Raw genomic sequence first — 288,358 nt, forward strand, 5'->3', positions numbered from 1 at the left:
TGAACTCAGGGCCTGGGCACTATCTCTGAGCTTCTTTTGCCCAAGGCTGGTCCTCTACCACTTGAGCCATAGTGCTACCTCAGCTTTTTCTGTTTATGTGGTGCTGAGGAATCGAACCTAGGGCTTCATGCATGTTAGGCAAGTACTCTACCACTAAGTCACATTCCCAGCCCTAAGTGACTTTATTTTAAGCAAACAAAATAAACACCAGACTACCAGAGACCCTATGACTTAGTTGGCTTTCTGTTGAGCCTGGGTAATTTGTGATAACGACAGGCTGGAGTTTGGAGGCTAGAAGTCCAAGCTCAGGCAGCAGCATCTGCTTTGCTTCTGACAGCAGTCCTGGGTTGCTTTAACTTGTGATGGAAAGCCAAAGGGCAAAAGGAACCAAGAAAGGAGAGACAAATAGGGCCAGGTGCTTTAATCCAACCTATTCTTACCTTAACCAACCCAAACTCTTGAGACCACCTTTATCTCTTCATGAAAGTGAAGCCACTAATGACTCATTCTCCCCTTAAGACTAACTAGTACTCCTCAATTCTGTCTCAATGGCAATGACATTTCAATATGAGTTTTGGTGGGCACAAACTACATTCATACCACAGCACTTTTCAAGAAACGGAGGTCAACTTACACAGACTGGAATAGGGCCACAGCTCATCCTCAAACCAGTGCATTAGTACGAGGGTAAAGCATCAGAAAATTAACAAATTCTTGGTCCCATAAAGATAGGCTGAGTGACCTATCCACTTGGACAAATGTAGATTTGGAATAGAGATCGTTTCTCCTGATTCCAAGTCCTGCAACCTTTTTCTGTCTCTGCGTAAGTCATGGCGATCATTCTAGAGATGTTAAGGCATTGCTTAGTTTTGAGCTCATGAATATATTTAATAGGTAGAGATCTCTGCCATATGATTATGGGCATCTTGGTTTTTAATCATATTTTAACTCAGAATTTTCCAAATTTTCTTAGCAGTGGAAATCTTGTCTTACATTGTCAATTTACACAACATATAAAAGCAGAACATATGTGATGGAAGGAAGGAGGGCCAGGCAGTGAGCTTAGCAGTCCTAACTCCCCAGAAATTCCTTGGAATATTCAGGAAGCCAAGATTCATCTCCATGGAACCTTAGGGTTCTGAAGAACACCTGTTCTAGTATTCACCACTTCACAGAGAACACTGGTATAGAAAGGGACTTTCTCAGAGGTCTGATATGTAAAGAATAAATGGTCATGAAAGCAACTTCTTCTTCTTCCTTCTTCTATTTTGAGTGCTGCCTTACTCCCAGTTCCTGGAAATTTCAAAAATGGGTGGTGATATTTCCAAGTGGCATCTGTTGAGTCCACATCCAGCTCGTTTATCTTTCATTCCTCTCGCCATCGGCTGGCACCCCACTTCTGTCTACACTTTCTTTTTCCACAGAATGAATGAACTAAGCTGTGATTCTAAAGCTAAGGCTTGGGTCGCACAGGACTGGTTTAAAACCAGAACGCAGTGTTTTCCAAGCTCAGCAGCTCAACGTGGTAAGTTTTAACGTAATAAAAGGAGTCTGATGAGAATAAGTAGCCTTTCCATTTTGTGACTCCATTTTATTACATTTCCAGAGTTCATAGACCCTGAGCCTCTCTAGTGACATTTCTTTGTTCAGCTCCTCCTTTCTCTAACACCTCCCCGGCCCCCCTCAACCTTCCAGGAGCGATCTTTGGCCAGGAATTAGGGCACGTGAGTGCCAGGTGATCTCCACAGCCATTGATGGCCTCTGGACCTGCTTTTGAGGACCTTTTCTAGACTAAGTGGTCACAGAATATAGGATATAGATGCGGAAAAGAACATGAAAATGGTGATTGTACTTATTTTTTTAAAAGAATTCAGTAATTTATAACTATAGCCATTTCAAGTTCATAAGTTATTGTTGGTTTATCACCACTTAATATTTTGTGCTAGGCCATATTTTAAAACATTCGAGACTACAATCATTCTAATTAGCTGACAACTGCCAATCAGCCCTGAAGATTGCAATGTCAGTATTGGAGCCTTGTGGTTCATTTGTTTTTAAATGGCTAAACTTGATTGTGATTGAACCACCTCTTAGTGGGGTGGTGAGACATTAGTCAGGATCTGATACACCATATTCTAACTCATGACCTACTTCAGTTATGGCATAGTAAATTGCTGAGCAAAAGACAGACCCTCCGGTCTGCCCACTGGGATGTAACCACACAGGCTGAGGGTACTGCTACTGGGAGAAATGTCAATTATAGACTTATTTCCTCAGCTAGCAGGTCTAGCTTGGCCTTTCCTTGGCAGAGTCCTGGATTCCTTTCCTTGATCTACCTACCAAGAGCAGACATACCTAACACCTGTTAATATCCTATCCAGTTTGTCCCAAACACTTCCTAGAGTTCCCATCTTGATTCTGTAACTTACCTCTGCTCCTTTAAGGATTTTTTTTCAGGTAAAGGGCTTCTCGTGATTTAACTTGATGTATAAATTTATAAAAAGGGTAAATTATGGGGCAGCAATTCTCTAAAGAGTTTTAAATAGTTTTACACATAAGTAGCTTGTACTTGAAAAACTATCCTGCTTATGTTTTAAGATGGAGGTACCACTGCTAGTATTTTGGTGAGTTACTCTATTTTAAAAAAATGTGTACAAACCCCTTTTCTGTGAATGTAGCTGCTCTGGTTTGGATATGGTTCCTCCTCTCCAAAACTTACGTGGAATCTGATGGCCACTGTGGCTCTTACCGAAGGGGTGAGGCCTTGGGGAGAGGGATTTATTAATGCTTTTCTTTTTAGGGTTTATTCTTTTGAAGATTAGGTTAGTCATTATATGAGAGAGGGTTGTTTAAAAAGCAAGGATACTTCTTAATGATTTACCCCTGTGCACACCGCTGCTTGCTTATTCTTGCCCTTGTGCTTTCTGCTCCGGGTTGAAGCAGCACAAGGTCTCTGCCGATGGCAAGCTTTTGGACTTTCCAGCCTCCAAGGTGAGCCAATAAATCTCTGAACTTTATAATAAACCTAGTCTCTGGCATTTTGTTATAACAACAGAAAACAGACTAAGACAAGAGGTCCACATAGTGTGCCTATGAAATCAACTCGTATAGCCTCTCTTCCATTTTCCAGCAAGCAACTCACATGTAACCCCGATGCCCACAGGGATAATGTCCTTGTGAACACACTCATGAGCTCATCTCCACCCAACTGTTCACTTTCTCTCTTCCTGTACTTTTGCTTCCTGAGAAGATCTTCCAAATAAACTTCCTGGACCCAAATCCTTGCGTCAGGATCTGCCTTTGGGAGAACTAAGCTGGGCCCCACTTTCTCATCATGAGTGTGCCAACACCTACAGCCTCGGGGCAAGCAGGAGGTCAGGCCTGCCCGTGGGCCACACTTCCTTCCTTACTCTTTTGAGCTGCCTTCTGCCTCCCACACCTCCACCCTATTGGGCTTCATATACAACCTTAAAAAAATCATCTTTAAGTCGCTGTACAAAGGGATTTCAATCCAACATGTCAGCTTACGATGTCTAATGTCATCTATCATTCCCTCCCATCTTTTCCAACCCTACCCATCTCAAGTTACCTGGTTTCATTTTCACATATGCACATTGAATAATATGACTGCAATCACCCACCTTTCCTCTCTCAATTTATCTTCTCTTCTTCCCTTTGTCACCTCTCCTACAAATACATATTTCAGCTTCCTAGGGGATTTCTTTTAATTCAACCAACACGCAAACAATATTTTGTACTTGTCCGTGACTTCGTCTTGTTTTCTGTGTAGGGTCCTACGTAGACTGGCTTTAAATTCAGTCTACCCTCCTCACTCGGCCTCCCATGCCAGGAAAGTGCTCTACGACTCAGCTGAACCCCCAGCCCCTCAGAGATGGCTTTTAAATGGAACCTTGCAGCCAAATCTACAGTATTTCCAATGTTCCATTAACAATTCTACCACACATGCCACTCCTCTTCCACTGGGACTACAACTGGACCGAGGCCAAGGTGACAGAAACCAGAGATCTTACTCAAAGCTTGGTGATCATTTTGAACAAGTTAGAAAACTGAGGGACTGAGAAGCTAAGTCATTTATTCTACACTGCTTTTCAGTGCAAGGCCGGAGATCTCTGAGCCCTAAGCCTATGTATTCCACTTCTGAACATCCCACACCACCTTCCCCTTGCTTGACTAAGTTGTTCTTTTTCATTAGTGAAGCTCATCATTTGTTTCCAGTTGATACAAGTCTTTAGTAGAGTGTCCAAGTTTCACATTTTCCCTCCTTCCTCTGCTTCATTCTGAGGCTGAAAATCCATAGGCCTATTTTTGTCACAAAGAAAAACTAGGAAACAAAGCGATAAAGGGTTGTTACTGTCAACCTAACATTCTTGCTTTATTAAGCTCCCTCTGGGACTTTGGCCTGCTATTGTACCACAGGAAGATGCACATTCATGTCCCAAGGCCTGCTGTGCTCAGGAACAACTAGTTCTTCCTCGGTTTAAAGGACATGTGGAAACCATCCCAATGCCACAGTGTTGAGGCAGGACCTTCCAGAGAGAATGAGGTCAAGAGGGCTTGGCCTTGATGCTGTTATCACAGAAGGAGGTGACTGTGGAATTGGGCTGCTGATAGAAGGATGAGTTTAGGCCTCTCTCTTTCTCAGTGTCTCCCTCCCACGTGCTGAAATGGGCATGTGTGTGCATGCACAGCTCATACCCACGCACCTTTTCATCTTTTGCCATCACGTGATGTACGAGAAGGCCCTTGCCAAATGCGGGCCCCCTGCCTTTGGACTTCTCAACTATTGGACCTATAAGAAATAAGTCTCTATTCTCTATATGTGACCCAGATCCACTATTTTCTGATAGCAGCCCAAATGAATGAAGACACTCTCCAAGCTCAGTGAAGGGTCAAGGTTCCAGTTGCTTCTGGGTGCACATGAATGACAGTCTGGGTTCTGGTTGTTTGTAACCTCTACATTGTGTCCATTTCAGTGTTGCCCTCCAGTTCTGCCTAATCTGTTTCACTGTGTTACAGTTTGATTCTTAAGTATCTTTCAAAGGCCATGTGTTAAGTGCTTGGTTCCAAGAGTACTAGAAGGTCATAGAAAGTTGGATGTCCCTGAAGTGGGATCCTTCTTCCTTTTGTTACTTCTGGCTTCTATTAGGTGGCTGCACTGTGGCATGCTTCCGGTCATGTCATGCTCTTTCACTATAGGGCCCACAGCAAGAGGCCTAACCTGTCACCGACTAACACTTCCAAAACTCTCATCAACAATGCACAATCTTCTTTTTCTTTCTATAAATTGATTATCTTAGGTACTTGTTTCAGTAATGGAAAGCTGATTCCCTGAGCTGAATCCTCTATCCAGTGTGGTCATTTTCCTTACCTTTTCAACTTCTTGTTCTTTTTCCAAGCAAGCTATTTTTCCCCCCTCGGACTCAAGTGCTAAACAGTATTTTCTTATGTATCACTTTATTGAGGAGGTTTATTTTGTGTCTTCAAATAGATTCTTAGGGACAATGGATCCCAGCCTTTGGCATTATGTCCTGCATGGAGCTTCTTTCAGAGTGTCTCCCCTCCATTTATAGCTGTTGCATATAAATGTAGCTATGGGACTCCATCTGGAGATAGGACCTGAAGGAAGTAGTTAAGATTAAATGAGGCCATACGTGTGAAACCCAGATGAGTAGGATTGGTGACTTTATAAGGGGTACCAGAGTGCCTGTTCCCTCTTTCCTTGAGCATGCAACAAGGAAAAGCCATGTGTGGGTACAGAGAGAAGGTGGCTGTCTGCCTGTAAGCCAGGAGGTGAATCTTTACCCCAAAGCGAATACTCTAGGATTTATTTTTTTTTATTTTTTATTTTTGCCAGTCCTGGGGCTTGGACTCAGGGCCTGAGCACTGTCCCTGGCTTCCTTTTGCTCAAGGCTAGCACTCTGCCACTTGAGCCACAGCACCACTTCTGGCCGTTTTCTGTATATGTGGTGCTGGGGAATCGAACCCAGGGCCTCATGTAAATGAGGCAAGCTCTCTTGCCACTAGGCCATATCCCCAGCCCAATACTCTAGGATTTTAATCTTGGTCTTTTCCGCCTCTAGAACTGTAAGATTTTTTTTTGTTTTGTTACAGTAGCCCTCCTCTTATCTGTGAAGGATAAGTTCTAAGACTCTTGGTAGATGCCTAAAATAGGGACAGCATTAATTTCTCTCTACAAATTATATATGTGTGTATACATATCTATCTATCTATATACATATATGTATATATACATGTATACACACGTAATACACATACAGGGCTGGGAATGTGGCTTCATGCTAGAGTTCTTGCCTAGCATGCATGAAGCCCTGGATTCGATTCCTCAGTACCACATACACAGAAAAAAGCTGGAAGTGGCTCTGTGGCTCAAGTGGTAGAGTGTTAGCCTTGAGCAAAAGAAGTTCAGGGACAGTGCCTAGGCCCTGAGTTCAAGCCCCAGGATTGGCAAAAAATATATATACACACACATACATATATATGCACATTTTTTCTTATGGATGCTTGTGATAGTTTAATTAGCAAAGTAAGTGAAGCCCAGTGAGAAATTACAAATAAACAATAATAAAGTAGAAAAATTTGAAAATATGCTATGTTATTTAAAATTCAAGAAATTTATTTCTGGAATTTTCCATGTAATATTTTCAGATTGGTTGGCCTCAGCTAACTGAGATCTCAGAAAGTGAAAGCATAAATAAGGGACAACAAGTATAATTATTTGAGTTTTGCTATGGCAGCCTGAACTACTAGCACATGATGTACATTGAAAACATGGCCTCTACCCTTGGAGATGGAGTAGCTGATATCAGACTAAGCAGATGCATACTGCTCTTGGATAAGAAGTTCATTAACTTTAGTTTGGGGTTCAAAATCAAACTTTTCTTTTTTCACCACCATTCAGCTACCCCCATCCTTTCCTTGGCTCAAGACAATATCCTTACAAGTATAAATAGGGCTCTGAACCACAAGCAAATGTTTTAACATTCAGGCATCCTATCGGAAAGCCTGAGTTTTAAGACCTCTAGCATCCTCTGTCAACAGGTCTTTCGCTCTGGCCTCCATCTTGCTTTCAACTAGTCTTCTTATCTACAGTCTTTATCTGGTTTACAGAAGAGGAAATAGGCTGAAAAGTGAAGCATCAAGAGTAGGGTTGCACAACTGATAAGTAATAAAACTAGAGTTCAAACCCTGTTCAGTTTTCCCCAAGTCCAGCTTGCTTAACAGAAGGCTTGTTTAATGCTGTTTCTCTCCTGCTAGAATTTACAATGATATTTCTGTGCTATGATTATGCAAACTGCGTGTATGTGTGAGACGGTCTTATGACCGTTACTCCCCTTTCAGTTCTCTGAGGGAACACCCTGCTGTTCTTCCTTAGCTGCTGGACAATGCTTACTCAAGTGCCCCTTCAAGAACAGGTACTGACTGAAAGTAGGGAGTTTCTGGCTCACACCTATAATACTACTCCGAAGGTTGAAATCTGAAGATTGAGAATTGAAGCCAGTTAGGCAGACAAATCCAAGAGACTCTGATCTTAAACAAACAACCTTTTTTTTTTTTTTTTTAAGCCAGAAGCAGAGGTATGGCTTAATGGTAGAGCACAGGGGTGAGTGAAAAAAAAGTAGAGTGCAAGGCCCTGAGTTCAAGCCTCATCAAAGTCATAGGTGAAACAGAAATAGCAGCCTACCAGGGAGGTGATTCGGAGAAAGCCTGTAGTATGAAGAGATGGTTCCAGAAAGGAAGTGGGTAGCTCCATGTGGGACTCCATGTCACCGGGTTAGAACTGAACCTGTGGAAGGCACTATCTTGGATGGCCCTGTTATTTCTGTATCAGGACCAGTTGTACACACAAGTTACTTTCAGATTTAATTTCCTAATGTGTGAGGGAGGAAAAAAAATGAGCATTCTTTGAAATTACTGTGAATAATAATGAGACAACATACTTAAAGGCTTGAGCCTCATTGTTGAGCTGGATTACGTGCTATCTAGTCCTTACCATAAACACTATTAGACAACATAGCTACTGATGGATTAAAAATTACAAATAGCACTCAACTTATGGAAACATTTCAGAGACTGTATTTTCTTAATCAACTGAGTATCAGGACTGTGAATGTATACCTGACTGTCTCATGTCAGAAATCTTAAAAAACCTGGCTGAAGGGACAGACTTGAACTTGGGGAGTGGGTTAAACTTGGAGGAAATTCCGGTTTCCTCTCTGGCGAGGCTATAAAGGGATTGGGTTCCTACCTTATCTTTCCAGTGCTTTGGTTTCCTTACCTTAGGGCAGTCCACTGGATACTGTAAAGCACCGGGACAAAACATGTCTGGAAAGGTACACAAGATGCTGCGTTTGTGAAGCCCCAGTTATGAGGGCGAGGTCTTGCGTTTGCCTTATGGCGGGAGGGTGGGGTGTGGGGGGGGGAGGGTCCCGTTCTGCTGGTGATTCTGGTGACAGCAACCTTCGCTTCATTTGCGAACTTGCCAAAGAAAGCACACATTCTCAGGTCCCGTCCCGCACCTCCAAAACCTCAAACTCCGGAGGTGAGCCCCGCAATCAGTGCCTTTGCAGCCCCTCCTGGCCAATCCGAGGTACTCCTCTTGGAGAACACCTTTTACCTGTAAGGTAATAGGCACGTTTTTTTTTTTGGCCGGGTCAGGAATATAATACCGAGGACTGTGGTCGGATTGCCTCACCTACCCACCAGTTTCCTTCCGAGGTTAGAGTCAGGAGTTCTCTGTGGGTCTGTGGGTCCCGGGTGGACTTGACCAGGCACAGGCTCGAGTGGGACTGTCTGGGAGCACGGTCAGGATCAGGGAGCACTTCCAGGAGCACGGGCAGGGATCAAGCAGCGCCAGGAGCACCGCCGGGGACGGGCAAACTTCCCAGAGCGCGGTCGGGGATCTTCCAGGAGCACCGTGTCCGGCACCGGCAGACTTCCCGGAGGAGCCCGGAGCAGCCGCCGGGTGATGCCCAGCAAATCCGACCACCTACCTGGTGTCACACACTTGAGCGGCGGCGGCGGGCGCGGGGAACCGGAAGCCAGGGTCTCAGGGCGACTCCGGAGCTGGGGGTGGGGTGGCCCGGGACGGACACCCCCCCCCCACCGCCCCCCACCCCGGTGTCCCGCACGGGGGTGCGGTCCGCGGCGCCCGGGTGGCTGCGGGGTCCCGGGTCACCGTGCTTCCCGTCGGGGTCGGAGCGAGGCAGGCCGGCAGGGCGTGTCCCGGCTCGGGCACCCCCGGGGGCAGGGGGCCGCGCGGGGCCTCGAGGGCCGGCCGCCGCCCCGCCGCCCGCCCCGCCATTGTTCGGGCCCCACCCCTGATGAATATTCACGCGCCGGGGCGTGAGTGCGTTTCCGCCCGCTTTTCCTGCCCGGGTAGGCGAGGGGGGCGCGGGCTCGGCCCCCCGCCCGCTCGCTCGCTCGCTCGCTCGGGGCTCGGCATAGATTTTCGGTGTCCCGTTCCTCCTCCTCCTCCTCCTCCTCCGCCTCCGCCTCCTGCGCGGCGGCCGCCGCCCCCTCCCTCCTCCCTCTCTCCCCGCCCGCCGCCCGCCCGCCCGCCCGCCTCCGCCCGCGCCTCCGCTTCCCCTCCCGGGTGATCTTTGTCTCGCTGCCTGCCTCGCGCTCCCTCCCCGGGCCCGTAACTCTGCGTGGCTCCGGCTCCGGGCTCGAGGCGCGCGCGGGGCGCCGGGGCGGGGGGGCTGAGGCGGCGGGGCGACGCCCAGAGGCCTGCGGGCCGGGCCGCGCCATGGTGTGAGCGCCGCCGCCGCCGCCGCCGCCGCCCGCGCACGCTCCTCCCGCCCGGCCGCCCGCCCGGCGTCCGTCAGTCCGCGCGGCCCGGGCGGCCGAGAGCCGCGAGGGAGCGAGGCAGCGAGGCAGCGAGCGGAGCGGAGCGGGCGGCCCCGGAGCGCGCGGCCCAGCCCGCCGCCGCCGCCGCCCACGCCGCCGCCCCCGGGCGGGAGCGTCCCGAGCCCGGCCCTCAGCAGCGCCGGCGCCCGCCGAGCAGCAGGCAGGCAGGCAGGCAGGCAGGCGAGGCCGGCCGGCCGGCAGGCAGGCAGGCGGGCAGCAGGCGGGCGCGCGGGCATTGTGAGCGATTTGTTCGCGGGTGGCCGTGAGGGGAAAATGGCGAACGACTCCCCCGCAAAAAGTCTGGTGGACATCGACCTGTCCTCCCTGCGGGTGAGTGAGTGGGCCCCGCGGGCGGGGCGGCGGGGCCGCGCCCTGGCCGCCCGGGCCGAGGGGGCGCCGCCGTGGGCTGCTGAGTCCCGGCCCGGCCCGGCCCGGCGGGCGGGCGGGCGGACGGGAGGCGGGCGCGGTCGCCCCTTTGTCTGCCGGTGGCGGCGGCGAGGGTGAGGACCCCCCCCCACCCCCTCCACACACACACACAGCCCTGGGTCCCGGGGACGCCGGGTGGAGGGACCCGGGGTGCGTGGGGCTCGGGGGGCCCCCGCCGCGACGGTAACCCCGTCTCTGCTTCTCTCCTCCCCACCCCACCCCTCGCCTCCAGGACCCCGCCGGGATCTTCGAGCTGGTGGAAGTGGTTGGAAATGGCACCTATGGACAAGTCTACAAGGTCGGTGCGGGGGGGGGGGGCGGGGGGCGCCTCCTTTGTTTCCCCGTGGCGCGTGGAAACTTCGGGTCGGGGTGGGGGTGGGGGTGGTCTTGAGGGCGACGCCGGGCCTCCCCCCACCCCACCCCCCGAGTCGGGAGGGGGCTGCGCCGGGGCCGTGCGCCCCGCTTGCTTGCTCGGGGAGCAGCGAGTTCGCTTCCACTCACCCTGGCCTCAGAAGACCTCGCTGCTTCCTGGCTGTGAGCGGATCGGGAGGCCGGCACTGCCCTCCCTGCACTGCCCTGGAAAAGGAGTGCTTTTTTATTTACTTGTTTGTTTATTTATTTATTTTGGCTCCCCAGGACAACCTGAGATTTATTATTTTTTTTCCCTTTTCCTCCACACCGGGTTTGTGCGTTGAGTTCTAACGTTCAGTCCCGGTAGGCCTGGGCTATGATTATCCCCAACCACACCGCCTTGGCCTTCTTCAACATTGTCATGGTGTTTCTGGGGCTCCCCCGTGCTTGCCAGGTTGCCCAAGGCCCCGGGAGTTTGGCGTTACCTGGGACTGCTTCTCTAATCCTGACTCTCCTCCTCCTCCTCTGTCCTGATGGGGAGAAGATTTTGGGGCAAGCAGGGAGGAGTGTTGTGTTTGGGCAACAGCAGCAGGAAGAATTACCGAATGAGGATTATGAAGTCTGAATTCCAGGAATAACCTGTTTGACAGCTGTGTAATTGAAGCAGGGATGAGGGAAAGAGAGGAGTGGAGAGGATGCCCTGCTTTTCACACCCACCCAGGTCTTTTTTCCGCTTTCTTTAAATGCGAACCCCTCCTCCTGTCCTGCAAAAAAGAAAGGGAGGGAGGACTGGACCCCTGAAACTGTGCGGAGTTGCTGACACCTGATGTAACCAGCAGGGTAGTGTTCCTTTTTTTTGTTCAGGGAGTACACAGTCTGGAGATGAGCTGCACGGGGATAGGTAATGGAGGCCCAGGCCTTGAGAATTCAAAGCAAAATGGGAAATTTATCCCTGCCTGGAGCTGTCTGCTTTATTACTAATTATTTTCTGAAACTTAACTAAGCTAGCTGTTAAGAGTAGGTTGGGCTACAATTAAAAAAAAAATCTTCCCATAAAAGCAAGGCTTTGTGGCACACTGTGAAGAATTGTCATTGTTTCATTTAAAAATGGGAGGGGGTGTTCGAATCTGACTGTGCATGTTTTCTTAGACCACATTAAGTGTGGGTCCCATTGTTCCTTTTCTGCTTTCTGAATAAGGTCTCTATCTCATTTGAATGCATCTCCCTAGCCCGGGCTTTCACTGGCCTGGGCAGTGTGAGTGTACTGACTGATTGGTGGTCTGAACTGGAGTCAGTATTCGAAGGTGATCTCAAATGAATTCCCATGTGCTTTGTTTGTTAACTTGAGGGGCCTGGGCCAGATTTTTGGATTTGAAGGGGAGCCCTGCTAGGCCCAACTGAATTTGCAAGGCTTTGGAAAATTTTGGGAAAGGATTGTGTTGCAACTCACTTCGTGGCTGGTAACTGGCTTACAGCCCCAGTGTTTGTTTAAGCAACAGGCTGGTTTTTTTCTAACCTAGTTTTTCTGGCCAAATTTTAGTGGTGAGTATACTCTTCCAAGTGAGTTAGCCAGAGCTTGTTTTTGACCTGGTTACACAGTAGTTGGATTGTTTGTGTTTTCTTGGGTCATTGTGGATGTTAAGGGTAGTGAAGTGAGCTAGAAGGGGATAGTTTGAAAGCCCGGTTACGGTTTTAAGAGGTGGGTACTGTTTGTGAGGACAGTTTGGGCAGGGTCATTATTGTTTCCCCTCCTCATTTCCTTCTTCTCACACCTCCATGCTTTGGAAGTGGTTCTGCTGAGCTGGAGCTCATTTGTATGTGGGATTTGGGCAGTGACACAGCTCTACCTAGTCTGTGCAGTTGAGGGAAATTTTGTAAATGTAAGCATTAAGAAATCTGTTTAAAAGTTACGTAAAACCCGGAATAAAGTTGTGCTTGAGATTTTGCTCACAAGCAACTGTGTGTGTGTATATATATCTAGATACATGAATATGCATATCTAGATACACATACCATCTTTACAGAAGTTTTCAAACATTTACAGAGAGAACTGATAGCTCTGTTCCCTTCTCCCCACGGCTATTATCTCATCTGTATTCTACTCCTTTATCTTAAGGTAGACTTTAGGTATAATTTTACTAAAACATTTCAATGCTTTTTTTTTTTTTTTTTTTTCCTTTCTGGTTCTGGGGCTTGAACTCTGGGGCTTGTGTGCTGTCCCTGAGCTTTTTGTCACTTTAGGCTAGCATTCTACCACTTGAGCCATAGCTCCACTTATGGCTTTTTGCTAGTGGTTAATTGGAAGGTAAGAGTCTCACTGACTTTCCTGCCTGGATGGGTTTGAATTGAGATCCTCAGATCTCAGTCTCCTGAGTAGCTAAGAAGATTACAGGCGTGAGCACCACCACCAGCGCCCTGCTTCAGTGTCTTTTTTTTTTTTTTAAACATAATCATGATGTCATTATCACACTTAGAAAGCTGTCAACATGAAAGACACCAGTGCTAGCACTTTCCTGATTTTTCTCAGTGCATGTTACTGGCAGTTCTTTCATGTTTATGAACTACTGCAGGGAACATCAATCTACTGCCTAAGGAGGAGAAACACCATTTGTACAGAGGTTTAGTTAAGATTTTTATTGGCTGATTTGTATTTGGTGGTTTTGGTATTAGATTATTGCAATTCATTATTAAGAAACTTTTTGAGAAAAGCATTTTTAGGTAAGACATTGATAATCTCAACAACCCACAGCAACACCTAACTTGGAATTATGTATTTTTGTGCCTGTGTGTAAGTTATAATGACAGTCATTGCCTAGTTTGAAGGAATTGTGTTGAGGCCAAGTAAATGGGAGTAAAGAAGAGTTTGTAGAGTTTTCTATGAAAATGGCTTTTTTTTTTTGACAGGGTAGCTTCTAATTTTTTAATATCTGACAAGAATGGTAAATAGTCCAGTATAGATGAGCAAAATGTAACTTAGAACAAAGGAGTTGACATGTGTATTCCTGGCCTAGGCTTGTATAATTCTGGTGACTTGGGAGGCTGGGATCTGGAGGAGCTTGGTTGGCACCCTGAGCAGGAAAGTCTGCAAGACCCCATTCCAACCAATAGCTAGATGCTATGGCACTAGCAAAAAAGACCCATGAGAGTCATTGTCAGTGCAAGAAGCTGCGGTGTGATAGTGTACCTTTCATCTCAGTTACAGTGGGAAGTGAAAGATAGGATCACAGTCCAGGTGTGCACCTGTATAGGAAGCCAGGCCCTTTCTCCATAGCCATTGTGGAAAAAGGTCAGGAAATGTGGCTCAGCGGTAGAGCACTTGCAGATCCTGAGTTCAGATCCTGAGTTCAGACCAGCGTATCACCAAAAAAAAAAAAAAAGGAGCTGAAAAACAGCATATTCTGTCAAGAGGATTTTTTTTAAACGTTCTTATGTTTTTGAAGGATTGTGGAGAAGAGTACTCATAGACTAAAGCTTTGTAAAAAGAACCTGGTGTGTGTGTGTGTGTGTGTGTGTGTGTGTGTGTGTGTGTGTGTGTGAGACTTGGGATGTAGCTTGGTGGCAGAGTGCTTGTCTAGCGTGTAGTGGTCCCCAGTTATCCCAGCATCCCCTCCTAACCTCCTTCTTTTTTGTTTGTGAAGATCTGTTCATTGATTATATGTAAAATATATAGTACTATATATGTATAAAAAGAGGTGTCTGTAGTACAGTGGTGTGTGTGTACTTACTGATTCCCCAGGTCGGACAAGTATGAATTCCAATTATTTTTGTCAAAGGAGACAGTGATAGTATTGAAAATGATCAGAAATAAGTTTGTTTCCATATGATTTTAGAGTTTGTTTTTCTTGTGACTGTTTTGTCATTTGTACTTTTCTTGGGTGATTGTTATTTTGTATTTTGTGAGCATACTACCAGCCTGAGGAAGAAATGAGTCTAGATAGGATTGTAATAGGTTAGATGGGAATCCAGGAACAGCAGTTGCCAAGGAGTTTAGAATCTAACAGATGAAATGTGTGGAATCAGGCTTACTAAAAAGGAGGAACCTGTTGCCTCAGTGAAGGACAGAGCTCCTTTCACCCTGTCTGCCACTGTCTTTGGAAGAGAGTTATCTTGTAGATCATGGAGGTTGAGCAGAAGTGTCCTGTAGGACTCATGAGTGCTGACCCTCTCCCCATTTGGCATTGTGCTAATCTTTGTTCTCTCAGTTATTTAAGTAAGAGAGGAAGTGGACCAGTAGTGAACTGTGGAATGATAGGAGTTCTAGGGTATAGTGTGCATCTCAGGGAGTTGAGGTGAGACATCAGTCTTTTAACATGGAGAAGTTACAGAGAGGTTGTTGGGCTTGGGGATCCGTAGGACTAAAGGACTTGACCAAATGGGAAGTACAGGGAAGATGGCCTAAGGCATTGACCCTGAGATGGAACGAGTAGTTTGTGGTAGTTGCAGAGAGGAGGTGAGCTTGGGGCAGATGCCTGGGAATTCCTCCTTTTTTATATTTAACTTGCTGAACTCACTTCTCTTTGCAGGCTTTGGTATGTTCCTTTAAGTGAGCGTTTTCAGGAGGAGCAGGGTGAAAGTGCCAAACTTAGTTCTGATTACTCAGTGATAAAGTCATATAAATAGTATAGCCTTTAAAAATAGTATAGCTTTTGGGGCAGGCACATACACCTTTGTGAAGGATTCTCTAAATGTTATCTTTTGAGTGTAGCATCTCTTGTTTTTAGTTGGACAGTGGGAATTTGGCAGGACTAGTGGCTTCCATTAGGAGGGTTATGCCAGCTGGTCTGTGCCTGTGGCATGTTCAGACTTGTTCTGAGACATGGATTTCCTTCATGCTGGAAGGATCCTGGAGATGGGGAAGGTGGGAGGAAGCCAGCCAGTTGAACAAGTATTGGTGTGGAGCTCTCTTAAAAGAATATCAACCTCACCTTTCCAAAAGAAAGCTTTACAGGGAGTCCAACCATCTATACAGATTATGAGATTTTTCACTTCTTTACTGCTTGATATTTTGTAGCAAATATGTATTTACTAGTATACAAACTTGTACTTTTAAATTAATATTGGATATATGTGTGTATTTCTGCATGTTAACATGATCCAAAAATACTATCCAGACACATTTGGTGTGGTGTTTATGTTCCTATATTGAGCCTCAGGCTGGCCTTAATAATTCAATCCTACTCTGCCTCAGCCTCCTGAGAGCTGAGGTTATAGGCATTTTTCACCACTCCCTGCAAAAAAGACATATTTTGAAATAGCGTATCACTGAACAGGTGTATCAAGTAAGCAAAAAAAAAATCATCTAAGGAGTAAATATTGTAAATCCCCTTTACTGCATAGATGCTTTGACATAAGAATATCCTACAGGCTCTTTACTTTTGTTTCTTTGCCTTTATTAGTAAATGTTTGCCTACCTGGGGCCTGTAGCTGCTTGAGCCGAGAGACTGCCCGCTCTTGAAGTATCACATGCTTTCCTTTTTGCTTTTAAGTATATTACAGCCTGTGTTTCTTTTTTTGGGAGGTGGGTCAGTACTAGAGATTGAACTCAAGGCTCACACTTGGTAGGCAGGCACTCTACCACTTGATCCAAGTCTCTCTCTCTCTCTCTCTCTCTTTTTTTTTTTCTTCATTGGTTATAGTGCTTCTTTGCTTTATGCCCAGTTTGGTGTGGCCTACTATTCTCCTTCTCGTAGTTCTTTGTGCTTTGGGGGAGACAAGTGTGTGTGTCACCACCTTCAGTGACTATTTCCCATATAGCAGGATAGCTGGGGGAATAGGTGTGCACCACTGCACCCAGACGTTGGTTAGGGTGCAGTCTGGCAAGCTTCTTTTTTGCTTAAGTTGTCCTCACACCACAAGTAGCTAGGATTGCAGTCTTGAACCATTGTGCTGGGCTTTGCCCATGTTTTCTTTCCTCAGTATCAGTGCTTTCATTTTTCTAGGATTTTCCTTCTGTTGCCCAAGTGCACACTATTATACCTGGCTACAGTGTGTCCTTTAAAGTAGGGCAACTTCAGCAGTGCTGTTCTGTATAGTAAAAGAGTCAAAATAAATGACTAGAAAGTTCAAATGGAAAAGAAGACATACAGAATATCTGCTTCATTTTTTGTTTTTAAAAATCAAAGGACAGAATGTTACCTTCTCAGTTTGCCATAAAGATTTTTATACACTTTCCTCAATTTGTGAAGTGACCTTGCTGTACAGCCTAATCAGTAGGCTGTACTATGAAGGGTATTGAGCTAGCAAGACTCAATGTGGGTGGGTGTAGGGCTGTTCGTAAGCTGGGATGGGTTGGTGCTTTAGATGCTGGATAATTGGGGACTCATTCTGTCTGTCTGTGCTCAGTAGTTGATGATCCTGCCATTGAGAAGTAAGGTGTGAGAGCATTTGCACTGTTTATTTGTTTTGTTTTTGTTGCCAGTCCTGGGTTGTGGACTCAGGGCTTGAGTACTGTCCCTGGCTTTTTTTTTTTTGCTCAAGGCTAGTACTCTGCCTCTTGAGCCACAGTGCCACTTCCAGCTTTTTTCTATATATGTGGTGCTGAGGAATTGAACCCAGGGCTTCATGTATACAAGGCGAGCACTGTACCACTAGGCCATATTCCCAGGCCCAGGTGTGAGAGCATTCGTACTTGTAGCTTGGTGCTTCACTGCCAAGTGTCTTTGACTCTAGGCATTATTAGCTGTCTAAAATATGGCTAACCCTGGCAAGTTAACTTATTAAGAAATGAATTTTAAACGATCTTTAAGTAGTTGTACAAAGAGGTTTAGCTTTTAAATAATGGAAAAACATCTTACATCATACTTATTTTCCTGCTTTAGTTATTTGGTAAGTAGGACCTTAAAAACCTTGTTAAAGAATGTGTGTAGCTACTCAGGAGGCTAAGATCTGAGGATCACGGTGCAAAGCCAGCCCAGGAAGGAAAGTCTGTGAGACTCTTATCTCCAATTAACCACCCGAAAACTGGAAGTGGCTCTGTGGCTCAAGTGGTAGAGTGCTGGCCTTGAGCTGAAGAGCTCAGGGACAGCACCCAGGCCCAGAATTCAAGCCCCATGACCCCACCCCCCAAACAAACAAACTAAATCCCAAAACCTATGTGTAGTTATGCAATCTACACTAAAATGCTCATTTCAAAACCTGTGAACTACCATATCCCCCTAGACTTGTCAGTTTTCCATGCTTCCCTCTGCTTCATTTGTTACTTAATGGCTACATTTCTTTTTCTTTTTTTCTGCCAGTAGTGGGGATTGAACTCAGGTTGTGGGCACTGGCCCTTAGCTGTTTTCTACTGAAGGACATCATTATATCACTCCAGTCACAACTGTGGTTGGGCTTTTTGGGAGATACTAGTCTCTTGGATTTGTGTGCTTGAGCTGGCTTTGAACCATCATCTTCAGATCTCAGTCCCCCCAATAGCTAGGATTATAAGTGTGAGCCTCTGGTGCTTGTATTTTTGAATCAAATATTTGTTGGTTCTTTTCTTAGTTTTATACATTATTGACTTCCTGTAATAGTAGTTACTGTTCTTAAAGTACTTGCCTTAAACTGCTACAACTCTTATACTTGCCACCTCTTTTGAGTTAAAATATGATTGTTTATATCATCATGACTGTATAGATACCATCTAGCTGTGAATCAACTAGGTGAATGTGATTACATGTATACATATATTTAAAAAAAATACTCCTTCCCCTTAAATAGGTTTACTTTTCATGTTTATTTTTCTATGTAACATTACATTTCCTCTCAGATGCCCTAAAAGATAAGTCAAATGCCTAGCAAAGTTGGGCCTTATCAATGATTTTTTTTTCTTTTTTAAAAAAACCTGTTAAGTTATGTAAGGGATTTCAGTGCGCCATGCATGCGCCATGTCAGTTCACGAGTACAATGTATCTTGATTCCTCTCATCGTTCTCCCATGTCTATCGACTCCACACACTTCTTCAAGGTACCTGGTTCTGTCTTCCCATATGTATATCGCATATTATGTCTGTATTTGCCTATTCTTCCTCGCTCCATCAATAACATTATTTAATGCTGAAAGCTTTAGATCATTTATTATTTCAGATAACCTGTTGATTAGAACTTTTTCACCCATCTTGAAGCTGTCAGGAAAGACTGCCCCTAGTCCTGACCTAGCTTATAGCTATTGTCAGAGAATTTCTGTCTGTTTATCTGATACCACAGTCTTCCATTTTGTTTACTTATTTTCCTAAAACAAATCCTCTGGTAGCTTTATAAGAAAGAGCACTTGATTTGTGTGGGATGTGGGAGTTTTAGATCCCTGTGTAATCAGAATTTTTTTTTTCAACTTGGTATTAGTCCTGTGTTAAAGCAGTTGTTTGCCAAGTTGTTTTTTACTTTGTTGTTGTTGGTGATACGGGGCTTGAATTCAGGGCATTGCATTTGCTGGGCTTATTTTCTACTAACTGTTCCATACTCTAGTCTTTTTTTGTTCTGATTATTTTATCTCCCTTCCTTCTTCCCTCCCTTCTGCCCTCCCTCCCTTGCTCTATTGTGCCAGTTCAGGGCTTGAACTAAAGATCTCTCGCTGTTGCCAAGGATTTTTGCTCACAGTTGGCACTCTACCATTTCAGCCATGCTTTCAGTCCAGCATTTTGCTGGTTAATTCAAGATGGAGTCTTGCAGATTTTCCCAGGTTTGCTTTAAGTCTACATCTTCCTAGTCTTATCCTCTGGAATAGCTAGGATTACAGGTATGAGCCACTGAGGCCCAGTTGTGCTGGTTGTTCTTGAGAATAGGGTCTTATTTCCTGCCCAGGGGCCTACTTGGACCACGATTCTAGTCAGGGCTGGACTGACAGGTCTGTGCCCGCAACTCTGGCTGTTTTCTTTTGAGTTGGAGTCTCTTAGACTTCTCTCTTTGTGCTGGTTGGAACCATGGCTTCCTTCCTTCTCTTACTTCCCTTTTCTTTTCCTACTTTTCCTTTCTACCCCTTTTAAAAGAAGCTTTATTGAAGCATTTTTAACATACCATGAAATCCACCCAGTTTAGGTTTTCATTTCAGTGTTTCTTAATAAATTTACTGATCAGGAAAACCATCATCAAGCAGTTTCCGAACACTTTGATCATCTTACTAAGATCTTCATACTCATTTACAGTTAATCTCCATTCTAATGCAGAGTGCCAGGCAATTACTAATAGTTCTGTTTTCTGCAAATTTGCTTTCTTAAGCATTTAAATGAGATCATGCAATATGTGGCCTGTCTGTGTGATTTCACTTGACATGTTTTTGGGATTCATCTTTGTAGAAGTGTGGTGATTTGTTTCTTTCAACTACGATTGAGTATTCTAGTATATGGATATACAGTGCATATGTGTGAAAGTTCTCCAATTCATAGACATTGAAGTTGTTTCTAGTTTTGAGCAATGCATTCAGAAGGTGTTTTTGCCTACCATCTTAATCTTGTCCAGAAGAGCTGCCTGAGTGAACTGCACTGGCCTGTTGGCAACAGGGAGTAAGGAGCAGGAATTTTCTTTGGTTTTCCCAATTCTTATCACTCTAACCAGGTTCTGATGGCCTTCTGAATTCTGAATGGGGAAAACCTGTTTCAAACATTTGCTTCTCTAAAGGCTTTGCTTTCCCTGCTCTCACTGCTAGTCAGCTTAAGTTACTTCTTTGAACATGAAAATAGTTCCCTCCTTCCCTCCCTCCTCCCCCTTTCCCACTGGCATGAACTGGGCCAGATCTTGCCAGCTTTTCCTTTTTTACTACTTTTTGGGGGGATTCAGGATTCAGTTATTTATTAACTGATGGCTGGTTGAGTCTCTCCTTAAACTCAGACTCTTATTCCTCTGTCTTCCTAGTGTTGGGATTGCAGGAGATGCCTGTCTTAAAGTTTTTGTTTTTTTTCCCCAAAGATACCTTGGATTAGGGACCTAATGTATTCGGTTAACCTCATTAAGTATAATACTTGCATATCTTTTGGAAAATTCTTGAATTTGAGAGCATTTTACATGACACTGAAACAATATTGCTCACTCTCAGATCCCTTCCTCATTTTTCTGAGACTTTTGTGTAATAGTTGTGTCATTTTATACCTCCTTAGCTTTGAGATCTCAGGCAGAAGACCGAGTATTACTAGGTTAAGGTTGTGCATCAAGGGGGGATTATCGGGGATTCCAACTAGACACAGGATTGCATGAGGTTGAGGCTGTGCATGAAGCAGTTCAAAGCAGAACTCCATGGTTGTGTTCATCACTTGTTAGTGTATGACTCAGATTCTAGTGCCTTTGGGATTTGGTATGGTAGAGCCCCTCCGCTCTCTGGCTCCACATGTTGCTCCTTCCTGAGTTTCAGAAAGACTTGGCTAGTGATTTATGGGCTTCCTGTCTGTTTTTTGATTCACTGTCCACAGATATTTTGAATGTGTTTTGCTCGTCAAGATTTCTGTAACCTTCATTTAATACTGAAGTACTTGATGTATGTGTAATGTGTGCCAGGCACCATGTGACGCTTACTCACTGGTGACAATGAACAAGAAAGGCAGTCAGCTAGCCAGCTCTTGTCCCTGTATAGCATACAGCCCAATGTGTAAGGCAGAAAATGAACACACAGTCTTAAGGGAAGATAGTGCAAATAGAGAAGAAAAGGAGTCTGGATGAACGAGGAGTAGTTTCTTTGAATTTAAAACAAGCCATTGAGACTGTAACTTACTATCATCTGGAGTAACACAATATAAGGGGCGATTGAATAAAGATAATAGGAGGGGTGTGTTCTACTGATTATGGTAACAACAGCTCTGTCTTGGGAAGCCTTGCCTTCAATATCTGCTGCTGTTTGGTGTTCACAGCTGTTCTGAATTTCTCTGCTTCAGTTCACAATTATCTGCATATCCCTCTAGCACCAGAACATCTCCATGTTAGGTAGGGTAGGGATGGAGCCCTCATTAGGTCTAAGAATTTCCTTTGAGTATTGTATTCTGAATGATACCTGGTAAATGGATGACCCAAGAAGACCACATCTGTAGCACGCGCACACACACATTCAAGCACACATGGATGCACTGACTGATTTGTCCTCTGGAAATGCCTTTTCTGTAGTTCAGCTTTCGGAAGGATATGCTTATAGGATGAAATTTAGCAGCCAGGTACAGTCAGGGGGGTCATTTAATGGTAGGGGCCTATGAAAAAGGCATCCTTTATGATTTTGCCAGTGGTAGGAATGTCACAGAGAGTGCTAAAGCAAATGGAGATATTGTGTTAGAAGACACTTGTATATGCAGTCCCTTGTTACATGTGATAATTTGGATAAAAGGTAATTTTCTTATGAGCCTACCAAGTAAAATGGTTTTGTGGATTTCTTGAAAAGTAAAAAAAAAAAAAGATTTAGAGCAAAACATTTCTACATTTAAAAATTTTGTTATGAGCCTACCAAATATAATGGCTTTGTGGATTTCTTGAAAAATAAAGAAATAAAATTGATTTAGAGTGAACTATTTCGACATTTTTTCTATCTTCCTGAAAATCAGGACTCTTTAAGTTACTAATGCTAGCTTTCAAAGTGGGAAATTCCTTTTGTTCTTACTATTACATGGAAAAAAATGATTGGATGCTAAATTTTACATAGGAATTTAAAAATGTATGTCATTTTAATTTATATAATGCTAAGTTTCTTCCTTGTCTATATTTTCTTCTTCTTCCCCCCCCCCCCCATATCTGTGAGTATCTGCTCTCATTGATAAACTTGTCTTTTTTCTCTTATCTTCTTTGTGGTTGAGTTTTTTTTTCTTTTGTGATTTAATTTTACATCCTTTGTTAGCCTATTAGTTATAAGTTCCTTGGCTATTTTCTAGATTCCTTTAGGGTTGGTAGTGCACATCTTTAACTTACTGTAGCTTGTCTTTAGATTATACATTTCATTTATAAAATATTTACAGTACTGTCTTTCCATTTCTACTTCTTTGACCTTAGGCATGCATTTTACTTCTATATGCATTATAAACCCCAAAACATATTTGTGTCAGCAGTCACGTATTTTTGTAAAAAATATTTAAATAGTAAATAAAAACAAATATACCAGTGTGATTGCCATTTCTGATGCTTGCCATTTCTTATGTAGATCTGTATTTCTTTTTGGTTATCATTTTCCTTTGGTCGAAATAATTTCGTTTTTCTTTTCTTTTTTGTTGGTTGTGGGCCTTGAACTCAGGGCTTGGGCACTGTCCCTGAGCCTCTTTGTGCTCAAGGGTAGTGCTTCAGCCACAGTAGCACTTCCAGTTTTTGAGAGGTTAATTGGAGATAAGAGTCTCCTGAAGACTTTTCTGCCTGGGACTGGATTGGAACCATAATCCTCAGAGCTCAGCTTCCTGAAGAATTTCTTTTTAGCATTTTTATAGCTCAGGCCTGCTCATGTCTGCTCAAGGTGAATTCTCTCAGCTTTCATATGCATGAAAACATATTTTTTTCAGTTTCATCTTTGAAAGATATTTTATTGGTTATACAATTCTAAGTTGACTCTTTTCCCAATTGTTTTAGTTATGCTACTGTCTATTCACTTAACAGTGTTTCTGGGAAGTCTGTTAATCTTTTTGTTGTTCTTTTATTTGTATGTATTTTTCTTTTTTGAATGCTTTTAAACTTTCCCATTCTTTGTTTTGAATAGTTTGATTATGCTGTGCCTTGTACTGTTTTTCTGTTTTTTTTTTTTTTTAAGCTGCTTACATCTGTGGGTTCACGTTCATTAAAACATTTTTTTCCCATCTCCTTTTCCCTTCCCAGGTTTGGGATCTCCCATTACAGATCTGTTAGGCTGCTTAGAAATGTTTCATAGCTCCTGACGTACCATTTCTTCTATACATCCTTTTTGTAGTTCATTTTATATAGCTTCTATTGCTATTCATGGTTACTTATCTTTGCATCCTCCGTAGTGACTGTGCCATTAATCTCACTTAATAATATACTTTTCCTTTCAGACATTGTATTTGTTTAGTCTCTGCAAGTTTGATTTGGATCTTTCTAAATACCTTTGCAGCTTAGGTTTTCTCTTAGCTTTGTGGATGCATGGAACACAGTCAAAACCCTTGTTTTAGTGCCCTTGTCTGTTTCTAACAATTGTGTCAGCCTTGTATTGGTTTCAATCCATTATTGTTTTGTGAATACTTATGCTTCCCTATATGGTAGTCTCAGTGAATGCCAGGCATAATGAATTTTTACCTTCTTTGGTGCGAAGTGCTTTCTCATGGTTCTGTAGGTCAGTAGTTGCAGTTTGGCCCTGCTTAGCCTGGTGGTTCTGCTGGTCTCCTCAGACCCTTAGGCAGCAGGAGTCAGCCCACTGTTACCTGGAGACCCCCTGGTGTAAAGCTGGGACTGGCAAACTTTTCAAGTACCCTGACCTTTTCTTTTTCATATCCCAGTTTTCTATTCATTTACGGAGTCCTTATTTATGAAAGCATCCGATCATCATCAGTTGTAGTATTATCATGTATGAGCGTTAGGGCTAGGATTTTTCATCCATTAACTCAGAGTGGGTGAAATAATACCCGGATGACATGTGCTTTTCAACTTCACAGTGCTAGACTTGGCCTTTGTTAGCTCAACAGGAAATGAGAGGTAGGGTTGGGCAGGAGGAAGTCATGCTCACTCAGCTTTCAGTGTGTGGGCTTTTCATTGGTATCTAGGAGAGAAAATCAAGTTTGTCTTCTCAGAAGTGATGATTGAAAAGGGGCCCCTGGATACGAGACAGCCGTAGGTGAACTGAACCTCTGCCACTGTGTAAAGTAAATGAGGTGATGAGATGTTAAAATCACAGTTACTTTACAAGACAATTCAGTCTTGACTTCTGAGTTTTGCTGCTATGCCTGGCTTTTCCCAGGGTACTGGCAGATTGAGTTGATAGGCTAGATGTTAGTAGACAGGGAGAAGCTAGGAGAGCATGGGGCCCAGGATGACAGTAGGAGGAGGAAAGCAGATAGGAGAGTAAGCTTAGAGTTGAGAGGTCTGGCATGAGCCCTGGGACTCTGCATTTCTGATATGTTCCCTGATGTTGCTGAGGTAATTACAACATACTAAGCACATGAGAGATAAAGAAACCAGTTCCATTAAAACACCTAGGATGGCTTATTTGGGCTAGGCTTACGTCTTATCTGTGTGGTGTGAATTGTCTTGTGTATTTGTACAAATTGATGGTTTTGTTAGTTGAGTGTAACTTTCAGTTTGAATGCAAGCCCTGCTGTGAATCACCTTGTTAGAGAGCGCAGCCCAACCCTTCAGCTCTCAGATGAGGAGTTAAGGGACTGGTAGGACTAGGGTTACCTAGATTTGGGAATGCCCTGAGCCCCCCTGTTCTTGCAGACTTCCTCACTGTCTGTCTGGGTTAGAAAGTAATGCAGAGACCTTGATGACTGACCATTTTGGTGACTTGGTGATATCATCAAACTGATGATTCTTATATTCCCTTTTGGTTTGCAGTGCATATCCTGGTATCAAAGTAAAAGTGTTTGGGAGAGTAAATGAACAAAAGGTCTGGTCTGGGCGAGGTAGGTCACAAAGTAGGTCAGGGGACCTCTAGCCATAGCAGTCAATTCTACTGGAAACGGACGTGGCGTTGTGGCGTTGTGGAGAAGGCTGCAGACTCACACAAAAGCAGGCTTTCAGATAACCATCTATGTTTTGAGTCTTAAGAAGTGAACAGTGGGCAGATGTAAATATAATCCAAGTGGGTAACTTGGGAAAGACTCCTAGGTATGCTTTTTGATTCTTGATTACATGCTTTCCCTTGTGTCTATGTAAACAGGCCTGAAAAAAAGTGTCCGCGTTGGAAAATCCAAAGCAAGGTAAAAGAACCAGGGAGTTCTCAAAAAGAAAGCCATAGATGGAAGGTAGGAAGAGGTTGAAGAATTGAAGTTCATTTGAGAAAGAAGTTAGAAAACAGTCCTGGAAGAATTCTGTATAACATAGTTGTGCTTAAATGTGTTTTAGGGAATGATAAGTAAAGCCAATGTTTTTTTCATTTGTGTTGAAGTGCTGTATCTGTACAGTGATAGTTCTGGAAGGAACTTCTGAGAGCCTTTATTTATTCCCTACCCCCCATTTTGTATAGAGAAACAACAAAAACACAGTGAAGTGGAGGGACCAGCTAACTGAAGATAATTGCAACTCTATGGTAGATTGACTAGTGAACTTTCACATTTTTGCTTCAAGTGATTTGAGATACTGTAGCTCTTTTGGATTTTTTAAAAACCATAAGTGGATTTTAATATTGCTTCTCCCTGCTTATCTTCCCCTGTTACCTAAATCAAATTAATTTTCTGTTTCCAAAAGGGTGAAACTTGAATTTTAAAAACCTATTAAGATATTTGAAGACATACTCCATTTCAAACAGAAAATAGTAGACTGACTCAAAATATTTTCCCATCCTTTTCATCATCTTAACAAGATTGACTGCATATTCTTTAATTCACATTTGCTGTTGTCTTGGTTGGGATGGTTTTGGCTATGAGCAACAGAAGACATGGTTAAATCCAAGTCAGTCTCAAAGTTGGTTATCTAGAGTCATGATGGCTCAAGGATCTGGGGTATGCTGGCCTTCTACTCTGCTAATCTAGCAAGTTGGCTTCTGGCCTCCTGCCTGGTTTTCCTAGCAGCCATCAATCAAACCCAGTCCTCCCCTCCCTTCCCTTTATCTCTCCTTCCTTCCCCACCTTTGTCTTCCTCTCTTCTTCCTCCACTGTTTAAAGATAGGGTCTTGTTAGGTATCCAGGTTGTCCTCAAATTCATTATGTAGCTTAGGCTGTTCTGAAATTGGCAATCCTCCTGCCTCAGCCTTCTGAGTGCTAGGATTATAGGCATGACCACCAGGCCTGGCTTCTCATTCATGTTTAAAAAGAATTTTACTGAGTGTCTTATGCATTGTGTTTCCCCCAAAATTGAAGTTTTCAAGTTAATTAAGAGGTATTTTAATGCTGAGTACAGTGGTTTATGCCTGTAATTCCAGCTGTTTTGGAGGCAAATGTCAGGAGGATTGTGATTTGAGGCCAGCCCCTGGGAAAATGTTATCAAGGCTTCATCTCAACTGATAGGCCTAATGTCTTGGCCTGTGTCTATCATCCCAGCTATGCTAGGGGGCTGTAGGTAGGAGGATTATAGTGTGAAATTGCCCTGGCAAAATCCTGGGACCCTATCCAAAATATAAGCAAAGCAAAAGAAAGGAAAAAGAAAAAAAAAAAAAGAAAAAGATGGCTGAAGTATGACTTAAGTGACAAAGCACCTGCCTAGCACAAGGCCCACTGAGTACAAACCCTAGCACCAAAAAAAAACCCCCCAAACCAACCCATCTTCTGAACCAGGTGTGATTGTGAGCTTTGTAACCCCAATACTCAGTAGCCTGGGGCAAGAGTATTGGGAGTTAAGACCAGCTTGGGGTTACCTGCCTTGATCCCCACTCCCCACAAAGAAGACATTGTCTGTTGTGGGTTTCTGGATAGGAGATTAATCTCCAGATTTATTAGTTGTAGGTCTTAATTTAGAAAACAAGTGGGAATATTTCTTCCTAAATTGGGGCAGAGCTGATAATAGATTTTACAGTCTGTTGCAGCAGGCCAGTCTTGAGAGAATAGCATTGGTAATACACACTTATCCTATGATTCATATTCACAAAAGCCATGTTTTATAATTTAGCTTTTCAAACACCGTGCGCTATCCGAATTACAGTTAGCACGATGTGTGGGATTATTAACTAGCATGAATTCAAGTATTCTAAAAAAAAGGTGTGGATAAAAAATTGTCAGTCCCTAGCCAAATGAGCACCCGGAAATGGGTACTCGCAGGTGGTGGGTAGGGGACGGAGGGAGGCAAATGAAGGCGGGGGGGGGGGGGGGGAGACAAGGGAGGATGCCGAAAAGAAGTCTGCATGCTACAAAATTAAGAAAAAGAAGGGCAGAAGTGGGTTGAAGGGGCATGAAAACGTTGAGGAGGTGACACACAGATCAAGATGTATTTTATAAACCGTTTTATTTATTTTATTTTTATTTTTTTTCATAAGGAGGTTTATTAGTGGGGCCATAGTTCCCACGGGAGAGGGAGCTACATGGCGTCTGCACCTTATCCAGGTGGCAGCTTCTCTCTCTGGGGGTAAAGGGGAAATAGTTAGGTAGTGAGTAGGAGCGGCTCATTAGGTATAGGTATGGGTGGATCTGGGGGCTAGTGGGAGGAGGTGAGGACCTGAGGCTAGGGAAATGCTAACATTCCCCCATTTGTTGTTTATTAATAACAGAGGAGGGGTACCAGGCCGGGAGTATGGGCGAAGGTTGTTTCTTCTGGAGCTACTTTCTGCTGTAAAGGGGCGAAGTAGTCAGGGGTCCCTGATTCGTCATTTGGTCTGGTACCGTCCAGTTTGGTTGGTAAAAGTCCTCATCATTGCCACGAGAATGGTTATCAGGGCCAATGGGTGTCATGGTCTCCTCTGGCTACCTCCTGCAGCTTGGGCACATCAAGGAGTCCCTGGGGCTGGGGTCTTCAGGGTCCAGATCTGCGCTGGGCACAGCAGTGTAGTAAGAGGATGGCCTTGAACTGCAAGTTCCCAGGTGACAACCTGGGTGAGGGATGTTATCCCAGGTGGCAGCTTCTCTGGGGTAAAGGGGAAGTAGTTCTATAAACCGTTGTATTAAATGGCAAAAAAGAGTTGAATACATATCCTACAAAACTAAGATAAGAGAGGGAAGGGTTGGGTTGGGAAGGATGGGTGAGAATGTTGAAAGCAGTGACACAGATCCTAAGTTGCCTTGATGAGTGGTAACTCCTTTGTGCAACTAAAGACAATAGAAACACTTAAAAATGTCAATACTTCATAAAGACATTGATACAGAAGTAACCCCCTAAAGTAGCCTAGAGAATCAAAACCCACGTATGCATGGTTGTGGAGAGGTGCATTGTTCTCCCTTTCATTCTGTGTAATAATCCGTTTCCAATGAAGAGATTATTTGAGATTTTGAAGAAGAGATGATTGGTTGGGCAAGGAAAGAAAACTTCAGGGGAGATAATCTACTGTTTACACCATCGCCGCTAGCTTGTTAAGGGGTGCTGCACTGTCTTTTTGTTTTTACTATAGTCTTTGCCTCATTACGTTAATTGACATGAGCTCCAGAAAGGTCCTGCAGCTAAAGTGACTATCCCTAGCAAATGTTTGTTCTTCAGAGCAGTTATCCACTACCTCATTGAAAAAAGCACCCCAAACTCTTAAACCCAATGCAAGTCAGCCTGGTAGCAGGTCTTCTTCAGAGGTTAGCAAACGTAACAGTTCCAACTCGTGCTCACCTGGTGAGCAGAGTTCCTCCTGCCGCTATCTTCCTGTGGGGCTGGAGGCTGCACACTGTGTTCCCCCAGGGAGACAGCAGCAGGAAGCACATGAAGGAAACACCACAGAGGCACCCTGTCATCATCTTGGGGAGTGTTACAGGCCACCTTACTGTGGCAGCAAGTCCCAACTTGGCTTGCATATTACAGTCACTCAGGAAGTGAGCAGAAGTTGATGTCTGTGCTCCGGGAAGTCAGTCAGTCTTGAGTGTTCTAGGGTGTCACCCAGGCATTTTTAAAAGGTGGATTATCCTACAGTGTATTCGCACTTCTAATCCACTATATTCAGGTAATGTGTAAGCAGCCAATTTTGGTCTAAAACTAGTGGATATTGAATTTGAAAGTTCTTGGCACCTTTTCCTCTCAATACTTGTTTTGTACTTACAATAATAATTATTTATAATAACCTAATTTTGGGAAATAGACTGAATTGTGGAAATTGTTTCTTGGTTTTATACTCAAGAGAAAGGGAAATGAAGATTTTCTCTGATTTCCACCTCTAGGGTGTTATAGATTACTATTGATTTTTGGACAGTTTTAAACTTTTCAATTATGTTAGACACTCTTTCTTTGAGATTATATTGTCAATTTTCATATTTTGTAAAGGCTTCATCTTACATGTCATTTTACTAAAGCATACTTAGATACCTGTAAATGTTTTTAGAGGAAGAGGCTGTTAAGACTAAACTAAAAGGGTTTCAGAATCTGTTTCATACATTCTTTCTCCTTCAGAATCAAAGATAATTGAGTTGAAGCAATACAAAACTATATGCTGTAAACCAACTGTATAACTCATGGGGGGGAGGGAAAGTAGGTGGACGGAAGGTGGGAGGAAAATGAGGGAGGAGGTAACAAGTTGGAGAAGAAATGTACACACTGCCTTAGGTATGAAACTAACCCCTCTATACATCGCTTTGACAATAAAGAAATAAAAAAAAGATAATTGGAGTTGATTTTGAATACATCAAACATTGACATAGTAGTAGTATATAACATCTTGTTTGAGGATATTCTTTTTTGCATGTAATGCAAACATTTGCATAAACGAATGTATTAGTGTTTTCTTAAACATTTGAACTGTAGTTAGAACAGGAGAGAATTGCTGCGTAGCTTAGTTGTATAGTTTAGGGCAATGGTAAGAAAAACAAGCTCTGGATAAGCATCAAAGGTGGGTAAAGTAAGTCATTTTTCCCCCTTTTCTTTCAGTCAGTCCTGGATTTGAACTCAGGTCCTAGGCACTGCTCCTGAGCTCTTTCTCTCAAGGTTAGTCTCAACCACTTTGAGCCACAGTTCCATTTCCAGTTTTCAGGTGGTCAGTTGGAGATAAGAGTGTTAGGACTACCATCCTCAGATCTCAGCCTCCTGAGTAGCTAGGATTACAGGCCCGAGCCACTGGTGCCTGGCCATATTTTGCTTTGTTTTTGATTAACTGGAGAACTGTTAGAATCACTGTTAGGTTCAGTGGATTTGGGTTAAGAAAGCCTGTTCCTTGTGTTACTGGTGTGACTTGAGTGTCTGGCCACTTGGCTGAAACCCATGTGAGTTCTTGATAAGGATGAGAAAAGCCGAAGAACATACATACATACTTATATAGCTTTTCAAAAGACAGCTGTTTGAACTCAGTATGGGATTTTGCTGAAGGTGCTTATGGTTTATGGGTCACTTGGTTCCACTCATAGACTAGCTCAGATGCTAGTGTTGTGGATCTATTTGTTTGGTATCTCTGCACCTTTCCCTGATACTCAGGCGATTCTGTCCTTGGAGTGTATGAGCAGCTTAGGGGCTCGGATTTAGGTATAGGTCTTTCTCAGCTATGGATTTTCTCGGAGAAATTATGCAACAGATTGAAACCAGTCTTCTCGGGACCTATGCATGAATCCCTGAAACCTGCTTGTGCTCCCCTCCCCCCACAGTTGTTTTTAAAACTTATGCAAATGACTCCGTAGCCAGATTTGGAAGTTCTGGTTTCAAAAGTGTTTGGTGCTTATATATAATCAAGTATGTGATTATGTTGTGCTGTTTATATAGGATTCACTTCAAAATAAATGAGCGCAAAGAGTTGCGTAGGAGTAAAGATAAAGGAAGTGTAGCTAAGTATTGGTAATTATTCCAGCCAGTGATAGGGGCTACACAGGACTTTGTTCTACTACTTTTCTCCACCGTTCTGGTGTATTTTAAGTTTTCTACACTAAAAAGGTAAGACCCAAAGAAAGCTTTTGAAACTGTCCCAGCCTTGTAGGTACTAGGACTATTACATTGTGTACATTACACACCCGGCTTTTAAAATTCCATTGTCACAGAAAGTAAATGGGGTTATGGCATGTTCATTTCATTGAAGGCTGACCTGGTAGACTTGTATCAGATCCCTTGTGTGATTCCCTTAGCTTCTGCTTATCTCTGGTGTGTTAAACTTGATGGTGGTCGTCACCATTCTGGCCTTTAAGTCTGTATGATAACCTGAGGAGACATTGTCTCACTCAGTATCCCATGCCAACATGAGCATCTCAACGTAGTTGGGTGTGAAAGACAAACTTGAGGAGGGGTGTTGCATTTGCTGTTAAAGATTTGGGGACAAACCAGAATGCCTATGGTGTCTAGTGTTCACATAGGGTATTCAGCCTTCTTTAGTGTCTGTTTTGGTTTCATCTCTCGATCTCGTCTTCTCTGTGTAACCCCTCTCTTTGTGGCTACATCGTGTTTCCTCGTATGGAAGTGTGGATTGAGGCTGAGTGTCTGTGTGAGTCTGGTGAATGTCCAGTGACCTGTGGTGGATCCCTGACAGGTATTTCTCTTTGGCTTTAGCACTTCCTCAGGGTCGGCAGTTGCTGTTTCCTTTCATATGTTTACCTGAACCATGTCACTTGACCCTCCGCTAGTGTTAAAACATCAGGTGTGTTTTGAGACACTTGGAACTAGTGACTTATTGACTTGTGATTTGACACGTTCTATGAGCCATGATAATCTAAAAGCCAACCTCTGTTTTTACACGTGCTCAGATGATCATGGCCTGTCTTGGGTGACTGTGTACAAGAGCGGAAAAGTAGCCAAACCCAGACTTGCAGGCTGTACCTGAGACTCTGTGGCTGAGGAAGGAAAGAAGGCTGTGGCTAATGAGGGTGAGGGGAAGGCCTGACTCTTGGGGAACCACGAGAAGAAAGATGTTAATATGCAATCAAAGGCAAGAAAGAGAGGCATATATAGGATCCATCTGCTTTATTAGCCTCCCCCAGCCCAGAGAGTGTAAAATTCTTTCATGAAGGCACCTAGCCAGTTGGTATGAACTGTAGAATAAAAGTTGTCTTTGAAAGCTGACTGGAGGTTGAGCAGTGGCCAGTAGTTCTAATGCTGGATGTTGAGGGAGAAGAGTCAGGAGGTGGGTTGACAGTTTGTCATCTCCTGAGGCTCTTACCTTGTCAAGCCCCCTCCCCCCCCCAGCAGAGTGGAAGGTGGGTGGAGCCATGGGAGGGACCAGGGTTGTAGAGCCCAGAAGACCCATATCCTTTTACTTGGAGGTGAGCTGTTGTACAGGTGCCTCAAACAGTGCCAGCTAGGTGCCCTTCTTCAGGGCACTCTAGTTGGAGGAAAGGGACTGTTAGAAGAGCACAGATTTGGAGACTGGGTTTTAGAGCCAGCTCTCTTTTTCATGTCCTGGCTATATAACTCTGAAAAGGTCATGTGACCTCCTGGACCCTTTTGTTTCCTGAATCACAGCCTGGACAGAGCAATCATGGCTTCATGTATGAATGGCACATCTAGCAACGTGTGCCACCTGATGGGTATTTTGTAAGTTTGACAGTAACCGGTAAGAATTCCTCATCTCTTTTCCTTCTATTATTATGCAGTCTGCTGGTAAAAAAGAAATTTCAGGAGTGAATTGTTAATTGCTTCTCTACTATACAAGCATCATATTATAGTATTGTAATCATAGGAAAGACTGAAGTTTCGAGATTACTTTTAGTTACACAGTAAGATATAAAGAAAACAATGACCTGGAAAAATGTTGCAGGGAGACCCTCCCACATGTTTTTTTCTTTTGTACTGTATAGGTAACAATCATTTGCAACTAGCTGCTCCAAAATTTGTCATTGTATTTAAAGAAAAAACTAGGAGAAAACCTCACAGATAAATCTGAGGCCTGTAATTATTTACACCATGACTTATATTGGGTGTAATTTAGTGTATCTGGAATTTACCTAAAAGGTTGTAATCAAGCTATGTTATACAGCAAGCCCAAGTTTTAATACATTTATTTTTCATTTTTGTTCTCTTGTTTCTGTAGTGGCACACACAGCATTTCAGCTATCTTTAGTTTGTAGACAGGTGGTGCTTGTGGTGCCCATTTACCCCTGTGTGCCTTGGAGATGTCATGTTCCTGGGACCTGTGGGTCAGATGCCTCGTGTCTGTTCTGCCAGCCCTTCTCCGCTGTTTCTTTCTGCTGTTGTTTTGTGGGGGAAGAGGCTGAGGCTGCACAGTTGCTGCTTCTGTTTAGGGAGTCTCATGATCTCTGCCCGGAGATCTGGCTGGAGCTTTTGGCCTGTGGAACCTTTGTGAAGAGCAGAAGCCTTTTGGACAGATGGGCACAGAGGTCCACAGCATCTCCACCCTTGGAATAGAGAATTGCAGATGAGAATTTCAGCTTAGGTGGAATTTGAAAGCTGAGAGTCAAAAAAGGTAATTAGGCCCAATTAGCTAATGTTTGGACTTGTTTGATGGCAAAGTGTTGATTGGAGACGAAGAGAAAGCATCAGGCTAAAATCGTAACACCTTCCTGGGGCTCTGGGGTTAGATCTTCAAGTTTCTTTGTCCTGCACCAATGCCCTTTATATATCCTTGGTAATGGCTTTACCTGACAATATACAGTGTAGTAAAACTGAGATCCCTGTTACAATAAGAGGACTTAGACTAGAAAATCAATCCTTTATAAGGACAGAAACCATTCTAAGGAAAGAAAGACTAAGGAGAATGTGGGTATTGTCTTAAAGGGACAAGTGGTGTTGCCTAACAGCAAACTTTTGGACTAGACATTTTTGACAATGCTAGCCGTGTGTGTGTGTGTGTGTGTGTGTGTGTGTGTGTGTGTGTGTGTACATGTACATACATTTATATATGTATCAGATACACACATATCTGAACTAGACCAGTAGAAATTATCAGAGGACCAAAGTCTTTATTTCTTTGGTGGTATCTGATCAGAAAGGTTCTTGAATAGTCAAGTTAGGACACCAAGTAGGTACCACCGGTTACATTTTTGTATTAGTTTCCTGTTGAGATCAAATGAAACAGATGTATAAGTTTTGTAGGAAAACACTTCTTAGAGCACCCTAAATGACTCTTAGTCATTTCTTGGGGGTTGTCAGGGCCAAGTCCAAAGGACTGGTGTGACCAGAGGCCTTCTACTAGCCAAAGAATTCAGGCTTTTTAAAAATAAAGAGGCAGGGTTGAAGAGTTTGCAGGACAGGAAGAAACTGTCTTTCCAATACAGTGAAGAGGATGTCTCAGAACTGTGGCTAAAGCCAAGGTATCTAGTATGGATGCTGTGGGAAAGGAGCCAGAAGTAGAAATAGACATGATGGTAGCCAGAAGAGTATAAATGGGATAGCTGAACAAAATGCAATGGATGAGATCTACTGACAGATAAAATTGTAATTTTGACCCAGAATTGTCAGAATGCCTCTTAGTCGTGTTGACAAGTCCCTTCAGGACGAAATGATGGGAGTGAAGCTTTTTCCATGGGGGAGATGTCCACTTCTGTGAGACTTACAAGACATTTTTCCTGTTAACACCTTGCAGAAACCTTCTGTTTTCAAGTGTGTTGTTCTTCCACTAGCAAGCTGAAATCAAATACTTTGAAAGTGAACATTGCAGAGCTCCTACCCCCCGCCCCCCCCCCTTACTGCTGCTGTCAGGATTCCTTACCATTTGTTTTTTCCATCTTGCCTGGTTGCTGTTCAGAGCAAGGTCCCAATCTTGTCCTTTGCTTCAACAGTTGTCTAGTGCTAATAAGACAAAGGCCTGATTCTTTCTCTAGGCCCATGCTGGCCAGCCCTGGTGGTCCCTTTCTTCTTGCATCTGCCTCCCTAGCTCTCTGTCAGACCCTGCTTGCCTACTTCTCACCTTCCAGGTATTTTAAGACCCCAGAATAGAACCTTTTCTCTTGTCATGGCACTTGACAGAGTTGCATTTATGACTTTTTGGTTGGTGTTAGAGATCATGGTGTCTGGCACATAGCTGAGTCCATTATAATAACTCATTCTGTTGCTGATTTTCAGTCATCTAAGAAGTGTGTCACAGGTAGGGTTTAATTTGATTGTCCTACAAAAGTACTTTTGCTTTGTGCCCTAGTCTAACTTGGTAACACCACATTTTCCTGTAACTCATTGTTGATCCCTTCTTCTGGAAAGTAATTTCTGGGATATACAGTGTTCTTCACATTCAGAAATTCTTTGTACTTAGTAGATAGGTGCTTAATAAAGGCTTATTGAGTGAATGTTCAGAAATGTACCTAGTAAGTCAAAAGCAATTAAAACCCTGGCACTGAAAGATTCATCACTCTTTCTTCTTCCCTTCCTCATCTCTTCCTTTCTGTTTTGGGACAATTCATTTTTGCTCACAGTATTATGTCCTTGTATTATCATGAGCTGTTCACACGTAGGAAAGAGGGAATGTTGAAATTTTGGAGTTTTGATTTAAAAGATTAGTCATTATGACAAGTCTGTGAAACAGAAGTGATAAGGATGCTAATACAATTTAATCTTGTGAAATTATTTGTCATCTGGAAGAGCTGCCATCTAACACTTACATTTTTTTGGTTTTGTCCCTAAGCCTCTGGGCTCAAGACTAGCGAAGGAGAGCCTCAGCACCATTTCCAGTGTTTTCTGAGTAGGTCATTGGAGATAAGAGTCTGATGGACTTCCTTGCCTGAGTTGGTTTCAAACTGTGATCCTCAGATCTCAGCCTGCCGAGTAGCTAGGATTACAGGCGTGAGCCACTGGTGCCCAGCTCATTTAACACTTTTTAAGTCTGGCAAAGAGTGTGTGGGTGTCTCTTGGGGCTGGGGCTGTCAGTTTACCACAGCAGACTGTGCCTGATTTTTAATTTTTCATTCAATTATGTTGGCCATATAAACTTGGATACAAAGGACTTAAAGAGTACATATTGTTGCTGCAGATAAAGTAGTTTGGACTGGCCTAATATGAGGTGCTTTTCTTTCTTTTTTCTCTCCTTGTTATTACTGATTGTCTCTTTGATGGTTCACAGGTATCATTGGGAAATACTAAATAGTAATAACTGGAGGAGAGACAGGCCTAGAATAGTCTGTAGGTGGGGTTATGTAGTGTTTCATTAAACATGCTGATTAATACACACAGTAGAGATAATATGTGTTTCCTTTCCTTTCTCTGCCACTCCTTTGAATTGTGCAAGGCCAAGATCCTATGTCTGGAACAGGTGACTCAGATGAAAGAAAGTTGGAGAAGGAAAAAAGCTGTCATTTTCGGGTTACTCATTATCATTGAAGGCCAAATTATATCCCTTTCCCCTGCTCTCTTCTCCCTTCTTGCTCCCTCAAGTGAACTCGTCTCCTTCAACGTCTCACTACATAGTTTTAGTTTGCCAGTACAGAGTGGACATGGAAAGGAAAGATGTGAAAAATACTTGCTGATCGCTTGCTCTTTATCAAGCTTTGCAGGTACTATTTTGAGTTTCAGAGAGACAATGTAACATGCCAACATTATACAGCTTCAAGGGGCAGAGCCATGGTTGAACTGAGAGTGTCTTAAAAGTCAACAGCAGTTGTAGCTATACCCCTCTCGCACTTCCTCCAAATCAGAGAAGTTCCTTTTACTTCCTAAAAAGAGCTGTGATACTTCAGACTCTCAAGGATCTACATAAAATTGGATGTTCACAATCCATTAAACACATGAAATTAGAACAACAGTTTATGAGCAGAAACTGACTTGGACTCTTGATGAACACCAGGCCCAGAGTGAGGATTATACTGCCTTAGGCATGGTGTGCTGAGAAAGAAATGCCTTTCACTTAAAAGTAGAAGAAACTGATATGCAGTTTAAATATGAAAACAGTAAGATGTCTTTTTTTTTTATAGGGGGCAATTAAACTCAGTTTGGGTTGAGTAAAATTGATAATAATTGCCTTTGGGAGGCAGTTGAGTGCTTTGAGGTTTGTAGAATGAAAGAAATAGGATAATGTTCTTCTACAGAAGCATTTCTGACTTACTGGCTTGATTTTTTTTTTCTTTTTTCTTTCCCAAACAACCTGTTGAAACTGAAACTGACTTATTACTTCTTCACTCTCTTGAGCTTTAGAATGCTCTAACTTGGGCTCAGGTGCTGCTGATCACCTTTTTTTTCTTGCCCTGTTTGCCAGGCTCTTGACACCACACTGGTAGTGACCTTGGCAGAGAGACTTAACAAAGAGCTGATTCCTTTTCAGCTACAAAGTACGGCTGATTGCAGTAGTGCCTACTTGATGAGGTGGTAGTTGTGAGAATTGAGATTGTGTTCATCTGAATGGATGGAGTGGTAAGCGACAGTGCTGGTGGCTCCCATTTCTTGGTGTACCTCTCTTTTCAATCTGGCACTCGGCCCTTAGACTGTGATTCCTGTCAGACAGAGTCTATGACTTCCACACAGCACAGGGCACAGAAAGCCGGTTAGGAGATGAAGTGGCAGACGGTCCCACGACTGACTTTATGAATATCTTTACTGTGGGCTTCTCAAAGCTGGCTGTGAACTCCATTCTTTCCTTCATCATTCACAACTTAGGCTCTTCAAGTAAAGAAACACATTAAGTGAAAGTTCTCAAAGGTGTTTTTGTTGATTTCAGAGTACAGAATGGATGACCCTGCAGCAAAATATTTATGAATACATTTTATAGTATGTAAATGAAAACACCTGTATTCATGTGGGAGTCTTACAAATGATTTTTTTGTGAAAATTTATCTAAAGCCTTTTGAAAAATATGATAATTCAGCCTAGTTTGCATAATATAAAGTAGAATCTTACTATTAGGTTTTCTTCTTTTTTTTTTTTTGAGACAGGGTCTCATCATGTATCACAGGCTTACCTTGAATGCGTGGTACTTCTCCCTTAGCTTCTCCAGTGCTAGGATTACAGATGTGTACTTCCACACCCAATAGAACATTTCTTTAATATCAGCATGCTATGCTCTGGGTTCTTGGTGTTTGTCACTGTCTCAGCCTGAAGATTCAATGCCTTTTAGAATAGGACCAGTTGTGTAGACTTAAGTAAGGTAAAATGACAGAAAAAGAAGCCCTGCTCTTAAAACTCAATTAGTAGATAAAATTTCCAGTGAGTCCCAGAAACTAATTCAGAGTTTACTCAGATTAACCACTTCCTTGTTCAGCTCACTTTATTTGAGAAAACAGCTGTAGCCTATGGGAGAAGGGGAGACCTTGGGACTATCAGAATGGATCCTGCCTGTTAACCTGTAAGTGAAGACAAGGTTGTAAGTCTGTTAGGTAGGACCTCCTTTTTCTGCAACTCTGGCCTTTCCCAGGTTGTTGGGGAGGCCCATCATTATTTTGCACAAAAGGGAAGAAGAGCCATTGAAAGTTTGGGCCTATGGACTCTATGGGCCTATGGTTGATAGTCCCAGGAATGCCAGTGTTGAGTATTCTGGGAGGAAAGAAAGTATTACTGAAGTATCAGTAGAGCATCTCCCAATTTTTTTGTCTTCTTGGTAACTTGCGAGCATCATGCTGCCCCTCCCCCCAACCATCGTACTTTCCAGTCCACATTACTATATTGTATAATTACAAATTGTACCTCTAACTTATTATAGAATTCTAGACTCCCACACTTAAGGTCATCTACTGTCTCTAGTAAAATTAAAACTTGAAGCAGTGTTTTTTACTTTGATATGTGTAGGTACTATTCTTTTGAGTTTTCTTGAGAAGACAGACGGGGATGTTGACATTTAAATGGGAAAATGTAACTTGAAGATAGGTTTTAGTGTTCTGAGCTGGCACTGTCAGCATAAGCAAAGTCCTTCCTTTATTCACATAGGAAAGAACCTTATTTTTAGAGTAAGGGAAGGAAACAAGTCTGTTTAGAAAACCTTGCTAAGTTTTCTGGAAGTGGAAAGTTCTTTCTGCTATTTTTTCTGCTATTTTTCTGTGGCTCCTCATAATAATACCAACGATTATAGTAAATATTTGAGTGTTTAGGAGACAGATCGTTTCTACATATTGTACCCTTAAACTGCTTCTCACATTAATTGTTGTTCTTATTACTACTGGTGCTGAGAGGGAGACTTTTAGAGTGGGTTTTTTTTTTTTAAAAAAATCTTGCCTAAGGCCATAAAGAGTTAAAATAAAATGAATCTGAGAATCAAATCTGACTTCAAAACCCTGTTAACACTACTGATTATAAACTTTTAATAGATATTTTCTTCCTTAGGGATATAATTTCCATGCTGAGGGATTCTTTTATCTATACTAAATTGGATGCATTTTACTTTGCTTCACTTCCCTTGTTTAATCAGCCTTAATCTCTAATGTGGTAACATTAGATATATATGATCCAACTGAACAAAATTCTTGAGTTTTTTATTTTTATGATTGTAAGGTTCTGGGACTAAAAAGTTTGAGCACCATTGGTTTAAGCTTTGTTGTTAGCAGGTCTTGTGTTTGAGGAGCCATGGGTACTTGTGAAATTCACTTTTCTAATTCTCAGTGCCCTTATTTGAAAGTGGAACCAGTATTAGTAACTAATAAGCTTGTGAAGGTTACCTACGTTATTTTGTCAAGTGTTTCTCTCATGCCTGGATACTGTACATGTTACTGCTTTTGTGCTAGATGGTAGGAGATTAGAAAATGAGTGGTCTCTTCATTTTCACAGTTTATAGTCATTTTAAAGCAGGCATCCATGTCAGTAGATGAATAAAATTTAAGTATTTCTAGAGGTTATGAAGTGCCTTCCCTCACTACTGTTGAAGGGCCAAAGGCATATATATTATCTGGATTGATCCTTGTTTTAGAAGAAGTCATTACAAAGGCATAGGAGATTTGTGTGAACATGCTCCAGTTTGTCTTACCAGTTAGGAAGGAGGAAGAATTGTAAATGTCCCTTTAAAGTCACATGCTCCAGCTCTGCCCATTGCCCACAAGCCTCTCAGTGTATGAATGGATCAAGAAAATTTATGTATATACACACACACACACACACACACATATGTATATGTGTAGATGCTTCCATCAGAAAGAATGACATTGACTCATTCCTAAGGAAATGGCAAGCCTTGGAAAAAATCATATTAAGTGAAGCAAGCCAGACCCAAAGAAACATAGGCTTCCTGGTTTCTCTCATTTGTAATAATTGGTATATATCTAGGATAGTTCTACCAGAGAATCACAATAGCTCAATAACTATGTACATACGACCTTATAAAATGATGCTAATCAAAATGAATTACAAGATATGGAAACAGGAGGTTTTTTTTTCCCCTTAGTGTATTGTATCTGGTTATTTCTACTCATGAGACACTGTTGGAAATTAACTTTACAACTTGGGGGTGGGGGTGGGGAGAAGGGATAGTGGGAGAAAATGAAGGAGGAGGTAACAATGTTTGACAAGAATTGTACTCATTTCTTTACTTACACAACTGTAACCCCTCTCTACAACACCTTTACAATAAAATAAAGTCCTGTGCTCTTGAGGTGGGTTTAGCCTGTCTCTAGAGGACAAGTGCCATCCTCGAGTGAATCTGAGCCTCAGCTCCTGGTCGCCTGGGATCTCTTTGGGAGACCTGTTTGACAGGCAGCAGGTTTTGACCTTGATTAGTTCTGGAAGATTGAGGAGGCAGCATCCGCAGCAAGGGGGCTGTGGACTGAATGCTGGCTGGTGACCTAGGGTAGTGTCTCTTGTCATTGACTGGTTTGGACTGATACTGTTTTCTTTAAGCCTTTTAAAAGAAATGGTTTTAGTTTTCCTCCTTGGCTTCCTGTACCACAAAGCTTGTCTATTCTTCTTCAGTTACCACACTCTGCCCGTGTGTGTGTGTGTTGTTTGCCCTGTCTTCATGAGACTTAAAAATAATTAAGTGTGCCAAAGAATATGAAACCCCTTTGATTTAGTGCCATATTTGGTTTGAGTGACCAAAAAGAGACCAAATGAGGGAGAAGATAAAGTAGTGCTCCTTTTCCACTTCTCTTGGCACTAACCTCTTCCCGTAGAGCATCTCATTCTGGCTGGTTTCATGAGGACCACTTTGGAGCTCAGCACGTGAGGCCTTTGTGCTGTAGTGCTTTCATGAGGGGCCTGGCAGGTAAGGAGGGGACCACTTCCCGCTTTGTACACAGATGGATCGTTCCTAAGCCGGTTCCCGAAGTGGTAGAAAGAAGAGCTGTGAACTACTCCTTTCAGCATGAATGAACTGATCGGAACTAGTTTCCCTCTTCTCCTATGTTTGCTAGCTATATGTTAGAAATCTGAAAGAGCAAGCCTATTCCTTTTCAGATTTTAAATTAGATCTAAAGTAGAAGAGAGACTTTCATCAGGCTCAGATTCCTACACATAGAAATATCTGTTAATATTCAGTTCTTATTTAGCTTCCAGTTTTCTGCTAGAGGGTTCTGGTTAGTTTACAGTAAGGTCAATTTTTTTTTTTTTTTTTTTTTTTTGGTCAGTCTTGGGGCTTGAACTCTGGGCCTGGGTGCTTTTCTTGAGCTCTTCAGCTCAAGGCTATAGTGGTCTACCATTTTGAGCCACAGCATCACTTCTGGTTCTCTGGTGGTTAGTTGGAGATAAGAGTCTCACAGACTTTCCTGCCCAGGATGGCTTTGAACTGCGATCCTCAGATCTTGGCCTCCTGAGTAGCTAGGATTACAGGCGTGAGCCACCAGGGCATGGCAAAGTCAGTCTTTTTGAAATGAGAAAAATACTTAGAGTGCGCTTGTGAGCTGTTAAACATCCATGTCATTGTATCTTGAGGAGAGCTGGGAAAGGATTGTAAGGTCAGGTGTTTCTGCAATATGCATACTGACCTAAGCCAATTGCTGTTGATTTGTGCTTCCCTTTTCCCGATATCCTGTTTGTTTGTTTTTTAATTTAAAGAATTAATGTGTGGCAAGCAATGTTCCTAACATGGTAAACAGAGTTCTAGCAGAACTGTGACCTTTGTCTCAATGAATTATAATTGATTGGCTATTCATTTTTGGATCAAGTGTTTAAGGCCCTAATTCTGAACAGAAATTGTGTTTCAAAAACATTTTTATCTGTTCCCTGCCACATGACAGGGCCATACTATGCTCTTTGTGAAGATTTGAATTTTATTAAGGAAAGATGTTACCTGTTGTTTTTCTGCCTTCCCAACCTCAGACATGATCGGACATTTTTTTTTTATTACTCTTGGAAACATAATTCTTGAGAGAAGAGGAATGTGTTAAAGGTAGACCTTTTTTTCCCCTGAGGCTCTTTCCTTAGCTGTTCTTCTAGGTACTACAAGAAATCTAGTTAAGGAAGAAAGATAGTTTAAGGTTTCTTTGTAAAATTTTGCCGTAGGTTGGTGAAAAAATAGTGCTGTAGGAAGCCTTGAAGACTGTAGTCTTCACTGAATCACAATGGGAGCCATATGGGATTTAAACTGTCTTAGTGTGCACAGAAAAAAGGTGAAAATAAACAAATGAGGTTGTTTTATGAGGTTTTATTTAACTCATAGTCAAAGTATTATTATGTCAGCATACCATTTAACAGATTAAAGTCTTAATCAGGTATTTTATAGCCTTTGCTTTGGGGAAACCCAGTGTGTAGTGTGTATTTACAGCATATCTCAATTGGGATCTGCTACCTTCAGGTACTTAGTAGCCACATGTAGACCAGCACACTTCGTGTAGTTATTAGATTTTCAGAGCTTGCCCTTTGAACACCCCAGAGGGGTTCTGAAATCCCTTGTGCTTGGGAGACAGACGAGGCCCAAGCTGATCTGTGTCTCCTTTGTGGATGGCAGCCCTAGAGCTAGAGCTAGAGCTTTGGCCAGGTGAGCTTTCCTTTCCCTAGAAGAGGCCTGTCCACCTTGTGCTTCACTTGATGATACAAGATTTTTCGAGACACTTGAGATTTCTGGTATTAGATGTATTGCTGCTAAGGTGTAGAGTAAGATGGAACTCATCTTTTTCCTGAAAGGACTGTATTACTACCTTAGGTAAACAAAACATTTTCTTTGTATTTCTGTTCTTTCCTTTCAGACACGGTTTGAGATTGGCACCCCAAGGAAGAGCTATTAGAGTTTAGGCTGAGAATAGAAAAATAAAAGCTAAACGTGAGAGCTTGCCGTAGTGCTTGCATTTGTGTACATATCCTTGGTCATGGATAGTATATATTTCTTTGGATTTGAAGAGAGAGTGATGAATCTGGTCCCTATATAGGAGTAGGCATTTAAAGAATAATTAAAGAGTTCTTTAAAAAGAAAGATCTTCTAATTAGAGATGGTCTGTACTGCAAGCGACCTCAAATGAAGACAGCTCAGTTGGGATAGAAGGAAGGGTGTTTTCTTCTTCCTCTAAAGGACTATTTTTTTTTCCCCCTTCTAAACCTTATATAGGGATTACAGAAGTTACCTAAAGAACAAATTAACCAGCTAACAGCTGGTTTTGGTTCAAGAAGTAAGCTTGGGGGCTGGGAATATGGCCTAGTGGCAAGAGTGCTTGCCTCGTATACCCTGAGTTCAAGCCCCAGGACTGGCAAAAAAAAAAAAAAGAAAAGAAAAGTAAGCTTGGTTCAGTTTTGCACCAGCCTTTGAAAATGATTGGATTTATTACTAAGGAGGGAAACTGCTTTCACTGGACACTTTTCTGAGTCTAGTGACTAAATGCTTTGGAGCACTCAAGGAACAGAAGCAGCAAGTAATAACGTTGTCCTGACTTTTGATAGTATCATTGCCTTCAGAGACCTTGTCCTGAGTTTGTTTTTTTTTTGTCCTGAGTTTTGATAGTATCATTGCCCTCAGAGAAGCAGATGTTTTTAATGTCTTTATTAGCACATTGATATATTGGACAATGGTGTTGTGTTGTCTATATCTTATTGTACAAAGGAGTAGCTACAACCTGGGACTTCGGTATAAAACAAGGTCTCGTGTTGTCTCTTGGGTTTCCCAGACAAAGTTAGTGGGCTTTGTGTGTTAATGCTCTGTTTTACTTTTTGTCCTCTGAAGATAGTTCAACACAATGTTTACTAAGTGAAGCTGTTCATAGCAGGTAAAGCACCCTAAGTAATTTCCCACTGACATCCCTTAAACATTGTGTGTGTGTGTGGCTGTTTGTCTGCATGTGTATGTGGAAGTAACTTGCCTTAGTATTTCATTCTCTGCTTTGGGATTGAAATCCAAGTTGTTTTTGTTTTTTAATTAGGTGGTGAATTTACTGAAGAATTTTTATATGTTTACACAAGTTTTGTTTACCATTTTTTTGATTCTAAACTTGGAATACAATGAAACTGTTTGCTTTTAGAAATAAAGGATGGAGACACATGGCTAGGGTCGGGAGGATAATCTCAACTTACAAAGGTGGGAGGATGACAGAATTATATATATTTATATACACATATATATATACCTAATATATAATACCTAATACAATATATAATACCTAATACTTACACACACACACACACACACATACATATTAGGTATTTTCATTTTACTCTAAGCAGTCCGCCCTTGTATCCTTTCATGTTCCTTGTGTTTGTTTTGACTTTGGGAGCGGCCTCCACGTCCCGGGTCCCCGTAGCTTGGGAGCAGCACTGATACCTGCTGCAGGGAGTGAGGTAGCCTTTCTTGTTCTGTTGGTGTTGATGCTACTCCTACCTCCCTATTGGTGTGTTGCCGGCTGCTAATGGCTCCCACCTGTAATCCTAGCTACTCAGGAAGCTGAGCCCTCTGAGGGTAGCAGTTTGAAGCCAGCCCAAGCAAGAAAGTCTGTGAGACTCTTATCACTTTAACTACTCAGAAAAAGCCAGACTGGCTCTGTGGCTAAAGTGGTAGACTGCTAGCTTTGAGCACAAAGAAGCTCAGGGACAGCACCCAGGCCCTGGGTTCAAGCCCCAAGACTGGCAAAAAAAAATCATGTAAACAAAAGCCTCCTACCCAAGAGGACAGCACCCAGGCTCTGAGTTCAACGCTAGGGCTGGACACAAAAAGAAAAGACCGCCCCCCCCCTTGCAAAAGCAACAATTATCCTGAGCAAAAAGAGCAATACTGCAGGTATTAAAATACTGATGTCGTATTATTCTGCAGAGCTACAGTAGCAAAAGCAGAACGATACTGGCACAAAGACAGACAGTTATACAAATTGAATAGAAGACCAAGACGTAAATGTCAATTACAGATATCTGAATTATGACAAAGGAAGCAAAAGTATGTTGGAGAAAAGACTGTCTCTTCAACAAATGATGCTGGGAAAACTGGATATCCACATGTAGAAGACTGAACTAGATTCTTGACTTTTATCTTGTAGAAAAATCAATTCAAAATGGATCAAGCTGGGCACTCGTGGCTCACACTTGTAATTCTAGTTACTAGGAGGCTGAGATCTGTGGGTGAAGGTTCATAGCCAGCCCCGGTAAATAAGTCCAAGAGACCCTTATCTCTACTTAACCAGCAAAAAGCTGGAACTAGAGCTCAGGTGGTAGAGTGTATGCCTTGAGTGAGAACCATGAAGCCCTGAGTTTAAGCCCTAGCACTAGCACCAAAAGCAAAAAAACAAAATAAAACACAATATAACACCCTCTCCCCAAGATCAGAGACTTTTAATGTTAGACGTGAAACTACTACAGGAAAATATAAGAATACTTGAGGTTTTAGTCACAGGTAACTTTCTGAAAAGGATTCCAACTGCCTGGGAAATAAAGGCAAAATTTGAAAAATGGGATTGCATCAAATTAAAAAGTTTTTGTATATCAAAGGAACCAATCAGATGGAAGAGCAATCTGTAGGATATGAGAAAATCTTTGCCAGTTATTCATCTGAGAAGGGATTAAGATTCTGAATGTACAGAGAGTTAAAAAATTTTAAACACGAACAAATAACCCAATTTACCAATGGACAAATGAACTAACAGTTCTTATAAGTACAAATGGCTGATCAATACATAAAGAAATGTTCATTATCCTTAACTTTAAAACTTTAAAGATAGATAGTACACTTATGTTTATTATAGCACCGTTCACAATAGCTGGACTCTAGAATCAGCCTAGATGTCCAGCAGCTGATAAAGAAAGATAATGTGGTATGCAGAAACAGTGATTAGTCACAAGAATGAAATTTTTGTTTGCCGAAAAATGGATGGAACTGGAGATCACCATGTTAAGTGAGATGAGCCAACCTCAAAAAGCCAAGCGTCACGTTTTCACTTATATGGGGAATGTTGACCTAAATTGGTAACAATAATCATAGAATATGAGTGTCAAAGGAAGGCTGCCTGAAGAGGATTGGTGGGGAGGGGAAGGAAGACAGTTCTGGGGAGTGAACATGATTAAAGTACATTACATAAATATGTATGAAGATGGCATAATGAAAACCATTTAATACTCTGAAAAGGACAGAGGAAAGACAGGATTAGTGAAATATATTACAGGGGTGAGTTCATTTTACATTATTTATGGAAATATATTTCTGTGACACTCCTTTGTACAATTAGTGCATGCTAATAAAAATGGGAAAAGAAATACTTTAAAGAATGAAAAGAAATTTCAAAGACAAAACCTTTGAATTCCCATGCACACTTTATACAGCTGAGTTCATGCTGACTGGGAAGTTTACAGTCCAGCTTTTGTCAGTTGTGTGCAATTTCTGTGGGTCTGCTAAGTGTTTCTCTGCCCTCAGTTTTGCCTACAAAAAAGCAGATGGTGACCAAGAAGCAAGGGAAAAATTATTGTGCTTACTTGAAGAGATAAAGTGAATTTGAGGTGTGTTGAGAGACATTATATCTTTCGTAGAGGTTGGGTGATGGTATAGAAAAAAATGAATTCAGCATGTTCTGTACAGTACACCCAAGCATCGAAGCATTCCTGGTGTTTCTTCAGTGGCAATCTTTTGGGGAACCCTAAGGGTCTCCTGAACTCAAAAGAAGAAACGGATTCTCTCCTGCTTCTGGCCCCAGCTTGTTATCCTGACAACAAGTAGCGAATTCCCAGACTTTAAGATGTCCCCTCTGTAGGCTGGGGTTCAGACAATATGTGATTCCTTCAGGCTTCTCTTTGCTCAGCAAATGTGTAGTGGGCACCTCCTTAGTGCTTGAGCCTATGCTGCTTCTAGGTCTTTAGACCCAAAGTAACAAGTGGCCTTTACCTGCCCCAGTGGAGCAGTTAGTGTGAGGGGGGGGGAAAGGGTGGGAAGCAGACCACACCTCTGTCGGTGGACACATAACATGTTAGATTAGGAATTGTGTTAGGGGGTGCCGAATCTGTAAGTGGATAGTTATTTGAAGGCAGTTTTGAAGGGCCCGATTGCAGACACCTGTAGGTAGAATCCATGAGGAACAAAGTCAGGACGCTTTGGCAATAAGTCTCTTAACCTACGAGGATGGTGTGGGCTTGTATGCATCTGCAGTTCCTGTGTAAGGTACTATCAAGTGAAGATGTGTGCTGGAATTCCCTAAAATGGGCTGCCTAGGAGGGGGTTGGGTGAAACTATGTGAATAGGGATATAGAAGGAGGATTTAGGAATGTTAGGGGAGAAAGGGGAAGAAGGGTGGGCGAGAAGGGGAGGGGAGCAGAGGAATTGGCAAGGAAACATTTATAGAGTTTCTTGCACTTGTAGTATCTTCACTGGGTAAATCTTGAGTAGTATTTAGGCTGTGTGTCAAGTTGCTTTTCACTCTCAAGTTGCTTTTCCTTCATACTGCATTTTGCCTCAGAGTCTTCACTTGCTCATGAGCCGTGGGGTGGTCAGTTGCCCCTCTTCTGCTTCTTTATCAGTGTTTGATATTTTATTTCAGAGCAGTGCCAGCCTCTTAGGACAGGTTGGCCTTGGTGTGTGCAGGTGAGCAGTATACATGTTATCTGATGCTGCCAGAGAGCTGTGTTTATGGTCTTTCAGTTTCCCTTTGCCTTTTTCTTTTTCTTCCTTTCTGAACCACCTCCTCTTTCCAGTGTTGTAAAGCGGATTCAAACTAATTTCCATTGAAATAGTAAATTGTATGCCACGCACCAGGACAGATGAAGTCACCTCAAAGATACTGAAAACCTGGCCTGTAAACGAAACATTTCGTGAACATGTGAAAATAGCGTAGGAACCACAGTTTTAAATTTCCTAGGTTGTGTTCTCAGTGTACCAACTTGTTTTTGAGCAGGTGACTTCTCAGTGACTCAGGTTCTTATCTGAAAGGTGGCATTACTTCATCAGTACGGCTTCACATTGGTTCATTCTTGGATGAGGAGAGAATGCCGCTCCCCGTATTAACCTGCATTTTCATATGCTCTTACTCACTTAACACCCTGCCCATTTTCTGGTCATAATTATTAACAAGCTCCATCCCTATGCCAAAAGTCACTTGTCATTAGGAAGTTCCCAAGTCAAGGAGGAGGCGAAGAAATAGAATGGCGGGATTGCACGGAGCAGGCATTCCAGGAGTACCTACCTTAGTGTGCAAGGATTAGCTTGAGATGTCATATTTTGATATAGAAAGAGTCCACTGGACACTTAGCAAGATTAAATTAACTATTTGGGTCATAAAGTTTGAAGATACTGGGTTGGAATTCATTCCACTGAACTGCTCCAAGAGATTTACCAGCCACATCTACATTCCGGTATCGTTGTTACTGTCAGCCCCTGTCCCAGGTCTGCGTGTGAAAGTGTGGTAGGCTCAGGAGGCTGCTTGCTGTTTCTCCTGGTGCCAGGCTCTGACTGCAGGGACCATTGGCAGCCACACACAGATGGAGTCATCATACTGGAGGGCAGAAGCAGACCACAGGATAATGCCAGTCTCTCTTTGTCACAGAATAAATGATGATCATAGCAGTGGTCAGACTTTATTGGGTGTTTTGTGCATGCCAGAAATTACAGAGCATACATGTACACACACTTTCTTTTTTTTTTAATTCTTCAAATTAAAGCAATGGAAGCCGACTGGTTTTACATTTTTTTTTTTAAGATTGTGAAACTGAGACTTAGGCATTTTTGTGTGATGTGCCTGAGATTGTGTAGAGCTAGTTAGTGGCAGAGCTGTGTTTTCACTTCTTGCTAAGCCTGGGTCTCCCCCAGTTTGTCTTTGACTGAAATGGTTAAGTCACTTTTGCTCACTGCTTTCAGCACCAGTAGGTCTTTTCTCTCCTCATAACACCCTTTCTCAAAGAAAATCTTTGTTTGAAATAAAAGCTTTTGAAATGTGCCTTTGGCATTTTGCACACAAACATTCTCATTGTGCCGCTTGAGGGAGGATGTGGAAATGCATTCCTTGTAGGACTTTCCAAAGCAGTGTGTACAGCCATCTTTTTTGTTGAGGTCCTAGAGTATAAGAAACCTAGTAAGTAACACCTCGAGGCCTCATGTAGCTCTGACTTATACAATATAGCGGTAAGGAATTAATTACAGGGGGGTGAACTAGATTTAACACTTTTGTGTGTCCTAGCCATTTGCCCACAAGTATTCATTGAGTTTTGTTGAACCCCCGTAAAAACACTTCCACGCTCTGGTCTAGAAGATAATCTATTTTAAGCAATATTCGTTACAGAAATTGCTAGTAATGCTAGGGATTTTGCACTTTGCTTTGGATTTAATCAGTTACATTTGTTTTGGAAAGTTACCTCAGCCTTTTGTGACTCAGAGAGTTAAACCATCTTGATGTTAATGACTTTTTTAGGTATTTATCTGCTTCTGCCGCCTAGCATCTTCTCCTTGGGCTTTGCGAGGAGCCACCAAAGCATAGCTTTCCCTCATCATTGCCCATGTTCAGTGGGGACTTGGTTATAAGCGTTGTTTCTTGTAAAGTGAAGCCTGGTCCCCAGGTGTTTGATCAGCCTACAAGGCAGGGGTTTTCTTTCTGTTAACCTGAAAGTCTCTAAGAATGACATTGCTTTCCTATTTCATTGTTAGGATCTTGGTACTAGAGTTTGAACTCAAGGCTTTACACTTTTGCTTAGCTTCTTTCTTTGCTCATGGCTGGTGCTCTGACACTCGAGATACACCATCAGTCTTTATTTTACTGTTCGTTAGATATTTTTTCCTTAGGAAAATGTGAAATGCATTTAAAGGAAGAGGTAATCTTCTCTGCAGGGAGTCTTAGAACATTAAATACATTTTCATGTCTTAATATTACTGATCAGAGTCAGGAGCTGATTCCTGGTCCATTCCATGGGAAATCTCTTTCAATGTCTCTTCACAGTGGATCTGAAGCCAAAATTGCTCATATAAGTTTGGATTAAGGAGAGTAACTTAAACCAAATCTCTATGAGAACTCTGTGGGGAATGTACCTGGTTTGTTAGCTGGAAGTACAAGTGGTAAGTGTCTTATTTTCAGCAGCTCTATGTTGGAAAGGAAAAGCTTCTTTTGCTTTAGGAGTTTCCGAAGGGGAAATTAGATATTCAGAGGAAAGGGGGCAGGAAGATAGAGCATTAACACTAACCAGTGAGTTGTCTATTGTCTCAAAAGAATTAGCAACAGCACACAAGTATATTTGTTCTTACTTACGTTTTGCTCCAGGAAGAATTTAAAGTGGATGCTTACTGTTGGAAAATTATTATCTATATAGGCACTTGCTTCCTTTTTGTTATATTAACTTAAGAAAAGCTACTTAGGAATCGACCTTCCACTAGATTTGGGAATCAGGAATGATTAAGGATGACAAGGTTTATCAAATGCTTTCTAAAAATTTAATTTATTGTTACTCTTATTTTTTTAAGTCAAAAATTCTTGTAATCTGTGCTGATATTCTAGAAAGTTTTCTGTAGTCTTCCTAGTAAAGATTTTTTTTTTTTTTTGGCCAGTCCTAGGCCTTGAACTCAGGGCCTGAGCACTGTCCCTGGCTTCTCTTTGCTCAAAGCTACTAGCACTCTGCCACTTGAGCCACAGAGCCACTTCTGGCCGTTTCCTATATATGTGGTGCTGAGGAATCGAACTCAGGGCTTCATGTATACGAGGTGAACACTCTTGCCACTAGGCTATATTCCCATCCCAAGATTTTTTTTTTTAAATATGTTTTACAAACTTGGAATTCACATGGCCGTCGACAAAGCTGGCCCATCTACTTTATTGGTTTTAGCTGTTTTTATGCCTCCCCTAGGCCATCTCTCCCTTTATCTCTGATCCTAGAGGAACTCTACTGGGAGAAATTATTATGCAAATTAGCACTTGACCTGAAGGGACAGAAACTCCTGAAAATACCTTGAGCACCATCTCTAACAGATGAATTTTTTCATCTTTTTCTATAATTCTGTCTTGTCCCTTTCTTCCTCCCTCCCTTCCTCTTCTGTAATACAGAGCCAGCTGTTCTGTCATTGAAATATTTAGCTGATTTAGACCTGGTAAGTGCACTTGGGCTGCTAGACAAGGCAGTTTGTACACACAGGTACTGATGTTTACTACTTGTCTGTATTTTGGTTAGTCAGTGCTTATCTGACTATATTTGTTCGTGTAAGCAAAATATTCACAGTCTGAATTTTCAAAGATTTATCTGTTATTATTTTTATTGGCCATTTTATTAGCTATAAGCAAAGTCAGTTGTGTTTTCTAGGCATACTTTTCTCCACATTGCCCTTGCCTTTTCATAAATAGTTTTAGAGAAAGTGTTTATTTTTAAATAAACAGAAGACGCTCTTATGTATCGATTTTGTGTATGTGCACACATGTGTGTGTGAATGTGCACTTGTATTGGGACATTAACTCAGGCCCTCCAGTTTTTGCTTGGATTTTTCACTCAAAGCTGGCATTCTACCACTTGTGCCACACCCCATACTTCCAGTTCCTTGTTTTAAAAATTTCTGACTAATTGGAGATAAGAGTCTTGAGGATTTGGCTGCCTGACCTGGTTGCTAGGGTTACAGGTATACACCACTAGCCCTCAGCAGGACCTGTATTTCTGAGGGGTATTCTTTTTGAATCATTAGAATTGTGTGAAAGAACTTAAACTGAATCGTATACCCTAAATTGGGGAGTAAAGTTTTGCTTTAGTTAAATGATTAACTCAGTTGACAATGGGGATTTGATTGCAACACACACTTTCATTCTTTTATTACAATGGAAGAAATTAAAATAACTCAGCATTTTTATTGGGAAAGAAAATATTTGCATTGTGAACCCTTGGAGTTTTGAACCATATACATACATATGAAGCAACAATTATCGGTACTTTTCTTTAAGTGAATGAAGCAAGCATGAAATAAATTCAAAGATGGTTGTTTCCTTTTGCTTCACTATGAAATGGACTTAGTATCATGGCTTCATGGCTTCTCAGCTTTAGTGCTAGAATAGCATGTTGTGGATGGGTAGGGATTTCTTAGACTTCTTTTTGCTGTGCTCATATGGGTTATGTGCCTAGGCTTTTGGGGCACATAGAGTGACAAATTGCATTATTGCTGCTCTTGGGTTTGGTTTCTGATAGGAGTGAGAAGAGAGAGTTTCATTGTTGGTGAGGACTAATAGAAGCTCAACTTGAAGTGGACACTTTTGAGTAGAAAGGTGTCGTCCTGCCTATGCCATAGGAAAAATGGGTATTTCCTCCCTCTTGCTGAGTCACATGTGTTTCATGAAGACATAATGTTAGCAAAATGATGGGATCCAGCTGTTGCTTCCTCATGAGACATTATTAAGAATTTAAGCTGAGGGAATCTGGAAGCTGAGTAGATATTATCTAGATACCTATTCCTGATAGTACTACAACATAGTCATTGAAAAAGATACTGTTAAAATATTGTTGAGGGTCAAAGGTCAGAACTGGTTCTTAATCTGAGCATTTAGCACCCTAGGTCATCTTTATCCTAGAAGTATCTACTTCCAGAACAGACTCAATCACTTATGAATGAGCTACTCTAGTCTACTAAAAGCTTTACTGAGGTACTTTATATTGACTTGCATTAACCCTATCAGTATTAGTGTTGTTTGCATTTTATTTCATGCAGAACAGAGTAGTGGACTTCTCAAGTCTCATTCAACTCAAAATTTCTTAAAAAGTATCCAGAATCTCTTCAAAAGTCATCCATAAAGCAGGAGGGGAGCAACTTTGCTATGGAGAGTTTAGGGCATGTGGACCTCTTCAATGACGTTATTAAACTCAGTTGATAGTGTCATGTGATTAGAAAATCATTGAAATATTTATTTGCAAGTTAATGATACATTAAATTTATTCTTTTGGATCATCTGCTTGGTAACCCTAGAATACTTGTTCAACACTGGAGTATATAATCTCTGTTTGTATGTCTGTCTCCTTATAAAAAGAGACTACCTTACCAGTAATAAATAACTATTACATGAGATTTGTGGAAAAGTAATCTGAAGTTTGCAAGTAGTAAAAGTTAAGAGTTAAATCGAGTCCAGATGTTCTGTTCAGTAAGCCAGACGACCATTTAACATAGTCTGCATGGGAAAACAAACAAAAAAATTATCTGTTAAGGTATCCTTTATTCTTGGAAGATGATAAGTCATGTATCATAACTGTGGTTGCAATGCTGTGTTGAGTCCTTTATTTGAAAATGAATGATGCAGAGAGACCTAAGGACAGTTACATTGTCAGTGACACCTTATTCTGTGCTTACATGTTTATATTGACCAAAGTCAAAGGAAACTAAAACTTTCCTAGGATTTAGGTTGTCATCCACTCCATTGAGTATCTTAAATGATGATCCTATAGTTTTGCTTATATACTTTTCCTTCAGGAAGCATCTGGTCTGGAGGAAGGAAAGAAAATGCCTGAGAAACTCGGCAGAGGTCAGGAATATAGGCATTAGAAATAATCACACACTTGGGGTGGCATGTCCTCAGAGTTAAACAGATATTGATCTTTCTTGGTTTCTTGACACTATGAAGAACTGTTGCCATTTTATTTTGGAGTTCTTGTTTTAGTGTTCAATGGCTATAAAGGCCCCTTGAACATAGGCCTTTCTGTTGGAGAACAAAGTTTGCTTCCTTTGGTTTCCTTGGGCATTTTTCTCCTAGAAAGAGCTCTTATCTATTTTCCTTTTCTTGAAGGAGTCTTGTATGACGCCATCTCCTAGGCATTTCCTCTTGAGTTTGTGAATTTCCCAATTGAGAAGAAAGAGTGGGGGTGTTTGAAGGAAAACTGTAAGGAAGAGAGAATTGAGCTTTTTCTTCAACTCACCTCTTTTTTTTTCCCCCTTGTTCCCATTTAATATGTTTAAATAATTTTACTTTTGCTCTTGCCCTTTGCACATGCCTTGGGTTTGGCAGCAGGCCAGCAGCTTGGGAATAAGCTTCTCTCTCCTGCCTGGAAAAAAAAATAATTTCAGTTTTCTTATACTGTTTAGGATCTTGCAGTGGCTCTCCCACATACTGAGAAATAACAATATATGAACTAGAACTAGATAAGATATTCTGCATTAAAAATAGTAGTAGAGATACTGGTAGATTAGTGTTCATGTGTGTTTGAATCTTATATATACACATATAGATAGATAGATGCACACACATTCATATTCACACACACATACATACATTTGGGGTAATTACGAGCAGCTTTGTTACTTGAAACTGAGTGTTTAACATGTTGGCAATTACAAAAACAGATTAGGTTGAAGCCAGAGAACCAGCTCTGTCTTTGGAGCTGAAGTCTTCCAGGAAGAACATAGTTAGGCAATAATACCTAGAGCTTCAAAGTCAAATATTTATGTTCTTTGGATTTGCTTTCGAAGTAAAAGTACTCTTGCCGCAACACAATTTTTGTTTGGCTTTGATATAAACAAAGCACTTTAAGATTCTTTAAAGTTTTAGGGTTTTCTGTTATTAGATTTATTTTCCTTGTGATTTGCTTTCTTTCATTATTGTGTAGACGGTGGATAGTGGTGGCTTGTCTTTTCAGGGATGCATCTGCAACAGATCATCTATCAGCCATTATTAGTCTTGTGTGTTTTGTCTCTGGCATTATGCTACATGCCAAAGATACAGAAATGACTCAGTTCTTGCCCTTCTTAGCACCCCTTACTCTGTAGACACATAAGTAAGTACTGTGGAGGAGGCTCTTTCAGGAGAGAGTGGCACTTTAGTTTCTCTTTAGCCACGTGTGTTGCCTGCCTTGAGTTCATGCAGCACCCGCATAGAGTCAGGTAGCTGTAGCTGGAGGTGGGTGGGCTTGACTGGCTGCTGTACCTTGGTAGATTTTTTTTTTAAAAGAAAATATTCTTAATTTTTTAAAATTGAGATTAAGTAACTACATATATTTCACAGTATACATTTTAACCTTCACAGTGTTGAAAATCATCATTCTAGTCTACAAAGCTTATGAACTTTAACAATAAAACCATGTCTTCCAGCTCAGGTGATGTGTACATTCCTTTCCTTTTGTTTAGCTCTTCAGGTGTTCCCTCCTTCTCTCTCTTTCCCTCCCTCCCATCACCGCCCTGGAGTTGCTTAGTTCACTTCCATCGATGTCCAGTGTAGCTGTTGGGCCCCTCTGCTGTATTTCTTCAGCTGCTTGGTAGACTCCTGAGCAGCTCCTCAGCGGATCTGTGAACTTGAGCAACTTAGCTAATCTCCCTCACTCTGTTTCCTTTGTCTGCAAGTCAGGACCTGGAGTCCCTGTGAAGCAGGACACTTTCCAGGTTAAAAAGTACACGATGGAAAATTGGGTTTGAGTTAAGCATTATGGTAATGTTAGTGATAGGATTCTGGCAATGACCTGTGGCACTAGGAATTATGCCTTCCACACACATGCCTCATGTTTGTCTAGAAGAAATCCTCACTAAGAATATGGAATCTGGCAATTGCCATATGCCTAATAGGATCCCCAATAGGATGCCTAACTTCCCTTCGCCTTGGCCAGGAATCCGTGGCCCATATAGGAAACACAGTTGGTAGTGTCCCCTCCTCCACCATCCCCTTGAGGCAGTGAGATTTTCTCTTGCAGTGACTTGAATTCTTGAGATTTCGAAGCCACAGGAGGTTTCCAAAGCAGCGCTTCTGAATAGAACTTCTGTCCAGCCTGGGCCCTCACACTCCCATTCAACCCTGAGTACAGAAGTACTTTTGATACCATCTGCTGAGTGGTCAGCTCTTGTGGAGGTAAAACCTCTAAAGTGGCACAGGGGGAGATTATTAAGGGCATGGCCATCTAAATGGGAGCTCTTTAACAAAAGTCTGGCAATAAATGCAATTTCCTCATTTTAAATTGCTGTGAAGAATCCCCCCCAAGCATGGGTTGCACAAAGCTGTACTGTTGTCTCCCTGTGGCTAGCCAAGGGGTGTGAGGCTCTGTGGCTTGATAAGATCCTTCTCCTGTGCTTCTCAGTGCTTGGACCTCCCCGTGCAGATCTGATTAGAATGAGGAGAGGAAAGGATTATGGCAAAGCAGTAGATTGCCGTTTGCTTGTTTCCAGCAGCCATTTTAGGCAGATGGGGACTGGGATGTGACTTTTGAGTGGTAGTGAATTTGAGTGGTTACCATTTGTGGTAAGGTAACATCTGATTATCAGTTTATTTTGTGAGTAATACATGTCTAGAACGGCTTGGAAGCCGAGGGCCTGCCTCTGCTCTGACTTGGGGAGTCTAGGGGACATTAATCCACCCTACTTTTTTTTTAGCACAGAGCTTCAGGACAGGATTCTGTGGAGGCGCAGGAATCAGAACTTATATGGCATGCCAGCAGGTGGATTGAAAAGAGGCCCTGTTCTCGGTACTGCTGTATAGTGGGTAGGAATTGGTTCACAGCATAACCACTCTACGTAGTTGTTAGTAGTCCCCTTTATGATTCAAGATTATTTTAGTTGACTTTGGAGACTGCATATATTCCCTATATCATTTGCTTTTGTACTTTATCCTGATGATTGTTTCTGGGGTTTCGATGGCCTAGTTAGTGGGTTTATAAAATAAATTTTTAATTTATTCTGGGTTGGAGAATAACTAGAGTGTTAACAAAAAGTGTAAAAATGTGTACAATCCTTTGTATCCTCTAGCAAAAGGTAATATGAGTAAAATAAGATTTGCAATTTCTGTTTTTTTTTTTTTTTTTTTTTTAAATTTCAGTGTGGTACTGGGTCTTGAACTCAGAGCCATACTTTTTCTCTTGGCTTTTTCTACTCCATTCTATCTTTTTGCTGCTTCTTTGGAGAAAAATGTCTCAAGGATTTGTCTATTCCATCCTCAGATTTCAGTCTCCTGGATAGATAAATAGGTGTGAGCCATGCCAGGGGAACCCAATAGGTTTTCAAAAGAATTTTAAGTCTAATAATAATTCTGGTGTAGAAGGCCTTACCAATCACGGTCTCTAGATTGTAGCAGCTGCCTAGTCAGTTAAATGCGACAAAATGTGTGAAAACTGTTTTGTCAGTTTTTGTAATAAATGAATTAATAAAATCCTGATAGGAATGATTTCTATAAAATAGGCTAACTTTGTAGTTTTAAGTTTTACCTAGAAAGAACTCTTCTAAAGAATTTAAAACAACCTTACTTAAAGGAGGGAAACAAAACAGAATGCCCAGTCCCCAGTGTTCCAGCCCAAGGCTTTGGATGGAGAGAAGGAAGTGAGGCCAGAGGGACCTTAAGTTTACTGTTAGCCAAAATGTTGATTTTGCCTGAGCATGTAACAATTAGTTCTGGCAGTTCTGTTATGTCTTTGATTCTGTCTTACATGAAGTCATAGTGACACAGTCTTAAATAGGATGTCTGTATGGGTTTGATATTCTTTAGAAAGGATTTAACACACCTACGAGATTTTTTTCTATTTAATAGGAGGGCATGATTTTAAAAGGCATTGTATGTGCATATATATGTACTGTGCATAAACTGTATACATGTAAGCACATACGCTCATAAAATGAATGTTGTGCATGTATAACTTTCCGCTGCCTATGAAGGTCTTCCTGAAGAATTGTACCGAACTGAACCTTGTTGCTAAACTCATTTTATTAGAAAGGTCATTACATGAGTGTCATGTTACTAGCAATTTAACCCTAGTGTTCCTGGCTGAGTCTTTGATTTTGAGCACAAATTCCCATTGGTAAAGTGAGGATGAGAGCATTCTTGTCCTGTCCCATTCTATATTTCCCAGAGATTGTTACGGTGATCATTGTATATAAGAGACACACATACACACACAGACACATGTTGAGAAATGTATCTGACTTACCATATGGCATGCTAAAAGGACAAAGGGCGAACCAATGGGACAGTGATACTCACAAGACACTATGTTGGAAATGAACTTTACAACTTTGAGGGGAGCAGAGATAGCAGGAGAAAATGAGAAAGGGTAACAATGTTCAACAAGAATTGTACTAAAAAATATATAAATATATATATATATAATATAATTTTAAAAAGAAACCAAAACAGCAAAAAGAAGTGACTTTTGTGATAGGGTTACAATGAGAAGACTTACTATGCCGACTCAGGTAGACCACAGTCTCCTGTGCTTTAGACTTAGCATAGTGATTTCATTCTGGTTTGGTCTGTTCTACTAGTCTTGTATAGAAAATTGTCCATAACAATGGCCTCCCAGAAACTTCATTGGAACACTGTTAGGTTGTTTCTTTCACAACCAGTAGAGAAAACTAGTTTCATCCATTGATAATCAGTGAGATCTCAGATAAATCTTGCTTGTGTTTACGTGTGTGTGTGTGTGTGTGTGTGTGTGTGTGTGTGTGTGTCCTGGAGCTTGAGAGGGGGAGGGGGAAGAGGAGGGGAGAAAGTCCTGGAGCTTGAACTCAGGGCCTGGGCATTGTCCCTGAACTTTTTATACTCAGGGCTTGTAGTTGTATACTGATTAAACCACAGTTCTAGTTCCAGATTTTTGCTGGTTAAATGGAGATAGGAGTTTCACAGACTTTACTGTCTGGGCTGGCTTCTAACTTCAGTACTTAGAAATCTATTGCCTCAGCAGCTAGGATTACAGGCGTGAGCCACCTGTATCCAGCTGATATAAAAGAACTACTTACAACCGTAGCCTTCAGCTCTGGTCTTGATAGAACAAAGTCTTCAGCAGAAGCAAGATTTTCTTTAGGGAAAATGCTGGCACTGCTGATGAGAGATCCTGTGGACCTCCCTCCCAGCCCAGCCTGATGTCCAACTGGCCTTGAAGACTCATGTCTTCCTTCAGGCGGTCAGCACGCACTACTTGAATCCATTATCTTTGGCCTTGTCCAATTTGTGCTTGGATGAATAACATATGCAAGAGACTATAGATCTGACTGGCCAATGATAATGACCTTTGCACTGGTCCAAGGTGACATAGGAGCTGTAATGACAGTCTGGCGTTTTTACACATTGCTAAATTTATTCAGTTTGAAGGACTGAGATTTTTTTTTTTTTTTTGCTGATTTTTGGTGTTAAAGATCTTATTTTTTAAAGAAGATAGATGATTCTTTTGTTTGAGTGTGCCTGTCAAAATGAACAGTTGACAGTTAAAAGAAGAATATGGCATGCTCTTTCCCTCTCTCTCTCTCTGTATCTACATCTATATCCACATATATTGTACTTGTAAAGATATTTTCATGGTATCAGAGAGATTTGTTGTAGAGCCAATTTTGCATAATTATTAATCACCTAGTAATTGTATTTGCTTTAAAGCACTTAGGCTTTTCTAAAACAGATTGTACCTGAGTTCCTACATGTTTTTCACTTTTCTGGTTACATTTGTCACTTGTAACCTCTGCTGACATAACCAAGACCCCTCACATTTTCTATCTTTTTTGACTTATCTACTTCTCTCTTAAAAATTTCCCTTTTCTTTCTCCTATATTCTCTTACATAAAGGCTTATGTAGAAATCACAAATGCTTTTTAAATCATAGATTAAAATATATACTTAACTGTTTAATTAAACATAAAATCACTACATGTATCTATTGTTGTACAGTGGAACTATATATCATTACTCATTAAATGTGCTCCAAAATGTTAGTCAGAATCTAAGGTTAATTTGTAGCTTTGAGGAACAAATTAGTAACACAAAGGAATAAAGGCAAATTTAAATTCGAGACTTTGTGTAAACTGGCCTACTTCCTTCAAAGAGTCTATGCCATGGAGTCAAAAGAGTATTAGAATTGTAGAAACAAACTGAAAATCAAGTGAGTGTATGATTGTAGACAAATACTGGCTGATTAGGGTATTATTATTTTTCTGTGATAACTGTGACAATGGCTAGGTAATATATTTGGGAAGGAAGTATTTTGATGTCTATTTTGAAATGGCTCAATGGGAGATAATATGTCTTTCTAGGGGGAAATGGATAAAATGATAGCAAATGTGGAATGTAGGTATTTCATAATCTTATACCCTATTATATCTAGGACCTTTATTTTTCTGTTGGTTTTGCAATTTCACAGTTAAAAATATAGAACATAGTGCTTTCATTTCAAAGACACCACATGAATTCCTCTAAAGGTATTTGTTTGCCATTCTGATCTTTTCATTTTGCTTGTGTAGTGGCTCTAAGGCATGGTTAGGTGGGAAGTACTTGGTGCACATTGTGTCTCAACGAACACACTTTTATATTGGCTATGATCAACAGCCCTTCAGTGGCTTCTGGGAAAACATGCTCTCTAGTTTTGTAGTCCAGTATCTGTGCTATAAGAAGCTTTGAAATTGTAGAAAAATGAATTTACTGGACTTTTTCTCTCTTCTTTCTAAGTGATTTGGTTGGGGGAAGCTGCTGGTGGTCATGTAGGCTTAGTGAGAAGTATACACTTGCTTTACATTAGTCAGCTAAGTGGACTTACTTTTGCTTGTCATAAAGCATGGCCATACTTGTCTTAAAAGGTGAGCTATGGGAGGGCTCTTAAGGCCTAATGGAGCCTCTGGGTCAATTTTTGGGACATAGTTCAGATTTTTCATGTTTACTTCCTATGGCTTTCCTGTTTCTAGGTTTTGTTTTTGCCTATCCTGGGCCTTTACTCAGGGCTTGAGCTCTGTCCCTGAACCTCTCTGTGCTCAAGGCTAGCACTCTACCACTTGAGCCACAGCGCCACTTCCAGCCTTTTCTGCTTACGTGGTACTGAGGAATCGAACCTAAGGCTTCATGCATGCTAGGCAAGCACTCTACCACTAAGCCACATTCCCAGACCCTGTTTCTAGTTAAGATAGAATCTAGTGCTAACTCAGCTGGGCTGACCTTAAACCTGTGGTCCCTCCTGTCTCTGCCTTCCAAGTATTTGTGGATTTCAGATGTTTGTCACCATGTCTGGTCTGAGTTTCTTCTTATTAAATAAAAGTACCAATGGAGTTATGGTAGATAGAATTTCAATCAGCAATATGGATAATTGGGAGTAGAGTAGGATGAGAATTTTTTTTTCAGAATTTTTGTGGCATGTATTTTTATTGTGCGTTTGACACAATAAATGCTTGGATGTGCTTCGATTATAAGTGTAGTAAAATTGTAGTATTTGTGATGCCCATTCAGAAATGTCTAGAGTCATGATTTTGAATTATTTGTTGAGACGTTTGATTTAGAGGAAGGTCTTAGGGACCTAAGGATTGACTGATAGCCTCACCAACTGGCTTCCATCAATAAGAGACACATCTTACTTTTAAAAAATCATATTGAGCTTTCCAAGTTGTTTTTATTTTGTATTTAAGACTGAGGCTCTGTGATTATATTGGGATGGGGGCTTGATAGAAGGGAGCTCTTTGAAATACCCAGAAAGTTTTTATCTTATAGGGAGGAGATGCTGTTACTGAAATGAGTGAGCAGAATGGGGAAAGAAGCAAGAGCAAACTGTCTTCTATCTCCAGAATAACTTGCTAGGGAGAACTATCTAGATCACTGGGATTTAAAGATGAGAAATGAACATGGGAACATTTAAGTAAATTATATTGTCCCTTTTTGTATCAAGGGCTAGGCCTTTATACCAGAACTTCACACCTGCAACTTGGTCTCTGCTTAGTTATATCAGTACGTTTCCCTTTCATGTCTTCCTGTGAGCCAGCTTCCACAGTAGAATGTCATTGTTTTTGCCATATTTTTAACTCATAGAGTCCATGCAAAATGACAAAGTAGTTGAGTTGTTAATGGGCTTCTAGCAGCTAAGGAGGGAGATCTACAACTAACTACTGTTCCCTCATTCACATTAGTTGAGGTACATGGAATCCAAGATGGATACATCATTTGAAGACGTGGAAGCTGTAATAAGAAGACTTCCAATTTACCCTGACCTCTGTTCTTTAATTATAAGCAAACTTCCTGCATGATTTAGTAGTGTAGCACAATTGAAACCCAGCAGCTTGAGAACTTGGGTGGTGGTCCTGATGCTTTGGTCAGTGGTTGCTCAGCAGCGTTTCTCAGTGGATCTCAAGTCTATGCCTTGGACGCCATGGCAAGGCTCGGCGAGGCCTCCAGCAACTCCTGCTCTCTCTCTGTGCTGATATTGTTCTGTTAGGGTTCAAAAATCTTGTTGGCTCAGTGGACATGGAAAGGACACCGCTTAAATATTGTCCTTGGCCTCTACTCAGACATGACCCATGATGGAGAAATTTGGAAACTTAGAGGCTTGTGCTTGGTATCTTAGCCACTTCCAAATCATTTTGAAATCGTCCCTTGCATTTTATTCTCTGGAAGAGCCCAGTATCTCCCTAGGCATATCCTCAGTCAGTTATCTCCCATTTGAAACAAATACTGTATCTTAAAGTTGCAGTTCACACAGTTGCAAAAGGATATCCAATAACATTTCTTTAAACTTGGTGAACCTGAGGGAATGTTGCAAATATTCTTCAAAGTGTCAGCTTAGGAAGGAACACTCCTACCAGTTAAGAAGAGGCATAACTGTTGAAATACTTGCCACCACACAAAGTTTGCTCATTTTAGACTAAGGACTCCTTTTCAAAGACTCAAATGAGATTATTTTGTGACTCTGCCCAAGAAAGGCTGAAAAAGAAAAGTTGCTGCTGAGATTTTTCCGTTCTCCATCTACCTACCAGTAAAACTGGTTCACTTTCAGCATTAGATGAGAAAAGTTGTGCTGAACCAAAACTTCATGGAGCCTTGTTTGGCAATCTTGTTGCAAAGTGTTTCATCAGTTTCATATGATATTCTGCACATCACCTTGTACTGTGCAGTAGACATAGCCCTCACCTTCACTCTGCAGGGCAAGCGACTGTGGGAGTGGGGGTAAGGAGAGTAGTACTGCTCACCCAACCTTTGGGCCTAATCCAAGCCCTGCTGCCCAGTACGTTCATGTAAATATCCAGCTTTGATTTATGTGCGTAAACGAAGTCAGTTTCTTTGTATCTTTTCTTATTTGCGTGGGGTGGTACTTTTCAAAACTCGGACTCCAAGGCCTGCTTTCTTGTGCTTCTCTGCTCTATTTGACCCTTGTGACACAGCACTTCCTCTTTGATTCTAGTACTTGGGCAGGAATTATACCTGTTTAAGCTTTGATGTTTCCTCAGTTGAAGACCCAGAGCTCGCACTGACTCTGAATTGCAAGTTTCTTGAATGACCATGTGAGAGCATGGGAAGAGGGAGGCAGCAATGGGCAGGGAAGGAAGCCAGTGCCAGCAGAGCACAATCCTTGAGCGGATGTGTCTGTCTGCCTGTCTGAGGGGCCCTCACCCAGCAAACAGGAAAAGAGGACTAAGTGCTCTGGCACTTCTTGGTTTTGAATCATTCGTGGCTGTTTCCCTTCAGTTATTTTTATTTAACATTTACCATAAAGTAAGATTGAGTCTAGTTTTATTTTCATTGATAAGTCTGTATAGAATATTAATACGTGTACAGATCAGGGAAACCATAATCAGAATAGTTCCATTAGAATGCTGTGCAGTTCCTTCACCTCAGAACCCTCCCCAGGTACTTCCTTTAATGTTTGGCTTTGGAAGCATGCCTGAGGTTTGGGGGAGACTTGAGTTCTTGTGGGTGGAGCTCTTTGAGGGCCCTGGAAGAGGCTGTGGAGGGACTCCAGGGTGATGGAACATGGACGGCCTTGTGTAGGACTTCTCCAGAGGCTGGGGTTACTCCCTGCTAGGCTCTTACTCTCTCCAGCTTGGTATCCTTGCTTGTTTTCATGCTGTCTATCATTGAAGGGAGAATTAGTTCCTTGTTCCTTCCCTCTCTTTTCTTTTCCTCTTTGAAGGACTGAATGTTAGTTGGAATGGTTCATAAATGTTGCAGTAGTATTCAGTATTCAGTAGTATTCAGGACTTCTCCCTGCTAGTATTGACTCACAAGTGTGTGCGAGTGAATTTCTGAGGATAACTAGTGTGTGCTGGTAAGGAACACCAAGCGTGACTGGCCCTGGACTGGACAGGAGCTGGATACCCTGCCTAGCCCAGACACAACCATGGTCAACTCCATTTCAGCGAGGAATTTCTGCCTTTGAGAGTTTATCTCTGGATGGTCTGCTGAAGTGGGGGAGTGCTTTGGTCGATTTGGCTGGAAGCCTCTGAAAAGGGAAAGTTGCCTGAGAGGTCGGAAGGTTGTGTTTCATGTTTGAGATTGTTTGCAAAAGTTGGCTCTTAGATATAACTAAATAGATTCCTCACTTTAAGCAATAACCTGCGGCCTCTTGACTGTTGAAAAGGCATTTGCTGGGCTGGGGATATAGCCTAGTGGCAAGAGTGCCTGCCTCAGATACACGAGGCCCTAGGTTCGATTCCCCAGCACCACATATACAGAAACACGGCCAGAAGCGGCGCTGTGGCTCAAGTGGCGGAGTGCTAGCCTTGAGCAAAAAGAAGCCAGGGACAGTGCTCAGGCCCTGAGTCCAAGGCCCAGGACTGGCCAAAAAAAAAAAAAAAAAAAAAAAAAAAAGAAAAGGCATTTGCTGATTACCTCCCATAGTCTAGTCCTGGGGGCTGAGAGTTTGAAATGTAATAATTAGTAATTTGCTATTTGTTCCCTTGACCCTCTTTTAATAAAAATTATTTTAACCTGGTGAATAAAGGCATGGTGTCCATGCTTTTTGCTTGCCCTATGCAGTCTTGGTTCACACCTCCTGTTCTGTCATACTTTTTTGGTCAGTGTCCTGTCCTCAAGCATCCTATTTGCATGGTAGATTTGATATGGCCACTCCTGTGAAGGGGGAAAGGAGGTGGGGTGCTTGTTTGGTTGCTAAACAGGGTTGGTCTGGTTATTTATTTATTTATTTTTGAGTATTGTGACCTTCTCCCACACTCTGAGGGACACACCTGGTTGTTTTTACATGTTCAAGAGATAAGCATACATTTTATTAGCTGCAGTGTTACACTCACCTTACCACATGTATGATGCAAAGTCCTGTTGTTTTGGGAGACATGTAACTTTGTTGAGGGGGAAGGTGGGGTTTGGTAGCAAACAGTGAAGTCTTGGACAGTGTTTCCGATAAGGCCATAGTTATAGGTCTGCTGAATTATTCAGGAGGAGATGGAGATGCAGGCCCCCGCTCCGAGGGATTTTGAGCTGATAGACCTGGATAGGGCCCAAACATTGGAACAAAACAAAAGTAACCTAGTGACAGCAACAAAAATTCTTCCCAGTGACTGTCATTGATCTCTAAGCAAGAATACTGGTCCTGGGCCTTGTAATTGCCTGTGCGGACGATGAAGGCTGTGAGAAAGCCAAGAACTGCCTCCTGTTGGCCTACGGGTACAATGCTTAAGCAGGCAGTTCACCAGGCCCAACACTAGACCTACTTTCCTTTCGCCTTGTCTAAAGATCCAACTTTCATAAACCCAGTTTTCAAGAGAAACTAGAAATGTAAGTTAAAAAGTACACAGCTAAAATGTGAGAATGTCCAACTAAAAAAGCATTTTGTCTTCCTAAACCTCAAAGCTCATAAAAAAGACACTGGGAGAAATGTGATGTCTGGTTTAGTCAGTGAATTGCCATGAAGAAGAACCCTGCTATCAGTGTCTAGAAAGTCATTTCTGGCTGCAGAACCTACAAGGAAGTGCCTTAATAAGATGCCAGGGTAATTTGAAAGCAAAGTGCAACCAGGCCAAACTACACACAGAAGCTATTACTATGCTACTGTCAATCAACTTTTGATAATACTACTGAGCAGTTGAGTCTTGAAACTTCAGAGACCAAGACGCCACATATAAACATACAGTGATACTCCAATTTAGGATTTTATTTTTAAGTATGCGTTTTCCCTTTGTTTTTCTGGGTTGTTCTTAGAGAAAGAAAAGAGATGTTGCTTTCTGTACCATGGTTAGAAAATCATAGCCAGGCTCTAGCAATATCCAACTTAGACCTATAAAATAATATTGTATGAGTTTTACTTGAACGATGATAACTGAGGAACAGATACGTATTCAAACTGTGAACGGGGAACTTTGGCAGACATTTTTGGCACTGTCCCTGATTTTGCCTCTTTTTTTGTGTGTCTTTGTCTAGCCCAGATTTGAATTGTTTGAGAGAGAAGTAGCCAGTGTTAGCTGGACAGACACAAAGTGGAGGGTGGGTGTGTCCCTGCTTTGGGACCCAGTACTGGGCAGTGCCTGTTTGTATAGTGAGCTATGGGCCCTTTGCTCTTGTGTCTACTGTTGACTAGTAGAAGTGGAAGCCATGTCACTTGTCACTGAAACGTCAACAGAACTACCATATTGCCTTAGAGCAGCAGAGTCTGGAGCACCTTTTGGTGCCTCTGAGAGTCTTTGTCTGTAGAATATTCTGGCTCACAAAGTCTCAAAGGTTGAGTGGTAGGGAAGTCATCATCAACTCCTGTCTGCTCTCTTCTCAAATGACAGGGTGTCAGAGGGGCATCTCTGACCACTCCATGTAAACAAGAACCTCCCCACCCCTGGAATTCTCTCTCTATGCTCTGCCAGGTTTTTCCCTGTAACTCTCCCTATCCCATTCCCTGCTAACTAGTAGAATGTATACTTATAAGACAAAACTGTATTTTCTTGCTTATTGCTTGTGTTTTACTTCAAGGAGAGTCCAGTTTGTGTGTGTGTGTTGTTTGTTTATGTTGGTTGTAGGGCTTGAACTCAGGGCCTGAACTTTTTCTGCTCAAAGCTAGCATTCTACCACTTTGAGCTACAGCTCCACATCTGCTTTTCTGGCAGTTAATTAAAGAGATAAGAATTTCCTGGACTTTCCTGCCCTGGCTGGCTTCAAACCATAATCCTAAGACCTCAGCCTTCTGAGTAGCTAGGATTACAGGCATGAGCCACCTGTGTCTGGCTGAGAGCCAAGTTTTTGCTTGCTTTATTTCATTGTTGAATCCCTGTTGTCTAGACCAGTCAGTGGTGCCTGATGACTCAAAATGTTTACTTGCGGAGCAGACCTCAAGGCCAGACATTGTATAAAGAGAGAGCCACACTTCTGGCGAGTTGAGAGACCTTTCAGAGGTCGTCACACTTAGTGACAGAGCCGCTGACTCAGATGATCAGAATTTGTTTTCACTTTAATGCCACCCATACATCTTACAAAAGAACCTACAGTCTTATGAGCAATTTTCAATGCATGTGGCTATAAGCTAAATAAAGTAGCTTCCATGTAAGTTAAGAAAAAAAAAATTGAAAAGAGCCAAGTGGTGGTCTCTCCTGCCTGTAATCCTAGCTGTTCAGGAGGTTGAGATCTGAAGATCATGGTTTAAAACCAGCCTAGACAGAAAGGCCTGTGAGACTTATCTCCAGTTAACTACCAAAAAAGCAATAAGTGGAGTCTCATCAAAGAAAGAGTTATCTAGGGAACAGATAGATTTTGGCTGGTCCCAGGGGAGAAAGGAACACTGCTGGGTCTTTTCTACTGCCATACCAAGATAGTGGAAAGAGCTAAGGAGACACTTTCATGGGTTTGTGAGTGCTCCTGTTCACTTAGCCCTGATTTGTGGGGCCAGCACAATGTGTGGAACATTCCTTTGACCACCAAAGCAGTTTGTGACATATTACTGTTATTTTTGTATGCGTCTTTTTGGGTTTGTTCCCTTATGTACCACTCACCCAGGCTTTGCCTGAGTACTCCCAGCAGTGCTCTTAGGACTTCTGCGAGGTGAGCTTCGAGGTCAGCAGCATGTAAGCTGGTCTTGTGGGTAGCATGGAACAGCGGGGTCAGTTGGGGTCAGTTAGTTCCTTGTCAACTAGGAGTTTTCCCAAGGTGCTTTGAGTGCTGAGGCTGACAAAATGAGTCAGGGGTGGGCTGAAAAGCTGGGGTACAGTGAAGTGGAGGGGAGAGGGCCTTCAGCAAACAGCCCACAGGCAGCTTCCTTCAGCCTGGGCAGCACTGAAGGATGCCAACTCAAAAGTTGTAGGAAGCCAGGCGCTGGTGGCTCACACTTGTAACCCTAGCTACTTAGGAGGCTGAGATCTGAGGATGGCAGTTCAAAGCCAGTCCAGACAGGGAAGTCTGTGAGACTCCAAAAAAGCCAGAAGTGGCACTGCACAAAGAGGCTCAAGGACAATACTCAGGCCCTAAGTTCAAGCCCAGGCCTGCTCTCCCCCCTCAAAAAGAAGTTCTAGGAAGGGACACACGAATTTCTAACAGCCCTGCAGATTGTTGTGAGGGTTTGTGGTGGTAGCAGGTTTAAATCACCAGGGCCTACTTGGAGAAGTGCTCACAGCTTTGAAGTCAGATGCACCCGAATCAGAATCCATCTTGTCTAGTTGGGTGCTGGTGGCTCACTCCTGTAATCCTAGCTACTCAGGAGGCTGAGATCTGAGGATCATGGTTCAAAGCCAACCCAGGCAGGAAAGTCCATGAGACTCTTATCTCCAATTAACCACTAGAAAACAACAAGAGGCTGTGGCTCAAAGTGGTAGAGTGCTAGCCTAGAGCTGAAGAGTCAGGAACAGTGTCCAGGCCCAGGACTCAAGCCCTATGACTGACCACCTTAATCCTCTCTCAGTGTGACTGGGGCTAGTTATCAATTTCACCAAGTGTCCACTTCCTTTCTGTTAAGTAGGGATGCTTTTCTTCTTTGGTTGTGAGGACTTCTTGTATTGAAGTGTTTGTACAATTTTATGTGTTAGGTGCAATAAATAAGTGAAAGAAACAACAGTGACTGCTTCCTTATCACCTTTTCTTTTGTGGTGTAGGAGAGTTTACTTACTGATGGGGAGAAAGGAAGGAAGGAACTGAAGAACAGGGAGACCTCACCTTGCCATCTCTTTTAGTCCTGTTTTGTGATTGCTGTTGGTCCTTAAGCAGACACAGTAGTTGGGGGTGACAACACCAGTGCTCTCTCTCTGTATCAGTAGTAGTCTAAGTCCTGTTTACAAAGTGTCTCATTGTGATTCTTATTTGGAGAAAGCGACTCAAAAGATGTAGCCCCAAAGAAGACTCCTGTCCTGTTAGGACCTAATGATTTTTAACTAAAGATGCTCAAAGAGCTTTTCAGTGCTTAGGCAAAGAAGTTTTATCTTCCTGTTTTCTATGAACACCAGTTTTTCTCTTTCTTTCTTTTTGTCTCCCTGGGTTTGACCAAGTTAAATTTATTGATAGACACTGCCTGAGTTGGCATGAAGGTGCTCTGACTTTAAATTTTTTAGCTGATGGTATGGGTACCTATTTCTAGTAAGGGATCCTACATAATGGGACCTCAAATGAAAACTCTACATGTGGGTTCCTCTTTCACCTTTTTTTCTTTTTTAAAAGAGGAATAGTGCAACAACAAGTAATGAGCCAAAATAGTGTTTGAATATTCAGCACAGGCAAATTACACGTTGTATACAGACTGTGAATAGCAGAAAGAAAATGAGTACCACCTTCAGAGACCATGCCTATAGGGAAGGCTCTTGTCCTACAAACCGTGCTAGTTAGTGTCTGTAACCCAGCTACAAAAGCAGTTGTGAGAAATGTAAAGGAACTTCTTGGGGGAGGGGATCCTCAGCAGAATTCTGTTTTGTCTTTTGTTCCAAGTAAATGGCTGCTGTTTATAACAAATAAGCTTTTTATGAAAATTCACTGAATTTTTTTTGTATCATAAGGGCTCATTGAATTTTGGGTTCCAGTGCTTTGTCTGCTGTGGCTTCATTGGTAGTTGGTGTGGTGTCGCTGTGTCTGTTATGTTTATGTGACATTCTAGTTCCCAAGGTTGGTCAGTCAGGAAGTGAGGAGTTCAGTTGATACCTGCACTTAGGATCAACTTCCTTCCCATTAAGGTCAATTAATCTTTTATCTGGTAAGTTACCTTCAGAAGTAGAGTGCTTGTTTTCAATGTATTGTGATGGAGTCCTATGCTTCAGGTTTAGCCTGACCAGATTAACTGCTTAGTTATTGAATGCCTTATGCCCTTTCTCCCAGAGGTCAGTATATAAAATAACTGGCTTACAGTAAAATAGTGGAGATGGAGAGTGCTTCATGCTGCTTTAAATGTTCTTTTGTTGTTTTAAGTAACACTTGAATCTGAAGTCATTTGGGCTATTTAAATAAGTAGAGGAAAAGGCAATTGCATATGTGTAATCAATGTTAGTGATAACTACTTGCACAGTCAAATAGGCAGTTTTGGATGCTTTGATACAAAGATTTGCCAGTGTTTTCTCTCTTGTTGCTGAAAAAAATGGATGTGTAAATCAATGCAGTTGACCTTCTTTGTGTTTCCTGGATCCTTTATTATTAGTGTTTTCATTCTTTTTTTTTTTTTGAGGCAAGATCTTGCTGACCTCCAACTTGGGGTCCTCTTGCCTCAGAGTCCTGAGTGCTGGGATGACAAGAGTATACCACCATGCCCAGCACTCTTGGTGCTTTTAAATTTGCCAGTCTCCCTCTTCAAACAGATTCCTCCCTCTTGAAGTTGTAGTCCAGATGACAGGGCTGCTGAGTCCCAGGGTCCCGGGGTCAGGGCAGTGTCCTTTTCCATGCCACTTTACTAGGTACCTTTCACAGTAGCTGCCCTTTCTTCCAACTAACTCACAGCTTAGCCAGATCAGCTCTTCCCCCTTTGAAGAAACTACTCACGCATTCTCCTGGCAAGATCTTTTCCCCTTCACTGCCCATCTAGACTCTGTTTCTCTCATATAGAGGTGATTTTGGTACAATGGTAGCTCATTGTGTCAAACATAGCTTGCTGCCCCCCTTCACATCCCATCTGTTCTAGAAAAGCTGTAAAAGGCAGAACAAACATGCTAAGCCCAGATGACTGGGTCCTTTCTTTGTTCTGCCTGATGTAATATTCCCTGAGGCTGTCACTTAATTGCAAGGACTGGATAGTAATTGATGTTCATAATGATTTCCCTGAGCCATTAAGAAAAGCATCTTTAATGTACTCAAGAATTCGAGATTTAGAAAGATTTCCGTCAAGATTGGGCCTTTAAAAAAAGATGTGGGTACATAATTTATTTTACTTTCAGTCTCTGCTTACTCAGTTTTGCAAAGCAGTGACTCATTTATTGGGGTGTGTCTATTTTGCTTTTCATTCTTAGCATTAGTCTACCCATTCCCTGTGATTGAGGCACAGTTTCTTTAAAGGGAGTGGTGTTGTAGATAAGGGAGCTCCTCTAAATAAGATACAATTTTATATTGGGGCTTTAATTTTAAACCTGTAAAGGAATAGTAACACTGTCTTCTTATTAAATCACAAGTTCTGACTGATCTCATAATACTTAGACATTCCTGTGCTTTCTTGTCTACCTGATCATGGGAGGGAGCAATAGACACAGATGTTGATTATAATAGGAAATAGTAGTTACAAGGATGGAATAGGCAAAAGAAGGGGCTCAGTCTGAACTTAGAAAGCGCACAGATCACAGACCCTTGGACTTTTGTTGCCTTGTTCCTGCTCTATTGTAAGGAGATGTTCAAAACACCACACTATTTCCTCAAATACTTGGAGCTGTTTTTCTCCTAAGTTAATGACACATTCCTTATCTTAGGTGGCTTGTGGGGTATTCTTTCTCCGCTGGGTAATTTTAGGTATTTCATAGATACTTCCTGGAAAAGCGAATTCATGAGTAAGCCTTGTGGTTTTGAGGTTGCAGAACCAGTTAAGCTGGTCTTTGCTTTTGTAGATGAAGTGGTCAGCAGATTGCCCATTGCTGAACTCTGGCCATTTGCCTCATAGTCATGAAGGTTCTGTATTTTCTAGTAAAATAAGGAAACTCAGAAAGCAGAGTGGATTGGAATTTTCAAGACATTTTGAGGAGAGAACTGATTTGGCTTAGCTACTAAGTACGTATTGTTCTAATTTTTGGTTATCTTTCTTATCTTTCAAATCATCTATTTTATTCTTCTAGGCTTGCCCATTCTTTGAGTCCCTGAACTCCTATAAGTTACAGGTTTTTATGGAACACAAAAATCTCATATTCGATGTTTATTAGAATTAACTTGTTCTGAATATAACCTTCACACACACCAAAACTTCCAGCGAAGACAGTGCACACACACATACACATGCATGCATGAGCAATTGTAATTGACATTGTATAGTCTGAGAAGAATAAGAGAACTTGCCTTTGGCCTTTTCCACACAATCTTAATGGAGTGGAAGTCTGCACATCATAGGTAAAAGTGAATCCTTTTTGCTAGCAAACGATCTATTTCCTAGAGAAACTTAACAGCCTTCTCCTCATACCTAAGTAAACTCCTTAAATCCAAAATATTAATGCCTTCAGAATAACCAAATATTACTAAAATGTCAAGGGACAAAGATTCAAGAAACAAAATTGAATAGGAATGAGTTTCCTTTTTGCAGAAAGCACATATTCCACCTATCATAATGGAATCTCTTCTTCCACCTTTTTGAGTGGATTGATATCTTTTCCCTCATGGGTACAGTTCTGACACATGAGCCATGTTTCCAGTCTCTAATGGCTTTGCTGGTTAATTGGATATAGAATTTCGAAGACCTTTGCTAGCTGGTCTGGCTTTGAACCTTGATCTTCAGAGCTCAGCCTTCTGAGTAGTTGGGATTGTAGATACTGTCACGGCTCTCAAGTTTTTGTTTCAGATTAAATGGAGCAGAAAGAGCAGCATACTCATTTCTAATATTTACTGAAAGAAGATTTATGGTGAGATAAAAACTTGCCATCAATTTCAGAAAGCAATGGACAAGTCATTCTGAATGTGCCTTTTCAAGTGCACAATGTTCTGTTTTTTTTTGGGCCAGTCCTGGGCCTTGAACTCACGGCCTGAGCACTGTCCCTGGCTTTTTGCTCAAGGCTAACACTCTGCCAACTTGAGCCACAGCGCCACTTCTGGCCCTTTCTATGTATGTGGTGCTGAGGAGTCAAACCTAGGGCTTCATGTATACGAGGCAATCACTCTTGCCACTAAGCCGTATTCCCAACCCTAGAATAGTTAAATAGGATATTTCATTTACTTCTTAAAGTATATAGGGAACAGTCTGGGTGTGCATCTGGAGCTGGCTAACTTAATTTTTTCTAAACTTTAGGCATTCTGTCTTATGAAGTAAAGATAATGATACTTGTTTTGAGTTGCGTGGGGAATGAAGGATTCTGTAGAGAAAATGATTGTTCATTAAATGTCCAAGTAGTGCTTTCCTCACCCCAGGGCTGTGTTAGCTGGAGTTGAGGCTGTAGGTAGGTAGCTCTCTGTGGTGCTGAGGGAGGAAAACATATGTAATTCCTGAGTTATGGGTTTACTTACATAGTTTCATTCTGTCTGTTACCTCTCAGGCTTTATAATTCTAACACAAAAGCTTTGTTAGTTAGGTTGCAGGCCAAGTGAAATTCCTTGTTAAGGTGTGAAGTGGCACCATTGAATAGCAAGGATTTGCCAGGGAAGGTTGGAGCGTGAGTGTAAACCGTCTTGATGGGGTAGTTGCTATAAGGCAGTGGAAGGACCATATCCCTTAGGCTTGGGATCCTAAGTTCAGGGCTCTTTGATTTCTATGATTCCTTTGAGCCTCCTCCAGGTTTCGCTTAATGTGAATGAGACAGTTAAGAATTTGCCTAACCGAAAAAAAAAAAGAATTTGCCTAGTAGTGGGCATAGTAAATCATCAAACTGATAGTACTCCCTCCTTCCCTTTTGGCTCCCTCCCCCCTTAATCCCCTTCTTTCTATCTTCTTCCCTTCCCTTCCCTTCCCTTCCCTTCCCTTCCCTTCCCTTCCCTTCCCTCCCCTCCCCTCCCCTCCCCTCCCCTCCCCTCCCCTCCCCTCCCCTCCCCTCCCCTCCCCTCCCCTCCCCTCCCCTCCCCTCCCCTCCCCTCCCCTCCCCTCTACAGAAGGGGTGATTCAGTTAACTGAGATCCAGTCAGACTTTTGTGAAATGATACTGATAGACTAAAATTTTAATTCTGGATTTTGTTATCTCTCCCTTTGAAAGTATGGATTGGAAATAATTCAAGGTTTTTGTTGTTTTAAACAAGAAATTTGGATAGCACTATTTGTGATTATGTGCTTTAAAAAATTTTTTTTTCCAGTCCTGGGGCTTGAACTTAGGGTCTGGTCACTGTCCCTGATCTTCTTTTTGCTCAAGGCTAGCACTCTACCACTTGAGCCACAGCGCCACGTCTGGCCTTTTCTGTTTATGTGGTACTTCATGCATGTTAGGCAAGCACTCTACCACTAATCCACATTCCCAGGCCTGCGTTTTTAAAAAAAAATAAAAACGGAGAAGGCTACCCCATGTGTTAAAGCTAATAGAACTGCAGGAGAGGTGTGAGTAGAGTCTCTCCTAGATTGTGAAGATTTAAACTCTTAGCCCCCATTCCCAGGGGAAAGTCAACATACTGTCTTTTGGTAGTGTTGCATAAATCACAGACAAATTTCCACCTCTTAACAAACTCTCCTCCTCAGAAAGTAATTTACATGCACTAAAATCTAATGCGTTCTATCTCAGCTTTAATTTCCCCCCCTCCAGACTGGGGCATTTAAGTTTTTTACACAAAGATGGCTCTAAAGTTTTAGCAGATAAATTATTACTTGTTTCAAATGTAGAGGTTTGCTTAAAAAAAAAAACCAACAAACAACAGTAGAGTGCTATAGATTAGTAGTAGCTATCTTACTTTAGCACTCTAGTACCTCCTCTGTAATTGACCATGTCTCTCAGAAGTTAGAAATTGTCCTGATGATCCATCCAGTGCAGCCTGAGTTGGGGAGGAGAGGACACAAAGTTGGCATGGGTGAGGATGCTGAGCTGAGAATCCTCTGTGTGTCGACATCATGCAGTGCTTTCCACTACTCTGAACTTCACTTGTAGTCTGACAAAGCATCTGACACAGTGGGTCCTGTAGCAACCCTTAGGAAAGCTCATTTAAGTTAAGCAGTTTTCCCAAGGAAATACAGTAATAGAGAAGGAATTCCACGTTCAGTTTTTTTATGTACCATGTCTTGTTTCTTAGAAACTAGGGAACAGAATTCATAGATAATTTCCTTATTTAAGTTTAAAGTTGACCTTGTTTAGAGAACTAGTATGCATTAGTGAAGACTACTGCCTCTTGGGGGGGGTGGTGGGAGGATGGTTATTGGGAGGTGATTTCCTGACCAGGCTGGCTCAGATTTCAGCCTCTTGGGTAGCTAGATTTATAGGCATAATCATCAACATAACAGAAATATTCTATTCTTTATTAGGTTCTGATTTATAATCCTTCAGCAAAGGAAACATAGATGTTACATATAAGGCAAGTGCTGAGGAAATTCACAAATCTCAGTTTTTATGCCATTGTCCCATTCAGTTTCAAGAATACACACTTGCCTTGAGTTTAAAACAAAGCACAGGTCATTTTCTGGTTCCTTCTTATTGCTTTATGTTAACTTGTGTAGAAATTAGGAAAGATGCCACAAAATAAACACCTGGAAAGAATTTTCACAGACACATGGACTTTCTTGGTCTGTAAGGATTGTAAGTGTTGCCACATACTCAGAAAACTTCCCTTGTTTCATTTGACACAGATTCAGTGCAACATACCTACCTTCTCAAGAAGAAGGAAAGTCAGAGCAGCTCCTGTGGTATTTGCTCCCATCACCAGTTTTGTGTCAGAGAGAAGTTTGCTTTAGTGATTTGTAAATAGACTCAGTGTAAGAAACTAAGAGTTTGAGGGCAGATTGAGTCTGAGATGATCTTTGTTATCCATACATGGATGGTGTCATGATTACTTAATACGGTATCCAAGTTCAAGTCTTTCTTCTCAGATTTACAAAACTCAAAATTTGACCTCACAATTGTGTTGCCAATTAGAGTCATAAGAGCCGCTCAATACTGTCATTGATGGAGGGGAACAAGTTCAGCCATGTTTTATTTCATTATGCTTGACCACTGCCCCAAAGCTACACTGTTCTTTGCACTTTGATTATTGTACACAATACCCTTGAGGCGCCCACCAGTATTATATATCAGGCCCGAGGCAAACCAGCCATATCAATCTCAGTAGCTGAGTGTACTAGTTGACATATAGAGTCATTTCATGCTTTATTCATGGTGTAACTTGAGTACTTCTATGACTTTTCCGGCATGAAAGGAGAGATGTCCTTAGGTTTGAAGTTATAAGTTATCTGTACTTGCTGTCATGAGACCACAGGGAGGGAGATAAGGTCTTAGAAAATATATTTTACATCTGTTTTAGGAGTGAGATAGTCTTTAAGGATTGAGTTCTTAAGTAGATCATGCCCAGGTTATCTATGTGGCTTTTTGTTACTGGTCTGAAAATTGACAAAGCAAGGCATTGCAAAGAATGGAGAGAGAGGAACAAGTCTAATGATGAAACTCACACTTCCCTTCTGGGTAATCACATAATGTTAGCAAATTTGTTTGCAATACCAAGTAATGTAAATGGCTTACAAGATTTTAGGTTGTAGGTCAGGAGTTTTTAATATATCTCTTAAGAAAACTATCTTTCTGGATAAGATGTGGTGGCATATGCCTGTAATCCTAGGAACTCAGGAGACAGATGGGAAAGATGACAGTTCAAGGCCAGCCCTGGGGAGAAAAGTTAGTGAGACTGTATCTCAGCAAATAAGCCTAATGTAGAAAGGCGCACCTGTAATCTTAACTACGTAGGGTGTATAGGTAGGAAGATCACAGTCTGAGGCCATCTTGGGGAAAAATAACAATATCCAGAATTTAGTTAGTGAAAAAATATTGGATGTATGTTTCAAGTGCTAAAGCTCCTGCCTAGTAGCAAGGATGAGATCTTAAGTTCAAACCTCCTAATGCTGGGAATTGAGAGGGGTTGTCTTGCTGTTCCTCAGTCCTTTTAAATATTCCCTTTATTCTGATCATTATTCTTGAGACTGTACATTGGGTTGTAGGAAAGTTTTAAACAGGACTTTCAGTATAATAATTCTTGTGAAATCCACCAGGGTAAATTGTACTTACACACATTTTTGGCATAAAGATAAATATCAGGGATTTTGAGGTTAGTTTTTTCATATGGATTGTTATGATGGAAAGAATGGTCAACCGGATATATAGAAGAACATCTTATTTTAGTCATTTGGAGATAATGATGGGTAAATTCAACTTGTTGTCTTGCTTTTAAGCAATTCATTTGTATTACGGGCTCTGTTATTAAATTGGAGAGCACATCATTTTTGGTTAATTTGAGAAAAGCATAAAAGAGAAGAGCCATTCTGTTCCAATGACTATGCATAAACATTGATCTACCTTCCTTCTTCCTTTGTCTCTTTTAGGGTCGACATGTTAAAACAGGTCAGCTGGCAGCCATCAAAGTTATGGATGTTACCGAGGTAAGATAGATACTGTTACTTGAAAGTGTGGTTTCTCCCCCATCCCTCTCCCCCCTCCCCCCGTGCCTTCCCTAATATACACAACATAACTAAACCTATATTCTCTATCTGGACAAGAGAATAAATTACTCTTCCATCTAAGAGTATTACTCTTTTCAATGATCTGATCTCTTGGACAAATAGCCTTCCTGTGCTATTGTGGGTGCGTAGGTCCAGCAGCAGAGTAGTTGACTTAAATGGTTGCAGATGGCTCCCCCAGTAACTAAGGGTTCATAGCATTTGCTTTCGAAAACAAAACAAAACAGAAAAAGGAAAGGAAAGGAAAGGAAAGAAAAAAACAAAAAACAGCAACTACATTTGAGTGAGGTCATCTTTGGCAACAAAACCGACCATAATTGGAAACTTCTTTAATGGAGAAGAAAAGATTTAAGTAGGGATCATAGAGGTCACATAAATAGGGAGACGGAGGAGTGTGGGGTAGGGAAAAGCCTCTCTAGGGTATTGAGCCACATTTGTGCCGTTTTTTTTTTTATATTTAACATGGGTGAAGAAAAGAGCTCCAGCCAAGTTCCCAGAGGTTGGAAAACAGAAACATCTGCTAGAGCGCTGAGAAGATCACTGGCAAAATGCAGTAGCAAAAAATAGTTCCTGCAGTAGTTAGTTGCATGGGAACTTACTGTGCAGCTTTAGGTGGGAAAGAGAACTTAGCCCAAACAAAAACTGTGTGGGTATTTGTGTGGGCTCACCTGTGTGGATGTGTGTGCATTTATGTCAGTGTCAAGATTTAGATTAATAACAATCAGGATATAAAGAGTTAAATTCATTCTCATTTTTCAATTATTCTCATCTGAAATTTTACTGTCTGCTCTCAGGTTGCTTCTGACTGACCTAATTTTGAGTGAGATTCAACACGATATTTTACAGATTCTTGAAAAGATTAACCTTATGAATTTGAAAGATCTTTAAATCAAACTGTGCTTTCCAAATTTGGAGTTTCTTTAGGGTGGTAGTGGCTAAACTAATTACCAGATGCCATCCAGTAAACTGGAAAGATCTCTTTTGCAGCTTCTCTTAGTCTCCTAATAACGCTTTCAGTGTGTATATTTTTCAGTGAGAATTAAAAAAACCACATTATTGTCTTTGGACCACAGGTCAAATTTTGAAACCTCTGAAAATACTTGAAGTGTGATATTTTATGAAGTGATTATTCTTTTTTTTTCTGTCAAAGAGGATAAAACATTTAAAATGAAAAATTGCTGTTGTTTCATTAAAATCCAAAGCGTCAAATAGAGAATTGTGATGTGATCTGTACTGTTTTATTACAGGATCCAACTTGGAATATAGCTCAATGGAAAATTAGATTTTTTTTTTAATGTTCTGTATTTTAAACATTGCAGCTGGAATGATTGATGGCAACTTCCTACCAAACAAAGTCTTTATTTCTGCCACTGTAGGAATGTGATGGCTGTGTTGGGATATGGTATACTGTAGTCCGAGATATTTGCTGATTGATTGATTAATTGATTATGCTGGTACTTGAGCTTCAACTTGGGGCATTGTGCTCTTTTGTGGCTTTTTCATTCACAGTTGGCCATGTGAGCCGCACTTCCACTTCCAGCCCTTTTCTGGTTAATTTGAAATACAAGTTTCTTGAATTTTTCTGCCTGGTCTGGCTTTGAAGTGTGATCCTCATGAGTCACCAGCATCCAGTGATTTTTGCATATGTATATGAACACACTTTTAGACGTACCGGCTGACTTATGGTCATCATTTTAAATGTAACATTTGGAATTCAGGGAGTTTAGTTTCTTTCTTGGGTGCCTCCAGTCACTGCTGCCTTTCCTGATAGCTGCTGTGGCCAGCCAAGGTATGTGCCCTTTCTCATCTTAAATGGAGTCCAGATGCGTTGGCCTGCTCCCAGAAGACCTCGTCACCCAAACATGGCTCTGATTGTAAAGTTCATTGCATGGTCACTGGAGAAAGAAAGTGTAAAACAGAAGAAAGTTGAAGAAAAAAATTAGGACCGCAAACTTCTACTACCTTACAGTAGCAGTTAGCGCTTGGGTTTATTTTTGGTATATGTCAATCATGTCTCTGTGAGCATAGCTATTAAGTATACACATAGTTCTCTGTTTAATAAAATCGTGTGTGTGTGTGTGTGTGTGTGTGTGTGTGTGTGTATTTGTTTAAGAGCTAGGGATTGAATCTAGGGCCATGTGCATTCTAGCTAGCCATGTACTCCCTGGATTCACTTTTTGTTGAGTTGCATACAAAAGGTAGGGCCTTACCTGTAATAAAAACAAGGCAGTGTTGGACAAACTCATGATACAAATTGCTTCAGAACGCCTTTAAAATAATTAATGCATAACTCATGTATTCAGGTAAAATGAAAACCAGATGGTGAGTCTTAAAAAAAAAAAACCCAAACAAACAGCTAACCAATTAAGCATTTACCATATTGGCCTCTCAGTAACGTTTCTTGTGTGCTGTTTTCATTCAGTGACCTCTGCTAAAACCTGGGGCTCCGTTAAGGATTCAGAATATGGATATGGATAAAATTTAGTTAGAATATGATATGGATAAAAGGCCATTTGTAGCTGGAAGCCTGGAAAACTTGCCTTTGCCCATTCTCCACACCAAGGACTGCTCCAATATTCTTAGGAAGTTGAAGATTTTGGTCTGGCCAGGGACATGGAGCAGGAGCAGGAGAGATTTCTCAGCTGATTTCTTCTGATTTCAGCTTTAGCAGGAGGGGCTCTCCAGAGGGTTCTCTTGATGGGAACAGAATTCTGCCTGGTTTCAGACTTTGTTTCACTCAATTTCACCTCAGGAGCAAAAAGTAGCAAAATGCTTTCATGAGGAAAACCACAGCCTTGGCTTGAGTTCTTAGATACAGCTAAAAGAAGGCAGGCTACTGTTCATCATGCTCAGAAAGCAGGAAGAGCAAAAGGTGTGGGAAGTTGAAGGGAATGGCTGTTTTCCTCTATCATCAGGGACACATCATGTCTAGTTCTCACACTATTGGTGAAGCCAGATTTGAATGTTTTGATTTAAGGGATGCCCACCAGCATTCCCACAGAGCTGATACTTCATAAGTAATCTCCACGGTGATACTTTGTATACTGTGAATATTCTGGTCACCAGCAGCTTTATTTATTTTGAGACAAAGTTTCACTTTGTATGGCCTTTGACCTGTTATGTAGTCAGGCTCATTTTGAACCCCATAGTCTTTCTGCCTCAGTTTCCCGCCTCAGTTTCCCACCTCAGTGTCCCTAGTGCTGAGATTATCACACTATCACTCTTGGCACCAATAGCCTTTAAACTAATATTAGCATTCATTTGATGAATTAATTATTATAAAATAATGATTTTTCTGCCTTCTCTATTAGCACAAGTGTTATATAAAGAGTTTCCTTTGTACTTACTCCCATCTTACTGCGTTAAAGCAGTAGATTGTGAAAGGCACGGGTATTGGGTGCCTAGGGACTTGTGAGAACCACAGTGTTGTCCCAGGTTCCATTCTGGACTACTGCTCTAGAAACTCAAGGTAGAGCCCTCCACGATTTTCAGATACACACCCAAGGTAGAAAACCTCTGCCTTAATGGAACCTTAGGAAAGATGCCACTCCCATCTCATACAGCCCTAGAGTTCAGCAGCATTGATACTTCCTGCTCAGGAATACTCTGCTCCTTAGCCAGTACAGGAATTAGCACCCAAATCATTGATTCCCAGTTTACTATACATGCCATATAATGTAATTACATTAATCACATTAGGCATAAATTATATATAATGTTAATTAAACATAATTTCATTATATTAATAATGTAAACATCAAGTTCTAAGGAGCCCTGTTGAGTAAGCTGATTGTATATTTTGCCATTTAATGTTTGTTATTATTGGATCAGTCAGAGCAGACTTGTTTTACTCTTAAGACTAAGATGTGGTTAGTTGTCCTGGCATATCCTCTGAGAGACAGAAAAGCGTTGGGCATGGGGAACAGGGGGCTAGGTGGCAGCTTTAATTGAGCGTCTTTCGTATTGCTAACATTGTGTTACTTGGAGGTTTAAGAATAAAATCTATAAAATCCTAGTAAAACGACCAGGTAAAACTCAGTTTCTGCCTGCCATCATCTTGGAAAGTCAAGGGGCACACACACTGAAGCATTGAAGATAAGCAGTATGCATTTGAGTGCTTACAAGCTAGGTCTGCAGATGGCAGGACTATTGTAGGGAGCTCATGTCCTGGCAAAGAAAGAGACGAAAACCCTCACACTCCAGTGAGCAATCAACCTACCTGTAAAACTTAATAGTTTTGCTACCTTGCAGTAGATGAAGGTGCTGTTCTTTTCCAGATTGAGAATAAGATCAAAATGTGAGGTCCTGAGTCTTCATTGTTTATTAGATTTTTTTTTTTTGGTCTAAATACTTAAAAAAGAACAAAGCAAGGGGAGGAGAGACCTTTGTGTGTTGTGACATTTGTTGGTCCTCAGAAGCCAGTTAAAAGGGGCAAGCCTTAGAGATTGGAACTGGCTTATGCTATTTCAGTTAACAGGCAGCACTTTGTCCCTGCCCATCCATGGTTTTTGACAGACTCATCATAGGACCATTCCAGATTCTGGGGTGAGTTACAAATGCATCTGGGAGACCACATTCCGCTGCCTTGTGTTTGGGGACATCATTTAACACCCTCTACCCCCATGTTTTCTCTCATCTACTTTAAAAATCTCCCCTCCCTTTCTTCTTAAACGAAGTCATACAGATTTCCTAGGCTGTCCTCAAACTTGGGGTCTTCCTGACTAAGACTCCAGTAGCTTGTATTGTAGCTATATGCCCTTGTCCCTGGCTAACCACCTACTTTTAAAATGAACTATCTTCTTCCTCTTAACTACTGAAAGAGAAACTGCTGTGCCATGTTTGTGGGATGTTAAATTTACCCCTGCTTGGTGGTTTTTTAATAATGTTCTGTAGCTTTGAACTTGACTTAAATGGTTTTGATACAGTTCTTCAACTTAGGCTTAGTAGGTCTTTCTATAGACAGAAAAGAACACTGGTTATATTTTTTGACTAATTGTAAAAACTTAACATCCATTGGAATCAAACACATTTAATTTAGTTATAAAGGATGGTAATGCTTTTGATAATAGCTCCTTTCTGTTCTTGTTGTTTTCCTAACTCTTTTCCTTGTTACCACTTCTTTCTGAAGCTTAGAGGTTTTTTTTCCCCCCCTAATGACCTTTTATGAAATTTTAGGCTAGGTGTATTATGTATCTGTATATATCTTATTTATGTACTCTGTGTATCTTTATGCTTTATACACAGAAATAAAGATTTTTCTTTACCTCAAAAAGTTGGCTAGGATCACATCTTTAGTGAGTTAAATAATCTCTTTCATTTTCCTGGGTGAAATTCTTGGTTCTTGGAGAAAGCATATAATAAGTACATAATGCTGATGTTTTTGTCCAAGAAAATTATAATTAGTATAATTATTGCACTGAAGACTCAAGAATTGTCACTTTTGAATCATTTTCATGTTTTATAATCAGACATCAAAATTCAGAAATGCTAACATTAATCAAATGCAATATAAGATTTTTTTCTTTCAGTTTCATCCCTCTAGGAAATTATTATTGGCTATTAAGAACGGATACATTCTTAATTTTATATTTAGCATTGTTGTTGAACTAATAGAAATGTTTCATCCTTTTATACTCCTTTCTGTGAACATAATTTTGAAGCTCATTAGTACTTTTCAAGATGAATTTGGGTTTGAGTCTTATAGAAAGTCTTGGTCTTTACCCTCAAACAGTCTTACATTCTATATTAGACTAGAAGGCTAAACATAATAAACTAAGCATATTAAAGCTTCAGTTTTCTTATCCTTAAACATGTAATAGTAATTTGTATCTTATATGCTTTTGTCAGCTTTGAAAATATTTAGCATGGTAAATGAGTTGTCTTGCTCCCTTTTCTTTAAAGGTAATATCACTTTTGCTGAAGGTATTTTAAGACTCCTGTATGCTTGCTTTTGTCACTTTCCTGACTTATCCACCACATACCTCCTTTTTGTAGCATTCTTCCCTGCAAACTTCTATAATAGGTGATTTCTTTGTCTCTTCCCAGTTGCAGCTGCCACTCTGGTTTGTTGGCAGCTTACACTGTCCTCTGTTGCTGTTTTAATTATTAATAGGGAACTTCCTTCCTTCCTTTCCTCCCTCCCTCCCTCCCTCCCTCCCTCCCTCCCTCCCTCCCTCCCTCCCTCCCTCCCTCCCTGCTCAAGGCTAGCACTCTACCACTTGAGCCACAGCGCCACGTCCAACTTTTTCTATATATGTGTTGCTGAAGAATCGAACCCAGGGCTTCGTGTATACGAATGAGGCGAGCACTTTACCATTAGGCCATATTCCCAGCCAATAGGGAAGTTACTACATGTCATCCCATGCTAATGTTATTCTGTGCTAGATTATAAACTTGTGGGGAGCTCTTTTAAACTCTCATAGCTCCTTTTGGCTCATGACAGAGCTCTTATTCACATGGATGGTTCCAGCTTAAATTTATTCTTTCTACAGAGTGCCTTAGGATTAAAGACAGTGTTCAAAGAGAATTTTCAGAAGTGGCCTAGGCCATGTTCCTGAGCTTTATTGCTCAAGGCTAATGCTCTACCACTTTGTATCACAGCTCCAGTTCCGGTTTCCAGTGGCTATTTGGGGATAAGAATATTAGGCACTTTCTTGCCCTAGTGGGCTTTGAACCATCCTCAGATCTTAGCCTTCTGAGTAGCTAGGATTAGAGGCATGAACTCATTAGTGTCTGTCTGGTTAATTTTAGAAATGGAGTCTCCTAAACTTCTCTGCCTGGCCTGGCTTCAAACAGCTTTCCTTGGGATCTTAGCCTCCTAAGTACCTAGGATCACATGAGGGAGGCCCAGATGTGTGGCTAAAATTGCCCCTCCCCCTTTTATTTTGGTGTGGGTTCTAGGGCTTGAACTCAGGGCCTGAGTGCTATCCTTGAGTTGTGGTTGTTTGTTTTGTTTTTGCTCAAGGTAGCACTCCACCACTTGAACCACAGCTCCACTTCTGGCATTTTGGTAGTTAATTGAAGAAAAGAGTCTCATGGGCTTTCCTGCCTAGCCTGGCTTTGAACTGAGATCCTCAGACCTCAGTCTCTTGAGTAGCTGGGATTACAGGTCTAAGCCACTGGTGCCTGGGCCAAAATTTGCTACCATCCTCTCTCATCATTCCATGATCCCTACTGGCCTTTTTTTGAATAGGACAAGGAAAGGATACAAAGCATGATAAACACAGGGGAAAGTGAGATCTAGAGAAGGCTAGAAATACTAGTGCTCTACTCTTGTAGAGGTACACAGGACATTATTTCCTCCCATAATATATGTGATTACCATTTACCAAGGAAGCTCACTAAACTCATTTCCAGGAGGTAAGTAGGTAAACTTTATTGTTTATATGATCATTTAGGTATGGTGATCAGCCATCAGCTCTGGAAGTGGTGGTAACCCTCCCGAAGTGAAATTCCCAGATGCTATCCAAGGCATCTTGGACACAGGTCATTCTGGGGCCAGGACCAGACACCTCTTCTGCCTGATACAGTTGTTATGACGCATGCCCCTTCAACATCTGTAGTTAATTGTCTATTATCCTGATTCACATCTCCTTGTATTTCTACTCTTCGCCCAATAGCCAGTTTAGCCTGCAGTTGCTCAGGCCACAAACACCTAGAGTCCTGTGTGACCGCTCATTAATTATTTTCTACGGAGTTTATCTACTAGGAAATTGTATAGATGTTGTCTTCAAACAATACCCAGTAATGTGTCAAAATAATCTTGGTAAGTGCTGGATAATAAATGAGGGATAGGTTGGCCACAAATAACCATTATAGTACAAGAGAATTTTTCACACTATTATTTCTACTGAAGTATGTTTTGATATCCTTATCATAGTGAGCCCATAAGAAGATGACCCGCATAAATCTTATTGGTTCTCATCACGTCTTGCCATCTGGTTTCAGCTGTCACTTTCTGTCTATGTTTATGCGGAAGTCCCTAACACATCTTTCTGTTTGCATGCCTGTTTACCAGTCACTTTTCTATACAGCAGTCTGGTGATTTGTGAAATGAAGTCCGATCAGACCCTTTCATTGGCACCTTAATAAGTGCAGAGCATTACAGGCACATTCTTACAGTAGTTGACATGCCATGTCTGATTGCCCATTCTTTCCATCTCAGACCTCTTCTACTTCCCAGTCAGACTCACCCCAGTTACACAGACCTATTCATTCCTCTTCCTGCCTACTAGCCTGTACCCACCTGAAGATCTGCCACTTGCTGCTTATTATCTGTGCCTGAGATGCTATTTCCTTTTGACTTCATGACTTGTTCCTTCACTTTTCCTGCCTAGACATAGTGAATAGCATCCTTTTACTCCAAATTCCCTTCTTCTGTATTCCCTGTATCCATGTAACAAGATAATTGGCTCATTTATTCTGCTTACATCGTTTACTTGTCTCTAGCACTACCCTACCAAATTCTTCATTTTCTAAGAACTTACGTTTTATGATAATAGTTATCTTTGATTTCTTCGGTGCTGAATCTGCCCAAGTGCTATCTAAGTGCCTAGTATATAGTAGATGCTCATAAACATTTGTTCATGATTCAGAGTTCTTGCTGGGAGGCTTATTAGAAATCTATTAGAAATTGTAACTCCTCTGTATACTTTTAAAATAACAGTAATAAAACAAATATGCTAGAGTGTTCTCTTTCTCCTTATGTGTAAAGAACCCAAAGCTAATGGTTGGCATTTGTGTAAGAAACGACTGGAAAATTACAAACTTTTTGATAGTCTTTTAGTTGTAGCCTTTTAGATGTGGTGAGTTAGTACAGTTGGGAAAGGATATTTTCAAATATCCTGTGTGCATTAAAACACTTCTACTTTTAAAATTCAAAAGCTTCTTAAAATGACATTTTTTTCCACCAGAATTGAGTCCAGTAGCCACTTTCTAGTTTAAAATTATCTTCCTAGGACCTGAGTAGAAATTCATAACCTAAATTAAGCTGCCTATGTAATAAATGAGGAATTCCTAGAATTGCTTGTTTTATGAGGCTGGCAATGTCTTGTCAAAGTCTATGATAGAAACAATCTTAATGAAAATGGTTTTAGAATAAAAGCTTTAATTGTTTAGAGAAACTGAACCCCTCTCCTTGTCAGCATTATACATTGAGACAAAGTAAAAAAAATTTAGTGAGAAATTACTACCTTCTCAATACTCTGACATTTTTAGTACTGTAGGTAAGTGCTGACTTCAGTGGTAACATTGGAAGGCAGCTCATTGACTTGCAGAAACTTTAGCACTATCATCTGCTGTGTAGTAGACACACAATTATTCTGTAAAAGGCCTTGAAGCACTGCAGGAACGTGCTCAAAGTTTAAACTCCTGATTAGAAAGCCTGTAGTTGTGTGCTATGCCTGTTAGACCAGGTCAGACTCAAAAAGATTACTGTGTCTGCAGTGTGTTTCTTAATACCTCCTATACATTTTTGGAAGGGATGTTTTAAAAAGATTGTTTTGTTTAGTTTTGTTTTTCTTGTATTCCCTTCCTGTGATTGTACCCCCTCTACCACTATATCTCATTTGAGTACCCTGGATACTGTTTATATGGGTATTAGAACTGGGGAAAGGAAAGGGAATATCAAAATTGAGAGACAAAGGACAAAAAGACAAAGCATTCCAAAAGCAATACTTACAAAACCATTTGGTGTAAATCAACTGCACAACACTTGGGGGGAGAGTGAAAGGGAGGGGGGAATGAGGAGGTAACAAGTTGAACAAGAAATGTACTCACTGCCTTACAATATGAATCTGTAACTCCTCTGTACCACACTTTGACAATAAAGAAAAAAGATTAAAAAAAAAAAAAGATTAGCATAGGGAAATGGTGCTTTGGCTCAAGTGGTAGAGCACTAACCTTAAGCTGAAGAGCTCAGGGACAGCACCCAGGCCCAGAGTTCAAGCCCCACAACCGACCAAAAAAAAAAAAAAAAGATTGATATAGTACCACTGTAGTTTGTTTTCTTTTTCTTTTTTTTAATTGTTGTTATAAAGGTGATTTACAGAGGGGATGCAGTTATGTAAGTCAGGTAATGAATGAGTTCATTTCTTTTTGGACAGTGTCACCCTTTTCCTTGCTTTCTCTGTTTTTCCCTCTTCCAATCCTCCCCACAAATTGTGTAGTTCATTTTCAACCTAGTATCTAATAAGTATCACTGCTGCATTTATACACACTTTGTCCTCCCATTTCTGTGCTCCCCCTTTACCCACCACTAAACAGATACCAAGACAAAAGGAACAGAAAACAAAAATCAAAGGCTGGATAGGAGGAGGGGAAGAAAACCCAAATAATAAAAAACCTTCTTTATGTAGATAATATGTTTGTGTTATTTGATGTGAATTTATATATTTCTATTACTACACATATAAAATTAAGTTATATACATAATTAATATATAAAAACTTAACTTAATTAGATTAATGGGGCATCATTTTTTGATTGACAGTTGTTATAATAATATCCAGAAAAGGTCAGAGTACTATTTAAAAACAAAGAGGTCTTCAGAATTTCTTTTTTTAATACCTAAGATTATATGACACCCCCCCCCCCAGTAATTCAGGATGTTACTCTACAGTGAGATATCTTAGCTCTGACTAACAAGTCTCAAATTAACCCTTTATTTATTCTGCACTTGAATAAATAAACTTGAGGCAGATTTATAGTTTCAAACTCTTTCTCCCATTCTGAGTCTGATTTTAGTTAGGGGAACTGATAAAATCCATTAATTCTTCAAACAGAAGTGACAGTAGCATTTTTGTGTGTAAGTTTTTCGCTCAGCATGAAAAGCATAGTATTTCATAGAAATTCAGCTATTTACAAATAGTATTCAGCTATTGTATGTACATAAATGTGTAAGCATCTGTGCCCAAAAGAGGGAGGAAAGGTAGATTAAGGAACATAAACAAATTAATGGGCTTCTTTTAGACCATGCTGCCAGTAGACTAAGAGGTGCTGTCATTCATACTGAGCCTGGCAGGAAAAGAGGAATATACACGTACGTGTGTGTGTGTGTGTGTGTGTGTGTTGTGACAGATCTGTTGTTTTATTGATAACTTAGTATATCTAGGCTTGAGTATGAATGCAGTTTTGCTGGCCCATGGGTTTTCTTCATTGCTTCATTCTGTGTACTCTGTGATCTCTTGTTTGGATTATTTTGATGCTAACTCTTCCCTGGGAAGAGTTTTTCCTTTTTTCTGTAAAGATCTGCCTGAGCAGCTCTATACCTTGGCTGGTTATTTCCTCATCCTTTGTGTAAACTAGTTGTTACTGCCTCTGTTTCCCCATCCTTGTGTTCTGGAATTAATTTATTGTCAGTATTGATCCATCTGTTCACTGTACCTACTCTCTCACTCTAGTTCATTGTCTGTTGTGAAATGGGCCCTCGGGCCCTTGGTATGTACATAGGAATTGAATTTGCTTACATCCATAAATGGGCAAATAGACATGCCGTCTATAAAAGGCTGTTAAGGACAGTGATAGAGCTACTCCTTAGCTTTCACCTTTTGAGTAATAGCATATGGTAAACTTGACAGTCTGTATTGCCAGTTGGAGGTCGATGAGCTTGGCAGGTTTTCATAGGATACTACCCTTTATGTTGATAGTTTGATTTAGTAATAATTTTAGGGTCCTTATGGGAACATTTAAGATTGTAAGTAATTGATTTAAATTTTGGTCTTTATAAGTCAATATATACTTTCAGGGAAAGAGGTGCCATTTGAGAGACTGTGTGTGTGTGTGTGAGAGAGAGAGAGAGAGAGAGAGAGTGGTGATAAGCAACTTTGAAGACTGGCATGTGGTAGTTGGTGGTCCTTTTTCTTTCTGACAGCCACGTTCTTTTCCTTGTTCTTTGTGAGTTCTAGTTTGTAAAGCAATTGTTCGGACGTGGGCAGCCTCAGGAGATTCCAGATAAATGTGTTTTTCTTCGTGGTCATTCAGCGTGCCAGAAGATGAGGAGGCTCTGGGAGAGGGAGGTCTGTGCTGTTCATCAGGGAGTGGCTTCACTTGCCGCCTGGAAGACGGGAAGCAGCTGCAGTCTGGCGAGGCCTTTCTCCCGGAGACCCCACCACCTCCGGCCTGCCTCCTCACAGTGTGCCTGCTTCCAATAGGGGGAGGAAACACAGGCCGAGAATCATCATCTGAAGTTAATGGGCTATTTCTAGACCAAAATGACTTATCACAGCTTTGTGAAGTATATATAGACTGTCCAAAAGTTGTTTTGCTGGCCTCCTCACCTCTTCCCCGGGAGCATATATCCTGGCTTCTTCCTTTGCTTCATAATTTTCAGCTGCATTCCAGATATTGTGAGTCTTACCTAATTAGGTACGTGATATTTTCTGTTTTTATGCTTTTTGAAATGCAGTTACGTATGAATAGAAATCCTTTAAAGTTAAAAAAAATAGAGCCTTTAAAGTTTTGAGGGAGATCAGGTCAGCATCTAATCTGAAAGCTGTTGAGATCAGGCCTTCTTGAGTGCCCTAACCAAGGCACTGTGACTGAGGAGTTTTTCAGTCTGGTTGATGGCAGTAGGCATCATTCTTTATCCTAAAAACAGATTATTGTTTATGGCAGGGGTTAGCTTCTTCTCTTGCCTCATGTATTTTCAACATTGACAGTTCTTTCCAGAATTGTCAAGGGGATCTAGATCCCTGTGCCTTACTTGTTCCTTCTCCGGAATTCCACTTGGTACCTGTAGTCACAGTTATCTCCTCAGGTGCCCATTTCTACCTCCTTAACGCAGACTCCTCTGGGCTCCATTTAGTTGGCTTCTCCCTCGACTGTACCCTGGACTCTCTCTCCCAGGGCAGTAATCTTGGGAAGTCATCCATTACTGTCCCCCATATGTATATGTATATGTATAGATGTTTTGTGTAATTTTAGTTGTTTCCGTAGGAGAAATGGCTGATCATTGATGCTTTATCTTGGCCAGGAGCAGAAGTTCCCTTAATTCTTTTCTATTGAAGATGTTTTTCAGACGATGGCCTTCTTTGACTCACCATATCAAGTGTATAAACAGGAGCTCTGGAGCCAGTGTCAATGCAGCAGAAAGTATTCTTCACACCTTTCCTTAGAACTGTTTTTAGGCCTTTATGCAACAGTGCTCAATCTATGTCGTATTCTTTTTGTACTTGTACTATGGGAAACTTGATGGAATTTGTCACTGCGTAGACCAGGGAGGCAATATGCTCCCTGAGGTACCCCTCTCTAGCAGATCAGGAAAGTGAAGACAGAAATTGCTAAGTGCTCATTTACTGTCTCCCTCTGCTCCAGGAGTGACTTAAGCTAGGAAAGAGCTGATCTTGGGAAGTCATAGGTCTGGTTTGGCCCATCCCAACAAATAGGAAGAAATGACCCTGAGAATTTGTGGAGCCACTGGTCCAGCAGAAGGCACTTTAACCAGCAAGAATGTACTTCGTCTGGCTCCTGTGTGTTACTCCTTGCACCAGTTGCTTGTGGATTGGCCACAGCAAGTTGACTGGGACCCTGAAGCAGCAGATAGGAGAGAAGACCCTTCTTAGTCCAAGACAGAGGGAACTGACATAAAGATACAAAGAAAATTCTCCCAGGGCTAATGCTTCTGTTCTAAGCTCTTACTTATTTTCCCAAGTTAGTAAAATGACACATTCCAATTATGGAAAATTAGAAAGTTAAAGAAGAAAATATCTGTAATCCAGAAATAATCTATGATGGCATTTCTTCTTTGTTTTCCCCTGTGCACTCATTAAAACCTGAAGGTAATTATCTAGAAATACTACATACTTGCATTGTGGATGGTAAAATGTTGGTGCAAGACTATACTGTTTTGTTATCTACTGGATGATTTACATAATGGGTTCCCTTTTGATCTCATAATAAAAAAAGTTTGAGTACAATTTCTTCAGAGAGAATTTTATTTGGTAGTAATATGGATTGTTTCAGGTGAAATTATTGAAGACACTAATATCTAGTATTTTACTTTATTGATTGGGTCTTATTTGACATCAAACACAGTTGTTGAGGGCTTGAATCTTTGGCACAATCTAATTGTATCTTTCATAGCCTAAAGAAAATAGCGATTTTACCTATTTGACTTTAGGATTACCATGTTCATCATTTTCATGATTTGCTTTGAAGGGGTGGAGGTGGAGGGTCCTAGAGCTTGAATTCAGGGCCTGGGTGCTGTCCCTGAACTTTTGCTCAAGGCTAGTGCTCTACCACTTTGAGCCACAGCTCTACTCCCAGTGTTTGAGTGGCTAATTGGTGATAAGAATCTCACAGGGACTTTTCTGCCCAGGCTGGGTTCTAACCATGACCCTCAGATCTCAGCTGCCTAAGTAGCTAGGATTACATGACATGAACCACCGGTGCCCTGCTTATTATTTGCTTTTTTAATAGGGCTGTTACAGATGCATTTTTGCCTTCCTTGTGGTTTCTTAGCTTTTCTCATAGAAGCACCAACCTCCCAAGCTTGTTGATTAATGAGAGGTATTGTAGGAAATAGAATTAATTTTATTCCGTTTCCTGCATCATTTGCTGATAGTCCTCCCAATTCTTCTAGGGAATGGTATAAAATTCTCCTTTTAAAATCACATTTATTCCTAGGTAAGTCTGGGTGATACAGCCCCACTAAAATGTTCAGCAAGAAGAAATTTTGTAGAAGACAGACATGCAGAGGACTCTGGAAGTCTTTGTGTTTTGAAGAGTTCTTTAGATGCCTCCAAGAAGAGGTAAAGATCAGGGCTTTAGGGCTACTGTACTTACCTGAAAAAATTCATCATTCAGTAGCAGAAAATAGAGTGAGCATGCTTTTTTAGTCTGAAATGTGTTCAAAATAGTGAGTTTATTTCTTGAGCCATCTATCAGGCACATACGATTTCCATTTTGGTTAAGTTAACTTTCATATTGGGTTTTCATTCTGAGACCCAATGATCTTGTGGCCATCAGTTCTTTTTTTTTTTGCAACTGGGCCCAGGTGCTGTCCCTGAGCTCTTCAGCTCAAGCCTAGCACTCTAACCACTTGAGCCACAGTGCCTGGCCCATTGGTTAATTTTAAAGAACATGTTATTCCCATTTTTGTTTTCATTACTCCTCTTCAGTACTGGATTTTGAGTCCAGGGCCTTATGCATACTAGATGAGCACTCAGCCACTTGAGCATCATATCCCTAGCCCTTTTATATGTTGTTTTTGAAATATAGTCTCATTGTCTTTGCTCAGTTTGGTCTTGAACCTACAACCAACCATCCTGTCTCCAATTCTCCATTCCCCCTCACCATAGTTGTGATAGTCAGTCAGGGCATGCTGTTATATCCAGCTTATTCCTTTGTGACCAAATCCTACAGCTTCAATTTTGTCATAGATCCTTTTCTACAGTATCCTCTTTTACATAGTTCTACAGTCTACATAGTTCACTTTGTTTAGTAGAATAGTGAACTTAAGTTATGTAACTTTTTATGTGTGAATAAAAACATGAAGATTGATTAGCTCTTTGCTGCTTTCAACCTGTATACTCTCAAACATAGTTGATTCGCAAGGCAAAATAGTGTGTGTATGTGTGTGTGTGTTTTCCTACCAGTTAGCAGTCCTATAAAGAAAGGTTCAATGTAGTTAACTAAAACAACTTGTCAACTGATTGTAAGGGGTGCATATTTTCATACTAAGATAGATTCAGTTGTATATGTTGGTATAACAATGATTATATATTAGTCTATTTTATTTTATGAGCTCTCCCTCCAACTTACAGAGTGTACAATCCATTGCCCTTACTTCTTTGTTCAAAGCTTCCAGGTGGACCCTCTTGGATTCTTGTTAGCCTGGCTGCAGTTAACCTGCCTTTCTTCACATAGTTATTTGCCATCTGTGGGATGAGGGAAAGCTTAGGTAAAGAGGTTCTGTTTGTTTTGGCAGTACTGGGGTTTAGACTCAGGGCCTCACACTTGCTAGGCAGGTGCTCTACCATACCCCTAGTCCATTTTGCTTACTTACTTCCTCTTCGCCCCAGGACCTTCAGTCCTAGCTAAGCCTCCTAAATAGCTAAGATTTAGGATTACAGACATTTACAAATCATCATGCTCTCTGGGTTCTATCTCCCTCTATCACCATTTCCCCCTCTTCCCAAAGGAATAAGGGTACATTACCAAACCAAATGCTAATAGTATGTATCCCTTCCTATCTCTCCTTCCTGTGTGTTCTGATGGTGAAGTGGGAAAGGCTTATCACAGGACTCAGTTACAACACCATAGCTGCTTGTAAAATTGCCACTATTCAGATGTTCCCCCTGCCCTCCCCCCGACCCTATTTTCTGAGAGCCGGAGGAGTATCTGAAACTCATCCACTAGTCAGCTCTCAGGGAGAGACAAAGACTTCTTTTTTTAAATAGTTTGCTCCTGCTGGTCGGAGTCCTCAAATATTAATTGGCATTAGCTGCATTATTAAATCACTAAAGTAGAAGCTAGCAGCTGCCCCATCATTAGAGAGAATTAGGAGGGAATCTTCCTTTTTTTCCCCCCCAAAAGGACTCTTCCCCTTTTCAAGTTGTCTTTCAGTTTTTTCTTTTCTTCTTGTAGCCAGGAGTGTAAATGGCACAGTAGTTGGGCTCTTGACTAAATACATGTGACATACTAACTTCTCCATGTTGTTTTGCCAAATCAACTTTCTTTTCCTATGTTGGACTTGTTACAGCATTTCAGCGCTAGCCAGGTCCAAGTCTGTTTACTGCTGTATCTTCTGCTAAAATGAGGTATTGTTTTGGTGGTATACGTGTACTAAATGTCAGAGAAACCTAGAGGTTGGTTCATTATTTCTCTATTCTAAATTCAGCATAAAATACTATATAATAAGCAACAGTCATAATTAGGGTTTGTTTGTAATTGGCTCACGCCCGTTGCAAATTCAATATTTCTGGTGCCTTGTTTTCCAGAAGAGCAGCTATTCACAATTAGACAGTAAATGACAATTGGTGGTACTCAGTGCCTTTAAGATGTGTAATATTCACCTATTTCAAAATCATAAAAGCAAGAGAGGGAATGTTCAAAGTATCTGTGTATTTTAACCTAAACCAGTAATTTTGAGAGTATGATCCCCCCATTGTAATTTAATATGCTTCAGGATTTGACTACATAAGATCTGATACATGATTTGACAAATGGCATTCATGTGCTCACTGTGTTTCTGGATGATATTTTCGTTGTATTTGGTGTGCTGTTGTCACATTGACTGTATTTAAGTTGTTCTTGTATTTCATTTATTCTAAGCTGCAGCTCAGTGTTGAAGTTGTTACCATGTTGAGTGGTAGTTGATGATGCATTCTGGTTGTATTATGTAAAGAAATGGTGTGTGTTTTCCAGAGGCACTTTGAATTCAGCAAAAGCAATGTGTCGTGATAATCTGCCATCCGTATTCACAGATGTGCATATTCATTGCTCGTCACACCAGTGAATAGTACTGAATTTAAGCTTTTAAGAACTTAAAAACCTTTTGCTTTTTAACTCGTGGAATATGAACATCAAGTGCCTATGGAAGCTCTCGACTGTGAAAGTGAAGACACGATAGATCTTAGAGGACTTTGGTTGTATCGCTAAAAGGGAAAAATAGACTGAAACTAATAGAAATATGTCGTGGTCCTCAATTGCTGCTCTGGAAGCTTTACTCATAGGAGAATCTTCCTTCTGGCAACAAGTGAAATCTGCGGCCAGGTGTGGTGGGAACAGTGACCTGGGAGTAACTTTGGCAGTATGGGGAATGGAGTTAGGTACAGAGGTCAAGGGATGGATGAAACAAGACTGTAATCTGCTCTGGAAAGTGGTTGAGTCACTGATCGAACTCCCCAAATTGAAATGAAATTTGGCCCTTCTGATTTTCTCTAGTGTTCAATAGTTCTTTTTGTCTTGGTGTCTGTACTCTTTGTCAGATTCCTGTTTTTTTTTTTTTTGGCAGTAGGGGGCTGGACCAAAGTAGAAAGTAAAAGCTGTCTGGAGCAGTGGAGTGTTTGGCTCTTGAGGCACAGGTTTAAGAGAGGGCCTTGTGTCGGGAGGAACAACGTGTCCCACCATCCATGCACTGACTGGCTTCCCTTGCTAGCAGCCCCGTTACTACCCCACTGTATGTTGTTCTGTGCGTATGAATGGGAGTGTGTGGAAAGAATATAAATGAAGCTTTTGATGAATTGAGTTTTCTAGTTTTGTTTGGGGCATGCTTATTCTTGCTTTAAATTAATAAAAAGAGTCACCCTTTTCTGTTTTAGCAAAAAGTTCATTGGGAAAAAAAAGGTGTTAAGTAGAAGTATGTTTTTCTATGCCAGCCAAGCTAAATGCTGTCTTTGTTTAGCTTATATGGCTCCCTTCGTTATTGAATACCTCATTTTTCACTGCTACTTTTGGCATGGCCATATTTAAATCACAGACTGAAAGGACATATCACCTTTGGTGTGATTTTCTTCTACATAGGGCTCGGGTGAGAATCATTGTATAGACTCTACTTACCCATATGACTGCTTCTGTACTTACCATAGTATCAAGGCAACTGTGTCTACTATTGTCTCTATTATTCATATTTCCAATATGAATGAATTTATATCTATAATATGTTGATAGTTATGCCAAACAGGAGGGCTGCGACCTTGAGAATCAGTGTTTTAGGATGACTACTTACTTGTTATGCATTTGGTTGCTAAAGCATTGTAATGTACAACTGAAACTTGTATTTAATTATTTTTCCTTTTTTATTTAGTCTCACCTTTAATATCTAATCATGTTTAGCTTTTATCTTAAAGTACAATATTAATAAGCTAAACGAGGATTAAAGAGTGTTCTGGAGATGCTAAGCCAAAGCAGTAGGCATCTTCATATTGTGTGTGTGTGTTTAGTGCATGTGTGCAGTAGTCTTTCTTGCTCTTGAACTGGACATGCACACCTATACTACTTATAACCCTCAAGTCTTCACTAAGGAGGGAAGAACACTAGTTGATGTAGGCTTAGTCTTCCAGTGCAGAAATAACAAGAAACTTCAGGGGAGCCAGTGATTTCCTTTTGGAAGTATGCGCAGACATAAGGAATTCCAAAGATGTAGTCAACAGATTTATCCTTGAAATTTTGCACTGCAGTTTCCTACCCTTGATCAATTTTTCTCTTTTTCCACACGTACTTCTTTCTCATATGAATTCTGTTTTTCCTTCATTTGGATGCTACCAGAAAATCTTCATTGACTAGCCTGTTTTCAGGAAGTTGTGCATGCAAAGGGAACAGAATGAACATGCTAACTGGTGCAGTTCATTCCCCAAGCCTGTGGGAGAGAAAGGCAGAGGCTGTAATCATCTCAGCCTCATCAGTCACAAGGGAAGCTTACGTTCTCATTTTCCATATGTGTGTCTCCATGTTTTTCCCTCATTCATTTTCTCACCTTGCATCTTTTCACACAAATTTTGGTCATCTTAAATAAAACAAGAGACCAGGGGGGAAAGCCAAGTCTGAAACCACCTGCCTCATGGCTGGCTTTTTTTTTTTTGGCAGTACTGGTGCTTGTACTCTTAGCGTTTTTGCTCAAGAATGGCCTTCAACCACTTGAGCCACAGCTGCACCACTTGCCCTGCTTTCGTGGTTAGTTGCTTGTTGTCCCTGGGGTCTGCTGGCCTCGCTTCCTGGTCTCATGGATTTTCATTGGGCCTGCTACTAAGGTCTGCACTGCCTCCTGGAGCCATTTATTTGATCACCTGCCATCATCACTTGCGAAACGTTTTCTGGCCTTGAGTGGGCTAGATGATTTGTGTTCACAAATGTGTTTTCTAAGGAGAAAACATCGTTTCCTTTGTGACTGTTACCTGTTATAGTTATCTTTTTTTTTTTTTTTTAACCAGACTAGTGCAGAGAAGTGGGTTGAACCGAGGAGCCTGTTGGAGTGCTACTCACTGCTCCACTTGCAGTTTCCCACACTCTTCTTTACCTTTCACACCTTTTCTCCCAGTCTTGGTCCTATTCCAAAGGGTGGGCCCCTGAAGATTAAGCAACTATGAGCACTCCTCACTTCTAGAGGGACTGGATCTTCCTTTTGTTATCGCATGAGTGGGTGGAAGAGGTGGTGGCGAGAATAGAGCCTTATTCCGCATTCAGAAGTTATGTATTTTATTCTTTGGTTTTTCTAAGGATGAAGAGGAAGAAATCAAACTGGAGATAAATATGCTGAAGAAATATTCTCATCATAGGAATATTGCAACATATTATGGTGCTTTCATTAAAAAGAGCCCTCCGGGACATGATGACCAACTCTGGGTATGAGAATACTTCTGAGTGTTTAATGGCTGTTCTCCTGTGGTTGTGTTACAGGGACAGTAAGGGCTTTGCAAAGAACAGGAGAGAAAAGCAAAGACACAGAAGCTGGTAGTTCTAAAAGTTTTCTTGACCAAAATATGTTGTTTCTTTTGATATTGAATTCATATTGCTTGGGAAAATGTTAGTTGGTTTTTGTGTTTTTTTGTTTTTTTTGCCAGCCCTGGGGCTGGAACTCATGGCCTGAGCACTGTCCCTGGCTTCTTTTTGCTCAAGGCTAGCACTCTTCTCTCGAGTTACAGCGCCACTTCTGGCCTTTTCCATGTATGTGGTTCTGAGGAATCAAGCCCAGGGCTTCATGTATGTGAGGCAAGAACTCTCTATAGGCCATATTCCCAGCCCTTAGCTTTGTTCTTTTTAGGAACAAAATGGCATATTTGAGAAAGGACTAAGGTGGCATATCCTAGAAAGGATGTAGCCAAATAGAAAGGAGTTGGGGTACTTAATACAATCAAAACGTCACAGGAACTTATTAGTATGAAGCTCCCTAATTTATTTTTAAATAATCCCCTGAACATAAGAAACAGAGTTGAAGAATACTGTTTTGTCAGTCACTTGATAGTGATGGTAATAATTGCTTAAAAACACTAAATGCCAGGAAAATTTCTGGAGTTGTTACACCCACCCCAGTCTCTTCATGAGTGCATTTGTATTCAAGGTGATGACCCTGAGAGATTATCATATATGTAATAACATTAGTTAAAAGTACTGGGGGCTGGGGATATGGCCTAGTGGCAAGAGAGCTTGCCTCATATACATGAGGCCCTGGGTTCGATTCCCCAGCACCACATATACAGAAAACGGCCAGAAGTGGCGCTGTGGCTCAAGTGGCAGAGTGCTAGCCTTGAGCAAAAGGAAGCCAGGGACAGTGCTCAGGCCCTGAGTTCAAGGCCCAGGACTGGCCAAAAAAAAAAAAAAAGTACTGAAGTTGTAAAGTAGGAATATAGATTGATACTTATCCTAATGATTCTAAAAGGCCTATGTAGAAAATATTGGAAAAATTAAGAAAATAAAGGGAGGGGATGTTACTTTTATCTAAACACAATCGTAGTTAAAAATTTAGAATTGTTCATTTCAGTTCAATTTTTAGGTACTTTACAAATATAATTGGGATCATATTCTTTAAACATTTGGATATTGTAAACCATTCACTTTTTTAAAATATCAAGTAAGTTAAAAACAGCACATTGCTTTTTAAAAATTAAACCCACCAAATACATGGAGTAATGTGTTAAAAGTGGAACATTTTGGGGGCAAAATACAAAGGGATATAGGAACATTTGAATCAGATTTCTGATAGTTGGCAGTAATGAAGAGCAAAGTACTTATGTGCTTAGGAAAGCAAAGGAGCAATTCAACACCATGCTGTTGTATACTGCAGAACATTAGACTTTCTTGAGCCAAGTGTATACCGTGAACACTGAGCTGCAGAACAAGCTTTCTTTATGTGGAGATGTTCACAATAGTCACCTATGCAGTCAGGTGTTCTGGAAAGGCGGCCGTGCAATGCAATGAGACTGTTCCCTAACTTTTCTTTGGCTTGTGCTGAAAACTGGGATGTGTTAAGTCACAGTATGTCTTGTCTGCCCTGTAGCTTGTTATGGAGTTCTGTGGAGCTGGGTCCATCACAGATCTTGTGAAGAACACCAAAGGGAACACACTCAAAGAAGACTGGATTGCTTACATTTCCAGAGAAATCTTGAGGGTAAGGACAGCAGGAGCTGCGGTTTCCAACCTGTGATCTTTTGCTTTCATTTGCATTTTCCTAGCCTCAAGTGTTTTTTGGGGTTTTTTTTTTGGGGGGGGGGGTTAGTTCTACCTACACATAGAGCTAGGGGCACGTAGATAGTTTTGGTAGTTTATACTATTTCATAGTTTCAGTCTAATCTGTGGATTAAAAGCAATTAAAAATTGTTCCCATATTGAACATATAGAGAGAGACTTTTTGTGATTATTTTCTAAGCAGTGCAGAGTAATTTATATACATTGTATTCACTATTATTCATTTATGTACATTTATATACATTGTACTCACTATTCTAAGTCATCTAGAGTTACTAGACCTGCAGAGAATATCAGATCTGTACTTAACACATTAATATTGCTGAAAGTATTGAACTTGTAAAGCAGCATACAGGAGAATGTGCGTAGGCTGTATGGGAACACTATGGCATTTTATTTTTTTAAATTATATTTATTTACTTAAAATGGTTTTATTTTGATAAAGTACAATCTTCTGTTTAAGTAAGTTTCTTGTAAATATTGGTAAGAGTACAATATTTTAAGACATAGAAATTGGTGTTAATTTTACCTCAGAGCATTAAGTTTAGCACTATGGCATTTTATTGCTTTATTTTTTTGTCAGTCCTGGTGCTTGGACTCAGGCCCTTTGCACTGTCCCTGGCTTTTTTTTGCTCAAGGCTAGCACTCTGCCACTTGAGCCACAGTGCCACTTCGGGCTTTTTCTGTTTATGTGGTGCTGAGGAATCAAACCCAGGGCTTCATGCATGCAAGGCAAGCACTCTACCACTAAGCCATATTCCCAGCCCCCACAATGCCATTTTATATAAGGAACTTGGGTATCCTCAGATTTTGGTATTGGGGAGGGGTATGGTTGGAGATACTCTAGAACAAATCCTCTTCAGACATCTAAAGACAAATGTAGTTCTTTTGTATTTCTCTGAATTTCTCTCTTAGGTTATCATGGCCTACCTAATGACAGTATGTCTTTGGAGTTTAAAAATAAAATCAGAGAGAATGGGAAGAGAATTTCGAACTGTTGTTTTTATTGGAATCCTGTGTATTCACAGATCAGTGCTAATGGTGCCAAGTATTGATTTTAAAAATCATCTTGTGAACTTTGGCATTATCTGCTAGAATGCAGTATTTATGAAGTGAAGTTCTGATATTTAATGTTATTGACAGATACCTGCAAAGCTATCTAATAAACTCAGGATAGTTTCTGAATTACTATTTTAGAACCTATTTTAGATGGTTTCTCTTAATAGTAAAGTCAGCCCAACACACAGACAGTGTTTTTAGGATTTCATATTTGAAAATGGCATGTGAGTTACTAGAACGTCTCTTTTTGTCTTCAAGCCACCACTTTTTCTTTCTGTTTACCCCTAAATTTCATATTTAAATCATTTACTTCTCATCTACCCATTACATTTTAAAGGTATAACTACAGTTAAACTGAAATCTCATTGTGATCTTCTCAGTAATAAAAATGTCTTATAACTAGTTTTTTACTTACAAGTAAAGCTACTCTTTTAAATGTAAAAGCTGCCAACCAGGATTCTAGAGAAAAGTTTAGTTTATGTAAAACATTTGGTGAAACTTTGGAAAACAGGCAATTCCTTGAATAAGAATCATATAAAATGACATTATATGTTACCATTAAAGTATGGAATTCTCTTCTCAGATGAGGACACAGAGGAAAATTCAGCAAATAATAGGCAGCATGGAACAGTAAGAAGTAGACACTAGAATCAGCTAGACCTAGATTTGAGTCCTGTCTTTGCTATCATCTCCTGCATGCTGTCATTCAGTTTTCAGGATTCATTTTACTGGTCTGTGTGCCCTATGCTAATACATTATTAAGAGAATTAAATGAGTGCACATAAACCAATGTATCATGTGTACATGGTTAGTGCTCAGTACATTTTAGTTTAATATACATTCTTCTCGTGTATTTTAGTATGAGTTGATGCTGGAATAAACCAGTACTGATTTTTCCCCCCTCCCCACCCATTTCCTTCTCTTCTGTGTGTCCCCTCCCCCCCAATCTGTTCCTCTGTCTCCCTTTTTACTTTTCTTCTTCTCTCTCAGGATCAAAACACAGGCCCTTAGTGAGAGAGAGAGAGAGAGAGAGAGAGAGAGAGAGAGAGAGAGAGAGAGTGTGTGTGTGTGTGTGACACGATTCTAAGCCTTACTTAGGGACTGGGTACTATCCCAGTCAAGGTTCAAGGTTAGCACTCTATACCACTTAGGCCACAGCACCACTTTGGTTTTTCGGTAGTTAATTGGAGATAAAGGTTTTCCTGCCCAGGCTGGCTTTGAATTGCAATCCTCAGATCTTAGCCTTCCTGAGTAGCTAAGGTTACAGGCATGAGCCACTAGAGCCCAGTTTTTGTTTTTGGTGATTTTCCTATGTAGCTTAGCCTGAAATTGAATTTGAGACCCTTGTATACCATCTCCCAAGTGCTGACAACCCTGTCCAGAAAGTATGAGGTCTCTTAAGCCGAGAATTATCCTAGGCATCAAATGCATTTCAGTCATGAAAGACAATATTTAACCATATTATTGCTATCAGCCTCAGGGAACAGGGAAGCCTCAGTTGTTGGTGGCTTCTAATCAGCTTGAGTATAGTGGATAAATGGCCATCTCTTGGAAAGGCTGCGCAGCCTTTCACCCCAGTGGGCAAATGAATCGAGAGCCTTCATTAGCCTTCATATAGTTTTCTCAGTGGAAAACAAGCATGGTTTCATGCATGTTCTGTGTCAGCTGATAACATTACATGAATACTTAAGTTTGTTGCTAAGAGAAACGGTAATAGCATAAAGAAGTTTCTGTAAGGGAACAAAATAAGAACAAAAATGAATTGAAGTTGTAATACACAAGTAGAAATTGTTTAAGAGTTAGAGAAGCTTCATTTTTCTCTCCTTTTTGTGTTGAACATTATACTGTGCTGAAAAAGGTTTTACTTTGCTCCTAACTCAAGCCCCAAGATGTCGTACATTTTTAGGCTTTTTTCTGAGTTACTACGTTGTGATAAAGTACTACATACCCTGTGTTAGAAAGCCTAACAGTCATCAGATAAATTCTATTGTACTTTATATAGATTAGTAATGAAGTTAGAACACCCTCTGATACAAATCTTCTAGAGTAGCTATTATATTAACTCATTCTACCAAATAACAACAACAAAGGACATTCATACCTCTCTTCCCCCAAAATGAACAAGTCTGTGGGTCTGATAGTGCATGCCTGTAGTCCCAGCATTAAGAGAGGCTGTGGCAGGAGGATCATGAGTTCAAAGCCAGCCTGGGCTATATACAGTGAGACCCTTTTTCACAGAACCCTTGCCTGTAATCTGCCAGTTTTGGATTGAGGCATACGAGAGTAAATAGGTTGCACTTGTGTTTTAAGGAGATGAGCAATAGATTTGGCTTTTCCACCCAGCTTAGGATCAGAACAAGGTAGTGAGTTGTGAGAACGATGCATTGAAGCTTTCCAGACCATATTTGGATGCAACATGTATTTTGTTCTCCTGCCACCTCTTGGGCTTCATTCCACTTACAAGTTCATCAGAAAGTGGTATATGCCCGGTAGGATTTGTTTTCTTGGAAAACAAAGGTATTTTATTTCCGTACAAGGCATTGCTGACAGGAGAATCATTTTACACTGGGGTAGAGGTGTGATTGATCAGCACTTAGCACTTTGCCGCTTTGCAGTGAGAACACAAGCCACAGTCCAGAGCCAGACAGACTTTAAATCCTCCTTGGCCTTTTGCTTTTCTCCTGGGATGTGTCTTGCTCTCCACATATGCCCACGGGGTCACCCGCTGAAACATAGAAGTGTGGCGTGGGAAAGGAACCACCCTGGACACAAATAGCACAAATTATAGCCAAGAAACTCCAGATGGTAATCTTCAGTATGTCTCTAAAGCACAGCTAGAAAGTGCCCATGTTGCTAGCCCTGGGAATGGTGGCGAGGCTTCCTTCTGTATGGACGATGTCTTCCTGGAAAGGTGCTAAGAGTGAGTTCTATGTTCTACGCGTGGCTTCACGAAAACCTGGGGCCGCATGTACATGTTGTTATAAAAGTGTGTTCCGGGTTATTTTGTTACAGGGACAAAGAACTAAATTCAAATCTCTTTCTCCTCTTCAGGGACTGGCACATCTTCACATTCATCATGTTATTCACCGGGACATCAAGGGCCAGAATGTCCTGCTGACTGAGAACGCAGAGGTGAAACTTGGTATGTGGCTACTGTGTGGCCTGACCTAATGCTTGTCTCCGTACAAGCCGGCAGCATTCCCTCCCCTCTGACATTTAGGTGAAAGTTCCCTCTCCCGCCCAGGCTTTCTATTTCTCTTGTCCCTGAAGAGTACAGTATGGAACTGACTTTTATTGTTTAGGTAGGCTCCAACCTCCTTTTTCCCATGCTTCCTCCCTCTGCTGTATAGGTAGAGCAGCCAGGCTCATTTTCATTTTTATTTTTGTGTGTGTATGGTGTTGACAATTCATTCAGGACTAGTCTGTCCAGTGGAAAATTCCCCTGAGGCTAAGATAGGGGTCAGTCACCATCTCATTTAATGACTTGGGAAGCTGTGTTCCTTACCCTGGTTTCATGGTGCTAGATCTCTGATAGCCTCTGCAGGCACTCAGTCTCTGTTGGCTTGGTGGTCTTTTCCTCTCTGTTTTGAAGGGTGTTTACCTTCTTTCCTTGTTTTCTGAGCATGTTCTCTGCACAAAGCTAGACTGTGGGGCCCACTGAGATGCCCAGCATGTTGTAGACCCCGGCATGATCTGTTCCTACTCCTCTGCGCATTCCTGCTGGGACCATAGCGGTGTACATGTAGTCATGATGTTGGCAGATACTGATGGACAAACAGGAAAAAAATGTGGGCTTCCTGCCAGCCCTGTTCTGCTGATGAGCTTTCTTGTTGATCATCGTGGTTTTCTGTCAGTGTGCCTGGAGATAGAGGGTTTGTGCGTTCTTGGTGAAATGTTGTATGTGTTCTTTTCAAGAAAACTTTAGTGCTGTTTAAGAAGCAGCCCAATTTTCTGAACTTGAGGCTTTCCTGAACTGGATTGTGGCAGGCTCGAGATCATCATTCATGCAAAGGCCATGTGATATTTCCCCCGCTGCTGGGATGAAGCCTCTTAGGAGCATCGAGACTAGTAGAGACTTGGCTCTGGAAAAAATGAAGCGCTGCCAGCTTTGAAGAATTTTGGGTGCTTGGGGAATAGGACCATCTGTTTACTGTGAGGATGCCTCTTCCTTACATTTTTGTTAATTTTGTCCCACTTTCCCTTTTTTCCTCTTCCTCACAGTGGATTTTGGTGTGAGTGCTCAACTAGACCGGACAGTTGGACGGAGAAATACATTCATAGGCACTCCCTACTGGATGGCTCCTGAGGTCATTGCCTGTGACGAGAACCCAGATGCCACCTATGACTACAGAGTAAGAAGCACCTGCCTTACTGGGCCTTCACTGGGTCATTATCCTTTCCATGGTTTGGGGGCTTGGCTAAATGAATTGCAGTCCTTTATTCCTACTTGCTTTTTTAGCGAGAAAATTCTGGAGCCCTTTTTCCTGAATACATTTTCCTGGACAGTGCTCGCATTCTGTTTTTGGCCATCTGCTTCACCTCTGTTCTTACTGAGGAAATATGTTAGCTCTAGGCAGCCTAGGACATTTTTTTCATATGTCATTTAAATGCTTCCTCCTGTTTATTGTCCATTTTACCTTGGAGAATACATTAGAATTAAATATGTCAAAATATACAATAGCTTCATCTATGAACTCTTGCAGAGTATTCTTGTTTAAAGAGCTTTACAGCTCTAATCAGCTACACAAATACATTATAATTATTAGAGTGACCTCTAGGGACCTGAATCAATAATGCACCTATCCACCTAGTGGTAAAACCCATATTTCATAACCAGACTCAAATTTATTTTGTTTACAGACTTTTTTTAAATTTTTTGCCTTGACTAAATGAGCCACAGTGGTTAAGGAACCTATGAATTATATTCAAAATTGAGTTAGTCTTATAATTCTTCAATGTGTCAGTATTTATTACAAATACTCAAATAATGAGGCTTTACTTAAGCCAATGCAGGGGGATTTTTATTTTTTTAGGTGAAGTGTTCTAAAATAGGTTAGACTTCATGACTTTCTATTGTAATAGGTATATCTAAAATTTGTAATGTGCTTTCCAACATCCCAAAATATTATCACACCTAACTACATAAAAATAATTTCTTAATGCAAAGTCTGTAATTAGATACGACTAGTTTAGTCGTAGCTGATTAGTTCAGACTAGTATCCAGTGTGGAACAGCGTAGCATAGTTGGTTGTTTGCCCATTGCAACTCATCCCTCTTTTCATAATACTGATTTGCTAGAGAGGCTGGACCTATGGTAAAACTTTCTGTCCTCTACATTTGCCTGCATACTTTGTTGTAATGTCATTAGCTTGTTTCCTGTCAACTGGCAGGGCTCGATAAGTATAAAGACCTGAGCAAGATGATCTCCCAGTTGTTGGAGGTGCTTGTGTTTTACTGCCTTGTGGCCCACTGATGTCTCCATGAGAGTTTTCTAGGGTGAGAGCCCCCTGCATTCCCTCTGTAGTATAGAAAACTCCATAAAAATAGAGCAGAAATTTGTAGGCCCATCCTTATTCTTGTATTTAAACATAGAACTCAACTTTTGTAACATAATTGTAGGTTATTCAGAAGTAAGCACTGCCTTGCTTAAGATAGCATATAAATAAAAGTGTTTATGAAAAATGCCATCTGTCTTTTCAAAACACTTTTTGGGTTTTAAGAACTATTGGTTGACATTACTTTAATACATCAATGTTTATTGAGTGCCTACCAATTATGAGAGTGAGGAAAAGAGACCAAAGTGATTGCCTTTATAGAACATGTATTTCAGAAGAGAATAAAGCTTATTTTTGCAGTTAACATTTCAAGGGAATCAGGAAAAGAAGATTCCATGCATGAAAAGAATGCTTATCTAAAACACTTCCCTTGTTTGGCTTGAATGTGGATTACAGATGGTCAAGAGTGCCATTTGAATTATGAACTACAACTGGTTTTATGAATTCAGTTGTGGGCAGTTTATAAAGATGTTTTCTGGCTATTAAGCTTTTAAAATGTCAGTTAAGTTTGAGGCATTACCATAGGCCAGGAGCTTAAACTTCATTTCCTTAAACAAGGAAATGAAGGAGCTTACTGAAGAGGAGAACACTCACTGGGCAGTTGGGTAAGGTGAGGTTTTTAAGTGGACCATCTCTAGTTTATCTGTAGGTAAGAATGATTTTAATTAACAAATCAATATTCTGTGTGTGTGTGTATGTGTATTGTGCAAGCAGGCATGCATACTGGTGCCATTTCTAGGGCTTGAACTCAGGCCTGGGCCTTGGTCCATGAGCTTTTTTACTCAAGCCTAGCACTCTTATTACTTGAACCACAGCTCCACTTCTGGCTTTTTGTTGGTTAATTGGAGGTAAGATTCTCATGAACTTCGCTTTGCAGGCTGGCCTCAAACATGGACCCCCCCCAGATCTCAGCCTCTTGGGTAGCTAGGATTACAAGCATGAGTCTCCAGACCCTGGAAATATTACTTACCATTCATTTATTCAGTTGAATGTAAAGAGTTCCTACAGATGTATTTGTGCTTTTAATTTTCTGACAAGCTTCTTTTCAGATTATTCATCTAAAGAAAACCTTCATTTCATTTACACACTATAAATGAGTTATCAGTTTTGCACTTAATATGATATCCATAGTATACTGTTTGTTTTGTTTTTTGTTTTTTTTGTTGTAGAGTGACCTTTGGTCTTGTGGCATTACAGCCATTGAGATGGCAGAAGGTGCTCCACGTAAGTAACTTCTTTCTTAGTCCATTTGTTATATGCAACCTAAACTACTTCAAGGGTTCAAAGAACAACTGTATGGAGAATGCCATTTCTAGTGGGACATTTAGATGAAGAGACCTTAGATACCATGTACTTTTAGATAAAAAAGGAATTCTTGGCAATCCCCATTCCTTTTGGACATCTTTATGCTGTATTTTATTTAAGTAGTTTTCATATGTTTCTTCTGAAATTATACCAAGATCAGATAATAAGCAGTAATTTTTCTTTTTACGTTTTAAACTTAATATTTTCTGTAACTTCAACATTTGAACATTTACTCTTATTTTAGTACTTTGTAAATGGTGATGTTATGTTTTATTTATGGAATTTTTTCTTTGGTATTACCTGTGAAAGTCTGTAAGAGTATTTGCTTTTCCTTGGGTTATGTAAAAGACAACCTTACAAAATTGATCTTTAATTAGGAATTGTAGAGAAAAAAAGGGGGGAAAACAGTATTTTCTACAAGTCCTTTATGGAAAGGCTTATACAAAGAATGTACAATGGCCTAGTACATAATTGCTGAATAAATATTTGTTAAATGAATGAAAAAATTCTAAACTGTTAACCAAACACTGTATGTCCCCTGAGTTTCCATCTAAGGATTGAGACATAAGGTATTGCTTGATTCTTGGTCTCAGTTTTCTTCACAATGGGAATACTGTTGCTTTCTTCTCTATCCCTAGTTCCCACCTATCTTGTAATTCTCTTGAAGATAACTAGACACATGAAAATAACACACTGCCTGTGGCATGTTAATATGTATATGTGTGCTGAACCTTCCTTTATTTATGAGTGATGGAAATATAGACAGTAATTATATAGAATTAGCTATTTTACTCTTCCCTAGTAATAACAAGTAGTAATACTTCTCTGGAGGGCTTTACTGTGCCTACTTGTATTCTAAGAATTACAGGAAGGCCTTCTCAAACTGTGTCTTACAAGTCCTTAGAACAGCCCTCTGAAAATATAATCATTCTCATTGTGACCTTAGAGATGCTTAAAATCATAGCTTCTATAATACTATTGGTATTTGTCTTGGATTTATGAACACTTTCCAGTGTCTGTTGAGATTGGATATTCTTGTTTGCCTTATCCTTGTATTTTGATATTTTTAAATGGGAAACTAATGCTATGCCATAGAATTCATGACTCTATGTATAGATTGCTTGACTGAAACATGTCAGTTGGGTATTGGAGGAGAACATTTGCTGTTATTCATGTATTAGTCCTAAGTATCAACCGTGAGTAAAGGGAGTGCCATGCTGACCCTGCTCTGTCTCCTCTTCCAGCTCTCTGTGACATGCATCCAATGAGAGCACTGTTTCTCATTCCCAGAAACCCTCCCCCTCGGCTGAAGTCAAAAAAATGGTAAGCTAGGTTGGGATGTTTGTTCTCTCCCTCCCTCCTCCTTCTTTTAAATGTAATTCTTTTTTATAATTTCAATTTCTTCTTAGATAAGATTATGGCCCTTCTAGTACCAAAAAAACCCAAATCCCCTAAAACATCTATTAAAATCGCATTGAGTTTGTTTTTTGGATGTTTTTCTTGATAAATTCTATTTGCATTACAAAATAATGACAAGCAACCAGGTGAAACACTATAGATGTTCCATTTTAATATTTAAGCATAATTGTACCGTGCTGCTAAATATTTTTCCATTAAAAAGATGAAGCCACCATCTCCCAGCTTATTGTAATTATTTTTTCAGTCATGGGTGCTAAGTGTACCATTTTTAATTCCAGAGGAGCATATAAACACATGGTCCCATCTTTTTGGGTAGTTGTCACCTTGCGGGGGGGTGAGGAGGGGGGGGCTTTTCTTATTTGCCAAGTAAAATGGTAGTAGTCAGGAAAGCCCCAGCTGAGAGCCTTGGAGGAAAGCTTGTGACGTTTCAATTGTGAAGTTAATTTTCAAGTCTTTGAAAAAGACAGAATAATGTCTTGTTTATGAGTTAATTTTCAAGTCTTTAAGAGAGACAGGAGGACAAGCTGGACACCATGGCTCATGCCTTAATCCTAGTTACTCCTGAGGCTGAGATCTGAGGATTCAGGTTTGGAGCCAGCCCGGAGAGGAAGCTCAGTGAGACTCTTCCGTGCAGTTGACTGACAAGCCAGAAGGGGAGTTGTGGCTAAGGTAGTAGAGCACTAGCCGTGAGTCAGAAAGCTCAGGGACAATGCCCAGGCCCTGAGTTCATATCATACCCCAGGACCAGCACAAAAAGAGGGAGAAAGACAGACAGAAGGGAATGTTTATTTGTTTGTTTTTGTTTTTGTTTGCCCACTTTCCCCTCCTGTACTTTTTGCCCAGTCCTTTCCCATCAGTTCTTGTCTATGTTTAAGCTTTTCATCCATATGTGAGCCTTTTCTTCTTTTTTGTTTTCTTGGGCTCTACTGCCTCATTGATGCCCACCTACTGTGGGTTTTCCTTGTTTGTTTGTTTATTCTCCTTTATGAAACTATGCTTACTAGTTTTTCAGTTAATGTTTTTCTCCTTTTAGGTTCTGGTTTCTCTTTCTAAAATATGCAAAAGGTCTTATTGTCAAGCTTTTCATTCCAGATTTAGTTTTACAGCTGCTATTGTCCCCTCTCTTCTTATTGGTTGCTAGTCTTCTGCTTCTTAACAGTTTTCTTTCCTCCTCTTAGGTGTAAATGCACATCCATTTTTTTTTCCACTCCAGCTGTGTTCATGGCTTTTTCTTTCATTGCTACCTGGCTCTCAATATTCTTCTTCTACCATATTCCTTCTACTTGTAGGATTTTTCTCATTATTTATATGCTGTCATCTAATTTCATATACCAGTATTAGAAAGGTTCTTAAAAGCCACACGGATGCAAAGATTTTAGACTCTGTTGTTTCTTTGTATTAAGATGTGGTAACTGGTTATCTTTGGTAACTGACCCCACAGACAGGAGATACTTGTAGTCCACATCACCTAGAACTAAGCTATGATGCTGAAGTAATTCTTTAGCTCATAATATACTAAATGGTCCTTGTTCTCCTTTCTTTTCTCTATCAGGTTTTACTGAATGAATAGGACTAATACTATTTTCAGGGTCCCTCACACTCTGTCCATTGCTCCTATTCTTGGATTAACCCCTGTATATATAGCATTCACTGATATAAAGAAATTGTGGCAGGTGATGATAAATGAATCTTGGTTTGTTTCTTACACCAGACTTTCTCTACACTTGGTAAGATACCACTTTCATCCATTTACATCACTCTTCTTACTTTACTCAGATCATCAATACTTTTTTTCCAGAAGAGTTCAGTTGTTGATATTAAAGTAGGTGGTAGATTCCTAAGTCTTAGTTTACAGAAACATCATAAGAATCTTTAAGAACTCAGGGCTCCAATTTCAAAGTTCCTACTCTTGGGAATGAAAGACACAGGCATTGAATATTTAATAAATTCCCCGAAATGATCTGTGTGGCCAAAGGATTTTTAGATCTTTGTGTTAGGTTCTCCCGTGTTCCTCCTTAACTGCATAGCAGTTACTCTGAGTGATGTTGAACCTTTCTGTGGGCCAGCTGACCCCTTCTTTACCTTTCTCATATTAGCTTCAGAAAATGACTCATGATTCATTGATACTCTCTGTTGTCCCTTACTGTGTAGTTCATGTTGTTTTTACACTCTGAGATACTGTCTTCTCTTTTTCATCTTTGGATTATTATTACCTATGTTTAGCTCATGTCCAACACATCAAAGCAGTTTAATATTTTCTGAAGTTTGATTTTCTACTTGCTATTTTGTCTACCTAAATTTTTCCACTTTGTTAATGTAGATTTATTATTGAAACTAGCATAAACATCAAATGCATACTTAATACATACATAAGTAAATTTTTGAATAGAAAAAAGTAGTGAGTTTGCATGGAAATACATGATGGTATAAGTTATTCTTACAGGCAGTGAAATAATTAGAAGAGAACTAATTTTCTAAGTCATAATACTAAGAATCAGCTCATTTATTCTACAAAAATTTATTGAATAATTTTTATGGTGTGATATGCTTAGTGTTGAGCATGGCCAACAAATTGAAAAAACAAAAACCATTCTCAACCACTGCTATTTTAAACCAATAAGGGGAGAGAAACAAAGTATTCTGTTAAATGCAGACAGTCTTTGAAATTTTCAAAAATGTAAGGCAGATATGGTCAAGAAAGGCGTATCAAAAAAGACAATCCCAGAGCTTTGTCTTAAAAGATAGCATGAAAAGAGTGTCTAGACCAAGAATCCAGCTTTGTGTGGATAGTCATAAGCCAAGCACAGAGGAAGGGTCAAAGCTGAAAGTGGCAATATAGGTGGAAAAGTCAGGATCCCTAGAAAACTATCATTTCTACTTTTATATATTAAACTTTGAGAACGGATCAGTTAACCAGTGTTAGACTGGTTTAAGTGTCAAATTAGTAAGTTGAAGAGGCCTTACATTTAGTGCAGCTCTTTTGCTCATCTCTTTATCTGTTCTTGTCTCGACGTGTCAAACATTAATCCTCTGTCTGCCTGCCTCCCTAATAGAGAAGACCTCACTTTTTTCCCCCTTCCCCTCTCCCATTCCCATAGTTTAGACTATTAGTGAGCAATGTTAGGCTTAAACCTAATCAATTTAAACCTGGCTTCTGTCATAGCTCTGTGTTTATAGTATGTTGTCAGGTTGTAATACTTATTTGCAGAAAATTCACAGTGAGTGAGTTGTGAAGTTCTTTGTTTTCAAGCTTATAAGTTACTAGTCTTATGGATCTTTGCCCTTTGTGGTAGAAATTTAATAGCATTTTTTAATTCCTCTTACAGGTCAAAGAAATTTTTTAGTTTTATAGAAGGATGCCTGGTGAAGAATTACATGCAACGGCCGTCTACAGAGCAGCTTTTGAAACATCCTTTTATAAGGGATCAGCCTAATGAAAGGCAAGTTAGAATCCAGCTTAAGGATCATATAGACCGGACCAGAAAGAAGAGAGGGGAGAAAGGTATAAATGCTTGTTTTAAAAAGTTATTTTATTTTCGCCCTCTGTATATAGGCTGTTGCCTATATATAGGTCAGTCCTTTCCCAACTGTGAGAATTGTACTCATTTGACCAATGCTCAGATGTTTTGTCTCTGTCCAATCCAGTAGGTAGTTCAGCATGACGGGATGATTTTCTTCTCTGCACATTTTTTGGTGCCACTCCTTTGAATTCATTTTTGTTGATTTCATGGTTTTCTTTACTCAGCGTTTATCATGATTCTATGCTACCTTCTTATTCTGCTTAGCGACTCGAGATCTTACAGCTTTACTCTGCTCCAGGTGGTGAGCTTAGTCATTGTTTACGGAGTGCCAGGAATACTTCTCTTATTAATGTGCAACACCAAGTAAGCTGTTGTGCTAGTTACTAAGAGATTCTATTTGTCCCAGCTCCTTTGTGTTATATTTTTACATACTCTGCTCGTCTACTTGAGTGCCTTGAGGAGCATTATGTTCTTCATCACTAAGTTCACCAATTCACCTTCTGAAGCCACTGCCCCATACTGATTTTAGAATAACTTTGCAGTAACATTTGGATGGCTATCACCCTATTCATGAATTTATTTTGACATTCAAATTTCAAGGCCAAAGAAGATACACAGAGAAGAAACCAGTCCAGGCAGTAAGGGTGTGTGGGGTGTAGCTCAGTGATGGAACACTTGCCTCGTATACAAGCCTCTTCCTCCAACCCCCACTGTCATATTTAACCCTGAGAGAGAGAGACAGAATACGAATATGTGTCTGAGAATTACTCTGGAGACTTGTCATGGATTTTTTTGTGGGTTAGTTTGAGTTCTATACAAGTTAGATATTCAAGTTAAGTTATCATTGGTGACCAAAATAATTGAGCTTTATGTATTAAGCTGCATGATTGTAACAAAATTAAGTTAATTAAAGGTTGAAATAAACTTTCCTTAACTTTTGGTTGCCATAGTAGTCTAATTTTTGGAAAACCTTACCTACAGTTTGGACATTTTCCCCATTACCTGGCTGTGCGCCAGGTGTTTATTAGCTCCAGACTCTATCATCTCATGCATTCCTATTGTCCACAGTGGGCCGATGGAACGGCCGGTCACCTGACACAAAGGTGCCTTGGTTTCTTTCTCATCCTCAAGCCGTAGCAACTGAACGTTCTCTCCACATTCACCTTCCACAGACTCTCAGCTGCTTCTTGTTAATAATTAATTTATAGTTCCACATTTTAGAAATAAGAGTTCCTCTTTTAAAGACTGTGTCAGCTGTGTAGGTTGGACTTTCCCTTGGCTGTATGCATATACTTAGTAAAACTATACAACTTTGATTTTCTAACATAAAGAAGACCTGATGTTTTTTGTATATGGACTGATGAATTTGGCTTGAGCTGTATTTTACGTCCTTAAGTCTATTTTTCTTACAGAAAAATGATTTTATTCATAAGTATCTCTGACAAAAAAAGAGAAATGTATTTTCTTCTTTGTAGTCTTTTGTTTGTTTGTTTTTTCTTTTTTTTTCTTTTTTTTTAAAAAAGGCTGTTTGCAGTGGCTCACTCCTGTACTGTTAAATACTAAGGAGGCTGAGATCTGAGGATTGTGGTTTGAAGCCAGCCTGGGCAAAAAAGTCCCTGTTGAGACTCTTTATCGCCAACTAACCACTCAAAAACCAGTTGTAGAGCCGTGGCTCGAAGTGGTAGAGCACTAGCCTTGAGCAAAACTTGCTCAGGGACAGTGTCCCCACCTTGAGTTCAAGCCCCATGACTGACAAAAAATAAAATCTATTTAGTCTGTGGTTCTGATTCTGGGTCTGGGTGGAATTCTTCACAAAAGGTAGATACTGACATTGTGAAGGAAACTATAAAGTGGCCTGTTGCTCCAGAAAAACAAGATAAGAACTGGTGAAGTGAAAATGAGTTATCCATGTTGAGATTTTTGCTTCAAGTCTAAGTGGAGCAACTTTTGTCCCATTGTTTTACTGTAGGACTGCTTATTATTATACTTTCTGTCCATCCAGTAGACTTTTCTGCCACTGATTCTCAGTAGACCTTCATACAGTTTCTCCTGATTGCTTTGGTTAGCTGTTATCCTCTCCTGTCTGTCTCGTAGTTTGGTATCAGGATAGACTTCCATGAATTTGCTAATGTTCTTGGGTCACTCTCCCATGTGTGCCATTGTAGAGCCTCACACAAAAAGCCTGTCGTAAAGGACTTTATTTCAGCAGTGGAATTGACTCTTCCATGGAGAGTAGTGGCTGGTCTATATAATTGCTACTATTTGTACTGCTAAATAAGGGAATTCGGCGTTTCATTTATTCTGCTCCAAATCCTTCGTACAACGTACAATTTCCACAAAGAGAAGTATTTTCTCCCACTCGTGCTCTTGGAAATACTTGCCTGTGCAGACACATGTCAGGATTGTGAACTGTCCCGTTTCTTTCTTTCTTTCTTGACTTTATAGATGAAACGGAGTATGAGTACAGTGGCAGTGAGGAAGAGGAGGAGGAAGTACCTGAACAGGAAGGAGAGCCAAGGTAAGGACAAAACACTGGAGCATCCTGCTTTAGGAAGAGAAGAGCTTCATCCCCATGCCAGGATTTGTAAGGCTCCTGGGTAATAAGAAAGAACCTAAAGTTGCCTTGAAAATGCTTTATTATCTCCCATTCTTCTCTCTTCTGCGAGAATATCCCCACCCCACACCTGTCAGAAAACTGAGGGTTACATGTGTGGGGTTGTTTGGGGTTGGACAGAGGAGATGGCCTCTGGCAGTCATTGCTCCAAAAGGCTGCACTGAATAGTACAGTCTTACACAGAGAAGTACAGAATCACTCTGCTTGTGGGCCACCAGGCCCACATCAACAGACTCCGCAGTCCCCCAAAGCACTTGTTCCATTTCAGTTTTGTTTTTTTATCTTCCCATAAGTAGAGTTACCAGTATTGGATATTCTGTATTAGGTTGTGTTCTGTCTTTGACCATTTTATGGTCTATGTTTTTGTTTCTCTGGATACCCAAAGGGTAGCCATCCACACAGATGGTTGAGGAGTTGAAACTGGTAGAATGACCCTCCTCATCATATTACTCAGAAGTTCAAGCATGTTTGGATTTTAGTGATGGGTTTGCCTGACATTTGGGTTGCTATTACCCATGACTGAGTAACGGAAGAAAAGGAGGAGAGGGAGGGCATTTTGGAAGATTTCTGGGCGCTGTGTTCCAGAAGATGGGAGTTTGAAGGGAGACAAAAAGCATTTTTTTAAACACACCCCATAATGCATTTTCCTCCTAATGTAGGAGAAGATTTGAATTAAGTCTGCCATCTCCTCTTTTATTCTTTATTTTATTTTTATTTTTTATTGCCAGGTGAAGTATAGAGGGGTTATAGTTACATACGTTAGGGTATGATTACATTTATTAGCCAACTTGTTACCCCTTCCTCCATTTTTCTCCCACCTTCCCTCCTCCCCAGTCCCTTCTCCTGGAGTTTTACAGTTAGTTTACAACATATTATCTTGTAAGTATTCTCTTGCATTGGTTTGCCCTTTACCCTTTGTTTCACCACTTTAATGTTCCCCTTCCCTTCCCTAATTCAGACAGACATATATAAAATACCCAGGGTACCAGAATCAAATACAGTGACAACAGGGGCAGAAGAAAAAAAAATAATTTCACATAGTATGTTGAAAATAACATCAATGTACTCATTTGGGGGGGGGGGGCAGTCCTGGGCCTTGGACTAAGGGCCTGAGCACTGTCCCTGGCTTCTTTTTGCTCAAGGCTAGCACTCTGCCACTTGAGCCACAGCGCCACCTCTGACCATTTTCTATATATGTGGTGCTGGGGAATCGAACCCTGGGCTTCATGTATACAAGGCAAGCACTCTTGCCACTAGGCCATATTCCCATCCCACAGTGTACTCATTTTTAACTAAACTTTCTGTTTGACAAATTGAAACATTTCATGAGCAGTGTAACTGCTTTTGGATAAGGGCATAATTGAATGAAAGGTGGTTTAAGGAGCTTGTTTGCCATGCTATTCTGGATCAGCAACGCAGGGCCAGGAAACAGTGCTGGCTAGCTTATTTGTGCAATGGCTAGTCCATGAAACCCATTCCGGCTCAGTTGCTTACCTTGGCCATAAAGAAAGTGGAAGGGAATTCCTTGTGGGACCTGGCATTTGCCCAGATGAAGATGAAGGAATGGTAAGTACTGAAGAACGCTCTGATATATGTGCAGTGATGGGAAGGAAATGAGGGAGTTGAATGGAGACAGGTGAAATGAAAGAAAGTGACTTCAGCCTTTCATTTTACCTTATTTGAATTGATGTCAGAATCCCTTGCAAGCACACATGTAGAACAGCATTGTAAGATGTGATTGAATGTGACTGAAGGAAGATAGGGGGCCATTGAGTTGTAGATGTCGGTCTTCTGGCAGATACGTTGGTTGGACTGGTGGATTCAGTTACGGGGAGTATGTGAAAATAATACAGGTAAATAGGACACTAGTGCTTGCTGCCTTCAGACAGATCAGGGTGATGTGCACAATTTTCTTCCTGCAGTTCCATCGTTAATGTGCCTGGAGAGTCTACTTTGCGCCGGGATTTCCTGAGGCTGCAGCAGGAGAACAAGGAACGCTCCGAGGCTCTGCGGAGACAGCAGCTACTACAGGAGCAACAGCTCCGGGAGCAGGAAGAGTACAAGAGACAGCTGCTGGCAGAGAGGCAGAAACGGATCGAGCAGCAGAAAGAGCAGAGGCGGCGGCTGGAAGAGGTAGAGAAAAGGGAAAGTCCACCTTGGCCTTCTCTCGTGTTTTTATTCGCTTGATATCCAGACAGTCAAAGGAATATTCTTTGTAGCCCTCCGAAGTAATATCTATCCTCTGGTAAAGCTATTCAAAGAATTTCTGAAGGAAAGTTTGTGCTTTAGACTGGCAGACCTTCACATTCCTTAAGGCCTTAGAAATATTTTCCTTCCTTGTAAAAAATGTGCAAGACGTACCAAAAAGGAACGCACTGGCACATTGTGAGGTGCAAAGCTCCAGTGTCTCAGAGATGGCGTCGGACCAGCTTTGTGAAGTGTTTCCATTGTGGTTAAGTTGGCTTGCTCAGACTTGACCTGATTTCTTTTATACTGTTGGCCTGTGGGTCCCAGTTAAATGGCCATATTTTTCTGAAACTTTAGACATTTTCATACGAAAAACATCTTTCTCTGCATGCCTTAACTTGAGCTATATTATAAGGGATCCTGAAAGCAGAATTTTAATATGCGAGTGGTTATGCCTTGTGGTGTGGAAGTATATTTTTGTGCCACCAGCACATTTAACTCATTAATATTGGCAATGTTGGCAATATGGTTACCTACAGCCTTTTCATTTTTAATTCATGGAAATACATTATTACCTATGTTTCACTTGGAAGTCAAAAGACTTTTTTTTCCCTTGGTGACATTTTGCTGTATGTTTCACATTCCCAAGTTTCTTATTCAGAATCATTTAAATTTCCATGTAATTCACACATCACATCATGCTGTTTTGTCTTTGTCTTCTACAAAATGAACCACCAATAATTAAGCCCTATATTGTTATTTTCCAGTAGGGTTCAGTTTAGTAACATATACTATTACCTATGCTACTCCACTGGAGTCTTTGTTTCATTGTTTCATTTTGCATGTTTGTAGCCTGGATTCTGAAAGCTGTACAACTTGTCCATTGCTTCGAAAATGAGTTCATGTCTTAAGTAAAGGAGTTGGAAATATTTAGCCAGGGATTTAAGAAGAAAACTTAGCTATACATTCCACTGTAGCAGGGACAGTTTGGTGTTTGTATTACTGCTTTTAGTTTATTTGCTAATCCTTTGCAACATATTTGTTAAGATTTTTCTCAGTCTTCTTTGAATTGGTTAGTTGCTTATTGACCACTGAGTTCACTATATTAGAAGGGGAGGCTCTGGCTATTTCTTCTTTCTGTAATTTTCTCCACTGCTGTTTCTGATCCTAGGTTGCGTGGGGTTGGACAGTGGAGGTTGCCTCTGGCAGTCATTGCTCCAAAAGGCAGATTATTTGTTGTTTTGTAGTTTGGAAGTACCAGGCTATTCTGGTTAGTAAGAGCATTGTATCCCAGGTTGTGGAACTGGCTTTCAAGTTGTTGATAGTGAGGTAAGTATTTGTTATCCAACCTCTGTGCGAGGTAGGCACTGAGGATTGCAAGGTGATGAGAGCTGTGGTTTAAGATGAAGGATTGGAGTTTTAAAGTTATTTTGGTTTTTATTAGATAGATATCTAGTGAGCTAGGCATAACTGCAAAAATAAACAAGAATTTTGTACCTTAACTGTTTCATTTAGTCCATTAATTCAGAATCTTTGTGTAAGTTCAAATTGCACTTTTTTCTTAATGATAGAGCTAACAATAGAGCTGAAATGGGAAATGTTCACATGCATATTATTGGTTTGGATTCTGGGTAATCTTATTCTTTTTTATTAGTCTGGGTAATTAAGTGTTGTTTGCACTCTAGGTCCCAGAAAGGTAATTTGGGTCTTTGAACCATAAATACTTTGTAGCCCTTTATTGGCATTAAGGATTCAGACTGTTTGGGGAATAGCAATTTCTTGTTTTGTGAACAGAGTAAAGATAGTCTGCCTTACTCAGAAGATAAGTGATAATTAAAACTAAAAGGAGATAACAGCTTTCTGTAGGAGACTGGCAAACACAAATGTTCAAAAAGTGGGAGGATAAGAGAAAGCACACCTCTTTGCAGTTGCCAAGCCCCAAGGTGGTGCTGTCTCCTCCTCCCACCTGAGCATTTCTCTTCACCTCTCAAGGGCCCTTCTTCTAGCTGTTTCATTACCCCATCACCACCCTTTTTTCTCCTTTTGGAGACCTGCTGCTGGTGTCTCTTTCTTTCCTCGTTTTCCTCATCCTTGGTTTCTTGGTTAACTTGTGTATCTTTAGGAAACCCTTGAAAGCATATGAAGTCTGTTATCTAGTGTTGAAAATGATGTTTATGTTTTCTCTTTTCTTTGTTGGCTTTTAATGATTCCAGAGAATCATCTTACAAAAAGCAGTTTCATACCCGAAGTCCTGCTATGTATGGGCCTCCCCTGTCCCTCACGGCTCTCCGAGTATTCTCTTGGGCACCCTTATGTTATGTCAGCTTCCACTCTATACTACCCACATCCAGAACTGCATGCTGAAGATTCCATGCATGCTGAAGGTTCTGATAGCACTTTTTGTGCTTGGATCATCCTGCCTTCAGCTCACAGAGAACTTCGTCTCTTGCTAACATTTTTTTCATAAGAATTACATACTAACTTTTGCTTGTATTCAGTCGTTTGTTTTTCAGCATAAATGAAATATATTAATTGCTGTTCTATCCTAGTGGTTTTTTTCTTCTCTACGCACGCCTGTACATATTTTGTTTTCATTGAATCAATTGATTCAGTTGGATCCATTATATTTCCTCATAACCTTATGACATCCACGCATTTAGGGAGCTTGATTGTTCTCATTCTTTGTTTTTGTCTTAACTTAACAAAAAAGTTCAAATGATATCTTTGAAAAACCCCAATTTACAAGATAAGTTAATCTATGCTAAGCTTACATTAGTCACCTTATTTGGGGTATGATTTTTTAACCTACTACATTTTAAATTAAATTTCCTATCCTCTGGTCTCTATGTCTTCAGTTTGACCTCATTAACTGGTGAGAAAAAGAAAATTTCGTAGGAAATATTTGCTTTAAATATGTCTGGTGCCATCATAATATCAGCCCATTTTTAATTGATTTTTCAAACTGTATATAATACTTTTAGTATAGAGAAGCACCAAAATCTTAACTTTCGATGTTTCCAGAACTTTTTTTTATTTAAAAAAAAAGTCCCTGGTTTTTTCCAGACTTACTCTTATGAGTTGGAGACCGGGATATACCCTGAAGTCTTTAGATATTTACCATGGAAATCAAGTGAGGATTTTTTTCTTAAACCCTTGGCCACTTTTTCCTGAACACTATTGTTCTGAGATTTTCCTTATCTCACCGTCTTTCTATGGGTATTTAAGAAATAATTTCTAGTTTTTTATGATCTTTCCTTTCAAATTGTTTTGCCATGGAGTCTCAGTGATTGCTTTGTGACTGGGTAATCTACTTTCTTCAGGTTCAGGGGAAATGGTCTATATAGTATTTGCTTTGTTTTCATCAAGAAGATACATGGTGGGGCTGGGAATATGGCCTAGTGGCAAGAGTGCTTGCCTCTAATACATGAAGCCCTGGGTTCGATTCCCCAGCACCACATATACAGAAAACTGCCAGAAGTGGCGCTGTGGCTCAAGTGGCAGAGTGCTAGCCTTGAGCAAAAAGAAGCCAGGGACAGTGCTCAGGCCCTGAGTCCAAGGCCCAGGACTGGCAAAAAAAAAAAAATAATAATAATAATAATAATTAAAAAAAAGAAGATACATGGTTACATTCATTTCTATAAAATCTGAAGTTGCAGTTTGGAAGGGTGGGTGAAAGTAGAAGAAACTTAAAGCAAAGGAAAGCAAGAGAAAAATGTTTTTGGTGTGAAATGGGATTAGTATTAGTGTTCAACCAGCACAAGAAAACATAGAAGTTTCTCAGCAAAAAATGAAGAAATCATCATATATTTGTTGTATTTCTTTGCCCTGAGACCTTAGAAGGAAAGGCCATTGTGTTCCTTTACCCTAAAGACATCCTAGCAGTATTTGTGTGCATTTTAAAGAACTAAGAACCATTTCCTCACCTTTTCATTGCTTACAAAAAGGCCTTTGTTTTACAGATCATTAGCATCTACATGTTGGCACAGGGCTACCTTTTTCACAGTTCCAACTTTAATAGATGCAGTGATCATAGGGACCTGGCTGCCAATGCCCCTAGAGCAAAGCCTTGCTTTCTGTCCAGTAAGCAGTGGCTTAGTTATTTTGCAGAGAGTTGGCTGCCTTGTTTATAAATATCTCTTGTTGCCTTGTTTTTATAAGTATGTCTTGTAAATTCTTATATATTCTCTTGCATCCAGTCTAGTGGTTATTTGTATTGATAGTACATTTTATAAAGAGTTAATGTTACCTGTTGTCTGAAGCTGCAAAAGAGTTGTCTTTGGGGATAGGTCAGTAGTTTCTCTACTATTGTGTCATCAGAACTTGTATATTAAAAAATTACAAATGTGGATAGTATGTATGTCATCAGATGACCTCAGGGATAAGAAGAAAGGAGAGACTAGGGATGTGGCTCAGTGGTAGAGTGCTGGCGTATCACGCATGAAGCCCAGGGTTCAATTCCTCAGTGCCACAGAAACAAAAAAAGCCAGAAGTCAAGTGGTAGAGTGCTAGCCTTGTGCAAAAAAGGAGCTCAGGGACAAGGCCTGGGCCCCGAATTCAAGCCCCAGGACTGGCAGGAGGGGAAGGAAGGAGAATGTAGTGTGGGAATAGATAGACAGACATACAAGAAAATCTGATTCTTATTGAAAATCCTGAGAGTCTGAAATGACTAAATAGATGGAACTAATTACATTAAGACTTGTTAGGGGGCAGAATAGCGAGAGAGCACAGCAGTGAGAGAATGCATGCCCCTCATTATTACGAGCTGTATATTACTACTTGGGGAAAGTGAGTAATAAAGCTTCTACATGGAGAAGTCAGGTACCACTGAGTATGCAGAGGAAAAAGTGTATGGAAATGAAGGGCATTTAGTGAAAATATTAATGTAAGTCAGTGTGACTACAACTATGTTGATCTCCTTTAGCTCCCACGGTGTTCGACAGCCATGCTTATTACAAATATCACGAGTTTTTTTTTTTTTTCCTACATCCTTTCCCCATCTCAGTAGAGTATCGGGAGGATCCCCAGAATATTGTTGTCCGTCTTTATAGGCTTTATAGTTTCTTTTTCATATCTTAAATGAAGCAAGATACAGTTGTAGATTCTGAAAAGTGTGGAAAATTTCAAACCAAATTTTGTTGTTGTTTTTTGTTTTTGTTTTTGTTTTCTTTTTGCCAGTCCTGGGGCTTGGACTCAGGGCCTGGGCACTGTCCCTGGCTTCTTTTTGCTCAAGGCTAGCACTCTGCCACTTGAGCCACAGCGCCACTTCTGGCCGTTTTCTGTATATGTGGTGCTGGGGAATTGAACCCAGGGCTTCATGTATACGAGGCAAGCACTCTTGCCACTAGGCCATATCCCCAGCCCCTCAAACCAAATTTTTTGAAAAGGGAAATTAGGGGAGTTGGGAATGTAGTTCCAGAAGCAGATCATGTGCCTTACAGTGCATGGACCTGGGTTCCATCTCCAGCACCACTACCACCTCAACAAAAAAAGGAGCTTGAAGAAGAGAGACAAGGGAACATGTTGAAGAAATATGTCACAAATATGTATATGCACTTACACAAAATATGCTTAGATAAGATATGTTCATTAAATAAGAATATTGAAGGAATAATTCTAATAAGAACAGAACTCCCAGAAAAGTGTATATGTAGGAAGAGATAAATTGATGATGATGTAACACCATATATAATATAGATATATTCAGTAGACATTCTAGGGAGTGAATATGAGCCTAACACACTTCTACTGTGCCACTCTGCTACTCTTGTGACTGTGTTGGGGAGAAAATAATAGGAAATTAGTTCCCTGAACTAATTTCTAGGTATCTGGATTGAAAGGGTCAAGGAGTACAGAGCACATGAATGAAAAAAGGCCCATGTGAAGGAAAATACATCATCTTAAAATTTTATATATTGATAATGAAAAAAGGACCTTTTAAGCTACAGTATGGGAGCGGGTAGAGGGTATAGAATGAATGTTCCTATGCTAAGTATTGAGAATTGGACTGGAAATTCCATTGAGGGAAAAACAACTCCTCATTTAAAAATGCCTATATAGCATAAGAATAAAGATTTTGAGCCATGCAGTTTCCAGTCTCTTTCACAAAGCTTCTGGAAGATAGCTCACAGTAAAATATGGAAGAAAATCTCAAGGGTTTCAAGAAATGCGATTCTATGGAGTCCCCAAGGATTCCCAGCAAGATGATAGACAGAGAAAGAGAATTGCTAGGGAACAATGAATAGATGAGTATACAGAAAGAGGGCTGCAACAGTGTTGATTCTCAAGAATAACAGTTTCTGTGACAATTCCAAAAGAAGTTGCATAGTAGTGCAACAAGCATTATAATATTGTGATAGGCCAAAGAAAGCCAGTTAAACAGGAAAAAAAATGAACCCTTATATAAAAAACTCAAAGGCAATTTTCTCCCACATTGATAAGCCATGCATGTGGTTTTTAATTTTACCAGAAATTGGCAAGACTAGAGTAGAAACAGATAAATGAGAGCTTTCAAAATTCTCACGTTAGGGGAGTTGGAATTGAAAGGTAGGGGAATAAAACAGCTTGTTTGTGACATTCCTCAAAGGGTTTTGGATCATATACCCTCCTGTAAAACAAAGGAAGGCAAATAATTGGACATGTATGTCTGATGGAGCCGAACTCCGCTATATTTTATAATTAAAATAGAAGTTGTAAAAATATGAGCTAAAAATAAAAGTTTTGTTTTGATCCTGTACTCATGGATTGTCCTTGTCACTTTTAGACCATAATGTAGACACACCATTTCAGTTCTCCGTTAACCTCCTCTTGCTCTGTTTATCTCAGCGTGTGGAAGCACATACCCCAGCGTGATGAGCAAGGAAGGGTAAAGCCCACACTTTTTCAAGAGGAGTGATTCTTTACCATTCACTTAGGAGAAGGTTTTTTTGGTTCTTTTTTTTTTTTTTTTTTGCCAGACCTGGGCCTTGAACTCAGGGCCTGAGCACTGTCCCTGGCTTCTTTTTGCTCAAGGCGAGCACTCTACCACTTGAGCCACAGCGCCACTTCTGGCTTTTTCTGTGTATGTGGTGCTGAGGAATCAAACTCAGGGCTCTATGTACGCGAGGCGAGCACTTTACCAACAGGCCACATTCCCAGCCTTTAGGAGAAGTATTAAATACCAATTTTTTTACTTCTCCCAAAGAATATGCTTTTGTACTCTCTCCTCATTATGATGATTTCTAGCATGGGATTCCCACTCTTTCCACACTTCACTATACACACTTCTGTCTGGACAAGTGAGGAATCAGAGGCCAAGGGAGATTAAGTGGCTTATGCTAGCAAAGCACAGTGAAGTCTTGACCTGGTTTCTGGACTCACTTCATTGCTCCTCCCAGGCTTCCCTGGTACGTGGAAATGTTTCCAAATTCATAAAGCATATGCACATGCTGCCTTAGTACCTACTTTATGTATAGGAACATTTTAATATCTAGTGTATTTTAAAATCCAATGTACTTACAGACTCTATACCGCTCATGGCCTCATCACTTTAATCTGATTAACTTTGGAACCTGATTTCTCTTTTAAAGAGATAGACACTCTTTTAAAGGTTCAGACACTTTCATTTTCTTTTTGTTTGGCTATCTGTAAGGCAGAGTGTTTGTATTTCCACTTGGGTGGCTCCCTGTTGTGCTTGCAGATATTTTCTTTCATCCAGAGATGGGATGCCTGCCTGTGTTTTTCAAGACCCAGTCTATTCTCGCAAGTCATTTCTCCCTGTGAACCCACAAATATTGTGGCTTGGCTTCAGCTTTGTGTAGTCTATTCTTCATTCACAGGGCAGGAGAACAGTAGCAAAATTCACGTCTCAGGATTAAAGCCACCCTTTTACAAAGAACACCTCAAGAGTTTATTATCACTCACCTTCTCAACTACATGGCTTTTTTTAAAAAAAACTTTTTAACATATTTTACTCAACCAAATGTTCAAAGGGTGATTTTCTTTGGAAAATATGCCTGACCATGAATATCTAATGGAATTAAGTCATATTTAAAGAAAACAAAATGATTGTGTCCTCAGCTACTGAATGATATTGGTAAACTCTCTTTGCCCTTGCAAAGATAGAAAATGTAAAAGGTCTTAGATGAATTTTCTTTGAAAGGGGTGAACTCCAGAAAGCAGTTTGGATATGATTTTTTAGTTTATTTCCTCAAGTTTTTGTGTTAGCTTGTTCAAGGAGTCCTGAAATAGGAGAAATGTATTTTCTTGTAGGTTTTTTGTTGTTGTTGTTTGTTTTGTTTTGTTTTTGCAGGTCCTGGGGCTTGTACTCAGGGTCTGGGCTTCTTTTGCTCGAGGCTAGTGCTAGTGCCATTAAGCCACAGCACCAGTCCTGGCTTTGGAGATTTTCAGATCTTGGCTTCTTGAGCTAGGGTTACAAGCATGAACCACCAAAGTCCAGTAGGACATTTTGTTTTGTTTTGTTTGGATTTTTTGTTTGCTTGTTCTTCAGAGAAAAGAAATGGCGTTATCTTTCTGGACACCTGGTGTTCCTGATCTTTACATCTGAAGCCTCTCTGATGGGCACAGGACACAGATAGGGCAAATCTGGGCCAACATTCCCTCTGTCCCTAAAGAGACAAAATCAGAAGTGCCATGCAGGAACACCTTGGACATTTAATGTTTTCAAGCACAGAATGTAGTCCATAATTTTTCTCTTTTATAAGACTTAAAAAAAACAACCAGTAGGAAATGCACTGCATGGTAAGACAGTACTACAAAGTAATAACGATGTCTCAGCCATGAAAGTTACCCTTTTTTAAGCACTATAGCAGGAGCTTGTTCTTTTTTATGGCCTGCCTCCACCCATGTGAAGCTGGTGTGTTTTGTGAGTTGAATTGAGTTCATGCTTTAAGAGCAGACAGTGGGGAAAAGAATGAAATCTGGGTAATAAGAGAAGGGGTAAGACCAAAAACGGAGTCAAAATTTGATGTGATAGATAGTAGAGATGGGGAATTTCAGTGTGAGACCACAGTACAAAATTATAGTCTGTGCAGTTACTCTGCATGGATGACATTTCTTCCATTTCTCAGCGAATCATTTTCAAGTGTCTACTTTGAAATAAAATACTATTTGAGGGAGTTGGAGGGAGGACCCACAAGAAATACTTTAACAGTAATAAGTACTTATTTTGTTTACCCATTATAAACATTTGTGTCCAACGTTACTAATAGCTATACCAAAATATTTTATGGCTAGGCCAGTATTAGTAGTACAGCTAGTGATAATATTATCAGTTCACTATGTGTGACAAATTTCATAACTCCATCTATCCTCTAGAGCATACAGTAGCCACTAGCCCTTTAAAGTTGACTTGAGTGAATAAAATAAGTTCTCCCTTTGTACTAGCTTAATAGTAACATGTGATTAGTGGCCACAGTAAAGAACATTGCGGAGATAAAATGTGCTCACCAGCCTAGAAGTTCTGTTGGACAGTCCTGATCATATTCATGGACTATCTGATCAGTTTCAGACCCCACACCATGTGTCATTGCTTCGGCATTGTCCTGTGGCTGTTGAGAGAGAAATGATAATTGAGTAGCTAAGATGTATGTGATGTGTGATAACTCCTCTTTTTCCCTACTATTTCCTTTCATTCTTTTCTCATGTCTTTTTATTCTTGAAAGAACTCTGTTAATGTTAACCCTCACATAAAGGTTTTGCTGTAACCTATTTGCTGTGGTTACAGATAGTAGTATGGATGATGGTTAGCAAAATGAAAGGATTCACAGAAACGCTGCACCTTTGACCAGTATAAATGGCAAAGCTGTCACACACATTGCTGAAGGACAGTGTGGAAATGATTGGCCAGTAGTGATGGGTCTATACCTCATTAGCATCTACCTATAACTGGTCAGCAAACTGGCTAAGAGCCACAGCTGGAGATCCCTAGTAATTATATGTTTTTACTTATGCAGCAACAAAGAAGAGAGCGAGAAGCTAGAAGGCAGCAAGAACGTGAACAGCGAAGGAGAGAACAAGAAGAAAAGAGGCGCATCGAGGAATTAGAGAGAAGGCGTAAAGAAGAGGAGGAGAGGAGACGGGCAGAAGAAGAAAAGAGGAGAGTGGAAAGGGAGCAGGTTAGTTCACAGAGAAGGATCACCATTTATTGTAAAGTTTGTTACATTGTGAAGTTAGGGGATTTGAGGCAAAAAGTACACTTCATATATATTCTTTACTTATACATTCAGAACTTTTAAAACATTTAAAAACGGTGAAACATCAGAACTTCACTAACAACTCTTTGGTCTTATCTTAAAACCAGCAGTCTCCAAATAGCATAGTAGTGACAGATTTCTCATTCTGTATCCTCAGGCTTGGCTTTAAATGCTATATGCCCCAAGTATGGGCCCATTGGATGATGACTAACTTCTTTTTTAAAAGGAAATTAAATACCTACTGTCTCATTTCTAATGAGAAATGATTCAAACACTCAGCGATGGCTAAGTGTTAGCATACAATTCTGTATATTTATTTGCAACTTTAAAGAAATTAACATTGTTACCTAGCTCAGCCAAAAACATTGTTTCAGGTACACACACACACATATATATATATAGAGAGAGAGAGAGAGCGCACGCACATTTTATTAACACCAAGTATAGTTTTATTTATGAATTTCTTTTGTTTCCTTATGCACTTATACAAACAAAAAAAATAACTTATTCCCAGCCTGTTTGTCTTCCTTGTCTTTGAACTGATCACTGTTTGGAGCTTTGAGTAAAGAAATAAATTATATGAATGGGGACCAATTTCAATAAAACTGGAAATGCATGTTTAAAATACAAACCATGACGTTAACTTCCAGAGATAATTCTTCACTTATGTTCTTTGATACTTATTTAACTACTCACATTCCTCTGGCTTTCTGAGACTTCGATCTGCGTGTTCACCAGGGTTCTACAACTTCATTGATATAGGATAAGTTCAATATTTTCCTAACATTGTCAACCGGCTAACCGCACTGTGATTTTTTTTTTTTTAGTGAATTTATTTTTTAATTGTTCTGATTATGTTTGTATCTGAGGGCTACAAAGTAGAGAAAACATCAGCTTTTAAGAAATCACTTTTAGGGATAATTCTTAAAATTTTATGTGTCAGGAAGGAATGACAATACTTCAGTGTTTTAGTGACAGACGTTAAGATTTCATGAACCAAGTAGTCTGTACTTAAAGAAATCTAAAATGATCATCACCCTGCTTTCCTCATTCTATTGCATGCAGAATAGCAGTTCTCCATGTTAATAGTGCTGTAGAACACATCTCAGTCCTGCATAAGCATGTGTATTAATGTATATCTGTTGTATTCCTTTGTGGTTTGGTTAGGATGTGATATTTTTCCCCCAGTTCCTGTGGTTTGAAGGCAGAAAACAAATATGAGTGTACTTACATGACTTTTCAAGTTAGGGTTTAATTTTTTTTTTTTTGTTTTGTTTTGTTTTTAACAAGAATTGAGGTAGAAGTCAGGGTCTTTTTCATCATCCCTTGTGTCAGATCGTATTTATCTCAAAGGTAGTTACTGGCCATTGATCATGGGAGATGAGGACCTGGTGTTTCAGTTAAAATCAGGAGGTTTTGGTAGTGTAAACTTCCCTGCAGATTAGCTTTTTTGACTGTTTGATTAATACCATACAAATTTCTAAGCATGTCAAGCCCCTGTCTGTGGCTTATTTTCATTTCAAGGTGTGGGACTTGAAACAAGGACTGATCAGTAGCCAACACTATAAAAACATAACCTGAATTTCAGGGTAGTTTCTCCTCCTGCCCTTCATTTGCTCCCCTTCTCCGATAGGTAGTTACTTTTTCTCTGTGAAAAGGAAGGAAGATTCTTCTACTTGTAAAATGTTTATTGCTCTCCAAAGTTATTTCGTGTCTATCTATGTTAGAACCTCATACAAATATAGTAAGAACTGGAGAGACAAATAAGAGGTTGAAAGATTTTCCTGTCCAAAAGATAATGCATGCAACCTCAAGGTAGGGTAGCTTTTTATATATTTCAGATGTGTTTACCTACTTTCATTATTATTGAGGTAACTCTTCTCATTGAAAAAAAGTCACCCTCATCTTTACAGCCTCACCCATGTACATGTGCTTTCTTGTGCGCATACACACTCGTCATGAGTTCCCTGGGGCTGTTTGTTTGCAGGGGGTTGCCTGATACTGGCGTTCCCAGACCACAGCTTCCAGAGTGCAGTGATTCCTGGTGCCTTCTGAATCATGAGTAGAAGCACAAGTCATGTTTGTTTTATTTTAATGTAAAGCATGTTTTGGTTTTAGGTTTCAGAAGTTGGTGATCCATGCTTATTATAAGTTAATAAGTGTGTATTTAACTAATCAGAGCCCTTTGATCCTTTCTAATGAAACTTAATTTTTCTGGATTCTTATCATCCCTCAGAGAAAGACATCCTCATTTTAAAGTCTCTATTGATTATGACAGCAGTGTACTAATAAGTGCCTCAGACACCTTCATGTATATTACTGGAATATGCTGGACTCTGAGTACTACTGGATAATTTGAAACTTTTAGAAGAATTCTTACCAATAGATTGGGTTTTTTTATTTTTTAGATTAGATATTCACCACCAAGTAAGTTCACACTAAAGGCGATTGGAGCAGTGGCTCTTGGTGCTCCAAGAAGGTGGTTCTGATGCTTTCCTTTTGGATAAATTGATTGCTGGGTAATTTCTGTGTGACAGGAGTATATCAGGCGGCAGCTAGAAGAGGAGCAGCGGCACTTGGAAGTTCTTCAGCAGCAGCTGCTCCAGGAGCAGGCCATGTTACTGGTAACGCCCCACCTCTGTCCTGTTCCCTAGCGTTAGAGCTTGTTTGCCCCTCCCTCGAGTCAGCAAGCTGTGGTAATCACTAGAACTTTGGTTTTGCTGTGGGTGGCCAGGCTCAGATGGAAATAATCACGGTGCTCATCCTGCTTGGGCACAGTGCAAGGCGGCTGTTATGCACTGATTTACTTACCATTAGTAAGTTAGCAGTTCTTATTTGGTAGATAGGCAAGCTTTTGAACAGAACTTGGCATTCAGAGAATACACCAGCGCATTAAGGGCTATTAGTTTATGACATAAGATTTTTAGGAAGCGTGTACACTATCGAATCTGACGTTTCATTTAATTCTCTCTTACCTTGTCCAGTGAAATTGTAGTTAGCAACAGCTGTCAGATTTTTCCACAGGTAATAACATCATTTAAAATTCCGGTCATTTTGTTTTGCTATAAAACAAGAAGAAACAAAAACTGTCTTTAAAAAAAAAAAGCAAATCAAGAATGAATCCAGAGAAGAGGTGAGCTCTCCAGTGTCCCAGAGATTTAGTGTTATCCTCTCCCTCTCCAAGGAGTGCCGATGGCGGGAGATGGAGGAGCACCGGCAGGCAGAGAGGCTCCAGAGGCAGTTGCAACAAGAACAAGCATATCTCCTGTCTCTACAGCATGACCACAGGAGGCCGCACCCGCAGCACCCGCCGCAGCCGCCGCCGCCGCAGCAGGAAAGGGGCAAGCCAAACTATCACGCTCCTGAGCCCAAAGCCCACTACGAGCCTGCTGACAGAGCTCGAGAGGTACCTTCTTCCCTTCCTGCCTTTGACCTCGGGCCTGGGTTGTCTATGCTGTGAAGAGTGATCTAGACACTTTAGGCCCATGAGTGTCAGAATGGGTCTTAGAGGTCAGCTAACGGCCTGCCATGGAGTTCTAGCTAGCCGAGAATTTGCCCAAACATCTCCTATCTAGATAGCGATTCCCCCCCTCCCCCCAAACTACCAGGGTATCTCACATGACAAATCTTAGGATTGGAAGCTAAACTAAAGCAAAAAGATGGTTATATGGCAGTATCGTTCATTAAAAATGTGAATGAGAAGAATGGTGGTCTGGTCCAAAACTAGTATGAGGATGAAGGGGCCCTTTAATTTGTAATTGAACCAATTGGCACACTTAGCTCACCAGAGCCTCGGTGGGATATGGCAAATTCGCACTGTCCTGGAATGCTAGGCAGAAGGGGCTGATATACTTCCAGAAGTACTGAGTCTGACCTCTAGGTGGCATCCGTTTACCGTGTCTACCTAGCAGAGTCCAGGAACCGGCGTTCCCCTTGTTTGGAAATGCCTCAAAATGGAGAGGAATTAAATGTGCTTTGGATTTCTGATGATAACAATTTCTGATAATTTTTAATCTCTTGGTTAGTTGGTTGTGACAGATTAATTTTTTTAATGTTATCATTGTATAGTCTTAAAAAACTTAGGACATGGCGATTTTAGAAGCTACCTTGCTTAATATTTCTATTTTTCTGATTAAATCCTAGCCCTGCTTTATGTCTTTTTCCTGGTAGCCGAAGAAATCAGAAAGCTTCTCTTTAGAGTTCTTCTCCTTTCAGAGTTTCTTTGGCAGATCTGCTTTTCCCCTACTAACATGGAGTTCTGTCTTCTAATTCTCTGATGCAGGTGGAAGATAGATTTAGGAAAACTAACCACAGCTCCCCTGAAGCCCAGTCTAAGCAGACAGGCAGAGTGCTGGAGCCAGCAGTGCCTTCCCGGTCAGAGTCTTTTTCCAATGGCAACTCCGAGTCTGTGCATCCTGCCCTGCAGAGACCCGCGGAGCCGCAGGTAGCGTCAGCCAGCTTCGCTGCGGCGGAGGAGACTCGGGTGGTGGCTTGCAAGCCACGTTTAATTTGTTACCATGTTAGAAAGAGAGGAGCAGGAGTAGCTTTAAACTACTAAGAGCTGAGGACATACACATAGGAAAATAAAAATAGATCTCTCTCTCTTTTTAAAGGATTTTTGATGAGCTCATAAAGGATGTCTAGAGTCAGTAAATTCTTTGAAAGTTTGCACTTTCCCTAGCTCACAGGTGAAGCCCATCTGTCTTCTAAAACAAATGCTTTTTCTTACAGTTTTTGAGCTGTTATGATAAACATGTAGAGGAGAACCAGGACTTTTGCTTCCAAACGTTTTTAGAGGAATTTGTATTACTATCCTTGGCTCCTGGCTAGTACCTTGAATGGACCTTAGTGAACTCAAGATGATCCTAAAATTCATGCAGCTTTTGGGATTCTGGGAAAATGGCATAGATGCTCAAAGGCTTCAAAACCTGAACACGATGTCATGGATTAGGTGAATATTTCACCAGAGGAGACCAGGAAAAACCTACTCTGCCTTATCTGAGGTAGTTGTATTAGAGTGCTGGGTTAAAAGAAAAGCCTGTGCTATGTGAAACAGACAGCAGACAGCAGAGAATAACTACCTAGGCCAGAGATCTGAGAGAGCCCAATACTAATCCTGAGCTCTCCCCATAAGTCGTGAACAAGAAGTGAGCAAGTAGTGCTTTTGAGACAGACGTAGTAGCAACAGTGTTCTGAAAAGCACATTCTTCACATGGGAATTTGAACGCGTCCCTTAGATGTCGGGGAACTGCAGCAGGAAAAAAATCAACAACCAAGGAAGAAGAGCAGGACTGCTAGTGTGCTGTTATCCCAGTACTTAGGAAGCTAAGACAAGAAGGGTGTTATTAGTTCCAGGCCAGTCTAAGATAGATATGGAGCCAACCTTGTTTCACAAACAAAGGTGGAAGGAATCCTCAGCATCACAGAGATGGGGTGGGTGGTGGGGTGTCAGCAGCCTGTCAGGCCCCAGGGGAGCTGGTTCTCCAGAAGCTAGGCAGCCTGGTGAAGATACATTTGAAGAATGTAAGAAAAAAGCTTTTGTTCTAGAAGCTAAACTTAAATTGGAAGTCTTTATTTGGTTACCAACAGTAGATTATAGGAGTTCCTAGGCTGTGTAGATTTTCCTTTTCTATTATTGCGGGTCCTAAGGGCTTGAACTCGGGGCCTGGACGCTATCCTTAAACTTTTTGTTGTTGTTGTTCACGGCTAGGGCTCTGCCCACTTAAGCCACAGCTTCATTTCTGCTACTTTGTGGTTGAGGATGCGAGTCTCATGGACTTCCCTACCCTGGCTGGGGGCTGGCCTCAAACCACCTACGGTTTTATTTCATGATTAATTATTTTATTACCTGGAAATGCTTTCTTTCCTCCTATGCTGAAGTTGCTACATCTATGAAATATTCTTTGGGGGAGCTGCTTATGTGGAACTGTATTTAAAAGCACAGTTTTAATTAGCATTTCAGGGAGTACTTTATTTGTTTATCTTTTCTCTGAAAACCTTAAGTATATTAGTAGCATGAGATTATATCAATAACTGGGACTACTTGAATTTCACGTATAAATTACAGAAAATTACCTGGAACTAACTCTGTATCTTTACATCTGGGGCGATCAAACAAATTATAACTTGATATTTTTGGTTTTCATTAAATTAATTGATGTAATAGACATAGCTAGAATTATGTAAGTTGTGATGTTGAAAAAGCATTTTAAAATAGTAAGATACAGTTTAATGAGAGTATTTTATAGATTACTCCAGAGGTAATTTTTCCATTGTAAAAACAACTGAATAGACGATAGTGTCATTATTTTAAAAGTTACTAATAGGAGGAATATTCTAATAGTTCAGGGATTCTGTGGCACTGAATATTTTCAAAGAAATCACAATTCTTTTTTATAATGAGTGTAAAGATATATACATCTAGCCATACATATTATGTCACCAGTGTCTTAAGATTTGTAAAAAAAAAAATTTAACTTGAGTGGTATGTTTGACAAGCTAGCTTGTTTCTAAGTGGTACTGTTGCATTCTATCAAAGCATCGGGGGACTGTGTTCGCTTGTTAAGTGCACTGTGTTGTTATTTGGTCTGACTCGCACAGTGCCAGGTAGTACGAGGGTGGTAAGTAGGCCTACGTGATTGGCAGTGCTTTATCTTGTGTTTTGCCCACCTTCCTTAGCTCTGGTGCAGATCTGCATCGAGTGCGTTGTCCCCTCTCAGTAGGTCTATAAATCTCCACGTTTACTGCTATCTGCATGTTTTTCTGGATGTCAGGAATTTTCCTTATGTACATTGACTCTTTTCTACATACTGTGCTCACCAGACCACCTGTTCCCAATAGCATAACTAACGTACTTGCTCCACTTGCCTAATACTGTATTACCCCTGTTTGCATTCCACCACGCCATTCCCACCGTGGATTTGCTATTAACCGGAAAAGCCAGTATTTATGCAGAGCGCATTGAATGTTTTGTGTTTTGTTTTCTTGTAAGGTACAGTGGTCCCACCTGGCATCTCTCAAGAACAATGTTTCCCCTGTCTCGCGATCCCATTCCTTCAGTGACCCTTCTCCTCCCAAATTTGCACACCACCATCTTCGTTCTCAGGACCCATGTCCACCTTCCCGCAGTGAGGTGCTCAATCAGAGCTCTGACTCTAAGTCAGAGGTGCCTGACCCCACCCAAAAGGCTTGGTCTAGATCAGACAGTGACGAGGCGCCCCCAAGGGTAAGGAGCAGAAAGACAGATGGGTGCTGCTTTTGCTTTTTTTTGTTCATCTAAAAATAGTATTTATTTTTATTGGGGGTATGGTGATTTCACCAGAATTAAAGGGGCAGTGACATTTCAAAGGAATTTTTACGGTGGGCAGAAATTTTTAGAAGTAGTCACTTACACTTAGCCAGTGGCCAATTTATTTCTTATTGATGCTGTGAACTCTGTCTTTAAACATATGGTAGCAAAACGATTTAAAAAAAAAACCACAAAAAATATGCTTCTAAAAAGAATAGAACCATAACTTACAAGTTTTGTGGAAGCTATACATTAAGAGCATTAGCCAATATCAGAATTTTCAGCAAAGGTCTTATAAGGAAAAATTTAGCATGGGAATTTCAAAGAAAGTGATTTCTTTTCCTCCTAAAATTGAATAAAAGGGCACAATTAATGTTTTTCTTTCACTTGGAACTTGCTTCCTCTGAGCATTTTCTTGCTTCTAGCCAGTCTTTGCCTCCTGCTGATCCATTGGTAGACCATTGTTTGATTTCTTTGAGCTTATTTTCTTGGTTCTCACATTATCTCAGCAAAGTGCTGTTGTATGTCCCCTGCTACCAGCTTCTGTCCAGACATCATTAAATGTTACAGGAGCATAGAAAGGCTGTTTATTATCCTGGCTCCTTAGACACCTTTAACGAAATTCTCCTCACTCCCTTTATCAGTTGAGGACCAGGGAAGAATTGGGTTGGGGGTGAGGTGGGGAATGGGAAGGCCAGTGTAAGGAGGGCTGTACTGAAAACGCTTTCATGCGGAATCTGTGTCCTTTTCATGTTTTCAATAATGTAATTACTGCATTTCCTACCTAAAGGTTCCGGTGAGAACAACATCTCGTTCCCCTGTTTTGTCCCGTCGGGATTCCCCACTGCAGGGCAGTGGACAGCAAAATAGCCAAGCAGGACAGAGAAATTCCACCAGGTAAAAGAAGAGTGATAGATATGTGCACTGGACAGTTTGCTCTTGTCTCCTTACACTACAGTTCTTGTACAGAGACGCAGTTTTATGCATAGACTTTTGTGTGCACATAAAAATGTCATAATACCCATTAACATAAGTAATACCAAATTGATGTGTATTAAAGAGGGTTTGGTATCTGGGCATATTTAGGGGTCAATGCAGGAGATCAAATGGGGGCCAGGTTCTCTTAGAATTACAGTCTGAAAGATTGTAAAGGAAATTATAAGCCTTTCAGAACAGAAGCCACAGACAAGTAACTAAAAAATGTCAGTGGCTGCTAATAGTCTATGGTAAACTAGTGAATTAGCCAAATAATGGTTTTTTTAGGGATTTAGAGCAGCTCTGTCCAATATGAATTAGCCAAATAATGATTTTTTTAGGGATTTAGAGCAGCTCTGTCCAATATGGTAGCTATTAGCCACATGAGGTTTGTTAAATTCGAATTTAACGTAATTAAAATGAAATAAAATTAATAATATAATTCCTTAGTTATATCAGTGGCCTATAGCGAGCGACTTGTAAGTAGTGGCTAAATACTAGCAATTTTCATGACTGCAGAAAACTTCCATTTGCCATCACTGTTGTAGGAAAGAAGAGACCATTATGTTGAATGTTGTATAAATTGATGATTACTGAACTTCTTAGGTTGTCCTTTACCACATGCGCAATCTTAATACAACCTGAAGTGCTAAGACTGATGGTAACCCAGTAGCTGCCCAGAGCCATTTGCACGAATGACCAGGGAATACTGTGTATTCTCCCCTGACTGTGTCTATGTCCAGAATTCTCACCTAATAGGTGTGTGCAGTCGATCTGTCCATGCCAGGAACTCTGGCCCAGCCCACCCAGCCCATGCTTTCTATAACATTCTCTATACTCAAAGGGGTACACGCTGAATGTTCAGGCTATGAGAGTTGTGATGGGTGGGTGACCCTAGACAGAGAGGATAATTTGTGTGTAATTGTATAAGTGCTATTTTTCATACTATTAAGAACTAAGTTTGTAGCTATGATGAGAGGTGTTAGCAGAATATTTGTGGGGAGTTTTTTTTTTAATTTTTGATATCTGAGATAAAAATCTAGGGATAAAGTCATTATAACTTTGGGTAAATACAGTATTAAAATACGCACGCGTTTGTTATATTGGTTTGGGATGATGCAGCAGGTTGTTTGTTTTCTTTTCTTCTCACAGCAGTATCGAGCCCAGGCTCCTGTGGGAGAGAGTGGAGAAGCTGGTGCCCAGGCCGGGCAGTGGCAGCTCCTCCGGGTCGAGCAACTCCGGATCCCAGCCGGGCTCCCATCCTGGCTCTCAGAGCGGCTCTGGTGAACGCTTCAGAGTGAGATGTAGGCCATCTCTCCTTTGCTCTTTGCCTGTGAACAACCTTAGGTTATGTAGTGCAAGTCCTTCATCTGCAGGAAAGGTCTATATTTTTCCTGTAGCTGCGTATCATAAAAACAATGCTTTTGATTAGAATTCTAATGACAGAAGACACTAGAGTTACTGTTTTTATTAGGAAGAGCTCAATGCCTGGAGCTTTACACATGCCTAGCACCGAGAGTACTTTTCAATTGAATGTGATCAACTGACTTACTTGCCCAAGGTAATAGGCTGAATACCTCAGGTGGGGTTTGAATCCGTTTCTTTCAGTTTGGGCTTCAGGGTTTGTACTGCCATCAGTGTTAGTTATTGATGACATAATAATAGAAAGTGAAAACTCTCTTTAAGGTGTTCTTGACATACTAAGATATTAATTCTAAACACTTGTTAAGCAGAGTGTGCTAGTGGTGTTTACAGTAAAGGCGTCAGAAAGACTGTCAGAGGCAGGCCTGCTTTTGCCTGGGAGTTCAGAATGCATGTTTAGATTTTGCCATAAATGGGGCTAGAAAAGCAAGCAGGGAGAAACAGAAGGCAGGATTGGCTGGGACAATTTTGTGACCTGCATCTATTTATCGTGTGTGTGTGTGTGTGTGTGTGTGTGTGTGTGTGTGTGTATTTACCTTTCTTATCTTTTGAACAGCATCATCCAAGTCAGAAGGCTCTCCATCTCAGCGCCTTGAAAATGCAGCAAAAAAACCTGATGAGAAAAAAGAAGTGTTCAGACCTCTCAAGCCTGCTGTAAGAATTGCACAAAGCCAGTCTTTCCTAGTTCACACGTGAGAGAGATCTTTATAGTAAGAATGTGGTTGAGAGGGTAGTTATAAAGTTCAGCAGTAAGAGTGTTTAGCACACAGGAGACCCTGGGCTCGGTCTCTAGCACCCCAACAGGAAGGGGCAGCCGAGGCCTGCAGTTCTCTCGTGTGGGCCCTTCTCAGCTATTAGGAATGACTAGAAATGTCTTAACATTCCAACACTGCTGTGCCTTCCCACCTAAGGCTCCATATTTCCCATGAAAAGTCCTTAGTGGAATGAAACCTTTCTTCTAATGGTTCGTTTCAGTGTATACAGTTTCTGTTCCTTCAGCTTCACAAAGAAACACAGAACAAAGTGTAGTTTTTATTTAATGAAATTTCCTTCTAAAAGAAGACTTGATAAAAATAGACTAGAAAGAACTTCTGTATCGCTTTGCTTGCATTAACCTTCACTTATTCTTAATGAGTTTGAGCATTTGCAATACTGGCTTTTAAGTTTTACTTGTTTAAGTCACCTTCTGATACTCACCTATGGCTTAAATTCTGCCTTTTTGTCCCTGGGGTGATAGCTATTATTGCTGCTTCTCATACTTCCCCTGTCGGGTTAACCTGCCATGTAACTGTGGGTGTTTTGTGGAATTTTAAGATGGTTGAGTTTTGATTTCTTGCTTGAACTGATTTCTGCACTTCTTCCTCCCTCCCCCTTGTTCTGTTCTTCTTGCTGGGCCCCTTCCTGGACTGGGAACTGCTGCACCCTGAAGGGCGAAGTGGTAAGCTCCTTCTCTGAAGAGCCCCACCTCGGTAGCTCTGCTGACCACACTAAACAGAGCTTGCATTCCACTAGCACCTCTTCCTCAGCCTGCCTTTAGTTCTTTTCTAGGTTTTAAAAACCTTGAGCTTTTATGCTCCATATTGTTACAATTAAATGCAGCTTTTTGAACAGCTCTTTGAAAAGCTAAAAGGGTAAACATAAAATAAGATTTACAGCCCCACACTTGATCACTCTTATTTCAGGCGCTCAAGTTCAAACACAAAATGTATTCTCAAGTGCAAAGAAAGAAGGAAACACCTTTTTTTAAGAAAGGAAAAATACTTAGCTTAAAAAAATTCCCAAACAGAAAGATGAAATTTGAATTTAAGATTAAAAAAATGAAGTATAGTCACTGTTGAAAATTATGTTTGGTAAATTGATAAGAATCTTAAAAATGTCTCGGTCTATAATAGGAGAAAGGAAAACGCAGTTCTCTGGGGGCCTTTTCTTTCCTTCTGATGTTCACTGGCCGTATTGTGTAAAAATGAGAGTAATACTGGATGGAAGAACTGGGGGGCTCCCAGATCACCGGGCCTCATAACACTTTGTCCCTGCCTGGCCCTTTTCAGCAATGTGGCCAGTTATGAATAGCAGACGGAATCACAAATGGCCTAGTGCTGCTTCTGCCGCTCTCACTTTTCTCAGGTTTCTTACTAAGAGTCTGAGGAAACAGAACCTAAACACAGCTAATCAGATCTACTTAACTAGGAATTGGTTTTCAGATGATCAGTTCCCTAGAAAGAAATGTGTTACATAGGCTGATGTCTTTAAAGCAAAGCTCAAGATTCTGTATGTATTTGTTGACATCAAATTTTACCTTATTTATTCAAAAACAGTAGCAATGCTATCATCTTACTGTAAGCATTGTTATTTAACTTGTTTTAGAACATCTTTGGTTTGCTATCCTTTTAAATTTTCACCTATGTTTCCTCCCTTTCTGCCAAAAGCCATAAAAACCCACCTTCACTTGAAACTAGTCAATACTGTATGTGACGGTTTTATAAAATTGACATTGTGGTCATTTATAGGGCTTCTCATCTCCTGTTTTCTTCCTACTTCCCCTTCACCCAACTCCCTCTTTTCTGCACGGCTTAGGATTTGACTGCACTGGCCAAAGAGCTTCGCGCAGTGGAAGATGTGCGGCCACCTCACAAAGTGACGGACTACTCGTCTTCCAGTGAAGAGTCGGGGACCACGGATGAGGAGGATGACGACGTGGAACAGGAAGGGGCTGATGAGTCTACCTCCGGACCAGAGGACACCAGAGCAGCGTCAGTCCTTGGTGTTTTAGGGGAGGAGGAGAATTCCCACGGGGCCTCCTTTTACTAGCAGCCGGGCACAACCTAAGCCTGTCACGGGAGTCTGTGACCACTAACCTGGAGTTTTGTTGGACTTGCACCACACAGGGAAGCTTTCGTATCTGATTCCCTCTTCTCTGTGTGTGCGTATCAGTTGCCTCCCTGGAGCCCCTTAATATTTACTTTTGTTTCTTTTCATTTAACGATGTGACAGAAGGGAAATTTCATTTTAGTATAACTCTTTTTAATTGACAAGAAGTACTCTATAAGCTTATTAAACTGCAAGGAAATCTCTTCTTTGTTGGAGGTCTAGAGCTAAGCCTTGAGGAAATGCTATACCTGCATTTTCATTTCAACAGAGTGTCCTCCTGTCTGGCTTTTCCCTTCTTAGGTCATCTCTGAATTTGAGCAATGGTGAAACAGAATCTGTGAAAACCATGATTGTTCATGATGATGTTGAGAGCGAACCGGCCGTGACCCCGTCCAAGGAAGGCACTCTAATCGTCCGCCAGGTACCCGTGTCTTCCTCCCGTTGTCAGAGGCTGAGCTTCTCCTGTGGTCATTAACCCACTTGCTCATTCACTCACTCATGCTGTTTCTCCATCATCATCTGTTTTCATGTTAACAAGGCCCTGAAGGTAGTGTGTCTGGGGCTCGGGAGGCAGGTGTGTGCTGCATGCCCCGAAGGTAGCCAGTAGTCTTCCACCCCACATTGCTGCTCCTCTGCATGCCTGCGGCAGCCCTCATTCAAGCACCACGCTAAGTCTCACAGTCTGTGTCTGAACAGTTGGAAAGCAGGAGGTCTCTCTTCTCTTAGTTTTCCCACTTGTTGAAGAATTAAATGTGTGCTGCAAGATCTATTCAGTTTGGACCACTAGTTTACAGCATTCTTAGCTTTGACTTCATTCAAGTGGCATGCTCCTTATTGGCTCTGAGGTGGCCTTTGGGACTGGGTCCTCAGCGTGTTTTATGCTATGGCAGTGCATTTGTATGGAAAGTAGGTGGGGAAGATCAGGACTTGAAGAAGCCACAGGGTACTCTTTAGATTTCCAAATGAAAATGAGGGAGAATGGCCTGCAACCTGCTAGTGGCATGGATGACCGGGTGAAGCACGTCTTGCTTGAGTTGTGTGGCCACCAGATGCTAAGTATCTTGAACTCTGTTGGCCCAACACATGTTAGTGAGGAAGCGTGAGCAATTTAGACTAATCTCCTTAGTTTCTCCTTGGTAATTTAAGACTTTGCGAAGTTACACAGCACCTTAAACAAAGTAGGGTTGGAGGCAATGTCAGCAGCGCTTGAGCGAGACCAGTATGCCTGTTTTTTCTACAGAGTACAGTTGACCAAAAGCGTGCCAGCCATCATGAGAGCAATGGCTTTGCCGGTCGCATTCACCTCTTGCCAGATCTCTTACAGCAAAGCCATTCCTCCTCCACTTCCTCCACCTCTTCCTCCCCATCCTCCAGCCAGCCGACACCCACCATGTCCCCACAGACACCCCAGGACAAGCTCACTGCTAATGAGGTATGTCTCACACCACAGCTGGCTGCTTTCCTGGGGTTAGACCGGCATTGCCTAGGAGCTAGTTTGCAAAGGAGCCCTTCCCAACACCCTCTCTCCCTCCCTCCCCCTGCTTTCTTCTGTCACCTACCCTCTTCCCAATCCCCCAAGTAACATGTTTCAGATCTGCATACAGACCCGTAACCCTAGACGGATTTCCTTCCAAACTTGCTAGTTCACCATTTACTTTCTCTAGATAAGTGTAGTTGCATGGCTTTCTATATTCAGTTTATTTTTCTAAACCTAAATGAAATGATTGCTGTGTTCTCAGATCCATTATGTATTTGGCATGAAATTCTTGTAGATACTGTGAAATCTGCCTTTTCATTCTCTTTATACAATAAGTGAAGTATAGGAAAATTTGGTTACTCAGACTTGGGCCTACCTACACAAACTTGACTTGTATGGGAAGCTCCTTCAAACAGGCCTGGATTTAGTGTGTTTGTTTTGTTTCTTTTTAGAGGGAGGGAGTTTGCTGGTTGGTTATCTTACTTGTTTTCACCAACTCTTACAAAAGGATTTCTTTCCTTGAAATTTAGCCATTCGTTTTAAGAGGAGGCCAGAGGCTTTTAGAGAATATCTAGGAAAATATTAAGCAAAGAATATGCTTTTAGTTTAGGTTTTGTATGGGAAGTCCAGTGCATTTGTGGCATGGCTATGCTATGTGGTTGAGTATTAGCTGGATGATTTTTTTGTTCTTCGAGTATGGTCATGTCCAAGAGCAGTGACAGCCTGCTTTGCTCACCCTGTACTTCCACAGTGGTCTGACTTCCCAGATGAGACTTGAGGGCAGTATCTAACCGCTGAGGCAGTCAGAACTGACCTATCGCGTCAGCCAGTCATGTTAACCTAAACCCTTAACAGACTGCTGCTCCTACTTGGGTTTTGTCTTAAGAAGGAATCTGAACAATCCTTTCCTCAGTTGCATGTGCGAGTTGACTGCTTCCCAGGCTCAGCCTTGGCCAGTGGCGGGTGAGGCCGGAGAGATGCCTGTAGGGTGGCACACGCGTCAGGGAGCGAGTGTAGGCCAGGGCTTGGGCCGGAGGGCACGGCGACCTCCAGGTGCCCAGGACGAGTGAAATGGTACAGGACCAAAGTACTGGATCAGACATGCTCTTTTTCCCCCCGAGATAGATACATTCCACTTCCACTCACATTATCCCTTCTTATATTTATATTTTACACTTCGCTCCATTTTACTATATTTTACTATATAACCCTTAACTCACTAAACTGGCAAGTTTATTTCCCCGTTTGTTTTGTTTTTAATCATCATTACATTTCCACTTAACAATTTGTTTCACTTTTTGTGTCTTTTTCTTTCTTTCTTTTCTTTTCTTCCTTCCTTTCTTTTTTTTTTTCTTTTTGGTGTTAAGTTTCATTATTAACCAAACACTAGTGCTCCTAAAAAAATCCCAGAAGATATGCCTTACTTTGTCGCTCGCACCTTTCACTTACAAGCCCGCTGGGTATGGGTCTCACGGTGATGCACTTAAACAGAAAGGAGACGAAACTCCTGGAGTATTTGGGCAGAAAGCCCAATTTAAAAATATATAGAATAAAATTCTGTCAGCATTCCCATATGGATAAATGGACTTCTGTAGGCAAGGAGATATATTCAAAAGGTGATGAATTGAGATCGAGGCATCTCAGATTTCATTTAGGAATTTGCATTACAACCATTTATTTTATTTTTTGAAGAAATAGCTAAGCGTCCAAAGCATAGGTTTTATTGGTTGGTAGTTTGCAGCCTCGCTGTCAGAAATATGCTTCTTTCTGGCAGAGGCTCGGCTGTCCCTGTGGCTGCAGGTGAAATAGCCCAAGGTATTGTGATAGGGGTGCACCCATGGAGGCTCCCTGTGAGAATGGTTTGGGGAATGATGTAGGAAGACCAGAGTTTAGATTGGGACTAGTATAGGAATGGATTGAAATGTTGTTTAATGTTCACTTTTTACATGTCATTTGTATTAATGAAATTGAAATTTACATTGCAGACTCAGTCCGCTAGTAGCACACTCCAGAAACACAAATCTTCCTCCTCCTTTACACCTTTTATAGACCCCAGATTACTGCAAATTTCTCCATCTAGTGGAACAACAGTAACTTCTGTGGGTAAGTAACAGCAGCAACAAGCAAGCAGGTGGAACAGGACGTGGTCGGTCCCTTTACGTAGTGCTTTCAGGTGGCTTGAGTGTAGTCAGGGGTGTTGACAGGCACAGACTTTTCAAGTGCAGAAGCCTCCTGTCCCACTTGCCTTGCCTTATTTACAGTGAGCTACATAAGTCAGTTTCTACATGCATTTCTTGCAGAACGTCAGTTGTATATGAGTTAATTGCATGTCGTATAGTGAAGGAGGGAGACAGGAGTACGATGTGTGTACAGAAAATAATTTCACATGTATTCTATTTCAGTAGGATTTTCCTGTGATGGAATGAGACCTGAAGCCATAAGGCAAGATCCTACCAGGAAGGGCTCAGTGGTCAATGTGAACCCTACCAACACCAGGCCACAGAGCGACACCCCCGAGATCCGCAAATACAAGAAGAGGTTTAACTCGGAGATTCTGTGTGCTGCCTTGTGGGGTAGGCATCTGCCGCCATTCTTATGTTGTTGTCTGAAGAAGGGAAGGTTGTTACTTGCTTTTTAGAAAATAGCCTTTCAGTCGTTGGGGAGGTCTCTTGGGGGAGGGAAGGAAAGGCCAGTGCACTCTGCAGTCCCCTTCCTGTGGCTAAGTGTGCGTTAGGGGGATTGAGTGTGCGTGCTGTGTCTGGAGTCATCTCAGTGACTGGACGTCGGAAAAGAAGGACCAGAATCTTGTTTCAAAGCCAGCCTGGGGCAAGACTCAGTCTCCAAAATAACTAAGAAAAAGCAAGGCTGGAGGCATGGCTCAAGTTGGTAGAATGTCAGCTGTGAGACCCTGAATTCAAGCCCCAGTACTGGCACAAAAAGGGGCGGGGGGGGGGGAAATGCAGTGCAACTTCTCCATTTATCATCATGTAAAGCCTAATTAGAGAAATGACAACTTTGAAAAATAATTCTGTAAATTACTGTCTTTGAGATGCTTGCTCCTGGGTAGAAGCATATCAGGAGTTAATCTCCTCCTCCTCCTCCTCCTCCTCCTCCTCCTCCTCCCCCTCCCCCTCCTCCCGCTCCCCCCTCCCCCTCCTCCCCCTCCTCCCCCTCCCCCCTGGACCTGGGCCAGCACTCTACTACTTGAGACACAACTCCACTTTTGGCTTTTTTGGGGGGAGGCAGGTGCTTAATTGGAGATAGTCTCACACTTTCCCGTATAGGCTGGGTTTGAACCACAGTCCTTAGATCTCAGCCCCCTGAGTAGCTAGGATTATGGGTGTGAAACACTATCACCTGGCTAGGTGTTGATTTTCTGAAACAGCTATGATAAGACTCATCAGTTTTCTCGTAAGTAAAAAGTGAGCCTTTTTAAAGATCTAGACTCCTAAAAGTTAAAATAGTTACTATGGGAGCCATATACATATTGGAGAAAATTCAGAATATGTTAGAGTTAGCGTTATTTGGGAATTTTGAAGTCCACACAGAGGTTAGGTTAATGATTTGTCCTTCCTAAAAATGCTCGAGGTAAGCATTCTTTTTTAATCATCTTAAGTAGCTGGTTTTTACTTTGTAAAGTGCTCCATCATGCATTTTCAGTTACATATTTTTAACAGTGTTGCTTCCTGCTTGGGCTGGGCTGAACTGCAGTCCTCCAAACTGTGCTTCCCTTTGGCACTGTAGCGACAGGTGTACCCCTGTGCACAGCCATTGTGCTCTCCCTTTAGTGTGAGATGACAGGTGCATGCAACCATAGCTAGATGTGGGTTGAGAATTTTTAACCTGTGTTGCCCAGACTGGCCTTGGCTCTCCAGGGCATCCCTTCGCCTCAGCCTCTTCCAAAAGAGCTAGAGCTGGAAGTACTTCCAGTGTCCGCCTCCTACAAAAGCTAGAACGAAAGAGGCACGCACTGCACCCCGCCAAGAGTTTAAAGAAGGGATCTCATGGACTTATCTTTCCAGGCTGGCTTCCTGCTACAGTCCTTAGGATCTCAGCCTCCGAAATAGCTCGGGTGACCAGCACGAGCCACTGGTGCCTGGCTTACTGTGTTTGTAATGATGTGATTTTTTTTCGCCCCTGTTGGAGCCAGTTACTTTGGCAAATCATTTTGATCATGATTTTTTTTTTATTGTGTTCATTATGAACTATCTGCATTTACTATATTGCTTTGCATACAGTATCATCGTTTATCACCGAATTGAAATGGAATTGTAAGGGATTTGTTGTCAATGCACGTAGTGTTTTTTTTTAATACAATTCTTGCAATTTTTGTAATTTTTAGTAACCTAATCGGTGAACTCTTAATAAGGAAAGGGAGCCCTAGAGTAAGCGTTAAAATTTTTAATTATTGCTAACAGTTGAAAAATTAAAAATGAATGTTTTTAAATTATTTTGTAAGAGAGACTTAATGTAAAATGTATGCAGCCATGTGTAGTCATGAGAGGGTAGAGCGCTGTTTACCAAAATGTAACTTAACACCTTTGTCCATCAGTTGTAAGGTAGTCAAGATCTGAACTAGAGTGAGAACAGAGGAAAAGGAAGACGCAGTATTACCTGAACTGGGTAAAAAGTGGCTGATTTTACCAAGTGGGAAAGATGGTTGGTGTAGAAAGCTGTACCAAATGGAAGCACAGTGAGAAACTGGGCGTAGAGGAGTTCCTGGTTCTTAGACATTCTGGAGCTCGGAAGGGTTTGTGTGTCTGCACTCAGCACTGGCAGCATCTCTAAGAAGCGGAGAAGGGATAGACAAATGAGGACTTCCTCACGCCAGCAGAAGAATTGGGAAACCAGGGAAGTCTATGTTCAGAGTTTGGATAAGATACAGGGCAGGTCCCGGTATTTAAATATTCCTAAGAAATGGAGGATGGGAGAACTGATTGCAGGTGTTCCATGATGGTGGTGGAGACTGAGTGAGAGAAGCCAGATCATAAGCTTGCAAGGATCTGTAGAGGGCTCTGTCTATAAATGTAATGCATTCTAGTAGTTTGCCAGTGAATGTGAAGAAAACATGCAGAGACGTCTGTTCCAAGGGTCTAATGCGCCAGGTAGAGGTAGGATATCTCAAGCTACAGAGATTGTGAGTTTACAGCACAGGGAACCTGAAGAAAGGCTGGGCTGTGGAGGCAGTTGAGGGGATGAGGCGTCCACTATGTCTTTCTTACGTGTAAGTAAAATTATGTCCGTGTCACTTCCATATCCTGGTATGGTGCAAGTTTGGTTGCTTTAACCTTCAACTATTCTAAGAACTTTTTCTGAGTTCCAAGAAAACTCTTTTCAAGTAAGGAATGTTATTCTTTCCTTACAACATAGCAGCTTGCCAAGTATAGCATAAAAATTCAGGCCTTTCTGTGTCTTTGTAACAGGAGTGAATTTGCTGGTGGGCACAGAGAGCGGGTTGATGTTGTTGGACAGAAGTGGACAAGGGAAAGTCTATCCTCTTATCAACCGAAGGCGGTTTCAGCAAATGGATGTACTTGAGGGCTTAAATGTTCTGGTGACTATTTCTGGTAAGTGTAAAGCTGAACTCTGACTCAGTTTACAAATACTCTCATTTTACAAACTAAACCTGTTAACTCATTTCTTAATGGACTGGCTAAATGAGATACGATATAGCAGTATTAGAGTTTACAGAAACCTGAGAGGAAGACGTTCAAATTGTGGTACACAACTAATTTCCCCTGTTAGTAACATCTTGTATTAGTGGCACATTTGTGGTATATTATTTTTTTTGTGATAAGACACTATTCATATTAGGGTTTACACACTAATTGTGTCAGATGGAAGGTATCTGCCATTAGTTAGCAATAGTCTGATGCCTTAAAATTCTCTATTTATCCTTCTTCCTGAGGTTCTAGGAACCACGGATCACTGATTTCCATATTATCATACTCTTTTTCAATACCTCCATTTCTTTTTCATATTCAAAAAGGTCTTAATTTGAATAATAGAGTACATAAATTTTGTATGACTATAAATCTGGATCATACAGTATATAGTCTTATGTTTGTAGCTTGGCTTTTTTCCTATTACCTATTTAGGGTTCCTTCTTGTCTTTTTGTATTTAATGTCTCATTCCTATATGGAATAATATTCCATTATATAGCACTTGGCAAATTACTTTTTAGGTACAACATTAAAAGCACAATCCATGAAAAGAAATAGATAAATTGGAAATGAACTTTTTGTAAGACACCTACATAAGCTTATTTGAAGCTTTTTTTTTCTTCATGAACATAGCTTTTACCTCATATATTTGGCAAATGCCGAGGAACTCCTGTGTTTAGCTTTGCAAAGAAACTGCCAAACTGTCCTTCAAAGTGACAGTATCATTTTGCATCCACAGGCAGTGAACGAAATTTCTGATTGTTCGCCACCTTCATTAGCATTTGGTATTGTCAGTGTTTTGGACTTTAGCCATCCTGTTAGTGTGGAGTCTCATTGTTTTGAGTTCCTTGATACATGAAAACCTGAGTGTCTTTTCATACATTTATTTGTCATCTGTAAAGTACATTGGTAAAGTACCTTGCTTAGATCTTTAGCCTGTTTGTAACTGGGTTGCTGTTTTCTTATGTTTCAGTTTAAGACGTTTTTGTATATTTTATTTAGAAGCTTTTTTACAAATAAGTATTTTATACATACTTTATCCCTGTGGCTTACTATTCATTTTCTTTACCAGTGTCTTCTGTAGAATGGAGGTTTTACATTTTAATGATTACTTTTTTTTTCTTTCATTGATTGTGATTTTATCTAAAAAGTTATTGTCAAATTTAAGGTCCACTTGGATTTTTCTCCCTCCCTCCCCTCCTCTGTGTTGTATGTACACTAGGGGTGTGTGTGTGTGTGTGCAAATTTGTCAGTGCCAGGGCTTGATCAAATTGGAAGGATTAACATCTTGACAGTCTTGAAAGCCTTGTCTATGAAATGGAATGTTTCTTCATTTGTTCAGTTCTTTAATATCTTTTATCAGTTCTGTTTTACTAAACTATTAAAAAGGGCTATTTGTTAATTTATACCCATTTTAAGTGTTTTTAGTCATAATTGTGTGTTTGTGTATGTGCTCAGGACCTTGCACTCTTCTTAGCTTTTTTGCTCAAGGTTGATAATCTACCACTTGAGCCACACTTTCACTTTGGGCTTTTTTGCTGGTTAATTGGAGATAAGAATCATAGGGATTTGTCTACTTTGGCTGGCTTCAAGCCTTGATCCTCAGATCTCAGCCCCTGAGTAACTAGGACTACAGGCATGATCCACTGATGTCCAGAACTTTATTTAGGAGTGTGGCAGTAAACAGGGACAGTACTTATTGTACAGTATTACATTATAACTGTATATTATTGAGTGAGTGCGAGTTCATTCTTTCAAAACCTTCCTGTCCTTCCTATGCCCAATTATAATTCTGGAGGAGTTTTAAAAGTTCATCTGAGGGCTGGGAATATGGCCTAGCATATATGAAGGCTGGGGTTCAATTCCTCAGCACCTACATACATACATAGAAAAAACAGAAGTAGTGCTGTGGCCCAAGTGATAGAGTGCTAGCCTTGAGCAAAAAGAAGCCAGGGACAGTGCTCAGGCCCTGAGTTCAAGCCCCAGGACTGGCAAAAACAAAAGCTTAAATTGAATTTCCTATAAAACCTTATATAAGATAATTTCCTTGGGGTGAATAATATTTACTACTTATAGAAGGTTTTTCAGGAAGAAATCTTTTTATATGATTGTAAAATGTTTATATTTATTTTGCTAGGCAAAAAGGATAAATTACGTGTTTACTATTTGTCTTGGTTACGAAATAAAATACTTCACAATGATCCAGAAGTTGAGAAGAAGCAAGGATGGACCACCGTGGGAGACTTGGAAGGATGTGTACATTATAAAGTTGGTACGTTATATTAGGTTATAAGTGGTTTTTTTTTCAGAATTTAATAAAAGTTCAGTTTATGATTCATGTGGTTTTTTTTTAACTAATGTTGTCAAAATAATGTACAGAGGGGTTCCATACGTAAAGCAATGAGTACATTTCTTATCAAACTGATCTCCTCCTTTATTTTTCTCCCACCTTCTCCTCTCCCCAGTTCCATTCCCACCCTCCCCTGAGATGGACAGCTGGTTTACAGCACATGTGTTCTTTGAAATTTATAGTAATAATAATTCATTTTTGAAATACATGAATCCTTTATGGTCTTCTTACCTTGAAGTCTCATTTAGACAATGTCTCACCACACTTCGAAACTTAGACACAGCACAACTTTGAATCTGTCTTCTCATTCTGTCCTCAGTCTTCCCTACATCTTTGTCTTCTGAGAGTCTTTTCACCCTTCTCTTATTATTGTTTGGTTTTAGTTTATTTCATATTTTTTGTATTTTTTCAGTGCTAAGATCAAACCCTGTTACATTCTAGATATGCACTGAACACTGAGCTACAACCCTAATCATCCACCCCTTTTTAAAAATAGTTTCCTTGCCTTTTGTGGCTCAGAGAGACCTTTTTAAGGAATCTCTGCCAAGTAAGCCAGCTGGCTTAATTCTTCCCTTATACTGCTGGTTCATTCTGTATTTGAAGGATGATGCAGCCTTTGCAGTTACTGTGAGAACATTTGAGAATTTGGCCTGTAGAATTATGGCTTGTTGTTTTTCACTTAACTACCCTGAACAGAACTACTGTGTTCTCTGATGAATGAGAACAGCTGGCTGGTCACTGTTACATGGCAACTGTGTTGTTTTTTTCTTGGTATGCATGTGGCAATTTTCATTTGAAGTAAAATCTCATAGGAGCAAAACCAGTCTCAATTGTTCTTTACTTGTGGGGGAAAAAAACCTAGTGCTAATGTTAGATATATAGGGAAAATATTGGATGAAAGCTAAATTAAAGCTTTATGAGAATGGTGATATATACTAATATAATTGGAAACATTTATACGAGGCAACCACTCTTGCCACTAGGCCATATTCCCAGCCCCTTGGAAACATTTATATACCAAAGACTAGGGACCCATTAAATGTGGACTTGCTTGTATGCTTTTTATGTATTTATGAAAGCACATACCATACTATAGTCATTTCTTCTACCAAGAATATAATTTTTGACATTTTTTTGTTTATATAATCTTAGTCCTAGTATATATTCTAGATGTTCAATAGGCACATGGTTAGTAGCTGTTGCCTTAGCATAGGTATACAGATGCAAAATATTTCCATCATGTCAGAAAATTTTAAGCAGAGCTGGTTTGGTCAGCCTCTTATAATCTTTGGTATCTTAATTTGTGGTACTTTTTAAATTATTCATAATAATATGATCTACTACAATATTCTGGGTGATGCTATAATGTAATGCTAATTTCTTTGGTATAGATTTTGAGATGAGGATTTTCTATGCGGTGTGTTTGTGAAGTATTTTATTTGATGCGGTATTGCTAAGATCATCTACAGCTAAATTTGATAAACCTAACTCTTTAGTAACAAACCAGCTCATAACACGAATGGATTATGCTACAGGGGAGCTGTACTTGACAATAAGGAGTGTTAGGTTATGCTGGATTTTTTTAAATAATATTATATAAATAATGTATCCCATATATTTTCTGAATGTGGGGGCAAGTAACTATTCATTATGTTTGTTGTTGCCCCAAAGAATAGGAGGCCGTTTAAAATATATTTAAATTGATTAAAGTTAAGTAAAACTTCAAATTTAGTCCTTAGTGGTCCTAGTATATATTCTAAGTGTTCAGTAGTCATAAGTGTTTAGTAGCTGTTGTATTAACATACGTATATAGATAAAAAGCATTCCCATCATTTCCGAAAATTCTAAGCCATGCTGTGTTTGGCCAACTTTTTATAATCCTTAGTACCTTAATATTACTATCACTGATTTCTTTGAACAGTGTGTGTAATCTAACAAGGAAAGCTATCACATCAATACGTCTTTCTAAATGCTTAAGGACTAGGATGATGTTAGTTCGCGTAGTGTTAGGCAGGTATATGTGCAGGGGAATAGCAAGTCACATGTGGCCAAGGCTATAGGAGCCATATCCAAAAGTGTTATGGAAAGGAGGCAGGTGTTTCTATGGTGAAAAAGAGACTTACTTCACTGCTTCTTTTCTGGTTCCTAACTTCAGGTAAAATTCTAGAAATCATTGTTATTGTAGACCAGAATAAATGGCGTTCAGTGATATTTGACCTTGCGTACAGATAATTCTATCTCCTGGTAGACTTCAGTCCTCGGGACTCTTTTGCTCTATTCTGTGCTCCCCAGTCTATGGGAGCCCTGTGGAGACCTGCCTCTTTGTGATTCAGGAGCCCCTTGGCTCATTAGTCATGCCATTACCTTTTGAAGTAACATTGAGCCCTCTAGACAATAAATACTTAGAATCTTATAACCTAGGAACATCAGTGAAAGTATGCATTGACCATATGCCGAAGAATACTAGAATTGAACCCAGCACAGGATCCAAGAGGGTGGAAAATCATAGGTTATACATCAAAGAATTGTTAAAGCAACAAACTTGGCTTGATCTTGATCTGCATTTTTTTCCCTTGCTCGTTTCAGTGACTCAATACAGGGCATATAGCTAGCATTCTTCGTTGATACTGACATATGTGTCTTGTTTTTTATGTTTGTTTTTCAGTGAAATATGAAAGAATCAAATTTCTTGTAATTGCTTTGAAGAGCTCTGTGGAAGTCTATGCATGGGCACCTAAGCCATACCACAAATTCATGGCCTTTAAGGTAACAACAGCAAGTAAAGTTGCATCAGCTGTGTAAGCTACAAACCATAAGCTGGAGATTTTGTGTAGAAAGTCCGAGAAATTAAAATGAATAATATAAAACTACCCATTAATACAGAAAATAGCTTTGTCATAAGAGGGTTTGTAACATAATGTAATGAGCTTAGCTACATCTCAAACCCATATATTAGTATGCCAATCTAATAAAAAAAAAGATAAAACATTATATTTTCACCCACTAGAAAGCAGATATTGTAAATAGCTAGATATGTATTTGAAAAATATTCAGTTTAGTTCTACTGAGTAAAATATCAATTAAAAATTACAGCAGTTCTTAACGCAAGCATCGGATATTATACATTAAATGGGCGAAGTTAAAATAATATATTTTCTATGTGTATTTTTTTTTTTTTTTGCCAGTCCTGGGCCTTGGACTCAGGGCCTGGGCACTGTCCCTGGCTTCTTTTTGCTCAAGGCTAGCACTTTGCCACTTGAGCCACAGCGCCACTTCTGGCCGTTTTCTATATAAGTGTTGCTTGGGAATCAAACCCAGGGCTGCATGTATACAAGGCAAGCTCTCTTGCCACTAGGCCACATTCCCAGCCCTCTATGTGTATTTTTATTTGGGTTTTTTTTGTTGTTGTTTGCTTGCTTGGTTGCCAGTCCTGGGGCTTGAATTCAGGGCCCGAGCACTGCCCCTAGCTTTCTTTTGTTCAAGGGTAGCACTCTATCTCTTGAGCCACGGCGCCACTTCCAGCCTTCTCTGTTTATGTGGTACTGAGGAATTGAACCCAGGGCTTCATGCATGCTAGGCAAGCACTCTACCACTCTACCACTCTACCACTCTACCACTAAGGCACATTCCCAGCCCCCTGCATTTTTAGTAATTATAACTTAGAGCTTTTACTAAATACAAGTTAATGAAATTCTGAATTAAAATTGGTATTCAGTTCAATGCAGATCTAGTTCTAGTAACTAGGCAGACAGTTGGATCAAATTCTCAGTATGTGACTCTTAGGACTTAGCATTCCGCCACTGCTTTAGAACAGTCAGAAACTATTCTGTAGGAAGTCTCATGGTTTAACTTGCCATGTTTTCCTGCTCAAGACAGACAACGGTATAGTAAGTGTTAGCACCGAATTCTTGGACCAGGTAGGAGGGATTTGGGACATCATTTCTGGAAGAAGTGTCTTCTAGATACTAATTAATGAATACAAACATAGTAAAAATCATATTTTATAATTGGGTACTTGATTCCATTAGGCCTAGCTTCTCCAGTCTGAGCTGCCAAGACTAAGTTCTGCTTCATCTTATGCTGTGTCTTGATTACTTCTTTGTAGTCATTTGGAGAATTGGTACATAAGCCATTATTGGTGGATCTCACGGTTGAGGAAGGCCAGAGGTTGAAAGTGATCTATGGATCCTGTGCTGGATTCCATGCTGTTGACGTGGATTCAGGATCAGTCTATGACATATATCTACCAACACACGTAAGAAAGAACCCACACTCTATGGTTGGTTGACTGGCTTCACTTTGTTTTGACTTTTTCCTTTACTCTGCTAAGTGAACTAACACAAGCAGGGTTTCCGTACTTCCCCAGGTATGGGGGTGAGTATTTAAAGGAAGTATCATTTTCAGTAGCTCCATGCTGTAAGACAGGTGGAAATCTATCTTCCTGGCACTGTGAAGCCCTCCTAAAGACCTCTCACCCGTGCTTTGACTAACATGGGATGGGCTTGGGGCAGTTGCTGGCCGTCCACAACACCTCTGAGTTGCGAGTGGTTCTCAAATGGAGCCCACCATCCAAATATGTCCCAGGAGTCTCAGGAAATGTGGGTCAATGAAGTATATAACCTGGAAATGGTAGACTTTGGGATGTATATCACATGGATTTTCCAAAATAGCATTTACTTGCTGTGTGCAAACAGGGTATGGTACCAGTGCATTCCCTAGACCATCTTAGCACTTTCACGGGGCTGGAAATAGCTACAGACATGCTCCCCTACACTCTGTTCCTCTTCTCTAGATTCAATGTAGCATTAAACCCCATGCAATCATCATCCTCCCCAACACCGATGGGATGGAGCTTCTGGTGTGCTATGAAGATGAGGGGGTTTATGTGAACACGTATGGAAGGATCACGAAGGATGTGGTTCTACAGTGGGGAGAGATGCCAACATCTGTAGGTATGTAACAGAAGGATGCGGTAGCCTTTGTGAAAGTGGAGTCTTCTCTAAGACTGTATCTCGTTTTTATATTCATTCATTCATTCATTTGTTGCTTCATTTATTTGGGGGATTGAATTCAGGGCCTAGCACATGAAGACAAGGGCTCGGCTACTTAAGCCACATCCCAATCCTTTTCTTTCTTTTTTTTTGAGATAGAGTCTAACTTTGTAATGCTAACTTTGAACTCTCAGTCCTTCTGCCTCTACCTCAGGTAGCTAGAGAATACAGGTGTATACCAACCATGCCCAACAGTCATACTAATTTTCTATGTTCTTCCAACCCCCTGAGCAGAGCGATTGGCAATATATTGATGGTGGAAAGTTACATTGTAGGGCTAAAGGATGATGGTGGTATCCATAGATCTATTTAGAACAAAACCTAAGTTAATTCCTGTAGACTTAAAAACTATGTTATCACCGTCTCTCATTCAATTCTTAAGACATCCAAAGAAAATAGGGCAGATTCTGTTTTGTTTTGTGTGTCTGTACTTGAACTCAGGGCCTCGCTCTGTCGCTTCGTTTTCTTGCTTAATGGCTGGCTTCAAACACCAGTCCCCCCAGTAGCTGGGATTTCATGTGTAAGCCCCTGGCATCTGGCAGAGCAGACATTTTATGACTGATGTGTGAGAAGTAAAGAGAAACAAAGAATGGGAGGTACTCTGCTCTAGGACAGAGCCACGCTAGAAGTAGCCTTCTGTCAAGAACAGAGGCTTGTGTTTGAAGTCTTCATGGCTTTCTTTAAACCCCAAGACAATTTTAGTTTTATTGCAGATAAGTCCCTATCTCTTTCATCATTTCTTGCCCCATGTCTAGATTGATGGGAATGTGTGCACTAAACTCAAATCTACAATCCAGCTCTTAGGCAGCCTGCTTAAAAACAGAAATCACCAAATTCTTGAGCATTTAGGTGAATGTATAAGCAACTTCTTTTCAGGGCTGTTTCCGCACCTTTAATGGTTTGAATTTTTTCCTTCCCCTAAAGCGTATATTCGATCAAATCAGACAATGGGCTGGGGAGAAAAGGCCATAGAGATCCGATCTGTGGAAACTGGTCACTTGGATGGTGTGTTTATGCACAAAAGGGCTCAAAGACTAAAATTCTTATGTGAACGCAATGACAAGGTAATGTTTCCTTATGACTTATTTTAAGTTACTACTACCTTTGGGGAGTAGTTTTTGGTTTTTTTTTTTTACTTTGATGATGCATAGCCTTAGTTTAGTAGATTCTGAAGTAAGGAACTTTCTAGACCTTCCTTATCAATGTGTTTGTGGGGATTGGTTGAAATGCCAGAAAGGTGGCCAGTGTCCTACTACTAACTGTACCATGTCTTCGCTTGCCTTCGCAGGTGTTCTTTGCCTCCGTTCGGTCTGGTGGCAGCAGTCAGGTTTATTTCATGACCTTAGGCAGGACTTCTCTTCTGAGCTGGTAGAAGCAGTGTGATCCAGGGATTGTTAATCTCCAGAGTCTTCAAGATCCTGAGAACTTGGAATTCCTTGCAACTGGAGCTCAGCGCTGCACCGGTGCAGCCAGGACAGCTGTGTGTGCAAGCCTCGTGTACTGGGTCCTCTCTCTCCCTTCCTTTCCCGCTCTTTTGCCAATTTCTCTTCTTTTCCTTACTCAAATAAATCAAGGCTGCATTGCAGCTGGTGCTGTTCAGATCCTACCATCGGTGCTAGAAGTGTTTGGGGTTGAGCATCAGGCCAGAAAGAACACCTTACCTGCAGCTCCAGAATTCCTTGTCTCTGAGCGACTCTGTCCTGTGGGGTGTCTGAAGGTGGCGACAATGCACATGCCGTCAGTTTTGTTGGCGATGGGCACAAGGAGGTGAAGAGTGGTGGCAGGAGGAGTTGGCTAAAGGAGAGAGCAGATTAATATAGTAACATTAACAATGTATTTAATTGACATTTCTTTTTTGTAATGTGACAATATGTGGAGAAAGAAGAAGGTGCAGGTTTAAGAAGTTAATATTTATAAAATGTGAAAGACACACTTAACTAGGATAACTTTTTTGTGGGCGGGGTTGGGGTGGGGTGGGTTAAGGGGTCCCATTTTTGTTGCTTTGGATTTTTGGGAGGGGCCAGTGATGTCCTGGCCAACGACTCAGTCATTTTTCTGTGTACCAAGTTTTACCTAAATCATGTGCAGATGGTTCTAAGAAAAGAAAAAAGAAAAAAAAAAAAAAACACGTGCATTTTGTATAATGGCCAGAACTTTGGTGTGTGACAGTATTAGCACTGCCTCAGTTAAAGGTTTAATTTTTGTTTAAACCTAGAAGTGCAACAACAGTTTTACCACAGTCTGCACTTGCAGAAGAAAGAAAAATTCAACCTACATGTTTATTATTATTATTTTTGCCTACCTCATTGTTTTTAATGCATTGAGAGGTGATTTAGTTTATGTATTTGGAAGAACACATTAACGTTTAATTTAATACCAAAACTATCCAATTGGAGTTTGACTGTTACTTTTGTCACGAGTTTAAGCAGGCACAACAAAAACTGTCTAGGAAGGTGGAAATGGCCTTGCGGCTGATGCAATTTGCTCTCTTGAGTTTAGGAAGCAGAACGCTTCATTTTCACCAGACTCACCAGGAGTGGTTGATGGGCAACTGTTGCCTACAACACATGCGATCTCATTGCTCTCGTCGGGGTTGGAAGCAGACGGTGGTCAGGTTAGCATAGTCACACAAAACTGTCAGTGTTGCAGGAACCTTTTCTTGGGGGTGAGGGTATGTCCCTTTTCTAAAAATGCAATGCACTAAAACTATTTTAAGAATGTAGTTAATTCTACTTATTCGTAAAGATGACATCTTCCTGTGTTTTAGGTGTAATTTCAGAGCCCTGGCTTTTCTTGTTTTCTCACTTGCTCTCGTTCTCTGTTTTTTAAACTAATTTTACTTTATGAATATGTTCGTGACATTTGTAATAAATGTCTTGAGTAATAATTTTTTCCTGGCTTCCTGGTCGTCTCTCCATGTTGAAGGCTGCGGGTGTCCGGGCGCAGAAGCCGCCCGTGGTGGCGGCCCTGTTCTCTTGCTTCAGCCCGTTGTGCTCCTCCGAGTGGGAGCGTGAGTGGGAGCACCATGTCACAGTGCTGGAGGCCTCACTCCCCAGACAGAAGCTTGGCATTCGAAGGCTTCATCTGCCTCCGCGGCTCATTTGCTGCTATAACTTGCGAATGGGGTTTTTCTCCCACCCCACCCCCACCCCAAATGTAAATTCTCTGCACTTAGTTGTCAAGAGTTCGCCTAAGCAAGCCTGAATTATTGGCATCCCTTGTGCAGCTAGTCCTTTTCTTCCTTCTGATACATCGTTGCTGAAGGTTCTCCTTGAGCTACAAAAACATTTAATAATACATAAAAGGTGAAAAGCATATGTTCACAAAGACAAGATAGGCTGGGAAAACCCAGCTGTGTTTTGGAAGATCAAGGAGATGAGAGTGTGTTTTCCATCAGGTGTGATTTGGGAGTGGTGTTAAGGGCCAGAAATGAGAAGAACATTCTACCAGTTGCTGTTTAATTTAGAGAAGGTAGAAGAGTTAATCCAGCTTCCAACTGACATAGACCAGATTCAGTCACCAAAAGGACTCAGAGACGAGTTTGGGCTGGCAGTCTCCGATCTGTGGTTGAGCTTTTCATCCGGTGATGTGGGGAAGGCGCCTGTCAGAAGGACACGGAACTACTCGGGTGATTGTGGCCCTAGCGCTAGGGAAATTTAAAAGGTGGGCAGATGATGAAACACCAAACAATTCCAGGAAACAGGAAGCAGCACAGAATATGGTGTCACGGTCCATGATCCACAGGTCGGAAGCCGTGTGTAGATTAAGGGCTGTGCTGCATATAATGCCAACGTCTCGTTGAAAATGTAAGTATCCACAACTTCGGTTCAAGTCACACTGTGGCTGTCCCAGGGTCCCAGCTCAGGGATGTCAGCGGCCGCCATCCTGGTGCTGAAGCAGGGTGAGCTCCTGGCATCCCTTTCCCTTGATGTCTAGCTGTCCTTCCCATCCAAACCGCATTACCACCTTGTAAAACCAGCTTGAGGTCAGGTTGCGTCAGCGAGGCTTCTCCATGAAAGACGGTGAACGGTGGAGATTTCCCTTGGTGAACGGTGGAGATTTCCCTTTCGTGTAGGACAGGACTGGTTTCTCCCTTTTCTACAGGATAATGATTTCTCCACAGAACTGCAGTGTGGGACCGTTACAAAAGACAGCAGTATTAGAGTGATGCTGTTACATGCCAACTTTGAGCTATTGAGGAAGTACTCTTCTACATAAAGCAACCCAGGGAGTTTCCTAGGGTTAGACAGCTGTAATACCTTCTGTACTAAGTGTAACATTGCACGTTTTGTTTTGGAGGAAACACTTATAAAGATTGTTTTGTTACACTAATGGTTTATTTTTAAGTAAGTTTTATGGGTTACGTTTAGCCATCAGTTGTAGCACACTTAAACAGTGATTAGTAACTCCTAATTGTGCTAATTGCAGATTTGCTAGTTAGTGATACAAATGATTAGCTACATTAAGTGCACTAACCACAAGTCAGACTGGTGGCAAATACATACCCTCTCCCTTTTCAGCAGCGCTAACTTTTCTATAGTGGGAAAATTTGATTTGTTCCTTCCTTGCTCCTTAAATAAGTACCATGATCTTTTTATGTAGCATGCGTTTCTAATACGTTCTGACCCTCCAGGAAAGTATTTCTTTCGCGTCAAACGTCTATTTTAGATGCTTGGGGCCCCCGCCCCGCTCAGAGCTTCCCGGCAGGCCAGGGTCAGCTCCAGCCATAGGGTGGGGCTTTCCCAAAGCTTGCCAGATCCTAAAGCTCACATGCACGTAGATCTCAGATACAGTCGAGCCGCCTCTCCGGCACCGTGTTCTGGAGATGAAGTGGAGTCGAGTGGGTCCTGAAGGAAGAAGGAAGGCTGGGTATTTCTAAGGCTGAAGTGGATCGGAAGGCAATGGCCTGAGGCTAGGAGAAGACGTCGTCCATTCCCAGCAGGCCTGATGCGCGATGGTTGTGTCAGCTCTGGTGGTGTGGTATAATCAGCTCTGGCACATCAGGGCCTAGGTGTTGGGGTCAGTGTCTTTCCTGCACCTCCAAAGATGCCTGCTGTCCCTCACCAAATAATAAATTTCCCTCCTTTGTGCTACAGAGTAAAAACATTGTTTCTCTAAGGTGAAAATATGTACCTAGGCTGCCAGATAAAGTTTTCCTACACTAGAGGAAGTAACCAGGGTCAAGCCGGCCCTTTTCCTGTCACCAACCCTAAGTTTTGACATCGCATTCAGAGTCAACACAAAAGGGCTGCTTTGACTTATGTGTGATATTCTGAAAAGAAATGCTTGCTCCCAGTTTCCTTTTCGAGGAGTTTTAGGAAATGTTAAGGAATTGAATGTTGGGAAAGTTGTAATGGCATTTTCTTAAGAAGCACAAGTGCTCAAGAATTAGGTACTACTACCTGGTCTTTTTTAAAGTTAATTGTCTGTTTCAAAATCTTCCTGGATCTCACCTTTGTACTTGCCTTGGTGTCTTTGTGCATGTCTTGGCCTGTTTCTCAGTCCTGTTCATATATATTTTCTGTGTGGATACAGAGCCTGCATCTCAAACTGAGTGTCCGTATATCAAATTCAAAACCTACTCTGCTCCTCATTTCATTACCCAGAGCAGGCGCTCGATAACAAGAATGCCACACACAGGCATGTGACCTCCAAGGGACCCCAGCTTCCTGCAGAGCGGGTTCAGTAAGGAAGAGGTTGTGTCTAGGCCGCTGGTGGGGTCCACAGCGCCGCCTGGTCACCTTGTCAACAGCCCTCTACTGCCCGCCGGAGCTTGGGTTGCTCTGGTAACACTGCAGGGTCTCTCGTACAACTTCGAGCCTTTGTGTGGGCTGTGTGTCATTATTAATACAGTTTTCAGACATCACCCCAGAAAGATGTTCCACGGAGGCTTTTCTCTTCAGCTTCTCCACAGTGTAAGCCTCAGCCAGCCGCCCACCCACTGTTTGGGTTTGCTTCTTGACACTGCAGATGGTGCGGTCCTTTGTGACTGGCCGACTGCAGTTGGCATGCTTTTATAGCTTGCGCCCTAGCCCGTGTTGGCATTGATTGGCACCTCTGGTTCTGCAGCTGTGTTGCAGGTGCCCCCCTCCCTGCTGTGGGGAGCCAATCACAGCCAGGCTGGGGGCTGGTGAGCATTTCGGGCTCCAGGTCTCCAAACATGACACTGCTCACGGGAAGGGACACAGCGCTTACTTGATGACTAAGATACACTTCTTCTTTTAGGGCAGATAAAATGCAACCGTCACATTTCAACAGTACCCCATCCTCCCTTGCGTGCCTCGGTGGCATAGGTAGGATTTGCTCTTGGGGCTGCCTCTTGAAGAACTAACTGTCCCCTGGCCTTCCTTGCAGGGCACCTCATTGAGTAAGTGGGAGCTACTAAACTTCTGGGAACTTGACATTTTGCTGACAAGTTAGGCAATCCCTGTGTGCTGAGCAGTCTTAAGGTACAGGGCCCCTGTGGGGAAACACAGAGGAAGCATGTGACTGAGAACAGTGCTCTGTATTCCAGAGATGAGCGCAGAGCTTCTGATCTCGCCAGTGTGTAAGCAAACCTTTGACCCCTCAAAGCTTGCACAGCGGGGAGCTGCCCTGGGCGCTAGTGTGAGTTTGGACCGGGGCGATCATGGAAGGGAGAGGTGCCACCCACACGTGGGTAGGTCACATACTTGTACTGGAATAGACCATCAGCCTTGTGACAGGACAGGAGCCCGGCCGGGAAAGGCCCCGGACTGGTTGCAGTCAAGGTTGGCTGAAGTAGAAGTAGTTAGGCCAACCTAGCGATCCTCGCCTTGTGTTTGTGTTGTGGGCGGTGGTGACGAGGAGAGCGCGGGGACTGTGTGCACTTGCTGTGCTCCGCGCTGGGCCAGGGCTTCATACGTGTCCTCTCAGCCAGAGGGACAGGAGCTCCCGGGTTCCACCCCCGTGGCGTTCCTTGAAGACATCAAATGCAAAAGCCAGGGGGCAAAACTAGGGAAAGTGGGTGCAGCAGCGTGTGGGGCGGGATCAGGCGTGGGGCAAGGCATAGCACTGGCTGCCGCCCGAGACAGGCACTTCCACCCCCATGCCCCTGCTGGGCGCCTTTTGGGGACAGTGGTTCCTTCGGTGCCGCCAGCATCTGCCTGCCTTGAGCTGGTTTGGTACAAGATACGTACAGGTGGGATGACCAGCCTGAGCCATTTGACAAGGATTTGAATCCTCCTTGTGAGAGGGTTTGGGGGTCCTTGCAGATCGGAACGGACAGGAGGAATGAGGATTCCGCCAGCAGTGTTCCTGTGGATGCCACAGGAATGGGGTCCACCAAGATCAGGACTCGTGTAGCTCCCTCCAGGGCCTCTGAAAGGCTCGGTGCATGTGATGTTGCTTCCCTGTCGCATGACTGGCTGACTGTCCAACTCCCTCCACCCCCCAACCAAGTCCGAGCGCTTCCCATAGTTAACCCTCCAGGTTGCAAGCCGAGACACGGCCACAGACCAAAGCTGTTTCAGCTTTACAGCGTAGAGCGGAAAGCCCATACATAGGTGGATTCTTAAAGAACTGGTATAGGTTTTAAGTTCAAATGTATATTGTTCAAAGGTCAAGCAGTGAAAACACCCTGCGGTGCTACTGGCGTTCACAATGGCATCTACCATTGTCAAATTGGCTTCTCATTTTCAGTTCTGAAAAAAAATACAGAAAGTTCTCGTGAGGGGCATATGGTTGTGATTCTGTACGCTATCTTTGACTTTCTCACATTTAATTTGTAGTAGAGACAGAAAAGCTTGGCGGATTGCGGGAGTGGTTCGGTGTTCTGAGACCCCAGTTTCTGGATAGAACTGGCTAAGTGAACTTGGTCTGTCTGCAGCCATAGTCTGCATCTTGGGCACCGTGCTTCTGGAATCATGTCTCAGAGACAAGTTTGCAGAGCTTCAGCTCAAAAAAAGCTGATCAACATAACGTGCCGCGGGATAGAAGCACCAGCCCGTGGGGATTAGCAGGCTAGTCCGAATCCTGGACAGAGACGTGATTCCAGTCTTCAAGGGGGTGAATTGGACAGCACTGCATAAGGGAAAGAAGACCCCGTTTTGGGCCCGTCCTGTCAGGGAAATGAGGTTCGCAGAGCCACTGCCCACCTGCCTCATCCACACTGTGGCCAGGTACTGGTTCCTGCCATTGTAATGAGCACCAAAAGAACTGGAGCACAGACTAGTGAAAGAAAGCAACAACTGGAATGGCAGCTGGATAATTTGGTGTCCTCATAGTACATTTATATGTAAGCTAGTCACAGGCTAAGAGTATACTGACTAGCAATGTATTGAGTGTGTCTTTCTTCAGGAGTCACTCCAGACTGTTGGAAAAGTTTTGAGTTGTCACCTCGGAGTCCAGATCAGAAACTCCTTGGCTGATATTGAAGTGAGCCCTCCTCTTCCGCCCCATCTTAATCCTTCATGACTCTCTGCCGTTCTAGAGACCTAGGAACAGGAAAGGTGTTGCTGCTACGGTGTCAGGAGCTAACACAAGAGTCTTCATCCTTAGGGGCTGGGGGCATGAGCCAAGTGGTAGACTACCAGATAAATGAGACCACAAGCCCTGAATTTAAGCCCAAGTACCACACACACACACACACACACACACACACACACACACACACACACAAGAGCTCATCCTAGAATCTGCCAGGGATAACTAACACCTGCTCATCTCATAGGACTATACCCTCATCTGAAGCTTCAGCTAATCCAATTCAGCAATCTGAAGGGTTGTTTTTTGTTTTTTTTTTTAGCCAACATAAAACTGAATGTAACATCAGGTACCAGTAATCACACCTGTAATCCTGACCACTCAGGTGACTGAGATCTGAGGATCCTGGTTCAAGGTCAGCCAGGGCATGAAAGTGTGAGATTCATCTCCAATTCACCACCACAGATGTGGAGCTGTGGCTCAAGTAGTAGAGCGCTAGCCTTGAGTAAGAAAGCTCAGGGACAGCACCCAGGCCTCAAAACTTAGTTCAGGCCCCAGGAAGCCCTTCCCTCCTTCCCCCCCCCCCCCCCCCCTCCAGCACACACACACAACGTGGGGCATCTCTTTCAAAAGCAGTGTTTTCATGAGTTTGCACTCAGTTCCTAATCCATTCAGGAAATATTTATGAACTTCTACTTTTATCGTGCTGCATGCTGAGGTGATTGCAAAAAGTGAGGGAAGAGGGGGAGATTTTAGTTCCGATTCCACAAGGAAGCTCTGGTGGGAGACCAACTGCTGGGCTGCAGGTGTAAACACATAGTTCTTCCTACATGGAACATGCACCAGGTCCCCAAGACGCCCGTTAAATGTGCCTGGGCGTCGCCACTGCAGTGTCAGTGCTCCCACGGAAATGTGCATTCCTTATAAGCTTCTAAGTGGGGTGGATACCACATGTGGAGAACCATTCTTCCAGAGAAAATCGTTCAAGTAGGAGAACTAAGGGCATGGGATAGTGCCTGAGGATTCAGTAGGAGGCAAGTTCACCAGCAGATAGAAACAGAACTCACACAAAGGGAGCTCAGGCTGAATGGGAGATAGGGCTGTCACTCGGCCATAATCCCTGTGTCATGCTAGAACACTTCTTAAGGAGAAGGAAGCAGAGACAGATGCCAAATCGGTGTGTACCCCTGCAGCTTACTTTGTATATGGATTTGGTATAACGTATGTTGCTTTTTCACCCTAAGAGATTATTAGCTTATAGTTGATTAGTTTCACTTAAAGAAATTGTATTTTTGGACCAAAGCAAATGACGAGCTACTTGGAAGACTACTTCACTGGCAAGACTTGTAGTTCCATACAGGAAGTTCATGCTGAGAGGGATCCTGAGGGGTGGATGAAGCTATTGAAGTCCTAACCCCCACTGTGGAGGTAAGGCCTTGCAGGAATCATTAAGGTTAAAGGAGACCATACTGGGGGCTTAAAGCACCGGAGGGCTCATGTCTAAGAAGGAAAGAGGCACCAGGGATGTAAGTGGGAGACACAGTGGGAGGGTTACTGTGCCACTCACAGAGGCGGGACTCAGGAGACGTGAACCCATTGGGCTCCTGGGTCTTTCAACGTCTAGCTCCAGAAACATTGAATTTCTGTTGTTTCCCCACCCTCAATACCACCTGGTTTGCGACACTTTGTTCTGACAACCAGAGCAGAATAACACGGGGTCGCCCAGGAGTTGGCGAAGGGGGGATCTGCTGCCGGAGCCTTGTCGGGCTCTGTCTGGAGCTAGAAGGTGATGTGTCATGGATAGTCACCCATGCAGGCCTCCCAGGTGACAGCGCCCACAGGTGAAAACAGCGAGTGTCTCTGTGGATTAAATACTCCAGGCCTCCCTTTTATCCGCCAGCTGGTTGTCCCAGAGGTTCTGGTATAATCCTACAGAGGAGCCGTACCCCAACCACCACAAATGTGTCAACATTTCCATCAGTAGGAGTTTGGAGGAGCCTGGACCGACCTGGTTTCTTACACAATGTGTATTTCTTACTCGATTGTAGATGGAGTCACTGCGCTATATGTCAATAACAGCTTATGCCTGTAACAGTTGTTAAAAACGTATTATGGAGAAACTTAAGTAGACAAAAGGAATCCTGTTTTCATCGCCCTGCTTCAGATTTTTATCAGCTTAAACCTGTGAAATCTCATAACCCACTTTCCTCAGGGATAGCAGTCTATTTTATCAGGAAAACTTAAGGATCCACTTCCAAACTCTCTAAAGAGTATCACACCAAAATCTAACCACCCTTCTTAATTTCATGAACAGTTCAGTGGTTTCCACATGAGTTTGCTTTCAAACAGTATGTTTGACTAAAGAGCCAAGCAAGCATAACACACACGGCCCTCTTTTTATTATTCATTTTTGTGCCGGTACTGGGGCTTGAATTCAGCACTTGGAGCTCTCACTTGGCTTCTTTTACTCAAGGCTGGCTCACTACCGCTTGAGCCACACTGTTACGTTCAGCTTTTCATTGGTTAATTGGAGATGACTCTCAGATTTTTCTGCCTAGGCTGGTTTTGAACCACAATCCTCAGATGTCAGCCTCCTGAGTAGCTAGGACGACAGGAGTGAGATGCCAGCACCTGGCTTGTTTTATTTGTTTTAAGGTCAGGACTATTGATGCTTCAATAGCCTCAAGTGTCGACTGCTTGGGAGCCTTTTCATTAGACATGGTAGCCTGGTGGTTTTCTCATTTTCTGTTATGATCAATTCCAGGATCTGTTTGTTGTCCCCTCCCCCCGCACGCCCCATCCCCCGCCCTGAAATCAGCCATTTATCCGGGATGTCTGGATTCTTTGGGGAAACGATATTTTGTAACAAGTCTGGTGCTGTTTGTCTCTCTGAGCCTGACTTATTTCACTTAACATAATTTCTTCTAGGCCCACCCATTTCCCTGCAAATGACATAATATTATTCTACTAGATTATAGTCAAATTCCAAAATACCAAATTTTCTTGATCCACTCATTCGTTGTAGGATATCTGGGCTGTTTCCATACATTGACTCTTGTGAATAGTACAGCAATGAACATGGGTGTGCAAGTGTCTTTACTGCATTCTGACTTGTTATGTTCTGGGTAGGTGCCCAAGAGTGGCATGGCTAGGGTAGAGTAGCTCTATGTTTAGTTTTTTGAGAAATCTCCAAACCATCTTACAGAATCGTTACACTGATTTACGTATTCTCACAGAGTAGCTTCTTCCTTGTATACTTGCCAGTGTTGGTTGTTCAAATTCCCAGTGCTGGTCAGTCTTCTTGTGGTGAGATGGAATCTCAGTGTTGTTTAGATTTACATTTCCTTTATGGCCAGGGGTGTTGTAAATTATTTTCTTCGTGATACTGGGGTTTGAACTCAGGGCCTTGTGAGGACCTAAGCAGCTTCTCTACTCCTGGAGCCATGCCACCCACCCTTTTTGTGTTGCTTAGATTCAAGTTAGACTCTTGCTTTATGTCCAGCCCGGAATTGTGAGTATCCTATTTGTACTTTGTTGCTGGCATGTACAGGTGTGCAACACTGTGTCAAGCCATTCATTGAAATGGAGTCTCAGACTTTAGTAAAATTTTATTTCAAATAAGTAGATAAGGGAAATGATTCACTGTCCAAATGATTCTAACTTACACATTTTAAAAATGCCTACTGCTTCAATAACTGAAGAGTAAGAAGAGTACTGAGACTTTGGAGAGCCTTGTGTACTTATTTGCTGAACAGTGCGGGTTATTTATTATTAGTGTGTATAAGCAGTTTCACATTTTTAAAATATGAAAGTGGGGTAGTGACTGAAGTGTTACAGCGCCAGCCTTGAGTAAAACAGCCAAGAGAGAGCGTGAGTATCTGAGTTCAAGCCTCACTATTGGCTCAACTTTGTAATGCATAACATAGAAAACATCTGCAGAAATAAAAGCAAGAACTGAGCGTGTGGCTCGTGTGGTAGAATGCTTGCCAAGAAAGCACAAGCCTGACTTGAAATCCCAGGACTACCAAACAAACAAACAAGAAAGAATGTTTGCAAAGCATTTCGTCTAATGTTGTGGGGCTTGTAATTTTCATTTGGTGCTTTTCTGTATTTTCCACGTTTTTCTATAGTTAACATGCATTAAATATATCATACAGGTGGAAACACCTTAAAATTTTATGGGTTAATGGATCTAAAGAAATGTTTCTGTCTGCCTACCCTTTCTTCTTCCAAAGTAGATCAGGTTCAAATGTGTGTGCTTCCCCACCCCCCCCCCCCCCCGAGCCCTCATTCATATGGAATCTGGTTACAGGTTACATAAAAATGAAATCCTATGATGAATAAAATTCCCCATCTTGTCTCCACTCAAGGTTATAACGCTCCATTGTATGACTAAAACTAGAATTTGTGAGTTTGCATATTCATCTTAGTACTAGTGGACCTTTAGGTTGCTTCTCTCTTATACTTTAAGTATTTTTTTGCCTCAAGTTTTTAATCTAGCATGTTGTGAAGAATAGAGAGTCATTCCAGTGCCAGGGGCTCACATCTGCAACCCTAGCTACGCCAGAGGCTGAGATCTGAGGATGGCAGTTCAAAGCCAGCCTGGACAGAAAACTCCACGAGATCGCCAAGAAACTACTTTAAAAAGCCAGGAGTGGTGCTGTGGCTCGAATCGTAGAGCAGTAACCTTGAGCAAAAAGCTTAGGGACAGAGTCCAGGCCCAGAGTTCAAGCCCCAGGACTGGCAAAACAAAGAACAGCTCCCTCAGTACATAGGGAAGATGGGTGCTGGGCTCCCGGAGGCTCACCGCAGAGGCTCCGCTCCCTTCTAAAGGCCCGTGGGACATTTGCACAGAACCTGCCCTCCACCCACAGCAGGCTTTGCGTGTGTCCCCGCTGACTTACAGCATGTGAAATGATGACAGTGCGCTGTGGGCCGTTGCGAGACTGCGTTGTTAAGAGGAGAGTTACACGGATAAGAGATGGGTGAGCTACCGGAGTGGCTTGGGGAAACTCATCCCAATGACAAAAGTCCTGCTACGGGGTGGCCCGAAGGCCGGACCAGACAAGGCCTATGTGGTAAGGAAGGCAGTAGAAAGGTCTGGGCGTCCCATGCTGCCAGGCCCAAGGAACACAGCCGTTTGTCCCAGCAGCCATGGGAAGCAAATACCGACTGTTTCAGTGCCGCCTTCTTCTTCATGATGCAGTGGTGTCTCTGCTCTGTGTGTCCTGCGGCCTCTGTGACCTTGATCATACCGTTTGTGAGCTTCGTGTTCTGATCTAGGCTAGCAGTCCACCCCCAGTCACTAGGACGTGTGTCTGTCGCAAGGATACATTTCCAGAGAATGGTTTCAAGTGACATGCGGTAAAGAAAGAGCAACGGCTAACAAGTGGTCCCTCCAAAAGGACGCTGCGGTAGGTGAGGTGCACTCAATCTCCAGGAAAGAGTCTGGGCTGAAATACGTCGCCCATTCTTTTCCCAGAAAGGGAAACGTAAGCCCTTCTGCCTTCTCAGAAGTGTGAGGTCATGCCCTTTGACAAATGCCCTCAGTGGTCCCCGTGGCTCTGCGCACATGCTGCTTCCCGGAAGTCCTCCCCCTGCGTCCCGGAAGTCCTCCCCCTGCGTCCCGGAAGTCCTCCCCCCTGCTTCCCGGAAGTCCTCCCCCTGCTTCCCGGAAGTCCTCCCCCCTGCTTCCCGGAAGTCCTCCCCCTGCTTCCCGGAAGTCCTCCCCCCTGCTTCCCGGAAGTCCTCCCCCTGCGTCCCGGAAGTCCTCCCCCCTGCTTCCCAGAATTCCTCCTTCTGCAGGCCTCTCCCCTGTGTGGCAGCCAGCAGCTTCCCTGTCTGGGAAATGGAGAGTGAACAGCAAGACCAGCCTGGACCGAACTTCTCAGGGGCTATAAAAATGAGGTGGCAAAGAACTTGATAGGTAACATCAAGCCAGGCGTGATGACGCATGTCCGTAATCTCAGTTACCGGGAAGATGGAGATTAGGAAAGTTGTATTTTTGAGACCAGTTCAGGAAAAACGTTTGTAAAAACCCCCATCTTAACCCACAAACTGGGCACAATGGCATGTGTCTGTCATCTCAGCGATGTGGGAAGTGGAAATAGGAAGATCTTAATCCAGGCTGGTCTGATAATAAAAATGAATCACTACAGGAAAGAAAGAACTAAACCAAAAGGCCCTGAGTCCAAATCCCAGTACCAACAAAAACCAACTGACTAACCAACCAAGCAAACAACAACAGTGTTTTTTGTCAGTTATTGAACTCAGGGCCTAGGCACTGTCCCTGAGCTCTACAGCTCAAGGCTAGCGCTCTACCACTTGAGCCACAGCGCCACTTAGGATTTCCTGGTGGTTAATGGGAGATAAGAGTCCCACAGACTTTCCTGCCCGGGCTGGCTTTGAACTGTGACCCTCAGATCTCGGCTTCCTGGGTAGCTAGGATGACGGGCATGAGCTATGGTCACCGGGCTAACGGGTATTTTTAAAAGCTTCAAACATGGGCTGGGGATATAGCCTAGTGGCAAGAGTGCCTGCCTCGTATACATGAGGCCCTAGGTTCGATTCCCCAGCACCACATATACAGAAAACGGCCAGAAGTGGCGCTGTGGCTCAAGTGGCGGAGTGCTAGCCTTGAGCGGAAGAAGCCAGGGACAGTGCTCAGGCCCTGAGTCCAAGGCCCAGAACTGGCCAAAAAAAAAAAAAAAGCTTCAAACATCACCAACCCAAAACCGTCCTGTCTAAGCTGTCTCTCTTGTGCACCCCAAGGTTAGAGACGGCGCTAAGAGCAGTCAGGAACAGAGTGCTTCCAGAGTCTAGCACCTCGGGGGTTAGTTGTCAGAAGAAGGGTCGGCGCAGGGACACGGGAGCAGGAGTGCAGGCCTGGCTTCCCGGGCTACCCCGCCTCTGCACCCCCCCACCCCGCCTTGTGGCCAGGAAGTTGTCAGGGCACCGTTTTCTGATTGCAGTTTCTACTCACATTTATCAGAGAGACAGCGAGAACATCGGTGCAGGTGAATGACTCTGGGAACTCACCCAGGACAGGGTTGCACTCCAGCCCCAAAGACAGAAGAGACAGAAGCAGATGTGTAGCCATTTACTCACGGCCATGCCTCAGGTTCGCGTCTGCCCCCGTGGGCACCCCGTTTGCCCCTCCTTCCTGCCCCACGGACGCCATTGGCTTGGCCGGGAAGAGCTGAGGAGAAAGGAGGAGAATGTGGAAGGGGATCGTGCGGCCCTTCCCATCCTTGTTTCCTCCCTCTAGCAAGGGCAGCTCGGGACACGGGGTGGGCAGGGACGCGCAGGCCTTCCTCCTGCGGGAGATGAGAGTCAAGAGCCCTGAGGCAGGGAGGGGATTCGCCAGTGGGGGCCCCCCGGCCTCCCCCCGGGGGGGGGGAGCGGGCTGAGTGTCCCTGCGAGGACCCATGGGCAGTATTGGACTTCTCTATCCCCAACTCCTGAAGAGCTGGGAGGTCTGCAAATGAGGAACTAACTCTCAGTCGAACCCTAACACTACCTCTCACCCAGCTCAGGGGTAGAATGCTTGCCTCGCCATGGTGAGGCCCCAAGTCATTCCACCCAGCTGTAAGCAAGTAAAAGCATGGATCTATACACACACACACACACACACACACACACACACACACACACACACACACCACTCCAACCATGGTCTAGGAAAGAAAAAAATGTCCAAAAGAAGAAAAAAAAATGAAACTTTCTCCTTCCTGCATACCCAAGTTACATATAAAATATGTGAATAATAATCATGAAAGAAAATTTAAGCGGTCAGGTTTTCCTTGTACGACAGCTAGGTGATACTTTCTAAGCCAAGTCAACAACTCTGGAAAGCATACTGGGCCAAGTAGGTATATTTGAACACGTAAAGCTTTCGGAATCACACGTTGTCCTGTAAGTGCAATTAGGTCAGCCAGTCTTCCATTACTGTAACAAAAGACCTAAGATCATCAACTGTGAGAGGAAAGGTTGATTTTGCCTCACAGTCACGGTTAGTCGGCTTCGCTGCTTTGGGGGCCGGTGGCGAGACAGAACCTCATGGTGGGCGTGTGTGGCGGACGAAGCTGCTACCTTATGGCCAAGAATCTTCGAAGGAGAGGGAAAGCACAGAGTTGGGGATGCCAGCACCTTCATGGCCCCACCTCTCTCGGGGATGGAAGGGCCTCGTTCTAGAGCCTACCTTCTCGAGTCCCAACAGTTCCCTAGTGTATCACTGCCTGAGGCCAAGGCTTGAACTCATGGGCCTCTGTGGGCTGCTTTCATAAACCGCCACAGAAGTCAAGTGCGGTTCACAGTAGTCAATGCCTATGGAACTAGGAAGACTGGCGGGCAGGGGGGATCTGGGAGAGATGGGGGAAAGAGTGAAAGGAGTGATATCCATCAAGATACATTGTACTTATAAAGTGGTGTGTGTGTGTGAGTGTGTGTGTGTGTGTTTGTGTGTGTGCGTGCCAGTGCCAGTACTGGGGAGCTTGAAGTCAGGGTATCACGCCCTTGTTTTTTTTTTTCTATTTTCTTCCTCAAGGTTGGCACTCTACCGCTTGAGCCACAGCTTTAATTCTGGTAACTGATTGGACGTAAGAGTCTCAAGGACTTTCCTTCCCCGTTCTGGCTTCAAATCACGACCGCCGGAGCTCAGCCTCCTGAGCAGCTGAGATTACAGGTGTGAGCCTTGGGGGCTGGCTTGCTATTGTTTATTGTCACACAGCCACGTGCTGCTAGCTGTGGCTTCTGTCCACATGCTGTCACCTCAGTGAATACCAGTCACACCGATAAGGGCAGTGTTTAGTGGGGCTGGGATGCTTCTGGGAATCGAACCTTCGGTCAAATAGTAGCCCAGACACAAACCCACGACAAAACACAGAAAGCTAAGGACTCTGTCCTAAAATGGGGTTTATCATCTTAGGAAAAAGAATAATGTTCATGCAAATGTCTCCCAAAAGAATCCCCAGGCGTATGTCCTATCTGTTATCGGAGAAAACCAGCTGCAAGGCTGCAAGAGTCACGGAGAGCAGGGCCAGGATCTATGCTCGGGAGGGTTGCGGGAGGAAGTGAGCGCAGCACGCTTGGTGAAGGGCGCTAGAGGCAGGGATGGGATGGGGCGGAGGAAGGCCCTCGCCAGGCTTCTGGTGCAGAGCTCAGGCCTTGGTCCAGGCTGGGCGTCTCCACTGGAGGAGCTGCTGGACCAAGCGCTATTTAATGCCTCTTGGCACGACTCCGAACAATTCTTCAGTCCTGCCTGGACCCTCAGGGAGCCGCAACCTCTGCCATCACTGGGAAGATGGGACCCCATCTCTTGGGTCACGCAGGTAACAGTGCTGGCACGTTGCTTCTTCTGGAAACGGTGAAGCCGTCATTGTCCCCGCCACAACTGGCTCTGCACTGACAATGCTGGCCAGCTTTGCAATTCCAGCACCTCGGCACGGCGTAGCAATGGCAGAAAATACTGGACAACGCTACAGTTTCCTTCCGTCTTCTAGACTACATGCGAATGTATTGAATCAATGTAGCCTAGTTTGTATATCGAATCCTAGCAGCAAGTGTCTTCCGATCTGCTGTACAGGAAGGCTAGACTGGGCGATTAGCAGCTGATCCTATCTTCCACCTGCCTTGAAAAGTGTGATTAGCCCTAGTTCTCAGATAACAGCGGTTTTATTTTCATCTCATAAAGTACATTCATTCATGATCATAACCTGGACAGAAAAGATCAATGGAGTTGGTCTGATCCTTAAACAGAGTGTCAAAGTTTTGCCCCCTTTTAACTGCCACTGAAATTATAGCAGTCTTGGGGACAACTTAATAGTTTATTGCTTCATGAAGTGTAAAAGTCCTGTTTGGAAATTTTGCTCAGCCCCAGTAGGCTGTACCTCTAGAACTTGCAGCAACTGGTTTGCTTCCTTCCTTCATTTTCTAATGCTATAACAAATAGCCTGAAGTTGGGCACGATATAGATCAAAGAGAATTATTTAACTCACATGTCTGGAGATTCCTGGCACACCACCCCCACCGCCCCCCTCAGTTCTGCAGAGTCCCTCCTGACTGCATTGCAACATGGTGTCTGGCCCCACGGTAGCAGTGCATTTAGGAAGGAGAGAGCACATGGTGAGACAGGAAGCCAGAGCGATTCAGGGACCAATCTCTTTATACGGATAACTCTCTCTCTCTCTCTCTCTCTCTCACAAGAACTAACAGGAGTTCCGCGAGAACCACAGAAGCTAACCACCTCCCAGTGGATCCTAACATGGCAAGTGAGGGGAACCAAAAGTCTAGCCTGGGGTACATTCAGACCATGGCGGGGCTCCACCTGGGCCTGGGGACCGAGTAGCACAGGGGAGTGGGCATCCAGGATACATTCAAGAGAACAGACAGGCACACTGCTCCACCAGCAGGCAATGCCGTTCCTTCTGCCTGCAAGCGCTAACCCCGCTCAGGGTCACCGCCTCAAGCTCACCTTCCCCCGGAAGAGCCAGGCGTCCCACGGGAAGGCGGAGTCTCGGTAAAGCAACATGAGCAGGCTTGGCTTCCGGAAGCCGGTGGGGTGAGCTCGGGGGCTGCGGCATGCGTTCACGCGTGGGGTGAGCTGGGGGGCTGGGGGCATGCGTTCACACGTGGGGTGAGCTGGGGGCTGGGGGCATGCGTTCACGCGTGGGGTGAGCTGGGGGCTGCGGCATGCGTTCACGCGTGGGGTGAGCTGGGGGCTGGGGGCATGCGTTCACGCGTGGGGTGAGCTGGGGGCTGCGGGCATGTGTTCTCACGTGGGGTGAGCTGGGGGCTGGGGGCATGCGTTCTCGCGTGGGGTGAGCTGGGGGCTGGGGGCATGCGTTCACGCGTGGGCTGAGCTGGGGGCTGGGGGCATGCGTTCACGCGTACTCGCGGAGGCCCAGGGCACAGTCTCGCCCCTGGAGTGGGAAACGAACGCGGCCATCGAGGCAACTTGGATGCTGAGACAGCGCAGCCTCCGACACAAAGCAGGCGCGCGCGCTGCCCGTTGTCTCGGCGACTCACGCCCACGCGTACGGACAGTGCTCATCAGCCTGATAGGGGAGGCCGAGAGCCATTGTAGACCCACGTCCGTGGATCGCGTCACTTTCCAGCGACAGGGCTTCAGTCCCTCCAGGGTACTCCTCAGAGCCTCAGTTTCCACTCCTTTAGAATGGGACGCAAGGCGTATGACACTGGGAATGTTCACACCAAGAAGTGAAATTTAGAAACGGAAAGTCTCATGGATTTGTACGTTTAGGGTGAGTCACGCCTCTAACCCTCCAGCTGCTCAGGAGGCTGAGGTCTGACAGGCTCACGGTTCAAAGCCAGCCCAGGCAGGAAAGTTCGGGAGACTTTCGCCAGCACAAATCGGAAGAGAAGATATGGTGCAAGTGGTAGAATGCCAGCCTTTAGGGAAAAAGCTCTGGCTTCAAGCCAGACACACACACACACACACACACACACACACACACACACACACTACCTGTAAAACACCTAAGCTCCATGCTAGCTTGGTTTTCTTTCCAAAGTCCCCACCACCCACAGAGTCTCCAGCTTTGCCCCCGCGGGGCCGGGGAGGCCCCTGCCCGAAGCTTCAGCAATAGCAGAGCAGAACGAGCCAAGATCACCCGCGAGAAGCAGCGGCCGGGGCTCGGGGTCACCCCCCAAACCACACTCCCTTGGGCGGCAAAGGAGCTTGAGCTGGGTGTGTGACTTGTCTACATCCCAGATGCTCCAGACAGGGTAGGAGGCCGGGGTTCCTGCAGGAGGGGCCCACGAAGGCCAGGAAGTCCCAGGGGCATTGGGGCAGCCCGAGGTGGTGGTCATGGGAGCTTTTCCACCCGAGACAGGCGGAGAGCAGCTCAGGGTAGCTCTCTAGCCCCATGAGGCCGAGCAAGGCCGGGGGGTTTCCAAGTCGTTGTCCGTGTGGAGAAACTCCGTCCTGAGCTGAACAGTGAGAGGAAGAGGTCAGCTGGCGTGGCCTGCAGCAGAGCAGCGTGCGCGTGCCAGCATGTGCTTGCATCTGCAAGTGTGAGTGTGAGTGTGTGTGTGTGTGTGTGTGTGTGTGATGGAAATTTCCAGGCTGATCACTGAGTCACTTTGATTCTAATCTATAAAGCGCGGGAGGCGGGACACTCCGCAGTCCGCCCCCTGCGGACCCGTGGGCAGCTCGGCTCTGCACCAGCAATGGGGTGCGGAGGACAAGGCCGGCCCCAGGCCCCGGCCTCGAGGGGGACGCATGAGCACACCGGTTCTCTGTGTGTCAGCAGACAAGTCCGAGTGCAAGCTTGTCTCTATGGGAACTGTGTAATCCCCACTCTTCTTTTTTGTTTTCTTTTGATTTACAAAGCGTGTTTTCGATGATGAGGACTTGGGGTTCTGAGAAGATCAAGTACGTTTCGCCCGCGGCATCGTGTCGCTGCTCAGCCCCGCATCAGCCCTGGAATCCTCCAGATTCAGTAGCCCAGCTCCTAGGACCTGCCCCCTATCGAGAGCTGTGGGCCTGAGGATCGAGCACAAAGCCCGGAGTCCACAGCCTCATGGGGCTCTGAGCAGCTATGGGGGGGGGGGGGGCGCCCTGCTGGGGAGCTGGGAGGTTTTAATCTGCCAGAGGGAACCATCTTGGAAAGAGAAGGTCCCAGAGGGAGCCTGAATTCAATGCCCGGTACAGACGGACAGGGAGGTAGGTAGATAGATAGATGATAGATAGATAGATAGACTGACAGACAGACAGAGGCAGACAAAGAGACTGCAAAGACAAAGAGGGGAGGGGAGAGTTGGGGGAGGGAAAGTGGGAGAAAATGAGGGAGGGGGTTAACATTGTTTGACAAGAAATGTACTTATTACCTTACTTATGTAACTGTAACCCCTCTGTACATCATCTTTACAATAAAATAAAATAAAAATTTAAAAAGACAGAAAGAAATTTCCGCAGCCTTTATGGCCAATGAGATACAACTCATTGCATAATTACATATAAGTTCTTTTCCATTTATTTATATTTTTTTTTGCCAGTCCTGGGGCTTGAACTCATGGCCTGGGCACTGACTGTCCAAGAGCTTCTTTTACTCCCAGCACTCTTCAGCCACCGTTTGAGCCACAGCGCCACTTCTGGCTTTTTCTCTTTACGTGGTGCTGAGAAAGAGAACCCAGGGCATCATGCATGCTAGGCGAGCACTCTACCACTAAGCCACATTCCCAACCTGTATGTTCTTAACATAAATGTCTAAGTATGGGGCAGGCTAACCATGTTTATTCCCACACAGTTCATCCCAAGTTTACCTGGTAATTGAGATTGTCTTTGGATAATTGAGATTGTCTGTGTTAGTGAATTGGTTTCATACAAAGGGAAGGTAGAGTCCAGACTCAACAACAGGACACAATCTGCTTCCCATAGAAATTGGGAGATGGAGATACTAGTTCCCTTATGTTGGTAATTCCAGTTCATTTCCAGGCCAAAAAGTTACCTTATTAAAATTTGAAATATATTTGCATACATTTCAAAGGGACAGAAAAAAAAAATCTAATACCAACAGGTTTTAGTGAAGTAAATACCATAAGAAAAGAAAAGAATGAGGGAGGAGGGAACAAGTTTGATAAGAAATGTACTCACTGCCTTATGTAGGAAACTATAACCCCTCTGACAATAAATAAATGAAAAGTAAATAAAAGAGAAAACAGAAAAAAGTCTCTTCTCATGGTCAATAAGGAAAACTCAGCCTTTCGTGTGTCATTGGTATTTGACCTTCAGCCCCTAAGCAGAAGAAATGAACTGCAGTAACTGAAATACAGCAGCAAGTTCTAAGGGGAGGGTCTCCATCTCCAGGTAACTGGGCTTTTCGCTTGTATACTGGGCATGACATGACCGTGGCCTTGAGTAGTCTCAGGTGTGGCCCCCTTGAAGACTTGCACATGAGCAATGGGCTCAATAGTCACTTGGTTGCCTGCTGCCCCTGGAAGATTTGCATGTGGACGCTGGACTGGTTGGACTCCAAATGGGACAGCATGTCCAGAACAGGACCTATAATTAGAGGGGTTAATGGACCTACGGGGAGCTTGTACAGGTTATGAGGAGAATTGGGTCTGGGGGCTGTCCAGTGACCTCAAGAGCCATGTAGCTCTCCCCAAGAGATACTTTATTAACCCCTTCAAAACAGTCTCCTCCCACAGATCCATGCTATGTGGCGGAAGTACTTCTTGTCCATCAATGCCATTTTGATTTCTCCCTTGGTTCCCTCGGACTCATGCTTTCTGACCCTCGAGACAAAGGGCCTGGTTTAGGTGTTGCAGTCTTTGGGCATCATGGTTCGAGTAAGGCAGGGCTGTGTTGCAGTGGGGGAACTCTGTCTTTCACAGGCTCTTGGTGGCTAATGGCGTGGCTGAGGCCACGCCTACTGAACCAGAGAGCCGAGACAGGTGTCTGAAAATGTCCTCTTCCTGTTTCTCCAGTCAGAGAGCCAGCTGAATGGGGTTCAGCGACTCCCACATTGCAGCCCTCAGTAAGAGGGAAATGCAGAGCTGAAACTCAGCTGAGATGCTCTGCTCCCCTGGGGAACACAGTGCACGCAGGGCCTGGCTGAGTGGAAGGTGAAAGCACAGGTCCCGGCCATCCCAGAGGACCATGCGGAGAGCATCACAGGCAGGAGAAGATTCATAAGGAGGTTGATTAGTGGGGCCATAGTTCCCACGGGAGAGGGAGCTACATGGCGTCTGCACCTTATCCAGGTGGCCGCTTCTCTCTGGGGGTAAAGGGGAAGTAGGTAGGTGGTGAGTAGGAGCGGCTCATGAGGTATGGGTGGATCTGGGATCTAATGGGAGGAGCTGAGGACCTGAGGCGAGGGAAATGCTCACAGAAGGCCCCTTCCATTCCTCATCCTCTCTTCTTGCTCCCTCTCTCTCTCTCTCTCTCTCTCTCTCTCTCTCTCTCTCTCTCTCTCTCTCTCTCTCTCCCAGCCTCAGGACAGCTTTCACCTTGGCACCTAGGGGAAACACCCACACTGTTTGCCAACCCTTGCTCTGTCTGGAATGGCTTTCTTTGTTCCTTCTGCAGGGCTGGCAGATAGGGAGAGAGGGGGGCAGAGGTCCAGTCGTGAATTTTCCTTCCTGGCAGTCTAAAGGTCTATAGAGATTCCCCCGGGGAGGTCATCAGCATGAAGCTTCTTCCTGTGGATGCAGGAATGTGCGCATCTCACCCACTTCCCCCGTGCATGGGGGCGGGGAGGGGGAGGGGGGGGGAAGGGGGAAGGGCGGTTGCGTCCTCCGAGTCAGATCAGCAGAGTGCCCCTGGTGTTGACATCACCACCAAACCATCTAAGGAAGAGAACGTTCTACGGGGGTTTAGGGAAATGTGTGCACAAAAGGTCTCAAAAGCAGAAAGAGGAACCAGGTGCTGGTGGCTCACGTCTGGAATCCAAGCGACTCAGGAGGCTGACGTCTGACAACTGCGGTTCAAAGCCAGCCCCGGCAGGAAAGACCTTGAGACCCTTATCTCCAAGTAACCAGCAAATAACTGGGAGTGGAGCTGTGGCTCAAGTGGTAGAGCACAAGCCTTGTGTGGAAAAGCTAAGGGAGAGTGCGGGGGGCGGGGGGGGGGGGGCCAGGACTGCCACGAAACACACAAAGGCACAAACATCCTGCAACAAGCCAGCAGGAAAGGTAGCACGGTGCTGCTCAGAGCGCTTGAGGGTCTGTTGAGCCTTGCAGCACTTCTGGCGAAAGTCCTGGGTTCTCTAAATCATCGAATCCTCTTCTTCCACTGCTTGGCTCCATTGCTGGATTTTGTTTTAAAAGGCATTCAGCCAGGGGCCAGGGGGTCACGCCTGCAATCCTAGCTACTCAGGAGGCTGAGATTTGAGGATTAGAGTTCAAAGCCAGCCCATGTAGGAAAGTCTGCGAGCCTCTTCTCCTTAAAGAAAAGCCAGAAGTGGAGCTGTGGCTCAAACCATGGTGTGCTAGCCTTGAGGAAAAAAAGTCCTCAGGAACAGCACTAGGTTCTGAGTTCAGGCCCTAGTACTGGAACAACAACAAGAAGATATTCAGAGGAGATTCAAAAAAGGAGTTTTACCATCAACCTACCCTGCTGGGGCAAGAGCATCAGCTGCGCATGTGCTACCCTGTGTGTTGTCCATTGACGTCACCGTGGAGTGGTCTGAGGACGTGGGTGGTCACTGGGCCCAGGGCCAGGCTGTGGGGTTGTCCTTTTGCCTGGGTTCTCTGGGGCTCATGGGGAGAGAACACCAATGGAAGTGAAACCCACATCTCCATTCGCATGGGTCCTGCCTTCAGGGATGTGATGGTCTTTGCAGAGGGATTTTAGCTCTCTGGGTGTAGCTGCTGGGTTGATTTGGAGGGGGAGCGGTTGTCGGTCAGAGGGCTTGAATTCAGGGCCCGGGCACTATCCCTGAGCTTTTTTGCTCGAGGCTAGTGCACTACCACTTTGAGCCACAGCTCCACTACTGGTTTTTGAGTGCTTAATTGGAGATAAGTCTCCTGGGGACTTTTCTGCCCAGGCTAGCTTCGAACTACAATCCTCAGATCTCAGCCTCCTGAGTAACTAGGATTCCAGGCCTGAGCCACCAGCACCTGGTTGATTCTTCTTTCTATATGATGCTTGGCATAATGTTGGCACTCCACATATTCTGCTAGAGAGGCTTTGGTGCCCTGGTTTTCTGAGAGGTGGGGACTTGATAAAACAGATTTTTTAATCATCATCACCACCATAGGTTATTAAGAATTTACTACCATACCTAGAGTAAAAATTTTAAGCTTTTAAGTAAGGACTCTGAAGCTGGTAGAAACAAGAAGTCATTTTACTCCACTTCATTCTTCCACTTGATAACAGTAATGGAATTTGGAGTGTTTCCTTGGTTGATAAAATATGCAAACACAAAAAGCTAACTCTGCCACTAAAGCTAAGTGGGTCACCTCTAAATTCTTTTTAAATCATCTGGACCATTTATAATGGTAGCGCCATCAACGATTAATCTACCTGCATGGAAACCATGGTTCAGAAATCCAAATCATGCGACTAGCTAATGAAGTTGAGGTTGACTCTAAGTGTCTTCCTCTCTGATTCTTCTTTATTTTCTTCTTGAATCAATAAATAGCTCTTTATAGAAATAGATTATATATGAGTTACTGTGATGATGGCTGCGACTTACACCCAGTTAGGCAGGAAGGAAGGTGACATCTTTTGTAGGCAATGTGCCTTTGGTTTGACTTAATATCTGAGGAAGCAGCCTGATGTCACATAAGAAGAGTTTTTTGGGTTTTTTTTTTCCCCTCTGAAGGGCTACGTTTTACTAAACTATAAAACTTGGTGTTTCCCTTTGGTCTTTGTGTATTTGGTTTGGCCGGCACGTCATTATTAGTAGTCTGCGCTCTCCGCCCAGCCCATTTCCCCACCCACCTCTCAGGGCCCTGCTGGCACTTCCTATTTCTTGGGAAACCCCACACGTTGTTCCCATCTACAACAGAGGGTGATGCTTCCCATTTTTCATCTCCAACAGAGAGTAAGATTTTCCTGTGCTCGTATCCCTTCCGTCTGCAAAGTGACATCCCTCAATTCCTTGTGTAAATTACAGCTATTTGCAAATGGTGTACACAAGTAAAAACATGGTATAGAAATAGAGAAAGCAATCCAAAAATCCACATGGAACAACAAAAGGCCTTGAATAGCCAAAGAATTTCCAGGCCAAAAAAACCCTCCAGAGTTCAAGATCATACTACAGATCCTAACAAAAACAGCTCAGTTCTGGCGCAGTTCTAGTTACTAAATTAGAAAGACAGCCAACAGAACAGGAGAAGCTTTTTATGGGCTGTATATCTGATAAACACTGAACATCTGAAATATACAAGGAATTCAAAAAATTAACTCCTTTCAAAGTGAATAAATTACTCTCTACATGGGCAAAGGAGGTAAGGAGAGACTTCTCAGAAGAAGAGTTAAGGATGGCAAAGAAACAGATGAGGAAATACTCACTATCCATGGTTGTAAAGGAAATGCAAATCAAAACAACTTGGAGATTCCATCACACCCCAGTTAGATTGGCCAACATCAAGAAGTTGAACAACAAACACCTCTGTACATTACCTTTATAATAACAACAAAAGAATTTGAACAACAACAAATACTAGCAGGGATGTGGGGCGGGGGGAAAGCAACCCTATTGCATTGTTGGTGGGAATGTAAATAAGTATAACCACTCTGGACTGCAGTCTGGAGTTTCCTCCAAACACTAAACATAGATCTTCCCTATGACTCAGCCACACCACTGTGGGCCTCTACTCAGAACATCACAAGCCAGGATACCATAAAGACACTTATACAACCATGTTCATTGCTGCTCCATTCACAATAGCCAAGTTACGCCAACACTTCCAATGCCCTACAGTATGTGAGTGGTTCAAATATATGTGGTACTTATATAATATCCAGGAAATGGTAACATGGGATTTTTTTGTTGTTTGTTGTTGGTGGAGAGGGTGTTGTTTCCTTTTTATGTTTTTTTGGTTTTGTTTTCTCTTGTTTGTTCTCTTATCTGTCCCTTGAGGCGGGTAAGGGGGTGTAGAAAGGGAGGGGCGGAGGGTGAACAAATGCGGCAGCACTACTCAGCAGATATTACATTGAAAATAAACTCTGTGACTGTGGCAAGGACGGGAGGGAGAAACTGGGGGAAAGTGAAGAGGGAGGTGACATTGTCCCGAAAAGAAGTGTATTCACAACATGGTAAAGCCTCAGTACAACACCTTAAAATGATAATATAAAAAATAAAACTTTCACAATCTATGCGTGATGAGAGGTTTTTTGTTTTTTGGCATTGGGTTTGAGCTTGCTAGGTAGATGCTCTAACATCTGAATCACACTCTCAGCCCTTATTTTCTAATGAAAGAATTATCTTTGCACTTTCTTCACAAATGTACAAATGCATCTGTAAAACATTGAAAAAGTACTTTAAAATCTTGGACTGAAACTTGTATGATTCATAACCAGTAACAAGATGTTAAGTTCTGTGAATTAACGTTTTGGGCTGATTTGATAGGAATTTACTGATTTACTGATGGAGTTACTGATTTTCTACTTCAGGTTGAGAGTGTAGCTCCATAGTAGTACCCATGGCAAGACTCTGGGTTAGGCCTCCAGTACCAAGAATAAGAGAGATTTCCTATTTCAACCTCAATTAAATTTAGAAATGCTACACATTTGCTGACAGACACAGATGAGGAGATGGATCTGGAACACAGATTTGTGTGTGTGCTGAGGCTACAGGGTCTTTTTTTTTTTTTTGCCAGTCCTGGGGCTTGAACTCAGGGCCTGAGCTCTGTCCCTGGCTTCTTTTTGCTCAAGGGAATAATGCCACTCAACATGGGTGTGCGGATACCTCTATGGTTTGCTGGCTTGTATTTCTTCTAGTATTTACCTAGCAGTAGTAGAGCTGGATCATATGGTAGTGCTAGTTTCGTTTTTGTGAGGAACCTTCATCTAGATTTCCACAGTGGCTGAGCTAATTTATATTCCCACCAACTTTGTGTAGGAGTTAATTTTCCCCCCACATCTTTGCCAGCTTAAAAAAAATTTGTTACTAGAATTTAAGAGCAAAAGCCTCAAGTCTCCATCGGTCACAATATACCAATTAGCCAGAATAGTAGTCATGATTGCCAGAGAAATGATATTCAACCAAACATGGCTCTGTAATTAGAATAAATAGTGGTTTGGTGATGATAGGAGCTTTGAACTTTCCCAAGTGAGGAATCAGTGCTTCCCCCCCCCCCCCAACACACACACAAGAGCAGTTTCTAAGTACCTTTTCCAGAACAATTTAGACCAGGAAGTGAAAGGTAGAGTCCATGTTTGAGTTGAAGAAATAAATAAAAGTGTGTTTCATTGGAAAACTATGCATGATCTATTGTGTGCCCTTCTGGATTAAGTTATCGGAATCCATCTAGCTCTGTTCATTATCTTGGCACTGTTTCACCACAGCTAGTTGTAGTCAATTAGTAGTTATATAAGTTGTGTACTGTCGGATCGTGATTAAGTCAGCTTTCTCCTCGGAGTTTTGTCACTACTTGCAGTTCCTCTCAGCCTTGCTTTGTCCACATATGTCTCTACTACTTTGACATGTTTTGGTTCTTTTTAGTGCAGGTACAGCCTCTGCTTGCATTCCTCATATAATGAGGAAAATAAAATCTTTGACACCTTTGTTTTTATCTTAGTATCAGATTTGTGATTGCACCTTTTTTTTTTGTATCCTTTGACGTTGACTATATACGGGGGAGTGGGAAGCCGGGACAGAGGTCGTGATGGCCGGCGCTGGCATCGCTAGAAAGCAGGGCGGCCTTGCGAGGCTCCGAGGCACAGAGCGGTGACCAGGGCGGTGAATCCTATGGATTTGTGTTGGGCTCTGGGGCAGCATGGGCCGGGCCCGGATCTAAGTGAGACTGAATCTCTCACTGATGCTAAGGTGTACATGTCTGTCACTGGGGCAGGGGCTGGGAAGTGTTCGGAGAAACAGTTAATTTCCTGCCGCAAAAACTTAAGATGTGTTATTTCTCCCGCAGGCGAGAGTTACGGAGCGAATGCTACGTGTGTGTGGTCACTGGATTCTGGAAGCTGCTCTGGGCTTGCAGGTGTCTGTATCACTCATCCCTCCACAGGACTTCAAAATGCTGCCCCCCCCCCCCCCAGTGCTAAGAAGAGGAGGAGAAGGGAAGGACTGAGAACCAGAAGCAACAGTTGCAACACAACAAGCTTCCTAGGAAGAAAACCATCCGCTGAGCCGGTGCCTCACTCACGTAAATCCCAGCTACCCAGACAGCCAGGGCAGGTGAGTTCAGGAGACTGTCTCCAGTGAACTCCTCAAAAGCGAGGAGGAGAGGCTCCACCTTGAAAGGCTCAGAAACAGTGCCCGGGCCCCCGAGATCAAGCCCAGGACCAGCACAAAAACATAAACTAATAACATGAAATAAAACCATCCATTTCTACAATCAGAAAGCCTTCTAAGAAAACATCATGAGTGAGAACAGGGGGAGACTTTGGGCCCCAGTTCTGATCCTAACGGTTTTTGATGCTCGTGGGTCAGTCCTATAGGACTGAGGACATTTTATGACTAGTCTCAGGAGGAGGACTGGAATCATGACCGGTTGGCTGATCTGAGATGCTGGAGCAATGGCAGCCCTGGGCTGCTAAGGAGGGGGGTGGGAAGGCAGAAGCTGGGGCTCCAGTGAAGGTGGTCAACGTGGCAGAGGCCAGCAGCCTGATGGTGTAAGCAGCGAGTCTTGCTGGCCAGGCCTGTGTCTTGATTTTGATGTCTAGGGAGACCACCAGGAACTCTTTCCTATTGGGCTGGACTCGGTGCCAATCTGAACCTGCTCACAATCCCCAGGCGGAAGGACACGTTCAGGGGCCTCTTGTGGCCAAGATTGGGGAATGTGAGAAGATTGCCAACTCAAAAGGAGCTCTCTCTCTCTCTCTCTCTCTCTCTCTCTCTCTCTCTCTTTCTCTCTCTCTCTCTGTACTGTGGCTTGAATTATGGCCTTGTGCCCACTCAGCCGCCCAGGCTGGCTTTGGACAGGACATCTCAGGCTCCTGAACCTCTAGAATGATCGGCAGGAGCCATCCATGTTTAGCAGAAGGAGCTGCTTTTAACTCCTGGCCATATACAAAGCATACTTGCTGAGGTGTGTGGTGTGCGGATGACCTAGGAATTCCTCGGAGCCCCATGGCTCTGACCTTTCAGTTTCTTCTACACAGCCAGAGCAGTGGCTTATTAGAAGTTCACCACTGTGAGAATCCAGGCTCCCAGGCCTGCAGACTTAGCCAGGCTGGGGACAGAGGTGTCCCCTGGTCATGAGAGGAGGTTCTAGAGAAGGTTGGGAGGCAGAGGCCAGGGAAGGGTAGCAGGGATGCCATCAGGGGACTCCAGAGGGTGACATTGGCTAGAGAAGAATAGGGTTTGGACCCTGAGGTGCTGCCAGACGGAATTCCTTCTTTGCCTTACTAGCTACTGACTTGGCTTTGTTGTCCAATGTCTGCGCCATGTTGGTACGATTAGTGACTGCATGTTGTGTGTAGACCTCATAGCTGCAGCATACACAGTGGGTAGTGGACACCAATTTCTGTCTTTTCTTCTATGGGAACTCTGGTGCCTGGGGGAGCTGGGCAGGAGGAAGTGACGGGCTCCATCATTAGGGACCTATCTACCTGTGGGCATTGGTTGCTTCCTTAGAGGACCAGTGCCCAAGGCCAACCCAGGCCCTGGTCTATTCCATAGACATCCTGGTTATCTCTGGAAGGGGAAATAGAGGCCCGCCTCATCAATCCCCAAAGGGAAAGATTAGGCAGACGGGAAGAGGCAGACAACACCCCTCCTCTTCCTGAAGACCCTGGGAGACAGAGCTACGCCCTGAGAAAAGCCATGCCTCTGATGACCCTGGCGTGAATCCGCACGGGACAGGAGCCTTTCCCTGGGGGTGAAGTGGGCAGTGACCCGAACGCATGCCGGAGCAAGTCCCAGAAAGGTGTCAAAGAGAACTCCCACGACCCCACCATGAGCTACCAATTTCTGGGTCCCATTCCTTCCTGTCTTGTACCAACATGTCTGCTTTCCTCCGCCTCTTCCTTCTCCTTCTCCTCCTCCTTGTTGCTCAAGAAGCAGGTAGATGAGACCTCACATGGCACAAGGTGGCCCTCCCAGCTGGGAGTTTTAGCTGGGCACCTGTACCAGCCCTCCAGCACCTAAGAGATTGCCCTCAGTTTCCCTAGAGCTGTGCTCTTGCTTTCAATTAAACTTTGCTTCTGCCCCAACGTTTCCTGTCTCATAATTCTTTATTTGGTGTAGAAAGAAGAGGACCCAGGACCCGTAGCTGGCATCACCTCCTGTCACCTCCTGCTGCTGCCGCCTCACTTGCCTTCTGCACCCTCCATGGAGGTGGTGGCCATCTTCTGAGCCCCTGGAGCCGGGTCCTGACCTATGCCCCCGCTTCCTCCAGGTACCTGGCCCAAAAGATCTGTGCAGAGCCAACAGAGCAGCTCCTGCAGGTCCCGGCCTGACCTGGGAGTGGGATTGCGCAGGAACAACGTCAGGAGCTGGAAAGGCAGATGGAAGTCTGAGCCAGCCGCCGGGGGCTTCCCAGGATCCCGCTGGCTTAAGCAGGCTGAGTCCCAGCACCTGGGATGGGGGCCAAGAGCGCGGGAGCTAAGGCTGGGCCTGCTTCTAGGTAGTCACTCACTCCACATTCATGGTCTGTAGTCCCCCAAGGCTGCGTGAGGCGGGGTCAGCGTGTTCTCTACGCTAGTCATCCATTAGTTTTTGGTCATTGTGACATGTGCTGAGTTTTCCTTTGTGCCCTGCCTTTTCTTTTATTCCTTCCCTTCCTCTCCTTTTCTTCTTCCTTCCTTCCTTCCTTCCTTCCTTCCTTCCTTCCTTCCTTCCTTCCTTCCTTCCTTCCTTCCTTTCTTCCTTCCTTCCTTCCTTCCTTCCTTCCTTTCTTTCTTTCTTTCTTTCTTTCTTTTCTTTCTTTCTTTCTTTCTTTCTTTCTTTCTTTCTTTCTTTCTTTCTTTCTTTCTTTCTTCCTTCCTTCCTTCCTTCCTTCCTTCCTCCCTCCCTCCCTCTCTCCCTCCCTCTCTTCCTTCCTTCCTTCTTTTCTCTTTTTTCTTCTCTTTTTGCTTTCTTTCTCCACCTTCCTTCTTTCTCTCTCTTACTCTCCTTCCCTCCCTCCTCTCCCTCCTTTCTCCTTCCCTCCTTTTATCTTTCTCCTCTTCTTTTCCTCTCCTTCTTTCCTTCCTTCCTTCCTTCCTTCCTTCTTCTTCCTTCCTTCCTTCCTTCCTTCCTTCCTTCTTTCCTTCCTTCCTCCCTTCCTTCCTCATCTCCTCTCCTCTTTTCCCCCTCCCCTCTCCTCTCTTCTCTCCCTTCCCTTTCCTTTTCCTCCCCACCCCCTCATTTCTCTTCCCCTCTCTTTTCTCCCTTCCCTCCTCCCTCACCCTCTCCCCCTCCTCTCTGCACCCGCCCCAGCGCCTCCTCTCCCCCTCCCTTTTCCTTTCTTTGTACTGGGGATTGAACATAGGGCCTCCCCTAAGCTCTCTGGCTCCATTCTTTTCAAATGCTGATTTAAACCTAAAACAACCCCAGCCAGATACTGTGATGGTCACTGACCGCAGGAAAGCAATTTTTGGCACAGAAAGGCTAAGCCACGCGTGCGACCACGAGCTAGCAATGTTCACGATTGCATTTGGATTCTTTGGCCCTCGGTTTGTGCTTAGTGTTTGTGAAGCCGGATTGAATTAGTGGCCAGCCATCCTGACTCAGGCTCACCGAATCTCTGTTTTCAGGGTGACAGCCGTGTAGAGGCTACTCCTGGGCAGGGTGAGAGGCTGCACTTCCACCCAAGTCGGGTCAGGCTTGTCTGAGTCCTGTACTTTCTAGGCTGAGTGAGAGGCGGGTTTGTGGAGGACCCGTCACCAGGCCTCCAGGGAAGGGGAAAGCTCTGCCTTTGGGCCTCAATCTATCCAGCAGGTGCAGTCAATCCATTCACCGGCTTCCCCGGGCTCCTTCCCACAAGAGTGGAAGATCACTTATAGAAGGGGTAATCACGCCCATCCCATCGCGAGAGCGTGCGTGGCATTCCTCAGCAAATGATCTGTTACTCGCCAGGGAGTCGGGATGGCTTCAGTCTTGGCAGAGATGCTAGCCACGTTTCCTTCTTCTACTTTAATCTTTCAAAAATGTGGATAAGCAACCAGGAAAACATGGCCTTCGTCCATTTTCACCAGGCTTTAGCTTAACTATTGTCACCACAACGAATGCTCCTCAAGTCCATGGCTGCGGCAGCTGCTTTGCTCCCAGCCTCTTGGGACTCTGGGAGCTTCGACACCATCTCCCCCTGGGCATTGCTTTCTGGCAAAGCGCCCTGGCAGTTTGCAAGGGATATTGATTGTGCGATCCTGCTGGTTTGGAGTCGGAGATGAAACTGTGGGTCTATCCGCTCCCTTTCCAATGGTTCTGAGGGAGGCTCCTTCCTGGCCTCTTGTGGCCTCTGGTGTCCTGACCATCCTCGGTGACATTTGACTAGTAGATTGGTCACTCCAGTCACACAGTCATCTTCTTGCAGTGTGTATTTCTGTCACCTTCCCTCTGCATGCCTGTCCTTGTGTTCACTTCTTTTTGTCTAAGGTACTAGTCACAGTGGTTTAGGGCCCGCCTTAATGACCTTGTGCTAGCTCCATTACCTGTGGATAGATCCTGTTTCTAAACAAGATCACAATTCCAGGACCCGACGGTTGGCATTTCAGCACATCCGTCTCAGGAAGATGCATTGCTCCTTCTTTTGACAGGTTACATAATGTTCTCATACTTTAGTTTCTTTATCTGGGGCTCCCATAAGACATGGTGGGTTGTTAGCATGATTAAATAAACGAATTCACGAATAAAGTGCTTAGAGCAGAGTTAAGACTGTTGATGCTGTGTAATTGAGAGTCGCTTTGATGACGACCCTCTTATTCTGGGTGCAGAAATGCAACTGTGGGAGGCCAAGACACTTGACAAAGGCATGGGGAATGGCTTAGGAATATCACAGCACCTGGACCCAGATGGGGTGCTGGCTGAGGCGTCCCTTGAGACCAGCACCGCGCTCTCTGGGCTGACCCAGCGAAGCCACCGGAACTCACAGGGCCAGGAGCCTAGTTCGGAAAGTGATTTTCCAATCCGTTTCGGTTGTTGTCCTCCCCTGCCCGCCCAAGAATTGCCAGTCAGCAAACTCAGACACACCGGGAGTCCCGATGGCCTCTTTCCTGAGCCTTTAGCACGGGTGAAATCCCATCACCCCGGCTTCCTCTGCTGCGAAGGGAGTGATTGCCCTGGGGTGGCAAGGTGGCTTCCCAGGCTGCCACAGATGACCTACAGATCCACAGGGCCAGAAACGAAGTGCACACTGCCCAGACTAAGAGCTTCTAAGCCTAGCTGAGATAGTCAAACCTAGCTCGGGGGCCAAGATAGTAAGAAAACAACAACATAAAAAGCTTGGGCGGCTCCTCAGGGCTTGTTAGAGAGGACTTGGCCAGCAACTTTTACTTTTGGGCTCAGAAGAGCCAAGAAAGAGTTTGGGGAGCCCCACAGGGTTCTAAGAGTCTCCAGAGAATTAAGAGAGGCGGGGGGGGGGGGGGGACGGGGGGGGGGCAAATGAATCCTGGAGATTCCAGAAGGGTCATCTCTGCCCCTAAGCCAGAGCTGTAATAAAGATAGGAGTGAAAGTCTAGATTCCTCTGGGGTTGGGCCCCAGAGGACAAGTCTTAAAGGCATGTCTGCTGGTGTGCCAGCATAGTCTTAGCACAATCCTTTTTAAAACCTTTGCCAATGAGAGCGTGGCTAGCTAGGATGACTGTGTAGCTATTATCCCCCCGTGACAGGCCGTAGGACTGTTTCTTTGGAGTACTGGGGTAGGGGCTCTCTCTTCCCCAATCAGAAGCTGGAAGGGAAGACCTGAACCCATACCTTCAGGTCAGAGGTGATTAAGTCAGGAGACAGAATCTCAATGAATGGGTTCTGTGCCCTAATAAAAGAGACTCTGTTCTAGTTGGATGGGAGGAATAAGTTCAGGTGTTCTACTGTACCATAGAATTTGACATATATATGTCTACATATATATGTATATATATACTCACGTATATATATATAGTATATGTATTCAACAATAATGTACTGAATGTATTTACCATAAGAAACAAAATACATTTAATTACCCTCATCTGACCATTGTATAATCTATATATGAATTAAACATTACATTTTACCCACAAATATGTATAGGTATTATATATCAATCAATATTAATAATTTAAAAACATTGACGGCACTGACATTTGATCACAGAATCTCTGATTTGCTCAGTTGGAGTGCTACCACTAGAACAACACCACTGGCCTGGCTTTTGGCCAGTTATTTTAGAGGGAGTCTCTCCGACTTCTTACTCAGGCTGACTTCAGATTTGATCCTCAAGATCTCTGCCTCACGAGTAGCTAGAATTACAGGCCGCAGCCAGCGACATCTGGCTAGAATGTTAATGTCTTAAAAAAACATTGGAAGTTTTTCAAGCACATTCTGGAAATGGAGCAAGTGTTCTGAACAGAGGTACCTGGGACACGCAGTTATGATTTGTTATCAACAGAGGATCCGTTTTCTTAAAATGAGATACACACCCTCTTTTTTTTATTCTTTCGTTTAAGGTAACCCTTTTTCATATAGATGGGATCAGAATAAACAGCACCTGTTTCAAAAATGTCACCATTATCAGTGTCCTTACGTTTACTGCACTCCTGTGGTTGGAGCAAGTTTTGGAAAACCCAGGAAGACAAATGAGAACCAGATCATGCCAAATGCTCAGGCCAAATCCAGTGAGAAGGGACATTTGAATGGCTTTGTCTCCTGGCGGGGAGTTGTCAAGAGCAGGGGATCTACTTGAACCATGTCACCGGTTGCAATGATATTTATGTGTTGCCATCTTTACTATTGCATTTTGCTTCCACTGGAATATGAACCCGAGAGCGTAGAACAGCACTGAGCTCAAAGGCGGTCTAAGAGGACAGAGAATCTCAGTAAAATGAATAAATGAATGAGGATGCTAATGTAGACCTTGATCTTCTGTTAGCTTCCTTGCAGCCAAAGGTTTCTGTGAATTCTCTTGTATGAATTGCTCTTTCTGACTCATCCTTGGAATTTTCTTTTCTTTCTTTGCACTCTCTTGTTTTTTGTTTTTTTTTTTTTCCTCTTTGCAAAAGCCAAAGAGACACAGAACCCGGAGGAAGTGAGCAGTTCCGTTCCTCCGTCCTGGGAGGCGGCACTTCAGAACCACCTGGCGGACTTGGGCAGCGTTGACCGGCCCAGCCGCGAACCCTCATTGGCATTCAGATGGAGAGAAGTCGGGCAAAGCTTCCTGGTGGAGATTGAACTTGGGTCTTAGTCCATTGTATGCTGCTGCAGCAACCTATGTGAAACTTGGTAAGGAATAGAGGCTTATTTGATTCCTGGTTCTGGAGGAGGCAGGGGAGTCCAAGAGGAAAGGCTGGTCCTGGGATCTGGCCCTGTGACACCGGCGCTTGAGGGAGGGAATCCAGAGGGGCCCGAGCTCAGGTCTTTCTTCCCCTTCTTAAAATGCCACTAATACCATCATGGGGCCCCACCCTCTGGGACTCCTCTCCTCCCACTTGCCTCTCAATACCATGGGCACAGGATCATCAGGATTGTTTCCAGCATGTGAGTTCTTGGGGTGCACGTGTATAAACCACAGCAACTGCTTCAAAGCTGTCCTAAAGAGCATCCGAAGATGGGGGGCGGGGGTGTGCGGAGCAGTCAAATGGAGGACGACTGCGGTGGGGAAATTCCCAGCAGTCTCTGGCGTTGTGGGAGCCGTGCCTTGCTGTCTGGTATTTGGCCCTGGGGTGACTTGGGGGGCGGGTGGCAAGTGTGAGAACCTCCGGTGGTTGCAGGGCAGGGGTGCGAGGGTTTGGGTTGGTGCTTCGAGAAGTGAACAGCCTCCAAGCCGTCTGCTCTCTGTCCGTAGTAACTGGCTGTCGGGGCGGTGGGTGGGAGCGATCCTTCCGGGGTGTGCAGGGTGGCACAGCACAGAAGACTGAACATAAAAGACGTGATTGACGTAGGCTAGTGTGCAGAGGTGTGTGTGTGTGTGTGTGCAGGGATGTTCGGCGTGGGCTCGGAGCAGTGTGGGCTTGGGCATGGCGTGCCAAGCTGACCCACTCTCGAGTGTCTTTTTGGAACGGTGTCTGGTCTGCGCTGGGCTGGGCCCTGGGCCTTTTCTGACAGGTGCAGCACAAGGTTTTGTTTTCATCTTTAGTTGCTTTTCTCCGCATAAAGGAGATGGGAAGCTAGCCCGGGCCGCTGCTCAGCTGGTCTTCCTGGCTTTTGTCAGGGAAGGGGAGCTGACCACCCCTTCCCTTTTGTCTCTGGGTGTTTCTTTGTCGTCCTGTGTGGACTGGCTGCAGGTTTTTGTGTTTGTGCTGAGACTGGGGCTTGAACTCAGGGTCCGGGCACTGCCTCTTAGCTCTCTTTGCTGAAGGCTGGCACGGGGCCCCCCCGAGCCACAGCTCTACTTCAGCTTCTCCCCTGTTTGGTGGTTCACTGGAGATAAGAGTCTCGTGGACTCTCTTAGCCAGGCTGGCTCGGAACCTCGCTCCTCACCTCCCAGCCTCCTGAGTGGCTAGGATTACCGACGGCGCGCGCTGGCTGCAGTCTGAGTCACGGCACGCGGGCTGGCTTGAGCAGCACGCCTCCATGGGCAACCGCAGCCGCGTGGGCAGTGCGGGGTGAGCTGGGTCCCGTGGAAGACGGTCCACCAGGCTGCGGCAGGCTGCCCGAGGAGCCTGGCTTCCCCGTGGGGCCGATTTCATCCCGGCTGCCAAAGGCTGCGGAGCCCCGTGCCAAGCACGCTTGTGACGGCCTGCCCCATGAATGTTTTGAAGATGATCAATCCAAGTCACGGCCCTGCAGGAGGTGTGCACGGGGGACAGCCCGGCCAGCATGTTAGGGCACACGGTGGGGTGCCTATGCCTTCGTTATCTTATGTAACAGACCAGGTGTTTGCCCGGCCTCACGGTGATCGATCTTTATCTTCTTTCCAGAATCACGCGCTTCTGATCCGCAGAGGTGGAGAAAGGCCCAGAAAGGCCCAGAGATTCAAGTCATAAGCGACGGGGGATTCTGGCTTTGACGTTCATTTCCAAATGAGTTATGCAGATGAGGTTTGCTTGTGTCCAAAGCATTTACTTTCAAAATGTAAACTTTTTTTTTTTTTTGCCAGTCCTGGGGCTTGAACTCAGGGCCTGAGCACCGTCCCTGGCTTCTTTTCGCTCAAGGCTAGCACTCTGCCACTTGAGCCACAGCGCCACAGCGCCACTTCTGGCCGTTTTCTGTATATGTGGCGCTGGGGAATCGAACCCAGGGCTTCATGTATACGAGGCGAGCGCTCTTGCCACTAGGCCATATCCCCAGCCCCCAAATGTAAACTTTTAAAACAAGGTCTCTCCTGGTGTGAGGACACAGGCCTGCCATCCCAGCAGGGAGGGGCAGACGCAGGAGGAGGACCACATCAAGGTTTAGCCTGAATGGCTTTAACCGAAACAAAACAAAGGAAACCCAGACTGACCCAACCCCAGCCCCCCAAACATAAAGCAAAACAAACCCCAAACCAGACACAAACAAAAAAGGAAGCCAGATGCTCATATTTCTGTTTGATATAAATCTTGGATTGTCTTTTCTTTGGGGGGGTCAATACTGCCACTTAAACTCAGGCTCTCATGCTATTGCTTAGCTTTTGCTCAAGGCTAGAACTCTACCACTTGAGCTCTGCCTTCACGTATGGCTTTTTGCTGGTTAATTGAAGATAAGAGGCGTTGAGACTTCCCTGTTTGGTCTGGCTTCCAACTTTGATGCTCAGGTCTCCGCCTCGTGAGTAGCTAGGATTACAAGTGGGGAGCCACTGGCGCCCAGCAATGGGTCTTTGATTTTTATTTTATCGAGGGCTTCACAATTGCAGTGGATCGGGTCTTTTTTCTTACCTGCTAGAGGCCCTGACAGGTGTGTGCGGACTGTTCCGAAGTTGGCTCGGGAGGGAGAGTCTTAATTCTAGGAAAAAGGAACCAAGCACCCGTCACAGGTATGCATGTGTGCACGTGTGTGAACACACGCCATAAACCTCCACAAAGGTTTTCTAGGGTAGAGACCTCCCTGAACAATTTCTTGTGCCAACTTCATCGTGAGTCTGAGATTAATTCAAAGAATCGGTAATCATGATGTCTAGTGGAAGCCAAGTGGAGCCAATGGGGATATTGATTGGGATCGTTTGGTTTGGTGGGTGGTTGAGGCGAGAGGAGGGAACGGTAATGGAAGATGATGGACTGTGCGGCTGGGGCAGGGGATGCCACAGGCTACAGGCTAAAGGTTGGTTCTGGTGTTAGGTACCGACTGGATCTAGTAGTTGTTGTCGCATGGCCTTTCCACCCGCTCATCCTGCTGGCCGGGAGGAGGAGTAAATGTCGCCTCAGATCTGCTAACGAGGAGTCCTGCAGCTAGCAGGCTCCGCAGAAGCGATGGCCCCAGATTGGAACTTGCTTTACGCGAAAGGAATCAGACCGAACGTCAGGTGTTGGGGTGGCCTAGCTCCATGTTTCTTCGCTCTAGATGCCTGACCGTTGCCCAAAGGACTGGCCTGATTAGGTGTGGGAGAGTATGGGGGGCTGTGATGGTTTGGGGAGCCCCTGGGCTCATCGCAGTGGTGGGGTGGCTGGGAAGGGGGGCTGGGGAACACTTGGGCTCGTGCTCAGCAGCACGCAGAAGAGCAGGCTGCAGTCATCGTTTTGCTCGTTCATGCTGGATGAATGTCCACTTTCCATCACGAGCAAGTCTTCCCTTCTCGTTCTAGAGAGAGGAAGATGTTCACGCCCCGCTCCGGGCCAGAGAGTGGGGGTCCACTTCGGTGGTGGCTTTGTCAGTGGCCGCCGAGGTCAGTTTGCAGGGTTTTCTCCTCGACAGTCCAGCAGCAGAGGAGCCAGACGCAGGGACAGACGCTTCCATTCCATGTGTGAGTTACTAAATCGAGGCAGACTAGGGGGGTAGGACTTCTGTCCCCAGAAGCAAAGACCCTGTTTTCTCTCTTAATGGAGTCTTGGTTAGGTTGCAAACCAACACCCAACCAATCAACATCACTCTCCAACCACCTCTCAGCTGGAAATACGTAATTTCCAGCGAGTCACACACACACACACACACAAAATAGGGAAACTTACGCAGAGTTTCCTCAGCCACTTCCCCATCTGGTGATCACGTACACTCACGCCACCAAAGGCCGGGTGCTCCCCTGTGAGGAGGAAAAGGTGTGTCCATGACACCCAGCTGGAGCGAGCGAGTGACCAATCCGCACCTACAGGGCACATAAATCCCAGCCAGGACCGCTCAGCCGCCACTGCAGGTGAAAGTCGGGCCTGGCAGCTTTCCCCAGGGCAAGAAGTAACAAGGTTCAAGAATGCAGAGCTGCAGGTAAGAGACAGAGAGGGGAGGGAGGGAGGGGGGGATCGGAATATCTGATGGAATAAAGCACAAGAATGCAGAGAGAGGAGAGAGTGAGGAGTAAGAACACCTGGGTCAATTTCTGAGGGAACAAGATAGAAGAATGCAGAGCTGCAGGTAAGAGAGGGGAGAAGAGAGGGGAGAGACAGAAGGGGGAGAGAGAGACAGAGACGGCGAGAGAGAGAGAGAGGGAGAGAGAGAGAGATCAGAACACCCGGGTCCATTTCTGATGGACCTCCAGGTAGCTCTCATCACTTCTCAGGGCCCCCCCCCCCCCCCCGCCCAGGTGTGTCTTCTCTGGGGGCACTTTGCTCATCTGTGGGAAGGTGGTCTGAGCTTCAGCATCCCTGGAACTTTCTGCGCTTCTCCATCTCCAAAAGGGGCCGGATCAGAGGGCTTCTCATTTCAGTGATGGAGGACCATGTGTAACCCAGCCGGAGGAAATGGATGGGATTCCACCTCACGAGTGAAGTGGGCCTCAGAGATAGAGGTTTTCTTCCTTGGAAGGCTCCCCGGGCATTGCCAGTGTATGTCTGTGTTCTGAAAGGACCTGTCCCTGTCCTAACCTGAGTCCTCAGCCCTGGCTCCTGGCTGGCTAGTAGAGAAGCATTTTGCACTGCGTGTAAGTGGCCCAGGTTCAGAGTCCAGTGTTGCTTCTTTCAGCGTCGTTGAGGTGGCATAATTTGCCCTCTGGGTGCCTTGCTACCTGCTTCCCCATCTGATCACCACAGCGGATGAGCCCTCGTAAAGGAAGGTACTTCGCGTCCGGGTGGAGCAAAGAGGGACTCGATCAGCATTTGCTCTTTCACTTGGAAGTCCTCGTCTTCCATTTAGAGGCTTGGACTCTGTTTTCAGCTCCAGCCCCTCAGTGTTTCTCCACTCCTAGCTTCTAGGTCAACCTCCCAACATGGTATGACCTTGGTCAAAACTCTTCCTCTTTCAGTTTCTCCTTGGGTAAACTGAGGCAGGGCAGTGGACTGACCTTCCCAGTCCCTCCCAGGCCTCACTGGAATCTCTTTCTCGCTCTGTGCTCCTTCTCACATGAGAAGCACAGAAAGGAGCAGCACCTTCCATGACGCTGTTTAGAACCTGGAGCCTTTTCAGTGTCCCCCCCCCCCCCCGCCCTGATGTGTTAGCTTCTTTGGTTATCCACAGAGGCAAGAAGCGAGGGTAGCTTTACATTTCAGTCTGCATCAGCGTCTCCTTGAGCCTGGGGCAGCAGCTCACTGGGGAGTCTGAAATGAGGAGGATCAAGGTTTGAGGCCAGCCTAAGCTAGAAGAGTGAGCTCAGCACATCGCTGTGTGCAGTGGCGCGTAGCTGTCATCCGAGCTATTTGGGAACTGAGGCCGGGAGACCGCAGAGCTAGGCAGAAAAGGCTGTGAGATTCTGGCTCAAAGGGAAGACATGGACTATGGTGGCCTATGCCTGTTATCCTAGCTAAGGTGAGACATGAAAAAATAGGAGGATCACAGTCCTGACAAGGGCCTGGGCAGGAAGGAAGACCCCATCTCAGAAACAAGCAGCACAGCAAAGGGTTACAGATGTGACTCTCTGGTATGGTAGAGTCCCTGCCTGGCAAGCCTGAGGGGTCAGGTTCAAACCCCAGCAACTACCCTTCCTCCTTCCCCAAGAGAATTGACTGCTGGGCCCACACAGAGTTTCTGATTCAGTAGAATACATGGGTAGAGTACAAGGGCTCGCCTCTCTAGAAGGTTCCCAGGTGAGGTTGAAGCTGCTGGTCCAGGACCCACATTTTGAGGATGGCTTCCTTAGGAGAGGAGAGGTTCTGTGGCTTGTGAGCAGGCCCGTGGAGGAGCGATCGGGGGGCAGGTTCTTCGGAGAGCAGGGCTTGCTGTGTGCCCTGAGAGGTTTGTCAGTATGCTCGTGATTCTTCTTTCTTAGGTCAACAGCCGAGCCTGGGGATCTGCATTTTGCACATCATTGGTTCATGTGGCGGATCCATAGCTTATGCTTTGAACAAGGCTTTACAAAATCTGGGATGCGATCTCATTTGAGAGGGAGGAAAAGATTAATATACATTGCTACAGCTAGGATTCATCAGATGTTTCCTTAAATGAGTGTGGCAGGCAGAATCCTAGCAAGATGACGCCCACTGATTCATCCCCTTATATAATCCTCTCCCCCCCCCCCCGAGTGAGGGTTGGATGTGTGAGCAGGTGGACTATAATCTGTGGCATAGGTTACCTTATATAGTAAAAGCGAAGGAGTTTTGAGGATATAATTGAGATTCCCAAACAATTGACTTGAAGCTCATCTAGAGGAGGAGCATATTGGGCAGGCCTGAGGTAAGTTGTCTGGCTCTTTAGGAAGGGCTACAGGAGTCAAAGACTCCAAGAGTTCTGAAGGCCCAGCAGATGTTGCGGTGTTGTCCTATTGTGGAAGAGGCCGGTCACAGGGCAGAAACTGAGTACCCTTTGGGTCCTAAGCGTGGCCTACAGTGAACAGCCGGCAAGTAAGTCCCCCTGTGGCCTTGGAACGGGACCCTAAGCCCAAGGAAGGAAAAGAGGCCCACAGACAGCCTGACTTCCATCTTGTGGGACTCTGAGCATAGATTCTGGCTAAGCTAAGCCCTGACACGGGACCTACAGCAAGCGGTCCGAGGGCGTCTCGTGGTCACGCAGCAGTGGAAAGCAAACCCATGGCGGTAACGTGAAACATCTCACTAGCTTAATACAATCACCAGTCCATTTCTCGCTCAGGCTAAATCACCACTGACGGCTGACTGTGTCAGATCATGATGGCTCATGAGAGCCATTCAATGACCCAGGCCAACGCACAGCAGGGTTTACAAAGATCGTCCGTGGGCCTCGCCTCATTTTGACAGAAATGCTGGGGTGGGATAACGTTTTCGTAGTCTTGTCACTGGACGTGGGAAAGTCTGATTCCTGGACCAGAAGCTCCAGCATCACTTGGAAGCTTATTAAAAATTCAAGTCATCCTCCCTGCCCACACCTGCTGAAGCGGATACAGCAGAGCAGCGGCGGCTCAGGAGATGAGAACGGAGCCCAGATGTGGCCGTGCTACACCACCAGTACGCAGACGCGAGATCCCAGCGCCCCCTCCGGCTGGAGGAGAGAGAGTTGGAGAGGACAGCAGCAGGGCAAGGCCTCGCTTCGCTTCAAGGTCGCAGGGACGAGACCCTTCCTCCCTACTACACTGCTGACCACGCGTCTGTTGTAGCTCCCAGGCTGTGTGGTTCATTAGGTTGGGTGGCGTGGCGTGGCAGGACGCAGGATTTCAGATGGCCAGCTTCTTAGAGTTGGCTGAGCCACTAGGAGCAAGCTGTGTGTGTGTGTGTGTGTGTGTGTGTGTGTGTGTGTGTGTGTGTACAAGTTGAGAGATGCAAGAAAGGGTGAATGTGGGAAGACATCACTTACCTGCAGACACAAGGTAGGACCAAGAGCTCCCAGCTCTGGAGAGAGGGGGACTTTTGGGGGCCTGTGGAAAACCCAGTAAATCTGAGCTGTTTTCAGGCCAGAGATGTGTGTGTGTGTGTGTGTGTGTGAAGGGATTTTCCTACATACTATAACTTAAAAAAATCTTGGAAGTTTTAGTCTTTCTTTTTTTTTTCTTTTTGGTGCTACTGACTTATTATTACTAATGAATTAATGTTTGGCAGTACTAGAGTTTGCAGTCAGAGCCTTTCCCCTTGCTAGACAGGCCATTGACTGCGGAGATATACTTTCAGCCCTAGTCCTTGTTGGTATTTTGGGGCTAGCCTCTTGCTTCCTGTCCGTGTACATAGCTGGACCGTGATCCACTGTGATCCACCGTGTGAGGCTCCTTGTCATTTCTGGAATGACAAGTGTCACGGCACTGCACCCAGCTGCCCTCTGGTGCATGGCGTCTTGAAGAGCGATTGCTTCTCGGGCACTGGGCAGTGCCCCTCCCGAGGCCAGCCTCCCAAATGGCGGGGCGCGCGAGCCTCCGTGCAGGCCCTGCAGAGCTCAGGAGAGTGGCTGCCCTTGATGATGCTCTGAAGACGGGGCATTCCGGATGCTCCTATTTCCCGGGATGACAGAGATCTTTCAGAGCAAGTCTTGTCTGTTCTGACATCTTCACAATTTTAGAAAGAAAGCGACTCTAGCATAGTGAAAACCTATACTCACTGAAAATCCTTGCCCTCCAAATGTGCCTTGATTTACTTTTTGGGGACAACTCTTGCTTAGCTCCTGGAGGTTCCTTCCGTGGGGCAAGAGGAGCTCAACCTGCCGTTAGGTGTTACCCCTCGCGGGTGGCTCAAGCTGCCTCTCTGGGAGCCATCACTTCCTTTAGCAGATGCTCCAGTGCTTGTTTCTCATCGGGCTCTTCCCGCGCGCGGGCGATTGTGCTCGCAGAGAACGGTGAAGCTTATGGCTGATGAGCACGAGCCCACCTGGGGGTCTTCACTGGCCTCCACAGAGATGGCTCTGTACCTGCCGGCCACGAGGTGATTCTCCTGCCGGCGTCCACGGCTGGGGAACCCGTAATCTGGTGGTGGCTCAAGCGGAATGAACGCCACAGTATCTGTTGCTGGACCACGAGGCTCTTGGAGCTTCTAGGACATCTGAGGTCGCAGATGGTAGACAGCTCAGGGCCTTGGAAAAATCGACATTTACTAATAGCTGAGTTCATGTTTCTTACTTTTTATTTTTTGTTGGTCGGGCATGGGGCTTGAACTCTGGGCTTAGGCGCTGTCCCTGAGCTCTTTAGCTTAAGGCTTGTGCTTTACCACTTGAGCCACAGCGCCACCTCTGGTTTTCTGGTGGTTCATTGGAGATAAGAGTCTCACAGGCTTTCCTGCCTGGGCTGGCTTTGAACTGTGATCCTCCGATCTCAGCCTCCTGAGTTGGTAGGATTTCAGGCGTGAGCCACGGGTGCCCAGCAGGTCCCCGTTTCTTCATCTGGCCACCCTGCTCCTTCCTGACCCAATACCCTGCAGCCTCGTCTCTAGACCACCTTGTCCTTCATTCTGGCAGTCCGTCTCAGCCTGGTGTCAGTGTACCTCTCCTTCTCCACGGAAATAAGGAGACGTCTGGCTCTATCTCCATTGCCCTAGGACGAGGACTAGCAGAATACAAACTCTGGCATCCCTCAGCCATCACCATTATTCCCATCCCTCCCTACCATCTTGGTAAAAGCTTTGCATCTTTCTAAGGCAGGATTCCTCTGTCCTTGACAAGGTGGTCTCAGCATAGTCAGACGATTTCCATGGAGCAAACGTTCCTCTGCTTTCAGTTCCACCCTTCCCCTTAAGCCCTTCTGTCTCTTGGCTTTCAGGTTTAAACCTAGATAAAGAAGTAGGACATCTACCTGCTTCCCTTCACAGCTTCTGGCCTTTCACCCCGGACCTCAAAGGTCCTCCCCCCACTTTGCTTTTTCTACTTCTCCTTCCTACCAGGAAGGAATTTCCTCCATCTCCTACCCACTTCCTTCCCTCCTTTGTGAGCAGGACTTTGTGCTTCCCCTTTCCTGAGGACATCATAGCAGAACATTCTGGAACTGCAAGAAGAAAAACACATTGCGAAGCACTGACAATATTACTACTATGTAGGTCCCATACTATAGAAAGAGGACTTTGAACAAACTTTGAAGTGTTCTCTGTGATTCAGAAATGCCAGCTATTAATTCCTGCAGATATTTGGCGTGATAGCTTTTAGAGGCCTTTGGCAGCTCACAGGAACACAGGTGAATATTTGTGTCTGCTTTTCAAGGTCACAGATAGTTATAACCTTTGGTTCTTGCATATGTCTCAATAGTTATTCTGTCTCTTTTGTTACTGGGCATCAGCTATCATTGGTGTTGGTGTGTGCTTACTTCTATCAGCCCTATATATATATATTTTAAATTTGATGCATCTAATTTCCTCCCTCCCTCCCTCCCTCCCTTCCTCCCTCCTTCCCTCCCTCCCTCCCTCTCTCCTTCCTTCTTTTCTTCCTTCCTGTGCATGGTGGTCCATTATGATACATCACAAGTTATTCAAATCTATTTTCAATTGAACATTCTATTCACCTCTTGCAGCATGGAAAATCACCCTGAAATGTAGTTGTTTAAAACGATTGTAATGCACACATCCTATGGGCCATGAATGACCTAGAAGATTCCTCCATACTATGAGCATCGCTGTTGTTCAAACAGTGGCTGCGGTTCTCAGCCCGTGGATGGAATCATCTGGAAGGTTTAAGGTGGCTTCACTCTCGTGGCTGGTGCCTTTGCGGGGATTCCTGGGAGGTTAATCCAGCTCATGCAGGCCTCCGTGGAAGGTGGTCTCAGCACAGTCAGCTTGTTTCCATGGTGACTCGTTTTCCCTGGAGTCAAGCTTCGCAGGACACCGGTGGCCCCCGCATGTGGTGTTCTGGGCCAGCTTTAGCGTTCTGTCGCATTCTCTTGGTCCTGTGAATTCCAGGTCCGCCCGCATTCGAGGGAGGTGAGCTGGATTCCACTTCTCGGTGGATGACTGGGATGGATGCGTTTTAGAAGACCGTGTGGAATGAGACCTAGAGTTCGGACTATGTGCAGAAAGTGCAGTCCACTCTTCTGAAAAACTCACCCTACTCATACAAGTAAGGAGAAAGAAAGAGCAGCTGGCACAAGGCTTTCCCCGTGGCTTCTGTGAGTGAAATGTATCCACCTTTGGGTTGGGATCCTGTTGGCTCTCTTCAGGGATTGGGGTCTTTCTGTTCTTGCTTCTGCTGTCTGTGTCATATTTAGAGGGGTGGGTTTTCTTGAGGGTTCACGATTCAATGATTTGCTTCCTGCATTCAGGTTGTACAAGGTTGAAAACAACATTTGGTTTGAAGGGTATGCGTCCACCAGTACCCAGTGCTCCGCAGGAGTGTTCAGTTACTAGTTAATGAACATCCCCTAAAATAGTCCAACAGAGCTGGAGCCCATTGCCCCCAAACTCCCAACCCCTGAGTATTGGGATCTGACCTTTGCTGCCTAGAAGAACTACAGCAATGGAACTGACTTGGTTCCGTCTTTGATTAGGTGCCTTGATCTGATGCTTTAGAAATGGGAGCTGTAGCCAAGACCACTACCTGTAACTCCAACCTGGAGTAGAATCATTGGGCTTTATGCCTGAGAGGACACTCAGACCAGCCCAAACCTTGCATTTTAGAGATGAAGAAACTGTGCCTCAGGTTGTGTAAGTGATTCTGTGGTTGCTTAAGATCACATAGCTAGAATATGCAAGGTGAAGACAGGCACTGAATGAGCCAGGGTTACTAGGAATGGAAGGTATGGGTAGAGGATTTGAATGTGGGGTCTGATGAGTTGGGTTGATTGATGGAAGTGTTGTTTCCTGATGTTTCTTGGGATAGAAGTTGGTCAAGATCCTAAGGTCCCAGAGGGAAAAGGCACCTTTAATGGGAAGGATTATTTGTTGGCAGAAAGAAACCAAGTGTGTAGCTGTTACAGTATCTCCTCGTCAGCCCTGCCCAGAGCCCAGTGCCCAGGCCTGGCAGGAAGGCTATTCCAAGGCCGTAGCTTTTAGGAAGTGATTTGGTTTACCCAGGGCTCACCAAGAAGCAGGGGATTGTGGTCAAATAATATTGACAGTTGTCAGCTGGGCAGCCACGGCTAATGACTTAATCCTTGCTACTCAGGAGGCTGAGATCTGAGGATCATAGTTCCAAGCCAGCCTGGGCATAAAAGTCCCTGTGAGACTCTGATCTCCAATAACTATTCAAAAAAAGCCAGAAGTGGTGCTGTGGCTCAAGTGGTAGAGCACTGGCCTTGAGCACAAAGAGGCTCAGGGACTGTGCCCAGGCTCTGAATTCAAGCCCCAGGACTGGAAATAAATGAATAAATAAATAGCCAGTTTGTCATCCTGACAGCCTAGTGCAGCCAGAGACAGTTCACCGTGAAGCTTAGAGGCTGATTTCCCTGAGTTTTGGGGACAAAAACTAGCAATTGTCTTTTGTATAAAACAAAAATAATTTTTGGACAACCCATCGGGAATTCTGTTTTTCTGTGTGTGTGTGTGTGTGTGTGTGTGTGTGTGTGTGTGTGTGTGTGTGTGTGTGTGTGTTTTGTCATCATGGCGCTTGAACTCAGGGCCTGGATGCTGTCCTTGATCTTTTTCGCTCAAGGCTAGAGCTCTACCACTTTGAGCCACAGCTCCACTTCCAGTTTTCTGGTGTATAATTGGATATAAGAGTCTCACAGAGTTTTCTGCCCAGGCTGGCTTTGAACCATGATCTTCAGGGTTCAGCTTCCTGAGTAGCTAGGATTACTGACGTGAGCTACTGGTACCTGGCTAGAGTTCTCTTTTAAGCCAGTACATTTTCAACAAAAGCTTCAGAAACTTGGTTATAGATTTTTTTTTTATCAGAACCTAATCCTTCACTGTCCTAAAATGATTGTGATTGGGTGAGAATTAATTTTGATGGAAATACTTATTTTTCTCATGGGTTTCCAAAGGTGTTGTATGACATGCATGAAACATGTGTGGGTGGATTGCAGGAATTGGTTTTCTGTATTGGACATGACTTAAGTGATAGGTGCAAAGTATGAGAGGTAATTGACTTCCTGAATAGTCACCATCTGCTCCTTGTTTTCGGTCTTTAAATGACTAGTTGGCCTGACTCAGAGCTGGGACAGTTGCCTAAAAACCTTCTGGGAAGAAGCAGAGATAGTAATAAAGAAAGGCTTAATCACTGGCATGACTGCAGTCCTGATGGATTCAAATAAACCACAGAACCAAGTTTTCACTTTTTTTAAATGCTTGATGATTTATTTCTGGGGCCATTATTAACTTAATTGTTCTCAATTTGCTTAAACAATGTGTATTCCTGTATATATTCTGAAGCATTTAGGAATAAAGCTGGGGATCTATAACTTTCAAGCACTTAAGGGAATAAATAGATATGTATATATATATATGTATAGCATATACATCTAGGCATGCATATAAACATCTGTCTATCTATCTATCATTTATATATCTTAGAGAAAACAAGAAAAAAGTAAATACAGAAGTAGGTTAGTTTGGTGCATACCCGTGGTCCCAGCTTGTGAGGAGCGAGAGGAAGGAAGATAGCGTTGAGGTCTGCATGGGAAAAGGTATGAGACCATATCTGAGACATAAATTGGAGGCCAAAGGACTGAGAATGTGGTTCAGGAGATAGAAGTCTTGCCTAGCAAGTGTGAAGACCTGAGTTAAATACCCAATAGTGAAAAACAAACAACCCAGGACAAAATAAAACAAACAAACAAAAAAACACAGCTAGGTGCCAGTGGCTCATATCTGTAATCCTAGCTCCTCAGCAGTCTGAGATCTGAGGATCATGGTTCAAAGCCAGCCTGGGCAGGAAAGTACATAAAACTCTTATCTCCAATTAACCACCAGAAAACAAAAAAGCTGGAAGTGGAGCTCTGACTCAGGGGTAGAATGCTAGTCTTTTGAATGATGAAGCTCAAGAACAGTGCCTTGGCTCTGAGTTCTAACCCCAGGACAGGCACACACACACACACACACACACACACACACACACACACCCCAGATACAAATTCACAAAATGTTACTAATGAAGGAATCAAGGTGAACTATATACTGGTGTTGTTCATCCCATTCTTTTTCTCTATTTTTTTTTTTAACCAGTCCTCTGGTTTGAACTAAGTGCTCCGGTGTTGTACTTACTAGGCCAAAAATACTCTACCCCTTGAGTGAAATCTCTAGCCTCCTTTCCCTTAATTATTTTTATATAGTCATATTTTTTCCCTGGCCTTCTTGAACAGCAATAGTATTTATGCTTCTCATGTAACTAAGATGACAGGAACCCACTACCATACCAAGATTTTATTGATTGGAGATGAAGTTTTTCTATTTTGTGTGTGTGTGTGTGTGTATGTGTGTGTGTGTGTGTGTGTGTGTGTGTGTGTGTGTGTGTGTGTGTGTGCTGGATTAGCCTTCAATGGCAACCCTTTCAATATCTGTTGAGATTACAGATGTGAGCCCCTGGCCTGACATTCAGCTTTCTAGTCTGTTTGCACCTTGGGCTCTAGTGTTTTACTTTTTGAGTCCTGTCATTAGGAGGGAGATGGCCAGTTCCCTAGGCCTCAGTATGTGGTGGAGGACGATGCTTGGGGCGCTATCCCATCTGTCCACTTGCTGCTGTGTCTTTAGCTCTTTCTACCTTAATGCATTCTCTCCCCTTCCATTACTCCTCACAATTTCCCTAATTTGCCTCCTTCCTTCCTTCCTTCCTTCCTTCCTTCCTTCCTTCCTTCCTTCCTTCCTTCCTTCCTTCTTTCCTTCCTTCCTTCCTTCCTCCCTCCCTCCCTTCCTTCCTTCCTTCCTTCCTTCCTTCCTTCCTTCCTTCCTTCCTTCCTTCCTTCCTTCCTTCCTTCCTTCCTTCCTTCCTCCTTCTCTCCCTCCCTCCTTCCCTCCTTTCTTTTTGTGCCAGTAGTGGGGCTTGAACTCAGGGCTTGGGCACTGCCCCTTAGTTTTTTTTTTTTTACTCAAGCTAGTGTTCTGCTACTTGAGGATACCTCCATTTCTGGCTTTTTTGCTGGTTCATTGGAGATAAGAGTCTCATAGACTTTTGTGCCCTGGTTGGCTTTGAACTAGGAGCCTCATATGTCAGCCTCCTGAATAGTTATTATGATAGGACTGAGCCACCAGTGTCTGGCTCCCTCATACTCTTAGTCTTGCCATGCTTTTCATTCCATTCCTCTGCTTTCTGACATCGAGGAAGGTAAAACATGGTTATTTGATTGGGAAAGAAGAACAGAACTTTGACATCAATAGTTGGAATGTGCTATCATTGAAATTTCCTCTGGTACTAAGGTCAAGTCAGATTTCAGGAGAAATGTCATACTGCCTGTGATTTGAAAACACACTTAAAGAAAGTAGGGCAGGAGAATAATGTTTTGCTGCAAACTTCTGCCAACCCATGTCCCTCCCACCCTCATTTCTGGGCCTGCCAAATATTCACTCTTTCCCACGCTACAGAAAATTGGGTTCCAGCCCTTTGGGTTTTTTTTTTGTTGTTGTTGTTGAGGTTTTGGATGACTGAAAAATACCACTACTATGTGCATGTGGTTTTGTCTGCAGCCACATCCTGGAGAAGTCAAGTTAAGCAGCTGTCACGCCGAAGTCCAGGGAGAGAAACCAAGACAGCTTGCCTGGTGGGGTGACTCGGAGCATGGCCAGGGGGTGGCGTCTAAGTCCCCTTCCTCTGCAGCAGGGCCTTTCTTCTCTCTTGACCAGCTGTGCAGTGTAGTGCGACCTCCCGTCCAGCTGTGCAATCTGTGCAACTTTCCATCTCATCTCCCTCACCTGTCCGAAGAAGAGATGCGGTAGAATTCTCTGATGCTCTTCAGCAAAATAGCTCTTTTTTTTTTTTTTTTGGTCATTCAGTATGTTTTATTTCATCTTTATTGAAAACATACAGGCACCATATGCTCAATCACAAAATAATGAGATTAAAGAATGTTTACCACAAGAGACAGAGCCTGGGGGGGGGTTGTGATTCAAACCCAGCTCGGATAAAATGCTAGTGGGCATCCGTCTTAGCCATCGCCGGCTCTGGGAGTGCATGCGTGTCATTCCAGCTACAGTGGAAATGTAACTAGGAGGTTGGTGGTCTAGGCTGGCCTGGAGATGCTGTTCCTCCCACAGAAAAATAACTAAAGCAAAAACAGTGGGGGTATATATCTCTATGGAAGAGGAGATGAGTGTGTTAGAAGTGTGAATAAATAAAAGGCATATAAATAAAGAGGAAGGCATGGAAGGGATGACACAGATCAAGATGGATTGCTTACATGAATTGCTTTATTAGATGGAAAACATTCAGTACATAACTAAACCTTAAGAAAACAGAAGGAACAGATAGGGCGGGAGGGGTGGGTGAGAATGTAAAAGGGGTGACATCGATGAAGAGGCACTGTGTTCATAAACTGCTCCGTTAAATGACAACTTCTTTGTACAACTACTTAAAGAAGATAAAAATATACCTGAAAAAATAAAAGAAAGAGTCAAGTGCAGGTGGCTCGTGTCTGTGACCCTCAGGAGACTGAGAGCTGAGGATTGAGATTCAAAGCCAGCTTGAGCAGGAGAGCCAGTGAGACACTTTTCTCCAGTTTGCCACTAAAAACCCGCACGTGGAGATCTGACTCAAGTGGTAGACCAACAGCACCGAGTGGAAAAGTCAAGTGAGAGCTCGAGGTCCTGAACTTGTGAAGGGTAGCACCTGAGAAGAGGAGAATTAGATGTCAATCCAGTGATGGAGAAGATATTATAATAGGGCAGAGCGGATGAATCATGGAGGCCAGGAAACAGAGAAAGGGATTACAAGAAAGGGCTGGGGCAAGATCTAGTCTTCAAGAACATTATAAATGTAAAAAGGACAATGATCTACCTTCTCCAGTTATGCCTCATCTCATAGGTTATTCACCTCCCAATAATGTAATCAGATTATAAACTCATCAAGAAATGACATTCCTCAGATGAGAGCCTCCTGGGATCTAATTGTCTCTGGAAACCCAGAGCTGTTCTTTATTAATTTTGTGAGTGTTTCTCAATTCAGTCAGTTGGCTATTAGGATTCACCATCACAAGTCCACACTTTTTTTTTTCAACTTGACACCCAAGCACATTTGCTTATACCATACCATTCCACCTCTGGCTCTCAAAGGCTCATGGGCCATCCTGTAATTCTAAATACAGCTAGTTCCTCTCTATGAGTCTCCAAAGTCTGAGCAGTTCCAATTTGGCTCAAAAGTTCAAATTGAAGTCTCCTCTGAGACTCAAGGCAAACTCTTTTCTATGTCCCAAGACTAGCTAAAGCCTAGTTTTTCTAAATTCCCTCTGTACAACTTAATTCTCCTTTCCCAACACTGATTATACTTGCATAATTTAATGTCACTCTTTCTCAATGCACTGAAAACATCTGCCTTTCCCATTAACCACAGGGCCTTGAAAAAGAGTCTTTCCAGTGTATTTCATGAATCGACTTTATTGTAAAAGATACACTTGAAGTGATTTGACTTTGTCTTCTAACCTCAAATTTTTGTACCAATGACACATGCATTCCTTTTTATTTCTTAAGGCTCTTCTAGTCATAAAATGTACAATAAATACTCCTACTTGATTATTTAGCCAGAAAATCCTGATGGCCATGATCCTAAATCCTGCTCAGTCCTATTCCACATGGAATAAAAATGTTTTATTGTTCCACTGGTTTATTCACCCAGTTTCTAAGTAAGAGTACTGAAGACTGAAAACACGGGCCAGAAAACACATCCACAGGAAGTTTTGTCCAGGAGGTCAATGATGAACTTTCAGATCATGGCCACACCATCTCCAAATTCTAACTCTCTTCATCACACCTACATGCCCGAGTCTCTTAGTTTTAGTACCGTGTAGGTGTCAGGGTGGTGTTGTGGGCCTCTGTGTTGGGGGGGGTGGTTTAGGCATGGGGTACAGAGCTAAGCCTCACAAAATTGCTTCCAGTCCTCCATTCCTTCAAAGTCATCGGAGGCTCAGCCTAATGTAGAGAGAATGTGAGCCTTGAGGTTGGGACCAAACAGCAACTCCTGAGTCAGAGGTTTTCAGAGAATCTTACTTTACACAGTCAAACGGGCTGTGTGCGCAGAGCATCTGACCGTGCCCCGCTGGGCTCTGTCCTGGAGCCAGGCTTGCCTGTGTATTGCTGGGATATGAATATGTAAGAGAAAGTAGTCTAAGGCGGTACGTGGATTCACAAAGCCATCAAGGAGGGTCACCCCTTCTCATTGTCCCATCGCTGTTCATCAGTCCTCTGTACCTTGTGGTGACAATCCAGCCATCTTATCCATACTGGTAATGGATATGTAATGACATATACTAATGGTACATATTTGTGGGCGTACAGTGGTTACATGAATACATTATACTATGAGCAAATCAGGACAAATAGCAGATCCATCACTTGGCATGTTTATCCTCCATTGGGATGAGAATGTTTACCATTCTTCCTTCTGGTTCTCTTGGATTCCACAATGCATGATCGTGAGCTGTAGTCATTCTATTGAGCAATTGGAACAGAAGTCCTCGTTCCTCTCCTCCGCGTGTAACTTTGTACCCATTGCCCATCCTGTCGCCAGCTTTTTCTCCCCACCTACACCCTTTAATCTGTGACAATCAGCATGATATCAATCATAGGTAGTCAACATTTTCAAGATACAATATGTGACTGAGTTCATATTGTGTTTGTACGTGTGTGTGTGACTTATTTTTCTGAACGTGATGTTTTTCAGTTCCACCCATGTAGTTGTGAATGATGAGATTTCATTAAAAAAAACACAAATGGCTAAACAGTATTCCATTGTATACATACACTTAGTATTCTTTATCCAGCCCCTGTGGGATATTTAGTTTGATTCCAGATTTTAGTTGTTGTGAATTATATTGCAATCAATAGGAGTGTGTAGCTATCTCTTCCACACAATGATTTCATTTCCTTTGGATGTATGCCCAGAAATGGGGTTGCTCAGACTTTTTAAGGTTTTATTTTATAAAGAATTTCTCAGGAATATCACGTGTTTTCTCTTATGCTCACTAACCAAAATTCTGTCACACAGCCATTCCTACTGTAAGGGAAGAGGAGAAATTGGCTTTTGCTTGGATGGGCTGTGGACTCAGTTGAGAATCAGAGGGTCCATTCTAGACAGCTGAGAGGGTGGGTAGCAGGGAAGAAAAAAATGGTATCTGCTACAGAATGTGATTTTTAAAGAAAAAGAACTTGAAAAATCACCAGTCCTATATCAGTTCTTATCTAGTGACTAGAAGATCTTGGCCAAGCCTTTTTATCTCTTTTAATACATTGTCTGTAAGCTTGGCATGATACCACATGAGATAAAATGAGTCACCTACACACGGATCTTTGCCTTTGCTTTCTTATTCAAATAAGAGCATCGTATTTCATTCCTACTTATTTTAGATCCATCCTAGAGGATGGGTGAGTCTGACTTCAACCAGCACAGCTGGGGACATGGTGCACACATGTGTGTCCAAGAGGACAAAGTGACTCGGATGCTCCTATAGCTTTGCAGCCACTGAACTCAAGGACGAGGTGAGAGGAGGAGGCGTGGGAAGTATTTGTACTTTGGAAACCTGGGAGAAACAGCTTTGGGGAGACAACTCCAGCTCAGCCCCACAGCTAAGGGAGAAATCACAGGTCCCTGGGAGCCGGGAGACGATCCTTTAGACTCCGGTTCTCTGCTCATGAAGGAAGTGTCTAGAGAACGGTCAGCCCTTCTCTGGGCACTGCAGAGCCATCCGGGTTTATATGGAGGGATGGAGAGGTGGCGTGGCGACTCGGTTTTGCTTTGGTTCCGGTCCTTCATGGCTGGTGCTTTCTGGCACTGTGAGGCCACAAGGGCTGTCGAGAAGATTCAGCCTCTGCCCTGCAGGTGTCACCCACCTTGGAGAGCCAGGCAAGGAGCAGGCACGGGAGAGGACACTCAGTGTCCCCACTGCTTTGCCCCTCCCCGTTTAATTCTGATGGCACACTTGGCCTGTGACTTCCTAAGGCCAATGGAATGTGGGAAGACCAGAAGGAGCTGGTTCCGAGCGTGGCGGTCCAGTGACTTTGTCCTCATTGCTTGCATTTTTGTCATTCCCTGAACAGATTTTCTCTCGGGATGTTTACTGGTTCAGTAGGAACGAGGGATACACGGAGTGGACTCTACCCCAGCTTAGCCCATCTCCCTCTGACCCATACATTTTTTATTTCTTCTTCTTCGGGTACTGGGGCTTAAATTCAGCACTCGGCACTATTTCTTTGCTGTTTTTCTCAAGGTTGGTGCTTTACCATTTGAACCGCGGCTCCACTTTGTGCGTTTTGTGATTCATTGGAGATAAGAGTTTCAATGAATTTCCTGCCTGATCCGGCTTCAGACCGGGGCCCTCAGATCTTAGCCTTTGGAGTAGCCAGGATGAAAGCTGTAAGACAAAGAGTGCCTGGCAGGCCCTTGCATTGGAGAGGGAGAGGAAATGATCTCCTATGCTGCATTGCTGCGGCAATGGTTAGCTGATAGAATCATCAATGTGGGAAGAATAACGATGAGGGATTGGCTTAAGTATCCCCAGGACACCAAACTTGGAATTTGCTCAAGATTCTTATATAAAACAGCACAGGATGCTGGGAGTGGCGGTACCTGCCGGCAATCCTAGCTACTCTGGAGGTGGAGACAGGGAAACCTCCCGTTTGAGTTTAGCCTGAGCAAACAACAGAAACAGCAAAAGGACTAAAGTAGAAGAACTTCCCTACTATGCTTGAAGCCTTGGGTTCAATGTCTACTTCCTCAATAAAAAAAGAAAAAAAGCGGTGTGGTATTTGTTTATAACCTGCACACATCCTCCTTTAAGCTTTAAACCGTCTCTAGATCACTTATACTATCTGAACCAATGGAAAACTGGGCAAATAGTTTGTTATAATGATTTGTTAGGGAATAATGACAAGTAGATAGAATAAGAAAGGCTCAATTTCCCAGCCAAGTTTTCAGTCTTTAGTAGCAAAAATTTTGGGGATTAGGAAGGTGAAATAGGGCCTGTACCGGAGTGAGAGGGGGAGGGAAAATGGAGGGGCGAAGAAGGGAAGCTATGGCTAAAATACTTAATACATACATGTGAAAATGGGAAAAGCAAAGCTTGCTGAGACTCATTTGGGGAGGAGGGGGTGGGAGGAGGGAGAGTGATGGAGGGGTGAGTCTGATCAGGTAGATTGTACACATGAGCGGACATGTCAAAATGAAACCCCCTGTACAGCGAACTGATGCCAAGAAAAAAATACATCCAACAAAACAAAACAGACAAAAAAGTAGTAGTCTTGGAAAACAGTTCTCTACGTTGTAACCCCCGTTCTCTAGCTTAGTCTATTCTGCAGGAGAGAGAGAGTGGCGAGAAATTCCCTGAGCCCAGTCCTTTATGGATTGTATCAGGACGTTTGTTTTTTGTTTGTTTGTTTTTTTACGACGGGAACTCCTATCAGAACTGTGAGCTGCAATCTTTAAGTCCTTGAGGCCCAAAGACCCTGGCCGGGACATCCTGACTGACCGCTGCCTCCCACTGGTGCTTTTCCTGTGTCTCATTCCTCCCTTACTGCACTTCTTATGCAGAAGGCTGTGTCTGGAAAAGAAACAAAATTGCCTCTTTCTAAACCTCTCTTTTTTTTTCTGGTGGACTTTAGCTTTTAGGCAATAAATCTGTAGCCGCGAAGCACAGTGTATATACCCAGCTACATGTTAGTCACCCAAATAATACCGATTTGAGGCCCTTTAGATTTGATTGACATGAGCACTTGGTAATTTTTGAAAACTTCCAGGTGATTCTTTTTTTTTCTTTTTTGCCAATTCTGGGGCTTGAACCTGGGGGCACTGTCCCTGAGCTTCTTTTGCTTAAGGCTAGCACTCTACCACTTGAGCCACAGCTCATGTCTGGCTTTTTCTGTGTATGTGGTACTGAGGTATCGAACCCAGGGCTTCATGCATCTATGCTAGGCAAACACTCTACTGCTAGGCCACATTCCTAGCCCCTAGGTTATTCTTATGAGAAACACTGATGTTCGAATGGAAAGTTACCAAGAACTGGTTGAATGAGAATGAATTAAACTGTCTCCTAACTCGACATGTGTTAGGCAACTGCATTTGTGCATGTGAAATCCTGCTTAGTTTCAAAAGGCAGGAGGATGATCAGCTCTGTGATCTCAGGTGTTTCACTAGCACCATAGTAGAAAAAATAGTAGGCTGTGCTCCTAAAGACAAAGGTTAATAAGCTGTGTTTTCTGGAAGGTTTTCCATTCTGTGTTTTCCTTGTTGATGTATCTCCTCTTCTTTGACCTCCAGATCCCCTACCCCATCCATCTCATTTCTAATGAGTTCTGGGTTGGCGAATTAGCTGACATTCCTCCTCAAGGGTATTAGCTGGTGCTTTGGGCAAGTGCCAAGCGATAGGGAACTTAACAGGATATAAGTTTCCCTTTTAGTAAAAGATGTGGTCCAATGTGAGGAAAGATTTGATAGCTTCTCAGAGAACCCTGACAGGCTCCGAGGTGAGTTCTTCAGGTTGTGTGTGACTTTCGCGCGGACTCGGAGGGCTGTTACTGCATTCTTAACCCGTTGCTGAACCCCTGACGAAAAGAAAGGCGTTCTTCGGAAGGTTGCTGAGGAAGCGGACGGGTTAGCAGGCAGCACTCTGGGATGTAACGCTCAGTGAGCTACAGAAGATGTGTCTCTCCTGCAGATCTTATTTGGGATCTTGAGAACTCTGTACATGTAGTTAGAATGGATACCTTTTTTTTTTCCTTTTGCCAGTCCTGGGGCTTGAACTCAGAGCCTGAGCACTGTCCCTGAGCTTCTTTTACTCAAGGCTAGTGCTTTACCACTTGAGCCACAGCACCACTTCCAGCCTTTTCTGTGTATGTGGTGCTGAGGAATTGAACCCAGGGCCTCATGCATGCTAGGCAAGCGCTCTACCGCTAAGCCATATTCCCAGTCAGACTGGAAGGTCTTATTAGAAGTAATTAATAGATGTTTAATTAAATTCGTTATTTAGCCTAATGGCTAATTAGGGAGATGTCCTAGAAGAAAAGAAGACAGTTCTATGGCATTCTTGAACTACTTTTCAGGGGCCTTTTGAGAAATCATCAAACTTGGTCCAGAAGCAGTGGAAGAAAGAGCCTTTGTGGCTACACATTGTAATAACACAGGCTGTCCCAGCTATCTGAGGGAGGTTCCAAAAACTTGAAGCAGGTCCTCAGACTTGAGTGCTAACCTTGATAGAGGAAGCCTTGAAAGTCTCTAACAACAGAGATAGGGTGAGCAGCCCAAGAATAGGAAATTAAAAGGACTCAGTTTTTGGCTGCCCTAAATGGACTACTATGCCTCAAGGTAACAAGGACTAGGGTTATCTACAACAGGCTTCCAATGGGAGGTAGGTCAGGTGGGTCAGAACAGGTGTGTTTACTCCTGGAAGGAAGGGCTTTTTAATAAGGTCTGCTCCAACTAACCCAGAGCAACGACTGGGTAGCAGCCTACATGGAACTCAAACTTTACCCTAAGAGGCATAGTCACTGTGCCCAAAGGAAAAAAATGACTGTCATATCAGTGGAGGCTTGATTAGCCTTTGTTGTGGCAGGTAGAAACAGACTTTTATTGGACACTGAGTTCGTCTCGCTGTCCTGACTCAGTCTGTTGACCTTCGTCCCAGTGTCAACAGCACAGTGATTTTTTCCCCCTCACATATGAACTTCCCTGTATGTTTAAACAAAGTGCCCCTCTTTCTCTACATGAAATACAGGTTATTGTAGAGCTAGTATCTAACATCTAATAGTGCTCCTTGATAGTCCTTATTTTAAATTCCTACACATTCCTGATGGCCCATTAAAACACAAGCCTGAAACTGGTTGTTAAAGAGATGTCTTGGACCTGGAATTAGACTCATTAGACTATGCAGTCCCTGTGTCCAATTAAGAAACTCAATGGGGCGTACTACCCAGGTCCCTGGGGCCAATGGTTTTTTTTTTTTAAACATGCTTTATGTGCTTTCTTTTCCATTCATACCTTCGAATGGCGCGATCCCGATTTATAGGAACCCAATTTTGGCTAAATAATTGAGAGCACTACCACTAAGGAATGGGACTTACTTACAATATGTGGATGACTCACTCTCTGATTGTTAGTACCACTCGGAGGACTGTGCTTTGAGAGTTCCAGCCTTGTTAAACAATGGCCACGGGAGGCTTCCTGGCCTACACCCCCAGGAAAGGAATCTGGCCTATACAAGTCACCAATGAGCAAGATTTCAGTGCCTCCCGGTCAACATTCTTGCTAACAGGAAAGAGTCACAGGGGATGGAGACCTTCCTGAGCTGCCTTCTCCTCGTTTCAGAGGAAGGAAGAGGAGACCTCCCGGGAGGGGAATGAGGTAGAATAAGCAGATGTCTTCACTCTCCAGGCGTTCACGAGTGTTCAGTGACGAGGAACGGTGGGTGCTGTGACTTAGAAGCCGAGAAGGACATGGGGGGAATGCTGGGATGGAAAGATGGGGCCTCTGTGCACAGGCAGCCGGGGGACGACGCCATCGGCAGAGCCAGCAGTGTGAGCACAGCTCCGGGGGAAGCCGGGCTGGAGCTGAGGGACACGGGAGGCCGAGGGACATTGCCCGGTAGAGGGAAACGGAGGCTGTGCAACTGCAGGTTTGCCTTCGGAGAGTTGTTTCCTTGCTAACCGACGCATCTAAGCGTTCCTTTTGGATGCCGTGGGGAGCCGGTGGGGGCCCCCGCTCCCCGGGGTGCCGACCCTGCCTTCTGATGCTTGAGACTCATGCGGGTCGCACTGCCAGTCCTTTCGTGACCTTTGACTCCAATTGAGCAAGAGAAGCCCAGGAACTTCCTGAGAGACAAGGTCACAGCACATGGGAAGGCTAGCAGGTAACCGACCGCACCAGCTAGCTTGGCCTCAATTGCAAACAATACTTTCCATTTGTGGTTGGCTGTGTGCAGCGGTAGGATCGTTGGCTAGAGGGCTGGCTGCATAGAGAGAGCTTTCCGACAAGTGAGAGTTGGGGACATTTTGGCCTTTGGTAGTAGATGGGAATTAGAGAGGGAACTGCAATAAAATGAAGTGGGCCCCTGGCCCTCGCGGGAGGTTGTGCTTAATGATGTCGAAAGAAAACACGGAGTACTACTGGGAGGTGGGGGGGGGGGGGCTTGGACAGCGGACTAAGCTGAGGGACAAGGGAACCTGGGCTACAGTTCTAGAATGTTCCAGCTGGAAACAGGATAGGGAGCTCCTAATCAAAGCTGATCTGCAGGTGCTCTGGGAGTTTGACTTGGGGGCATGTTCAAGAAATAGAACCATAAAGAAAAAAATACAAAAGCTTAGAGTTTTCTTACTTAAAAAAAAGAGAAATGAAAAGTGTTTCCGTGATTAAGGCCAGCTTCAGGATTCTGGCTCTGGGGCCATCTTCAAGTCGTCTCTGTTTGGGAGTTCATGACTTTGAGAGACTCTTTTCTTTTCTCCTCTAGGCCACAGGGGCCTGGAGCCCAGATGGCTACTTCCAGTGTTTTCCAGAAGCTGCTGGAAACAATGCTCATCTTGTGTATGTTGACAGTGTGTGCTTCTGCCTTGACCACTGAGCCAGGGGAACAAGCAGGTAAGAAGCTAGCTGGAAAAGGGCTTGGAAAAAGCTTGGAGCTTTTCTGGGAGGAAATTTCCAAATAGTATTTCATTATTTTATCAAAAACCAAGGTACAAAATATTCATGTTTTAGTGAATAAACAGTGCTGCTCCTTGCTCATTTCATTTGCTCAAGCCCTGGTGTGGATCAATCTTACCAAGGAACAAATCTAAGATATGTCTAATTTACTCTTAAAAAAATAGTACTGGAATTGACACTGTGGCTCAAGTGGTAGAACGCTAGTCTTGATCACAAAGAGGCTCAAGGACAGTAAGCAGGTCCTGAGTTCAAGCCCTACAACTGACCAAAAAAAAAAAAATAGTACCTTTGACTCAGGAGGCTGAGATCTGAGACACTCAGTTCAAAGCTAGCTCCAGCAGAACAGTCTGTGTGATGTGTATCTCCAGTGAACCACAGAAAACAGGAAGCGGTACTGTGACTCACAGTGATAAAATGCTAGCTTTGAGCAAAAGAGCTCAGGGACAGTGCCCAAGCTCTGGGTTCAAGCCCCATGGCCAGAAAAAAAAAATAGTGCCTTTGAATTCAACCAGATAATTTGTCAGAACTCTGATCTTCCTTCTGAGATCTGCTTAAAATGTCAACCAGTGAAAAATAAAACCAAATTACAAACAAGAGGTTGTCCCCATTGAGAGTGGTTATCTGACTAACGGTTGGAATTGATAAGCGGCGCCTGGCTTGGCATTCCTGAAATCATGGTAACAGAGGGTGTTGCGTGGGTCCCCGGGATTGGTTTATGTTGTTTGGGACATGCAGCATCTTCAGATGTGCCCCTCGGCTGATGGCAGCTTCAGTCTGGGATCTGGGCAGGGTTGGGATGTGGGAAGTGCTGGGACCTAACGCCTGGATGTCTCTGTGGTCTCCCCATTCAGCGGCTTCAACCCCCTGCCAATATCATGGTAAGCATTACAAAGCAGAATACAGGCTGGAAGGGGAACCTGTGGTTCTGACGTGTCCTCTGGTACAGTCTCCGGTAGAGGCAAATGCCAGCTCCCACATCCAACTGGCCTGGCGTAGAAACAGCTCGGCCCAGCTGGTCCCAGGAAAAGAACCAAGGATGTGGGTTGGAGATGGTGCTCTCTGGCTCCTGCCCGCCTCGAGGGAGGACTCTGACACCTACATCTGCACGGTCAGGTAAGCCCCCGCGGGACAGGGCTGGGGGAGCACTCCTCCTGGAACAAGGGGTTTCTGCAGGTGTTTGACTGACAGTCTGGATTTCCAAGTACCCGAGTGAGAATCCATATGGCGTTCTGGCTGCCCCTGGAGTGCCCGGGACTTGGATGTTTTCTAGCTCCCTCCTCTCCTTTGATGTACCTGGTCTTTGCTTACATGTCACTTCTTTGGGGAAGGCTTTCCTATACCCTGTTGTTGTTTTCTTGATCATGTTTTCCTTGCTCCTTCATGTTTTCTTGATCATGATGCCTCTCTCTCTCTCTCTCTCTCTCTCTCTCTCTCTCTCTCTCTCTCTCTCTCTCTCTCATTTGTCTACCCTATCAGAAGGCAGGGGAGGAGCTTGGTCTATGTTCTTCATGGATCAGTCCACAAGCTAACGAAATAAGAAACAGATTTGGAATCCTGTGTAGAATTTTAGAGTTGGGTGGGGTCTTAGAAATAATTAAGTCAGATCGCCTGTTTTATGGGTAAGAGAACCCGAGTTGCTTACATGCACAGGAGAGCTGATGCTAGAGGACACCATTCTGAACGGGTCTCCCCCACTTTTTGCCTTGTTGCTTTTGAAAAAAAAAGATAGCAAAATACACATAACAAAAATTTACTTTGTGTGTATGTGTGTGTGTGTGTGTGTGTGCGCGTGCGCGCACGCGCGTACACACTAGTCGTAGTGCTTGAACTTTGGGCCTCATGTTCTTGCTCAGCATTTTTCCTCCAGGCTGGTGTTCTACCACCTGAGCCACACTTTGACTTTTGCTTTTTTGCTCGTTAACTGGAATCTCTAGGATTTACTTGCCTGGGCTGGCTTTGAACTGAGATCCTGAGAGCTCAGCCTCCTAAGAATGTAGGATTACAGCTACCGAGGGCTACCTTAACCATTTTTAAGTGTATGTATCAGGACCAGTAAGTTCTTTGTCATGGCTGTTGTGACCATCTCCAGAGCATTTTCATCCTTCCGTACTGAAGTTCTGTCCCCATTGAACACAGCTCTCCTTTGTGTCTGTGAGGTTGACTCCTCCTTTCTACTTTCTGTTGCTATGTCTCTGTCTTCTATCAGTAGACTCACATGATGTTTGTTTTGCTGTGACTGTTCTACTGATGGCACGGCGTGATGCCTTAAAGATTCATCTGTGTCATACTGTGTCAGAATTTCCTTCCTTTACTAGGCTGAGAATTACTCAGAATGACGTCCACAGGTACTTGGGTGGGTTCTGTCTTTTGACTCTTGTGAATAGGCCAGTATGAACGTGAGTGTGCAAGTTCCTGTATGCAGCTTATTCATTGATGTCGTTCTTTTGATATATTTCTAGAAGAGAAGATGCCGGATCCTTTAGCACTTGTATGTTTAGTTTTTGCGAGGAACTGCTGTGCTGTTTCCCATAGTGGAGGCATCATTTTACATTCCTAATGCTTATTTTCTTTTCCCACTTTTCATAACAGTTTCTCAGGGGTAGGAAATGGTATCTCATTGTGGTTTTGAATTGAATGTCCCTAGCGATTAGTGATGCTGAGCATTTATTTATTTTGCCAGTCCTGGGACTTGAACTCAGGGCTTCAGCACTGTCTCTGGCTTCTTTTTGTTCAAGGCTAGCACTCTACCCCTTGAGCCACAGCGTCACTTCCGGCTTTTTCTATATATGTGGTGCTGGGGAATTGAACCCAAGGCTTCATGTGTACGAGGCAAGCACTCTACCACTAGGCCATATTCCCAGCCCAATGAGGAGCATTTTTTGATGTATTATTTGGCTTTTGTTTTTCTTCCTTGGAGACCCATCTATTCAAGTCCTCCCCCCACCTCCCGCTTCCTTACTTTCCAGGTCAGCCCTTGGGCTGGAACTTCCGAGCCTGAATCCTGGATGCTATCTTTGAGTGTTTTTTTTTTTTTTTTTTCAAATTTTTATTATCAAGCTGATGTTCAGAGAGGTTATCTTTGAGTGTTTTTTGTTTGTTTCTTGCTTGCTTAAAAAATATTTATTTATTGTCAAAGTGATGTACAGAGGGGTTACAGATTCATTCGTAAGGCCGTGGGTACATTTCTTGTACAATCTGTTCCCTCCTCCCTCGTTTCCCCCCTCCCCCCTCCCTTTCCTTCTCCCCTCATGAGTTGTTCAGTTGGTTTACACCAAATGGTTTTGTAAGTATTGCTTCTGGAGTCATTTGTCTTTTTATCCTTTGTCTCTCAATTTTGATATTCCCTTTCCCTTCCCTAGTTCTAATACTAGTATACACAGTATCCAGGGTACTCAGATGGGATACAGTGATAGTACAGGAACAACCACAGGAAGGGGATACAAATTTTTGTTGTTCCTCTCTCTCTCTCTCTCTCTCTCCCCCTCTCTCCTGCCCTCTCTCTCTCACCCTCTCTCTATTCTCTCTTTCTCTTTCTTTCTCTCTCTCTCCCCCCTCCCCGCCTCCCCCCCCCCCTACCATTCTACCACTTGAGTCATAGCTCCACTTCTGGCATTTTGATGGTTAATTGAAGACAAGAGTCTTAGGGACTTTCCTGCTCAGCTTGGCTTCAAACCACAATCCACAGATCTCAGACTCCCGAATAGCTAGGATTACAGGAGTGAGTCACCAGTGCCTGGGCTCCTTTGCCCATTTTAAAAATTGTATTTTTGTTGTCTTGTAAAAGTTCTGAATATAAAGCCCTCATTAACCATATGGCTTGCAAATATTTTCTTCTATTCTGTGATTCCTCATTCACTCTGTTGAAAATGTCATTTGATGTAGGAAAGGTTTCAATTTTGAGTAATTTTGATTTCTTTCTTTGTATTTGTCTGTGCTTTTGACATCAAGACTAACTGCCCCAACCAGTGTCATGATTCCCTTAGAAATTCCCATCTAGAAACTTTATAGTTTTAGTCTTTAAAATGTGGTTCTTTGAAATGTTTTCAGTTATTTATTTTTTTGTGTACAGTGTGATGTGAGGTTTTAGCTTCATGTGAAAGTTTCACATAAAACAAAACAAAATAAGACAACCAAACCACCGTGGAAAGTCTTTCCTTTCCCTCTTGAACAATCTTGACATATGCAGTTGCTTCTTGGAGGGTAACGTGGTAAAGGCTCACGTTGGTGATCACAAAAGTCTCCTCGTTTGGTTCTTTGGAAAGGGTGAAGATAGAACCTTGGCCTGATTGGGAAATAGATTTTCCTCTCCAGCTATTGTTCTGTTCTTCCCCAAGGATCTGTTTGCATCATCCACCAGTTGGCTTGAGCCCTTCCAGATTTCATAAACATAGTTAAAGAGAAACCGTCATTGCCCATTCACATTGATAATGAGACCCAGAGAAAGTGACATCTTTAGTGCAAAGGAGTTACTTATGCACTGAAGAGTTTCAGTCAACATCAGCTCCAGTCAGTCTCTGTGTATATGCGAGTGTGTGTGTGTGTGTGTGTGTGTGTGTGTGTGTGTGTGTTAGTATCAGGACTTGAACTCTTTTTTTTTTTTTTTTTTGGCCAGTCCTGGGGCTTGGACTCAGGGCCTGAGCACTGTCTCTGGCTTCCTTTTGCTCAAGGCTAGCACTGCCACTTGAGTCACAGCGCCACTTCTTGCCGTTTTCCATATATGTGGTACTGGGGAATTGAACCCAGGGCTTCATGTATATGAGGCAGGCTCTCTTGCCACTAGGCCATATTCCCAGCCCGGGCCTTGAACTCTTGCTTACCATTTTTGCCCATGGCTGGTGCTTTGCCACTTGAGCCTTGCTTCCACACCAATATTTTGCTGGTTAGTTGGACTCTCACAAACTTTTCCGCTTAGGCTGGCTTCGGACCTTGATCTTCCAGTTCTCAGTTCACTGAGTAGATAAGATTGTAGGTGTGAACCAATGGTGCACAGCTTTTTATTTTATTTTTATAGGACTTTTTTAAAATGGCTCTGAGGTAGAGGAGCAGTGGGAATCTCAATATACTGACACGCCTTTCTTTAGGTCTGGGACGTTTTCCTGGCTGACTTTTCAGACTCCCTTCCAATGGCTCAATGCTGGGCTTCAAGTAGAGTGACAATGACCAGCGGTTGCCGTAATAACTCTGGCCTGTGCAGTCACAGGACATAAGCCTGCTTTGCCTTGTGATTTTGGTGACCACGCTACCTAGAACCCACGCAGACTTTCTGCCATGCAGAGCAGTCGCGGTGAGGTTCCTGGAACAAATGGCCTCCAAGCTCAGCCCAAGGGGAATTACCAGATCCGTGTGTGAGCAGCTTCGCGACTCTCAGTATGTCTGGTAGGCTTGGTTCCCAGAAGTGCTGCCTTAATGGGTGGACTTCCTCAGCCCTGCTGGGCTTTCAGCCTTGCTGTGACTAGCAATAGCCAGGCCAACTTAAGCGATTACCTAATTTTTTTGTGTGTCGAACTTTTCTCATGAACATGTTATAATAATTCCCACCTTGTAGAAGTGAGAATAAATGAGCTATATACATAAAGCACAGCTCAGCATCTGTCTAGCTATCTTCATGATAACTTTTCAAGTGCACACTGTTTTTTTTTTTTTTTTTGGCCAGTCCTGGGCCTTGAACTCAGGGCCTGAGCACTGTCCCTGGCTTCTTTTTGCTCAAGGCTAGCACTCTGCCACTTGAGCCACAGCGCCACTTCTGGCCGTTTTCTATATATGTGGTGCTGGGGAATTGAACCCAGGGCTTCATGGATAGGAGGCGAGCACTCTTGCCACTAGGCCATGTTCCCTGCCCATGCGCCCTGTTCTTTAGCCTCATTCTCTTATTTCTTCGACTTGAAGTGAGATCCTACATTCTTTTCAGCCGAGAGTTCATTTCCTTCCTTTTTCTGAGCATAAAATGTTCGCTCATCTATTTTATCTTTTTTGAAACCAGATATGGAAATATAATATAGACATTGGTTTTATATGTTCCAATGATTGTTCTTACCTTTCAGTAGTAAGCAGTTAACAGCATTTCTTTTGCCTATATTTTTCATATTCCATTGCTTCTTTGGCTATATACTGTGATTCATTTTGTTGTATAATTATTATCCCACAGGTAACAATATCTTTATCATCTTATTGAATATATCATGTATCTTAGGTAATTAGAAACTTAGCTGAGATAGTTGCATTTTTATGTATGTTTTTCTACTGTATGTTTTGAGGATTATGCCCAGTACCTCATGCATGGTATGCGTATACTCAACCACTAAGCTAGCCCCATAATCCCTTGCTTTCTTAGCTTACAAATTAGCTTTTGCTAGTTGCAGTGACTCCTGCTTGTAATTCTAGCTACTTGGGAGATGGAGACCAGGAGGATTGCAATTTGAGGCTGGGCAGGGCTAAAAGTTCATGAGACTGTCATATCAACAAATAAAAACTGGGTGTAGACGTATACACCTACATTCCCAGCTATGCAGAAAGTATTCAGGTCAGTCTGAGCATTAATTCAAGATCCTACTTAAAGAAAATACCTTCAAAGCAAAATGCTCTAATGCTTGAGCCATGCCCCATTTGCCTGCCAGTGTCTAGCCTTAAGTTCAAACCCAAGTAATACAAAAAAAAAAAAAAAAAGACCATTTGTTTTAGTTACCATCTTCCATTCATTTCCTCTGTGTTTCCAGCAAAGTTTGGCTACTGCTGTTTTCTCAGTGCTAGGGTTTTGCTAGAATTTTGGCATTGCAATTGTGGAGGGTCAACACACACACACACACACACACACACACACACACGCACGCACATGCACAACCACAGCAACACTTAAAAACTAAACTCAGAAGTGCATTCCCTCCATGCAGGATTGCAAACAATTGTATTGTTTAGAGGAAGTTCCCACAGCTTTCTGCTGGACTTCAGTTGGTAAATGACTCCCAAGAGAAAGGCACAGGAAGTTTTCCTTCTATGGAAAATGGCTCTTAGGAGACAAGCGCTCCATTAGGAGACAAGCTCTCCATTCAGATATGGTTCTCTAGATCATGAAGCTGGCACAGGCTTAGGAATTGGAATATTCAAGATCCTTTGAGAGGACTTGGGGATTCCTTAGTGGCTTTTGATGGCATTGGTATCAGGCTGGTGAAAGATTGATTATCTGCCAAAGCACAGAAAAATGGCTGTTTCTACTCAATTAGGATGCAGTGCTCTTTGTACCCCAAGGACTTAAAAGGAACTGAAACACCATCCTCACCAAGAAAGCGAAGATACAGAAGTTAATGGGGCTGGGAGAAACATTGTTCATTTCATTGAGCTTTATATTTTGCCGTTTCTGGCTGTTTATTATTCTTCCTTATGTCTTTCCTTTTAAACCAGAAATGCCTCTCAATGTGGTGAAATGTCCACTGAGCTGAGAGTTTTTATGAACACAAAAGCTTCCCTGAAGCTCATCTCCTACGTTCAATTTGTGACTTTGTCAACCACTGGGATGTTAGTGTGTCCTGACCTGAGGCCCTTCCTCCCTCACAGAACTGATACGAAGATTCGCTGGTACAAGGTACACCTCAAACACACACCATCGCAGATGATGCTCTACCAGCCACAGGCAAACTGTATTAAGACCCACTTTCGAAGATAATCCATTGTTTTCACTTACATATATTACATGTACCTATATTTAAATATATGTATTACACAATTAAAAAGAATGTCTGTGCCAGGGGTTCATGCCTATAATCCCAGCTTCTCAGGAGGCTGAGATTTGAGGAATGCGGTTCAAAGCCAACCCAGGCAGGAAAGTCTGTGAGGCTCTTGTTTGTCTCCACTAAAACTATTTTTTTTTTAAAGCAGAAAGTAGAGCTGTGGCTCATGTGTTAGAGCACTAGCCTTGAGCAAAGAGAACTTAAGGATAGCAGTCAGGCCCTAGGTTCAAGCCTCAGGACCAGCACACACACACACACACACACACACACACACACACACACACACACACACACACAATGGCTCTTATTGATATTTCCTTAGCTGTGTGTGGATTGGATGAGGTTTCTCAAAACTGATTTGTGAAGGCAGAAGAGAAAATGAATAAAGACTAGCTGAAGAAAATGGTGTTTTAGTATATCATTTATTTGCCTATAAAATTCCTGTTTCTGTAATAAAATTATATACTTACTAAAGAAGATTTTTTCCCCCACTTTTGGGCCAGTATTGGGGCCTGAACTCATATCTTGTGCTCTTATTTAGCTGATTTAGATGTTTTGTTCACAGCTGGTACTCTACCGCTTGAGCCCAAGTTCTACTTCTAGCTTATTTTACCGGTTAATTGGAAATCGGTCTCACTGACTTTTTCTGCCTGGGCTGGCTTTGAAGTGTGATCCACAGATCTCAATTTCCCAAGTAGCTAGAATTACAAACATGAGTCACCAGTGCCTTGCTCCTGAAAAAAGTTTTTTTTTTTTTTTAAGAGCACATGACAACATTTGAACTAACCAAGTAAATTCCCCTTTATCTGATGAAATCAAAATCAAGTGTTTTGATGGTTCTTAGTGAGATTGCCAGACATCCTTTAGGCAGCCCTCAGGATGGCACAGTACAGCCTGGAGCCAAATTGAGCTTCTCCATGTCTGCCTCACTAATGAACTAAAGTTGTTTTCACCTTTTAAATAGAAGAAGATTGCATTTCATATCTAGAGTTCAATACACAAAGTGTCCATACATAAAACTCTGTTGGCACATAGCCATCTTTGTTCCTGCTTTCACGTGGCGTGGTTATGACAAAGACAATGTAGAATGTGGCCCCTAAAGTGGCCTTTAAGTATTCCTATGTGGACTGTTGCTTGCTGGGGCCATTTCCTGAAGGCATTTGTCAATATACTCTAGAGATTGAAACTAAAAGGACAGTTATTCAATGATGGGAATTAACTTAGTCAGCTAGTGTCAGTGATAGGTAGACCAGTTGGTTGGTATAACTGTAAGCGCTATGTAACAGATATGATATGATAGACTGTATGTTTATATGATACATACAATATGTAGGTATTTATGCATGCATAATATGTATGATACTGATTTAATATTGCAAATGTCACAATTATTTTCTGAAAGTAGAGTAGCCAGCTCCTATGAATAAGATGGCTCAGCTTTTAGGTTAGAAAGATTGTTCAGAAGACAGACAACAGGTTTCACCTGCAGAGGAAAAAGCCCAGATGTATGTGGTGCCTCACACCTGTCATCCAGGTTACTAGGGAGAAATGGAGATTGAGAAGGTCAACTTAGGCAAAAAGTCTTCAGAAAAAATAAACAAAGCAAAACAAAACCCGTAAACACCCTTTTCTAAAAACACTCTTAACAAGCCAACATCAGGTAATATTTTGGTTGTGAACTCAACACTGATTGATTGAGATACACATTAATTAATTAATTACATTACATGAACAACATTATGTTAATAATGTATAAATATTATATTAATATATTAATGTTAATATAATATAGCAATGAGTAATATAATACTATAATAATATATTAGTAACGGTACATATTAATAATGTATAAATACATTTTCACTTAAGGATTCTGTGCTTTTGGATGAAAACAACAGCAAATTTGTGGGAATTGGCAAACGCTTGATCATCTTGAATGCATCTATGGAGGATGCAGGCTATTTCCGATGTGTCCTGACTTTCGCTCTCAGGGGCAAGGAATACAATGTCTCTAGGAATATCGAACTTCTCGTCAAAAGTAAGTACCAAGGTCCCTACCCTTCCTGTCCACCGACAAATCTAAGAGCAAATTGAGGCTCACATTGAAGCTCTGTAATGTCCTTCGTATGCAAGGGAAAATGGATACATCAAGTCTTCTAAAGGGTGATGAGACGTGTAAGTGACACTTTGAAAGATATAAATCATAAAAGATGAAAAAAAAAAGAGTTAAAAGTGAATAGGCTAAGACAGAGGCATAAACCTAGTGCCAGAGGGGGCAGAACACTGGTTTCTTTAGAAAAGGGCAAACGCTCAGCACTGGATTGCCTTCAGCTCAGAACCAGTGGCTCAGGCCTGTAGTTCGAGCTACTCAGAATTTTTTAGTTTAATTGGAGATGCACTGTAAGTCTCTTAGATACTTTCCTTCCTGGGATGATTTTTGAACTGTGATTCTCAGATATCAGTCTCCTGAGTAGCTAGGAGTACAGACATGAGCTACTGGTACATGGCTTCTTTCTCTTTCTCTCTCTCTGTCTCAATCTCTCTCTCTTTCTGTCTCTCTCCCTCCCTTACTTCCTCCTTTACTTCCTCCCTTCCTTCCCTCTCTCCCATCCTCCATCCCATCCTCCATCCCTCCCTCCTTTCCCACTTTCCCTCCTTCCCTCCTTCCCTTCCCTTCCTTCCTTCCTTCCTTCCTTCCTTCCTTCCTTCCTTCCTTCCTTCCTTCCTTCCTTCCTTCCTTCCTTCCCTCCCTCCCTCCCTCCCTCCCTCCCTCCCTCCCTCCCTCCCTTCCTCCCTCCCTCCCTCCCTTCCTTCCTTTCTGTGATAGTCCTTGCTGGCTTCAAACTTGATATAAATCCAGGCTGGCTTTGAGCTTACTATATACTCAAGCTGGCTTCCAACTCATGATCTACCTGCCTCAGCCTCCTGAGTTATAGGATTACTGATATGTGCCACCACACCCAGTCCTACATCATTTTAAATAATTCAATGCATAAAAACTTGCATGGTGTAGAATTTTTTACTTGTGGCCTCATATTGACACTCAAAATGTTAGGGTGGTGGACTGGGAATATGGCCTAGTGGTAGAGTGTTGGCCTCATATACATGAAGCCCTGGGTTCGATTCCTTAGCACCACATATATAGAAAAAGCCAGAAGTGGCACTGTGGCTCAAGTGGTAGAGCGCTAACCTTGAGCAAAAAGAAGCCAGGGACAGTGTTCAGGCCCTGAGTTCAAGCCCCAGGACTGGCAAAAAAAAAAAAAAAGTTAGGGTTGTTGGAATACTTCAGCCTGAATTTTTAGAGCGAGGAAGCTCAACTGGTATCAGAAACTACTATACTTGAAAATAATTTTGGGGACAGGGTTGTCTACGGTTTACCATTTTCAAGATTTATTCCATAACTCCTATATAGGTAAAATTTGGGAGAAAATTTGGGACAAATAGCAGAAAATTGTGTGAGTGAGACCTAGACTTCCCTGGAAAATATCCTATGTTTTTTTTTTTTTTTTTTTTTTTTTTTGGCCAGTCCTGGGCCTTGGACTCAGGGCCTGAGCACTGTCTCTGGCTTCTTCCCGCTCAAGGCTAGCACTCTGCCACTTGAGCCACAGCGCCGCTTCTGGCCGTTTTCTGTATATGTGGTGCTGGGGAATCGAACCTAGGGCCTCGTGTATCCGAGGCAGGCACTCTTGCCACTAGGCTATATCCCCAGCCTGTTTTTTTTTTATTGTTTTAATTTTTATTTAGTAGGATTCAAATAAAATCCCAGTAGGATTTTTTTTTTATAAACAAAAGTTTTTAAAAAATAAAATTCAGCAAGGTGCTGGTAGTTCACCTCTATACTCCTAGCTACTCATGAGACTGAGATCTAAGGATTGGGGTTCAAAGCCAGTCTGGGCGGGAAAGCTTGTAAGACTCTTTCCTCCAATTAACCACCAGAAAAGCTGGAAATGAAGCTGTGGCTCAAGTGGTAGAACATTAAGCTTGAACAAAAGAAGCCTGGAGCTGAGAGTAAACACACTCAATTCAAACCCCAGGAATAGAACAAAAAAGAAAGGAAAAGAAAAGAAGAGGACAGGAAAGAAAGAAAAAACTTTACACTTTATACAAATGAATTAAAAAGGGATCATAAGATAAAAAATCAGATTAGAAATCTTTAAAAAAAAACCCAGAGAAAATGTCCTCTCCTCTTGATAAGTAAAAATGATAAAATAGCTTTCATCAAAAAACATAAAAGACAAGAGAAGAATCTGGAAGCCACTTACCCAGTGATGGGCCTGCATGCCAAAAGCACGAACAACTCCAAACACGAAGGAGTGGAAAGAATTTCAAAACGCACAGAATGTTGAGGATATCCTTCACAAAGAAGGTACTTGGATGGCAAAACCAACTATCTGCTCATGTCCACTGTTGCAGGGACTGAGACTGGTACACATTAAACGACTGCAAAAGTGAAGAGACAGCCAGGATCTGAAGGCTCACGCCTGGAATCCTAGCAACTCAGGAGGCTGAGATCTGAGAACTACAGTTCAAAGTCACCCAGGGTGGGAAAGTCCATGAGACTCTTATCTCCAACTAACAAGGAAGTGGAAGTATGATTCCTGGGGTACAGTGCTATCCTTGAACACAAAATTTCAAGGACAGCTCTCAGGCCTTGAGTTCAAGCCCCTGACCAGCACACTTGCACATACCAACACACACACACACACACACACACACACACACACACACACACACACACACATTCTTCTATTAGCATGGGGGGGGGGGCGGCGGTGTTTACCAATTTCCAATTCCCAAAATTTCCAATTCCCAAGAGTGGTGAAGATGGAAAGGACAGGAATGCCCATGTCCTGCTGGCAGCGATGCAGATTGGTCCAGCCAGCCAGGCTGGAAACCCATCTCACAATTTCTTGTACATTTGAAGACATACTTGTTCAGTGATCCAGCAAGCTCATTCCTATGTACTTATTCTAGATACATAAAAACATGTTCAACAGAAGCTAGTACAAACATGTTTATAATCTAGTGCCACCGACCTCATGCTTTAAAAGTTTGCTTTATAGGGCTGGGGATATAGCCTAGTGGCAAGAGTGCCTGCCTCGGATACACGAGGCCCTAGGTTCGATTCCCCAGCACCACATATACAGAAAACGGCCAGAAGCGGCGCTGTGGCTCAAGTGGCAGAGTGCTAGCCTTGAGCGGGAAGAAGCCAGGGACAGTGCTCAGGCCCTGAGTCCAAGGCCCAGGACTGGCCAAAAAAAAAAAAAAAAAAAAAGTTTGCTTTATAGTATGTATATTTTGCTCCAAAAAAAGGAAAGAAATAAAACATGTCTCTCCTTTAGTCAGAGGGGAAAAAAGGTGTAAAATAGCTCTAATCACAAGTGCTCAAAACTAAAGAAAAAAAAGCCCTAATGACCCGTATGCCATGTTTTATATACCAAAGAGCTGAAGACTATGTCATGTGTCTTATGTACTGAATAGCTGATTCATTTGGAACCTTAAAAATGTTTTTATTATTATTGTCAAGGTGATGTAGAGAGAGGTTGCAGTTCATTTTCAATATAGTGTCTAGTGAGTATCACTGCTGAATCAGTTTACCCTTTGTCGCTCCATTTCTGTGCTTCCCCTTCTACTCCCCAAATCAGATAGACTTACATACAAGACAAAAGGTACAAATAAGGGAGGGAGTGACACTGGTCAAAAAGAAATGGACTCATTACCTGACTTATGTAGCTGTAACCCCTCTGTAAGGTAAGGAGTACATTCTTGTTAAACACTGTTATTCCACTTTCCCTTCCCTCAGATTCCCTTCCCCGCAAAGTTGTAAAGTTCATTTCCAACATAGTGTTTTGTGAGTATCGCTGTTGTATTGGCTCACCCTTAGTCCTTTGTCTCACATTTTGTTATTCCCCTTTCCTTCCCCAAGTCAGATAAATGTATAAACAAGACACAGGGTACCAAAATAAAAAAACAGTGATGCAGGGGATAAAGCAAAGAAAAAAAAACAAAAGAAAAAAGAAATAACTTCACACAGTATGTTAAAACAAAAACGAAACCCACTTGTTTCCATAACTTGGGAGTTCAATTCAATTAGCATCATTTTATATGATCATATGCACATACTTATTAAGACTTTGCGGTCATCTCCTAAGAATATCCTCCTTTGGTCTCATGGTATGGATGTTTAGGATACTGTTTATCATGTTCAAGTGTATTTTTCATCATTTACGATCCTCTGTGTTTACTTGTAGATTTTTAGACTCATCCTAATTATTATAACTGAGGGAAATCATGCAACCTATGTTTCTTTGGGTCTGGCTTTCTTCCCTTGCTATAATTTTTTCTGTTTGTTATGAATGGAGCAATGTCATTCTTTCTGATGGAAGCATTGAATTCCATTCTATATATATATATATATATATATATATATATATATCACATTTTCTCGATCCATTCTTCTACTGAGGGGCATCTGGGTTGAATCCATATCTTGGCTATGGTAAAATGCTGCAGGGAGGGGTAACATTGTTTGAAAAGAAATGTACATATTACCTTACTTAGGCAACTGTAACTCCTCTGTACACCGTCTTTACAGAAACAAAATACTGTTTCAGTGAACATGGTTGTACTAGTAGCTTTAGTGTGGCCTGGTTTGTGGTCAATTGGATAAATGCCTAGGAGTGGAATTGCTGGATAAAGAAGTTCTTTGTTTAGTCTTTTAAGGACCCTCCATACTGCTTTTGAACAAGTTTGCATTCCCACCAACAGTATAGTAGCATTCAATGGTAACTTTTACAAGCACTTCCGAGAGCCTTGAAAACAAACGTCTTAAATAATTGGTCTATGAGTGGAGCGCTGGTGGCTCACGCCTATAATCCTAGCTACTCAGGAGGCTGAGACCAGAGGATCACCATTCAAAGGCAGCCCGGACAGAAAAGTCTGTGAGATTCAGCTCCATTTAAGCAGTAAAAAACTGGAAGTGGATGTTTAGCTCAAGTGATAGAGCCCCAGTTTCGAGCAAAAAAAAGTCAAGCGACAGAGTGAGGCTCTGCATTCAAGCCCCAGGACTGGTATCCCCTACTGACCCCCATGATTGGGTCTATGAAAGAAAAATTCCTCAGAGAGAATCCAGAAGTTCGTTTTTTTTTAAATCAATGCTTCATATTTTCCATGCACTCCTAGGTTATATTTCTTCTCCTGACCCGTGATTATCCATTCATATCACCTTCCTGTTCTCCCCACAGGGAGAATGGCGTCTTTCTCAGCCTTTCTTTCCGCAGGGTCTACTGTTGTGTTGGTGTGATACCACACAGAAACACTAGGGGGCACCAACCTATACATTATACTATGTTGTTAGCCTACTGCAGGCTCGGTGGCCTCTCAAAGTGTGGTCCTGAGACAGCAGCAGCATTTTCACCTGGATGGCTACTCCTTACAACAGGTGCAAAATCTCAGGCCCCATCCCCCTCTCCATTAGGCACTGGGCATTGACCACTGCTATCTGTGTGGCTCACCCCCCGCTTTGAGTAACCATTTTGATACGAGATCCTGGAGGCTTTTCTCTCTCTCCGTATAGTCCAGCCACTGTCCCATCCCCGTATAGCTCTGAGGGGGCTGTAGGGTAGGAGCCAGCAGCTCTTCAGGCTTTACCATCACCCTGACTATTGTTTATCCGTGTGAGGATTTTGAAATACTCTGTAGAAGGAAAGAGGGTGGTGAAGCCAGTTGAGGGACAGCTCCTAGTTCTCGCCCATCCTCAGCTGTCATTTTTGTACTATTTTGGGTGCCCAGTTTGTTTAAGCTAGTTCTAATCCTTAATCCCCTAGACACTAACCTCTGCACCTCTGAAGACTTTATTTCCTTGGTTAACAAGACATCAGTGGCCCATTACTGGATTTGTTTCTCAGTGTGGGGGTGGGGTTAGCCTTATAGACAGGTCATTTAGTTCTTCAGTCCGTGTGTGTGTGTGTGTGTGTGTGTGTGTGTGTGTGTGTGTGTGTGCGCGTGTGTGCATTGATCTTGGGGCTTGAACTCAGAGCCAGGGTGTGGTCTCTGAGCTTTTTTTTGTCCAAGACTAGCACCCTGTCACTTGAGCCACAGCTCCACTTCTAGAGTTTTTTGAGTGGTTAATAGGATATAAGAGTCTCATGGACTTTGGTGCCCTAGCTGGCTTTGGACCGCAGTCCTTAGATCTCATCCTGTTGAGTAGCTAGGATTACAGGCATGAGCCCTCAGAACTTGGCTCCCTGTGGCTATTCTTTTCGAAGTGAATCTTCAGTGTTCTGTGGTAGGCACTGTGGACAGGAGTGGAAACCTGTGAGCACAGCCTAGCCTGTGGCTACCACCAATGTGCATTCCGGAAGCCTGGGAGGTGAAGGACTAATTGTTTATCTCAGAGCAAAGAACAAAGACCATCTGTCACTGGAATGTGTAACTGTCGCCTCTTCCAGTAAAGTCTCTTCTCTGCTGGGAAAAGCATTGGCCTCCAAATGCTCAATTTTGTGAGGAGATCAACTGTGTTTCCTTTGCCAGAAAAGGGCTGATTAGCACAATGACTGGCCGTATGGTGAAACTTAATTAGATAACAATGGAAACCGAGTGTCAGCTCAAAATCAAGGTTTTCCTAATGGATTCTCTTTTCCTTACGACTTTCTCAGAAAGAAGAGAGGAAACAATCCCTGTAATCATTTCTCCCCTCGAGACTGTAACAGCTTCTCTGGGTAAGGCCTGCAAGGACAGCCATGACATGCCGATGGTGATTCCTACAATCTCTGCATCAGGACTCAGGGCCTGTGGCCTGCTGACCACACCATACCACACCTGTGGTTCCTTTGGGTACCGTGTGCCTGGGTGGAGACCTTAGAACCCCAGTGGTTGGGCCCAGGGAACAAGTACGGGGGGCACTTTCCTTTGTCAAACCTTGTTAGGAATGGTATTATTTGAAGTCAAGGCTACTTTGCTTCATGAAAACTCTACTTATAAATTCTAAACACAACAAGATATCTTTGCATATCTGGCTTAGACCTGTGATCCTAGCTACTCAGGAGGTTGAGATCTGAGAGTCCTCATTTGAAATTCGCTCAAGCAGGAAGTCTATGACACTCTTATCTATGATTAACCGACCAAAAGCCAGAAGAAAAGCTGTGGTTTGAGTGAAAAAGTTCAGGGACAGGGCCCATCTCTTAAGTTCAAGCCCTAGTACTGGCACAAAAAGTAAATATGTAAAATTAAAACAACAACAACAACAACACAGAGTAGATGTCCAGAGACAGCTTCTTACCACCAAAACAACTGATCAGCAGGTTGAGTGGCATAGTCAAAGTACCATGGAAGATTTCATACTTTTCACTCCATTTTGGCTTAGGCTATCCTGGCTGCCCTACTTGTTGGATGGTCCACAGGAGTGGCCTGTGAGGGCAATCAGTGGACTATACTAATAGCATTCTGACATGCAGGCAAGAGATTGCTGCGTACCAAGCGTACCGAGCACCTTCCATGTCTAATAATGTCTAAGAACATGTCTAATAATGTCTAAGAATCACAGTTAGGTAAGGGACTCCTGCGCTATCACATTGAAGACTGCAGAGGGCGCCATCCTTAGAAAAGGCATTTATTTATTTATTTGTTTGTTCATTTATTTATTGAAAGGTTGATTGGGAACGAGTGCCATCTTAGAATGGAGCGTTCCCAGGGGAATGGTTAGAGCTGAGAGGACCAGTCGCTGGAACTTTCTTAAGTAACTAGAATCGCTTGTAGAAGAATTCAGAATGCCCTGTAGGAGCTGAGTGGCCTCAGTGAAGCCATTCGTGTATTTCTGGATTTTCACCCACTTTGAGGACTGGCGGAAGGTTCTAGAGACATAGTAAATAGGAAAGCTTGGTGTGAAAAGACTTGTATGAGGAAACTGTATTTCCTTGTGAGAAGCAGACTTCGCAGTGGAGCGTTGGGGTAGACAGGAAGGATTTCCGGTTGGCTGAGGGATGCCCGTTGCTTGTAATGCCTTTGTTTCCCGTTGACTCCTTATGTCTTGCGGTGCTCAGGATCAAGACTGACAATTCCATGTAAAGTGTTCCTGGGGCCAGACAAAGACCCCCCCTTTGCCTATGTGCAGTGGATGGCGAACAACAGCGAAGTGCAGAACACCTCCCCCGGAGGCCGGCTGACGCAGGGGGACGTCCGGTAGGTGGTCCAGCGCATCTCCCTGCTACTCCATCGCGCTTCCTTACGAGGCAGAGTCACATTTGGCTTCTTAACATGACACACCGCCGCGAAGGTGCTATTTCTGACTTCCACGCTGTTCGGTTTCAAAGGTTCTTAAAACTGAATGTCCAACTCTCACTGGTGGCTCACCCCTGTAAGCCTAGATCTTCGGGAGGTTGAGATATGAGGATCAAGGTTCAAAGCCAGCCTGAGCAGACAAATCCAAGATACTTTGATCTTCAATTAACCAGCAAAAAAAAGCCTGACGTAGAGCTCTGGCTCAATTGATAGAGCATCAGCCTTGTTGAGAAAAAGCCAAGCAACAGCTAAAGGCCTTGAGTTCAAGAACCCAGTAGTGCTTGTACACACACACACACACACACACACACACACACACACACACACACACCAGACTTGATCTAAATCTCTATGAGTATAATTGTAGTTGATCGGTTAGAGGTTGCCTTTTGTAGCTGTTTAGAACATTTTCTTGTATTTTTATTTTTCCAGGTTAAAAAATATTTGGGAATGAATCCATCTCCATCTCCCCTTTTGCCATCTGACCTTATGCTTTCTCCTCCACCCTTATAAAGGCTCTTAGATCTAGCCTCAGTATCTGTACCAGGAACTCTTTTGATTTTTAGGGAATTGTGGGCTGCCCCAGTTTCCAAAGAAGATTGATTAATAAAAGAAAGACAGATTTCGGGCTGGGGATATGGCCTAGTGGCAAGAGTGCCTGCCTCATATACATGAGGCCCTGGGTTTGATTCCCCAGCACCACATATACAGAAAATGGCTAGAAGTGGTGCTGTGGCTCAAGTGGCAGAGTGCTAGCCTTGAGCAAAAAGAAGCCAGGGACAGTGCTCAGGCCCTGAGTCCAAGCCCCAGGACTGGCAAAAAAAAAAAAAAAAGAAAGAAAGACAGATTTCGTTCTTTCTTGTACACATTTATCTTTTGAGGATATTTTTTTCAGTGTGAAACTAGAATGCTCAGATTTCACAAATGGAAGCTATTTGCATGTAAGCAAGGGAGACAATGCAACATTCCGAATTATAAAACATTTCTTTAAATGATGGTTCAGACACTTTGGGTTAGCCTGTCTTTGTCTTTTTTGAAAGACTTATAAAATAAAACCCTTTCTGGGGCCAGCCTCGGCTAGGTAGTAAGAGACCTTATCTGTAAAACAAACTGAAAAGTGCAAAAGGACTGGGGGCATGGCTCAGGTGATAGAGCATTTGTCAAACACTCATGAGGTACCAAATTGAACTTCTAGTTCTAAAAAGAAAAAGTTCTTTCCAGATGGAATTGATTGGAACACGGTTAGCATAATAATTTGCTTCCAAGCCTTTGTTGAAAAGAACACAACTACATGCCCCATAACAGTTACTCCTACTTCATTTTCTTTTTCTCTTATTGCTACTCCTAGGGCTTGCATTCTGGGCTTGGGTGCTCTCTCTCTCTCTCTCTCTCTCTCTCTCTGAGCTTCTTTTGCTCAAGGCTAGCACTCTACCATATGAGCCCCAGCACCACTTCCAGCTTTATCTGAGTAGTTTATTGGAGATAAGAGTCTCATGGGCTTTCCTGCCTGGGCTGGCTTCAAACCACAATCCTCAGATCTCAGCCTCCTGAGTAGCTAGGATCAAGCCACCAGTGCCCGGCTGTTTCTTAAAGAAACAGATTTCCATATTTTTTCTTCTTGTTACTAAAAAAAATAATCCTAGTGGATTCACTGCATGATGTTTTTTGGTACCTGAACTGGGGGTTGAACACGCGTTTGCTTAGCTTTTTACTCAAGGCTGGCTCTCTACCACTCGCTCCATCATTAACTGAAGATGAAAGTCTTCCGCTGCCTGGCTTTCTTGAGAGCTAGGAAGGGTGTTGGACATCTGCCCGCGTTCCACAGGGCAGCTCTCCTCCCTGTCCATGCTCGTCCGCAGCGCTGATCTGGGGTAGAGTGTGTGGAGACAGCAGTAGACACGAAGGGTAGACACGGCTGACGGTGGAGTCCTGGAAGCTCCCTCCTCTTCAATATAGGAATAAGTCCTTGGTAAGAGAGCAAGGCTTCCCCACATTGGACTTCTCTGTTCCCACGCCTGGGTACATGAAAGGCATTTAAAACATGAAAATTTCCATGTAAATGAAAACGAAGGTATGAGTTCTCGTTGTGACAGATGGCCCAATGTGACAAAGCAACGCTTTCAACGTCACTCTGGCCTTCAGAAACCAGCTGAAAAAAACTCTCCTAAATAAGTAAGGAAGTATGTGTCAATTTCTCCTAACTTCATACAACGTGCCATTAGTTCAAATTTGAGAATGTTTGATAGTCTAGATGGTAAAAGATATGCTTACCTTTGGTATGTCACACTTAAATGAGTGTTTTCTCATCCAGGGAGTATTCAGAAAATAATGAGAGCTACATTGAAGTACCACTGCTTTTTAACCCGGTCACAAGGGAGGATCTGCATACGGATTTTACCTGTAAGGTCTACGGCACACGGACTCATCAAGTACTGCATACCACAGTCAAAGAAGGTATGCATTTGGGGGACACTAATGGGAAAAGGAACTTGTTTCATGGTCCACAGATGATCTCCATGTCATCCTTTAACAAACCTCCTACCCTGTGATAATTATTTTTGCTCAATGAGAGGTTGGACATTGAGGAATTAAAAACAAAAACGTAATTCAGTTGCTCCAGGCATGGAGGCTTAACCTTGCAACCTTAGCTACTTGGGAAGTTGGGATCGGGGATGGGGCTTCAAGACTACCCTGGGCATAGAAACTCACAAGACTCGGTCTCCACCGGAGGCTTGGTGTGGTAGCACGTGCCTGTTATTCCAGCTGTTGGAGAAGCACAGTGGTCACACCTGTCATCCCCAGTGACATGGCAAGAACAAGCAGGAGGATTGCAGTGCATGCCACCCCAGCCAGACCCTACCTGCAGAAAGGAGCTGGAGGCACGACTCAAATGGTAGTGTGCCTGTCTTGCAAGCGCAAGGCCCAGAGCTCAATCCCCACGACTGCAAAAACAAAAAACGAAACAAAAACAAATGAAGCGTTAGGTGTTAGAAGGCGCATGACATGGCTCTTGGATGAACTCGTAAGAGCCCTGTGTCCTCACGTGGTCCTGCCTTGGGGCGCCAGGGTCTGCTGTCCTTGAGTGGCCTCTAGGAAAGGGCGGCCCGGTCTCATCTTAAAATGGAGAAGCTAAATCCTACATGAGCTGGGCCTGGAAGATACCAAGGTTCAGAATAGCTCTGAGGTCAAAGACCTTAGAAACAGGAAACAAGTGCAAAAATCAATCCATTATCCATTTAGTCACATAAAAAAGAAGCGCTATCATTTTTGAGTAAATTGATTTCTTCTGTCTATTTAATCGCTGAGCAGGAAAGGGAAGTGCACTTGATGTTGTATGTGTTGACAGTTCCAGAAAGCAACACACGCTACGCCCAAGTGATTCTCAGCAGGAGTAGCCGTATCTTCCAAACAAAGCACACCCAGCACAGCTGTCAACACCTGGCTCCTCCTCCAGCATCACCACAGACTTGGAAGGCACAGCCTGGTGGCCTGGTCCTAGAGAGACTCCGGCCAACCCTCCCCCGCCCCCTTCCTAGGGCAGTTTCACCCTGGGGTCTGTGTGCACTGGGCTATTTGCAGGGCCGCCCCAGGACACCAGGTCTAGCAGGGACACGGGGATTTGGAAATGGAGGGTTCTGTAAAAAGCAACTTTCCTCTGGGGATCAGAGGAGTGAGCCTAAAGAGTCGGTGCTTAGCCAGGTTCTGATGCTGGAGTCCGGAGGGCCAGCCCTTCTCCAGGTCAGGTCATGGGAGGGCCGATGGGGCCTTCCTTCAGGATGGAGGGACACGTTCCATGAGCTGCTCTGAAAAGTGCAGCTTTGTTCGTTTACTTTTTGTGCTGGTACTGGGCCTTGATCTCAGGGCTGTGTGCTCTGGCTTGGCTTTTTTACTCAAGGCTGTCACACTGCTGTTTAAGCTAGATATCCACTTCTGGCTTTTTTTGCTGGTTAATTGAAGAGGTTCCTGGACTTTTCTGCCCAGGCTGGCTTTGAACCATGACCCTCAGATCTCAGCCTCCCTAGTAGCTAGGATGACAGGCGTGAGCCACTGGTGCCTGGCTCCATGAATTTGTAAGGTGAAGAGTCCTTTGGAAAGTCAGGCTGAGATCCTGGTGATTTCTGCGAGCCTGGATAGACTGTGCCAAGTAATAACTTGAAAGTGTGGAATTCTCCATTCCATACTGGAGGCTGAGGGAGCGGAAGCTAGCCAGCGTTTGATAGGGAGTCTTTCTCTCAAAAACAAACAAACAAACAGCAGAATTCAGGCCTCGTGAGCAATGTGTTTATTAATACTATGTCCCCACATGCTCATTTTTGAAGTTCACAGTTATTTCCTGTATTTGCCTAACTCAGAGATGCCTATAGGGTTGACGATACAATAGCCGATCAAAAGAATGAGCTTGTTGTGGCAAAGCCTGCTCTTCCCCTTTGTTTCTTGGTTGAATCCTCAAGCCACCCATGGCCCCTGGAAGAGGGAGGATTGGCCCCTGGCGGTGTCACAGATGGAAAGAGGTCACATGTGAGACACCCCCTCACAGTTGGGACAGTTAGTCCCCAGCACCCGCTCCCTACCTTACAATGTTCTTGGGAACAGATTTTGGCCGGCCTTGCTTGTTTTTCTAATGGCACCAACGCCATTTTCAAATACCCTTGATTTTGGTGTCAATAACATTTCTCAAACCAGTGCAAATTTACAAGGACCACCCCCCCACCCCGCCCTCCAGTGTCCCGGTGTATTTCTCAGCAAACCTGTGCGGCCCTGGCCTGACCTGTCTTGCAGTGAGCGACGCTTCTGTCCTGACATCTCTGTCTTCTCTCCGCAGCCTCCCCCACCTTCTCTTGGAAGATTGCGCTGGCCCCGCTGTCTCTGGTCGTTTTGGTTTTGGGGGGAATGTGGATACGCAGGTGGTGGAAAAGCAGAGCTGAAAAGCATATGGTCTAACCACACTAAGGACTGGCCAAAGACTTTGCATCCTTCTCGTGTACAATAAAGGAAATGCAGTGGTGTAAATTCACCGGTGTCATTTCTCCTGGAAGCATTCTTCCTTGCTGAGGGACTCCTTTCCTCAGCTGTCTGACAAAGCTCTCTGTTTGGAGCAAAGGAATGAAGTCTGAAATTGTTTTCCGAAGATCAGAGCTAGGAACAGAAGTGCACATGGGTGGGTCTGTGTGGCTCTGTCCCCTCTGACCTACTTAAAGGAATGAGCTGGGGCTGGGGTTATAGCTCAGTGCTAGTCTAGCATGTGTGGCGTCCTCAGTTCTATCCTCAGCACCAGCAACACAACAACACAAAGCAACAATGACAACCAAACCAGAATAAATACTAGGAAGTCAGAACTTGTGTTTCTCAGGGAGAGGCAAGAAGAGAGGACACATGAATGCGGAGAGGAAAGGTGGGCAAGAATAGTCATAATATTCAATGTACATAGGTAAACATTGTTGGAGAGATGGGGAGAATGGTGGAAGGACCAAGATGCATTGCACTCATAAACTGATGTACTGAATCGAGATCCCTTTGTACAACTACTTAAAGATAATAATAACCCAAACCAAGACCAAAAGACTGAAACAAAAACAAAACTAACAACCAGGTTAAGATGCTTTTAGTATGAATGAGAGTGGAAACCTAGAAGTGACTTTTCAAATTCATCCACTCTTTCAGCAAAAGTGCGTAGGGAGTCCAATTTGGCTTAAGTCCCAAGGACAATGTTGTGGATTCAATGCTGATTCCTCCCGGGCTGGGATGTAGCTCAGTGGCCAAACGCTTGTTAGCAAGTGCAAAAAAGCACCAAAAAAAGAAAAGAACAACAACAAAAAATGCAGTTAATAAACCCAAGCCACATAAAAAGATGAATCCTCCTTTGAAATAGAAGAGGGGAATACTTAAATCTGTTTTCTTTGAAATGGCAACCATCTGGAACTCTCCATGAGCAGGTGGAAAAGGGCCTGCCTCACAAAAGGAAGTCCGAAAGGTTCCCTGTGTTGCGGCCTCTGTCAATCTTACCCACTCAGAACGGTGGTCTCAGAATTAGTTGTTACTGGATGACGAGACTATTTGCACTCAAGCTGGTGGGAAGTGCCGTTTTGGATCTTTGACTCCCATTTCCTTCGTGGGGAACAGGAAATGTATCTCTTTTTTTATTTCTCCCTACTTTGGCTCTGTTGCACTAAAATAAAATCCTTGCTAACATTGCCAAAAAAACAAACGAACAACAACAACAACAAAAAAAATAGAATAAAACAAAAGGTTCTAAGGCTGTTGGAGAGATAAACATAGTTAAAATGTAATTTCTTACATTTTGATACTAGAAAGGGTAGTTTAGAAACATGACAGCAGAAGAACAGTGAGAACTGGCGAATTCTTTGAGAGAAAGGATGGAAAAAATAGCAAGCAGGGTAAAGTTAGGATCATCTGAGAAACGATCCCTGGGGAACATATTGATGGATGGAAAAATAGACCAACTTCCTAACAACACTTGAGAAAAATAAAGGACATGAAAAGGAATTCAGATAATCACATATGAACTAGAAAAGTATAATCAGAGTCTCTGATTACATCCAGATGGACAATGGGGTTTAAGTAAAACCCATTAAGCAAATGGAAGGAAAATTAGGTAGGTTTACTCTCCACTTACTTAGACATCTGTTCAAATGTGGTCTTATTGGAGGTCTTTCCATCTCTCTGTCCCCTCCCCTGCTGGGTGACACATACCTCTTCTCATCAGCAGCCCTTCCCTTATGCATTTGCTCGTTTATTTTCTGTCTGTGCTCCTCACCAGAGAGGAAGCCCCATGGTGACGAAGCTGCCAGTGATCGCACCATGTCCCAGGTGTTTAATGAATACTTACAGAGTAGAAGAAACCAGGATCAGCTCTCTCATGTTCACTCCCAATAAACGAATTTCAAGGATAAAGACAGACTTAATTATGCTATACGTTGTGGTTTTTTTTCTGCAGATACTGAGGCTTGAACTCAATAGCTTGTACTCTTGTTCCGCTTGCTTGCTCCTGGCTGGCATTCTATCACTGAGTCATGTTTCCAGCCTGGCTTTTGTTGGTTATCTTGCAGACTTTTCTGCCCAGGGGAGAGCCTCATGAACCTCTGAATCCCAGCTTCTTGAGTAGCTAGGGTTACAGGCATGGCTCCCCTTGTATTGTGCCTGTGTTACATTTTACACATAGTAAAATAAAAATGTAACTACAAGGGGATGAGGATATGGCCTAGTGGCAAGAGTGCTCGCCTCGTATACATGAGGTCCTGGGTTCGATTCCCCAGCACCACATATACAGAAAATGGCCAGAAGTGGCGCTGTGGCTCAAGTGGCAGAGTGCTAGCCTTGAGCAAAAAGAAGCCAGGGACAGTGCTCAGGCCCTGAGTTCAAGGCCTAGGACTAGCCAAAAAAAAAAAGTAATTACAAGGAAATTGTATCAAGCAAGTTCATTAATAACTAGTGTCATTAGTGACACTAGTGTGTGTATATATATATATATGTATGTACATGTATTTAAAGTTTAAAAGAAGTTTGTATCTGACTCCACATTGCAGTAATTAAATAAAAAAATCAGGCATCTTATAAACGAAAGTTCCATTCTCATAGAATTAAAGGCTGAGAAGTCCAAGATTAAGATACCAGTAGAGTTGCTGGGCACCTGTGAGATGGCTCACACCTGTAATCCTAGCTACTCAGGTGGCTGAAATCTGAGGATTGAGGTTCAAGGCTGGACTAAGCAGAGGAGTCCACAAGATTCTTATCTCCAACCCACCACCAAAAATCCAGAAGTATAACTATGGCTCAAGGGATAGAACACCAGCCTTGTGGGCCAAGGCTAAAGGATAGTGCTAGGCCCTAAGTTCAAGTCCCAGTACTGTACAAACAAACAAATGAGCAAACAAAAAGATACTAGTAGATTTGCTGTCTGGCTAGGGCTATTTCCTAGTTCATAGACAGCTTCCCAAGGGCCCTATCTACTGGTTCCATTGCCTTTGGGAATAAAGTTTCACTATATGAATTTTAGGAAAAAAGCAAAGAGTCTAGTGGCATGAGTACCTTAGGGGATGTAAGAACATGCATAGGGGACACACAGAGATTGGCAGTCTCAGGGATAATCAGAGACGCAACGTACTACCAAGTGTCTAAGAATACAATCAAAGCTGTTAGTGAAAGAGCCACTCTCACGAATCCATTCAGAATTCGGCACCAGGTAGTAAAATGTTTCCAAGGACCAAGTCAGTAGGAACGTTGGGTCAATTTGTACCTTCTTCAAGACCCACACGTGGGCATCCCCTCCCATCCCAGATGATAACTTAAAACTAGCCATCCGGGGAGAATTTCACCACAGTAGGTGGCCAAATGTCACACGTCAGTACCCTCTCCCCACCTTTCCACTGCAAGGGTTAGACCCAGGCCACAGCAATCTTAGGAAACCATTCAATGAAAGGAGATGATTAGATACATGATATATGAAACATAGTTGATGGAATTATAAATAATGGAACTACCCTGCTTATGAAAATTTATGCATCAATTATCGGTAAAAGAGATCAGGATGGTGAGACAAATGGAAAAGGAGAAATTGTCTTATGTGATATTTATGGTTGGAATGATATTTAACATTGAATATAGATACAGATATGAGAAATATTTTAGGTTCAAGTTCAATCACTGTGGTGTGTTATCTCTGAGATCTTTAACTTCATAGTACATCTATTTTCTTCTCTGAAATAAAATATGGGGCTAAATGACAGAAACTATGTTAACCTGTTAGCTATAGTTTGTATCTTTATGTGATATATTTTATTTCACAATAGCAATCTATGGAATAATTAGACGTATCACAAGAATAGACTGAAGTGAACATAGCTGCCCTGTTTAGAAAGACAGAAACCCACGGCACCAAATCCAATTTGCCTCTTGTCATAGCCTCTACAAAAGATGAGAGAGAAAAGCTGATCATATTTGGAAATCTCAACCATCTATGCACTTTATCTAGGAAAAAACAAAACAAGCCTTCCTTTTGAAGAGCCAACTCAGAGAGATAGTGGATACAAACCACAGACTCCAAGAAATGATTTACTGAAAATGATGCCTAATACACTGGGTGTCACGAGGGTTTCAAATGCTTGTGGGAACACAGAGTCTCTTAGAAAGAGAAGATGGGATGTGTATGTCTTATAAGACTGGATCCCAGGCAGAAGGGGAGCCTTTTCACTGCTCATGGAAACTTCGAGTGTCATGTCGTAGACACTTAGAAAATGCCTGGTGAGTGGGTAAACTCTGCCTCCTGGGCCGGGGGACTCGGCTGAGTTTTCCTTCCCCTGTTCCCATCCAAGCTTGCACTGGTTTTTGCCTTGGCCTCCTGCCAGTGGCTCACTTGGACACGCACATAGATGCTCCTGAGTCTGAGCTGTTTGTTGTACTTGTGGGTCTCACCCGTGGGCATCGGCTGCGCAGGCCACTACTTCGGGGCTCTTTGTAACTGCCAGTCGACTCTAAGACGACATTGACTCTGTGTCTCCAGGGGACAAATTGTCCAGCGGACAACCTGATCCACAGCCTGTGTCATCTGTGGTGGCCCCGACCCGCTGTGTACCCAGGAAAGGCCCCTCCTTCAGTGGCTCCAATGGCTCAGTCAGGCTCCAAATCAGGGGTGGCTCTTACCCTCTGCTACACAGCTCAGCCACCAGCACACTTCGCCCTCCCTGCAGGCCTGCAGAACCCACTTCCTCTTCCATCCTCAGAGAATCCGAGCAAAACAAAGACTCTGGCCAAGAGAAACATCCACAGCCTGCTGTACACTGGGTTCTTCAGAAATGGTCCAGCCTCTAGTTACTGGCCTCTGAGAGACGCTGAGCCAAGGGGCCAGGGAGCATCTTGGCAGCTGCTAGGACAGGACAGACAAAGCAAGGACAGGACAGACAGACAAAGCAAGGACAGGACAGACCAAACAAGGACAGGACAGACAAAGCAAGGACAGGACAGACAGACAAAGCAAGGACAGGACAGACAAAGCAAGGACAGGACAGACAGACAAAGCAAGGACAGGACAGACAGACAAAGCAAGGATAGGACAGACAGACCAAACAAGGACAGGACAGACAAAGCAAGGACAGGACAGACAGACAAAGCAAGGACAGGACAGACAAAGCAAGGACAGGACAGACAGACAAAACAAGGACAGGACAGACAAAGCTTTAGATGAACAACAACAGAAAAAGCAGAAGGATGAAAAAGCAAGAGAAAGCAACATGCACTTACAGTATACAAGATTTTGTAATTTCTTTGAGTCCAATTTCATCCTCAACAAAAGATCTATCAGGGACTCTTCTTGGGGGTGCCTCTCTTTGAAGAGTCTACATTTCCTTTCAGGACTTTCCTTTGACTTTCAAATAAACTTAGTCTGCTTACCTTAAGGAAAAAATAGGTCTAAGCCAGGCACATGTGGCTCGTGCCTGTAATCCTCGCTTCTCAAGAGGCTGAGATCTGTGGACTGCAGTTCCAAGCCAGCCCAGGCAGGAAAGTCTGGGAGACTATTACCTCCAAAAAATTAATCAGAGAAAGCCCGAAGTGGCGCTGTGGCTCAAATGGTAGAGCGCTAGCCTTGAGCACAAAGAGGCACAAGGGCAGTGCCCAGGCCCTGAGTTCAAGCCTCAGGACTGGCAAAAACAAACAAGCAAAAACCCATCTAACAGGTAGGCATTGTTACACACGTTTTAGAGACCAGGAAGCTGAGGCTTCACTGAGTTTAAATATCCCATCCTGGAATGTGGGAGTTGAAGCTCTGGCAAGAAAGTGCCTCTCCATGTGCAAGTCCAGAAGTTGAACACAGCTGGAGAACAGCTGGCTCCGGAGGTGAGGGGGTGTGGCTGCTTGTCTGTGTGTAGGTCAAGGCAGGAAGGAGCAGAGTAAACATTTTGCTCTCCGGGGGGGCTGACTAGCTACCAAGAGGAGAAAGAGCTGGGCGCTTCTCTCCAGTTTCTTCTCTAAACTTACAAGGAGGTGAAGCTGGAAAGGGACTCAGCAGGGAAGCGGTGTCCCTGTGTCCCACACCAATCCTCTGGTTTCGTTCTGCCAGGGAGTTGCTGGGTCCTCTGGGCATGGAGCTGAGCTGTCCTTGTATTTGACTTTGATCTTTTGGTTTGCCCAGGGCAATTCAGGTGTGTGTTCTTGGACCTTCGTGAACCTGCCAGGGGACAGTATGGAAAGCTCAGAAATGGTTAAGACCAGTGCGTGAATTGCATTCGTCTTAATTAGGAATTACATCATTATAGTATGACAGTAGTGCAGCTAGGAATTACATCACATTAGTTTCGAGATCATACTGTATTTATGGCTGACATCTCACCTTGTTGTATTTCCTACCCCTAGTTGTAGTTTGAAAGTATAGCAGCACCCAAGGAGACTCGTGCCACTAAAAAGACAGCATTGCATGCTCCAATCCCAAGAAAGCAGGTGCGGTGTGGGGGGAGGGGGGAGGGGGAGGGCGGGGCGCTCCACCTAGCCCTTGTGAAGGCCCTGTGGGTGGCAGGTCGGTCTCTGGGCGTAGGAGCTGTCTCTAGTTTGGTAGGGAGGGAGGGAGGGCTTCCTAAGGGCGGTGGAGGCGTGGACCCTGGATGGGTTGGTTTACATCTAGTAGGCTTCTTCTTAGCTAAGCTATCCGCTGTCGAGACTGGGACGGGGCAAATGCTCCAGGGTCAGCCAGGTTCTGGGTGTTCAAGCATCCGAAATCCAATGCGAATCCTGCAAAATTAAGACCAGTGAGGGAAGCGGTAGGCTGGGGGGCATGGGTAAGAATGTTGAAAGAGTGGATATTGATCAAGATGCATTGTATTTATTAACGGCTTTGTTCAATGGCAACGCCTTTGTACAACTCCTGAAAGATAGTAATCGAAAAGATAAAAAATAATAAATCCACACTTAGCACAACTATTGTCTGAGATGGTACATCAGAAGTTCTGCAAGGAAATTACATGGCCAAAAGTAAAAAGTCAACAAAATAAATATGTTCCCAGTGCCAAAGATTCTTGTCTAAGCATAATAAAGCAGCCATCATAAAACCTTCTAAGCCTGTGCAGTAAAATGTTAGTGTTGCATAAAAATGTCCCTTGTGCTTGTAGCCTTGGCAATATCTAAAAAGGATTCAAAGCTAACATCAAAATGTTTGTTCTTGCTGAGTTGCATCAAGAGGCAGAGGCAGTCTGGACTCATTGTTTGCAGTGCCTCCTGTGGCCTTAGAGCCTGAATTGGCCTTTCCTATGTCCTCTTTTTAAAGAATCCCAGGTATTAAGATAAGATTCTAACAGTCCTGACCCCCATAAACACCCGTAAAGGTTAACAGAAGCCTGGCCCTGGAGCAGATTTCCTCATCTAGGGATGGGGAAAATCCTACCAGTATATCCCATTCCAGCAGCTGGGGCCTTGTGCTTTCTTGAATAATAAGTACATCCTCAGAAGCCAGGCTCTGGTGGCTCATGCCTGTAATCCTAGCTACTCAGGAGGCTGAGATCTGAGGATGGAGGTTGGAAGCCAGCTCAGGGAGGAAAGTCTGTGGGACTCGTGTCTTTAATCAACTACTCAAAAAAACAAAAACAAAACTCCAGTGGTATTGTGGCTCATGTGGTAGAGTGCTAGCCTTGAGCAAAAGAAGGTCAGGGACAGTGCTCAGGCCCTGAGTTCCAACCCCAGGACTGATGCAAACAAAGAAAACAAGAAACAAACAAAAACAACAAAAAAGTTATTCTCAGGAGTGGATCCTGGTTTTGAGGCCCTGGCTCTCTTTGGGTGCTTTTCTTTCCATTTGAAGTTATTCATCATGCCTTTTCTGGCGATCCTACATTACTTACCATAATTTGTCCCCCAAGAGACAGAGTAGGATCACAGACTGAACTAGGCACACTTAGTTTCTTTCTAAATCTCACAATAAGGCCCCACACATACCTTCTCTCAGGGGTGAGGGTCTACAAGTATCCACAGCTGAGACGGATCCAAAATATGATCCTTAGAAACCTAACATTTCTTAGTTAATTCTGGCACTTGTTGTTTCTAAATTTTATTAGAAATTTGCTCATTATTTAGGGAGCTTCTTCCCAGGAATGTAGAGCAGTCAAATGTTTGAGTACTGCTGGGTCATTCTGTGAGATGTCAGGTCCAGGAAGTGGGACCAAAGTCTTTCCAAGGTTGTCCATGATCCTGTTTCTTGTGTGATGTGGCCTTATCCAATGGGTGTCACAGGACATTGTTACTATAGCCCAAGAATCTAGATGTTGCTCTAAAGGCATTCAGGAGACGGAAGTTACGGAGTAGGTAATCAACTAAAGCCTGCATACACCAATGAATGGACTGTTTCACTCAAAGGGAAGGACACTGGCTATTTGCTTACCAGTAACTGACTTTATTTGTATTTTGTTCTCCTTCTCAAATCCTATTTTCACTCCAGGCTGCTGTTCCTTTTCTAAGCACTGGTATAATATCTCCCAGGCCTGAGATCTCCAAGAGATCATGGGGCCTTTGTAATAGCCAGTGGTGCTTTCTACCTTCTTGGAGGTCAGTCACACGCTCCTCTTTTCTTTTCTCTGACTCGGCTGTTGGCCTCTTGCGATCAAGTTCAAGGTCTGATTGATCTTTACATTTCCAGAGCACGTAGGCACGTGCAAAGGCAGTGAGGCGGTAGCATCAGGGGCCCTGAGATGCCACAGAGGCTGCCACGCCATGGGAGGATGGCTGGAAAAGAGAGCCAACTCCTTCTGGGCCTCCACTCATTGGAGAGAAGCTTCCAGGTCCACAGAGCCCACAAGAGGGATGTGGACAACGAAGACCGATCTTCCTGGAGAATCTGAATTCTCTGCAGAGTCTAGGGAAGCCAGAGTGGAGAGAGCGTGGAATCAGCCACTCTCTGGTACATTGTGGTTTCACTGTTTATTGGTGGATTCATTCCTTAGCCCAGGGCATCATCCTCTCGGGTGGGTCCCTGCCTCCACACTGGTCTCCCCCCCACTCTCCATCTCCTGGGGTGTGTGTGGGGTGGGGAGGGGATGTTCTTTCTCAAGTCCATGCCTAGTGACCTCGCTCCTCTGCTTCAGATTTTTGAACAGCTGACTCAGAGGCCAATCTCCTCAATCCAGGGACGAGGTCTTTCTGGTAATTTTATTTATCTCATGTGTCTTGTTTATTTCCTTTCACAGTGTAAGTTCTAGGAGGGTGGGTTTTTTTTAATGCATACATACATGTATGTACATACATATGTACATATGTATATCTGTATATGCTTATCCCCCCTGGTCCTGAGGCTTGAATTCTGGGGCACTGTCCCTGAGCTGCTGTTGCTCAAGGTTAGCACTCTACAATTTCAGCCACAGCACCACTTCTGGGTTTTCCTGTGATTTAACTGATGATAAGAGTCTCAGAGACTTTCCTGCCTGGAGCTGGCTTCCAACTTCCATGCTCACATCTCAGGCTCCTGAGTAGCTAGGATGACTGGCAGCAGCCCAGGGCTTGACCGGGGGTGGGGTTACCTATCTGTTTGGCTTACTGCTGTTCCTCCTTCTAGCAGGTGCACACACATTTTAATAGATAGAAGTTCTGAACTGCTTGGCCTCATCTTTTATGAGCCTCCCACTCTGCCAGCCCAAGGGTCAAGCCATGCTGTCTCCTTCGCATCTCCACTCTGTTTCGTGTTGAAGCCTTGGCATACACGGCCTTCTGGATCTCAGAAACTCCTTACCATCTCGTGCAGTTGGCTCTCTCCTCTTTCCTGCCCAAGTTTTCTCTTGGAAGCCATTCCTAATCCCCAAATTGGCACAGAGCTCTCTCGTACTGGGCCTCGGCACCAGTGGGCCTACACAGCATTGTCATCTATTGAACCAGTAGGCAGAGACAGGACTTACGCCCTTTTATGATAGTAAAGGATGCCCTGTTCTTAAACTTTTTTCCCCTTTGAGATAGGGGCTCTCTATGTATCCTTGCTGATCTCAAACTCACAACCCTCCTGCCTCAGCCCCCTGAGTATTGGAAGGACAGTTATACATCACCATATTGGGCCAAATGCCATATTCTTAAAAACCTGTGTCTTCTGAGGGTACTCAAGTTGATTAGATCCTCATTTGTTTTTCTTCATTGAATTGTGAGCATGTTGAAGGCGAGGCTTCATATACTAGCGGTTTGTCCTTGTTGATTGGTGCTCAGCAATATACTGAACATTCACTAAAGACTTGGAGAATGAGCAGGCAAAGGGCAGTGTGGGGTTGTAGGCACACGGAGACGAGGAAGGCAAAGTCCCTGCCCTCCATCTCCATGGTCATCCAGAGAAGCTCATCACTTACTGCTGGGCTGTCTGTGTCCGAGTTCAATGGTCCATTATGCCCATGCGTGTCCTGGATCTCTCTAATGAGTCTATTAAAATGTCTTCACAGATATCACAATATCAAAGATGTATCGAATGAAAACCATAGTCCTTGGCCTGCATGGGGGATGTCAGAAGAGACGGGTTCCCTAAGGGCAAACAAGGAGGTTGTTCCCGGTGACTAAAAGACAGTTTGGCTCCATCCCAGGGACCATCTTTTCTCCTTAGATGTGGGAGTCTCTGCCGTTAACATCCAGGGCGTCAGGCGCTATTGGCTGCATTTTGAGCCTTCAGCTTCTTTATCTTGTCATAAAGAGAAGCTAAAAATCTCCATTTTGGTATTCAACTTAATCTGGCTGCCAGGGAAGGCGGAGCCCCTGAGCGTTTGTGGTGAACCGGGAGGGGAGCTTTTCTCGTGCGAGGCTCTACATGTTTTCTGTTCTCTGGACCCAGCGTTTCCTGTTTGAAAAGGTCTGAAAGACTATCACAGTTGGGGACACAGTACTTGCTGAGCTCTCACTAAATCCAAGCTCTGATTAAATCCTTTCAGACTCGAAGGAAAATATTTTTAGAATAAAATCCTCTGGGAGTCATGTCAAGTGCCAAGAACACTTCTTTTGGTAAACACTTGAACTTGACCCATCTTTCTGAGTCAGCGTGGGCTCAGCTGTGTCCATCCTGAGGAAATTTGGGAGGTGATCTTCAAAGCTGAAAGTCTGGGTCAATTTCAGATACCTCTTGAAGATAAAGGAGTTTGGTAAGTTGACTCATGGGGTGGCCAGTGCTTTTTGTTTATGTTGCTGTCTCTTTTTGATGAACTCTTTCAATAAACATCTCTTGCAATATTTGTTTGAAATGGCAATTTGTCATGGGAGTAAATTTACAGAGGGATTGCGATCATGGTGCCTTTACCCCATCACCCTCTAAATACAGGGCCTCTAGGTAGAGGTGGGGGTGGGGATGAACCAGAGGGCCATGAGCTTCTTGATCTCCCCATGCTAACCGACAACATTGACAGCACAGTTTCTTAAATCACAATAGCCTAAGGTGACTTTCAGGACCCATCCACTGACCTGCACCTCGAGCCAGCTGCTGTGATTTCTGGGACTTGGGGGGAAGCAACCAGTTGTCCTGTGACATTTCTCCATCCTCCAGGAGCTTCTGGAAGGAGAATGGTTAGGACCTATACATAGGTGGCACATTTCCCTTTGGCCACGCCGGCTGCAGTGTCATAAATGTCCAGGGCCACACAAATAGCTGGAATTGCTCTTTCGTTCTAGATTTGGAACAATGGGTGGTGCATTTGGTAGCAGGCAACAGAAACCCCAATGGAGAGCCATCCACACAAAAACTGGTGCCTATTTTTCTCACCGTCTTCAAAGTAGGAAGATTTAGCAGCTCAGTGATGCCAGACTCAAGGCCTCTCTCGTTTCATTGCTTTCCTCAGGTCACAGATGGACGTGGGCGTGCCAGACGCGGCATCTTCTCTACGGATGGAAAGGAACAGGGGGAGTATATACCCTATCTTTTTCTGGAAAGAGGGCTTCTGCGTATGCTGTCGTTGATCAGAATTGTCACTTGGCCTCACTTGGTCCCATGTGAATCTGGGACAGCCAACGCATGGCCATAGTCCTGTGAGCTCACTTTGCTCCTTCACCGTGTTTTCTGAAGGTTCTTGTTTCGATCTATTGAAGTCAGAACGTTTAGGAACCTGGGTTGGATTTGAAGATAGCCCGCCTCATGCAGCATGAGGTTCCTGAGGTGCTCCTCTCAACAGGGATTCCCAGATTTGCCTCCCCAGCTTGACATTTCTTCTCTTAGAGCAACTTTTTTTTTAATGGGGACATTATTTTTGGAGGTCAGGGGAGGCCCAAGCTCCTGGATTCAGGGGAGGGATGAATGTGTTCCAGGGCTAGATGTCTTTCTTCTCTACTGCAGTTTAACAGACTGGGGGAGGGAGTGCAGACAGAGGAGACCAGGGTGGGCTGACATAGACAAGGCTGAGTTCTTGATGAGAACATCGCTTGCAGGCTTATGCTGGGACCAAAGGAAGGTAGGAAGAAGGGAAGAAGGAGGGTGGGAGGAAGGGAAGGAAGGAAATAAGGAGGAGAGGTGGAGGGAAGGAGAGAGGGATGACAGAGAGAGGAAGGGAGGGAAGAAGAAGGGAAAGAAAGGACAAAGGGGAGGGAGAGAGAGAGAGAGAGAGAGAGGACTCAAGAAAGCCAAGTCCAGTAGAGTGTATAATAGGGGAGCACGTGTTGACTGGGTAAGTGAATCATCACAGTGTGTTTGGAGCAGAGGAGGGAGGCATGACTCCATGGTGGTTAAGCATGTTGGCTGCAGGGAGATGAGTAGGAAGGAAGATGAGGACGTGAATGAGTCACAGCAAAAAGTCATCCATTCACCCATCCATTCATTTAACAAATATGGAATTATCTTCCTTGGCTCCCTGACCTGTGGGTGAAGACCTACCCTGAGACCTGTTTTGTGCCCTGCATCATGTCTTAGGAAGACAAAGATAACAGAATGACCCCAACGGAATGGAAAGTTGGGGCACATGTAGGTGGGGGGGAGAGATGGTGTTGAGTGGCTGGAATCAGGGGCTTCTGTCCTCTCCTGGAGGTCAGAGAAAGATGTTGGCAGAGGGAGAAGGATGGTTTCAGCATACGGAGGAAGGGCCTAGGCCCCCTGGGAAGGAATGGCTGGAACAGTGCAGAGCTGAGAAGGAATGGCCAGGTTTAGGGAAAGGTGAATTCTTTGGGTAACCTGAGGAGGGGAGAGAATGATCAGACAGTGCAACAGCTAAGCTTCAGGCTTTATTTGGTGATTTAAAAAAATACTCTAAATGTCTGTTAGGCTTGGAACAATCCTATCAAGTGACAAATTCCCTTTGTTTTGGTTCCCAAGAGAAAGAGAATGAGACAGTTCCAGGAGCTGGACAGAGGCGGATGGGAGAGAGGGTTGGGGGTCAAAACTCCCTGTGTCAGCAGTGATCATGGAGGTCACATCTCTGGCTGGCTGGAGTTCAAGTCCACCAGGACGATATTCTGCAAAGTACAGATGGCTCTCCATAACTGTGAGTTCCACAGTGTGGGACTGGCCAAGCAAGGAGCAGAAGCATAGGTTGGCCAAGGATGGTCACGTTTGTATTGATCATGCGCAACATTTTGCCGTTGGCTTCATTTCCTAAGCAAACCATGCAGGGGAATCGTTATTTACCGGTTGGGTAGAATAAGGATTCTAGCAATGACTTAAAGTAGACAGCAGGATATGTGTACATTCTATGCAAATGCTCCATCATTTTATAGGTGAGACTTGACCTTTTGTGGATGTTAGTGTCTGTGGGGGGAAGGGTTTGTTGAACTGATCTCCTCACATACTGAGGGATGACTGTGTACACAGGTTCTCTGCATTCTTTTCCTTTTTGCTTGAGCAAATGGACAAAGATCAAAAGTGATGGGCTCTTGAAGCGCCTGCGTATTGGTTGCAGGGAGATGAATAGGAAGAAAACGAAGGCAATGCAATTGTCGGGGGAGGGGGTTATATCCCTTTGAAACCCGGGGATCAGAAAGTTTCAGCCTTTCCTCCAGATTTCTATGGCCAATAAATGATAAAGCAGAGATCTAAACCAAGGCAGGCTCTAATTCCTGCCATCATATTCTATTGTATGAAAACATATAATGATCAAAAACAGAATGAATTTTAAGGGACCTTGATATTGATGTCCCTTTTAGTACACTGATAGAAAACTCATGAGTTCTTCAAGCCTCACCAGTGATGTGAATTTCTGGTTCGGTTGCCGTATCTAAAGAGGCGATGTCCTATCAGTGGTGACATCGTTTTCTTACTGGTGCTGGACAAGTTCATCCACTCACACAATAGGGGAAGGAATATCCATAGAGTCTAAGGGAGTTTAAAGATGCTTACAAACTTACGTAAATCTTCTTCACTTAATTCCAGGCAGTACTTAGTGACTTGTCTCCCCAGTAGAAGGAGGCAAGCATGATTTTTCTGGAAGGTCTGAAATTTGCTCACATGATTTCTGCAGCTTGGGACTGTTTTGCTTTTGGGCGGCGGCGGCGGTGGTGGTATTTATTGGATTGGATTCAAGGCTTTAATGCTTCCTAGAGGAGAGCTCTACTACCTAAGCCTCGCCCCTCCCTGTGGCTTGCTTTCTTGAGTTTGTTTTGCCCAAGCCAGTCTTGGACTTTGATCCTCCTATCTCAGTTTCCTGAGTAGCTGGGAGTATGGACATGCACCCATGTGCCTGGCTGGCAGTTGGCCTCCTGAATGGAATGTTGGCTCTCCAAGTCCTTGGTAGATCTAGAAATATCTAAATGCTCAAAGGCTCCTTGCTGGAACAGTGCTCTCACTGGGTGTCAGCTGTCCCCGAGGTGCTGGATGTAGAGAAGACCAGGCTCGTCTCTCCCAGCTGAATGCCACCAAGTAACCTCTGTCCTGCCCCACGGAACAGATGAGTCACGCAGGCTGAGCCCTGCCCACGTTCCCGACTCACAGAGTTACAAGCTAACAATATATTTGTGTTAAGCCTCCAAGTTTGGGGATCGTTACTCAATAATCAACCAGAACGTGGTTACTACACTCTGTTTACTCTCCTCACTGTCGTGGTCATACCCTTCTTGGCAACATAGGTACCATCTTGAACTTTAGGGCTACATGTCAGGTTGAAACTTAGCTATTCGGATGCTTTTACTCTTGATGCCATCATTGAGAAGTTGGGAAATCGCTTTTTCTCTCCGTTAACAATTCTGGAGGTTTTCTTTCTTCTCCCGGCCCCAGGGATGGAATGCAGGGCTCCTTTGGGCATGTTCAGCAAGTGCTCTACCAGTGAGCTGCATCTCCAGTCTTGTGTTCCGAGTTTTGGACTGAGCATCTGACAGCTACTCCTACTAGGAACATCAACAACAACAACATAAACAAAAACCTGCTCCCTGTCCTCATTGGAGAATTGTCTGTCTGGTGTCATACAGATGAGACAGGTCAGACAAGACCATGGCTTCCTCATTACTCCTCTCCCTGACATCAATCATAACCTTGGGAAGTCATATATGCATTGTTGGAACAATAATAACAATTAAAAACCCAATCCGTTAAGAGGTACCTTTGCATTCACTAATTATTGAAGCGTCTCACTTCTTTTGGGGGAAAATATGACATGGTTTTCTATTTTCAGTCACCATAACTGACTATCTGCTGATGATTTTTTTATTCACTGGGTGGTGGATAATGCCTACAGATTTGTTTTTGTAACTTTCCAATAATGTTAGGTTATTAGTGCAGTCTAGTTCTGATTTTAAGAGTTAGTCTTGTTCACGTCGAAATTTAATCTCACAGTCGATTGCTTACTTTTTACTTACTGTGATGTGCATGAGCATTGGGGTAGGGTGCGTGGTCTTCTACGCCTCTGGGCTAGCTGGGGCTATAGGAAGGAAAAGGATGCCCTCAAAGTCACCATACATGGCTACTGTTGCATCTCTGTCTTTCCACTGGCAGGGGGCCATTCGGTGCTGCTCACCAAGTGCTGGCTACTTGGAGATGGGCATGGGCTGGTGTCGTTGTATACTGGACAGAATAGTTTTCATTATACCTCACTCCTTGTGAGAAGAAAACGAGCTGTCTTTCTGGACTCTCATGACACCCAGCCACTGTTCAAGACTCTTCTACAAATCTACCTCATCAGGCTGTTTTGACTCAAAAGGGAACTTAGACTGAGAAAGTGAAAGACTAACTAAGGTCACAGCTGTGGTCAGCGGTCTTGCCTGGCTTGGTCCCTGTTCTTTCTTCTGGCTTAGAGTTTATTCTCCACATCATTCGAGCACCTCCACATTCTATCACTGTGCTGCTTGGAATTTCCTCCACCCTCATTATATCTTCTTTGAGTCATGGTAATCCCAAGTCCATGCAGTTTCCAAATATGGTCAAAGCTGGGTTTTAGATAAACACGGGATGACTGGTTTTGACAGTAGCCTTCACTGATCTTTGATTTCAGTGGGGAGCCGGGTTAGAAGGGGATGTTGCTAGGCAATTGCCACCGTGGCTCTTGAGTTTCTTATCAGGGCTACAATAGGTAGACAATGAACTTTTATCCTACCAAAAAAAATAATAGAAGACTTTGGTGGAAGATGTTTTTAAGGGAAAACTGTAGTCATAAGACCCTCCCTGAGAAGTATAGCTATCATTTCCTACAAATGATTCATTACCTTTTTAGATCTTCTTAAAGTTTATCAGCTTCTGTTTTATTGTCCGCAAACTTAAGAGTCATCTTCAAGGTCAGTGATTTGCTGGCATACTTCCTTATTAGAGAAATATTTGTCTTGGAAGGTGGGCTTAGCTTCCATGATTCCTATCTAGACTTGCTGGATGACTCTGCTTGTGCTGGGTTGATCTTGAAGCCATCAGATTAGACCCTGAGCATATCGTAAGTAGGATTAAAATTCAGGAGAAGCAATGGATTCCACACAAGGTAGCTTACCAAGGCTTGGTATTTTCTTTCCAGGAAGTCAGGAGTAGACATGATTCTAATATAAGATCATGAGATAATTTAATTCAGATTTATTTAATATATCAGAACAAGAAGGTACCACTTGGTGTCTAATAGGAAGTATGAAAATGAAATGGTTGCTTTAGTATGAAGAAATAGTTGAGCTTTCCTCTTGAGGTAGGAAGATCTTACGTTTGAGGCCAGCCTGTCCTACATGGTGAGATCCTATCTAAAAAATAAGTAAAGGAAAGTCTATGGAAGTCAATCATGGAGAGGTCATGCATTAGTCAAGTACCACAAGTTTAAGTGGAGATTGAGTTAATCGTGCAAGATTCGTAAATAAGACAAAAAATAAAAAAAATGACTTCCATGTGATGCAGCAATCTCAGTACTGGGTTTATAAACAAAGGAAGTGAAATCAGAATGTCAAAGAGACATTTTCATTTCCCTGTTTATTGTAGCATTAGTCACCATTGCTAAAATATGGAACCAACCTAAGTATCCATAAATGAGTGAATGGCTACAGAAAGTGTGGTATACGTGCACAACAGAATATCCATCAGTCTTAACAAAGAGGGAACTCTTGCCACTTGGGACAACATGAATGAAACTGGAGGACATTATGGTAAGCGAAACTTAAGCCAGGAACTGAGATGTGACTATTACGCAATCTCACTGAGGAATCCCCAAAGCTGACTTCATCAAAGCAAGAGTGACTAGAGAGCATGGCGTAGGAGTGCCGAGGGAAGAAGAGATGTTGGTCAAAAGATAGAAAATCTCAGATGAGAGGAGTAAACCCAGACATGGATTTTCATCAGAATGTTAATTAAAATTATGCTTGGTAGCAATTCTATGAAAACATTAAGCCAAGGCAATTGGTTAGTGTGTCTAAGAGACAGTGCATTAGAGACTCTAGGGGGAAAGCTTCTGTTTCCACTGGTCTGTGACTGATTCCTCCTACTTCAAGCACTTTTTATATTAAAAAAAATCTAGCAACAATTTTAGAGGGATTCATCCCCTCTGTTTGTACCTGCCCAACTGATGGAGTCTGACTAGTACAAATAGATCGAGCGGCATCTGTGTCAACATTGACAAATGGAGGTGATCCAGGGCTAGAGGAAGGGTGAATCTGTTGAAAGTAAGTTCATGCGCATATGTACCGAGATGCTCTTGGTGGTGAGTCTTTCTGAAAGGACTCCGAGGATTGTTAAGTGGGGTTGTCCCTGGGGAGGAGGTCAAGAGTTCTGAGATGAGAATTGAGTTGTTTTATGAGACGCATGGATTCCTTTTCCATTTAGGTCGTTGGACGGAGTTTCTCTAGCTGTATTGGGGTAGCGATGTAGCTTTGGTCACCTATTATTTAACATGGCTAAATGTCATGTTTCTCACTTGCCAAGCAAGGCGTTTGAGTTGGATACCTTTTAATGTTTTTGTTTTCTTTTTTATGTTTAAGGATTAGTTTTAAGATTGAGGGATTCCAGTAATTCCCTTGTTTTCCATTTAAAGCAGCTTTCCATTTAAGATGTTTAAATTATTAACACCACCTAGCATAGTGCTTTATATCCTGGAGATGCCTGGTTCACCCTAGCTAAGATAATGGAGAGGTTGCATGTCAGTCTCATGTCCCTCTTAGTCTCTACCATGAGCACATGGAGAGAGAATCCATCATTTGCAGTCGAAATGCCGGATATTGCAGATCTTCACGAGTTATACTTTTGACATCACCTGAAGGAAAGGCAAGAACTGGGATTCAGGTAGATATCTCACGGAGCCAGCCACCTGTTTGACCAGGCCGCATGAAGCCTTCTGGAATTTCCCATCAGGTAGAAACAGTCTTTTTGCTGGACACTGACTGGTAGCAGTTAGTGCTTTGGGACCCGTTCTTAATGGCTGGTCATTCACATCCTTCAGTAAACACTTTTAGGGTGGAAAAATCCACATCATCACCAAAGCCAAGAAGCTTAAGCAGATTGTCATTTCTCCCTTCGGTGGAAGAATTACATGCTTGGGGTTATCGTTAACACCCAGTGGGGGCAAGAAAACAGAACATGGTCAGTTTTGGAAAGTCTGTCCATTTCCATGGCTGCAACATACTGAGTCAAGCTTAACCTTTCTAGGATCCAAGGAGAGAGGGTCAGTACATGTGCAGAGCTTGGCCAGTGTCCCAGGAAAGATTTTACTTAGAGCCAGCGCTTTTGTGAGGCCACTAGGATTTTCTGCAGGGCTTGAACTGAGGTCAGAAACTCAGCTTTGGTGGTTTTCTGAGATGTCCAGGCTGCCAAAGACCGGCACATCTTAGACAAACTCAAGAGGTTTCTGGATTCCACAGTGCCATGTTACAAGTAGAGCAAGATTATCCTTCCCATTGACCTCTGAAGGGGTTAGTTAGCTTACAAAGGCACTGTGGAGAACATGAGATTAATGGTCACCGCATGCAGAGGTTTACTGGGTTGGATGTCAAAGTAGAAGGGTGCAGCCATTAAGAATGTGCTTCCTGGACCCAGTCAGCTCTGGACAAAGGTCCAGCCCCAAGTCCATTGGTTGGGATGGAAGAGGAAATTTCCTTAACCTGTCTCCCTCTCGGCTTTCCTCCTCTATAAAACTTTGTGCTACAGCACCGCTTTCAGTATTTTTAGGTGGTCAATTGGAAATAAGAGTCTCATGGACTTCACTGCCGGGATGGCTTTGAACTGTGGTCCTCAAATCTAAGCCTCCTGAGTAGCTGGGATTAGAGGTGTGAGCCACCAGTGCCAGGCTGTATTTTCTAATTTTGAGAAGAATTATAAAAGAATATATGAGGGTTCAAAGAAACAAAACTTTTCCCAAGTCTCAAAGATTGAGAGCCTTGCTTTGTCATCAGAGTCTGTATCCAAGGAGCTTGATATATCTCATCTCATTGAATCATTTTAATACCATTTTATTTTATTTTTTAAAATATCTTTATTGTAAAGGTGATGAACAGGGAGTCACAGTTACATAATTAATGGTAAATTTCTCTTTATACACTGTTACCCCCTCCCTCATTTTCTCCTGTTTGTCCCTTCCCTCTCCCCTCCCTGTCAAGTTGTATAGTTCATTTCCGACATGGTATCAAGTGAGACTCACTGTTGCGTTAGTTCATCCTTGGTTCTGCTGTCTGTGATTCCCTTTCCCTTCCACGGATAAGATAACATTATCTACAAGAAAGAGGGTACAGAAAACTAAAACAGAAAGAAAAATATAGAAATAGCCGAGTACAGGACATTAGAACCTGTTGTTTCTAATTCTTGGCGTTCATGTTGATACTCCTCATTACATATAGTCCTATACATTTAGCAATTGGACTATTGTGATCCCCTGCTAAGAATATCCTAGACATATTCTAGTTATTACAAATGAGGGAAACCATGCAACCTCTGCTTCTTCGGGTCTGGCTTGCTTCGCGTAATATAAGTTTTTCCAGGTTTTTTTTCACTTCCTATGAATAGGGCAATACCATTCTTTCTGATGGAAGCATACAATTCCATTGTCAATACCATTTTAAAACATACTTTTAAACAGAAAAAGGAAACCATTATGATTAGTTCAATGATAGGAAACTGAACTAGCGCATGTCCAATGTTACAAAACCTGCAACTAACTATCCCTTAAGCCCAGGTCTTTGCTTCCTAAACACAGGGGCTTAAGCATCTAATTCTGCAACCACTTTTCATTTTCTTCTTTTTTTTTCATTTTAAATTTGGCTTTAGTCTGTATTAGAATACTAATAACTAACCAAAACTTTTTTTCCACACAAAAGTTGCGGATTTGCCACTTTTGACTAGTTAGAACAGAGTGAAGAGTTTGGAATGAAGCCCCTACACAGCTAAAACAGGTGCGTTGGTTACGCATTGCTGTTTACCTGATTTTTTCCTGGATTTAACTGAATTCATGGCGGCCACTTGTCAGCTGGGACTTGCGCAGGCTGGTCGAGGGGGGAGTTGCTGGCTCAGGTCTTTCCTGAGGTGGAGCTGAAGCTGAGTGTCACTGTCATTGAGACTGGGCTGGGGTGGGGGCTCGGCTTCCGGGGTGGTGGGTGGCGTTCTGCTGATGCATCGGGGCTGCCTGTCAGCGGGGGACCCCACTTCCTCCTTACCACGTACAGCCTGAGCGTTTGCACGAGGGAGAAGCCGCCTGCGTGGACCGTGCGGGCCGGTGGGAAGGGTCCTCCCAGAGCCTGGTTTGCTAACGTCCCTGGGTGTGTGTGAGGCCGTGTCCACAGGCCCGCTGTCCTATCCAGGCCCTGGCTCTGAGCGGGGTCCTCGTTTTGACAAGGTTTCTCTGTTTGCAGAGACCCTCTAGCCCCGTTTCAAGTGCTTGAGATGCTTATGTCTCCTCACGCACCGCTTACTCGCCCACACTTGCGGTTATGAACTCACGGCAGGGCGCATGCTCCATCGTCAGGCCTGGGGATGCATTCCTTTGCTTTTATGGGTTATGTCCATCGTGTGTCAAACACTACATGGCTTGAGGCAGGCTCTGCTCCATTAACGCAGGCTACTCTAAAGCCTCCTGCCAAAGGTCCTCCCACAAAGTGAAGTGAAACCTGCTTGCAGGCCACGGCAATGGGATTTGAGAGGCGTCTGCTCTCTTGTAGGTGCATACATGCCTGGGCTGGACCTAACAGATGGGCCCCGCATCCACCTTTCCTGTTGTCTTCTCTGCTGTTCCCGGGGTCCCACGGGCCCCTCCCTGTCTAGTTTCCCAGAGGCTGTGCTGGTTTGCTTCTTTCCTGATTGTTTGGTCTCTTCACCAAGGCAGAACCCTTTGGTCCTCTCCCAGGAGCCTGTTTATCCTCTGATCCTTGTGTATCCCATTTCCTAAGGCCAAGATTAAAATCAGCTCTTTCCAAAGGCAAAGTGACTGCTAGAAATAGATTGACAAGTCATGAGGAGGCCACTGAGGAAACCGAGGAAAAATCTACAATGTAGAACAAGCAGAAAGGTGGCTTTCTGGTGATAGCCAGACAAGCCGGATAGCTGTCCACACGTTTGGGCTAAGAAAAGCAAACGGAGCTCAAGAAACCCTTGGGATGTTTGTCATCCTGCATTTCAGGATGTGCCGAGTATCTGCGTGCACCGCATCCCGTGCCAGCAGGGAGATGATGCCCTGCACACCGGAAGAGGGACTAGTACTCACTGGTTGCTATGACCTTGATGGAGATGGCGGGGGCGGGGGAAACCCCAGAGTTCAGGGGTGACATCTGCTTGCTCTTTTGAGCCAGTTTAGAACTGCAGAGCCAGCTCTCAGCTAATCTACCAAAAATGGGGGAGGAAGCAAGACTCTAGGGCCATCCACATTTATCTTTTATCAAGGGTACCATTTCTTGGGTAGTTATTGGTTTTTCCAACATGTCTGCTATGAGGTCGGTTCAAGAGCGTCACTGTGATGGACAGGTCAGTAGTCTTCTACTGGGCCGAGGGTGGTATGTTGTTGCACACTTTTGCTCTCCACAATGTGGGAAGGAGAGATTGGGAGGATTCTCGTTCAAGGTCACCCTAGGCATAAAGTTAGTGATAATTCATTGCAACCAAAAAGTTGGGTATGATGGTGTATGTTTGTAATGCCGGCTATGTGGGAGGCAAATGTAGGAGGAGTCGTGGTCTACGTTGGCTGGAGATAAACATCCTAAGAGTATATCTGAAAATGACCTGAAGCACAAAGGTCAGGGAGGAGGGATGGCTCAAGTGGTAGAGTGATTTCGTAGCACATGCAAAGGTCTTAGTTCAAACTCCAATACGGCAAAAAACCAAAAAAAAGTCTCCGACTGAGGTGATGATTAGGTGTGTGTGCACATGCCTTCCGACCTGTGTGTCTGAAGTCACGCTCTTGCTCTTCACTTTGAGGATGATACCGATGACCTGCTCTGCTTTGCAGCTTCCCACACTCAGCCTCTGAAGCCTTCTTTACTCGTCCTTGTTTTCTTCTCAAGGTGCTGGGGGTTAAACCCAGGGCCTTGCACGTGCTAGGAAGTGCTCTATCACTGAGCCATGCCCCCAGCTCAGCCATGCGCATTTGAAGTCAAAATTTCCAGAACAATTGTTATTCAGGGATAATTTTCAAATGTTCCAGTTCGTGGAGGACAGCCCTTTGGAGGGAAACAGTGACTGATGGTTGATGTAATACATTTACCTCCACGTTGTCACCAGAGATGGGCGGAGGCAAGAGGGAAGGCGAGGTGTGTCATTATGAGTCACGCAGTTTCACTGTCACCAGGGAGCCAATGTGTGAGGTCTCTGACAACCACAATCCATACTCCGCTCCCTTCCACTTCAGCCGGGCAGGCTTTCATGGCCGAGGTGGCTGGACACCTAGCCACTCAGGAATGGACTCTGATGGGACGAGGAAGACGGCTATGTTCGCTGCCCACTGCACCTGGGCTCTGTGCAAGGAGCATGCGCTCTGAGCGTCTCTCTGGCCCCAGGTCCCTGCACCCTGCTTCACGGTAGGTCCTACCCTGTCTAATGGGGAAGTAGTAAAGGCCATGAGAAAGGGCTCAGTGAAGAGTTTTGGGGTGAACTCGGGAAGACTCCTGGACCTTTCTGTGTGCATGGAGTGCACCCAGCTTTGAACCTTCAGGAGTGTCCCCCCCCATGTCTTCTTCCTGCTCCATCCTTCTAGAATCAAGTCCCTCACTCCAATCCTCTTCAGTGTCCCCTGGCCCCAGACTGCAGATCCAATTGTTTGTCCCCCCCAGGTTGCTCAAGGAGAGCCACTCCGCAGAGCACTTCCTGTCCCTTCCCTTGGAGACAATTACTGTTTGCCAGTTGTGTCCTCCAAATCCAAGGACCTCTTTCGTTTTATGCTCCACACATTGATGGGATATGTTTTTCCCCTTCTTCCTCATCCCTTTCACATTACTGGATAGAAATCCTAGGGAATCTTCGACAGGCATGGTTGGCCTGGGCTTAGAGGCGGGCTGCTAGCTCTGCTGCCGCTTCCCTGCGGTGCGCGAACACATTCACCGCATGAGCTCCAATGGGCTCTCAGAGTCGAGCTAACTTTATCAAGACAGGACGTTTCTTTGCCCCTCGGCCCCGGAGGCTGGAGGTTCAGACTGTACCCCGCAGGCTCCGGCAGGGCTCACCCTGCAGCCTCGGCTGTTTGTGGCGGACAGTGATGGCAGCAGGCGATTGCAGTGTCAAGTTGGAAGTTGGAGAGCTGGGTGGGGCCGGGTCAGGTTCTGTTATAGCCCTCCCTGGAGAATGACCAAGGGGTACCAAGGGACCACAGCATCCCCAGCCCTTCCGTGCGGACCACCTTCTAAAGGCTTCCGTCACGTCCCAATACCACAACCCCGGGGAGCAATCTTCCAGTGCATGGAACTTTAAGGGACACCCTAGAAACCATCTGCAAAAGCCTGGCGGTCACACGGACAGAAGAGGCCACATGGGGGGGGGGGGGAGAGGGCCTGGCCGCTGTTCCGTGGCATCTGGTCTACTTCGCCTTTCCTTCGAGTGTGTGTGTGTGTGTGTGTATGTGTGTGTGTTGTGTTTATTTGTGCATAGCGTATATATGCATCTACATTTATTTATGTATGCCCATATGTAAAAATCGAGCAATTCAAGCTCTGCTTTAAAAATTAGATCTTCAGGATTATTTACACAAAACTTTCAAAGTTTTTCTTAAACCAGAGGAATATGAGGACACACACACACACACACACACACACACACACACGCACAGTAATTCAGTAATTCACAGTAATTCACCAGCCCCCCCGCTCAGTGATGCTCCATGGCCAGTCACCATGGCCGTGGTCACAGTGAGAGCTGCGGATGACTTGAGAAGCTACTCCTGCGCCTTCGCGGGCGCCGAGGGCCCGGCGTTCTCCTGAGCAGACCGTCCTAGCGTGTGCAGAGGGACAATCAGATCGCCCGGAGAGCGTGCGATTTCAGCTCCTCGGAAGTCAGGTGTTTCCATCACTTTCCAATGTCATCGCACTCAACCCTTTTCTCTTCTGGAAACGAAGGGCTGAGTGGGCCTTTGTACTGAGCACTTTGCTCTCGGGATGCGTTCTCCTCGGATAGTATTCCACCCAGAAACATCCTATAAACACCCCAAGGAGAAAGGCCCTGCCTGGGCGATTTGACCAAGGAGTCACTCTGGACTTAGAAAACAACCTTGTGGATCAAGATATTAAAAGGATAATATTGCAAAATTTCTAATTTGTGTGGTTTTTATTTATTTATGTTACTTTTGGTGATTATTTTCTTTGACTCACAGTCAAAGAATAGCGAGGGAATCAAAATGTGAACATTTTTATGCACAATCCTGCTCCTTGTCAATAAACATTTGTATTAGTAAAGTTTGATTTGTGACAGTTTGTCTCAAAGGGGAGAGGGAGAGAGAGAGAGAGAAGAGAGAGAGAGAGAGAGAGAGAGAGAGAGAGAGAGAGAGAGAGAGGTTTGGCCATAAAACTAAAACTAAGTAAGGTCTAGAAACAGGAATCCGCTGCATGGCTGGGTCCATCTTATTTTGGTAGCTTTGGGGCAGGTTCTCTTTATATGGTGGGTAAATTGGCCACTTGTAGCTCAGGGTATACCTCATATTTTCACAACAACCCATGTGACAAGAAGAACTCTCCTTAATACTTCTGGCTGCAAGAGTCTGGGAAGGCGTGGGACAGGTCCCGCTGGTGTCCTGGGCTCCTGTCCAGACCAGCGAGGATGGTGTGGAAATTGAGGGGTGACATGTCTTCACCCGTTTTAATATAATTAATGGGGAAGGCCTGGATGACATGTCCTCATCGGTCCTGTCTGTCTTTGTAACACAGTTTTCTCATTCCTGACAATGGAGAGAAGGCGACTTCGGTCTATTTAAGGCTGTCACAGAGGGACTGTGCTCCATCCTTTCTGTGCTTGGTTTTTCTGGAGGTCGCTGCCATACTGAAAGCTGATTATTTTGGCTCCTGCTCTTATACCCAGAAGGCTGATACCTGAGGATTATAGTTTGAAGCCAGACAAATCTGTGATACGCTGATCTCCAGTGAATCATCAAAAAGTGGAGGGAGTGGCTCATGTGGTAGAGCACCAGCCTTGAATGGAAAAAAAAGATCCAGTGATTGCACGAGGCATTAAGTTCAAACCCAAGTGCCAGCCTGAAAATAAAGCAAGAATAAAGCAAGCCAGCAAGCCAGCCTCTGTGGATTTGTTATGTCCATAGGCCTGAAGGGAGCAACTGCTCACCCTGTCATGACAGGTTTGGTGAAGGGCTTGCCCGATCTGGAGGCTGCGGTCAGCTGCTTCCTTTTCTCTTCAGAAACACAGGTTCGGATCACACGCGAGGCCCAGCCTGGGTTAGGAAAGCCCTGAGGAGCTGGAACCACACTGGCTTTGCTGGGGAGTTTGTTTTCAGATCCTCCTTCGGAAGCCAGGCGCTTTACCATCAACAGAACTTTGCAGTGCACAGCCCCAAAGCTAAGGACAAAGCTCTGACAGCTTCGTTGCCTTGAACAAAGGCGCCGGCCCCATCTCTGAATGGCTCTCACAAGTCCTGCACTCCTGGGGACTTGGGAACAAAGGGTCACTCCTGTGTTTCCAAATGTCCTTTGACCTCCTTTCAAGTGATAGTGACCTCTTTCCAAATACACATCATCGGTTTTCTCTTTCAAAAACACCTTTGAAATTCACTTCCTGGAACCTGCCAAGGCCTTTCCTCCCCTGGCCTTGCGGTAATTATACCTAGTAATTACCAGCTCAGGCCAACAGTCAGCAAGACCCCATCTCAAAAAACAAGCCAAGTGTGACGGTCTTGCCTATAATCCCAGCCATGTGGGAGGCCATAGGATCATAGGCACAGGTTGGCAAGAGCAACATATGAGGTCCTGTCTGAAAATAAAGCAAAAGGAGATAGAGGCATGACTCAAGTGGTACAGTACCCACCTATTGAGTCTGCCTACCAAGTAGAAGGCCCTGAGTTCAAACTCCAGGACTGCCCATTAAATAAAAGCAAATCGCAAGTACAGGCAGCCAAGCGTTGGTGCCTTAGGCCTATGATTCTAGCTACTCAAGAGGATCATGGTTCGAAGCCTGTCTGGGCAGAAAAGTCTGTGGAATTCTGATCTCCAACTGACCAACAAAAAGCTTGCAATGGAGCTATAGCTAAAGTGATAGAGCTCTAGCCTTGAGCAACAAAGCACAAGGATAGCACCCAGGACCTGAGTTCAAGTCCCAGGACTTGAACACTTACACACTCACACACACGCACACACATACGGAAAGGTAGCAGCTAGCCAAGTAACCATGTAGTTTTAGGAGCAATTATTTATTCCAGGAGGGACAAACTGCTTTCTCTTTAAATAACTCCTAAGGCCTCTTCAAAGTTGATTTTGGGGGCTGGGGATATGGCCTAGTGGCAAGAGTGCTTGCCTCGTATACATGAAGCCCTGGGTTCAATTCCCCAGCACCACATATGCAGAAAACAGCCAGAAGTGGCACTGTGGCTCAAGTGGCAGAGTGCTAGCCTTGAACAAAAAGAAGCCAGGGACAGTGCTCAGGCCCTGAGTCCAAGGCCCAGGACTGGCAAAAAACAAACAAAGTTGATTTTGATTTCAGTAAGATCTTTCAAAGAAACTTAGAAAAGATTAACAAAGTCATCCGGTCACTCAAAATCACTCTTTTTAGGTGACTTAGAGCAATAACAAATTTTTCACCCAGTCACATCTTACCAGGTTTTTGAACAGGTAATAAAGGACTGAACATGCTCAGGAATGTGCCCACTGCATTGGCAAGTCCTCCCTATACGAAAGGCATGTGTCTCTCTGTTCATAGAGACACTGCTTGGAGGATAATAGACATTTCTATCAGCTCGGTGGTCAACGGGATAAGCACATCACATTGTCAAAAAGAAACTTCTCACTCTCAGGCCCCTCTTTCCCTCTCTATGGTGGAACCAGTTATAAATAATCTTATTCATAAAATGAGTTCCACAGGAAAGAATTGAAAATGACTATAGCCAGGTGCTGGTGGCCCACGCCTATAATCCTAGCTACTCAGAAGGTTGAGACCTGGAGAACTCTAATTTGCAGCCAAGCAGGAAAGAGAGACTCTTATCTTCAGTTAGTCACAAAAAGCCAGAAGTAGAGCTGTGGCTCAAGTGGTAGAGCGCCGGCCTTTACTTAAACAAAGCTAAGGGAGACCATCCAAGCGATGAGTTCAAGCCCCAGCATCTGCACCCCACCTTGTTCCCCCCAGAATGAGTCTGATTACTATACAGAACACTAATTGCAATAGCTTCCTTGAAGCGAACTGGAATGAGCAGGGGTCAGTCCTCTCCCATGTTCATCATTTCCTTACAGGGAGCCCAGAGCCAGTGCTCCCAGCTGCTGGTGAGATGTGGAAGGAGGAGGTCCGAGGTGTTCAGGGTGTGGCTGTCTTACCAGAAGTGACGCTGATGCCGACCTAGCTAACACCAAACACAACCATGTCCCCTGTCCTCTCCTCAGGGAATACCCTGGGCTCAGGTCCAAACCTCAGCCCTGAGGCCTGACAGGAGAGTGAGCGAGAACAAACCGGAGACCAGCAGTGTCACTTAATAGCCCTGTGACTGCAACTCTCCTCCACTTTCTCAAAGTGTCACATTACTCCTCTGGAAAATGGTTTTTGCACCCACGTTGCATGGTGATTGTGAAGAAGCTGTAGATGGCCGCTGTGCTGGAAAAGTCTCTTCACTGGGCTCCACCAGATCACCTATGCTAACGGTTTTTGGTGGTTCTTACTCTGTCCCTGTTTACCATGCGAGTAACTTGGAAATAACTAACCTGCTCCTTTTTTCTTTGTGCTTTCTTCTGTGTGTAAAATGAACCTATTCTGTCCGCCTTATTGGAATAGTCATTGTGTTTAGTGCAATACAATCATGTGATTATAGATCAAAACCAAAAGCCAGGCACTGGTGGCTCATGCCTGCAATCTCAACTTATTCGGAGGGTGAGATCTGAGGGCTGGTTCAAAGGCAGCTTGGAGTTAGGCTCAGGTGGCTAACATCTATAATCCTAGCTCTTAAGATGCTGAGATCTGAGGATCAACGTTTCAAGCCAGCTCAAGAAGATTAACCAGCAAAAAGCCAGATAGGAGCTGTGGCAGAAGCTATAGAATTGTAGCCTTGAATGAAAAATACTAAGAGGGAACTTGAGGCTCTGAGTTCAAGCCCTACTGGTACCCAAAGAAACAGCGAGGCCCAGCGAGACAGGAGGGACCAGCTGGCCCTGAGTTCTCCCTCTTGCATAGAATGACAGGCAGACAGGCAGCTATCTGAACCCACAGACAGGAAGGTTTTCATAATGTCCTCCCAAGACCAAAAGCTACTAGTGCTCAAGTCATTCATGTAGTGTAGTGTTTGCACAAACTCTGTATACATCCTAGCATATTAAGTTCCCCTGATTCCTTGTAATGCACCATGTGATGCATTGTAAGGAGTTGTACTGTGTAGAGAATAATGACAAGGAAAACTTTCTGGACATATGTGGCAGTGTGTGTGTGTGTGTGTGTGTGTGTGTGTGTGTGTGTGTGTGTGACATGCTAGAGAGTGAACCTGGAGCCAGATGCATACTAAGCAAACGATCGGCCACTAAGATACATCCCCAGCCTCATTTTTCTCCCAATACATATATTTTTAATCTGAAAGTGGTGAATAATGGATCTAGAGCCTATGGATTCAGAGGACTAATGTATTATATATGTGTATATATATGGTAATACATATACCTTTGTATATATTACCTTATATATGTATTACCTTATATATTTATGAACATCATATATATGACATACTTCTTGGTTCCCAGTATTTCCAATTTTACTCTTTATAGAAAGCTAGCCTACCCTGGTATTGTATAATAATGATTATGCATTTAATAAGCCTTTAATGCTCATTCTTGTTCTGGGAATTGAATTTGATGCCTCTGTTGCTCTCAGCTTGCTGCTCAGGGCTGGTGCTCTACCACTTAATCCTCACCTCCAGCTCAGCATTTTGCTGGTTAATTGAAAATGAATTGTGCAGATTTTCTTTAAAAATATGTATTTATTTATTGTCAAAGTGATGTACAGAGGGGTTACAGCTTCATACATAAGGCAGTGAGTACATTTCTTATCAAACTTGTTACCTCCTCCCTCATTTTTCTCCCACCTTCCACCCTCCCCAATTCCTTCCCCACCCCAGTTGTGCAGTTGGTTTATAGCACATTATCTTGTAAGTATTGCTGTTGCGGTGGTTCACCTTTTACCCTTTGTCTCTCCATTTTGGTGTTCCCCTTCCCTTCCCTAGTTCAGATAAACGTGTATACCATACCCAGGGTACCGAAATCAGTTACAGTGACATCAGGGGTAAAACCATGAGGAAGAAAGACCAAAGAAAAAGGCATAATTTCATGTGGCATGTTGAAACTAACAACAGCAATGGCAAAACACTTACTTCCATAACTTGGAGCTCATTTCGCTTAGCATCATCTTAGGTGTTCATATGGACATAGCTATTGAGCTATCTGACAGACTTTCTTTCTGCCTAGGCTGGCTTTGAGCCAAGATCCATTAGATCTCAGCCTTCTGAGTAGCTAGGATTATAGGCGTGAGCCCACTGGTTCTCAGCTAATCATTGTAAATAGTAGTAAGTGGCAATGCCATTTATTGAGGCTCAGAAAGGTCAAATGATTTGCCCAGGGTCACATGGACAATAGGTTTGGAAAGACATCCTAAGCTTGGGAAGGTAACTCATTGGGCAGACTTGATTCCTGGCTGTGGAGATCCCCGTGGCTCTCGGCCTTTGGTTTCCGCAGGGCCCCTCCTCTCAGCACTGCCAGGTGGCTCTGTGACTCCGTCCCTCTTCACGAACTCACTCCTGGACAGAGGCCAACATCTTTTTTTAATTATTATGATTCTGCGTGAGAACAGTGTGGCCAGAAGCGTCTATCTTTCTGGCATTTTCTTTCTTGTATGACCTGGCAGCTTTCGTGACTCCTTGGCAGCTTGGCAAGCTCCCATCTGGGAATGGAGACTTTCTCTTTGATTTCACTGTCTGGGTGCAGGGAGGAGACCACGGCTACCACATGGCTCTGAGTTGCAGGCTGAAGCGGAGGGCTTGTCTTGCGCTGCCCAGCCAGCAAACACAGCCCACTGCTGAGGGCCCATGGCTGGAGGCATGGTTTAGGAGCCAGGCACTAAGTGCATTACCTGGAGGAAGATCTCACTTCTCTGAACACTGGCCTTTGGGAACTTGTAACATGTACACGCACGTTCTTTCCCTTTATATGTTTCTTCTGTCGAATCTGCCGATGTAGATGAGGATAGCTACTGCGTTGGTCTTGTGGGGCTGGAGGATTGGATAAGTCACGTGAGCCCCCAACCCCCAGGGCCCTCATGCAATACACCCTGCGATCTGATGATTGCTGTGATGTTACCAGTGCTACCTTTCCTGGCATGGCTTCTGAGTCCTGGCAGTGTGTCTGGATTTGCAGTAGATTGCTGAATCTGCTTCTCCTGGTTTCATGGCTCTGGGTTGGCTGCTGTTGTCTGTATCATGTGGATGTGAGTTCCCTTGAGCACAGTTGTAGTGCGCACTGATAGCTGGTGGTCTGGGTTCTGCCCGGGTGTCAACCCCACTGCACTGAAACTTCTGAGAACTCACATTTTCCCTTTTAGAAATGTATCCCTTTCTCTTCTACTGCTCATAGAGTAGATGATACTTAGAAGGGGCTAATATCTCAGAGAACCTGTGTGAGTGTGTGTGTGTGTGTGTGTGTGTGTGTGTGTGTGTGTGCGTGCCTGGTATTTGGCCTCAAGCTCACTCAGTTTGCTCACTCAGCTTGCTGGAGTCACACCTCCAGTCAGGATTTTAAGGCTGAGGCTCTGTCCCTTTGTTTTTTTTTTTTTTTTTTGTTCAAGGCTGGTGCTCTATCACTTGAGCCATAACTCCACTTGGGTTTTTGCTAGTTAATTGCAGATAAGGGCCTCATGGAGTTTTGTACTTTGGCTGGCCTAGAACTGCAGAGAACCTCAGCCTCCTGGATAGCTGGGGTTACATTGGTGCCTGGCAATTACTGGCTATTTTGAAGACAGAGTCTTGTAGACTTCCCCCCTACCCACCCCCCCAGTCTGGCTTTAAACAACAATCCTCCATGTCTGAGCCTCCCGAGTAGCTAGGATGACAGACATGAGCCACCAGGACCTGGACCAGACAACCGTTCTGGAAGTGGTTACCACCCTTCTATCTCAATCTTCTAGTCCTAGCTACATTTGTGTCAAACTCAGAGTGGCACAGGAGCTCATGGTATGAAGAAAGCTTTCCTGCACTGGATACAATTTACAAGCAAGGGAGTAAAATAGAAAAATACAGTGGACCCAGCTTTGGAAATTAACTACAATCTTCAAGGAAGGAATGGATTTGAAGGAAACCCCCAAGGGTTGTGGGCTTCAGGGCTCCATACCTCCCATTGGTGCCCATTTCTGAGCTTGCATGTTTTGCAGACAAGGTATTTCCTCAGAAGCAGAAGGTCTGAAGGCTCAGCAGCAGACTGTAAGGATACTAATCTTTTTTTTTTTTTTGGCCAATCCTGGTCCTTGGACTCAGGGCCTAAGCACTGTCCCTGGCTTCTTCCCGCTCAAGGCTAGCACTCTGCCACTTGAGCCACAGCACCACTTCTGGCCGTTTTCTGTATATGTGGTACTGGGGAATCGAACCTAGGGCCTCGTGTATCCGAGGCAGGCACTCTTGCCACTAGGCTATATCCCCAGCCCAAGGATACTAATCTTGAACTCTACAACTTGTAGGAGAAGGCAAGAAGGAAGAGATTAACAAAACAGAGAAAGGAAAAATGGATTAATTAAATGGAGCAATTGAACAAAGCAGACTCGCTAGTGAAATGATTGCATGTATCAGGCTACAAACTTTAGCCATTAGCATACTAGATGTCTCTTCTTGTAGCAATGCTACTTTAAACTTGGGCCTTAATAACAGCCTGCAAGTCCGTGTTTGCTTTTTCTCTGTGGTCTCAAGTGGGCCTTAATTTGATCATCTATTGTGAATAATAACTCAGATCGATGGCATCCAGTAGATGCTCATGAATAAAGCCAGCCTTCCCCACAGAGAGCCTGTCCTCAGACTCCACTCCTAGTCGTCATTCTTCTTTCACACATCAGGAAACTGAGGCACAGAAAAACTAAGAATGTTCCCAAGATTGCATGCCGACGCAGTCCAAGAAAACAGGCAGTTCCTTTAAAAGAATTACACGATAAGCAAATCAGCTCTGGATATCCAGGGAATCTCATTTTCTCTTTCTCTAACTGGGAAGTCTAGCTGATGAAACGGAACTGTTAACTCAGAACCTTTGGAGTTCTCCCTTCTTCTCTTAACTGTCGCTCAGTGTCTGTCCCTGGGCAGCTGCAGAACCCATCTTGGTCCCTCCCAGCTGCTTTTTTTGAGCCCCCAAGAAAGGTGGAAAGAAAGAAAAAAACATCCCAGAGAGGAGTTAGGTCTCTAGAGAGGGGGCAGCTGCCCCTCTTGGCTCATGGGTACATGATAGGGGTGCGGGCGGTGCCGATCTGTAGACAGCCCTCTCGTGGTTCTTTGCCCCCCCCCCCCACTTGTAGGGGGATTCTCTGCAGGGCTGTGTGAGTGAGCCGTGTACAAAGGGTCCCCGGAGTGCCGGCTTTCTCTGGGGACCCTGGCTGGCTACAGGCACAGGAGAATGCTGAGTCGAAGGGACAGAGAACCCTAAAGTGTAACTCATGCCACCCTTTGGTTTTCACCAAACACACTGCCAGGCCCAAGGTTCAGGGCCAGCTCCGCTTTCTACCCCCTACTCCTGAACCCATCTCATCTGTGGGGTAGATGTTCAACCTTGGAGTGTGGGTTGTACATCTACCCCCACAACACGAACCCCTCATAAAAGTGCCCAGACGCCTCTGCATGGGACCGACTGCAACCGGTACGTCTCTACTGCTGCTCTGCAGGTCATCTCCCCTCGGAGAGAAACACTTTGCTATTTCACTATGTCAGTGAATTGGATAATAGTCCAGCACTTTCGATTCATTCTCTCTGACATAAACATGGCTGGCTTAGAGTGATGGAGAAACAGCAACACAGCTCTTGGGACACAGACGTGGCTTCCAGGAAACCTAAGCTATCATTCCCACACGCGGGGCTTTCTGTTTGTTTGATTGATTGTTTTGACATACGGTCTCATAATGTTGTCCAGACTGGTTTTGAACCTGTGCCTCCACTCTCTTTTGTGTGGTAACACAGAGATGACTGGCATGCACCTCTCAATGCTGGTTTAGGATTTGTTTGTATTGAAGCAAAAACCACATGCTTCTGTGCTGTATATAATTGCTTGTCTCTAATTGTGGGTGAGCAATTTTAAGCCCTATACCGAATTTCTCCAGAGGTATTAGGCAAGGTCTGTGAGGTACAGAGCAGGTGGGTAGTTGCATATACAGTGAGGAAGCAGGTCACCTGACTACAGAGGAGTGAGTGACTCTCTTTCCCCATGGGAACCTCTTTCACCTAGTCCCAGACCCTCATTTCATGGTCTAGAGGAGAGGAGAAAATGGGGGTCCAGAGAGGAGAACCCTTAAAAAGAGGTTAGGTTTCCACAGAATCTAGATGTGTGGTGCAGAGGCCCCTGAGGAAGTCTGTGCAGACAGAGAAGGTCGTGAGCATGGGTGTGGTTGCGCCAACCACGAAGCTTCCCCTCCGTGGCTTTCTCTCCTCTTGGCTCAGTCCTGAGTGGTGGTTTGGCTGTTTAACAAGTGAGACCCTTGAAGTTTCTTTCAACTTCCCGGACCGCCCAGTCTTCCTGAGTGCTATGCACCTGCTTCTTGCGAGGTTGGCTTTGTGTTCTTCCTGTCTCTGCAGCCTCCACCCAGAGTCCCATCTTGACCCAGAGGCCATAGTGCCAGTCTATACTAATGGGTCTCCTGGTCTCTAGGATCAACCCCACCTCAATCCTCTCCTGGATCCTCAGGCCGCATGCTCTTCTGGAGCACACAACTCTCCCCCACGGAGTCGCCTTTGGAGTGCAGAAATGATCACCCATTTTCAGCACCAGGTCCTCGACTCTTGGTTACCCCGCAGCATGGGGAAGGTCCCCCTTGCTTGGGTGTTCCTTACGCCCCACGGCTCCTCTTCCACCTGTGCTACCTTTGAGAAAGCGCAACAGATGGCAGGTGAGGAACAGGGACGCCATGGAACGGCCCTGGTAGAGTCGTCATTGGGAATGTACTTCTTGCTCCATGTTGACCTGATGCTCTCATGACGACCCAGGAGGTGGTGGTTGAGCAATATTGAGTCAAAGGCTGAGCGCCATGGCCCCTGACCTTTTCAACCTTCCCTAGGGCTTCTGTTGTCCCTCCCTATCCCCGAGTCCACTGTCGGCTTCCTTCCTGAGAGGCAGGAGCACACTGGTGGCTGCTGCCAGCGGAACCACCTCTTTTTCCTTCTTGGCCTGCTGCAAAGCCTTCCTTCCTTCAAGAGCACGTCGTGTGCTTGTTTGTTATCATGTGCATCGCCTCGTATATAATCTCGATTCTTTGGAACACTGAACTGCTTAGTATAACAAACAGAAACATTCCCTGTGAAAGTGTATGGTTTGGTGAATTTTGATAAGATTTACATATTCCTAAAACAACCATTGAGGGCAAGATAGATATAGGTCCAACGCCCCCAAAGATTCCCTTTGTCTCCTTTCTGGTCAGTTACCCTCATCAGTCCTGTGAAATCACCCATATAGTTTCTACCATACCAGTAGATTAGGTTTCTCCTTGGAAGTTTCATGTAAACAGAGCAGAGTGTGGATTCTTTTGAGGTCTAGCTTCTTCCAGCCCCTGTAGGATGTTTTGGGACTTGTCTCTGTTGTGTGCACCTAGAGGTCACCCCATTTTTGGATAAGAACTCTGACTGTGTGACCATGCAACTGACGGCTTACCAGCTTTCCTGAAGCTGTGTTCTTCTCCATTTTTGGCTACTATGCCTAAGGCTGCTGAGCAAGGCAGCTGTTTATGTTTTAATCATTCTCACCCATCAGAATCCAGCATATTGACAATTGTACTCTTATTTTTTTTTTTGTATTTTGTACTTACATTTTTTTTTTTTTTGGTATCCATTCCTGCTTTAATGGGCACAAACTGAATGCTACACGGTTCTTGCCCTCACTGCACTTAAAATCAATGGAAACATCCTGGAAATGTTACATCAGGACTAGGTAGAGCGACCAACCTATAAGTTTGCCTGAGATGGAAGGATTTCCCGGGCTACAGGACTTTAGGTGCTCGGGTTAGTGACAAGCAAGTGGGTCACCTAGCAGATGTGGAGGCCACTTCACTCTATGTTTGTTTGAATCCCTCATGACTAGCCAACAGACACAGATTAGCAACTGTGTAATATTCAAGGAATATCATTAGGCATATAATATTATCCAGAGATTTAGGAAAGATACAATACTTACTACAGGTTTTCCACTGAAGGAGATCCTCATGGGTTATTTGAAAAAATTATTGAGGACAAAGGAAAAATTTTGTGGGGCACATTCCCGACAGACGGATGGCACTTGGCAAATGTTTTCTGGCTATAACAGAACCTTTGTCCTGGGTTCTAACCAAAGAGCTTGCCTTTGTTGGCCCTGATTTCTTCTCTGTGACTTAGAGGCTACCTCCTATTCTGTGGAGCGAAGGTGAGGCTGAGAAGCAATGATTCGTGGGGAAAATTGCTCTGAATAGAAGAGGAAGAAGGCTGGAGGAGCCCAACCTCGGCCGGGAGCTGGCCTGTGAGAAACCACTGCGTGTTCTGAGGCCTCGGCCACTGCACTCCAACCTTATCTGGCCTGAATCACACGTCTTCCCTTGTGGTCAGACCGCCTGACCAACGTCCCTGCCTCCAGCAGGCTCCGCCAGCGTTGGGCTACTTCTCCAGAAGAACTTTCCAGGTCCCGTGCCCTCTTAGCCTAACTTCACCTTCCCTTTAGAGTCAAACTCCAGACTCCCCTTTCCAAGAGGTCTTCGAAGGACCCTCCAGATCTTCTCTTCTTCCTTCCTCCCCAGTGCCTGCTCACTTGGCTTCCACGTGACAGGCCGTGCTCCCTGGGTCCTCCCGTTGCAGGAAGGTTGCGTTGAGAAGCCAACACAGCTACCACCATGTTGATTTCCAAAAGTCAAATCTGAAAAGCCTTGCTTTTTAAAATCTTTCATTTTCAACAAAAGTTGTATTTTCTTTTTTTTACAAGACACATTTGTTTGGTTGAAATTCTAGAGCATGTTCTTCTATATGAAGATCAAACACCCAGAAGTCTGCTGTCTCCTTTATGCCATAAGCCAGAGAGTTTCTACTTCCTGCTGCAGGGGAAGATGCACCTGAGCCGGCACAGAATACAAGAATTGCTGAAGGAGCCCGGGCGGATTGGGAGGAGCAGCAATGGAAATGGGGATGGGGTCCTGGGACAAGGAGGAACTGAAAACCTCAACAGTTATTCAAAAGGTGATGCGCAGTTACATAAGTCATGAGTACGTTTCTTTTTGGACAATGTCACCCCTTCCTTGACTTTCTCCCAGTTTTCCCCTCCCATTCCCACCCCCAAGTTGTAGAGTTCACTTTTCACATAGTGTCTAGTGAGTACCACTGCTGCATTTGATCAGCCTTTGTCCCTCCATTTCAGTGACACCCTTGTCCTTCCAAGGACAGATAAATGAATAAGCAAGACAAAAAGAAAAGGAAACACCAACACCAACAGCAAAGGTTGTCTTGTTTCAGGTTCCTGGAGTTCCTTTTATATGATCAGAGACACATAGGCATTGTACTGTTAGGGTCCTCCCCTAAGAGTGTCCTCCACTGGTCTCGCTGTGTGAATGCCTAGAATCCTGGATAATTTACGATGTTCTGGTGTATTTTAGATCTAGCTTCCTCATATGCAAGAAAATATGTGCCACTTGTCTCTTTGAGCTTGGCTCAACTCACTTAGCATGATTTTTTTTTCTAGGTCCATTCATTTCCCTGTGAATAACATGATATCATTCTTTCCAATGGTGAGTAAACTTCTCTTGTGTATAGGTACCATGAAAATCGATTTTAACAATTGCATGCGTTGAACATGCACATATGCTTTTTGTGTCAGTGTCCCTACATGACATAGGATAATAGCTGTTTCTGTGGCATTGACATTGTATTCGGCATTATTAGCAATCTAAAGATGATAAAAACATACAGAAGGGTATGTGTAGGTTATTTTCAAGTTCTATATCATTTCATATAAGGGACTTGAGCCTGTAAGAAACTAGATATTCTGAGGAGGTCCTGGAAACAATACTCTGTAGCTATCAAGGGATGACTACACTGCCATAAGTGTATGTGTGTATGTGTATTTATACTTCTTTTTGCTAGTCCTGGGCCTTGGACTTAGGGCCTGAGCACTGTCCCTGGTTTCTTTTTGCTCAAGGCTAGCACTCTACCACTTGAGTCACAGCACCACTTCTGGCCGTTTTCTATATATGTGGTGCTGGGGAATTGAAGCCAGGGCTTCATGTATTTGAGGCAAGCACTCTTGCCACTAGGCCATATTCCCAGCCCCGTGTATTTATACTTTATAAGCTTCTCTTATAAAGCTGAGTAGCTTCGAGGCCCAGCCTTGTCCAGCATTTTATTTAAAAGCATTGTTAGCCTAATAACTAACAGTAATTGAGACTTTAAAATTTTATTAAAGACATTTTTTTTGCCAGTTCTGGGGCTTGAACTCAGGGCCTGAGCACTGTCCCTGCATTTCTTTTTGCTCAAGGCTAACACTCCACCACTTGAGCTACAGGGCCACTTCACTTCTGGCCTTTTCTGTTTATGTGGTGTTGAGGAATCAAAGCCAGAGTGCATGCTAGGCAAGCACTCTACTACAAAGCCATATTCCCAGACCTGTTAATGAATTTTTAAGGACATCAAAGGGTGTGTGTGTGTGTGTGTGTGTGTGTGTGTGTGTGTGTGTATTGGGGCTTGAACTCAGGGCCTGGGCACTGTCCCTCAGCTTTTTTACCTGGCCTCATTAATGGATTTAACAAGGGTACCAGGATAATTCATTGAGGAAAGAATAAACTTGTCAATAAATGATGCTGCAAATCTGGATATTTACATGCAAACAAATAATTTGCATCTCTACATTAGATTACATACAAAAATTAACTTAAAAGGAATAATGCACCTAAATGTATGAATACAAATAAAACTCTTGGAAGAAGTTACAGGTATAAATCTTTGTGGTCTGGGGTTAGAGAGTAGTTTCCTAAATTACACCTAAAGTACATACAACAACAATAAAAATAAATCAATTTCCTTTCCTCAAATTTAAGACTTTACTGTTTTGAATCATATTCTTCACAAGATGACAATGCAGCCAGTGGAATGGAACAAATTATTTGCCAGCTATACATTTTATAGAGAAGTAGAGTATAATGTTAGGGCTGACTTGAAAACTGGAGTAACTAAATATAAGTTTTAGTGTTAAAATTATAACAGCTTCTAAACCCTGGTGATGACTCCATGCTAGAGGGCTGCACCCCCACCCGTGAGACTAGTTTCTTATAGTTTGACATTTAAAAATGTAGGGAGCACTTGTTCACCTCTATACCTGGGTAGCAACCAAGGTAATGGACAGTAAAAAATGATCATAGTCACAGACTATAGAAATAACCATAATAGTAGTAGAAATGCCATGGTAACTGTCAGGTTGGTTTACTTAGGATTGAGTACTGGATTGTTTTAGCCTGCCAAGCTTGCTTAATGGTAATGGGGAAACATGGTCTCAATTGTTAAAATAAAGTTGGTACTAGGTCAGCCTGACCGCAATATTCTGCTTCTGTAAACGGCTTGCTGAACCCATTTGTGACTTGCTCTACCCCCTGCAGTAACCCCCTGCATCAGTGCTACGTGACCACCTGTTGTCAATTCCTGATATCAAGGCCAGTTCCCGATATCAAGGCCAAAATAGATGACTGAAAGGGTAGATAGCCAATAGAAACAGGACAAGACTTGCTTGCTAAATGCCATCCAATCAAGTATCTGCCAAGTTGGAAATACCCTGCCCCTGTTGTAATCACAATAAAAACCCTGCCTATCTGAGGGTCGGGGCTCTCAATCCAGATCCGCTGTGTCAGTGACGGTTGGGAGTCCAGGCTCGAGCTTGCAATAAAGACTCTCGTGCGCTTGCATCGGTATCGGCTCCTTGGTGGTCTTTGGGGACCGGAAATCTGGCATAATAATAATATATTACAAGACCTTTGTAAATGAACAATGAAAATAAAATCTTAAAAAGTAGGCAAGTAGCCAGACACTGGTGGCTCCCGCCTGTAATTCTAGTTCTTCAGGAGATTGCAATCTGACCACTGTGGTGTGACGGCCAGCCGGGGCAGGAAATCCGGGAGACTCTTAGCTCCCAACTACTTACAGAGAACGCAGGGGTGGTACTGTGGCTGAAGTGGCGGACTAGCCTTGAGCGGAAAACAGCTCAGAGACAGTGCAAGTCCAGAGTTCGTAGACCAGGACTGGCAAAAGAAAAAAAAAAAGTAGACAAATAGATATTTCTCCAAAGAAAACAGTAAAATGGCCAATGAGCTCTTGCAAAGTCAGTCAACATTTAGTCATTAGGGAATTCAAATCAGAGACTACCTCTGACACCCCATTAGTGTGAACAGAGTAAAAAGGCTGGATATATTAAATGTTAGTGCAAATTTGGAAAAAAAAATAGAATATTCCTTCATTGCTGTTAGGAATGTAAAATAGTGCAGTCACTTTGTAAAACAGTTTGGATTCTTTTTTCAACATGTTCAATACAGGGTTATAATGGGACTCAATAATTTCACTCCTATGTATATAACCAGTACAATTAACAACAAAAAATCCAATGCATCAATGTTCATGTCAATGTTAATAAAAATAATACTTGAGTGCTCCTTAACGGATGAGTGGACCCAAAACCATGTCCACACATGGAATATTACTTGGCTAAGACAGCAGTGAAGCAGTCTAGGTAGGCACCTAGGAAACATAAATGAACCTAGGAATCATTATGCAGAACGAGGGATGCCAGTCTGAAAGGCCATATGTTACATAATTCAATTTAGGGAGTGAAGATGTGTCTTGAGTGGGGGAGCATCAGCTTCGAGGGGGAAAAACAAGTAAGAGCATTAGACATGGAAGTCAAGTCCCAGTACCAGTACAAACCAAGCAAACAAACAAATATTCCATTTTCATGGAACCTTTAGGATAAGAAAGTACCTCAGAGGCAGAAAGAAGAGGCAATGAATGAGGACTCTTGACTAGTGACTATGTGGTTTATTAAGGGTGATAAAAATGTTCTGAAATTAGAATTCATGGCTCCTTGAACATGCTGACTGTCTCCTAGCAATTTTTGTGTCTGTCCTAGTGCTTGAATTCAAGGATTAGGTGTTGTCCATGAGCATTTTTGCTCAAGGACAGTGTCCTACCATATGAGTCACAACTCCACTTCTGATTTTTTTGGTGAGAAGATTCTTACAAACTTTTCTGTCCAGGCTGGCTTTGAAACAGGATCCTCAAATCTCAGCCTCCTGAGTAGGTTTACAGGTATGGGTGCAATACAGATGTGCCCAGCATCTGACACTTTTATTTATTTATTTACTTATTTCTGGAATTTATGTTTTTATCTTTATTGTAAAGGTGACGAACAGGGGGGTTTACAGTTACTCAGGTAAGGTAATGAGTTTCTTTTTAAACATTGTTACTTTCTCCCTCATTTTCCCCCACTTACCCCTCCCGATTCTCCTTCTCCACAAGGTGTATAGTTCATTTCCAACAGTGTCAAGTGAGTATCATTGTGGCATTAGTTCATCCTTTGTCTCACTGTTTCTGTGATTCTCTTTCCCTTTCATGGATTGGATAACCTTATATACAAGACAAAGGGTACAGAAAACTAAAACAGAAAAGGAAGAAATAGCTGCATACAGGACATAATAAGAACCTCTTGTTTCCAACTCTTGGAGTTCATGTTGATACACTTCATTATATATGGTCCTATGCACTTAGCAATTGGAATACTGAGATTCCCTGTTAAGAATATCATAGACATATTCTGGTTATTACAAATGAGGGAAACCATGCAACCTACTTTTCTTTGGGCCTGGCTTGCTTCACTTAATATAATTTTTTCCAGGTCTTTTCATTTCCTTACAAATGGGGCAAGGCCGTTCTTTCTGATGGAAGCATAGACTTTTGTTGTGTATATATACCACATCTTCTTGACCCATTCATCTTCTGAGGGGAATCTGGTTATGGTAAATAATGCTGGAATGAACATCGTTGTGCTGATAGCTTTAGTATGGCCTTGTTTGTGGTCCTTTGGGTAAATGCCCAGAAGTGGGATGCTGGGTCATAGGGGAGCTCTATGTTTAGCCTTCTGAGGAGCCTCCATACTGCTTTCCAGAGTGGCTGAACAAGTTTACATTCCCACCAACAGTGTAGTAGTGTTCCCTTTTGGCCACATCCCGACAGCATCTGTTGTTATTAGTTTTCTTGATCATGGCCATTCTAACTGGGGTGAGGTAGACTCTCAATGTTGTTTTGATTTCCATTTCTTTTATGATCAGAGATGTTGAGCATTTCTTCATGTCTCTACCGGCCCTTCTTATTTCCTCTTCAGTGAAGTCTCTAAGTCTTTAGCCCACCTTTTAGTGAGGTAGTTGTTTCTTTTGGGATTTGTTTATGGGGGATTTCATTTTTTGATATCTAAGTATAATTTAGACATGCCTCCCTTGTCTGTTGTATAGCTAGTGAAAATCTCCCATTCTGTGGGCTTTCTACTTATCTTGCTATTCATGTCCTTTGCCATACATAAGCTCTTGCAGTTTAATGCAATCCCATTTATCCAACCTTTCTTTGATTTGTTCTGTTTCTGGGTCTTTATTAAGAAAGACATCTGACAGTTTTAAAGGCAAAAATTTGATAGTCTGTGAATGGTATTTCATTAAAACTAAGAGCATATGAATATCTATTTCTAAATGTTCAAATTTCTAGGAAATTCTGAAGAACATGATGAGTTAGTTGAAACCAGCTGAGAGAGTTTAGGATGGAGAGTTTGAATCATAGCCAGTGGTTCACTTTCAAGACTTACAGATAAAATCTTCTAACAACACATCAGAGCATCAACTGTACAATGGTTTTAGGCATTTACTGAAAATGGTCAGGTTTTCATAATAGCTTAAGGAGGAGAACTGACCGGAAATAACAGCTCCTTCTGCACTCTTGGGTCAAGAGTTTGGGAAACACCTTGCTGTCCATGAGTAATATGGCTCTATTCCAAGGAACACGGCTGGAGGACTTCCTACCTCATTTGGGAAGTCTAGGGCAACATGAGTGTCAATGGCAGCTTGCTCTTCCTGGGTGAGTCACAGAAACACCTTTGCTGCAGGCTGCTGGTAGGAAGTGATCATGGCCTCAGGTTGGGCATTCCAATGGCTCTACAAGTGTGTGTGTGTGTGTGTGTGTGTGTGTGTGTGTGTGTGTGTGTGCGTGTGCTAGTACTGGGGCTTAAACTCAGGGTCTTGTGTTATTGCTTGACTTCTTTTTCTGCTCATGGCTGACACTAAATCACTGGAATTATGCCTCTAGTGCAGGCATTTTGCTGGCTAAAGATGTGTTTCTTGGATTTACCTACCCAGACTGGCTTTGAATTGTGATCCTCAGATCTCAGCCTCTTACACACCTAGGATGATAGGCAAAAACCAGTGGCACCAAGCCAAAAGCTCCCCTCTTACTGGCTCAGTGACTGTGATATGAACCCCCCACCCCATGTCAGCCCATTTGTTTTTGGTCATTTACCTGGAATGCTTTGGAAGTGCACATGTAAGAAAATGCAGTTATTCAACCTTTAAAGAAGCTAAGAGCTAGGTTACAGTTTCATTCTTAGCATCACAAAATCAAATCAAATCAAACAAGCCCTCATACTTCAAGCCAGCCTCAGAATTATATTCAGGGCTGTTGGATCGGATGTTCTAAATTAGTAGATATGTGCACCACGTCACAATTCCCCTTAAATAATCCCTTTATTTCTTCCTTCTCATTTTTCTTTAATTTAATATTTTAATTTCTTCTCTTTTTGTACATTTCTTATACTGCCTATTTAATTTAACATTTTAATTTAAAGGTTACTTCTGGATTAATTTTTCTCACATGTGATCCACTTTGCTAGAAAAACTCAAGAGAAAACAATATTAATGATTTTTTTTCCCCAGATACAGTTGTGTTTACCCTAAAGCCAAGAATACATAGCAGTATGTCATGGATTAAATGAGATACTTGTTAGTCTTCAAATAGCATTATTTTATGTGCTGTAAAAGCACTGGAATCAGAGTGAAATAAAAGTAGTCTCTTTGAAATGGTGTGATAATTCCAAATATTCTTGCACAAGTTAAAGTGTAAAGAAAGCGTTCAGTTAATTCTATGTGGTTATAAAAAACATCTGAGCTTGGTAGCATAAAAAACAAACATAACAGATTTATTTTGTTCATAGCTTTGGTGGTTGGTCAAAAGGTCAAGCAACCGGGTACCAGTCTGGCAAGAGTTCGCTCTGTCTGTGTCACTGAATGGTGGCTGCCATGGGGAATGAGAAGGACCACACAGTGAGTCAGGAAGCCAGAGAGAGGAGAGGAGCCAGGCTTCTCGCTGTATCGCACCTTCTCGTAAGAATTATGAAGAATCTCAACAGAAGTACATTGATTTCTCCTCAAAGCAGTTCCCCTGGTGACCTAAATACCTCCCACGAGGCTCCACCTCTTTTTCTTGTGCATGTGCCAGGATGGGGGCTTGAGCTCCACACCATTGCTTAGTGTTTTAACCCAAGGCTGGTGCACTACCATTTGAGCAACACCTCTACTTCTGGCTTTTGGTGGTTAATAAGAGTCTCTTCCGATTTGTCTGCCCAGGCTGACTTCAAACCTGAATCTTCAGGTCTCAGCCTTCTGAGTATCCAGGATTACACTGAGCTACCAGTGCCTGGTTTGGCTCCACTTCTGAATGACTGGTTCTGCCACCTTCCACCAACAGCTACCAAGGCGCTTGCCCTTAGGAAACAGATTCAACCACATCCAACTGCAGTGCCGAAGGGTGGCTTCTGTGTTTTCTTATTCAGTTTGCTCTGCTAAGGGATTCCCTAGCCACAGCCTCACTATTCCTAGTCAGATCTCTTTTTTGTATTTGTCCTTCAGGAGTGTGTGCCATCTACAGGGTTGCCTCTGTGAAGACGTTTGGCTGGCAGACACTGAAGACAGGTGTTGGATCAGTGCAGGTAAGAAACACACAGTACAGGTCATAGGATTGTCTGGCTGAGGATGCTTAGAGAATGTTAGAATTTCTCTGGGTTTGCTCATAAGCAACCATGTTATAAAACCAGAGCATTGTGTACAAAGAATAACTTCCTTTCAGGAACTACACTACAAGCTGGGGTTTGGACCTTAGCCAGTTTTCTAAGTGAATACAAACATTAGGAATACCAGGATTCCTGGATTGGAAGCTTTGAGCGGGTAGGCAAGTGACAGCATCTTCAGGCTTCTCTGAAAGGGGCGGTGTGTACCCGGCCAGGCACTGACTGGCTTCCTGAGGACATCGAGTCCTGCAGCCCATGCCAAAATGTTCTGCTTTGGGAAAGCAAGCTTTACCCACTGACTCATGGTTTAGGGCACACTTGCCTTGAGTGGGTGTTTGGGAAGAAAATGCAAGTTAGACAGGTCTTCCTTCCTTCCTTCCTTCCTTCCTTCCTTCCTTCCTTCCTTCCTTCCTTCCTTCCTTCCTTCCTTCCTTCCTCCCTTCCTTCCTTCATTCCTTCCTCCCTCCCTCCCTTCCTTCCCCCTCCCTCCCTCCCTCCCTCCCTCCCTCCCTCCCTCCCTTCCTTCCTTCCTTTCTTCTTTCTTTCCTTCCCTCCCTCCCTCCCTCCCTTCCCTCCCTTCCCTCCTCTGTGTCTCTGTCTCTGGTTCTCTGTCTCTCTCTCCAGTTGTGGAGATTGAACTCAGGGCCTGGGTGCTGACTGTGAGCTCTTTTGCTCAAGACTATCAATCTGAGCCATGGAGTGAGTCACTTCCATTTATTTCCTGGTATTTAATTGGACATAAGAGACTCAAGGGGATGTTTCAGCTGTGGCTGGCTTTGAACTGGGATCCTTAGATCTTAGCCTCCTGATAGGAATACAGGAGTGAATCATCGGCTCCTGGCATTGATGGAACTTTCTGACCACCTTTTATAGATAGACTCTAGACTAGAATTTTCTTTTTCTGATAGCTTATCTTTGCCTTGGTGGTTGATTTGTTTCCTAAATGTTAAGGCAGTCTGGATAGATAACCCTCCCAGTTCCTAGAGCTGGCAAGTCTGAGGCTGTCTTGATTCAATGTGTATATTTCCCCCATTTTCAGGGTACTGAGGATACACTTAACATATTTCTTAAGTACTGTGTGTGTGTGTGCGCATGCTAGTATCAGGGCCTGGGCACTGTCCCTCAATGTTTTCACTCAGGCCTATAATCACTCTACAGCTTGAGCCCCAGCTCCATTTCCTACATTTCGGTGGTTAATTGGAGCTAAGAGACTCATGAAAGTCCCTGCTCAAACAAGCTTTGAACCACAATTCTCAGATTTCAGCCACCTTAGTAGTCTGGATTACAAGTGTGAAGCACTGGTGCCTGGATTTTCTCAGTATTTAAAAGTATAGTTCCTAGTTAATTAAAAACAACTGTAATTATGCTAATGCTCTACAAAAGTAGAAGTGTTAATTTGGACTTTTAGTTGGACACTAATTTTTGTTTTAGCTCTACCACTTAGCTCTGTGGCCTTGGCTGAGATCTCATTGAGATTATGATTCTCCATTTCCTTTTCAGCAAAAATGATATGAAACAGCGAAACACGAGGCTCAAATGAGAAAGGCCACGAGAGGATCTTAACTAGGAGAGGCCTTTGTAACTCAGCCCAGTTAAACAAGATCACAGATCATCAAAGTTCTGAGCACTTTCTCCTTGGTTCCAAGAATTCCAAAGAATGAAGCATTTGTTCTAAATTATCTTAGCACCATGCTAGAACATTTTCTATTAAGCCAACCAGGTTGTCTGGTTTGTCACAGTTAGTAGCTAAAATAAATGCAGCAGACGACTCCTTCCCCTCCACCCGCCCCCACCCCCCGCCCCTTCAGTCATGGGGCTTGAACTTTGAGCCTGGACGCTGTCCCTGAGCTCTTGAGCTCAAGGCTAGCACTCTACCAATTGAACCACAGTGCCACTTCTGGTTTTATGGTGGTTAATTGGAGACTAGAGTCTCTCAAGTACTTTTCTGCCTGGGCTGGCTTTGAACTATGATCCTCAGATCTCAGCCTCCTGAGTAGCTAGGATTACAGGTGTGAGCCACTGGCTCCCAGCATGCATGCCATTTTAAGACCTATGAAGTTAACATGAAGCAATGGACTAGTACAGATGCTCCTTGAGAAATTACTCTCAGAGATGATATGATCTTTTTTTCTGGCTGGCTTTGAACTATGAACCTCATATTAAAGCCCCCTGAGTAGCTAGGATTATAGACATGTAATTCCTAGTGCAATAAAGCATTTGAAAATGAAGATATATGCTTTTATAAGGCATACAATACATAACTGTACACAGACCAGGTGAGTCACAGCTTATTTAGATACTCGTTTCTGAATAATTACTAAGATCTACGTCTCTCTAGTGGTTTGCTTTACCTACTCATTTTCTCATTAAGTTATATAATATAGTAAGTGATACAATTCATTAGTCTTCCTATTAGAAAGTATTGCTTTGCATACCTCATGGACTCGAGAGGCTAGAGCAGGACAAAGCATGTTTACAGTGGAGCAAAATGAGGGAAGGGGTGACACTGTTCAAAAAGAAATCTACTCATTACTTGGCTTATGTAACTGTTACACCTCCGTACCGCACATCCACAATAAAATTTAAATAAAAATTACTAGTTTCTCTAAAAGCGGGGCTCTTGCTATTTAGGCTTAAGGGTTATCAAGGCAAGGTCAGTGGCAGGGAAGCCAGAAGGCTGAAGTCAAAGCTAATGCTAAGAGGCTGGAGGCCAAGGTGTCTGTGGCCCAACATGTCTCCATGCTCCTGTTTCGTGACTATGATTGCTTTTGCAGTCTGAGTAAGCATGCCTTACCAATAGAAATTTATTCAGTTTTCTGGTATTCATTTAGCTAAGCTATTAATTAGTCGGCTGAAGGAGTTATACCATTGCAAACATCACCTGAATATAGTATGTTTATCTATACATGCATATGACTCTGTGTATGTTTCCCTATACATTTATTATATAGATCAAACTTACACAGGTGAGAAAAGCATGTAATTTTTTTAAGCATACCGTTTTCCAGGTCCATCCATTTTCCTGCAAATGACATGGTAGTATTCTTTCTGATGGATGAATAAAATTTTGTTGTATATATAAACCACATATCCTTGATCCATTCGTCCTTTGTAAGGCAGCTGGGATGTTTCCATAACTTGGTTATGATCATAGTACATCAATGAACTTGGATGTGCAAGTGTCTTCACTGTATCCTAACTTGTCATCTTTTGGATAACTCTCCAGGAGGGCTACCACTGGATCACAGAGTAGTTCTGCGTTGAGTTTTGGGGGAATATCCAAATGGCCTTCCATAGTGGTTGCACTGGTTCACATTCTCATCAACAGCATAATAAGGTGCCTGGTTCCCCACATTCCCTACAACGTTTGTTGTTATTCATATTCTGAGTGGTGGCCACTTTTACTGGGTGAGATGGAATATCAGTGCTGGTATGATTTCCTTCAAGCTTTGTAAAAGAAAGAGGAGGGCAGAGTATTCACATTTGCCCCTACCTGCCTTGGGCCATCATGAAATGGGTGTTCTCTTCACAGCCCCTTGTGAACAGCATGACCGAGGCTCTGGGCTCCGTCCATGACACTGAGTAAGTGAAGGAAGCAATATGCCCAATAAATAAACGAATGGCAGTTTTTACCCCATACACAGGGAAAATCAAATGTCCCACAATAAAGCTAGAATTGTGTAAA

At 43.4% G+C, this 288,358-nt stretch overlaps 2 protein-coding genes and 1 long non-coding RNA gene across 49 annotated transcripts; 2 read left to right on the forward strand and 1 right to left on the reverse strand.

Annotated features, from left to right (window-relative positions):
* The first annotated feature begins 9,994 nt into the window (after positions 1-9,994).
* Map4k4 (mitogen-activated protein kinase kinase kinase kinase 4) lies at positions 9,995-157,642 on the forward strand. Of its 47 annotated transcripts, none has more exons than XM_048352413.1 (33): positions 9,995-10,064; positions 10,109-10,218; positions 10,547-10,612; positions 77,553-77,609; positions 97,842-97,967; positions 99,619-99,729; positions 103,917-104,007; positions 105,087-105,217; positions 107,590-107,644; positions 108,970-109,048; positions 112,471-112,646; positions 115,111-115,183; positions 117,202-117,412; positions 127,417-127,578; positions 130,194-130,280; positions 130,841-131,062; positions 131,939-132,100; positions 134,648-134,881; positions 135,735-135,841; positions 137,072-137,223; positions 137,898-137,995; positions 139,916-140,091; positions 140,510-140,630; positions 141,450-141,641; positions 143,672-143,789; positions 144,089-144,259; positions 147,110-147,253; positions 149,488-149,622; positions 152,366-152,466; positions 153,806-153,979; positions 154,493-154,652; positions 155,676-155,815; positions 156,040-157,642. In XM_048352413.1, the coding sequence occupies exons 2-33, from the start codon at positions 10,162-10,164 to the stop codon at positions 156,121-156,123; spliced, it is 4,173 nt and encodes a 1,390-aa protein (XP_048208370.1). In that variant the 5' UTR covers positions 9,995-10,064; positions 10,109-10,161; the 3' UTR covers positions 156,124-157,642. The 47 variants fall into 47 exon arrangements, with proteins under 47 accessions (XP_048208370.1, XP_048208371.1, XP_048208374.1 ...); XM_048352414.1 differs by having other exon boundaries at positions 10,011-10,060; XM_048352417.1 differs by lacking the exon at positions 9,995-10,064 and having other exon boundaries at positions 10,079-10,218; positions 153,806-153,955.
* LOC125356116 lies at positions 95,942-97,183 on the reverse strand. The gene is made up of 2 exons (XR_007211820.1): positions 97,048-97,183; positions 95,942-97,016 (listed from the first exon to the last, which is right to left on the reverse strand). It is a non-coding gene; the product is annotated as an uncharacterized LOC125356116 (long non-coding RNA).
* Positions 157,643-195,111: 37,469 nt separating the features above from the next.
* On the forward strand, positions 195,112-239,475 carry Il1r2 (interleukin 1 receptor type 2). The gene is made up of 9 exons (XM_048353539.1): positions 195,112-195,232; positions 216,276-216,403; positions 217,318-217,579; positions 223,862-224,042; positions 226,057-226,225; positions 232,845-232,907; positions 234,228-234,366; positions 236,777-236,919; positions 239,288-239,475. Exons 1-9 carry the CDS (start codon positions 195,219-195,221, stop codon positions 239,404-239,406), a joined length of 1,218 nt encoding a protein of 405 aa, XP_048209496.1. The 5' UTR covers positions 195,112-195,218; the 3' UTR covers positions 239,407-239,475.
* The last annotated feature ends 48,883 nt before the right edge of the window (positions 239,476-288,358 follow it).

The sequence above is a fragment of the Perognathus longimembris genome, chromosome 8 (genome assembly GCF_023159225.1).
Source record: "Perognathus longimembris pacificus isolate PPM17 chromosome 8, ASM2315922v1, whole genome shotgun sequence".
Classification (NCBI taxonomy): Eukaryota; Metazoa; Chordata; class Mammalia; order Rodentia; family Heteromyidae; genus Perognathus; species Perognathus longimembris.

What these genes read in the sequence shown, in the direction of transcription:
- Map4k4 (XM_048352413.1), top strand. Translation starts at nt 10,162, where the DNA reads ATGGCGAACGACTCCCCCGCAAAAAGTCTGGTGGACATCGACCTGTCC. An exon ending in ACAAGCTCACTGCTAATGAG is followed by an intron (nt 141,642 to 143,671) that starts GTATGTCTCACA and finishes TTTACATTGCAG; the next exon opens with ACTCAGTCCGCTAGTAGCAC. An exon ending in ATGTGTACATTATAAAGTTG is followed by an intron (nt 149,623 to 152,365) that starts GTACGTTATATT and finishes TTTGTTTTTCAG; the next exon opens with TGAAATATGAAAGAATCAAA.
- Il1r2 (XM_048353539.1), top strand. An exon ending in CTGACGCAGGGGGACGTCCG is followed by an intron (nt 234,367 to 236,776) that starts GTAGGTGGTCCA and finishes TTTCTCATCCAG; the next exon opens with GGAGTATTCAGAAAATAATG. An exon ending in GCATACCACAGTCAAAGAAG is followed by an intron (nt 236,920 to 239,287) that starts GTATGCATTTGG and finishes TTCTCTCCGCAG; the next exon opens with CCTCCCCCACCTTCTCTTGG.